This window comes from Sceloporus undulatus, chromosome 3 (genome assembly GCF_019175285.1).
Source record: "Sceloporus undulatus isolate JIND9_A2432 ecotype Alabama chromosome 3, SceUnd_v1.1, whole genome shotgun sequence".
Taxonomy (NCBI): Eukaryota; Metazoa; Chordata; class Lepidosauria; order Squamata; family Phrynosomatidae; genus Sceloporus; species Sceloporus undulatus.
Genome location: NC_056524.1, coordinates 75,167,034 through 75,429,215, shown reverse-complemented (window position 1 = coordinate 75,429,215; position 262,182 = coordinate 75,167,034). Strand labels below are relative to the sequence as shown.

Below are 262,182 nucleotides of genomic sequence, written 5' to 3'. Positions count from 1 at the left end.
CAGCAGATTTATTATTATTATTATTATTATTATTATTATTATTATTATTATTATTATTATTATTATTAATGGTGCAGTACAGACTTCCATCACCTGTTTTTCCTCTGGAAGGAAGCCGCAGCCACCAAACCGCACGGATTCCCTCCGATGGAAAAAGAACCTGAAAAAAGTTGGTTTCTTTTAAAGCCACAGGGACGGTGTAACAAGTGCACCACTGGCACACTCCTTACATAAGCATCGCGCAGCAATGTGCGTATGCCAGGCAGTGCTTATGTACAAGGGCGGTGGCCATGTATACAGGGCACCGCCATTTTTACACCGCTGCCACATACTAGGGTTGCAGGGTGTGCAGTTGCTCCACGCCCGCACAACACTAGTACGTGGCCAGGCTGGTGCAAAGCACTGGTCTGGACCACGCCAATATTTATTTATTTATTTATTTATTTATTTATAGCCCGCCCAATCACGTAGAATCCAGCTGGGTTACAGCAATAAAGAAATACAATATAACAATAAGAAACTACAATACAATACTAATCAATTAATGGTCAAATGAAGTGCAACATTGCAATACAAATAAAATAAAATTCAAAATTAATCCCTAAACAACCTCCCATCCCAGTCTTAAAACAAAAACAATATAAAATTAATTAAGCTATAAAGTCATAACAATAAAGCATTACAGTACTACAATAGACAAATACCATACTGTGCAATCAAATGAAGTTCAATACAAATCAAATAAATTACAACACATTTAAAACACTTCTCATTCTTTAATTCTCTCTAAGGTAACTCGGAACATGTCATCTACTCAACTCAAAGCCCCTTCTCTCAATCCAACCCTAGTATACTCAAACCCCTTTCAACCCTAGTTTAACTCAAACTGCTTTCTTCTCAAACCCTGGGCTAACTCGAACTCAGACTTCTGTCATTTTCTAACAGTATTATGCAAAGCTCCTCAAACATTCTACCAATCAGCATTCCCTCGAATATTTCATTCTCTCATGCCACCCTGCAGCCACCGATTTCATACTCTTGACATACACACAATAAATCAAACATTTTAAAATACAAACCCATGACATCACAGATGCAAAACTGTGAGAGTGTGCTCCTATCTGATACAGTAGGCTCTCAACAAGGATTTGAAATTTTTATTTAAAACTTTGCATTGCTCTTAGGGTGCATCTACAATGTAGAAATAATGCTGTTTGCCACCACTTCAAGTGCTGTAGCTCCATCCTATGAAATCCTAGGATTTGTAGTTCTACAAGGAATTTAGCCTTCTCTGCCAGAGTGTGCTGGTGCCTCAAAAACTGCAACTCTCAAGATTTTGTAAGATGGAACCATGGCAGTTAAAGTAGTGTCGAACTTCATTCCTTCTGCAATGTAGATGCACCCTTAGTTGTTAAACCGATTCACCTGAGAGATTCTCTGGCTGCAGAGAACAGCTGTGTCTTCATAGCCAGCTGGGCCTCTGGTTTTCTTGTTCTTTACAATATGATCTCTGTGAATCACAGCAAACATTGCAGAGCTGCTGTCATCATAACCCCACTGCCCAAATCCCATATTCTTATTTTACCATGTCCATGTAACTGCGCTCTGTCTTCAAGTCATTTCCAACTTATGCTGACCCTAAGGCATAGGTGCTACAAGATCCCTTTACATATTGTTTTGCCAGATGTGCACTGATTTAATGGATATACTTTAGTTGCAACTTTGGAATGGATTTGTATCTGTATTTTGTTTTATGACTATACTCCTCCTAATCCAAACTCGTTTAAATGAATTAAAGATAACAGGCCCCCTTATTCATGGCCTCCACACTACCATCTCATATGAATTTATTATTATTATTGTTATTATTATTAGTAAAGATAATGGACCCCTTTATCATGGGGTTTTCTTGGTGAGATTTGTTCAGAGGTTGTTATTTTTTTGCCTCCGAGGCTGAGAGAGTGTGACTTGCCCAAGGTCATCCAGTGGGTTTCCATGGCTGAACATTGTTCACTGTAGACAAAAAAAGAGAAGAGAAATCAGTTCATATGGGGTGGTGGTGTGGAGGCTGTGAATAAAGGAGCCCATTATATTTACTTCATTTAAACCAAAAGCTAGTTCAGTTTAGGAGCAGTATACTCATATAAAACAAGGGATCTCCTAGCACTTTGAGACTAAATGAGTAAAAGAAGTTGCACAGTTTTTCATAGACTTGGGTCTGTTTTCTCATATACATGTGACAGAGGATAAGTGGTGATAAATAAATCAGGTATTAGGAATGGGAATACGCAGAACACTTCAAGCTTTTGGGGCATTCCATCTCTGACCTTGGCAAAGTGGCCCTTGAACAGCAACAAAATTAAAAAGATTGGAAAGAGAAAAACTGAACTGGAACATATTCACAAACTCCAGTTCATCAGCAGTAAGTTGAACAAAGACAATGGCTTCCTGACACACTACACGTAACACTAGTTAACACCCCACCCCTCATGAGGATGCTCTTGGCCAGTTTATCATATCTCCTTTCTGGTTCCTATCCTGCACACATCATGTTCCAAAACTCCCTCCACCATTCATATGGCCATCCACCTACCCTGGCCTTAGGCAACATCTTTCTTCCTGCATTCCTACCTCAACAACCATTCTTAAAACTGAACTTATCACTTCATCACCATACCCACAAGTTTTTCATTTCTATGGTTATTCATACAGTCTGATTGAAAAGGTCCTTCCTGGGCATCAAATGAGGAAGTAGACCCTATGAATGCTATGCTGCAACTTCTTTCACTCAGTTAGTCTCAAAGTTGTCACAAGATCTTTTTGCATACTAATATTCCAGATTAACACAACTGTCTCTCTGAATTCTAACCCCCCAAGGTAAATAAATATCCACCTATTATCCAGATGAAGAAAATAACTTCCTATTCTATGTGCCTATGTATCCAGCCTTGCCCCTTCCTTCTCTGATCTACCAGCACTGAGGAGGGACTTCTGAGCAAAGGTTCTCTCAATATTCAGCTGAATATGAATATAATGTTTCATGTTATCAGCAATGCTGCTCTAAGCCTGGTAGTTTACCTGTAACAAACTCCATTATCCTAAGAGAATTGGGTCATCATCATCATCAATTTGTATAGCGCCATAAGTTTACATGGCGCTTTACAGATACTATCAGTGCAAAACATTAAATCCTGCCCGAGGCGTACAATCTAAGGAATAATAAAATATAAAACTATAAAATAATTATAATAAATTATGCAAGTACATTACTCTAAAAGCAACGAATACATGTAATCAAATATAAAATTATAAAACAGTATTAAAATAAAGGTAGGAATCATGTGGCTCTCCAAATGTTGTTGGAGTGTGCAATTCCCAGCAGACCTAGATAGTATAGTCCATGTAAGAAAATGTTGGGACTTGTTTTTGGAGCATCACATTATTCCCACCTTTGAAAAGAAACAAATAGTGCTGGTGGTGGGCAGATGATATCTTCTGTCTATGATAAATTACTAGAAGAACCACTGATTACAATTTAGTAAAAGTTCACTGGGAAGGAACAAATAATTTAAAATGGATCCTTCCTATCATTTGTATTGTTTTTTTCCCATGGGAATGTATTTCAGTAAATGTTCCTAATAATGCACCTTTGCTTGCCAGCTTCTTGCCTTAACTCTTTGAGAACATGGTTTGCTTTGGTTGATAAAGATCTGATCTCATGACATTTAAGAAATGATGGAAACTGTAGTGATAAGAGTTGGCTTTTAAGCTGATGAATTCAGTGTTGCTTTTGCATTAAAATCAATGTCAAATTTTCATATACTACCCACTAGTTTTCATGAAGCTTGAACTCATGGGAGGGAAGCTTTTACCCAAAATTTGTGGCCACCAATGGACACACATACATTGTGACATACATACTAAAAAGCCAAAGTGGAGTCCTAACTGTTATTCCAAATGTATTTCTGGTACATCCACTGGGAAAAATAATAGGTTCTGTGTATCTGAAGCATAAATATGATTGCATGATTTAAATCAGGTGCATAATGTGATGACATTGGGTTAACATTGTACTGTGTTGTCTGCAGGTTGTACAAACAGTGTGTGCTAAAGCAGCTGTGTAACTAAAACTGTTAACAATGCAATTGCTGTGCTGGCAATGTTGTCTCCATGACCTCCCTTCTTTCCTCTTCGGATCTTCCACACTCTAACCCACTTCCAATCATTATTCACATCTAACCATGAACTGCTTTGATCATCATTTCTCAGGTGGAACAGCAAGAAAAACACTGAATTGTTGTTAACTGCCCTCAAGTCGACCATGACTGATGGCGACCCTATGAATGAACATCTCCAAGACCCCATCCTCCACTGAACTGCTTAGGTTCTGCAGATTCAGGCCTGAGGCCTCCCTGACTGAGTCTATCCATCTGGCATGTGGCTTTTCTCTCTTTCTTCTGCCTTCTACCTTTTTAAACATTATTGCCTTTTCTAGTGATCCGTGCCTTCTGATGATGTGGTCAAAGTACAACAGCCTCAGTTTTGTCATATTTACAGAAGCACAGCACTTGCTTTGATCACCATTTTTCAGATGGAACAGCTTTAAGATCGTACTGAGAAGTCCTTCTCGTTGTCCCACCACACTCTCAGGCTTATTTGGTGGGAAAAAAGGCGAAGGCCTTCTTGAAGGCTGCTCCTAGACTTTGGAAATCCCTCCCTAGAGAGTCCAGAATTGCCCCAGCCCTTCTTTCCTTTTGGTGGCAGGTAAAACCATTTTTGTGTCATCAGGCTCTTTAAACTGAAGAAGGTTGGGCTTTCAAACGCTGTGCAAGTCAGATGTCAGATTTGTATATGGTCTTAGTACATTTTAATATTTGTAATGTGTAATTGTATTAACTTTTTAAGTTAACTGCTTTTTAAATTTTATATTTATACTTTTAAATGCTTTTGTATTGTGTTTAAATTGTACTGCCTTAAATTTGTTGTTAGCCACCTTGAGTCTCTATATTGGGAATAAATAAATACATAAATGCAAAAGGTAGGCAAAGGAACACATTAACAGTAATTTAAAGGTTGGTGTGTTTGTATGTGTGCCTTCCAAGTTACTTGTTGACTTAATTTCACTGGGTTTTCTTAGCAATGAATACTCAGAGGTAGTTTTGTCAGTTCCTTCTTCTGAAATATAGCCTTCAGAATCTGGCATTCATTGGTTGTTTCCCACTGAAGTATTAACCAGGGCTGATCCTGCTTAGCTTCCAAGGTCAGTCAGGATCTGGTGCTTTTAGGGTCTTTAGAATGGTACCATACATAAAAGTAAAGCTAATTTGAATTTGGTGTAAGTATAAACAGAGAGTTTTTCCTAAGATATTATAAGGTACCTCACCCCAGGAAATCTTTTTTAAAAATGAAAATGGGTTAAAAATGGGAGATGGTTGCTCTGTGATGATCCTTTGCATTTTGAACAAGATAGGTGGAAATTTAAATTAAGAGAGATGATTCTTAAGGCAAGCAAAGAGCTTAATTGGTTTGCTTCTGTGTAACTTAAAAACAGATTTAATCAAGACGAGTGAAGTGCAGCCATAAAGGTTAAAGAAAATGAGTTTTATTTAGAGTTGTGTAAAGACAAGAGAGCCAGTGTTGTGTAGTGGTTTGAGCAATGGACTAAGACTCTGGAGACCAAAGGTTGATTCCCAACTTGGCCATAGAAACCCACTGTGTGACCTTGGATGGGTCACACACTCTCAACCCCAGAAAACCCCATTATAGGTTCATCTTAGGCTGTCCATAAATTGGAAACAACCTGAAGGCTCACAAATTACAACAAAAGATGGTCATGATGTAATTTAAAAAGCAGACAAATGGTTTCTGAAACTAGAGACAGAAGATCAGCCTGTAAAAGAGTACATTGGAGGGCCCAACATTTTGTGTGTAATTCCATACAGATGAATGGAGAAAATGTTATCCAAAGATATAAAATTTACTTTGTGCAGTAACTTAAAAGAAAACCTGCATAAAATGATGTATAGATGTTATCTATTCCCAAATAAGCCCAAATGGCCCAGAGTGTCTAAATTCAATGTTGGGAATGTTAAGATAAGGAGGGCTCCTTTTTACAAAAGTGGTGGGCTTCTAAGAAGGCAAAAAGTTAGTAGTAATTTTACTAGAGTTATTTAGTTGAATCTGTAATGGTAGAATATTTTTTCAATCCTTTCCCCCTTTTCATTACAATCAGGATTGAGGGGTCTGAGCCCTTACTGTGTATTAGTTGTATGTCTTTTCTCTTTCTTTTTCTTTTCTTTTCCTTCTGCTCTTTTCCTTCTTTCTTCTTCATCTTTCATTGTATATTATTTTGATTATAAGTTATATTTTGTTAGCAATTAATACAAATTGATCTAAAAATGTACAGTCGGCCCTTCTTATAGACGGATTTTTTATACACGGATTTAAGCATACACGGTTTGAAAAAGTTCCAAAAAAGTATACATTTACCTTGATGTTCCATTTTTTATTAGGGACACCATTTTGCTCTGTCATTATACTTAATGGGACTTGAGCATACACAGATTTTGTTATACACGGGGGATATTGGAACCAAACCTCAGCGTATAACAAGGATCCACTGTAAAGCCCATTAAGAAAAACGAGGATGTTTTGAAGTTCAGTTGATGGCAGATGGCTCAATTTTGTGTAGTTTTCCTGATGAGAAGGCAGGTATGTGGGTTCCTCCCTCACTGGAGATAACTGATATGCATGTATTCCAATGAAAGCAAAATGGGAGACAAGTTTCATGTGCTAGAGGGTCCCTTCTTAATTTTCTTATTTCTTTAAAAAGTTCAGTGTGTTCCAGCCTCTATCAAAATTGGCCTCCTTCAGGGGCTGCACTTCAAACAGAAATTTCTGGAGAAAAAGAGCTGTTTTTGCCTAATGGTCCAATTCTTTGGAGAGTGTCTTATAGAACTCCAGAAATGTCTGTTTGAAGCATAGGCCCTGAAGAAGGCCAGTTTTGATAGAGTCCGAAACGCATTGGGCTTTTTAAAGTAATAAGACAATAAAGAAGTCATCCTTTATCAGCTTGTGGAACCTGTCTCCTATTTTGATTTTCTCCCTCACTGGGCCTGCTAAAATGACAAGCTTTGGTCCCAAAACATAATTACACTAAGCTTTCTCCTTCCCCCATTATGTAAGAGGCACTGGGCTTTGTTTTTTATGATTCCTAGTAATGCGGAGGGGTGGCTGAAGGCCAGCTTTTGGCTGATATTTTCTGATGGATTTGTCAGCAATCCAGGGGCTTTATGGAACAGACAAATTCTTCCATCTCTGCTAATCCTCTTCTGATACAGAGGATTTCCTTGCCATTAAATGATAGCTTTTGAGAGCAGGGAAAAAGTGTGAGCCCTTCAGAGAAGCTGCAATACAAAGAACCACAAGCTTCCAAAGAACAAAGGACAGCAGTACAGCTGTCATCTTGAGAGGTAAGCAAGGCAGGTAACCCCTTCTTTTTGTATTTCACTTTGATTCAGCTCTTCTTTAGCAACCCAATTACAAGCTGGTGGGGGAAAGAACTGTTGGGGGTGGTTAGTGAACCCTTCATGTGCTAAGCATTTTCATTACTTCCATTGCACTGAATATTACTGTGTTGTAATGCTGTTTGGGCAGGAATTTCCTGAAAAGACACCTAAAGACTGAAATCTGGAGCATAATTGTTTGGAAACAAGTTCCATTAAGCTCAGTGGGAACCACTTTACCTCTGAATAAACATGTAAAACATTGGGTTGTTTTAATGTCAAAAAGAAGATATTTGCTGGAAAAGTTAGTGAAAATAGATTCAAGAGATCAGTTACAGTTTAAAGCTGGGAAGCAGACAATATTTGAAATCACAAACAGCACAATGATAGCTACTATTTACCTCTGAATGATATTCTTCCATGCCTCTTTCTGATCGTAGACTTGAGAAGAGAATTTGCCAGACCTGAGATGCCACTAGCAAATAATCAGGGTAATGTTTGTCATCATATTAAATGGTAAGTAAACCTTTTATTCTGTAACATTCCATAGCATTTTCTAAAATTAGAAATATGTAGTTCTTGTTTATTGGAAAACCCTTCTTGCACATTTTATAGTTTTTTGGATTTTGACAAAGTTTGCCATATATCTGCTAAATATCCAGTTGCAGGTAATTCATCAGATTTAGAATTCAAATTTTGCGTTATGACTGTCCAGAATGCTATCATTTGCCAGTAATAATATAACTACAGTATCTAAAATTTTCTAATATGTTCACTGCTGTTGTAATGTTGGATGATTTGCCCCTTTTTTGTCTGTTACATTAATTAGAAAATATATATATAAAAATGTATTTTGTTCCTTGTGCTCCCTACCGCTTGTTTCTTGCCTGTTGGTCAGCAGTTGTATTAAGCTGTTGGCTTGCTAGTTATAACTTCTACATTCTGCCTTTCAGAATTTCTGAGATGGCTACAGTTTAAACTTATTTTATTGGCTACAACAACATTTATCACTATTCAAGGCTTGGAGAACTGTTAATTTTTGTCATGTTGAAACTGGAGCTTTGGATAGCAGTAGCCTATCAAGAAAATAAAGAAAACTATACTGCAGATCCTGCAATATAATGACATAAATTGGGATAACAAAGAAACCCAATAACAAAGAAATCCAATCTGGAAGTCACACTGTGCCTACCCCTGGTTTTATATTTAACAGACAATGTATGATGTTGTAACTGTACAAACAGGTGATTTTGAATGTGGATTATTGTTCATCTGGTGTTCATTAAAGTCAGCCTGTATACAAAATGGAGCTTATAGGCAAGGGCTAGAAAAATAGCTGGGGGGGGGGGCTTGTGGGCATGTGGATATGTGTGTAGAATCACACTTTGCCCACCCCTGATCTATAGCACTGACAGCCAAATTTGCAAAATCTGGCTTTTATAAGTTAAATTTTATAAGAGAGAACTTTTAAAATCATTCCAAACCCTCTCCATTCCTCCCTCATGGTTTTTATAGCTCATTGTTTTCCTGGGTTTGCTAGGCTTTCATTTAATTTTCCAGACAATTCAGAGCATAGGTGGGCAACTCTAAAATCTCAGCTGAAGTAGTCTAGTGAGAGAAACAACCTGAGCTCATGTTGCCTACTGAGAATAAACAAGTCTGGCATCTTCCTAGGAAAAGTCAAAAGCAGTAGCAGACTCCTATTTTGCCAACACTTTTTGCTTTCTCAGCTTCCACTGGCATTCCTGTGTAGAAATAAAGAGACCTTCTGGAAATATAATTACAGAAGAGTCTCGATTATCCAACCTTCGATTATCCAACATTCCGGATTATCCAACGTTGCTGCTCAATGATTTCTTTACATTTTCAGAGGACTGAACTGTTTATACAGTACATATTGTACATCACAATGTTGATCAGTGATTTCTTTACATTTTTTAGAGGATTGTTTATACATTACAATGTTATTCCTATAACGTTACTGCAATGTGACTTTTACTGTTACTGCAATAAAACTTCAGTACATTTGCAATTCATAGTGATTTCAAGGCTTTTCTTGGACCCTCCGGATTTTTGGCTATCCAACTATCAGCCCGCCCGTTTATGTCGGATAATCGAGACTCTACTGTACTAGCTTTGTGCTCTAAAAACATAGATGAACACCTTTTAACTACACTTCTCCATACTTTATTTAGGACCTCCCCCCCCTCCATTCCCCCTGTACTATGAGGATGTGTGTTGATTACAAGTAACTTCAAATATAGCATCTAGAATCCCAGGCTGCCAGTGGTTCATAGTTAATGACAAAAGGATAACATTCAGACACAATAGTATCTCCACTAACACAGATGATAAAATGGTCTTTATATGCCAAATATTATGTCAGGATCTAATGTTGGCAGAACATGGACCACTGAGAATGCTGGTTGCCTAAGTTATACAGTGCACCCTTGTTTTACGCAGGGATCCATTCTGCCACCCCCCTACATAAAACAAAAAACACGTATGCTCGAGCCCCATTGCAAGTAATAGGGCTTGTGCTTGCGGTGGCACGCGTGCGCCACAGGCACGCCCCCATTCTTTCTTCTAGTGCATGGTACCAGAAGAAGCATCACTGCTTTCAGTATATGCTGAAAGTAGCGTATAATGCGCCCGCGTATGATGCAGGCACACTGTAGTTGGAAGACGTTGGATTACCACCAACCATTCAGCCTTCCTGAAAACTGGAAAGGGCTCCAGCATCTTTAATGGTTGTGGAGAAGTGGTAATTTCAGCACGTGTTGCTTATTACTTAGTTATATGACAAGCAACATCTGCTGAAATTCCCTTTCTACACAACCATTAAAGGTACAGCTGCCCTCCCCTTTTTTCATTCTGGCACCTCTGTTTCTGGAAATTCTTGCAGCAAGAGCAAAACCTATGAGAGACAAGGTGGATTGGCCTGCTTTAGCATGCTATCTCCTATGCTCTTAAGAGTGCATTACCAAGATCCATTTCACCAGATTCACTTTGTAAATATAAAATACATGAACGGACCACAACAACTGTGGTAAAAAATGACTTCATAAAAGACTGAAGGCATTACTTCTCTGGCAAATGTGAATGCAGCATGTAAGGATGCAATGATGTATGAGAGCTTTGAGAACAGTCTGTAGGGACATACACTCCTATAATTTTTCTGCTCAGATTAGTCTCCTGTATCTTCCTTGCCCCCAGGAGAATAGAGAAAAGAAAAGAAATATGGGGAAAAAAAACCAGGGCCTTATATATTCCCCTGGGTCTCCATCGGGGCCAATGCAGTCCCTTAACCATCCACAGTTGACCATCCCAACTTACCATTATCTGGTTAGCATGTTTGCAGGGGGCTAAATCCAATTCTTAGTCTCAACTAGAGCAGACCTACTGAATCAATGGGACTTACATAAGTGTTGAGTGCCATTCATTCAATGGGCCTACTCCATTTGGGCCTAACAATTGGATTTAGCCCAGAGTGCTTATGATAAGCTTCCTTGTTCTTTTTTCCAGCTCTCCACAATCTTCAGCTTAATTCCAGCTACATCCTGTACAAATGGCTCACAGCCAAAGGGAAAAATTGCTGCCAGTGGATAGAAAATGTCCCTGATTTTGTTTTTGTTTTTAAAAATAAAAATTCTTTCTATCAGAAGCATTCCAAAAATACTGGACTTGATGTAGAAAGTATAATGCCAAAACATTTGTGGTGTGTGTGTTTTAATTGAAGTAGTTTCGTTCATCAGAGTTAACAGGATCCCTTTAGTGACAGTAAATGAAACTGAAAAACCTACACTGGGTTGCTAGTTACTAGATTCGTTGCTGCTGCTGTGTACCTTCAAGTTGTTTTCTACTTATGGCAACTCCAAGTTGAACTTATCATAGGATTTTTGCATAGATCATTCAGAATCTTGTGTTTTGATATTGCTAATGTTCACTAATTTCTGTGTTCTCTCTCCCTCCCTCCCCCTTTCCTTGTGGATAAATGTTGCTGCCCTCACTTGCCAGTCTTACTTTGCATCCCTGCTGCCTCTTCTGTGTGGGCCTGTGTCCGCTCCTGTCCTGCCAGTTGTGTCTGCACTCAAGAGAGGAGTTGCTCCATCCTTTGTGACCGTGCTGGTCTCACACAGATCCCCAGTGAGTTTCCCTGTGAGGCCTATTCTATTAACCTGGATAAAAATAGCATCAAGTTCCTTGCTGAGAGGGCATTTGGTACCCTCCCAGCCCTCAAATCTCTCTCAATAAGCCATAACAACATATCCTTTATCACTCCTGGAGCTTTCAAAGGGCTAGCTAGCTTGACTGAGCTAAAAATGGCTCATAATGAATATATTCGGTATCTGCATACGAGGACATTTACTTCTCTCAAAAGACTAATGAGACTAGACTTAGCAGACTGCAACCTGTTCAACATTCCAGACAGGATTTTTATAGAGCTTCCAGCCCTTCGGGAACTCTTTTGCTTCCAGAACAACTTCCGAAGGATCCCAGGTGCTATAAGAGGGATGGAGAATTTGACCCATGTTTATCTGGAGAAAAACAAGATAGAAGCCGTGGCATATAATTCTCTCCTGGGTCTGATGCGATTGAAATATCTCAATCTGCAAGACAACAGAATCAATGTAATTCATGACAGAGCTTTTCAAGATTGTCAGAAAATGGAATACCTTTATTTAAATGACAACTTTATCAGTGACCTCCCCGAGTACTCCTTCGACGGTCTGCGGCGTCTCAAAATGCTTAATATTGGTGGTAACTTTCTGAGGAATGTCTCTAATACTTGGTTCCGGGACCAATTTGAACTGGAGGTTTTGTATTTGGACAGAAATAGGATAAGCTATATCGAAGAAGGTGCTTTTGAAAACCTCACGAGCTTGGTGTCTTTGCACTTGAACAGCAACAACTTAACCACCTTGCCTTTCTCAGTCTTCCAACCTGTCTACTTTATAGGAAGACTCTACCTTTTCCGGAACCCCTGGGATTGTGACTGCCGGATTGAATGGTTGAAAGAATGGATGGAAAATTATAGGCTTGTGAGGGATATTCCTTGTGCTGCCCCATCCTCGGTAGCTGGTCTTGACTTAACTGATGTTGTTTTTGAGAGAACAGCTGAAGGCTTCTGTCTTGATCCAGAGGAGTTAAATGTCACAACCAACAGTCCTTTTCCATCTGGAGAGCCACAATCTACCACAGAGAACAGGTTCAACAGCCTTATCTCCAAATTTCTACTCCAGAAGGGCCTTTCTGAAGAGGTGGTAAACACCACAGAAAGTTTTATCAACACTACCTTGTTTGACGGATTGACTAATAAGGCATCCTTTGGCCTAAGGAAATATAATATCAAACTAATGTGTTTTTTAAACTTTTGGCTATTCATTATAGTTCAAGCAATAGAAAGTAAATAGCTCTCATCAGTTCTACTGATGAGTAAAATTTAGGTTTTGTACAGGATAAAATCTATTAAGGATACACTTCCGACATGGATCTGTATGCTAAGGTTTAGTGCATATTTATACATAACAATCTGGTCTGAGTCCACATTTCAAAAGAAACTTCAGATTCATGGAGACAACATTCATTTTATCATCTCTTACATATAGCCTCATTCTGCCATTGCTCTTCCAAAATAGTGATTCTAAAGGCCTAACCACCTACAATAAATGTAATTCAAATTCATACTGGCATGAAGAGATTATCAGTGACAACACTAATGTTCTAGTTATATTTAGTAATCAAGTCATGGGTTAATAGGGAGGATAATGAACAAGAAAAATGGTGACCTAGTTGGAGAATTTCAGAGAATGGACTCAGTTAACTTAAATTATTGCAAAGTGTGTATGGGATTTATGTTACATTTTGTTTGTTTTACATACAGAATCCTATGATAATTACTCAAAAAGGGAATCTCTAACAATTAAAATGCAAAGAGAAACTAAGCAGAAACGGGGAGAGAATTATTGTATATGGTCATTTTCCAGCATCTGGTAACTGCAAATTAAGCAAGATGAAAAGTGTAATAATCCCACTGCTGTTAATCATGATTTCTTTTCCTCTCAAAATTCTTATAAACATACTTCCCCAAATATGTATGCAAGTATATCCTGCAACTTTCAAAAAGATCATTTCATTTCTCTTGCCATGCATATTTCCTCATTTTAGTTGGCAGAGCATCTTGCTGCATACTATAATTGCCACACTTGTGAGATAAAGGGCTAGCATGTTCAGTCTCACTGTTCAGTTCTCCTCAGAGGGGGATCAGATGTTCTAAAAGCCTTAGAAAATCAATGGTGTCTCATTTGTCTTTTCTTTTGGAACTGGAGAAGGTCCATCAGACCTATGACAGACTATGAGCAGTGAAATAGTGAAGGTATTTCACTATAGCGTGGTGTACCAAAAATGCATGTGTGGCACATGAATGCAAAAGGAAAAGAGGAGTCCTGCTAAGTCAGGCCAAAAATGCATCTACTTTAGCATTTGGATTCCACAGTGGCCATCAAAATGCCTACGGGAAGCCAACCAAGCAGATACAAGCATATCAATCTTTCCCAGCAAGTAGTATTCAGAAGTATATTGTCTCTGATACTAGAGGTATTGTATAGCGACTGATAGTCTTATTAGCTATTAAATTATCTCATTCTGTTTTAAAACCATCTAGACTGTCATATACATCTCATGCTACTGAATTCTATTGATTGGGGTGAGCTGTGTGAAAAAGTACTTCCAGTTGTCTGTCTTGAATCTCTCAACAGCTTCAGTGGATGAGCCTAGTGTTATCAAAGGGAGATCCCCCCACCCATCAGCTTCACTTCATCATGTATGTGGTTCACCCCCTCCACCTCAAGTTTTTACCTTTCTCTCTAAATTTGCAAGCCAACCAATTTTAACATTTCCTCACAGCTCCCTTAATATTTGAATTGTGTTCTTTGCAGTTTTTCCAGACCTAAAATAGTCTAGACTGGAAATGTGCACAATATTTCAAATGTGGTCACAACAGATATTTTTATGGTGCTGTAGTATTGGGAAGAGAGCAAGCGTGGTGTAGTGGTTTGAGCATTAGACTAAGACTGAAGAACAGGGTTCAAATCCCTACTTGGCCACAAAACCCACTGGGTGACCCTGGGAAAGTCACACTCTCTCAAATTCAGAGGATGATGATGGGAAACCACTTCTGAAGAAACCTGCCAAGAAAAGCCTGTGATAGGTTTGCCTTAGGGTTGCCATAAGTCAGAAATGACTTGAAAGCATACAACAACAAGTATTGTGAAATTTTTTTAAAAAAAAATAATTCCTTTACTTATGATTCCTAAACTGGAATTGGCTTTTTTTATAGCAATGATGCACTTGGTTGATGTTTTCATTGAGCTATTCAGCAGGAAACTTGCCTGGTTAGTCACCACATGCCCAGCATATTTGTAAAGCTAGGATCTTTTGCTCCAGTTTCTACTACTTTATACATGCTTATGCTAAAGCACTTTTTTTCTGTTTGTAATGCCATGTGCATGGATGACACTATATAATTAAACAATAATAACAGTAACAACAACTCCATTTGGAGATCTTCCCTATCTCTTTTTGCTTTAACTACTTTGAATAAACTGGAGCAGCTGCAAATTTGCCCATAACACTTCTAATCTGAATCCAGATAAGTTATGAACAAACTGAAAGCACCAATCTCAACATAGATCCTGGACCTTGGATTACATCACTACTTACATCTCTCCACTGCTAGGATTGTGTGTTTATTCCTCTTTTCCGCTTGTGGTTCTTTAGCCAATCACCAGTTCCTAAGAGGATCTCTCATCTTCCCTCATGACTGCAAGTCTGCTCAAGTCTCTTTGGTAAAGAGGACTTTGTCAGTCTTTTTAAAAGTCTAAATAAACATTGTCTATAATCCTTATCAGCTTGTTTGTTGGTATTATGAAGGACTGCAGAAGGTAAATAAAACAGATGTTAAGTTTGCAAAAGCCATGCTGATTCTCTTTTAGTAAGACTTACCCTTCTTTGTGTTTGGTAATTTTATATTTAAGAGTTTCCATCAATTTTTCTGAAGCAGATTTATCACTAACTAGTTAGTATATATATTAGATCCCCTTTTAAAAACTGGTGCTACATTAGCCACTTTCCAGTCCTTTCATATATAGAAGCCTTTTTTAGGAATGCTGCTGACCTTGTAACAAATATACAGTATAAAATCCATGTAATTGAACATGTAAATATTTCAAAGTGGAGTTGAGATTTCCCAAATGGATTCTTTCTAGGTCTGATTACTTCTGCTTGCCTTCTTTGAAACTGAAACTCCAGCTCTGATCATTATCTATTTTGGAGAAAGTTCTGTATAGACTAAAAGAAGACCTCTACTGCCTAAAAACCCTACCAAAAGGTAGCAAAATGGCCAATAGCATCCCTTCGAGATGCATCTGAGAAGGATAGAGCCATAATGGCTGCTGTGTCATCGGTTTGTATACAATATACATTTACATTCTGTAAATCCATTAACCAAGTATGAAGAAGGTTATGAGCCCCATATACCAAAACCCCCACATAATTTCCCCATTCAATAATGCATTGTTTTTGGATGAGCATTTTGTCATTCTCGTGATCTGAATTGTATTCCCCCCAGTTATCTACACATTTTTCACAGACAAAATGAAAGTAAATCCAGACAGTATATAAAGCAAAGCTGAAAACATTTTATCTATCCACATAATAAACTGTATAAACTGACACAACTCCCCCCCCTCCCCCAAGGAGTGTGGTGATCACCATTGGCTTGGATGGCTTTAAAAAGAAAAGGATGAAGACTTCTCTTTTATGAATTAATCAACATCTTTTACTTGCCATGATTAAATGGATTCTTCATATTCAAAAGTTGTATATATCCAAATGTATGTATGTTAATGGTGATAAAAAACAAGGAAATGGTATCACCACCTGTTTTTTTCTAGAGGTATTTGGCTGGCTGCAACTGATGACAATGCTTCATTCAGTGACCCATGGCCTCACCCCTGGCTGGCTGGGATTCATTAGGAGATATAGCACATTGGCACATTGGCTGCAGACCAAGTTGGGGAGGGCTGTTCTGATGCAATAACCGAACTCGGAAGCAAAATGTTTTCTCTTTATGGATCAATTCCTCATACTAACCCCTCCCAAATTTATATTTCTCGATCAATTAATTGTCCACAATATTCATTGATCTATCAAATTGCTTCACAACAAAACATAAAATATTTTTTAAGATTATAATGTTTTAAAAATCAATTTATCTCATCTCAATAATGTCAGTGAAATTCCAGGACCTGGCCGTATTACTCTGGATCAGTATGCAAAGGGATACTGTAGTACCTTTGAGACTAAATGAGATGAAGTTGACAGCACGTGCTTTTGTAGACTAACTATAACACACAGCTTTTAGGTCCAAAACACACTGCAGAAATAATCCAGTTTGAGACCGCTTTAACTGCCCTGGCTCAATGGTAGGGAATTCTCAGAACTTCAGCATTTGTGAAACACTGAGCCTTCTTTGTCAGAGAGCTCTGGTTCCACAATAAACTAAAATTCCTAGGATTTCCTAGCACTGAGCCAGAGCATTTAAAGTAGTCTCAAACGGATTGTTTCTGCAGTGTGTTTTGGATCTTAAAGTGTTTTTAAAGTTTGAAAGTAGTGCCTTTGGCTTAATTACCAGATGACATAGTCTCCATCTTGTCACTGCGCTGCCATCCACATCTTGTCATTGATGGGAAAACCCTTGAATAAGCTCCCAAAAGCATGGCTCTCCCCATAGTATCCAGTTATAAGTTCTTCATGTTGCGGTTCCAAGATTGGGCAGTCATGTGGTGCCAGTGTTCCTTCTCCTCTGTGTCCTCCCCTTGCTCTTCCCAGGCTGGCTTCTTCCTGCTTTTTAAAATCTTTTTTTTTTAAACGTTAAAATCTACCCCCCCAAAAAAAAAAACAAAAAACACCTGAAAGGCACACTGGGTAGGGCATAGGGCAGGGAGGTGGGGTAAGGAGTGCAGAAAAGAGCATGAGGCCTTTTTGAGGTACTGTAAGGGAATGCTTCAAAACCAGTAAGTATCTTGTTCCCCTTACTAGCACAATTGCAGTGAGAATGAGGCCCATCTGATAAACTCCAGAATCTGCTTCATCAGATTGCACATGCATCTGATGAACTGGACTCAGCCTGTGAAAGCTTATACTACAACTTCTTTCTCTCAGTCTCAAAAGTGCTACAAGATCCTTTTGCATACTGGAGGAAGTAGAGTCCATATTTATGACACTCTTCCTCCAAGTCTGATGCGGGTGTTGGGCAAAACACTATTTCTCTCTGCATCTCTTTACCAAAGAGGCAGAGCTCTGACAATGCAAGGAACACAGTTAAAAAGCAATGCGCAAGAAAGTTTCAGGGCATCTTGATAATCTGTCAGTAAATTACCTATGTCAGATGAACAAACCTGTCCTATGCATCCTCCATAAGTACAGCACAGGAATCTGTGGAATTCTTTAGAACCATCTACAAAGGTAAGGTAAGAAGCAGCTCTCCAAATGCCATTTACATTCCTATATTGACTACAATATCAGAAGCTCTGGATTAGTTCCCAAACACCACCTAAAGAGCATAATCACTACAATAAAAATATTTTTTAAAAGATGCATCAAGTTCTACTTGATTTACCTTTGCCTTTAACTGCTTTGCCCTGCTGAATAAAGACCTGCAAGTGTCTGCAATGCTGTAAGATGATACACACACACATATCCACACATGTAGCTTCTTGTCTTTCCTCCTAAGCCCAACCTTCAACACTCCTTTTCTGTCTCTGTGGACAACATTTCCATTCAACCAGTCCAGCAAGCCCGCAGTCTTGGTTTTATCTTTGACTCTTCTCTGTCGTGTATCCCTCAGATCCAGACCACAGCCAAGGCTTGTAGATTCTTTTTGTACAATATTGCCAAAATCCGACCATATCTCTCCGCCTCTACTGCCAAGATCCTGGTCCATGCCCTAGTGATCTCACGACTGGATTACTGTAACGTCCTCCTGGCTGGGCTTCCTCTTTCTCACCTCCGTCCTTTAATCTCTGTCCAGCATTCAGCTGCACGCATTATCACTTCCACCCACCGCTCTGACCACATCTCTCCTGTGTTGGCATCCCTTCACTGGCTCCCTCTCCCTTTCCGCATTCAGTATAAGCTCCTGCTGTCGACATTCAAAGCCCTCCATGGACTGGCCCCTCCTTACTTATCTGACCTTCTTTCTCCTCACCTTCCCACCAGGGCCCTCCGTTCTGGTAGTCAAGGGTTCCTGTCCCAGCCCAGGATTTCCTCTGTCCCATCCCGGATTCGCCCCTTTTCACTTGCTGCCCCTCACTCCTGGAACCTTCTTCCTCCACAAGCAAGAGCCATCACTTCTTTAACCAGCTTCAAAACGGAGTTGAAAACCATCCTATTCAGAGAAGCCTTCCCAGGCATCGCATAATTGTCGCTTACTATCTGATGTTCTGTTGTTGGCTGTTTATTGATCCATTTCCTATATTGCTATGTACTGTATATGTATTATCCTACTTGTGAGTATGTATTTTCCCTGGATAATGATTAACCTTCCATTATGAAGCCAAGCCCTCCCTCCAGTCCATCTGCCTTGGTCCAGGCCTCGGAGGTTGAGAGGAACTGCTGGACCTCTTACCCTTTCCCTCCACCACTCCCTTCTTCTCCTTCTGTGTCATGTCTTTTTAGATTGTAAGCCTGAGGGCAGGGAACCGTCTAACTAAAAAGATTGTATGTACAGCGCTGTGTAAATTTACAGCGCTTCATAAATAAAGGTTAATAATAATAATAATAATAATGTACCTTGCTTTTAGCAGTGGAATAACCCTCATAATGAAAATATTTCATACTGTCACTGAAAGGGATGCTTCTGTTGATGGAACTCCATCAAGGAGAACCAGGAGGGGAAAAATTCATTGTGTTGGCTGCAGAGATGATTCCCTCATGGTGCTCAGAGAAAAAAAGATGGCAGATTAAAATTCCTTTATGCAACTGTTCTTAAGTATAATAAATAAATAATAAATACATCTTTTATTTATATCCTGCTTTTTGTAAAAACAATCAAAGCGGCTAACAATTTCCTTACCTTTACAAGTGGTATTTTAAGAGAGAATGGGCAAAACAGATGGTTTGACACAGGGTCTTATGAAGCAACATCCTTGACTATGCATTTCAAATACAAAATTTAGGCACTTTTTAGGTAGTGTAATTAATGCTTGAATCCTTTACTAATTCTAGTTCTTAATATTTTTTTGGCAATGCACATTATAACTATGGGGACTTTTGGAATGGCCACCATAGTTAGAAATAATGACTAACCTGGTGATGGAAGATGGATGATGGACCGACAGGTACTGCTCAGCTCTTCTAAGCCATAGATCATTCCCTCTTTCCCCAGCCCAGTGTGACTATCTAATAGAATAGATCTTATGCAGCTACATTTTAAAACTCTGCATGGTTCAATTGTTGTTCAACTCAGTTATGCAAAACATGCATGTACTAACAGCAGCCAGTGGTTTGGGGTGGAGTATTAAATACATCTAATCAAAATATTCGTTTTTTTAAAAAAGTTAAATGACTATGTCCCTCAGTAAATAAATGGGCCAGATGGTTTGATAACAACTTGATTGATCTGTTCTGTGCATTACATTCCATGACTTTGGATTTCCAAGCTATTTATAAATGCAATAATCTTCTTAAATGCTAAACTGAACTGCACATTGTAAAAGGCTCTCCCCCCAGCTCCGTTTCCCACTCAAAGCCTGTATCAGTGAAATGTAGATTAAGTTGAGGATTTTTGTGAAGGAAACATTATTGTTCATCGTGTGACTTGCAGTTTGACTGCAGAACTTTGACAGAACTGCTACTAGGGCCAGGAATACTGTTCATTTACACTGCTTGCACAAGTGGTTTTTTAATATTATATATTTAGGAATTGCTAAATTATATATTTAGGAACTTCTAAATGTTGCTTTCTGCTTCTCTAACCCAAAGAGCATATTATAGTAGATGTTCTGTGCTGATCCTCTCTTGCATTAGCCTCCCAACCTGAGGCCTGCCATCAGCACAGAACAATACAAATGCAAATCACTCCTGCATTCCCAAGCTCACACAGTATATATATACCCACTTTTTCCAGGCAAGCATTCTCTGAAAATGCCAGCCACAGATGCTGGTGAAACGTCAGGAAGAAAATCTTCTAGAACATGGCCACATAGCCCGAAAAAACCACAAAAAAACCAATACACAGATTAACATGGAAATCACTCCTCCCTACCCAGGGTCACACAGTATCTATATACCCAACTCTCTTCCATGACAGCATTGTCTGAAGATGCTAACCACAGATGCCAGTGAAACATCAGGAATAAACTCTTCCAGAACATGGCCACATTGCCCCAAACCCCACAAAAAACTGTTTCTTTACAACTTCATAGATTTTTTTTAAAAAAAATTCTGTTTTGAGCAGAAGCCATATGTCTTTTATAACACCCAATTCTACCCTGAGTTGCAAAAGCACTGAAATAATGGGATGGTGGTTGTGGGATGTTCCATAGGTTAATTGGTGGCACCATTTCTCAATCACTCCAAAATCCATCCACTGCACCAAGAACCTTCCAAATGTGAAGATTAAATAAAACCCAGTTTCACTATTGCTATTATACCAGTACCATATATGGGGTAGCACAATTACAATAGAATCAGAGTAGAACTTAAAATGGATATAAATTGTTTACAAAATGAGACAGTGAGGCAAAATTTTAAGAAGAAAGTTCAAGACCACATGTTGCTGTAGTTTTGTTTTTGTTTCCTTTGTTGAATCACAGCTACACATGACATTTGGGTACACATTCTTCACTTAATATCAGCAGGTGTGCTTCTTTTTTCTTCACTCCCACAAGAAACTTCTGAAAGCTGATTTACACCTTCAGGAAACCAATTAAAATGAAACAATGAAGAAACTCACCTTGCTAATGTTCTCATTTCTTCTTTAAAGTGTAAACTCTCTGGACAGATGTTCTTTTCTTTTCCTGAGATACCTTTGTCATTAAAAACAGTAATATCGGTAAGGTTTCTCACTCCAGCAGAAGACAAAGTATCAGATTAATAATTGAAGACCAATCACACTGGCATGATTTCTTGGGCAGATGCATATGGTGAGATAGTACAGGTATCCTCAGTTAATGGAGTAGATGTGTTCCTAGGCATTACTTCTTTAAGAGAAAGTTTGGTACTAGGGGAAGAAATAACATGGAAATAACAGGGATGGGTGTCTAACCAACTCTCTGAGCAATTCAACATGTTTCAGCACACCTGGCATCCAAAACTAAGAATATGCACATGTGAAATGAAACAACCAGGTCAGGTTAGCCTTGCATAACTAAAGAAAAAAATACTTTGAATCTTCAAAAGACCACTAGAAAACTTCTCCCAAAATGTGGCCAGTAATGATTATTTTTAATTAGCCTCCACCTCTTATGATTTCCATTTCGATGCCCAGATTTATTCTTCTGTAACATGATGGGGATGTGGTTGGAGAGGCTGGCTTATCTCCTTTCCCCCTTTCTCTCTGTTTTGGTGTTCAGCAGGCTCCATAAGGGATTCTTGGAAAACAGCTGCTAAGGAACACAGAGCTACAGTAGGAACAGCTAGAGCAGAATCCTATTGTTATCCAACTCAAGCTTTTATTGCATTGTTTACTGCAGGTACACTGTTACAACCTGACACTGTTTCTCCAATCCTTCTTCACCATCCAACCATTGCTGCAAATGCTATTAAAAACTTTCAGCTAAACAGAAAACAAGAAAAAAGACCCAATAAAAAGAGCACCTTTGTCAGAGCCTTTGTTAACTGATGTATGCCTTAGTTTCATCCTTTATCAAGAATACTCTTCTAAAAGGTTATGTTAAATACCATCAATCTTTCTTTTTCTTATTTTTATTGGGGTTATTACTTTTCTAAATTACCAGGACCAAGGAAAAGTAGTGACAGACTTCAACAATCAGAGAATCACTCAAGATATTATGCTTCCGCTCATGACTATTGTGATCTTATCTACTACCTGTAACATTATTTTTAGTTTATACAACAAATAGCGTTTTATACACCTATTTAAGAAACAAGAGTCATTAACTCATGTGCACTTGGGACAACAGTAAGAAAAATACTGATTTATATAACAATGTACATGGTAGAAAGCTGTGGAAATACATAAAACCCTAACACATAAAATATAAAACATGACACAATTTGGGGAAAATGTTTTCATTTTGACATAGGATTTGGTGTCAAAAACTAAATTCTAATTTGTATGGAAATGCATAATCTATCACGAAGTTCACAAATGAAAGCTGTGCCACTTTCTACTGAAACGTAGCATCTAAAACAGAACTGACATTTTATTAATCATAACCAAAATTGCATGTTCTCAGATCTCTCTCCACAAATGCCTTAGGTTTGTCACATGAGGTTCCTATTTGAAACCAATGAGATTTTGTACTGTAGTGTCCTGACAGAGACACAAAAACTAGATATCTGATGTTATTTTAAGGGCTTCTCCACCATTTATATCCCTTAGCCCTGGTTTCTGGAGCCATAGGCCAATGCTCAGACCACTACACCACATTGGATCCCCCTTTTTACATAGAAGGCTTTACAAATGTAAATATTAAAACCAGCAATAATGTTTGGAGAGACATTTACTTTCTTTTACTAAGTATAGCATCCAAATGACATTTTTAGTATAATAAACCTATTAAGTTCAATTAATTGTATATTAAATTCTACTCAAAACCATCCAAGACGACCCCCAACTTTCCCATTTAAAATAGTTTGGGATATACTCGCTGTATAAGACTACCCCCTTCCAACGCACACCAAATAAAAATTTAAAAAACATCAGATTTGATTTCAATATGGTAATTTTTAATTCAAAGGCTTATGACATGCAGATATTTAACAGGAAAACTTATTGTATACAAAGCCTGCTTGGATTGGTCAGCTCTCCTTGCCTGCCCAGTGCTCCCTGTCTCCAAGACTATCAGAGCGGTAGTGCAAACACGGCTCTTTTTTCCATACCCCGGGCTTCCCGGACACCTGCAGCTTGCTTCGCCCTTCAGTTACATATATGCGACTGCAGATTCTCCAGTCTGGCTCAGACGTTTCTGCACCTGCCTTATAAGATGACACCCAACATATAAGACGACCTCCGACTTTTGAGAAGATTTTCCTGGGTTAAAAAGTAGTCTTATACGCCAGAAAATACAGTATTTATTCAGGTATGCATCACAGAGATGTCACATTTTGTCAACAGAAATACCAAAAGCAAGTTTAGTTCTCCATGCAGCACACAGGACCATATTCTCCCTTATGAACCAGCCTATGTTTCGAGATCTGCTGGGAAGGCCCTTCTCTCTGTCTCACCACCCTCACAGCTACATCTGGTGGGGAAACAGGAGAGGGCCTTCTCAGTGGCTGCCCCTAGGCTCTGGAACTCCGTTCCCAGAAAGGTTAGGCTGGCACCCTCCCTACTTTCTTTTTGCAGACAACTTTTCTGACAGGCATTTGATGAGAGACTGTATAAGGCCTGTTTCACCTAAGCTGGATCTTGCTAACTGTTGTGCTGGTGTGTGTGCGCGTGTGTGTTAATTATGCATTTTCCAATCTGGTTATAATTAAATCCATTGTTTAATCTTTCATTTTAACTTTTGTATCTTGTGAATTTTTAACAAATGTCTTTTAATTTGTTGTTAAGCCATTTAAGCAGGGGTAGGCAATCTTTTTGAGCCGGGGGCCAGGTTGCTGTCCCTCAGACAACTGGGGGGGCCGAAGCCAAAAAAATAAATAATTAAAAAATTAATATATATATATATATATATATAAATAAACCAGGACACATGTAGGACAAAATTTTCAAATGGAAGACACTTTTTTTATAAAAAAATGGAGGACACGTGAAAAAATTTGCTGATTTTTAAAAAAATGTTAATATAAATGCATGTTTCTGAGGCTTCTATAGACAATTGCCCCCCAAAGGCCCTGGTGGCAATCGGCGGCAGGACTGGGCTGGGGCCGGTCCCAAGGCTTCACCGGGCCGCAGGTTGCCTACCCCTGCATTTAAGAGTCATGAATGGAAAAAGGTGGGAGAGAAGCTAATAATAATAGTAATAATAATAATAATAATAATAATAATAATAATGGAGATCTTTTTTCTAAGCATTTTAAAGCATGCTTAGGGTTATTAATTCTCCTTCTCAAGAGGAACTTGTTTCAGAGTGGTCAGTTTGGGGACTCCAGATATCAGTGGCCTGCAACTCTTACCACCCTTAACTAGAACAGCACTGCAATGGGATGATAGATGTCACAGTCCAACAGCATTTGGAGTGCCACTCCTGACATAGTTGACTAGAAGTATTTTTTTCCTACTGACTGGAAGTGGAAAAAACCATCCTCAAGGATGTTCTTTCAGAGGTGATATCAATAGTTGTGAAAATAATGTTCAGAAGGGTAAGGGTAGTTATGTAACAACGAGTCCTTTAGAGGATGTATCGAGGACAACATACATACATACATAAAGCAACTTCAGTTCAAATAAATTTGTATACTTTAAAAGTTCTTGTACCCAATACATGCTTTGAGGACCTGTGTTCAGACTCTTCTGCATACTTCTTCAGATTCTTCAGCATATTACTAGAGAATCATAAGAAAGGTATTTTCAACTTAACCAAACAAAAAGATTATCAATTTGTGGTCTGCCTCTGATTATAGAGTCACAACCTGTTTTTCACTCTGACTTAGTTGTAATTCATAGCTGCACAGCTGTGATGAGCTGTAGCTTTCATTGTTTCTGCAAAGCCTTTTATTTGCAAAAAGTGTGTGATGGGGGAGGGCTCCCTAAATTTATGTCAGAATGTCTAGTCATCTGTGTTTTTTTCAGACAGCCATGCAAAATGGCTTTAGATTTAGGCATACAGTTTATATATCAGTGTATACAGTGATACATAATAAGCAATGTATTGTGATGGGTGTGTGTATGTGTGTGTTAAGAACCCATTAGTTTTCAGAGTTTAGATTTCAACAGACATTTCCATACAAAAATGACATGACTTTATTATGCACTTCTATAACATTCTCTCAGTCACAGAAGACAACAAAGGAAAGCCCCTCTTAACAAATTTTGCCAAGAAAACCTTGTGATAGGTTCGTCTTAAGAGTTGCCTAAGTCAGCAACAACTTGAAGGTATACAACATGAGGTGAACAAAAAGATGTCTTACTCATATGAAGCCCTTTTAGTAAAATGTCAGGTTTTATATCGGGAGAAATTCAAAACCAATCAGGATAGATTTCAGCCAAGCATTTTATGACAATCAGAAGATATAGGGAGAAGGTACTTTGATATTAGTCCACTTTTCATATTTTATATTGTTTATGTTGGGATACATTTCTGCACAAAAACAGATGTTTCAAACAGGAATTTTTATTGCTTTCTAGGTAGCTTAACAGCCTAAATGCTAGCAAAAGCGCCTCTGTTTTAATGACGGAAACAGTGCTACTTCATTATCTAGGAAATGCTATCATGCCATGCTGTAGTTCTTTATTCCATCAAATGATGAAACCAGTTTATTAAACAGAAGTTTGTTAGATATTATATTTTAAAGATTTAAAAGGGCCCAATATCTTCTCATAGGTTGTGTACAGTGGATTAACTCCTAGGTATGTGTGCCTGGGTTGCTCCCTAAAATAATTTTTAAAAATTCTAAACATGCATTTTCAATGATCACGTAAATGCTCATCTAGAATCAAAATAATGCAGAAGATCAATTTTAGGATCCACTGTGTTGGCCACATAGAACAATATAGTTTTTTAGAACTGTTCTTTGCTTTAGGAATTCAAGAAAATGCAATGTTATTGAATACTATAGTTAGCAAAGTACCAGTTAGCTGATTTTCAGAGATGCTAAATGCTTATCTCTATCATGAATCTTGTAATATAAAAAAAGAAAACCAAATTCTTCCACAACATAATAGCCAGAGAACATATCATGCTGTTACACTGTTAAAGCATAGGTAAGCATACTGAGAGCCAATGTTGCGTATTGGTTTGAGCACTGCACTATGACTCTGGAGACCAAGGTTTGAATCCTGGCTTGGCCATGTAAACCCACTGGGTGAGCTTGGGCAAGTCACACATTCTAAACGTCAGAGGTTGGCAATGGCAAACCACCTCTGAAGAAATGTGCCAATAAAAGCCTGTGATAAACCTTAGGATTGCCATATGTTGGAAATTACTTGAAGGCACACAACAATAAGCAGGTCTGAGCTGTCAGTGCTGAGATGAGATACTGCCTCCTGTTCTATTTATCTATACCTGTTGAAGAAAGAATAAATACAAATATAAAAAGTATGTTTTTTTTTAAAATGGGGAGCTTTCATGGGAAGGAGGTGCAAGTTTGTATCAGTAAATTTCATGTGCTCAATCTAGCAAAATTTAATCCCAATAAATTTAAACCTTGTACTATAATAGAGTGTTTAAAAGTTCAATATTTTGGCCCATATGTTCAAGTGCTCAGGACAGAATACAGCAATAACAGCAAAAGTGCAATACTATGGTCTACATCCAGTTCCATTAAAATTAACTTGAGTTTGATCATTGTCAAGGAAAGTAAACTTGCATCTCATATTTATACTAGTACTTCCAAGTAAATATTGTATACAACTGGTGAAATGTTTAAGTAAAAATGACACTGATTGCTAATCTCCATCATTGGTGGTTAAATACACAGACACAGGGAAAGAATAAGTACTGCAGTATATTGTAAAAAAAAATATTGGGACTCGGTCCCAAATACATGTTAAGATGCAAAGGGAGATCAAAAACTTCTTGTATCCAGTTATCACACTTCCAAATCACCAGGTTAGAATAATGTACTCAGTTCTCTATGAATTACATTGAAGAGAAAGAAACTAGAGTGGACCCTTTGTATCTGTTGGGTTTTGGTTCCAGGCCCTGCTGTGGATACCAAAATCCATGGCTACTCAAGTCTTATTGTATACAGTGGCATAGTAACATGGCAAATTCAAGGCTTGCTTTTTGGAATTTTTTGGAATATTTTCAAGCTGCCGATGGTTGAATTCATGGATAAAAAAATCTGTGGATATGTTGGGCCAACTGTAGTATAGCCTACTTCAAATGTTCTGCCACTACAGTGTTACCAAGTATGATGTAATAGTTGCAAGGATGCTATGTACCTAATGATACAGACAGATCAATCTGTTGGCAGCACAATTAATTAATATCCTTAATCAAAGGCAAAAAAGAAACAATTTTTCTAGGCTTTGTTATGTCAGGTTCAAAAATTAAAAACTAGTTTGCAGTGCACACAGTCTTTTCAGAAGGTTTTATGGAGTATATACCAAAACAAAGCTAGGTGTTAATCTTTCTGTAGATACTTACCTTCAAGTGTGCAGAATATGACATGTCTAAAGAATGGGCTGTCTCTGACTTCTTTTGTTACCAAAACAAATCTTAAAGTTTAGATTTAGTATTATTTTTAAGAACCATAATCATAACTAGCTCAGAAAACTGTGAACAAATAACTATTGTCTTATGTGTTGCAAGGCAATGAGAAGAATCAAAGTGGATGAATATTTCTAGTACCTTTTAAAAAACTTCCATCTTTTAGAACAGTAACACACCTTGAATTCTGAATGGTTCTTAAAGAAATGAAATTATCCAGAAATGAATAACAATTTTGCATTTGAATGTGAAAAATAACATTGTTCAAAAACATACTGGAATTTAATAATAAAATTTTAAAAAATCCATATTAAATAATAAAAATGCAAAACAAGTCCAAGGTACAGCAATACTGGTGTTAAATGGTGGTGAGGTTCACAAAGGCATAGTAAACTGGGATGGAGAATTCTCAATATCCTTCTTCTGTGTGAGAGCAGATGTCACTCTTGCTGACAGGCTGGTCAGAGAAATCAGAAAACTGCAATAACTTTGAGATGAATACATGGTAAAATTTGCTTATTAAGGCTCCACATATAAAAATTAGGACTGCTTCACACATTACTGAGAACATATTTCACCTACAGAGTATTCACTGCCAAGAGCTGGGCCAATTGAGAGTTACCTGTCATCCGTACCTGTGTAGCATATTTATTACATGCATTTCTGGGTATACTGTTTTTAGCATGGGCACATGGTAACACTGTCAATATATGAAGCGACCCTTAATTGCTAAGTGAGCCACAAGTGTTAAAGTTTTGAAATCAATGAACAAATGCAACTGAATGCAAAGAACTGTTTTTCTAAATATCTACAAAGAAGGCTTTAGAAGTCTTTGAAGCATCCTGTGATGAAATGAATGACCCAAGGCATTTAATTGAACACATAAAAGGAAGTATATTTAAAATAAAAAATTGGTCAGACTATAGAGTCATTTACTGTTGAAAGGAATTTACAGGGCTGATGAGTCTTTTGGAATTGTTAGTTTATCGCAATGCCTAAATTGGTTTCTTCATTGCACAGTATTTTCTCTTAAAATGTGTGCATTTTCAAAACGATTACATACATATTAAAAATCAGCATTTCTTTGCTTAAACGTAATTAAAACGTTAATACTCTCAGACAACACAGATCTGAAATGATGAAACCAGTCATTTTTCCCCTCCCAACTTTACAACAAATTAAATTGAGACAAAATTACAAACACATTTCACTACATGATTATTAATAAAAATTAGGATTTTTGTTTATAAAGTTGCCCAAAATGCAAGGGATGTGCATAGGTTTTACAACTTAGTCATAGTATTTTTATTTTATTCCCTTGGGTACTTTCCCCCCATGAACGGAATGTACTTTGCTGTAGATTACAGTTTTTTTCAACACAGATACACCAACAGCATGAACGCTTGCGACTGTCCACATGCATTAAGAGTCAAGACCCAACTTCAAATCTCTATAAGTTTTACAGAGTTCTTCAAAGAGACAGTATCACATTATCTGGATATTACATGAAAGTACTTCAAAATGCTATTCTAAAAATGATTAAAAATGCAAAGGAAGGCCATTAAAATGTAAGAATTGATCTGGTCATGATTGGGCTAATAATTTCAAATAAATAAAGAAAAGCAAGGTATTCCAATTCACAAAATCAGACTCTAAAAAGAATGTAGTGTTCCACCCCCAAGTTAAGTAACAGATCATATTATTATTAAAATAGATTATAGAAAGCAGCATCTATTTTGTGCAGTTTTAGGGGCCTTTGAAATTAAAAGCTATGATTTCCAAAAATATAACATTCCAAAGGATTGAATAATACATATATTTAAAGATACATTTTAATAAAGTTTAGGAGAACTGATTAAAAAAGATACTGTCTCTTTAAATTAGCATTTTTCTCCTCCTATCTATAAGGACATGACGATAATTATAAATTTAGGTCACACTACATCTAGGTAGTCTCTAGGGGCCAAGACCTGTTGACACAAGGCCGATAACAAAGAGGTTGTCCATGTATGAGGTGGTTCCCAGTACAGATAAAATCCTTCTCATGACAGGATTAATACACCCAGGAGACGGGAACCCATTGTGATGCTGTACAAACAAGCTCAATGGCTTCCTCCAGATGCCTGATTGTTTCATCAATTTCATTGTTGATAATTGTAAGATCAAAGTAGTGTGCATATGTTCTCTGCAAGATTTCAGATTCTTTTTGCAAGCGTTGAAGAGACTCATCCTGCATAGTGATTGGGAAAAAGGGAGGAGAAGGAGTTGTATTATTTTGTTCTCAATATATGTTGAATTTTTAACTTAAGAAAAAGAGGACACTGCATGATATTCTTGCATAAAAACTCATTAACGTACATTACTGCATCAATAAATAAATGTCAAATCATTAGTTGTATAACATTTTCCATTCCTACAGTACAAACAAAATAACTGGTTTCTCATGTCACTACTGAAGCACTTGTCTAGTTTCAAAGGGATTTAAATGTACAGGGAATGGATATGAGAAAAGAGCATGTACAAGGGAGGAGTGCTACTTTATTAATAAAAATATGCCACACATTTAACCTACTGTCTAGTGCCCAAAGAGCGATACTGGCATTGTCAAATCCATATGGTCTGTCCCATTCATTTCACTTTATGCATACAGTAGATCTGTATGCATAAAGGAGTATGTGCATAATTCTGCCATTTCTTCCAAAAGGAGGAAGACAGTCCCTGTGTGTGAGGAAGCTCCATGGACATACTAGGAATTCCTTTCCCTACACAGAAGTAGACTGTGTAGGAAAATGATTAGACTAGTCTAGAGCGGTCTAGAAACATGTGACTTGTAGTACCAGTTCATCAACAGATATACTATCCCTCTTTATTGGTTTTGCCACAGAAAAATTTCCATATGAGTTAATATTCAAAAACCCATAAACATTTAAGGACTAGGAAAATTTCATGGAGATCACCTCCTGTATATATGCACATTATCAAGAAAAGAAAGAAAATAAACAGAAAAATACTGAGCTACATTGTTGCTGGATTCAAATGCTTGGCACACTATGACCATAACCTAGTGGCATTTGGAAGCATTTCTGTATGATCAGATTTTTAGTACCACAAAGGCATAAACAGGCCAATAAAATAACATTTGCTACCCATTTATCATGTCCAGTCTAGACATTTTCCTTTCCAGATCCATTTCTGTTTTAGGGATATAGCACTTGTGTAGCAAGAGATGTATTCTGATTTTGTTTTATTTCCCAGTCTTTCTTACTACAATTGTAACATCATAATATTTATTTGTTATTTCCCTCTCAATCCATACTAGAAGCAGCTTCCACTTTCAACCTCAAAGTCTAACAGGGATTCTTATTCCACCAATTTAAAAACTTTTATACATTTATAAATGTCCTTGTTGATTTGGCATGCCATATGAAAGCTGTATAAAGCCAGCTTTGCCATGTACATATGTGTATGCGTGTGCTTTCAAGTTGCCTATCAACATATGGTGACCCCATAAATTTTATAGCTTTTTTTTTTTTAGGCCAAGTGTACTGAGATGTGATTTTGCCAGTTTCTTCCACTGAAATATATCTTACAGTATGCATACAATCCCATTAAAAGCCCACTGTATCTGGCGATCTTGATCACAAATCCTGTTCCAACCCATTCTATGGAAACTGTAATACTGCACGACAGCATAAGGGATTACAAAAGTTTCAGTCATGCAGTTACAGTATCTGCCTTTTAATCATGCAAGAAAGCAGTAGGAAGATTGTTTTTGTCTCCAGCTGCTCCTACTGTAACTAAGGGAAAACTTGAAACTGTAGCAGTGATTTCAGTTATACAGTTAGAGCTCCATTTGTGGCTCTATTAGATTAGTGTGTTTAGTAATTAAGTTGTCATCAAAGTCTCTTCTATTGCTCCTTCTGTTTTTGGAAGCATGGCAAGTGATGACTGAGGAGAGGGCTTTCTCTATTGTGGCACACTGCATCTCTCCCCAAGAGATCTAACACGTGCCCTGATCATTGTGGCACAATTATTTGATATTTTTATTTTGTAGCTCTGTCTGTTTATATATCGGAATGTATGTTATTTTTTAATATTCTGAGCTGCCTCATGGAACTGAAACACTGGTTCTCCAATGTTTTGGGCCTCAGTTTGACACCTCAGCCACAATGGCCAATAATCAAGAATTATGGAAATTGAAGTCCAAAGTATCTGGAGGACAAAACCACTGCTCTAGAAAATTAAGTGCTCCTAGTGCAGGATGGAAGCTAAATAAATAAATTTACTGTAGTTGTTATTGCCACTAGAACAATTTTGACCAACTGGCCTGTGGTTTTTTTCTCTCAAAAATGTATCTATCTCTTTTTAAATAGGTTGTGCCCAACTCGAGTTTACTTTAAAAGCACACAGGACATCTATCTATTTAAATCTAGGAATAAATAATTATCATAATCTCAGAGTAACAGGAAATAGGAGTTTTTTCAGACCACAGTAAAGTGTTACTGCTCCTTTATACTCTCAGCTGAATGACAAGGATTATCTATGTCAACAATGATAACAAAACTATCCAAACATTCAGCAAGATTCCCTTCAGTATATCCTAATGATAGGAGAGAACTGAAAAGAAGCAGCTTCTTGCCCCAGACTTGGAATTTTGAAAAATTCTGTGTACTATTGAATAAAATAGGCACATAGTCATGTGGGAAATGGTGTTCTTTAATGAATGAGAAAAAAATTGAGGGAACATACCCCACCCCAATATACTACTCCATTAAATATGTGATGGAGATCCATGATCAAATCTCCTGATTTTAAAAACAAAACAGAACAAAACATCTACAGAAGAAAAGTAAAAGTAGCCACAGGGATAGGGGTAAAAGTAATGACACATGGGTATCTACATTCAAACAAAAGAGCAGGAACTAAATATTATTTATACCTAGCTGGTACTTACAGGTAACTTTCTGCACCATTTTGGCAGCTAGATAAAATTAGTACAAGTGCAAGAAAATGAGAAGCAAAGCAAAGATGATAATTCAAGAGAAAAAAAAGGACACTCATGTAGGATATGTCTGCAACAGCAACTGTTCTTACAATTATTTTCATTTCAATGTGTAGTTACCTGAGTCAGTACTAATTTTCTCATGTCTTCAGCATGTAATTTTGCCTTCTTAGAATTAGAAAGTACTTTCAGTGCTATACTTTTAAAAACATGGCAATACCAATTATATATAGAAGTCTGGAAATAAGCAACTTTGGTCTGTTAGACCTGATGGACAGAAGTAAGGGGCTGAAGTTTAAAGCCAATCTAGCCAAACAGCTCAAGTTGTTTTTGCTGTCAAAGGTCTCCTTGGGCTGTACCTCTGTACTTGAGCATAAGTCCCAATGATCCTGCTTGGAGCTACTTTCCTGGGAACAAGGTTTCATGTGGAGAAGCAAGAACTCCTTTTTATACCCATACTGTTCTCCAGAATGCTGTCCCCATGGACATCCAGATTTGATTTCAATATGATAATTTTAATTCAAATGCTTATGACATGCAGATACATAGCAGGAAATCTTGTTGTATACAAAGTCTGCTTGGACTGGATTGTTTACAAAGCCCACTGATTCTCCAGTCTGGTTCGGAAGTTTCAGCACCCACCTTATAAGACGAAAACTGGCATATAAGACGATCCCTGACTTTTGAGAAGATTTTCCTGGGTTAAAAAGTAGTCTTATACGCCAGAAAATACAGTGTATGGAAGAAAGTGTTTGAAGTCTTTTGGGGATGGGATGAGGTTGCACTTTGACTTTGTTCCGTAACCTATCCTCCTCTACTGATTATGTTCTGGACTGGTATCTATAGCATATCATTATAATATAATATACTATAAAATAATAGGGATGTGGTGGCTTTGTGGTTAAGATGCCAATTCTGATTATTGTAACATTGGAAGGTTGGCAGTTTGAGGCCCGATGCTGCATGATGGGGTGAGCTCCTGTTACTAGTCCCAGCTAGTAACAAAGCTGCCAATCTAGCAGTCTGAAAGCATGCAAATGTAAGTAGATAAACAGGCGCCACTTCAGTGTGAAGGTAACAGTGTTGGGTACAGTCATGCTGGCCACATGACCACCAGAAGAGTCTTCAGACAATGCTGGCTCCTCACCTTAGTAATGGAGATGAGCACCATCCCCTACAGTTGGTTACACCTAGGCATTCATGTCAAGGGACTACCTTTACCTTTATAATATAATATAATAATATAATATAATATAATATAATAATATAATATATGCAGAGAGATCTTGTAGCACCTTTGAGACTAACTGAAAGAAAGAAATTGGTAGCATGAGCTTTCGTAGACTTCAGTCTACTTCCTCACAATGTGTCTGATTTTACAGACTAACACAGCTATATCTTTGAATAATATAATATAATATAAATTTGAGAAAGGCCTTTTAGGATGTAAAGTTTTCTGGCCAGAAGGCAAGCCTCCCATGTTGGTTTGTATGAAAAGAAATCTGCTTTTTATCCAACCTCATTTTCCCTTTTTTTTACCCATCACTTTTGCATTATAAATAATCTAACATGGGTCCAGAAAAGTGGGCTGATTAAATACCCAATCATTAAAACTGCAGATGCCAACAGATTCTATTTGGCATCTCTGGCTCTGTTCTGCACTGAAAATCTGTGCTCTACCACCGATTTTTGCAGACCACACTTCTTGATTGGAAATACAGAGGCAGAAAGGATGCAGAAATTCAGCTGGGCAGAAAAATATTCTGCATATATTCTTATTCTCAAAAATGTCAGATGTATGTAACTGACAGATATCTGTAGCTATTCACATATTGCTTTATTTCCAGTGAATTAGTGCTCTCTAACTGAATAAATCACTCCTTAAAAATAATTAGCAAGGCATTTGTGGGGGATTAGCCCCATCTAACCAAATTTAATAACTCCTTAAACTTTTACAAATAAGGCATTTGAAGAGTGTATATTATGTATGTATTGGTGGGGTGGAAAGAAAAAAGAGATGCAGATGAACCGAAGAGGCTGTAAGATCTCACAGTCTTCTTTAACCTGACAGTTCCCAGATGTAATGAACTCCCACCATTTCCATGTATCAGCTGTATTACAAGCTTTGTATTCTATGTGGGGGGAAAAATCCAGGCTGGAGGAAGGCAACTTGAAAAAGATAAAAAGTGGCCACTGATCCAGTAACAAAATGTGTTCCTCTAAGATCAAAAGGGACAACCTCCATGACATTCTGCGTAAATTCCATAACCAGGCCTCACACTAACATTAACAATTAGTAAATTTACGGCAATTTCCTGAATTAAACAATTTATATTATTGCCGTTTATGCTAGTGAATTAATTTAATATACAGGCCCTCTGCTGGTAGGAAAAGGAAAGATAATGGAAGAGCATTCTCTTGATTTGGTGTTGGCTTGTTGTGGCTATTTTGCTATTAAAGTTTGAGGTTTGAACGTCTTCAAAATTTCTAATTTTTCTGCATTTCTAAATTGCTTAAGCTTTAGTTTAAAAAGCAGAAGCAATTTTGTTCCTATAGCTCTGTAGTAATACATTTTATGGTAACAGATTCTTAAACAAGCACATCTAGATACACAAATACTATTAATGTACATCTAAAATATAAAAAATTGGGGAGGTCCTTTGATCTGTGTGGAATTTTGATTTTTTTTTTATTCCCCAAAGTTAACAAATTTTAAACTCAAAATTTGCTTTGAAAAGAAAAAGAAAAAAAGTCCTGATAAATGGAACAGGGTTACCATTACTGGGGTAAGTAACATTATAATTTGTCCCAATGAAATCAGGAAATTATTACTATATCTCTAAAGATGTACTTTTGGTAAATTAAATATGATGTGGACTTCTATTTAGTGATAGGAAACTGAATAAGATGCATACTTCATCACCCTCTTTTGTATGTTCTTGTCCAAATGTTAGCTGGTACAGACAAGTCTTAAGAAAGTATTCTTTAAAGGTAGGAATTAAAATAAAGCATGACAAAGCAGGTAAAGAGAAAGGAATATTACATATGTGAATGATGATTTAGAAAGAAAGATGAATGGACACACTCTAAAGCTTCATCAGGAAAAGCAATACTAAACTTAAGTTTTCCCCTCACCATCTATCAATAGATAATAACCCTATATTCTGTCAAATAGGACTGAAGTATGTGTCTGTGACTGGTAAAATTTCTACTGATGAGATTTTATTGTAATATGCCTTACCTCATTAATGCCTGGGGTAATTGTAGGTGCAGCGATAAAAACAACAAAAGGAGCGAATTCTGCAGTTCTCAGGACCTTCAGAGCCTAAGTAAAGAATATGTTTAGAAGGAGAAGCATGGCATGGACAAGTTAAAGAAACACATATGACTCTGGATCATAGGAAATCAAGTTACAAGTTCCTTACAATCACTTCCTGTTTTGAAAAAAAGTATTTTCTTGGGCCTAGAAACCAGGCAAAAATGCCCCTCACAGCCCCTTGTGGTGCATTTGGGGGGCAATTTTGGGTTGTTGTTTTTTTGCAGTGGGGTTTGTGGTGGTGGGATGCGCCACCTCGCAAGGTCTACAAGGAGGCTAATGCAGCCCCCAGGTCTCCCACAGTTCCTCATTTCTGTTGTACACTTTTGTAATATGAATATTTGACAAGAAGATAAAGTGTAATTCAGTTCATACTACAGTGCACCCGTGTCATATGTGGGCGCACCTTACATGGCTTTCAGCATACGCTGAAAGCGTCACTGGGAAAAGGGGTGGCACGTCCCATAAGGAGTAATGGAACGTGTGCCCATAGTGCATGCACACCGCTGCATGCACGAGCCCCATTCATTTAAATGGGGCTCGAGCATAGGCGGAATTCCCTTTATGCTGGGGGGGGGGGGTTGCAGACTGTACTGAAATGAAACAGGAATGGATATTGTAGTTATTCAATATGTTTTTACAATAGCTGAACCACATTTTTATCTGTTAAAATTTGGGAGGTAAAAAGGCTTTGAAATCATAGTGTTTTCTGCCTTTTATTATTTTTAGCAGCTTATGTCTTCTACTACTGCTACCTGGGTGTCATTTTATTTTACTCAGGGGTTTGTTGCTGTTTAGTGAGTGATCTCAATGATCATTTAAAGAAGGCAATGATGCCACAGTACTAAACAGCCAAACAGATTTGACTATGTACCACTATGCTGCATATGCAGTGCAGAAATAATCCAGTTTGACACCACTAACTGTCATGATTCAATGCTATGGAATTCTGGGAACTGTAGTTTGTTGTGGTACCAGAGCTCCACTCCAAGTTACAATTATATTAGCATACAATAATTTTTAAGCTGTCAAACAACAAAGTATAAGGTATCAAATGAGCCAAGACTGCAGCCAAAGGGAACAAGAAAAGTCTGTCATTTGAATTTAGCTCTTTTGTTATCTCGTGTGGAATATATTTATTCATATTAGATACACTTAGTACAAAAATAAATTTTTGGTATCTGTAGTAAATAAACTCTTTAATTTTATGTACCTGAGGCTCTACATCAAGTATTGCAATTAATCCCTGTTCATGGATTTTCCGTATTGTTTCCAGTTTTGTCCCATACATTGCATCTTCATGGCTACCATATTCCAAATATTCATTGTTGGAAATGTCCTGCATCATTTGGTCATGTAATACAAAATAATAATTCTTTCCATTCTCTTCATCCTTCTTTGGTGGTCTTGTTGTGTCTACAATTACAATATAGGAATGTTTATAATGGACTTTTTTCACACTCTACCCATAAAACAGAAATACAAGTATGTTCTGATGTCAGTCATTTGTCAGTAAATCTGCTTATCTTTACCAAAATGATCAGTAATTAATTTCACAGTTTGTACTTTGATTTTTAAATCACAGAATACATGCATGATGTTTTGAATATTGCAAAACTCTACCTTTCTGAACAAGACTGTTCTGAAAGAGATTCTTCAGAAGAATTAATGGCAACACACACACACACACACACACACACACACACACACCCATCCATCCCTGGCTTCTTTTCTGTGAGTACAGCAGCATTATATTCACCATTCCCAAGATCAGGTCTATTCTTCCTAAATATCCTTGTTGTCTTCAGCTGCACCTGCACTGTAGAAATAACACAGTTTGACACTGCTTTAACAGCCATGGTTTCATCCTATGGAATTCTGGGATTTGTACTATAGTTTGTTGTGGCACCAGGGGTCTCTGAAAGAGAAGGCTAAATATCTCACAAAATTACAAACTGCAGAATTCCATAGCATTAAGTCATGGCAATTAAAGAAGTGTCAAACTATATTACAGTGGGCCCTTCCTCTATGTGGGGGATCCGTTCCAGACCCCTCCACATATGGGAAAAACCATCTATGCTGGAATCCTATGGTGATGTGCTCCCATTTTGTCCACTGGGGTTTGCCGTCTGCATGAGCTCAAGTCTGCGGATGGCAAACCTGCGGATGGACTGTATTTCTAAAGTGCAGATTTAGCCTTCCTCTGTACTGCAGATAGAACTACTCTGTCACTTCAGGGTTGGTGGTAGACACTATCCTGATGTCAGTGGTGAGCTAAGATCCAACTGTTAGTTCAATCTACATGGACTGGGGGAAGAGAACCTTCAGCTCAGTAGCACAATGTCTTCAGCAGGCCTGCATCTCTAGTACAGTATATGTAAGGTCACACATAGTACATGGCTGATGGGAGTGTGGAAATAACACAGTTGCAAAAAGGATGCATGGAGTGGAGCAAGAGGAGACCGTATTGATGGAGCCAGTAATGAAACTTTTGAGCACTGTCACTGGAGAAGAGCATTAGCTATCAATGCTAATTGCATGACTCAATTTCTTAAATCATTTAACTATTTGAATGACAAGTTTTGTTTAGTAATAAATTAGGCATATCAGAAGAAACAGCAGATTATGCAATTCTTTGCATTATAAAGGTGTTACTTACGTGGAATAGGATATGCAAATCTGTCTGGATGTTTTGTGATTAGTGTATTTTTTATATGTCTTCTCCCAACACCATGTGCTCCTGTATGGGGAAAAAATGTAATATCACCACATAAACGTTAAAATATTCAATTTATTATTATAGAATAGAAGTTACACTCAAAATTACCTAGTAAGACTAGTGTTTTCCTTTTGAAGGCTGGTAATTTTACTACTTCTTCATACGTGACAAGATCTAATTGGTCAAACACTGTAACAGAAAACAAAAGCCCAATATAAGAGATAAAAAATTATACTGATTTGACTTTATTTCCCCCAAATGTTGAATTTTAGTCTTATGAATAATAGGTTGGAGCCAGATTTTGTTACACCTAATGAGTAAAATTCATTACAAGTAAAGATAGGGTTGGCTGACTGAAGTCTCATTGAAAAGGGTTATTGTAGTACTATAACTCTGAGGTCCAAAACACACTGCACAGTGCTAGGGGATCCTGGGAATTTAGTTTATCATGGCACCACAACTCTCTGACAGAGAAGGCTAAATGTCTCACAAATTCCCAGAATTCTCTAGCATTAAACCAGAGGAGTTAGAGCTGTTTCAAGCTGGATTATTTCTGCTGTGTGTTTTGGACCTGAGAGAAAGAAGCTTGTAGCATATAAACTCTCATAGATTGATACACTGGATGAATCAGACTAAATCTACGAAAGCTTCTGCTACAAACCTCTTTCCCTCAGTTTATCTCAAAGGTGCTACAATATCCCTTTGTATACTGATCCAGACTAAACCTGGCCCATGTCTTTAAACTCTCATCTCACTGGAATGAGTTTACATATAGTATAACTAAAACTGGGTCCAATCTATTTTATCTGTATCAAAATGCTCTAGCTGAATGATAATTTAATAAAGCACCATATTTTAAATATTTACTAAAACCATATGCTTTATGTCTTAAGAATTTATTTCAAAATACATGCTTAAGAATCTATGGGTGAGACCATGCAGTATTCACATTATGAAAAATTAGTGCTTCTGGAAATTCTGGGATTCCTAAAATTGAGTAATAAAGCTCATAGACAGTGACAAATGAATACAAATATGAGAATATCTACTTACACAAAGAGTAAAGGTTTAGACATTTTGTATCAATACTATGCAAATACATCACAAATCTTGATTTTATTTTAATAAATCATCCAGAGACATTTATCAGATTAATTGTAAGTAGAATTCTCTTCACACAGAAGTGCTAATTTTATATTGACATGCTCTTAAAAATCTTAATATGACTTCATTGTACACTATAAAAGAATCACCATAATTGGAATATTTAGTAAAATATGACTATTAGCTATTCTTTCTTACATCTACTGTTAGTACAAACTAAAGTATTCTCAGTGAATCACAATTGCTGAAAGATAAGACAAAACCTATGTCAGTTCCACTGATTTGGTGGGTCTACTCTAGCAATTTGAGTTAGCTCGTTATGTTTGTGTCTATTATTACTTGAACACACTGCTAATTGCTATGATACAGCAACAGATACATACATTCAGCCCTTCGTATTGGTGAGAGTTCTGTTCTCGATCCCCTGACGGTTATCAAAAAGTGTGGGACCACAAGTCCCATTATTATCTGTGGATGCATGACATGCGTGTATTGGTACAGACATGTGCTGCTATTGAGTATAATGGGGTGGGGGGGCCATCTGTTGATGTTCTAATCTGTAGATGGCTTGCCTGTCGATATGGAGGGCTGACTGTATAATAAAAACATTGTTCTTCCTTGCATCCAATAATGACATTCTTCTGGTATTATAATAAATCAAGTACAATACAATTATTAACTGAAAAATTATAACTATTATAAGACCATTTAAAAATAATCTAATTATGGTGATGTAACAGTGAAGAAACAATTCTTTAAACATAACCTATTCCGTGGTCTGCAACAATAATCGTGGCCATATTTTCTGGTACTGCTGGCAAGACATAGGTCCAAAACAAACTGTATAAGCAATCCAGTTTGAGACTGCTTTAACTGCCTTGGCTCAGTGCTAGGAAATCCTGGAAATTGTAGCTTTGTGAGACATTTAGCCTTCTCTGTCAGAGAACTCTGGTGTCACAATAAACTACAATTCTGAGGATTCCCTAGTTCTGAGCCAGGGCGGTTAAAGTGGTCTCAAACTGGTTTATTTCTGCATTGTGTTTTGGACCATAGTTTTGATTCTGTACTGCAGAATAATCTATACAATTTTATTTCCTGGAAAATATTACATCCAGGATGTTAAAAAAAACTTACTTTTTATAAAAACCAATAAATCATATAACCACTTTGTTGAAGGTCTCTTGGGACTGAAACATGTTGTATACATACTGATACATATACTTTAATAAATAAATCTGTTCAATTACTACATCAAACAAAACATTTTGATTTCAAAAATATTCCCTGCTAACTTTTAGAAATTTTGCATTAGTATTTTAATATCTCCGTCCCTAAATGTAACTTTAACATATCAAGGAAAGTTATAACTACATTGCATTTTACTAAGAATCCTGTCTTGGTTTTTATCAGTTAATAAAAAAATAACATTTTCTAGATTAAGCAAATATCCTGTCTTGCTCAGCTACTAAGTTCTATAAAAACCTAAAACTTTTTTTTTGGTAAAAAACAGGCTGTAACGTCATTTCCCATGCTATATTAAGCCACAATAAAACCTGAAGTTCTACAGAACTTTTCACTCTTTATAAAAACATTAAAATGTATGTGAAAGTAAATGAATCTTAATAAAACAGACTTAATTACAAAATAAGCAGATTCAAAATTTTTGACAATCCAATAATAATGATCACTAATAATTTAATGCCTTCAGACAAAAATGGAAAATGATTTTTGTACACAAATTCAGAGGGCTACAAGGACACATTTACAGACTGAACCTTTAAACACGCCTACACTTCTAGCTAATAAACAAAAGGAGTTATAGAAAGAAAACAGTAAGAAGCAAATAAAGAGGCATTGTCACTTGACAGGTTACTTACATGCACAGAGGCCATTGGGATTAAGACAGCATGAAAAATGTACAGGGGTCATTGAAATATGGCTCATAATATATTAGTAAAATAAAAAGTATATGCACAAAACAAACCTCACCATGCAATATTCTAAACACAAGGCAAATAAATCACGCTAAATGATAAGCATGTTTTAATAAAAAAAATTGCTGCTGTTCTATAAATTGTTATTACTGACATTAAAGGAAGCATATTTATGCCCTTGGTATGGTGTTTAAAGAAGAACCAATACAATATTTGACAAGAATTCATATATATATGTATATGTATACAATGCAATATGTCTTTACAAATGTACATCATAGTATAAAAATATAACATAGAAGTAATGTTCTGTAGAAGTACAATGCAGTAGTATATTTGGTTGTATTTTATTTTCCTTCTCAAGACTGCATTTTAAAGCTAGGATATCTACAACAATTTGGGTACACATAAAATATGAGAGCAGTTGAGAAATACTGGTAATTCATTCTCCATAATAGTAGTAATAATAATTTGGGTATAGCTCTTATTTTTCTTATGGAATATGTGCATTTTATCTGGTCTACATGGGACCACATACATCAAGGATTTTAAACAAACTGATTTTTAATAATGGAGCATCACTGCTTCTCTTTTCTCTTTATTCAGTGTTGAGAATAAGCTGTTTGCATGCACAAGGGTTGAGCACTAAAGGAAGGGGGAGGAACACTGGGGTAAGAAGGGGCTTAAAGAAAGGGAGGGTTCAATATTAGCAGCCAATCTATACATGAGAGATGTTAACGGTTCAGTAAAAAAACAAAACAAAACAATTAAAGCAATCTGATTGATAAAAGTGAGAAGACCTGACAAGATCAATTGTGGACCATAAAGAACTCCAAATGTATTGCTAAAGTCCACCCTCCAGAAAAAATCTTGCTATAAACCAGGCAGCTTACAACTTGATAGAGGATTGTTCAGTTAATAAACAGATCATTTAGCTGCCATGAGCGAATGAGCCAGGAAAGAAAATGACACAAAGTCAAGTATTCATATTTTAACTTATTTTCCTATTACCTTAACTCATTATTTCCTCTGCTTCAAACTTTAACCTTTACATATGGTTGTCTCCAACTGACCAGAATATCAATTCTTCATAAGCCCACACAGTATGAACAAGCAATCCCCACTCCCAAATTAGAAATACTGTACAGTACTAGGACAAACTTAGGCATGATGGAAGTAAAGCACTATTGAGTTCAGTGGGAAAGTTAAGTATGTGCTTAAATATTTCTATTGAAATAAATTACATTTAAGAGTACTAAGCTTTGTCTGGTATGAGCCATTTTAGTTTGAATAATTTATTACTTGATTTAAAAACAAAAAATAGACAATCCCAAAATGTACTGTATTGGATTGGAAGAATCCAATCAGAATGGGTTCAAACCTAACTGAAATCGTGCTTACAATAAACTCACTAAAACCAATGGGAATTAATTTGTTGTTTCCCTTAATTTCATTGGCTCTATTTAAAGTATCATTAGGTCTGAACCAAAATCACTCTGTTTGGTGTCTTCAGAAGATTCTATGCAAGAACTGGCTTTTAAAATAGGAACATAAACCAATTTTCTGCTATTATCATAACATTTTAACAAACATTAAAGTAGCCTGTGGAAAATGTGATTTTCTTCACTACGTAACTCAATGAACAAATTAAAATGTAATAAGAGCAGCAATTCTTATGTCTCACCAATTTCAGTGAGACTTGTGGCTATTTGCTGGCTCAAAAAGAAGTGGCAGAAAGCTGCTCCATTTTGAGCTATCAAAAAGTATGTTTTCACCACGGTAGGGGCTTTTCGGTGCACCTGCAGTGTGTGGCATATAAATGCCATGCTGCCGGAGCGCCACAATGCTGCCTGCTGTGTGGGTGGTCGGATGGTGTAATGCTGGCTTGGGGGCGGCATAAGGGTGTGCATCATCTAAACGCCACCCCCCCACCCAGCTGGCAGATTGTGCTGGTTTGCTTCACCTGTTACTTTTGAGTGAGCATGCCAAGGAGTGGATTGTAAGGATATTTTCACAAGTCTGAGTGATCCTGGGCTTGTGGTAATTTGAATCCCCCTCCCATATTTTGGCTGTACTTAAGCAGCTCCATAAAGTGTTATGATGTAAAAACACAGTTATGAATATTGTTATATATTACATTTTTAAATTATTTCAGTTGAATGTTGCAAACTATCCTAAGGTCCCCTTGTGAGAGGGATGAATAGGATAAATTATTTCATGTCTTCCTCCTCCTACTGCTCCTAAATTCTGGGTAAGAATGGAAAGTTGATAACATCCCATTTACAAAAAAATGTTCAGATCCCAATGTTGGGAAATGCCAATGTAACGTGTTCATATAAATCTATGATGTGATCATACGCTGATTATTGTATATACAGTAATTCTCAAAAAGGATACTGAAATGCTGAATATGATTAAAGAAAGAGCAGATCTAAATTGTTAAAGAGTGGATCAACTCTTTCCTTAGGAAGCCTTTTGATGTTTCTAGATATGAAAATAGCATTAAAGGAGAAACAAGAAAAAGCTGTATACAATTATGTGTGATGCAGAGAAGGTGAATAATGCTAGAGTTTAATACTTTAATTTTATAATTGTAGAACCACAGCTATTTACTGAATCTACTGAGCCACGGATTTTGGTATCCATACAGGCTCTTGGAAACAAACCCCAGAGGATACCAAGGGCCCACTGTATACCTGTGAATACCTGTAGGAATGTAGTTGACCACTGTGGGAACAAAATGCTCCACTAGATAAACCATTAGTTTAGCCCAGTACAGTTTTTCATATGTTAATTTAATATCTATCACTCAAATGACAAAAGTTTAAAAGATTTTTATAGAACATATTCTGCATACAATTGGCTATGTGTGAGTCCCTACAAATCTAACATGAGATCTTGGGTTTAACTCAAATCTTTTCAGGATCTCAAAGCAAAATATGCTAAACAGCATAGATATAATTATGTTTATGAAGGTGAGGGAGTTTCCTCTTATAACGAACAGGCAAGCTTTAAAAGTTTGTACCGCTCACTTCTGAAAGTTTGTTTTTCAGAAGCATGAATCCCCCTTTTACCTTTGTCACAGTACAACCTGGCATTGTTACTACTTGATGTGTGTAAATCTACAGCGCAATATAAATATAATAATAATAATAATAATAATAATAATAATAATAATAATAATATATTAAAAAATTTCAGCACTGTGAAGTTGCTAAGTTGTGTAAACAAATGTTTATGGAAAGACTCAAGTGTTTGTTGGATAGCATGTTTAAAGAAACAAATAATGAAGGCCAAGGACCTAGTAAAACAAGCCTGGGATAAAGGTGTGCAGAAGCACCACTCAGGATTGGTTTATCAAAAAATATACCAAACTATTAACATTTCCCAGAGCTCTGTTAAGTCCATTATTGAAAAATGGAAAGAACATAGCTCAACCATCATGTTGACTAGATGACCACAAAAAGTCAGCAACTGGATAAGAAGGGTCACAGAACCAACTGATCACAGAAAAAACTAAGAGGCTAATGGCAACTCTGAAGGAACTGGAGAGACTTGCAGCTGAGATGAGAGAAACCATCCCTGTGACAGCTATCATCCAGATGAGGCACAACAATAGGCTTTATGGAGGAGAGACAAGAAGAAAGCCACTGCTGAAACAAGTGATATCAAAGGCTGTTTGGAGACAGTAGTGCACGTCACTCTGAGAACACCATCTCCATGGTGAAGCAGCAATATGTTGTGGGACTGAGGGATTATACTGATCATGAAGTTTCATTCTTGGATGGCCCAGAGGAAAAATCCACACACATATGGGTTATTACCTGTGTGCCAGCACACATCACAGGAGTTTCCAGAGAAACAGACCATCCAGAGAATAGTTTCCCTAAGCAGGGCCTAGGAAATTGGTCTGGATTAAGGACAATGGAAAGAAATACAGGGCAGAGGAAAACCTATTTCAGTTCCATGTTGTAACACAACAAAACATGGAAAAGTCAATGGATATGTGTGTGAATATTTCTGTAAGGCACTGTATATCTTTGGGGATCAACTAACCTGCAGACTATAATGTAAATTGATTCCAAACGAATTTAGGGCTGAAACAGATGGCCTGGTAAAGCCGCCTTCTGGGCGGCTTGGAAGCGTGGCATTTACATGCCACAAGCCACCAAGACTTCTGTAAGCCACCCTGGCCGATTACACGAGGGTGACTTCAAGACGCTCTGGGGGCCAAAGGCGGCCCTTTACCAGCTCAAATAGAAGCAGATCTTTTCCACTTCTATTTGGTTCAGTATCAGGGCAGATTGGGGCCGTGGAGTGTGGTCACAGCAGCCTCAGGGCGACCAGCTCTGGGGCGGCTCCAATTAGCCTTTTTCAGGCCATCTGTTTTGGCCCTTGGCCATGCTTAAGAGTGAATAGTCAAAGCTTAAAGCTTTTTTCCTTATTGAATAAATCTGGTTCAATTTGATTTTAATGAACTCTAATGCTTGCCAAGATTTAGGGGCTAAACAAAAATAATAAAAGATATTCTATATATCAGTGCTTCTAGGGTTACCTTTCTGGTAAAGTATCTTGCATAAAGTGGCTGAGCTGAGAGAGACAGATAGACAAAGATCTCTCTGCAATTGGCTAAACTACTCCAGGTCAATAAAAAACAAGGGGCAAAGGAAGGAAGAGTGGAAGAACAGAGATCCAGCAAAGGAGGAGAGAGGATTTGGAAACTGAAGCCTGAGAGGAGGATGGAACAAGGGAAGCTGGATGGGTAATCTATTCCTAAGAAAGGCAACTTAGATTAGGGTGTATTCAGAGTATTGACTATAAGAGTGAGGAAAGATGCACCTGAGCAGCAGATGCAGAGTAATGATCACATACTGGTGTGAAGAAACAGAACTGGTTTCAGGTTTGGGAAACACACTGTAACTTCAGAGTCTCTTTCTCACCGAGCCTCTTCTTTTTCCCTGCCTTTGTTGACAATTCCTTGATTTCTAGCTAGCTGGTGAATAAGCAAGTGGTGACAGCTACTGCTCCCAATCTATGTTACCACTAACTTGTTCATTCTTTTTGGTCTAATGAGAAGATGACCAAATGTGGGCAGGAGAAGAAAAGCAAGGTGTCTACCCATAATGCCCCCCCCAGCTCTGTGAACAAGTCAGGAAAATGTTTGCCTGATATTTTGTAGTATCCCTTTAAATCAGTAGCTCACATACCAAATTTTTATTTCACAAGATCATTTCAGATTCTACGCTACTTCTTAAATAGAGAGTAACAAAAGTATGAAAAGATATACAACAAACTGTATTAATTTTTTTCAGGTTCCAGAACTGGGGATTCTGCAATAAAAATAAGGACGCCCTGCATATATAACATGGATTTCCCCATGAATATGCCTACTGAGTGCCTAATAAAACAGAACTTCTCTAGTATTAGGGTATCACAATCACAAATGCATAACTTCAAGAGGGCAGTGCCTGTAAGACAGTTGAAATAGTTTGATTCAGTAACTGAAAATATAAAACCCAAAATTTAAACAATAAATGGTGGATTAAAACAAGAATTTTCAGGTCAGGCATCAAAGGTGAGTTCACAGACTCTTGATAGACAGAAAGTTATTCAATTGCAACACATTTCATAGTTATGGAACTAAGGTGTAAAACTCTCACCCCCTATTCCCCTAGAAAGATGCAGATTTTGCTCCAGATACTTGAAGATTTTTTTCTTATATTCAAATTATGTTAGATTCATTTAAGTGCATAAATGTTCTATTATTGCTATAATTACATTTGAACCTGTAGGCTTTTTTTCACTTAAATAATTCCATTGAATGCAACTGGTAAAAGTAAAGTAAAGAATGCCACTGGTAAAAGTAAAAGTAAAGATTTAACTGCAGACTAACAAACAATGTAGCAATGTCAACTAAGTCGGATAGTGCACTCTGTTTTTCTCACCTGCATTGTGCTTTGCTAAGTATTTGTCTTTGTACTGCTTCTTTTTCTTTCCAAACCAAGTACAGCTTGCTTGCTGTTCCTGTTTAGTCTTCTCCATAGCTATACAGGCCACTCGCCTTGCAAGGGAAGAAAAAATAACAATGGATGATAATGTTTACTATAAGTGTAACTATTACTATTTTCACCTAAGCAATTTTGTGCATTTTGTTTGTGGTAGACAGATTACATTTTGTTTTCAGAATTAGATATATGTTTTAAAAGTGTATGTGGTTGTGCATATGTTGAATAAAAAAAGGTTTACAAAATTTCAAATGGGAATTTTAGGTAACTTTTAATAACACCAGTTCCTTGTTTACTCCAACAGTGAGCACTTGGGAACTCAAATAAGCATAATAATAAACTGAATTGGGTCTAAATTAAATGACTTCTGAAGGAAAACACTGGCTGTTTGTATCACAAAAACCTGGATGGGTGCTGTGAAGGCCAGATCTTTTAGGTCTCTCACACCAGATCTTTCATATCCCCACACGCTGAGTCTCTTGGATCCCAGCACACCGTGCCTTTCAGATCCCACTGATTGGCACCAAATTATGTGACCACCACAGGGTTACATAGGATTCTTTATGACAAATAATTTGAAACTTCTTTTCCCTCAGAACTATCTCTCTAACCCTTGGTCCTCCCACTGACTTAAGTTTCTTTATTATGAAGTGTTTTTACTATCTTGGTAGTGTATTTGATGCCAAATATAAATCACTTCAGGCCACTCCTTTGTGAACAAAAAGAAAGTAACTTCTATTTACAGAAAGAGTTTATGATGGTATCTCTTTTTGTAGCTGGTTTGCAAAGCTTATGGTTACAAAGTGTATATTACTTCACTGGTTACAAATTACCTTTGTTTCAGTTCACTCAAGGACTTCAGTTACTCTTCAACTGTGTTTTAGTTCTTTCCACACACTTACCACTAAAGCTTAATCAGTAGGAGTATAAATCCTATGAATCTCTAGCTTTATTCATAAATTACAATTCTGCAGAATAATGTGGATCTGAGCCTTCTCGCCATTGGCTCTCCACTAAGAACTAATCAATTTGAACTGATTTCATAGGACTTTTTCTGTTCTTCCAAAATTCCTCCTCCATATATGGGAATCTGAATCCCCCTCAAGGCTAAACCCTTGGTTCCAACTGCACTTTTAGCAGTCTAAGGCGGGATACAGACCACCCATTTGGGGCGGCCTGCCCCTGCACCTTTCCCTGATGGATCGGGGCCTGAGCAGCCACAGCGGCAGACCCGGAGCCCCAGATCCGCCACTTCTTCAGGCCTCAGGGAAGTGGCAAAACGCTGCTTCCCCGTTGCCTGGAAAGGGGTGTCCTTGGGGCTTCAGGCCCCAAGGACACCCCGACAGCGGCGGGCAAAGATAGCTGGCGCGGCCATTTAAAGGCTGCGCCAGCGATGCATGGGGCAAAAAGGAGCTCCGTTTTGGAGCTCCTTCCCGTGAAACTGAAAGGGTGCCCCAGGCACCCTGCAGTGTCACAGGGACGTTATGCCATTTAGACGCGGCGTGGCTGTGACGTCATAATGGCGGCACCCGTGTACACAGGACACCGCCATTATGCTGCGCCAGTTACGTGCTAGGGTTAGGGAGTGTCTGTAAAGGATGCTCCGAGACAACACTAGCAGATATCCAGGCTGGTGCAAAGCGCCGGTCTGGATCCCGCCTAAGATACACTGCTGCTTCAGTAGGCTTGACACACTCATCAGTAGTTTTTTTGTGGGTTTTTCCGGCTATGTGGCTGTGTTCAGGAAAAATTTATTCCTGATGTTTTGCCTGCATCTGTGGCTGGCATCTTCAGGGAACGGTGGCATGGAGGTGTGTGGGGTATATACATTGTGTGACTCTTATAGAATCATAGAGTTGGAAGAGATCACAAGGGCCATCCTGTCCAATCCCCTGCCATGCAGGAAATCTACTTCAAATCCTCCCTGACAGATGGCCATCCAGCCTCTGTTTAAAAACCTCTAAGGAAAGAGACTCCACTAAGGAAAGAGACTCCACTACACTCCGAGGGAGTTTGTTCCACTGTTGAACAGCCCTTACTGTCAGGAAGTTCCTCCTAATATTTAGGTGGAATCTCTTTTCCTGTAGCTTGCATCCATTGCACTCTTGGCAGTTATAAATAATCAAGGCAGACCATATTGATGTTTTTAGTGAGATTTGGAACCCAGGGTAAGACTGTTCTAGGTATGATGTTATGTGTGCTGTGGCAGCTACCTGGATAATTTAATGTATTACAGGTCCAAGTTTGAAGCAATTCTGCTGTTGCAGCAAAGCAGGTATGATCCTGGTAACTTTCTAGATGAATTACTAAGAATCATACATAAGATTATTTCAGAGGTTTAGTACATAAAAACAAATGTCCAAGACAGGACACACACTGGATTTAGCTCTCTATAATAGGCTAATTTCAGGTAGTACAGTCAGAGGCATTATTGGATTTGTTGTGGACAGCCCATAACCTGGGTAGAATTTAAAGATATAACCAGTAGAATCAGTATGTAGAGAGATCTTGTAGCACCTTTGAGACTAACTGAAAGAAAAAAGTTGGCAGCATGAGTTTTCGTAGACTAAAGTCTACTTTATGCATCTGAGGAAGTAGACTTTAGTCTAAGAAAGCTCATACTGTTGATTTCTTTCTTTCAGTTAGTCTCAAAGGTGCTACAATATTTCTCTACATACACAACCTAGGTAATCACAGATAAGACAACCTGCAGGGTTTTTGGACCATTTAGGTTGCTTCCCATCCAGGGGCCAGTGCATTTTATTGGCTCACAGAATTCTATGGGGGATATATTCATAGACGTTGGTGGTTACAGTGTGGATAGAGGGGCTTATAGATAAAAACAGAGATGGAAAGAGGCTAATGACAGTATGGTAGCTAAGTCGTTGTATCACTCATATTTGTAAGGTCCAATTTGTTGGCATACTAAATTGCTGAAAACCTTAAAGTGGCAAGGAAAGCAACTGAAATGCAGGAAGTATACATTTCAAGCTAAAACAAATTAAATACAACACTGAATTCACTTGAAGGTCATTCCATAGTAACAATGCCAGTGAAATAAACACAATATCATGTGATGGTCTTCTGTATGATTAAATGGCAGGTGTTTCCTACTACTGGCCACTCAAAAGGACTATCTGCAACGTGTCATGGATTTGTTTTGGAAGTCATTTTGATAGTGAGGAAATCTGTCATACTGAAATCAAATTGTTTGTGATTACTGTGACAACATCCAAGCAGATGTATTGGAAGTATCTTATTTTTACATTTATTTATATCACTTTCAGTTTGTTTGATGTTGTGGTGTCAACAATATGAATATCTTGTCAAATTGCAGTGGGGAAACTGTTAAATGGATTATTAATGCATTTTTTGAATGAGAAAGTAATGCTGTTTCAGAAGGCAGGAGTGATTAGGTCCCTCTAAATTTGGGACACAAACAGGTAATGCTTACAGCTCTTACTTAATGTCTAATACCACTTTTATTTGAATTATGGTGAGAAAAGTGTTTGCCAGATTAGTGGATTGACAATAGGACTTGCCTGATAACTTGTGGGGTGGTGGTGGTGGTGGGTGGGTGGGGGCGGCAATTATTTGGCAATGCCTGGCCTCCTCATTATTGGACTGACAACAGAGTGTTTCTCAAATGAAAACTCTGCTAAAATTGTACTGTGCACTGTTTCTCCCACTACTTACCTGTCTCATGGGTAAATGCAAAGTATATAGCATCACAGTGGAGATGTACATGTGTGAGAATAACTTTGTGTTTTGGCTAATCCAGTTCCCTAAATCAAGCTCTCCTTTTGACAATCAGGAAGGAAGCAAATGTTTAAAACTCTAGCTATACCTCCAATATTATATTTCCTTACAATTCAAGACAATTTTTATAGAATGCCAAATAACATACCATTCCTGAAGTTCAGGAGAAGGAATGAGGCCTGCAGTTCCATTTTTTGAATTCTCCAGTTTACCCTGCCACCAATTGTGATCATCTTTGCTAATAATCTGGATAATATCACCAACTCTAAATCTGATGCCAGCTTCTTTGCAGGGAATGAGGTCGTCCTTTGCTGGGTCATATTCAAATTGTGCTCTTACATATATCTATAAAACAAGAGTTTGTGATATATTGTAGTGTCAATATGGTATGAATTGGTAAATGGGCTGATCTGTAATGTAGCTACTACATACTAACTGCATTACACTTTGGAAGTTATTAGGTATCAGAAGTAAAAATGAAAGGGGAAAAAATCCTAAAATGCTGAAAACAGTTGTGCAGAATAGCTATGTTGATGATTAATATGAACGTTATAAAATTATATAATGTTCTATTTGTCATGTGTTCCCTCCTTGTTATGCTTTGGGGGTGAGAACAAGTTATTTGTTTGCATTACAAAACTTTTTCTCATTAGTCAAAATGTGAAACAGAAACCTGTATTCTTTTTGTATCATAATGGAAATTATTTACTTTAACTATGAAAACTGTACAAATTAGAATGATATACATAGTACAACATTGCTGTCTCATAAACACAAACTGCACATTTAATTATAAATCACTTCTAGTAGTCCAAATATTTATTTTCTTCATTAAACCTCATTGGGGGGAGGGGGAGAGAGAGAAACACCCCTCTCTCTCAGTTTTAATAAACCTTATCAGGTTTATTAAAGCCTATCAAGCGGTTTGCAAATGTGTACATAGCACAGACATTATATCCATGTGTGCAACACAGGCAAGGAGATCTGTCCTTTGCTTGCAAACATCAAGTACAAGAACTGTTACAATGCAGCAGAAATTAATTATTGTAAGATTTCTAGGGAAAAATGGTTTTCCTAAGAAAATAATGCTGTATTACAAAGAACCAGGCTGCATAAGTGCTTGAGAAAATGAATTACTGGGACATGTTCCTCGCCACTGATCAATGTGTGTGTGTGCATAAAGTAGATTATACATTGTAAACCGCTTAGGGAGTGCTTAAGTGCATTGATAAGCGGTATAGAAATGTATTTGATATTGCTATATTGCTATAAATTTGCCTTCAATGCACCTATCGACTTATAGCGATCCCATGAATTTCATATGGTTTCCTTAGACAAGGAATACTCAACAATACCTTTGCCAGTTTCTTCCTATGAAATATAGCCTATAGCACTTGCTATTTATTGGCCACCTCCCATCCTATTATTCATCAAGGCTGATCCTGCTTAGCTTTCAAGATCAGACATGATCTGATGATTCAATTGCTATTATAATTTCTAGACAGGAAGAACAGTTTGCTTGGATGTCTAGGCGATAATTTATAGGAGAAATAATGGACCGAGAAGATCTGGAATGATATATGCCACCATGTTATATTCTGCAGTAACTGCTCTGTTTGCAAACCTGTAAGTCTACTTTGCCCAGAAGACAGATATCAAGTTCAATAAAAATGACCTGCAAGAATTTGAGCATTAAGAGGCACTGCATAATGTAGGTCAGAAATAGCCGTCAATCATTTTTGAAATGGCATGGCAAACATGTCATATAAATTCTTGTGAGTACTGAATGCATTTTCATTTGAACACGATTACATTGATACTTGGAAGTAACTACAAGAAAAACAGATATCCAGCATGATATCCAGGGATGATGGTTCACAATTTCATTGTAGCCCGCATATTTACAAGTAAAATATTACCACTCAACTTATATGTGTGGTTCAACAAATACTTAATGAACAGCACCATTAGTATGGTATGTATGAGCAAATGTATGAGCAAATGTGTGACTCATCTACTATTGTAACTTCAGAATAGCGGTAAAGATGTCCTATTTTCTGGGTGGAAGATGCCAACATTTTCAGTTTAGAATATGTGAACAGGTATGAATTCAGTACATTCAAATAATTCAGCTGTCTGAACAGTTCATCCAGATTCTGCTAGGCTATCCAGATAGGATGGTTCAGATACCAATGAGCTGAATGCATCTCGACAGAGACAGGATGACTACTAAGAACTACTTTCATAGAGCCAATAATAAAATTACAATGGGTTCACATAGCTGGTTTTATACTGATAATTCAACCAGTCAACCATTTTCATACTTTTCTAAAATACACACATTCAAGATTAATATGGTGTTGTTTGGGATGAAAAGAATTAGGCACTATTTAAGGCAGGTTACCCCATTTGGGGCGGTCTGCACCCGCCCCTTTCCCTGGGGTATCGGGGCCTCAGTGGCCAGAACGGCAGCTGCTGAGGCTCCAATCCACCGCTTTCCGGGCGCTTGGCCTCTTTCTCCTTTGCGCCGCTGGGCGCAGCCATGTGAAGGCTGCGCCCAGCGGGGCAAACCAGGAAGGAGCTCCGAAACGGAGCTCCTTCCTGCTCTGCGCTAAGGGCGCACTAAGCGCCCTGGCGCGGAGCGATGACATCACGTCCGCCCCGCCCCGTATAGAGGCGGCGCAGTCGTGACGTTGTCATGGCGGCGGCCGTGTGGAACGGCCGTCGCCATTTTGTGCGCACTAGGGTTAGGGGTGTGTGGAAGCACCGCCCCTTCCTAACCCTAGTACGCGCTCTGCGCGTACTATATGGCCCGTCTGTAATGGGCCTATGTTTCCAATGGCCATGCGAATCACTATGATAAAGGCACTATAGATAGCATTGGTACATTTTTACCAGTGCATTGGTTATAAATAGAATTAATGCAACAAATCTTTAATATTTACTATCTGAACCAAATTTCTCTTACAAACAAATATTACAGTGGATAGTTTGCATAAAATACTAATCAATGTAGAAAGGCAAAAGTCTTTCTCCCCTCCCCACCACCTTTGTTCAAGTCTGAGTAAAGGACATTTAGGTGTCCTTTCAAACAATCATGTCTTGTTGATCTGTACAAACTAACATTTACGGTTTAAAAAAATTCTGGCCAGTTTCTAAACAGAGATAATGAACACTGAACATTAAATCATTATAGGATTATAGGAAAAACCATGATGGATCAGAGCAGACTATCTGTTCATTCCATTGCCAACACCCATGGGAAGCCTACAAGCAGGACCTGAATGCAACAGCATCCTCTTGCTCATGCACAGCAATAAGTCAAAATTCCTTGAATGTGAATGTAAACACCAAGAATATCCTGCTCCAACAGGTGACAAGGGGAGTACATATGCCTGAGAGGGGAGTGCATTTTGCTCAGGCTGGAAACTGATTGTACACTATACTAAGTACAAACCAACTCACTGGAAAAAATCTCAAACACTTCCTCAAGGCAAGAAAAATGTAGAGTTTACATGACGTAAACTACTTCTCAAACAAGCCAATCCCAGCCATATTTACAAAAAAGTTCCACTGCTTTCAACAGCATGTATTTGCTGAAGTCCAGGTCTACCAAACAGGACTGCAAGACTGGTTGTGCATGCAGGCTGAAAGAAACAGCCCTGCCCCATTTCAGAACTCACCTGTTCAGACAATGCACCTGGTCAGAATGAGAGGAAAATGGAACCAACCTGTGTTCTGGGGCTTAACATAGGAGCAAAATAAAGCCCAGCTTGGCTCTGGCCCAAGCTGGCAAAAGTCAACTATCACACATGTGTGCAGCTTGTGCACTGGTGTGGAGACAGAATAATGGGCCAGGCAGCCAATTGAACTGGTGAGGAGCAGGCACCCTAGGATGGATGAGTCTTTGGTGCCTATACTGTAATTTTTATTGCCCTTCTTCAAATTGACAGCACAATTGTACAAGTGATCAGCTTTGATCCATTGCACAACCTGTGGGGCAAAATGACAACAGGTTACCTCCAGGCCTGAAGAAGGTCCTCCCTCCTTGCCAACTGTCATCTCCTGGCCTGGAGGGAGTGAAAGGACAGACCCAACACCATTGGCTCCGGCCTCGATTAAGAAGAGCCCTCCCTGCTGTCCATCTGCCTTGGTCCAGGCCTCAGAGGGAGAGAAGAACTGCTGGACCTGATCCCCCTTTCCACCACCATTCCCTTCTCCTTTTGTGGTGTGTCTTTTTAGATTGTAAGCCTGAGGGCAGGGAACCATCTAATTAAAATAATAATTGTAAGCCGCTCTGAGAGCCTTTAGGGCTGAAGGGTGGGGTATAAATACCGTAAACAAATAAATAATAAGTATCTTAATTCCAAATATATTTTAAATAATTTAATGTTTACCCAAGCACAACTGACTCATTAAATCAAAGCAATTTATGTACAGATTGACTCACCATCTATTAACTGAATCAATGAGTTTGCACTATCAAATGGGAAAAAAGATGGCTAAATTTTGAGTGTTGCATTAAAAATATATATAAACAAGAATAAGTGGTGCCATTATAGCTTTAGGCTATATCCAGTCTGTTTTTCAGTGGATCATATTCAGAAAATCATTACAAAGTGTCACAGACTAACACTATTGTATTAGCTGTCACTTTCTGTAGTGAGTTCTTTATTTTATTGTGCATGAAAGAGGAATAAAGCTTTCAGTATTCTGACCGACACTGAAAAATGTTCCACACTCATTTAGTACTAAATACTTTGCAATAAATCATACTGACATAGGATGTTGTGGTTGATTCTTCTCTTTGGCCAGAGCTTTTTCCTTTTAAGAGGGCACCAGGGGAGTATGTTAGCCTGCAGCTGAAGGGGACAGGCTAATACCTTCTTTATTTACTGAAATCACCACATGCAGAACTTAGGATACCAGCTATTATTTCAGAATTGCAAATCTGCTCCACTGCAGGAATTTATAAAGTGCACAACTAAGACAGAAAATGCAGTACGAAACAGCTTCTCAAAAGCAACATCTGACATCTGTAAATGGAAACTAGGTAGCAGGATGAGATCCCTTCACTGCAAAACAGCTTCTTTATTCATGCATGTGAACAAATATGAGTGAATATTTTTTTCCAATATTTGTACTTCTGTACCTTGAAGAAGGAGTAATTCTGAGCAAAAACAATTCCGAGAATGAAAAAGCAGTGCCTTTTCCATCAAGACAGCAAACTTTAGAGGCTGTTCCTATTTTTTTTTAAGTTGGGAAGATATCTATATCTAGGTGTCATGTGGATTTTCAGCCAAAAAGCTATGATGCAAGAATTAAGTTACTTAATGACCCTGTTTTAAGACTTATGTTTTTCTCCCCAAAACAACTAAGAAATAGAAGTGGACACACTGTATTCGATACAGTTTCAGCATATATTAAGGCAAAATACTCAGAATACATCATTGTGGGACAAGAAGCTCTTAGGAGTATTGGTAATACATAAAAATTATATTGAGAATAATAATATGCAACTATAAAATGAAATGTGAAAAGAATGCTGATGTTAACATGCTATATGATAATGAATACAGCTACTATTAGTAACAAAACAAATTACAATCACAATTCATATCACAAGGAAATGATACTATGATGAATCAGCCATGTAAGAAAGGCAAAAAAACACAAACCACTTTAAGGATTAGGGTCACCACAAAATGGAACATTGAAGAGTAAGGAAAAAATCCTACAAAGTAACTATGTTAGAAAAGCTTCCACGGAGAATAGCTATTCACCTGTCGTCCTTTTGGTTGTGTTGTTGATGGCAAGTCCTGCAGAATAAAGCCAACCCAGGAAAAGAAATTTTCATTTTAATTTGAAAGTAGACAATAGTACCAGAGCAAAAAGCTAATTTGCAAGCATTAACAACAAATGCATTTTTGGAAATGATAATTTAATAGGACAAATGTCAAACCCAGGCAGTTTAGAAGCAAGCTGAAGAAAGCTGATAAAGTTTAAGCAGACAGAAAATGTGTTTTAATAAAAATTTCATCATCCTAAACACAAAAGCACCTGTAAACAAAGGACCACCTTTTTTGCTTTAACTCTGTAATTGTTTTCCTAACAGTACAGGTATTTCAATAAATATTATTATAATTTGAAAGCTAGTATGGCTAAATCATATTGCTTTGTAACTATTTTATAAGTTGCTTTAATGAATGGTGCTAAACCAGTGTATTCTTTCAAGCTAATAACAAATGCAATATTTCAACAGTTATAGAAGAGATGATATTTAAGTTACGAGAAACTATATAGATATAACTACCATTTGTTAGCTTAAAATACGTATGCTGCCATAAGATACAAAAAATATTTCTCAAGGAAGATTTCTTTACAGGTGCTTCTAATGTTTTACTATATATGCTGAGAGAGAGAGAGAAAGAGAAAGAGACAGAGAAATGAGAAACAACAGCAGTGTCATTGGTTATGTTTACAAGTACCTTTCTGCCTGAACATATGGCTAAAAAGGAAGTACTATGTGTTAAAGATGTGATGTTAATAGCTTGGCTTATAAATGCAGTTTTAAGCCAGTATCTTTTGCTTTTCATAACCAGGCAAGGCTCATATTTCACAAAATATGTGCACATACCACAACAGCAGAGGACACACCAATTCCTTAACTCAGATAGCGGAAACCAATACTGCAATCTAGAGAGTTTTAAAAATAAAAATGTCCAGGTCTCAAAAACCCTGAATACCTGCTATGCAAATATTTTTCTTGAAAACACCATTGCAAAGTTTAAAATGGAAATTAGTATTTTTCCTTAGTTTTGAGCAAATCAGGATGAAGATAATGATAAGTATTTCAGGGATGAGTGAATTTTGACATCAGAGCTGAATGCAACTCATTAAAGGGATTTTAATGAGAAGATTACACTGGTGAATAAACCCTTGAATGAAAGAAAATGGGGAATTAGACTTCTAAGTATTTTTGATTTTATCAGCAGAACAAAATTTTCCACTGAACATGTCATCATAACAGGAATGGCAGATGAGCACCACAAGATTTGAATACTCTCTGTCTGGAACTGGAAGGTCTTACCGAAACAGAATTGTTAATGCTGCTATGGCCATTAGCTGGGGACTGTCTGGATGTAGAGGGGGAATCTCTCTGAAATAAGACACAAGGTTCATTATCACACAACACTACTACAGAATACAGACATATTTAAATCAACAGTTATATCCACAGGCTTATAACCAATTAATTTATCTCTTCATCTCCAAGAGGTTTCATATTTTAAAAAAGCACAATACTACTACATAATTATCTAGTGTTTCATAACTTGCAAAGTAGTGTAATTTCTTATTAATAAATAACTTGCTAAAGTCTCCTTTTTTCTCACTATAAGAAAACATTTATTCTAACGTGTTTTCCCAATATTTGCCCAGCAACACGTCTTGCAAAACATAATATGGTATTGTAGGGTATGTGCATTGAACAGGAAGGGAAAGAACATTTTGGGGCTGTATCTGTTTTGAAGAAACCCTGGTATAGTCATTCTGGTATGTATGAACAGGAAGGGAAAGAACATTTTTGGGGCCATATGTGTTTTGAAGAAACGCTTTGGTACTTATAATAGTATGGGGATAGCATCCTACTCATTCATCCATTCATCTTTATCAGTGGTCCCCAAACATTTTTGGGCTAGCACACCCTTTCCTTTTGGGGAACAACCTTAGTGCCCCAATGCCCATTTCTTTCAACAGCCAGCTGGTCAGGAGCATCTATCTCAGCTATGGATCCAGCTTGTCACTACTCTCCTCCCCCCTCCATTTTCTCATGTGTAAATACAGCAGCAGCAGTGGCCCAGGCCTGCTCCTCAATTTTGTTTGCACTGGCCTTGTAGCCAAAAGAGGTCTGTCAGCTTGGTTGCTGCTTTCAGAGTGACTGGGTGCAACAGGAGCAGTGCCTAAGCAGTGACCAGGCAGTTGGTCACATTGGGAGCAACAACCAAGTAGCTGGGTGAGCAGTGTTTGAGAAGTTTGATCATACCAAGCTTGTGGCAAAGGCTAATGCAGGCAATAGGATTTTTGGCTGCTGCTTGACCAGCTGCTTAGCCGTTGCTCCCAATGTGACATGGTACAAGGGGAGTGGCTTCTCACTGGCAAGGAAGGATTCTCAATCCTTCTTCATCTGGGCAGAGAGCAGTGCAGATGGCTTCCCACTTTTCTCCCCAGCAAGGAAGGCTTTCAGTCTGATAGAGGCAAAGGATTCTTTCAAAGAATCAACTCTGGATATTCCTTTATCAGACATGTACCTTCCCCACACAGCTTCAAGTTGTCCCCCCAAACATTATTTCTTCTGTTACCTCTTCTCTTGCAACAAAAGCAGCAGCAGTAGCAGCAGCACAGCTCCAACCTGCCAGCCAAATCCTAGCAAAGCTCACAAAGCTTAAGCAGAGGCTCAAATGTAAAAGCTCCTTTTTGTCACTCTCCTGGTGCCACATGCTCTAATGCCTCATCTACACCATGGTTCTAAAGGCTGCTGGTTCCCCTTGTCTTTCTTGTGTGTCAATACTTTGGCTGAAGGCTCCGCTGCTGGCCCCTCTTCTCTCACTGCCACCCGGTGTGTGCGTGTATGTGTGTACCATCCACTTTGGGAATCACTGCTCTGTATAATATGTGGACCTATGATGCCTTTTCAGAGTTGACAAAGGAAAACATTAAAAAAAAAGATAGCTCCCTTTTAAAAAACCCAAATACAGTAGTATAAATTTAAAGCATGATATTCCCACGTTAATCTGTGTATACAATAGATTAACAATACTGTACACAGATTAACAACACACAGATTAACATGGGAATCACTCCTTCTCACCCAGCGTCACACAGTATATATATACCCACTCTCTTCCAGGTTAGCATTCTCTGAGGATGCCAGCCACAGATGCTGGCAAAACGTCAGGAATAAAGTCTTATAGAACATGGTCACATAGCCCGAAAATAACCCACAAAAAATTATGGATGCCGGCCATGAAAGCCTTCAACTTCACATTAATATAAACTGTTAGGATCAAGTAAAAAAAAACAAAAACAATGGAAAGTCTCACTATACTTAAGGATTGTAAGACACACTGAACATCAGGCTATTTGGATTACAAAAAAAGTAAAGCATCTGATAGTACCAATTAATATAACAGATACCTGAAATGCTACCTTCTATAATATACATTTAACTGAGCATTAAGACCTTCTTCACCATTGCTGCTTTGGTTGTCCCAAATAATCAGAACAGAGAGGGCAGTTTTGGTACCCTTGCTTTTGGAGCACCATTTTGTGATCTTTAATATACCAGATACAGAACTTTTTATTCATTTATGCTTTTAAAATTGTTTATGTGTCATAGTCCTAGCCTTTATTAACTAAGTTTAATAATGTATTTTTTGTGAGCTACCCAGGAAACCCATCTTATGAAGTAGCTATATAAATATAATAAATTAATAAATGATACAATCGGGCAAAAAGTTGAGGAATCTCTTAGAGGCAATGGCAACATATGTCTCCTCATATTTTATACTTTGTAGATTACGAGGGAGATGTTTGTGATATATGGCAAAATAAAGCTGGACATCAAAACTATCAAGTACTGTACTCCCTTTCCTTGTGGGCATCTCTTATCATTGTTATCTCTTCCAAAAGCTGCTATTTTATTTAAAAATAGCACTGGAACTTTATACATACATTTGTGAGAAACCAGTCTGCTCTTTATAAAGCTTGTTTTATAACCACTGCTTAATAATTAAGTAGGGAAACTTTACAAAGAAATTCTACTCTAGAGTAGAGAACAAAGTTTGATGGAAGGTCCCTGTTTTTGCACTTGTAAACATATTGGCTAAATGTAACATAAGATAGCTACTTGGTGTTGCTGGACAGATATTCTACACACATGCAAAAATACAACCAGACTAATAAACATGATACATGAGAACGATGCTTTGTTAAATGTATGAGAGAAAAAGCAGCATTTACACGCACTCTGTTCTGGAAGTATAGTGGATTTCTTGATTTCAAAGATTACTTGACTTTCAGACGACAAGACACTCAGATAATTAAATTCATCTTAACCAGATATTTAGTATACGTATGTTCATATGTAGTTTATATAACTACTCTAGACCAGTAATTAATGTTTATATTGTACTGACATTTCTCATTATTCTTGACATACTGTATTGGTCATTATCCTTGACATACTGTCAGTGCACACACAGAAGCAATTTCTAGGAGTACGAGTGGGAAGGGCACAGTCCCCCTCTCCTGTAACTCCCATGTGCCCTGAAAATTTTAAAGATGTACTCTAGAGGGCCAAGCAACAATCTGAAGCAGACTGTAGCACTAAAACAAGGATGCAACAGGGAGAGTGGGCTGAAAAGGCTGATGCTATAATTAGCAACATGTTGAATTTACACTGCTGTATTTTCTATTTCATAAATTTACTATATCCTTTTTGCCGGGAGATCACCAGCTATTATTAACACCCACAATTATCCAGTTCTCAGTATAGTGTTTTTATTAAAGTCTGTGACACACTATACATCCTGTGCGTTAGTGTATTTCATATATACTACACAACACTCTTTCAAAATTTCATTTCAAATATACATTATTTTTTAAGATTTTATTGATTTTATTTGAAACAAAAATATTTTAATTTGGAGAGTAAATGATATATAAACAAACTCACACTTGGACATCATTTGTTGATAGCATAAATTTTGGGGCATTTATCAATAACAAAGAAAGCCGTAGTGCAGAAGTGTGTAGAAAATTCTGACCATGTATATTACGTTTGAATAGGGGACTTCAAAAATCAATCAATCAATCAATCAATCAATCAAATCAATCAATCAAATGAAGTACAAAATGTGAAATCTCCTTCATAAAGTTAGTCTGCTTGCAGAGAGCAAGGGAGTCTTGCATAAGTAAAACACGCTCAGATTAGGGTGGGAGGAATACTGTCTGGAATATATTTGAGTTCTGGCAATTTCCAGTTTTTAGGAAGTTTAAGAATTGTTAAAGCATTTATGGTATTCTGTGTGGCCTCCAGAGTGTCCCGGGGGCATAAAATCCCTTCTGACCTACCAGAGTTGCCCACCCCAATCTAAGCCAACTCACTAGTTTAAAAGTGAGGCTTTTGCTACATATATGAAGATATGAAACTGATAAGCAACCTGTAGAAACCAGTGGAACAAATATGCACAACAATTTAAAATGTTCTTTTGTAAATAATTAAATTTATTTTCTGTGTATCTATGTCATTTCCATTCCCTTGCAACAAGTCTGTCACTTAAAGTTGATATGCACATCATCACTGTCTGGCTAAACACTATGCATTCCTTTCCTCTGTGTATTTTGCCTCATTCTCAGATCATTATCTTTTGTTCTTTTATTTCCAGGAGTAAAAATGCAACTCAAGAAAAATATTAGTTTATAAAAATGAAAAATGTGCTATTTGCTCAAAAATGGAAGGATACTAATATTAATATCTTGACTAATGATGACTGGCTTCTTAAACTGCACGATCTAGCAGAAATGGACAAGTTGACTTGCTTTTTAAGACAAAGAACAACATCAAGTTTTGTTAAAGACTGGAAACCTTTATCAGAGTATTTAAACCAAAGCCGAGGAGATTTATATATCATTAGGCTTTGAAGATTAATTTAATTAAGATTAAATACTTTAATACAGTGGTAGTTTTCACCTTTGGGACCTCTCCCCCTTTGTATCTACATGTGGATGCCACATGTGCCCTGCAATAGATATAGTATATGAATAAAAATATTTTGTTTATTTAATTTGTAGTTTCATTCACACATTCATGTATATTCATATTTTAACATTTTATAAGGAAAAAAAGTAATTCAAATTAGAACAGTGTTATTTATCTTACAATAACCAGAAGCTCACAAAAGTCATGAAAACTCTCACAGAAGAGCTATACTTCTTGCTCTACAAGATATATCACACTACACACTACAATCTATCACAGATTGCAGTATTAGAGGGTTCCCTAATATTTCTGAGCTGTTGGAAAGCATGGAATTTTGAAAGTGTGTTGTGGGTGCTCACACAATGTGACTAACTTGCCACTAACAAAATAACCATATCTCAAAAGACAAACTGGCAAGACTGACATAACTGGCCCAAGAACCAAAGTACGAGGCAGAAGTGGGACCTAAGCTGCCAAAATACATTCTTTTTTAAACTGTTTTCTTCTCATATATACTCATTTCATAGAAGGCAAACTGAAGAGGTTTATAAAAAAAGTGTGCTGGGGTGGGAAGTGCCAAATCACATATTTTCTCCCACAAAGCAGAATAAAAGACTGATTTCACAGAAGTCAAGGCTACACAAGAATACTTGCCCATATCCATGCCCACTCTGCCCAACAAGTGAAACACACAAGAACAGAATACAGGAATAACCCATCACCTCACTCCTTGTGCCGCCTTTCATCCCTAGGAAACTCATCATCACCCCAAACTACCCCCCCCTCCCGGATGCTGAAAAAGAAAACACAGTTTTACCAGCCACTTAGACATGGGGTTCAGAGGGAACATAAAGCTAATGAAGGATAACACAGCATCATTTTGTAGCACATCATCTTAACACTAAGTTTTGTTTTTTTTAAAATATTTTTTAAAATGTAAAAAAAAATAAATAAAAAAATAAGGAAGAGCTTAGTGATCACCAAGTAAATTGTCTATGGACATTGAGCTGCCCCATGAATCCCAGCATTCCAGCATAAAATGACAATAAAGACAACAGATTCTGTAACATATAACCCCTAGTAGACAATAAAAAGTATTGATAATGAGTTGGTGCAAAGTCTCACAGAAAAGTTTGTATTTGGGGTCACTTTTTAATGTGGTGCTTTCCTGCTAAGTTAGAAACAGCCTTTCCATATCTAAGAGTCTTTCTGTTAACAGAATGGTACATTTGGTTCTAGACCAATGTAAGTGTTTCTTTTTAAAAATTCAAACTTCAAAAGTAAACAGCACCACACATTTCTAGAGCTCAGATTTAAAAAAAAGTGAAAGAAACTGGATGCTGTTTTTCAACTAGTATATGAATAAGCTGTATGGAAGAGATATGGAATGTGAGCTCTTTACAGATATTAGATGAAAACTTAGGACCCGAACAGACAGGCCAAAATAAAGCTGCTTAGGGTCACTTTGGAGGTATGCTGTTTAAATGCTGCATCAGAATGAATTTATTATGGCACATGGCCAGCACAAAAATATAGCAAAAATACAAAACATGTAACATCAGGTGTACTTAGGGTTGCCATAGCACGGCCCCCCCCCCCGTGACCAGCACGGTTTTGGGGGGCCCCTCCCGGTCACGGTCCGGTTTGGGCCCCCACCCGTGCCTGGTCCCCTGTTTGGGGGCCCGCTCCGGCCATTGCCGCTGCTGCTAATGCGGCTGCTGCAGCGCCAACCCACCTCCTCTTCCAGCTCGCCTTCCTCGCTCAACGCCGCGCGGGATTTAACCACTGCCAGCACCAGGCCTCAGAGGGGCCGATGGCAGGCGTGCGCGTGCTCACGCGGGGAGGGGAAGTGGGGGACAGGGAATAGCGAGGCCCCATTCCACTTCCCCTGGCTGTCCTCCCATGGCGACTGGAGAAAGCCAAGGCAGATGAGATGGTTTGGTGGAGGCTTCGTCTTTTCAAGCGAGGCCCCCACTCCCTGATACAAGAACAGGTAAAGGAGGACTTCTTCCGAATCGGAGACCCGGGACGGAGAAAGACCAGGAACGGGGAAAGAGAAGGCTAATACGGAGACCCGAAGACGGAGGAAAAGAGAGGAAGCAATGGGCGAGGAAACAAGGAGAGAAGAGAATCGGGGACGCAGGGGAAGCACAAGGCGGAAGCGGAGGAGGGATAGAAGACGAGGAGGAGACAGAGAGGAGGAAGAAGAAGAAGAAGTAGGAAAAGAGGAAGCGTATCAAGGCAGGCTGATGACGAGCCAATGCAAGAGGAGTAGACGCGCCGCGGAGAAAGAGGGAGTACTTATGGTTCAGCCGCAGGCTTCTTTGAACGACGAGGCGAAGTAAGACCAGTGAGAATAAGGTGTCATCCCCTGATGGGTCCTCTACCCATCCTCCTCTGCTTCTCCTACTCCTCGTCTGACAATGAGTACTAGACCCTTCTCTTTACGCTCCTACTCCTCACTCTTATACTCATCCTCTCTCGACTTTTCCTCCTCCTCTGCTTTTTCCACTCTTTCCTCCTCTTCAATTGCCCAAATGTGCTGTTTGTATGGATGGGGGAGGGCAGGTTGGCCAGAAAGGTCCATTTCTGCCATCTGTCTAGGAACAATGTCAAAATGTCCTCCATTTTGATCATGCCTAAGAAACATGCATTTATATTAACACTTTTAAAAAAGCATCATTTTTTTGGCGTGCCCTCCATTTTTTACAAAATATGTCCTATATTTGAAAATTTTGTCCTACTTTTGTCCTACATTTGTCCCAGTTTCGAGGTCCAGAATTATGGCAACCCTAGGTGTACTGCCGTAGCACAAATATATCAACATTCTACTCCCAACAAAGATGTGTATCTTCTATATATCCAAGTAGAAGGGGGGAATGCCCACAGTCCCATCCCCCATAGCATCACAAAATTCACATAGTATTATAAGACAGCTCCAAAGACACAGTGTGACAAGCCGGATGTCCAGGCCCATTAAGGCTCCATTTCCACCCTTCCCTCCCTGGAGGAGCAGCTCCAAAGACAGAGGGAGACAAGTTGGACACCCAGGCCCATAAAGGCTCGGTTTCGCTGTTTAAATGACACATGCATCTTAAGAGGCCGGAAGTTGCGCCAAAGCTGCTTTGGATTGGAGCATGGCTTTAGCACAGCTTCTGGCTTCTTAGGATGCATGCATCATTTAAACAGCATACCTCCAAAGTGACATGAAGCAGCTTTATTTTGGCATGTCTGCTTGGGCCCTTAGATTTCTTTTAAATGAGGAGTCAAAGTGAAAACAGATTGGCAAAAGAAGGTCAAACTGAATAAAAATAAATTTAACACCTTATAGATGTTTAGTTTTTATCATGTGATTTGATTAAAATCCTTATCAGTTTATATTGTTTATACCCTCCCTCTCTCTATATATTATATATCTCTATATTATATTAATCTAAATTTTTTGATTTCTTTTTTAGGAACAGGTGGGCTTGGTGAACAAAGACATCTGAGAAACAAAAGTTTAATATGAAAAATGCTTAGATTCAAAGTCTGATTACTCAAATCGAAGTCTATCTTGAGGATTCTCGAAACAGGATTTTCTCCCGAGGCCTAACTATTATTAATTTGCAGAATGCATTCAGTTAAAGAAAACCATGTTGTAAACACAACAGTTTTCTATTTATGTTGAGGATTAGTTGCAGAGCTTGAATTTATTTGACTGTATCCTAAATTGAATATTATACATTCTGTAAAAAAAAATGCCTTGTAAAGCAATGTCTGTCACTGCTGATCCTAGCAGTTCAATTAAGCCCTAGCATGTATTATTTACTATTGGAAAGCAAATTTCTAATCAAAGGAGCATATTCAATAACACTTTGACTTGTGTTTAACTTTGCCTAAAATGGATAACAGTTAGCAGTCAGTTTCCATGGACTTTGTATCCACTGATTCAACCATCCACAGCTTGAAAATATATATTTTTAAAAATTCTAAAAAGCAAACCTTGATTTTGCCATTTTATATAAGGGGCATCATTTTACTATGCCAATGTATTTAATGGGACTTGAGCATCCATGTGTTTTGGTATCCATGGGGTGTGTGTGTCCTGGAACCAAACTCCAGTGGATACCAGGGGCCCACTGTAAAAATGAAGATAAGAAACATATTTCCTGCACTTGGATGCCTCAAACAGGATTTCATTTAAAGGAGCCCTAGTGGCGCAGTGGTTAAATGCCTGTACTGCAGCCATTCACTCAAAACCACAAGGTTGCGAGTTCAAGACCAGCAAAAGGGCCCAAGCTCGACTCAGGCTTGCATCCTTCTGAGGTCGCTAAAATGAGTACCCAGACTGTTGGGGGCAAATTAGCTTCCTTGCTAATTAGCTTCCTTGCTGTTCACCGCTATGATCTTTGGAATAGCGGTATATAAATAAAACAAATTATTATTATTATTATTATTAAATGTATTCAAGAGCACCCTTTGGTCCTTTAGATTTGGTCTCACCCTTTGGTCCTCCAGACTTTTTTTTGGGGGGGGGGGGGGGTTGGCTTACAGGTTCTTTGCAGCTCACCAAGGAATTCCCACAAAAGAAGTCACCCTCCCTCTCTCTCTATATATATAAATGTGTGTGTGTGTGTATGACTTTTTAGCCAAAAAGGGGATCAAGCTACTTCTCCTGGAGCAGCAGTCTTTGCTTCTACACCCTCCCAAATGTTTCCACTAACCTAAAGAGGACCCCAAACTGGAAGTGAAATATGGATGCAATTTCTGGTTTTATTTTCAGCCACAATTTGATGCACCTTTATCTGGGGGCATGGGAGAGACTGGCTCCTGGATTTGCCTCACTTGGAAACCCATGTTGTAGATCTTTTGCTTAAACTCCCAAAAGCCCCAGCCAGCATGGTCAAGGATACTGGAAGCTAAAGTTCAAAACATCTGGATGATCAAAAGCTGAGAACTGATAGCCTACAGTCTTTGTAGATTACCAGGCCCTTCCCACAAAATACATATCTTTCCATTTATATCACGTCTATCTACATGTCAAGATACTTGGTTTTGAGAAAGAATTCTATATTTTGTAAAGACTCAACAGTATTTTATACCTGGAAAATGTGGTATTTTCTCTAAGAAACACATTGATTAAACCTAGGTTTGTTAAATGGGAAACATGCATAAGTGAAAATGTCATGGGCCTAAATCCAGTTGTTAATTCCAACTACAGCAGACCTCTCAAATCAACGTAATTTATGTAACTGCTGACTTACCTAGGGCCAGAACAGACTGGCAAAAAAAGATGGCGCAAACCCCCAAGATGCCCGGATGCCAGCTTCAGTCTGCCCGGCTGCCCACACATGTGCTGACTTCCAGGCACTCTGGTAGCTGCGGTGCGGGCGGAAAGCTGGCTTTTTGACATCAAAAAAAGGAGTGGCTTTTTGTTGATCCTTTTTCAGGTGGCTTCACAATAGTTTGGGGCCATAGTGTGTAGTTGCTGCGGCCCCAATCTGCCCTAAGTTCAGTTCTACTATACTTGGGACTAACAATCAATGTTAGTCTGCTAGTTAATATAGTTCATAATATTTTCTGGTGACAGCAACACAACTTCTCTATCTCTATCTCCTTGATGTTTTATAAGTGTATATATTTATATATGGGTATACATCTAGCCCATTTCCCCAATGGACAGAGAACAACATATATAGTGCATGCCAGAAGGCTAGACTTTAATTAAAATTGGTTATTCTGCCATTGACACAGAAAAGACCTTTGTAGGAATATTGTATAACTACCTACTATATTTTCTGGCGTATAAGACTACTTTTTAACTCAGGAAAATTTTCTCAAAAGTCGGAGGCCATCTTATACGCCAGGTGTCATCTTATAGGGCTGAAACCTCTGAGTCGGACTGGAAAATCTGCGATCGTCGCATATGGTGGGGGGAGCTCAAAAATGTCCGCGCCCGCATACCCTCCGTATGTGGTGAACGTATGAAAGCAGCAAGGGTGATGCTGTACAAGTATGGTAGAAGAAAATCTTGGAGACAGGGAGGGATGGGCAGGCAGGGAGAGCTGACCAATCCAAGCAGGCTTTGTATACAACAGGTATTCCTGCTAAGTACCTACATGTCATAAGCATTTGAATTAAAATTACCATATTGAAATCAAATCTGATTTTTAAATTTTTTTATTTGGTGTGCATTGGAAAAGGGGTAGTCTTATATGGCGAGTATATCCCAAATTCTTTATTTTAACTGGAAAAGTTGGGGGTCGTCTTATATGCCCAGTCATCTTATACGCCGGAAAATACGGTAAATGTGCTTTTTGCAAGTATTAAAACAAAACAATTATATTTCAAAATGAAATGATTGCCACTTTAAAGACACCCATACAGGAGGAAGAACTGATACATTTGAGCATGCAATATTTTAAAGTATGACATCACTTACATAGTATTTCTCCCAGTTTGTTTGCTAAGTAGGAAAAACATCCTTTCTTAAAATTAATTTAATCAAGAAAAATCTATCAATACATATTTTATAAAGAATCTTATTTTAACCTTAAATAATCTAAAACAAGCAATTATAGCATTTTACATAGGAGACATGAATAGAATATAATCCCTTTTAGTTAAACAAGTTAAACTGTCCCCCTGTAAAGAAGCACAGGTTGAATATCCCTTATCCAAAAAACCCAAAACTTATTTAAAGGGTGGCTGAGACAGTAACACTTTTGTTTTTTGACTGTTCAATGTACGCAAACTTTGTTTTATGCACAAAATTATTAAAAATATTGTTTAAAATTACTTTCAGGCAGAGACGTAGCCAGGATTTTAGGAAGGGGGGGCAGACTAAGTGCCACTATTATAATGGGGTTTGGGCGCGGTGGCGCAGCAGCATGCACCATTCATTTTTCTAATGGAAAGGGGGTGTCCGGACCCCAAGACCCCCCCCCCCCGGCTACGTCCCTGCTTCAGGCTATGTGTATAAGGTATATATGAAACCTATATGAACTGTGTTTAGAATTGGATCCCATCTCCAAGATACTTCACAATGTCTATGGCAATATTCCAAAAGCTGGAAAAGAAAATCCAAAATCTGAAACACTTCTGGTCCCAGGTATTTCATATAAAGGATACTCAATTTGTATTAAATTGTTTTAAACTGATACATTTTAGAATTGTAGGTTATGGAATGTGAGGAGAAGCCCCAAACACGCTTAGAACAATAACATCTTTAATAAGAACTGAAACAACACGCAGGCATCTGACTAACATCTCCAATTGTTTTTTTTTCCTTCTCCTGTTTCGTTTGTAACATCTTGCCTGATGAAGAACCCCATGGAGCTTCAAAAGCTCGTAACAAGTATATTGTGCGTGTTTTTTTGTGGTTTTTTCGGGCTATGTGGTCATGTTCTAGAACATGGCCACATAGCCCGAAAAAACCACAAAAAACCATGGATGCCAGCCATGAAAGCCTTCGACTTCACAGTATATTGTGCACTTTGGTTGGCCAATAAATGCATCACTGATGGATTTTTGTTTGTATTTGTCAAATGGCCAACACAGCTATCCCTCCATGTTTTCTATCCCTGTTGTAACTTTAAAATAATCTTAATATTTAACTTATTTACTCCTTCAGTTTAAAACCCATTGTGACAAGTATCTTACTTTGAGAGTTACAGACAATTGAATTATATTCCTATTTACAGCATCCTATGTATCTTCACACATACTGCGTTTTCATTAAGCTGGCACCCAGATCCATTTTCTGATCCCCTATTAGGCCTTTGTCCTAAATGATGATGTCCCATTTGTATATTCTTTTAAAATATTTCATTTTATCCAAGTCCTATTAAAAATTACGTCAAAAAATTAAAGTATTGCAAATTCCTACTTCAAAAGCAAGCAGTAGGCCACAAAGAAAAAAAAATCACTAGTCTAAATCCAATGCAAGTCCCAGCTAGAACAAATCAACTGAGTCATTGCAACATACAGCATTCCACAGATTTAACAAGTCTACTTTCAGCATGACCAGCAGTTGGATTTAGCCCCATTGTGTACAGTATGGAACAATATCAAGTATCTCTACTCCTCAAGATTTTTAAAGATTCCCATAAAACGTTTCACTGACAACTTGCTGTAGAAAATGAGAATAACACCTAAATGCTACTCACTATGGAATTAAACTAATGCACTCTTCAAACTGAAAAGTGAAAATTTATAACACGCTAAGGCTGAGTCTCCTTTATCCAAAATGCTTGGAATCAGAAAGGTTTTGGATTTCAGACTTTTTGGAATTTGGAATATTTGCATATACGTAATGAAATATCTTGGAATGGGACACAACTGTAAATATGAAATTCAGTTGTTTTGTATACACTTTAAATACATAGCCTGAAGATAATTTTATATATACTACTATAAATAATTTTGTGCATGAAACCAAATTGGTATACACTGAATCATTAGAAAGCAAATGTATCGCTGTTTCAACCAGCAATGTGGACAATTTTGGATTTTGGAGTATTTCGAATTTCCAGATAGGGAATACACAACTTGTATAAGTACAGAAACTGTGCAGTGACCATCTTTGATTTTGGAACTGGAAGCAGCCAAAAATTTAGTTGCCAATCTGCAGATAACCAATAATGGTCTCTGTACTCCTCACAAGTAAAATTCTTCCCCTCCTGCTTTTCCTCTGATTATTTTCATCTATCCCCCTTATAAGAGATTTGATTTCCCAGACTCTTGTTAGGTAAAACCTTCTGTTTCATAAAGTGAGAACTTTAAACAGAAAGAATTTTGTAAACCCACAGGTTAAAGTGAACTCATAGTTTATCTATCCATTTGTCTTTGAGAAATCTTATTTTTAGCTTGCTACCCCTCTGAATAAGATTACAGCAATATAGCCTTGTTTACTCTTCATAAATCTATACAGTACTGATTATTTTATTGGCATTATAAATAGGATGTTTTCTGCGTTCTTTAATCCTTGTTCTTCTAAAGTGTTAAGCAAATTTTTGATCACATTCCCCCGCACATCAGTACCATGTACTGTAGATAATCATAATAACCAATTATTGTTTTCATGTTTTGATATTTTGCAAGGCATTTCGAGCATGTATTTGAGCATTTTTGGGGAGGTGAAAGGTGGAATATAAATTCTTCATTATACTATACAGTATATGCTTTTCCTAAGTATTCCTGATACTTCTTACTACTGATTAAAATATATTACAAACTGTACATATTACATATCCCAATTACATATTCATCTTTATTGGGGTTTTTTTTGTGTTTAGCTATTTCACCTTCTCTTCATTCATCCTGTCTTTCTGTCAAAGTTTACACTTTTTATATTAACAAATCCCCACTTTTTATTGTTATTACATAGCCTATAATATACTTGATTCCCTGCAACATTTTATTTTGGTAGAACTATTTAATGATTGTTACTTATTTTGCAGTGGTGACAGCTTATAGCTGATCATTATTTGCTCCCACATGGTAGCACTTTCTAGTTAAAAGCTTGTCTTTATTTTCCATATTTTTTAAAAAAAGATCTTGATACCATAACATGTCTTGTTTCAGAATCACCTTAAGCTACTTGTATGCTTTGCTTTTCTCCTTCAAGTTTTAGTTCTTCAAGAAATCATCTGTTATGATTTTTTCAGACTTTTCTACTTGCTTACCTTTATCATTCAGTTTCCTATTTATGTTCTTTTCTGTTTTTCTTTATACATTCTGTATAGCCCTGTTCATATTATAGGTTACTAAAGGGTATTTAATGAGTTGATGTAATGAATATGAAAGAAGGGCGACACAGTAGGTGAGCAGAGCTACTCTTCTGTTCCGTTATCTTTGTTGTAAAATTGGTGTGCGTGGTCTAGGAGCACAGGCAGAAACAATTTCCCAGAAAGCAATAACATTCAGCCATCAGCAGCAGTTAGTTATAGAACTGAGAAGAAAAAGGCATCATAGATTACATTCATTACCTCACATGAAGAAGACTGAGTGCGGTAACTTGGCACAATCTTGAAAGTGATGCTACCTCGCATTTCCCTCTGGAGTAAGAAAAATATTTATTAATTAAAACAGAACACACAGAAGGTAATTCTTCAAAAGTCTACATATCACATTTTGTACCAGCAAGATGTTTCTGTATTTGTAGTTTTAACCCTCTTTCCCCCTAATTTCCTGGGTTACTTCAGAGACATTTACTCATTTCTAAATTTACATGTTAAACAAAGAGAAAATAATTTATATAAAATATTAAATATACTGTAATATTACATTAAAGTCCAAAAATAGAACTGGCCAAAAAGGATGCATTTTGTAACTTAAGTCAGAATTTTTATATAACAATTATTAGATAAAATCCATGGCCTACTCATTACTTTATATAATTAATTTTTATTTCATAGCACCTAAAAGCACATCATACTCCACTTGATAGAATCTATTATTCCTTTAAAAACTAGGGTGAAAAAATATTCAAGGAATGGTATTATTTTATGAACTACAAATGTGAGTATACAGGAGAAACAAAAAGGCTGATGAAGTCTTACAAAAATAAAAGCTGCATAGCAGAAAGCTCTGAAAATAACTTCCTGCCTGTACTTAGTATCATTATTTAGATTATGTTTTTGATTGGTTTATGTGTAGTTATTACTTCCACTTTAAATTGAAGTGTTAGTCATATATACTCAACAGTAAACAGAATATGTACTTTATGTACTTGACCAAACTGGGCAATTTGCTTCTAGTGGCTATGGCTGGATGGCAAGCCAGGAATTTGTAAAAACCCTAGCTTATCAGTTAGAAGCAGATACTTGTTTCTCACTTGCATGTTTGTACTGGGAAACTTTTATTCTATGGTTTATCATATCATCTGAACCCAGGATCTTTTGCCTCTCTAGTTTGTTTCTTTGCTTGTGTTTAGACATCATGATAAACAAATCATTGAGCAGTTGATACTGTATTTTGCTGCTCTTGCTACAAGCAGGAATGGTCAAGCAGGTATTCAGGAAGTCAGGTTGCTCCAGGTCCCTGGCTTGTGTTATCTGAGCAGATTGTATTTTTAGAAATCATTTTATAAAAGAAAAGATTAGTGTTGCTAAATACTTTTTGAGCCCTATCTCTTAAATTCAGAAGGCAACAGAATGCTCGCACATTTTCTAGAATTCCAGAGAAGCTTGATTCCCAAATTTCACAAAGAATCATTCTTGTGCATGCTGCCCTGCTTGAGTCATCTGCAGAAGAAACTTGTAAATAATTTAATTTAGTTTTATAATATAGGCAGTCGGGCAGGTGAATAATTTCAACTTGATTTGATATGTAATACATTGTTTTTAGATGTTGTAACCTGCCTTGATTCCCCATGAAAAGGCAGGCTATAAATAATAACAACAACAACAACAACAACAACAACAACAACAACAATAGGGACTCCTGATTTAGTTGAAGTCAAAGTTTGAAGTTGGTTTGTCTGGAACCAAAAGGCAGTACTGGATTTAAATATAACACTAAGGCGCGTTACAGACCGCCGAAAAGTGGCGGCCTGCACCAGCCCCTTTCCTGCCAGATCGGGGCCTCAGCGGTCAGAGCGGCAGCCGGTGAGGCCCTGATCCGCCGCTTTCCAGGCTGCAGGGATGCGGCAAAAGGCCGCTTCCCCGAGGCCTGGAAAGGGGTGTCCTTGGGGCTTCAAGCCCCAAGGACACCCTGTGGTGGCGGGGAGGAGGAGAAAGGGGCCACTTGGCCCCTTTCTCCTTTGCGTCGCTGGGCGCAGCCATCTAAAGGCTGCGCCCAGTGATGCAAACCTGGAAGGAGCTCCAAAACGGAGCTCCTTCCGGGGCTGTGGAAAGGGCGCACTAAGTGCCCTTGCGCGGCCCCACTATGTAACAACCGCACCTCCCCGTTTAGAGGTGGTGCGATCGTGACGTAGTAATGGCGGTGGCCGTGTGGAACGGCCACCGTCATTTTGTGCGCACTCCGCGCGTCCTAGGGTTGGGGGCGTCCGGAAAGGACGCCCGTTTCTAACCCTAGCACGTGCAGAGCGCACACTTTTAGGCCCGTCTGTAACGGGCCTAAGTTTTTTTCTTGCCAGTGTGGTTATTAACGATCTTCTGCTAGTGGAATGAGACAAATAGGAACAATCAGATTCTCTGGAATTCTGATTATTTTGGGTGAAGGTAGACATTTTTTATGCAAGCAGAAAGTATCTAAATGACCACTCAGGCTTAGTGGCATCACTGAGATGTGTGTCTGTGTGTAGCAGCACCCCAGAAGAGGGTTGACACCCAGTCGGGCCCCACATAAAGAGGCCTGTACTGCAGTGGTGAAGGAGAGGCCCAAGTACACCTCTCCTGAGTTTACCATGGTGGCCGAGTCGTTCTCCCAAGGAGTGACCTATGATGCCACAGTGAAGGATAAGCCTGAGTATGCTTCTCCTGGCTTTGCTGTGGTGGCATCAGCTTCCCCATGAGGAGACCTTCACCTCAGTGGCAGCAAAAGAGCAGGCCAAGCATGCCTCTCCCAGATTTGGATGTTTGGCTGCCACTGCCCCCTGGCAGTCCTCCTTGCACCAGGTGACACCAGGAGTGGGGATGTAACTGATCAGGCTATTAAATACATTGCTTTTCAGGAGCAGAGAAAAAGGAGATATTTATAGAATCCTAACAAACAAGAATTCTTAATATTTGCCATTATCAGTATCCTTAAACTGAGTGGGGTGGGGTGGGATAGTAAAATCCATATTATGATACCTTCTTTCCCACTTTATTTAGGGAAAGAAATTAGAAAAGACAGAGAAGACTAAAAATGTGCTCTGAGCTCTATCTATCTATCTATCTATCTATCTATCTATCTATCTATCTATCTATCTAGCAATCAATTATCCCTGCAAAAAATAGGCCTCCAATACTGTCTAACAATACTGGAGGCGATGATGCATAGCTCACATTCTCAGACTGTAAGTGTCTTAGCAAACAGAAAGTAGGCACAATGAATTTTCATTTCTATGTTAAAATTTAGATATATTTAGTGAATAAGATTTAGAATACTTACAAGCATTTTTTGCAGCTGTTCCACTGTTTGATTTGCTACACTAATTCCATTTATTTCCCGAATTTCATCCCCCACATGAAGTGTACCTACAAAAGTTACAGAATAAGATTGTTTAAAAAATGCCAAATTTCAAAGAACAAGGAATGGTAATGCAAAGATGCTGTAAAAACTGATGCAATCTGGCAACAGGGTTGTCACTATCAGTACTACTTCTCTTCCTCTTACATGGTTCTCAACAGGTTTATATGTATTATTTTAGGGAACTGCAGTATAAAAAATTATTATGAAATTCTTGGATACTACTTGTACTTGAATTTTATTATCACTAAATATATGAAGGTATGCTTTTTGGCATAATGAGATGACAACTCACTATAACACAGTTGCTCCTGACATATGTCTCTAGACAGGTGTGATTTTTTTTTTTTTTTGCCATTGTTAAACACAGAAGGGGGAACATATATAAGACGTGAAATGACCTGCCCTCCTCTTCCATGCTGCTTCAACAGTTTTCAAGTAGACTCTAGTCTAAAGCTGAGTTAGCCCATGTCTTAATCTGGCTGTATTGAGTTTCAGAAAATGTTTGTTATGAGAATACAGAACAGATAAGTTAGGCAACTATTCTCAGAGGAAGAATTACTGTATATACTCATGTATCTATCTAGAAATTTTAGTAAAAAAATTGACCCCCCCAAAAACTAGTCGACTTATCTGCAGGTCAATGTACGTACTTTACATTAACTCTTACTTTTGAAAAATGTAATTATTTCCTTCTTAAAGGCAAAAGTATAATGTGTCCGGAAACCACTTACACCGTCTGCTCTCACATCCATCCACTCTTTAGTGTCGAACACAAACAGTTATGCCTGTTGTAATTTTGTAAATTCTTTGGCATAGGTTTCCTTAGATTCATTCTTCACATCCTTTGTAACATACCCATAAGTTTTACCTTCAATGTATTCACAAGCCACATCAAAACCCATAGTTTTGTCCCCAAAACCTGCCCTCGATTTATACATGAGGTTGACTTATAGTCAAGTATATATGGTACACCTAAACCTTTGACACCCCATCTGTGCTATACTCACTAACTCCTTAACAACTTAGCTGAGGGAAAAGAAGAGCAGCCAGGAAAATCTCCACTGTGCCTGGGCCCTAGTAATTGGTGAAAGCTCCTCCTTCCAATTCTGGCCGAAGAGGAAGAGCAGCTAGGCTTATCTCCATCGTGCTTGGGCACTAGTGTCTGGTGAGAACCCTGCCCTCCAGATCCCACTAACATTGCTGTGGCATCTGCAGGTGAAGAACAGTATTCAGGTAAATCTTCATCATACCAGTAACTTCTGGACAATTCCACTCCTCCCCGCCATCCCCTTTTCTTTACTTGTGGTGTCTTATTTATATTGTAATCTTAAAGGCAGGGACTGTCAAACTAGTTATTTCTAAGCCACTCTGTGGGGAGTTTTTGGTTACAAATATATGTGCCTTCAATACATACATACATAAATAACAATATTTGCTTGCTTTCAGCCTTGCAGTCAGTAACTGCAATTCTACTGAAGGACTTATATGTAATAAGTTGTGACAACAGGGCTCCCTAGAGAGGCATGGGACAACAGCTACTAAAACATTTTCAGCACTTTATAATCCTTTGGACACAAGCCCAAATGACAATTGAGCACTTGAACACTATCAAATAAATGCTGTGTTAATGTTTATGTTTGTTTTAACATTACCTTGCCTGTGAATCATTCCTCCATGCATAATTCTTGCTACAATACAGTGGTTCAACTCATTCATTTTTAAAGTGATACCCTAGTAAAATAGATCAAATAATTTAAAAGTCAGTAACAAAACTGTTTAGGTACTTCAACCAAGTTCAGATGGTTGATTTTTCCCCTATGAAGAATATACCCCCAGAATATACCAATATGGTAGAAATATGATCCAGAACATCTGAAGTTACAGCTGCTACTTGCCAACCACAATTTGCATAAACATCCACCCACTGCACTTGCACTAATTATTGCCAAAACATCAGAAATATGATTTGATAGGAAATCAACCATGGCCACGGCAGCTTAAACATAACTTTCACGCAGCGGAATCCTCTATTCACGTTACAATTTTTTTTTAAAGTCTCATCTTACAACAAAACGCAGCCAATTCTATTCAGAAATTTAAGAAACTGAAAAGTTTACATCAGGAATGCAAATGTTTAGGTCTTCCAGTCATTTTGGTCTATAGCTCCTACTCAGCACAGCCAATGATAAGGGACTGTGGGAGTTAGAGTTCAAAACATGCAGAAGGGTAGATGTACCTCACTCTGTTCTACGTCTGCAAATAGAAACCAGCTGTGAGTTGCTTTGTTAGAAACTAAAGTTCTAACATAAATAACTCCCAAATAAACAAAGTATTTGCTGTTAATAAAATGCAGCTATGAAAGATCAAATTACAAACCTATCCAGAAAGATTATTCAAAAAGTAAATTTGGACTTCTATAATTTGGATCTTAAGTCTTTTTCCTGTATATTATATGATTCTGTACATTTTTGTCAGTAAAGATGTTTTACACTTCTAGAGGTTTGTTAATGCCTCCCAATACCTCCTCTCAAACGGAGTTCACTGTTGGTATTTATAGTAACGTTGAGGTAAGCAGTCACACTGTTCATGAGAAATTAAGACCAAATGTCTGTTTCAAAAGCTGTTAAAAGTTATAAAAAGAGAAGTTGTACTTACCATGGATAGTCATTCTGGGATGGCAGGGAGAACAATTCACTTCACTGGGTTTTACCCCATACACCAACTGTGAGACAGGCGTCTACGTTCTTTGTTGTTATATTCCGCTGGGAACTCAACTCTTTTTCTCCCTTAGTTTCCTTATCTAAGCCTGTTGTTTTGTATTATTATTATTATTATTATTATTATTATTATTATTATTATTATTATTATCCCGTTTCAGAAATGCATATAGATTCCTAGTCTAGGAAGGTGTGGATTGCTCCCCCTGCCATCCCAGAATGACCATTCACGGTAACTACAACTTCTCATTCTTGGGATAGCAGGGGTGATCAATCCACTTCATTGGAATTTATCAAGCCTCTCTATCTTTGGATGTCTCCCCCCCCTCCCCTTATGCCTCTGCCATTGCCTGCAGCACTGTTCTTCCAAACGCTACTTGAGCTGATCTTATCAATTTTGTAGTGTTTAACAAATGTATTGGGCTCTGCCCAACCAGCAGTATCACATATGTCTTGCAAATATGCTGATGGCACATAGGCTTTACTTGTTGCCATGGACCTTGTCAGAGTACAGAGCACTCTGGACAGAAAATGTCAGAGATGTGGCTATAGCCTGGAACTGGGACAAGGGTGACACTGGACTCTGACTTAATACATTGGCATTTTTGGTAGTGCTATGGGCTGACTATCAACATTTTCAATATTGAAAGAAGCCAAGGTCTTCTTGCCCAATATGGTGCTCTGAGGACCACATGTGCCCTTTCCTTCTGTATTTTGTTCACAACCCTCTGCATTATTGTTATTGGTGGGGATGCATACAGTTTTCCCTTTTGCCATGGCATTAGTAAAGCATCCATGCCCTCTGCATGCACATCCCTCTCTATCGCTTATTATTTCATCAGTTTGTGATTTTGTAGAGATGCAAAGAAGTCTATCTTAAAAGGTCCAAATAAGCAATTCAAGTTGTTGAATACCTTCATATGAAGTGTCCATTCTCCAGGTTGAATGTGGTAGCGACTTACATAATCCGCAGTCGCATTCATCATTCATAGAATCATAGTTGGAAGAGACCAAAAGAGTGTGGAGAAGTCTCAGCCGCCACAGGTCTTTTTGGCACTTTAGGTAAGTTGAATTTGATTTGTTCCATTTGAAAGTTGCTTATCTTCTGCCTGGCCACTTTTTTAGTACTTGTGGTAAGCATTTTTATGAAGATTGAGCCAGGCATCCACCCGGACTCTTCACCCCATTTGTCCTCCATAATAATGCTGTCAGAGCCAGGCGTCTGCCTGGTCTCTTTTCTTTTTTTCGTTTCTGTCATTATGTGCTCATAGTCACTTTTGCAGGAGGACATAAATATTTTCTTTAATCTATTTTGACAATTCTCTTCAGAGACTCACTGGACTGTGGTCATCTGCATGGCTTTTGGCATTTCATGGCTGCCTTTGTCCATTTTACCTTCTGTTTTGCATTGTTCCTTATTACTTTTATCTAACTCTCCTTTCTTATCCATTTATTCTGTTGCCTACAACCTGGAGGCAGGGAAAGTAAAATTAAACTGAGGGAGAAGGGGAGTTGAGTCTTTACAGAATATAACAGAAAAAGAATGTGGACTCCTGCCTCACAGTTGGCTCTGCCCCCAGGGTGACATGATGTTACATGCCGCACCACATGTTGGCAGTGTCATGGTGCTCCTCTGGCGCTGCGTCATGACACAGTGCTAAAGGAGCACCGTAAAGCCACGGTGGTGCAGCTATCACACCCTTTCCAAAAACAGCTCCTTTCCATGCTCTGGAAAGGCCAGATCGGGACCGCAACATGCTGTTGATGGCTGTAAAAAGACTGGCTGGAGACCACCCCTTAGGGCAGTGGTTCCCAACCTGTGGGTCGGGACCCCTTTGGGGGTCGAATGACCCTTTTATGGGGGTTGCCTAAGACCATTGGAAAACACCTATTTAATTACAGTTATGAAGTAGCAACAAAAATAATTTCATGAGTTTGGGTCACCACAACATGAGGAACTGTATTAAAGGGTCGTGGCATTAGGAAGGTTGGGAACCACTGCCTTAGGGGCTGTCTGCACAGCCCCTAAGTATATCTGAACAATATTTAAGAATTTTTAGGTTTTAGTTTAAATAATTTGAAGCTTTTAGCTTTAGCAACGATAAACAAAAATGGTGTACTTACCATTGGCTCATCTGTATTTTTTTGGAACTGAACCAATCGTACTCGTGTTACATTCTCCATGTCCATGTCACCATTGGCGCTCTCTGGAGAATCTCCATTTAAATATGGAGATGTAGGGGGTGGTGTAACTCTTAACGCTTCATCACTGTAAACTTCATGCGCCACTACATCATGAGTTTGAAGCAAGGCCTGTAGGAAGATACAGTTGTCACATTCCATAATTTCTTGTGTCTATTCTTCTACAAAAAAATTAACATATCCTGTAGACATAATAGTGCTATCTTAGAATTATGCAGTGCCTTCTTGGTCAGATTTAAAAATCAAAGTTACTTTCAGTATTTCTGTACTATGTATGTACTCAGTGGTTTTTGTAGATATTTGTGATATTCTATACACAAATACAAAACTGTTTTAAAATGCACATTATGAGAAACAAGGAGCAGCATTATACAATTTAGCAATGCTGTGGAAATATTTTTAACACTGACTCCCTGAAAATAAGAAATAAAAGACAGTTCTCAGGTGCTGACAAGCTAGCTTCAGCATTTCTCAGCCTCATCTGGTAATGCCATAATATGGCTATGGCAGATCATAGTGTTGCAGCTTTGACCTAGAGGGTTCCTTTTACTTCTCAGCTGGGCACATAGGTGAGAAAGAGACATCATATTCTACCCAAACATTCTAGTTTCTATGGGTGTGGACAACTTTGAAACAATGAAAATACAGGGGAACACAGATGAAAAGTCTTCTTGCTGTGTGAACAGAAAAAAATCTTCTTACTTTGGAAATGAAATCTACTACAATCAGCCTTTCTTATACACAGATTTTTTAATACATGGATTCAAGCATCCACGGTTTGAAAGTGTTCAAAAAAAGTATAAATTTTAAATATCAAAACTTTATTTTCCATTTTTTATAAGAGACATCATTTTGCTGTGTCATTATATTTAATGGGACTTGAGCGTCCACAGATTTTGTTATCCACGGGGGATCTTGGACCAAACCCCAGAGTATAACTGTCTGGTGAGAGATGAAAAAACCTAGGAAGGTAGGCTGAAGAAAACAACTGCTTTTCTAGTACAGCACTGGCCATCACTAAAACTGGATCTTGCCTCTGGATAGTGGTATCACTAAGGCTGGTGTCACCTGGTGGAGTAACCCATGGTATTACCCTCCTACTGACCTCCTCCTGTACCACATCATACAGAATCCGTAGTAATGTTTTTTTTTGTACTAATGTTACTCATAAATTGTAATTTCCATATACTGTATTGCTGAATGTAATGGCAATAGCTGTGACATAAAAAACTAGCAAAATTAAAAGTATACCTTTAAATTACAGTATCTTGAGCACAGCCTACATTTATTTACATGTAACCAATTCATACCTCCAGTGTTTACTTCCCAGAAGTCAATGCCTATTGCACCTAAAGGACTGAACTTTCAGAAAGACTCTCCTGGTTGAATATAAATGCCAGCCAGTTGATTCTAGACAGTGCTGGATAGCTTCTTATGTTCTAGGCTGTTTTTTTCCCCTCAAGATGCTCTGGTTCAGAGGGCACTGAGCAACCATTCACTCCAGCTCTCCTTGAGCCTGTTTAGGAACTTAGAAAGCACTAAAAGGACTTCCATTTTGGGCAAAGAAGGCTGCTTGGAACTGCATCTACTATTTCTTGTCAGCATCCTTCTTGGTTCTCAGAATCATAGAATCGGAAGAGACAAGGGCCATCCAGTCCAACCCCCTGCCATGCAGGAACTCTCAATCCAGACTGTTTAAAGACTTCCAAGGAGGGAGACTCCACCACTCTCTGAGGAAGTGTGTTCCACTGTCTAACAGCCCTAACTGTCAGGAGGTTCCTCCTAATGTTGAGCTGGAATCTCTTTTCCTGCAGTTTGCATCCATTGGTCTGGGTCCTGTTCTCTGCAGCAGCAGAAAACAAGCTTGCTCCCTCCTCAATATGACATCCCTTCAAATATTTAAACAGGGCTATCATATCACCTCTTAACCTTCTCTTCTCCAGACTAAACATTCCCAGCTCCCTAAGAGGTTCCTTACAGGGCATGGTTTCAAGACCCCTCACCTGTTCAATCCATTGCTGAGGGATTGCAGTTTATGGACGAATTCTAATTCTGCTGTTTCTCTTTCCAATCTACCTTTCTAGTTCTTTTGTTCAAGAACTGCTGTTCTGAGGTCTGAGATGGAATGCCTAGGGAGATTGAAATGTTCTGCCACTGGTTTTTGTGAATTCCCATTCCTAATGTCTGATTTATGTCCTTTTATCCTCTACCACAGGGACTGGCCTCTTTGACTGGTGACATAGCATGGCATAAATCACACTGGAGGATGAGCATGTGAAGGTCCCTCTAATATTTGTGGGTGATACCATTAGGTCTTGTGATGACATTTTCTGGGTAAATATGCAGGCAGAGTTGGCATCTTGGCTCATGGCAAAGCTTAGTACCTGTGTCTCCCATCTGTGTCATGTGTCTTCCTGTGAGTGAGTACTTCTTTGAGGTCTGGAGGCTGTCTGTAGGCAAGTAAAGTCTGCCACCAAGAACCCTTGAAAGAGTGGCATTATTGTCCAGAATGGGTTGTAGCACATTGATGATGCACCTGAGAAGTCCCAGTTGGGAGCTGTATGTAAAGACTAGCGGGGTTTTGTCATTTTCTCTCTTCAATCTGTTCTATAATAGATCAGTCCTGGGTACAAGTCTTGCCTTGTTTGTTTGTTTTTTTAACTTCATATGCTGGATATTGTAGTTTGAGGAATGCTTATTGTAATTTGAGTTTGCCATCCCTGTCTTGTGGGGCTGAGCAGATGTGATTGTATTGGAGGGCTTGGCTTTAGACTATGGATCTGGTGGTGTGTTCAGAGTGAAAGCTGGAAGCATGTAAACATGTGTAGTGGGTTTGTGATATAGTGTAGTGCTTAGATGTCCATTTTGTAGCTGTACTGTGATGTCCAGGAAGTGATAGTTCCAGGCTGAGGTTGATGGTAGGATGGAAGTTGTTGAAACTATGGTGAAATGTCTTGAGTCTTCTCCATAGGTCCAAATTATGAATTCAATAGGGTTCACTATTGTCCAGAGTTTCACATTTCTATGGTAAGTCTGAGTACATATCCCCTACAGATATGGGGAAGAGGTCATACTGTATTTACATGTTTAATGTATTTTTTCTTGTTCTTGTATGCTTCTTGATATATTTTATGTGTTATTTTTGTCTATAGCTTAAGAATAATAGATAAATCTTTTTAATAAATAACATTTCTATATGCTAACCTATCTTTCCTTCCATCAGTTCCTTGTAGAACATGAGCCCTATTTTATTTTACTCATCACAATGAGATATACTTTTTAAGTTCAGCTAAGTGTAAAAAGGCAGGTTAGAAATAAATGTCAATAACAATACTCATTATTGCAAATGTTAATGAGACAGTATTGAAGATTGATATTTCTATAACATTAGATGCTCTCACTGGATTTCCTTTTAACAATCTTTCAGTTTAATTTAGAGTGCCTTGAGTTCAGTGGCACATAGTCCAGGTGAGTATATGTAGGAATAAAATTGTATCTCGAGCATTATAGGTCTCACTGTGATTACAAACATACATACATTGTCACTAAGTATCATTTATTATCAATTTGTCTGCTGACAAAGTTTATTAAAACTGATGACTTCATATATTTCTGTGCAATCAGTGAGATTGTTGTTCCAGTTTTTATATGCTTCATGTGCTATTTTCCCTTCTGAAGCAGATGATGAGGATTTTGAGATCCTCACTGCAATAGCTGCTTACCATGAAATGAGGTTGTGTTAAAATACGTTTAAGTTCTTTTGCATCATTGTTTTCTGGGTAACATGAAATTTCTTCCAATACCTGTGAAACAAAACAGAAGACAAATGAATGAATTAAATGTTAACATAAACTCTTTCTTTGTCTAGTATTGTAAAATTAATGGTAACTCCATAATAGCGAATTGTGACAGAAGCTAATTGTTTAATTACAGTATTATGCTACCCTCTAACAGATGCAATAGTGGTTTCTAAATTAAATCTCCCACTTAAACCTAAGCACATTTTAATTACCGTATTTTCCAGTGTATAAGACGACCCCCAACTTTTCCATTTAAAAGTTAGAGTTTGGCATATATTTGGCATATAAGACTACCCCTCTTCCAATGCATGCTAAGGCTAAGAGATGCCTTAGAGAGGGGTCTTTTTCCCCTCAGCCACTCAGGTGCATCCACACTGGCGAAATAACCTGGTTTTGGCCCCACTTAACCTTTTCTGGCTCAAGGCTATGGAATTCTGGGAGTTGGAGTTTGTTGTGGGGCCCAGAGTGGACCCCACAACAACTCCAACTCCCAGAATTCCATAGCCTTGAGCCAGGCCAGTTAAAACATAGTACCAAAGCGGATGTATTTCTCCATGTGATGCAGCCTCCCTTTCCTCCCTTTCTAGTGCAAAATCCTCATTTTGCACAATTGAGGTGGGTCCTTGCAGAACCACAAAACCCACTTTGGGGTTTAAAAATAAAAGATCCACCCTTTCCCCCTCCTTTCCCCTTTTTCCCTATCTCTTGGCTTTCCTTCTATATGAGTGAGTGAGAGAAGGGCCAGAGGAGGATACTTAAAAAAAAAGAAAAAAGAAAGAAAGCCAGGCCTCTTTTTTTTTTAACCCCCCTTTCAGGACCTGGCAGGGGAAAAAGGAAGCTCCCCTCCGGCCCCAGCCTCTCGGGCTCCGCTTTCCCCATTGCCTTGCATTGCTTTGCCTTTGCTTTGCCTGCAAAATGGTGCAGCTGCGAGCTTTGCATTCCTCTGTTGCTGCTGTGAACCCGAGGAGCATAGGAGCATGAAATGGAAGATGGGATCCAGGGGGAGACAGAGGAGGAGGAGAACTGTGGCTGCATCCACACTGGAGAAATAAAGAGGTTTGGCAGCGCGTTAACTCTAGGTCTGGCTCTTTGCTATGGAATTCTGAGAGTTGGAGTTTGTTGTGGGGCCCAGAGAAGAGCTCCGTGGCCGTTTTTCAGCTCTCCCCACCACATGCGGTGACCAGTCTAGCTCGGAAGTTTCTGCACCTGGCATATTAGACACCCCCCTCCCCAACATTAGAGAATATTTTCCAGGGTTAGAAAGTCATCTTATACTCCAGAAAATATGGTAATTTCAAAGCAAAACACATACTATAAAATGGTATTTTGTATATTTGCTACTTTTCTATTTCATCCATTCCTTAAAGTAGCCTGAGGTGATTAGTGAGGTTTCAGTGCTGAAGTCATCTTTTCAACCTTTCCTCTAGAACTTTAGATGCTTCAGAGTGGTGAACAGACAGAATTCTTAGAGGAGGCATGTCATTTATAGAGTTCCCTCTTCAAGGACATCTGCCTAGTATCAACACTGTTATGCTTTTAGCACCAGGAAAATCTCCCAGTCTCTTAACATTTGCTTCACCCACTGCTGTGTTTTTTGCATTTTTTCTTCTTTTATTTTTATGAAAAATAAGTTACATATATTCCCACAACACTGTTGCTCCTGCCATTCTTCATATGCTCAAATATCTAGTTTTGACAAAACTTTGCTGATTTCTTAAAGGTGTTTTTCACAATTACACAATAATAATGTTGTGTTAGTGCCTCCTCTAAAGTAGGATATCATACTAGGGTTTTAGACTTTATACAAAGCCTTCCTTCCTCAACATGGGAATGAAATTTTGCTTCCTGGGACAATACTCATCTCAGTTCACCAGAGGCTATCTCCCTCCGAGGCTAGAGAGAAAACTCTTGACTTCTGTGTGGGAGATTAAAGGTTTTCCCACCAGTCTAGAAAGATCTACAGACTTGGGTAAGTTCAACATCCCATTTGAGGCTAGTCTGTCATATGCAGCTTGGGAGTTCATGGCATCTATGAGAAACAAGGGCTTATTCCAACTGTCTTGGAGCCCACACATTCAGTGGTTGCACCATTGATGGTGTTTTCAGTTGCAAGCAGATAGATCTATAGGCAGAGGTGATTAATAACTCTAAGTTGTCATTGACAGATCATTTTCTAGTTAGTTACTATCATGGTTACTATCTGTCCCTTCTGAGATGGCGGACTTATCAAAATTGTCACCCTTGAAAGCTAATGGGTCTTTTAGGAATGCAGAAAACCTTGAAGGGTTTTATGGCTAGTATCTTTGATGATCCTGTTGAAGCTTTGGTCAGTAAATGGAATCAAGTCCTGACTAGGGTTTTTGACATGACTGCTCCCAAACATCCTCTCTAACCTGTTACTAATTGGATCTGTCCTTCTCCTCAGGGGAAAGGGGAGCGGCAGTGGAGCCTTGCAGGGCAAGCATTTGCCTGTCCTGCTCTTCCACCACATGGCCTTTTCTCCTCAGGAGGAGGTTGAACAGTGGAGGAGCCTTGAAGTTGTTCCACATCTTCATGGGCCACCCAAAATGCTTTGGGAGGCTGCATGCGACCCCTGGGCCATATGTTGTGCAGGCCTGCTTCAAACAATAGCTGCAAGGGCCAGAAGAACTTACTATCAGCTTTGGCTGTTATGCCAACTGCACTACTTCCTAGAGCTAGAGGATCTAAAGATGGTAACAAATGTGTTAGTAACCTCAAGGCTGGACTTCTACAATGTGGGCTACCTTTTTAATTAATATCAATTATTTCTTTTAAAAATATTTTGATTGTACTTTGTATTTGTCGTTGCAATTTTTTACTTGTACACCGCTATGATCAAAGCGGAATAGCGGTCTATAAATAAAACATATTATTATTATTATTACCAAGTTTGGAAACTTCAATTAATTGAAAACATGGTTGCCAGTGGCCATATTATACCAATATTAAAATCAATCTCCACTGGCTGCCTATTATTTTCTGGGCAAAATACAAATGTGTTGGTTGTTACCATTAAAGCCTTACATGGTTTGGGTTCAGGTTACCTATAGGATTGCCGTCTCCCATATATTCGGTACACTACACTCTGGTCCTCTGGGGGACATTTACTTTGATCAGCCAGGACTAGCTGGCAACGATTACCTAGAGGACGTTTTCTTCAGCTGCCTCTAAATTGTGAAATGACCAGCCAGAGGAGATTTGACAGTTATATATGCTGTCTGAGTTTTAAACAGCACTAAAGGCCAATCTCTTCCAACAGGCCTATCCAGATTATTTTTAAATTATGACTTCTAAAATTATTTTAAACTGTTTTAATATCTATGCTCTTTTAATTAATGTTATGTGTGCTTTTATTGTTATATTTTAATTTATTGTTCCTTGCCTTGATCCATGGGGAGAGGTGGGTTAGAAATAAATATTATTTTTATTAGTAGTATTACTTGAAAGAAAAGGGAAGGAAATTATTTTCAAGCAATCAGAAACAGACTAGTGAAGCAGACTCTTTCTTCCCACCTATTCTATCAGTAGGAGCTTGATAGGAAGTTGGATATGTCAAGGATTCTGACTTTGAAGAACTGAACTTCAAGGATAGGGTTGCACTTTTAATTACCACATCATCATTCAATTAAGGAAGCAAGACAGAAGACAAAACAAATAGAACAGATTTCAGGCTGTAATTATTTATGCAATAGAGAATTGTGAAATATAGCTGAGTTTTCTAAGCCTGATAAATAGAAAAATGAATGACATACTCATTGGCAGAGCCATGATAAAAACAAAAGAAAAGTCCTTCTCTTTGAAGCAGTCAGATAGAACGGGAAAGGGATTATTTTATAGACAGAATAAATAAAATTTAAAGGAATCAAATACTGTATCTTTAGAACATAAGTTTTGTTTATAGCTAAGCAGAGGAATCTTGTAGGAAAAAAAAGAATAAATGAAATACTGTACTGAAATCAGAGTTGAACACAGAGGTCTGTTACTGAATTTAGAGAAATAACACCAGAAAGAAATTCAGTAAAGTTGAAAATGGTCAGAAAATTTAGGCCACATGCAATTCCTAAAGAAAAGAAAAGAAAAAAAAAAAAAGAAAGAAAGAAAAGAAAAATCCTCTTGGAAGAGGATTATGATAAAAGAATAGTAAACTGTAAAGTAAAAGGTAACACACACAGGAAACTATCCCACAACTTTTGTTTGACATTTTCAATTTTTGATCACTGTAGATGGATCAGAGGGGAATATCAATGTACAAAAAGTGGCCAAGCCCTCTTTCACAGTTCACTACTAGAGAATGGCTAAATCAACAGGTGAAAGATAGGCTGTCACATATAAAAGAAAACAATGATAGATAAGAAATGAATAAGCATTTTGTAGGACTATTATCAGATCTATTTCCTGGGTCAACCAGTGAATACAGTGTACCTTAGAGCAAGTTGCTGCTTTACCCAGGCCAAGGATAATGGCCAGCCACAGAATAGAAGTACCAGTTCCTTTTAGCAGTAATTGAGATATAACTACAGTATACTATGTTACTAATTAACAAGGGATTTCATTCTTTTTGCAGTGAAAGATGTTGTGATGAGAAATTAACATAATTGAATATTTTCTATATTGTGCTAGTATTGCACACTGTGATAGTCAATAAACACAATATGTAATATAGATAGCTAACATGCTCATAGAAGGGAAAAGAGATGAGTTTATCAACAGAACAGAGATAGTTTATTGGAAGCATGAATCTTGAGAACCTAGGTTCAGCAAAATGATGGAGGTGACACTCTCTTGGCTCATGCTTTGTTGTGGGTACTGACAAAATGAATGGGAGAAGAGTGACTCTTCTGTTATGGGCCAGTTCCTTTTATCATTCCATTAAAAAAAAAAAGTAGCTAAAATTAACTATTTTAGTTACAGTGTGCCCGCGTCATACACGAGCGCACTATACACGGCTTTCAGCCTATGCTGAAAGCTGCACGGGGCGGCGTGTCCCATTTAGATTAATGGGGTGTGCACTGCCGCGCCACCACCACATGCACGAGCCCCATTACTTTCAATGGGGCTTGAGCATACGCTTTTTTATGCGAGGGTGTGTGTGTCCGGAATGTAAAAAAGGGCACACTGTATTTCTGAGAAACTGATAAGTAAAACGTCATTTGTAAAATTTATTTTTGCAACAATAACCATTTACTTTAGGCCTTGGATCTAAAACTACTTCTGGATAAGTGATTTTTAAACACTTATTGAAAAGTATCTATTTCCTCCTTTTTAAAAAAATATATTATTTTTTAATAAAGTTTATTACTGTACTTTAAAACACACACTATAAAATTATAAAAGCAAACATACAGCTACAAACAAGTTTTCAAATTATAGTGAAACCTTCTTCAAAATACATCAAAATAAGTGTCTTAACTTTCTAAATTTCAGCATATATATCTATATCTATATATCTATATATATCCATTTTTCATTTTCCTTCCTTTCTTTATCTTACGCAGCCTTCCTTAATCCATCCTTCCATTTCTACTCTCCCTTCCTCTTTCATTTATCCTCTCTCCTTTCACCCCTCTCAAAACTTTCTCACTTCTCCACCTCTACCCTTCTTCTGGCTTTCCTTACTATCTCTCTTATAACCTCTTCTCCTACCTTCACTCACATACTCTAACCATTTCCCCCCAAAAATTATTAAAGCTAACAACAACAACAACAACAACAATAAAGTTCAACTACATTTTACATATCTATATTCATACTATTATATTAGCATCTGCTATTAAATCTTATAGAATATCGTGTTATTTTTATCTGATATATACCTCTATACATGTGTAAATTACTTTAAGTATTTCTCTTATTGCTTCATCTTTGTTTTCCATAAATTAGCTATTTTTTCTCATTCGTCTTCATAAGTTTGCAGTATCTTATTGCTCAGGTACATTGTTAATTTGTCCATCTTGCCACTTCCATTAGTTTTAAGATCCAGTCATTTATATTTGGGATTTGTCAGTCTTTCCACTTCTTAGTGTAGACCAGTCTAGCAGATCTTACTGCACATAGGAGTATATGCCCATATATTTTCTCTGTCTGATTTCCTAATTCGGTTAGCATATTGAAGAGATAGACTTCTGGGGTTATAGGGAAATTAATTTTTAGTGTTTCTGTTATTCCTTTGTCCATTTTCCTCCAGTATTTTTTAGCCTTATCACACTCCTACCACATGTGATAGAAGGTATCATTTGTTTGCTTACATTTCCAACAATTATTTTTTGGGTTTTTATACATTTTTACTATCTTTGCTGGTGTTAGATGCCATCTGTAGAAAAGCTTATAATAATTTTCTTTTAAGTTCATTACTTTTGATGAACTTGTTGGCTCATCTCCAAGATTTAATCAATTGTTCTAAATGTATTGGATGGCCAATATTCTGTGCCCATCTTACCATATTGTTCTTGATCGTTTCTTCTTCCATCTCATATGACATTAACAAATTATAGATTTTTTTGATAGTTTGTTTTCTGACCTGAGTAACTGATATAAACCTGCTTTGCTTGTCTCTATGCCTTTGAGTTTCTCATCTCTTTTAAATCCTTCCTTTAGTTATCAGTATAGAAACCAGTGGCATATTGCATCTTCTTGGTTTAGCTCCTCCTTTGTTTTCAATTGGTATTTCCTTTCTTTTTGTTTTAGTAACACTTTGTAGGTTAGCCAATTGTCTTTATGTAGATTTTCTTTTTTAGGGAATGCTTCATGTGGGACGTCCAGAGTGGTATTTTTGGGAACAAGCATTTTTTATATCTCATTCATGTCTTCATTAGGGATCACCTTACACAATGATTTCCAAATTCTTTATTCATTTTCAATTTATTATAGCATGAGAAGGCATGCCATCCAAGGTCTATATTGAAACCTTCTAATTGCACTAGTCTTTTGTTATCTAACTTTATCCATTCTTTTATCCAAGACATACCACAAGCATGATAATATATTTTCATGTTAGGTAAACAGAAAAAATATTTATTGAAAAGACAAAATGTTGCTTATCCTTTAACAAGGTTATTCACACATTTTCCATTACCAAAGCCTACTGAAAACCCTCTGTCTCCAACCCAGAATTCATTTTGTATCTACTGAATATATTCTTCTGATTCTGTCTTTCTGTTTTCCCCCTTAACTTAAAAATAAAGGCCTAAGCAAACAGCGATACGGTATGGGAACCTACCAGTTGCTAGCACTCACAAGGAAGTAATTACTGTCCTGAGTAGACTATTTATAAAACTATAGAGTTTTTTTATTGACTGATTTAAGCAATTTGAGCCAAATATATTACATATTATTACTAGTAGGATTTTGGAGTGTGTGTGGGGGTATTGGAGTTGTTGCTAAAAATAAAAGAAAAAGCAAATTTATACCACTGAAAAATGGTTCTTTTCAAAGAAGCTGGGACCAGTTCAAACACTTCAGCTGTACATAGTTTTCATACAGAAGGACAAAACCTTGATATCACAAGTAATAGTCATAACATTTAACAACTGACTCAGCTGGAGTTCTACAATATAGTTGGCCCTCCTTATTTATGGATTCCGCTTCCCTAGATTCAACCATTCACAGCTTGAAAATAAAAATACATTTTTTAAAAAATTCCAAAAATCGAACTTAAACCTTAGCAGATTCTAAGTGCCCACTGTAATGAGGTACTATATACAATACTATATTTTACAGATTTAAAATAGGCTTTATAATATTTACCTCTTTGGCTCTCTGTACAGCATCACTTGGTGGATTCCTGATTTGTGATGAAGATTTTGTATTAATTTTGTCATAAAGCTAAAAAAAGAAAATAAAACACACACAATGTAACAATATTTTTCTTAAAGTTTATATTCTTCCTATATTAAATATATTTCCTAGACGATTAACCCCTGCACACACCATTTTTTAGTTGTTTTGCTTAGTTACAGAGTTCCTGAATAACTACCAACTCTTTTGTGTTTACTTATCCAAAAAGACAACTTTTTCTATATACATTTAATACAGAGTATTAAAATCTCCTTATAGCATAGCGGTTTAATTTAACCACCTTTCTTTAAAAAAGTTCATTAGTGGCTCCCATGGTTGTTTTACATCATATGATTTATCTCTTAAAGACATTGTAATTCTGTCCATTTCTACTATATTTAGGGTTTTATACAGTCATGTATCTATATTTGGAACATCTGTATTTCTCCAGTATTGCGCCAGAGACATCCTTGCAATTGTTATTAAATATAGAATAGATTTTAATCTTTCTCTAATATCTTTATTATCTGCCATATTCAAAAGAAATAGTTCTGGTTCCATATTGAATTTGATTTGAAAAATCTTTTGGATGATTTTGTGTACATCTTTCCAGAAGGATTTCACCTCAGGGCAGGCCTACCACATATGATAGAAATTACCTACTGTACCTCTTTGTTACATTTCCAACACATCCCTTTTTTGTTTTTATAATTTTTTCCTAATCTTGATGGTGTTAAGTACCATCTATGTATCATTTTAAAAAGGTTTTCCCTTATATCTGAGCAAAATGTAAATTTTAAATCTTTCCCCCAGGATCTTTCCCATTTCTCCAAATCTATTGTAAGGCCTATGTTTTTTGCCCAATTTATCATACATGGTTTTACAATTTCTCTTTCAAGTTCTAGCTTCAAGCATAGTTTATAATTATTTTTACCATAATAAAATGTTTTGCAAGATAACATTTCAGTAACATAGACTATGTAACAAAATGGGTACGTTTTCTAGCTAAATTATTTTAAAAAATCCACAATATATACTGATATGTATTACACTTACACAAACACATTAAAAAGGTGAGAATCCTAGCCTTTTTGCATACTACTTAGCCTCTTCAGAGAACTCCCAACTGTTGTGATGTACAGAAAATGGAGAAGAGTATTAAACGATATCTAAGAATAGTAATAATAAAAAATCCACTATTATCCCTAGAAGCCAGCTACTTCTTCCCCTCCTGCCATGAATCAAACACCAAACCAAATACCCATAAATAGCCTAAAGGAATATAATTCATCCCAAATATTTGCAAAATTCCATGCAAATGGCAAATAATGATGTTTAAAAAAACTGCCAGATATACAGGATGAAACATCACTTGCAACACCATTCCTATCATGAACTTGCCTGTACTCTGAAACTAACACTGAGACCTTTCTCCAGGTACATACATATTTTGAGCGCAGCTTAGAGCAGAGGTGCATAAACATGGCAGGTTCACTCTCTGGCAGAAACATGGATAGGCAAAAACCAAAACAAAACTGCAAAAACAATATAGAAAAGCACAATGCAGAAGCAGGTGGAAGTTCCAGTCTAGTTTTGAAAAGTAAAACTTCCTTATATTCAACCTTGCAGCCCTCTCATCCCCACCACCCCATTTAAAAGCCAAACGTCTGCTCCTGCAGAAAAATCAGCAGAGACACTGCAGACTGGGTCAACCAGAAAAATCAGCAGTAGCAGAATATGCCACAAACCATCCTGGGCATATAAAATACTGTTTGAAAACACCGAAGTTCTGGACCATGCCAACCACTACCATGTCAGGATGCACAGGGAAGCCATTGAAATCCACAAACATCTGGATAATTTCAACCAGAAAGAGGAAACCCTTAAAGTCAACAAAATTTGACTACCAGTCCTGAGGAATAGCAAAATAAGGACTCAGCCAATGCAAATGGGAAACCATTCAGAGTCAGGGGCTTTCCCAGCAGATAATGATCACCAAACAGCAGACATTAATCCTCTTTTGCATTAGCCTCCCAGCCTGAGGCCAGCCATCAGCACAGAACAATACACATGCAAATCACTCCTGCATTCCCAGGCTCACACAGTATATATACACCCAACTTTTTCCAGGCAAAGCATTCTCTGAAGATGCTAGCCACAGACGCTGGTGAAACATCAGGAAGAAAATTTTTTAGAACATGGCCACACAGCCTGAAAAACCCACAAAAAAAAATAATAAAAAAAAACAAACAAAAAAAAAAAAAACCAAAAACACAAAACCAACTCTTTTGAGATGTTGTGTTGAAGGAGAGTGCTGAGAATACTGCAGACAACTCAAAAGACAAATGAATCCTTGAACAGATCAAGCCTGAACTTTCTTTGGAAGCAAAGATGATTAAATTGAGACTGTTGCACTTTCACCACATTATGAGAAGGTTTGACTCATTAGAAGCCTGTATGCTAGGAAAGGTAAAAGAAAGGAAGACTGTACACTAGATGGATAGACTCAATCAGGGAGGCCACAGGCCTGAATCTACAAGACTTAAGCAGAGCAGTGGAGATGGGGGGCTTGGAGAGGTCTCATACACAGGATTGCCATGAGTCGAGGTCTCCGCAAGGGCAGCTGACAACAAGAGTGGGGATAGGTCTCTCTCTTAGTACCCTCCCAGAATATATTTCACAAATAAGGGAACAAAACAGTCTGAGTGTAGGTAGGAGAAGAGGCATATTGCCATGGTAACTGAATCCTCCCATGAGAATTTAAAGACAACTAAGGCTGAGGACCACTTTCCAGTTTTGGCAAGTCTTCGAGTGTTGCATTTTTATTTTATTTTTCAAAAATCCTCCCCCCCCAAAGTTTTTTAAAGTTTGTAAAAGTTTTAAAACACATCCCAGTGTTTTACAGTTAGTTGTTTCCCAAGATAAAAAAATAAAGACTCCCATGTTTTTTGATACTTGCTGATGTGCTTCGCTTCCTACTTGCCTGAACAATGGGGTAGGGAGCTATCCTTTCATCTTATATAACACATCATATGAAATGCTACCTTTGTATAACTCAAGCAAGCAAGCAAGCAAGCAAGCACAAAAACAGATGACATACAAAACATTTACATGTTACAAAATAACAAGACAGAGTGGGTTCAAAATATTCTCTCCTGTATGTGGAGTCTCCTGTTCAAAAGTAATCGTTTTATACTTTACATTAGGCCTGTTTGCCCTCCTGCCCACTGCAATATGGAACCAATAATTAACAATGGGAGAGATTAACTGCCATGGGAACTGAACTGCTAGTTTATGGGTCTAATTCACTTTCTCAGAGCCTCAAATCCAACCTGTGGGTATCCTCCAGTTGCCCATACTCAAATCATGTTCTCCCCTAGAGGCATATGTGGCAAAGATGTGGTCTTGGCAGCTAGGATCCCAGAGTTGTTCCTTGCTCTGCCTTCTTGTGCAAGGAAGGCATACAGGGAGAGAAGGGCATTGAGTTGCTGCTTCTAGAGCCGGAGTCAGCAGTCCTAACCACCTTTGCACAGAAATAAAGACTTAAGAAGGACGATAAGAAGGACAAATAATGATGGTCAACAAGGTAGCCATTTAGACATTTAGGTTAGAACTTATAGGTACTCATAGTTAAGTACTTCAGATACACACTCTAGCAGATCTGATTGTGAGCAAAGGTTCTAATATGATATTTTAATGCTTGAACTGTCCTTGCAAGTGATTTCTGTTTTACTGGATCTCAAATTGAATTATAGGTGAGAATAAAAACACTAATTCTATGTACAATTACCCACATTGTGAATCATCGTTTAATAATTTCAAGACTGCACTGCCTGTAATATACTTTGTATGGGATTGCCTGTGAAAGAAATGTAATTGGCCCCAAATATACAGTAGTCATATTCTCACTGGAATTGACAGGAGTTTGTCTCCTAGTCCAACCTATAGCCCGTCTTTCATCCTGCAAGACAACGGACGACAATAGGGAGAAGATATCCTCCCAAGGAACTGCACTGGCTTCCAATTACTGTATATACTTGACTATAAGTCGACCTCATGTATAAGTCAAGGGCAGGTTTTCAGGCCAAAATTATGGATTTTGATATGACCCGTGGATAAGTTGAAGGTAAAACTTAGCAGCATGGAACAAAGGATGTAAAGGCTGAAGTAAAGGCAAACAATGCTAAAGTTTTGACAGACACAACTATTTGTGTTCACCCTAAAGACTGGCTGGATGAGATAGTAGAAGGGGTTGATGCTTCTTTTAGGTGTTCTGAAAAGAGATTAAGCTCTCACCTTTCACCAGGGCATGGCTTCTGTACAGTACTTACATTGACTGTGGATAAATTGACCCAGGTTTCTTGGGTCAGTTTTTTGACTAAAATTTGTAGACTTATGATGAGTATGTCTAGATGTATGAGTATATACTGTAGTACTATTTCCAATTCAAGTTGTCCCTTTTCATCACCATCACTTATAGAACCATTTAAACTATATCAGGCCATTGCTGCCTCCTAATCTCCACATATGGTTCTTTCTTGTACTAGGCATTTTAACAGGTTCCAACTTTTAAAATCTTAAGGTGTTTTGAAGCAGAGTACTTCTAGAGTACGACTAGAGCGTAACTGGCGAAGACATCAGCGCTTATCCGACAGGACACTCCTTCGCTCTCATTTGAAGGCTTACGGAGTGGCAATAGGTGCAGCGAAGAACTCATTCTATGCTGCACGTATTGCGTCCACAGAGTCGCGTCCAGCAGAGCTGTTCAGGGTTGTGAGGGAGCTAACTCAGCTCCCCCCCTCCCTGAGCCCTATCTTGGAACCATCTAAAGCCTGCTGTGACGATTTTAACAACTTCTTTGCGGATAAAATCTCTCGGATAAGGACTAATCTCGACGCCAGTATTCATACAGATCCTGTAGGAGAGGTGTCCGAAGCGTCTGTGGCCCCTGTTATATTGGATCACTTTGAGTTTGTTAGTACCGAGGAAGTGGACAAGATCCTTCGAAGTGTTAAGAAGACGACTTGCTCCCTTGATCCCTGTCCCTCATGGCTGGCAGCTCAGGGGGGAGATGCAGTGTTAACACTCTTGCATCTCATTATCAATACATCTCTAAGAGAGGGCCTGTTTCCATCCAAATTGAAATTAGCAGTGGTTAAACCCCTGCTGAAGAAGCCCTCCTTCGACCCCCTGCTCCATAATAATTATCTGCCCATCTCGCTGCTGCCTTTTTTGGGGAAGGTGATCGAGAGAGCAGTCGCTTTCCAGCTTCAATCGATCTTGGATGACACCGATTTTCTGGACCCATTTCAAACCGGCTTCCGGGCGGGCTATGGAGTTGAGACTGCCATGGTCGCCTTAGTTGATGATCTCCGTCTGGGCATGGACAGGGGAAGCGTGTCCCTGTTAGTGCTTTTGGACATCTCAGCGGCTTTCGATACCATCGACCATGGTATCCTTCTGGAACCCCTGGGAGAGTTGGGTATCGGGGGCACTGCTTTGCAGTGGTTCCGTTCCTACCTCTCGGGCAGATTCCAAATGGTGGAGCTGGGGGACTGTCACTCCGATACGAGGGCCCTCACATCTGGTGTCCCTCAGGGAGCGATTTTGCCCCCTATGCTATTCAACATTTACATGAAACTGCTGGGAGAGATCATCCGGAGACATGGGGCGCGGTGTTATCAGTACACTGATGACACCCAGATAGTCTTCTCTGTGTCTCCGACTGATGCAGTAACTAAGGAGGGCATCTCTCCTCTAGATGCCTGCTTGGCGTCGGTAATGGGCTGGATGAGGGAGAACAAACTCAGTGTGAATCCAGGGAAAACGGAAGTACTGGTGATAGGTTCCCCAGTTCTGGGTAGTGAGATCTGTCATCCGGTCCTGAACAGGGTCACGCTCCCCTTGAAGGACTCAGTGCGCAGCTTGGGAGTACTCCTTGATTCGTCACTCCAGCTGACTTCTCAGGTGGATGCGATGGTCAGGAGTGCTTGTTATCAGCTTCGGCTGATACGCCAGCTGCGTCCCTACCTGGACCGTAGGGACCTTGAAACTGTTGTACATGCTTTGGTAACCTCTCGATTGGATTTCTGCAATGCACTCTACATGGGGCAACCCTTGTATCAAACCCGGAAGCTGCAAATGGTACAGAACATGGCAGCTAGATTGGTCGCTGGTATTTCCAGGTCGGACCATATAACACCTATTTTAAAAGATCTACATTGGCTGCCTATTCGCTTCCGAGCTCAATACAAGGTGTTGGTTTTGACCTATAAAGCCCTAAATGGCTTGGGCCCAGGGTACTTGGAGGACCGCCTCTCCCCATATAATCCGCCCCGCACACTTAGAACATCTGGGACTAACTTGTTGGAGGTTCCTAGATCACATCTTGTGAGGACCTCACAGAGGGCTTTTGCCATCGTTGCCCCATTCTCTTGGAATAAGCTCCCCGTAGAGCTCCGCTCCGCCACCTCATTAGATTCTTTTAAAAAGAATTTAAAAACATACTTATTTCGGTTGGCCTTCCCACTTTAGTTAATTGTTTTTCCTCTGCCCCTCGTTTTCCTTCTTCTGACCCCGGACCATTGTGATTTGATTGTTCTTACCCTTGACATGTGTATTTTTCCTGATTCCTGTCCCCATTTTATGTAGTAATGTTTTAACTTTTATATTGTAATTGTTTTACTTTGTATTGTAATTGCTTTTAACTCTTGTAAGCCGCCTTGATCATTTTTTGGAAAGGCAGGGTAAAAATAAAATTTATTATTATTATTATTATGGTTGTGTCCTGCGACTGCATTAAAATCTATTGAAGAGACACTGTGCTCAAAGCTCATTCTGAAATGATGATACACACAAGAAACTAGGTCACTCTTGGTAATTATCCTTCTTATTGTTCAATAGGTTTGCCAGACTTTCTCTTCACTGTTTTTAGGAAGCCCTCTTTGCTTAAGGAAGGTTTGTTCATAAACAGCTGAAGTTCACCCATATTTTACCTGGTAAGATTTCTCCATATACTACATATGAACAAACACCTGTTCTGGATAGTTTTTTGTGGGTTTTTCAGGCTATGTGGCCATGTTCTAGAACAGTTTCTTCCTGACATTTTGCCAGTATCTGTGGCTGGAATCTTCAGAGACCTGTCTTGAATAACAACAGTGGCTGAATGTAACTTGACTACAGCTAGTACACTGCTTTAAAATTTCCCTCAATTAAAAACTCAGCTTTCCATTATTTTGAAAAATGTGTATTTTTGCATAATAATATACTTACATCTAGTAACGTATGAAGATGCTGATCCTGGAAAACACTATGTAGAAAATCTAAGTCTTTTTCACTGCAATCTGTAAGCGCATGGATTTCTTCTAGGCTATCCAGCACTTGTGAGACTGCTCCTATAGTCAAGTAAACAAACAAAAAAACACTCAGAGAGAAGACTAAGGGTAAACTAGAATAAGAATTATATTCAGAGGTAGCCGTGTTGGCCATATACCTAAGTATAATGACATCCAAAATCCACAAAACAGTAACATTTATTTGGCCAACCAAAATGTACAAAATACATGATGCAAACATTTGAAGCTCTACTAACCTCTTTGGCAGGCAAAAGTGTTAAAAATCATACAGGAGAATTTTTAAAAATGAGGATGCTAGTCACAACAGTATCTTGACAAAATGCAGGCCTGTGACTAACATCTTCATACAGTGCGCCCATGCTATAGGCGGGCACCGCATACGTGGCTTCCTGCTTATGCAGAAGCCGCATGACAGGAGAAAGAATGGCATGTGTGCCCATGTCACACACACTCTCCCACGCCGCGAGCACGAGCCCCATTCAACTGAATGGGACTTGAGCATGCACATTTTTTGGCTTACTCCGGGGGACGGGGGGGGGGGGGGGAATCCGGAACGGATCCCCGTGTAAGCCAAGGGACCACTGTATTTTTGTATTTTTTTCCCTCCTGTATGATTTTTTAAATACTTTTGCCTGATGAAGAAGCTTACACCATGCAATGGAGCATCAAAAGCTTACACCATGCATTTTGTGCATTTTGGTTGGCCAAAAAAACTTTGTTGTTTTGTATGCTATTGTACTAGAATAAGAATATTTCACTTGACCCACTGTGAATAAAACAATATTAAACAGCTACAATTTTCATGGAGTACTTGTTATATGAATATCAAGAACGAAACATGTATACTTTCCCATTTCAAATTTTAGAATTTAATAATACTTTAAAGACAAAACACTTTCAAAAATGCCACAGAAACTTTACAATACCACTTTTGTACAAAAACATAGCTTCTGAATCTGGTTATACTGTAATCCATGTGTTGTGAAGGCATCGATATGATGTGACAAAAAGAATATTAGTCTTCAGTATTCTGACCTGATGGGTCAACAGGCAAACTGAGTGTAATGTTCTTAGAGGTTCCTTTTAATACAAAGCCCTACTCTGTTTTTGCTGGTAGGACAGGCTTTCTCTCCCCCTACTTTGCAGGGTTTTTTGTTGGTGTAATTGCTGCTGCTGCTTTGAAACAACCGTTCCACTGCAAGCAATGGGAAAAATTAAGTTAGAAGTGTTCTGAGGTGAATTTCATTCCACGATAATGTGTTCAAAAATTAAGACCACTGGATTGGTATATGGTTCACTTGTCCACAGCTACATCCATAATTCCAAGCATCTCCATCTTGTTTTGTACCCTCTATAAACCTACTGTACTGCCTAGGAGAGGAACACCTACCAAAATTCATGGCTGGGAGGGACCAAGAAGGATGGAGCTAACATCTGATGTTACCCTCCAAATTTGGCAACTTGTCAAGCATCAAAAACCCTGGTGGGTGAGATAACTTTCTTTCTACACTCTTTAGGTGTCCACAGTATTGCAGTCTTATGTTCCAATCGAAGTGGAACTGAAGTGGAACTAAAAATTAAAGGGAAGGGAAACAACAAGGATGTTATGGTGGGAGTCTACTACAGACCCGCAAGTCAGATGGAGGAATTGAATGATGCCTTACTAGAACACATGACCACACATTCAGAAAGGAGAGATGTAGTAGTGATGGGTGACTTCAAGTATCCTGATATTTGCTGGAAGTCAAACTCTGTCAAATTCTCAAAGTCTAGCAAATTCCTCACTTGGCTCGAAGACAATTTCACTGTCCAAAAGGTGGAAGAGGCAACAAGGGGGTCAGCTATTTTAGATCTGATCCTAACCAAGAAGGATTACTTGATTAATGGGGTGCAAATGGTGGGATCCTTAGGTGAAAGTGACCATGTTCTCCTGGAGTTTGTTATACAGTGGAAAGGAGAAGCCAGGCACAGTCAGACACACATTCTAGACTTTAGGAGAGCTGATTTCAGTAAATTTAGAGAGAAGGGATTTCAGGATGGATGGGAGTTTCTCAAAAGGGAGATACTGAAGGCACAATTTAAAACAGTTCCAATGAGGAAGAAAAATGGAGGTGTCTCAAGAAACCAGGATGGATGACTAATGAACTTTCAACTGAGCTAAGTTTTAAATAAAACATCTATGTATAAGTAATGGAAAAAAGGGGGAAATCACCAAAGAGGAATTCAATCAAATAGCAAGCACGTGTAGGGGTAAAGTCAGAAAAGCTAAAGTGCACAATGAACTCAGGCTTGCTAGAGAGGTTAAGAACAATAAAAAGGGCTTTTTTGGATATGTCCGCAGCAAAAGGAAGAAGGAGGAAATGGTAGAACCACTATGTAGAGAAGATGGCAAAATGCTAACAGGGGACAGAGAAAAGGAAGAATTACTCAACATCTTCTTTGCCTCAGTCTTCTCAGAAAAGGAAAAGAGTGCTCAACCTGAGGATAATGGAGCAGAGGACAGAATATGGGAATTTCAGCACAGAATAAGTAAAGAGATAGTACAGGAATACCTGGTTAATCTAAATGAATATAAGTCTCCAGGACGTGATGAACTACATCCAAGGGTATTAAAAGAACTGGCAAATGTAATATCGGAGCCATTTGCAATCATCTTTGAGAACAGGAGAAGTCCCAGCAAACTGGAGGAGGGCAAATGTTGTCCCCCATCTTCAAAAAGGGAAAAAAAGAGGATTCCAACAAGTATCATCCAGTTGGCTTGCATCCTTCCGAGGTCGCTAAAATGAGTACCCAGATTGTTGGGGGCAAATTAGCTTACTTGCTAATTAGCTTACTTGCTGTACACCGCTATGATCTCTGGAATAGCGGTATATAAATAAAACAAATTAATTAATTAATTAGTCTGACATCAATATCAGAAAAGATTCTAGAGCAAATCATTAAACAGAGAGCATCTAGAGCAGGGGTAGGCAACCTTTTTGAGCCGGGGACCGGGTTGCTGTCCCTCAGACAACTGGGGGGCAGAAGCCAAAAAAAAAAAATAAAAAAAAAATTAAAAATTAAATAAATAAATAAACTGGGACAAATGTAGGACAAATGCAGGATGTCATATTGAGGAGGGAGCAAGCTTGTTTTCTGCTGCTCCAGAGAACAGGACCCGGAACAATGGATGCAAGCTACAGAAAAAGAGATTTCACCTCAACATTAGGAGGAACTTCCTGACAGTAAGGGCTGTTCGACAAACTCCCTTGGAGTGTAGTGGAGTCTCCTTCCTTAGAGGTCTTCAAACAGAGGCTGGTTGGCCATCTGTCGGGGATGCTTTGATTTGGATTTCCTGCATGGCAGGGGGTTGGACTGGATGGCCCTTGTGGTCTCTTCCAACTCTACGATTCTATGATTCTAGCGCAATTGCCTTACACTGCTTCCCAATCCACCAGGGGAAATGCTATGCGAACAGAAGAAAATGGCGCCAGTAATGCAGGGAAGAGAACAAACGGGTGACACCCCCAGGCCAGCCCCTTGAGCACTGCTCCTCCCATCCTCAAGATCCCGAATCAAGACACCCTTTCGTTCCCATTCATTTGCCCCGAATCAGACTCGGGAGGCACAGGAAAACTCACTAAAAAGCAACTATTTTTTAAAACTGCTTTATCGACCTATAATTCAGAATTTTCAAGATAAATCGAATCAGATTTGAATTTCAATGGAAATGATATCAGAGCAATGCGGATCGGATTCACGCTCAAATGAAAACGATGCACCCATGATCCGCGTCCTGATCCGCGTTATATGCCAGTGGGAAAGGGGCCATAGACGTGTAGCTTCTGGGGGGTGGGGGGTAGGGAGTCGATTTGTCACAAGACATATTCTTTGGATCCTAGTCACTACCTTTTGCATTTTACTTCTGTGAAAAAAGCATTTTGTTCTCAAATCTGTGCAATCAGTGCCGTATGCTGAAAGTGACTGTTTTTAAGTCTTGTATAGTGGCAAGTATGCATGTGAGTGAAAGACCAACTTCTATTAGCACAGACCAGAAGGAAAAACAAGAATAGCATTATGAAACAATCAAGTCGGCAAATTCTGCAGCAAATAACAGGTTTATGACTTCATGAACCCAAAATGCTTTAAAAACAATTAAGTTCAAAAGCTTCCACAAGTAGGCAGCACCAGGTGAAATGGGTTATTTTGCTCCCTGTTCCCATTGCCTTGGTCTGATTCATCATGGCAGATTCATATTTTTACTTATCCAAAACATAGTTTGGAGACTGGGATGTGCTGTGGTTCATATGCTGTAAACTATAATTTTTCATTACATTTGAATGCAGGTAAATAACAGTGTGATGTGGCAACTAGAAAAGCCAACATGATTCTAAGCTGCATCAATAGAAGTATAATGTCCAGATCAAGGGAGGTAATAGTGCCACTCTATTCTGCTTTGGTCAGGCCTCACCTGGAATACTATGTCCAATCCAATTCCAAAAGGATGTTGACAAGCTGGAGCATGTCCAGAGGAGGGTGACCAAAATGTTGAAGGATCTGGAAACATGCCCTATGAGGAGAGACTTAGGGAGCTGGATATTTTTAGCCTGGAGGAGAGAGGGTTAAGAGGAGCCCTGGTGGCGCAGTGGTTAAATGCCTGTACTGCAGCCATTCACTCGAAACCACAAGGTTGCGAGTTCAAGACCAGCAAAAGGGCCCAAGTTCGACTCAGGCTTGCATCCTTCCGAGGTTGCTAAAATGAGTACCCAGACTGTTGGGGGCAAATTAGCTTACTTGCTAATTAGCTTACTTGCTGTTCACCGCTATGATCTTTGGAATAGCGGTATATAAATAAAACAAATTATTAATTAATTATATGATAGCCCTGTTTAAATATTTGAACGGGTGTCATACTGAGGATGGAGCAAGTTTGTTTTCTGCTGCTCCAGAAAATAGGACCCAGAGCAATGGATTGAACCTACAGGGAAAGAGATTTAACTTAAATATTAGGAGAGACTTTCTGACAGTAAGAACTGTTCAACAGTGGAACACACTCCATCGGAATGTGGTGGAGTCTTCCTCCTTGGAGGTTTTTAAACAGAGGCTGGATAGCCATCTGTGGGGGGGTGTGTGTGTGTGCTTTGATTGCATATTTCAGGTTGGACTGGATGGCCCTTGTAGTCTCATTATTATACTGTGCCCTCTAGTCCAGGGGTGGTCAGCACATGGCTCTATGGAACACATTAGGCCCTTTTGACCATTTTCATGGATCCCACTACCAAATTTAAATGCTAGTGCCATCCTGCCCCCACATTTTCTTTTGAAAACAAGAACACATTTCTTGTTTTAAACTAGAACGATACTTCTGTAGGAACAATTCTACTTGAAAATAAATACCTGAAACTTGCCTTGGTTTCAGAGGAAAAAACAGTATTTTTTTGTGTTGCAATTCAGTAGGATGCAGCCTCCTCTAACAGAAAGTCTGATTACTTTTGCTCCAGATTGCAAATGGAACAAAGAACAATATGCCCGTGTGACTTGAAAGAACTGCAGACTCTTTAGTAAAAATGGTGAGCAACATCTATATACTGTAATGTAAAGTGCTTCGATCATTTGGAAGAGTGGGATATAAATAAATTTTATTATTACTAAAACACTCCAATAACAACAGGTGATGGTATTTTTACAATTTTATACACTTTTACAAGTGGTATAAAAACATCATTCAAGATTACAGCTCATCAAAACATCTGTAGAAACTGATTACAATCCACAAAATCTTAAAGTAAGTACTCCTCTTCCATCCCCCCCTTTTGATAAATTTAGGGACATTTATCACTAAATTAATGTCCCTGACAGTACACTGTTCTGATTTGCACAACACTCTTTATATTTATTGTATGACCAGTTATTAAGAAGAAGTATTTTCTGTGCCTGCCTCCCAGTTAGGGTCTTCTTGCCCACTAAAAAGCTCAAAGTTGGAGAAAGAACATTTTTCTTGAATCTGGTTGATATTAGGGACTGTTGGCATTTGAAAAGTAAGATATTAAAGCTTCATATCAATTTGCGGAAAAGCTGTCTTCAACCCTGTGGCCAAGTGATATTATGTACTGTAATCCCTATCAACCTGCAGCCAAATGGTCAGGGCTGATAGGAGTTCTAGTTAAAAACATATGGAGGATACCAATCTAGGGAACGATGATTTAGAGTGATTACTCTGTTGAATGGATGCAAGCTACAGGAAAAGAGATTCTACCTCAACATTAGGAGGAACTTCCTGACAGTAAGGGGTGTTCGACAGTGGAACAAACTCCCTTGGAGTGTAGTGGAATCTCCTTCCTTAGAGGTTTTTAAACAGAGGCTGGATGGCCATCTGTCGGGATGCTTTGATTTAGATTTTCTGCATGGCAGGTGGTTGGACTGGATGGCCTTTGTGGTCTTTTCCAACTCTATGATTCTAGGTTCTAGATACATTTCCCTAAACCTGCTTGAAAACAGAAGAATAAATAATAAAACTAATTAAACCCTACACTTAGGTAACCACATTTGTTTTCTACAGATCAGGAAATAATCCTTAATTGTCATCAATTCATTATTTGTTCTTGTTTCAACTGCATGTATGAGTCTCTCTGTCTGTAGTGCATGTATCTATATCTATAGGAGATTATATGAAAGATGCCATAAAGTGAATAATACTCAAGTAATTAAACAGCTGTGTAATGCTACTACTGCTAACAACAGAAATTCCAAGGTGTCATGATTGTTTGTATTTTGGGGTTAAACATAAAAGAAAGATAATTTACAAACAAAACACCCTTTCTCCTCCAAGTATTACAAAATACACAAGATCTGTATCCTTAGGAAAGTTAGCTTGATGTAGAAATAGCCAGGAGACACAGATGTTTCATCTTCCATAACGTCAAGGTGAGCTCCTCTTTTGTACTATGAGGCGAGAAGGCAAGGGACAGGTCTCTACTGAGCCCTCAGGGAATTCTACCAAAAGCAGGTGTTGTACTCTTGTTTGGAAAAGGGCTGTTTGCTAATATTAATACTGCCTCAAAATCAGCTTTCTGTTAATTTAATAGTTTAATAAATAATACTTGTTTGTACATTTGAAGTATTTTTTTCTTTTGATTGTTTTAAGAAACATGAAGGCAGTATTAAAACTAGGATACCCATAAAGGAATTAAAAATCAGATTTAAACATGCAAAGCCAAACATAGTAGCAGAGTGCAAAGCTTTAGAGGAAAACAAAGGGGTACCTACTTTCTGCGGCTAGAAGTCCTAGCAGGAAGGCAGCATTTGGACAAACAACAAATAGCATGAAGATTTCAACATAAGCATTTATAAAAGCTGCACATGGCACTATAGCTTAGCCACAAAAGAGACACATAAACTGATTTTTATTTAAATAGGTTGTGTTTTAATATGCGGCCAAACTGTATAAAATAAAAGCAATATATTTGCTCTATGCTCAGAATCTGATTGTCTGATAATTTTTGAACTTACACAATACAGTGTTTCTGCTATCAATTGTGCCACATGGGAATGAGGAAGCACCTGTGAACCAGCTATAGTATATGGGAAAACTGTAGCATAAACAAAGTATAATGGCTTTAGCTCTTTTTCAAACATGGACTTCAATCCTATGCATGCTTACCTGGAGCAAGACCAACTAGTGGGTCTTACTTCTGAGTAGACATCCATAGGACTGTACTGTTACTCTGCCAGGCAGTTCAATCATAGTTCCAAAGCACTGATTTGTTATTAATTGAAAGCAATTATTTCAGAAGGTTTTGTAGCTGAAATAGTAATATTATAATAATATAATAGTAAACATAATAGTTAAATTACGGAAGTACTAATTACAGTTTATATATATTACAGTTTATATATACCTTAATCTTAAAATTGCACAGCCAGTAATACATTATGGCAAACAGATATACAGTATTCAACATCAGACAGAACATTAGAGCTGTTTTAATAGAAATAAAACATTCTTATTGTATAAAGGCATCTAAAGAAAAGATGAAATATGGTACATTGTGTACTGGCTATAACATTTTTCAGTTGCTTAGCTTTGTGTGATACTGGACAGTTTATGCAACTACACTTTCAGAAGACAAAAAAAATATTACTGAACTCGATCTACAGCTGTACAATCTAAAACTGGCACACAAAAAAAGAAAGGAGGAAAATAACAGGGGGAAAATCAGGAGAAGGTAAGTTACATGTAATCAGAACTTTTTTTTTGGAAAAAGCAAAGAAAGAGGGAAACATATTCAGACATGTCTTAAAGAGAGTTATACATTTTACCAGATAGATATATGCGGGAAAGGTAAGTATCTATATTATGAAGAGCTGTAATGGGATGTTTACAGAAAAATGTTATGCTCATATGTTTTTATGATCTTTTTATGGCAATGAAATTAATTTAGCCAATGAACTGGAAATTCATGAACTGGAAATACACAATAAAGTCCTTGATCAAATTGTAGGAGATTAGAGCAATGAGTAAAACTTAGAGCTAACAAAGCAAATAAGGGAGCATCCGAACAACTGCAAGAAATACTGCTACATTTTTTGTAATCTAATAATATAAGGGTCTTCTGTCATGGGTTGCATCCAAACTGCAGAAATAATCCAGTTTGACACCATTTCAACTGCCCTGGCTCAATGCTATGGAATTCTGGGAATCATAGTTTTATAAGAAATTTAGCCTTCTCTATCAGAGAGCTCTGATACCACAACAAACTATAATTCCCAGAATTCTGTAGCACTGAGCCAAGGCAATTAGAATGGTGTCAGACTGGATTATTTTGGCAGTGTTGCTGAAGCCATGATTTCTGTCTTCTGTTTCAGTAGATCTGAATGATAATGATAAAAATTAGAAGGAAAAAAGAAGACACATTTTCTTTTTAAGTATTTTAAGCCATGTTTAGGATGTCCTCAGAACAAAATATTGCAATCTCTTCAGTTTTTTTATACTTTTCTGTTTACAACATGCTGCTGACAAGATGGTTGAGATAGGCCTAATCTTTAAAAATATTAGTGTTAAAGATGGATCAATGGAAACTGCTTATCACAGCTAAAAAATTTAAAAGGTCCCCCAAATGGTCCAATTTTCTAATCCAGAATAATGCCTATAGCTTTTCTCAATTCATATTAAATCAAGCCTTTCTCTGATTTTACAAAGTACTGTTCTACACAGTAAAACACAGAATAAAACACAGGAAGATGAGGTTTTAAGTCTCAGATCTTCTCATTACTACAATCAATTGTATATTTGTTAAAGGTTTTTCTAAATTGAAATGTCTGATATGACACACATGCACACACACACACACACAATCAGTCAGATGATCCAGTGCTTTAAAAACAGCACATTACATTATTTAATTCAATCAAAATAGTAGTCACATGTTGCCTATTAAAGTAAAGTAAATGATGCTAGAAAGTTCATTTTGCTTGCCATCTAGTGGCAAACTGAGTAGTGAGAGGCCTGTTTCAGTAAACTTTCCATCTGAAATAGCTTGCATAAGATGTTCTACTGAACATGACTATTAGATATTCTTGCAGTTTTCCTTCAGGACATTATAACCAGCTGGGAGAAAGCAATTATTTTGGGGTTGGTATACTCATAAATATAAAATTTCTAGAAATCTAAAGCCATGGAAAAAGTGCTCTTGAGGTTAGAGGAAAGGAACTGACAAGAAATTAATGCAATATTCAGTATAATATTGAACACCATGGTAGTTCAATAGGATTTCTTCCTCTGAGGGAGGTTTTGAGGCAACATAGGAGGCTATGAAAGTTGAAGGCGAAGAAATAACTTTTTCCTAGCTCTGACTGCATAAGTAGTTCTAGCAGCAGAATGACAGTATTTGAACCTGCCCTTATTGATCAAACCTAAACTTATTTTTTTGTTTCAACAACATAAAATGCATAAAAATCAATCAAGGGGTGTTCAGTGGAGGAGAACAGGCCCAAAGGCAGAAGATGCAGGGTGTATGTTCCTAATATTTCCAAATCATATGAAAGATAGCTAAAAGATGGCAAGCAATGATTCATAAGCAAAGGAAATCCTATGTGCTCCTCTCATGGCAGCAAAATATCTTTTGGACTGGAACACTCTCTATATCTGTAGTACACACAGTAGGAGCATCCTGAATGTTGGGAGTGTGGAGGACAGCACTCCTAAACCTGCAACTGAATAAATAAAATACTTCATTTCCCAAGTTGGGCTCTGATTCGCGGCTTCATTTTCTGTTTCAGGAATAATGAGGATTGGACAGAGAGATAGCTTGACTTTATATATATAATCTTGTGCATGTGTTCAAATTGAGTTTCTACGGATAAGGGAATGATACACAATGGAAGAGAAGGCTATTCCAGAGTTTCACTCTCTTCCTCTTGTTCCAGCTTTGAAGCCATACAGATGATGAGAGCTGGGAGTAAAGAATCAGGAGGGCTCTATGGCTGCATATCTGAACTTTTCTTTTTTTTTTTTTAAGCTTTCTAAGTTATGTCATAGGAGTCACTCTGTCCAGGGGACAGATAGCCTGGATTTAATTTCAAATCATGATTGGGGGAGAGGTATACTTTACAGAGTGCCCTTATCTGTGGGGATTCAGTTTTGCCATCCCACTCCTGCAGATAAGAAAAAACATGCATGGTCAAGCCCTATTAGAGTCAATGGGCAGCAACATACGCCTGGCCACATGCATGCACCACCATTGACAATAATGGGGTGGGGTGATCCACAGATGCTCAGATCCACAAATGGTTAGCCCACTGATACAGCGAGTCCACTGTATTTGATTTTTAACATGTTGGTTAAACAGACAAAAAAGAACATCGGCTCCTGCCTTCTCAGGTTGGCACGCAGGGATAAAGCAGTCACTAGTGGATTGTACCACCTGCATTTCCGAGAATATTGCTTTATTTTGCCACCCTTCTGTTTATCTTAAAACTTTGTTTGACATTTGTGGTGTCCACTGATTTTTTTAGCTGTTTTTTGAATTTATTTTTTTTGTTTAGCTAGCAAGCAAACATCCTGAAGTACAGGAGGAAGAGGAACATTCTATTAGTGAACTGTCTGCATTCTCACTGCATTTTCTATAATGATAGAGGGATAAAAATGATAACATATTGCACAGATGATACTAAGAATAAATATTAATATTGCTATTCTTGTCACTGGCAGCAGCATTTATATAGCATCTTTGGATGTTCAAAGCATTTCAGTAATCTTTATATCAAACTTCTAAAGCAGAACAATAGTATCTCCATATTGAGTTCATGGCTGAGATGAGATTTCGCAAGGGACTTTCCAGCTCATAGATCATTCTTAGTTACTAAACTGCATTAAGCCTCAAATAGAAGATTCTTCATCACTGCTTTAATATTTTTCAAAGTTTAAAGCTCAAGCCAGGAATCCAAAGTACTGCTTTCATTTTTCCTCTCACATATCACATTCATTACCCAAAGCTGTGTGTGCAAAGAGAAATAAATATTGAAAAAGCAACAATATATAACTTTAACACATGTTGGTATATTGAAAAAAAGGAACTGAAACCATGCTGATATACAGAAAGCAAGAGAAACTATTTAAGTTTTAGAACAGGAAAGTGACACTGGACTATTGCGAGTGGACTATTTTCCCCCCATCAAGAATAAGGAACAAGTCAAAAGTTATTCCTTGCTCAAGCCCCAAATGAAAAGCTAAGACCTCTTGAGTAAAGAAAGCGTAACATTAAATCTTACAAAAATATGAAAAAAATTATTAGGCCCTACAGTTGTGAATACAAGTACAGTAGTAGACTTCTCTGTAAACATGTGGTCTAATTCTTAGAAAATGCAAACACCATTAAAGAAAAAACCAAAAAAGCCATGTTTAATCTTCGTGAACCAGGAATCATGCCATCATTGAGAAAGTACATGTATAGGGGGAACTTTCTGATCCACTGGATTTTCCAGTGTACTGGTAATTAGCAGTAGGCTTAGCATTGTGGCTGGGATTTCGTTCAACAGTACCATTTAATGTATACTTCATGTACTTCCTGAACTCATTGAAAAGTCCACCCTGCCTCCCCTCAAATGGGACAACTGAAGTGTGGTTTTTTTATTTCTTGTCTTCATGGTTTGTCTAAAAATAGCATTGTGTTTTTCTTTTGTCTCATCAAGTGACTGAAACATGGGAACATTGTTTATAACTTGTCTGGTGACCATATCAGAGAATGCCTACATTGCTGGAGGTCTACCGGTAGTTTTGTGTAGATTCTGCAATAAAGGGTACAAATATGGGGTGCTAAAATGTCATGTTCTGTTTCAATAGGATTAAACAGTAAGCTCACTTCCACACTGTTTTATTTGGATATCTTGAACAAGTATGTAATAAAACAACTATAACATGTGTCTACACTACTCTTTAGAAACATTCATGCAATTCAAGAAATGGAATTTAATGGAATCACAATTGTTTAGCCAAAAGCATGTCTGTATCTAAAATCAGAAATAATGCTGAATGGTATAATAGTTTCAGATACTTTCACTGAAAATACCTGAGGAAGTGGGGTCTTCAGAAAAATCTGGGAGTTCTTCAGGGGGATCACCATAGAAAGAATTAAATTTGTGACTTGACACTGCTGCTAGTACTGCACCCTAAATAAATAAACAGTTCAAGTTAAAACATATCAGTAATTTTTGCTCATACACTCTTGATCACAATAATCCTTAACCCATCATTACTTTGAGGACAGAGATGAATCAGAAGACTCTAAATTTTACTCACAAGTAAAAAAAGGCTGCTTATCTATACCAGGCGTACAAGCATTTATCTCTATAGAGACAACTTAGAGAATATGTAGATGACTAGAGAAACATTGCCAGTTGCTCCTGTTTTTTTTTTTAATGGTCTCTACCATTAATCCTTTACTCACAGATCATTAATTACCTGATATCTTCAATAACACATGCACAAGAGTCCACCTTCAAAAAGTGTCTCTAAACTTACAGGATAGTGTCACAGAAGTCTAAGAGCCTATTTACACATTAGTCAGGAGAAGTACTAAATTGAGCTATCAGAAATCTGGGTCCTACACATGAAAAAGTTGCTTTTCCACAGTGAGGCAGTCCTATTCAAATAGGCCAGTGTTATCTATATATATCTCTTTTGTTTGGGGACTGTTTGCTCTTTATTCTGTGTAGCGTTGTGGGGTATAGGAAGAAAATACAATTTTAGGAAGTAAAACAAAATCTAAGTATAGCATCACTTTGTGTTTATGCAAAAGAAAACAAGATGCTTTACACTATAAATCAATCATATTAGCTAGTAATTTGTATGTAGTTGGCAAACAAATAACACAGGCCACAAGTCATCAAATCTAACTGCCTGTATAAGAAAAAAGCCTCCCATTCTGGTTGGGAGCCTAAACAAAGGGATGTCCAAGGGATGTCCAATTTTTACACACTTGCAAATAAAAGTGTTCCTAAATAGCAATAGAAAAGAACACAGAACAAATATTGTCCAGTATATTCAAATTATTTAAATACTGAATAAATAATGGCCAATTAAGTTACAGGGAAGAAAGAAATTTCTAAGACAAAGTAGGAAATTGTACAGTCTAGCTTCTACATTTGCGGGAGTTGTGGTGCAAGACCCCCACAAAAGTGGAAAAACTGCAAATATGTGGAGGAGGAGGATGTGCATGTGCTGTTCTCCCCCCTTGTGTGAATGCCCCTCATGTTTTCCCTGTGCCTTGGCTGGTTGAGGAAAGCCAGCCAAAGCACAAGGGAAAGGTGTGAGGGGCATGCACACACGCTCCCCCCCATGCTTTGGCCAGTGAGGGAAGCTGGCCAAAGCATAGGGGAAGGTGGGAGGGGTGTGCACATGTGCTCCTCTTCCCCCCATGCTTGGGCTGGCTGAGGGAAGCTGATCAAAACACAGAGGAAGGTGGGAGGGCATGTGTATGCCCTTCCTGGCTGCTCCCTCAAGAAGAAAAGTTTGGGAGGGAAGAGGAGCACACCTGTGTCCTCCCTGGCCATGCCATGGGCAAACTCACAAATAATCAAATCCACGAATATTAAACCTGTGAAAATGGAGGACTGCCTGTACATGAAGGAACATACTGGGAAGGAATCACAAAGAACCTGCTTTGAAGTGCTCTAACACAGTGGATCAGAAGGAAAATTAAAGGGGGGTTGCTTGCGGAAGGGGCCATCACAGAGACTTGCATCCACAAGATATGTAAAACCCTTTTAGAAAAGAAAGGAGCAGTCATCAGGTCTCAAGCTAGAACTGTAGGATGTTCCTGTAGTTGGCTCTAGTCAGGTGCCAAAAAAAAATAAAAATAAAAAATAAAATAAAAATAAAACAAATAAAAAAAATGAATGGGAATTACACAGAGATCATAAAAAAGAACATCACTTGACATCTCTAACAGCTGCGGTCCATGTGAAAAAGAAAATACTTGCAAATAATTAAACTTTATTTGGCAGCAAACAGAAAGGCTTGTTCTTTCTTACATTTTTGCTTTGCAAGAACATATCAATTTGTTAGACATAAATGTAAACTTTATAGCTGCAAAAAGACCTATTGAATTAGCCTTAAAAGAAATAAAAGCATCTCTGCTGAAGACAGAATAGAAAATAGGCTCCCTTGCAACCTCAATGAATCTTTATAAAAATCTGATTTATTTGACTGGGTTAAAGAGCTATCTGGAGGAGAGTACATCTGGATTAGTAGGTATAATGTCTATAATGTCACCCTCTTACCATAAGAGGACCTATGACTACAGTCAGCCCTCCTTATCCACGGATTTTTTTATCCACAGATTCAAGCATCCACAACTTGTAAATGTTAAAAAAAAGTATTAATTTCAAAGAGCAAACCTTGATTTTCCATTTTAGGACACTATTTTGCTATGCCATTTTACAGTATTTAATAAGAATTGAGCATCCACAGATTTTGTTATCCACGGGGGATCCTGGAACCAAACCCCAGTGGATAACAAGGACCCACTGTACTTGAATTAATACTAATCACATATATGCATTGCCAAGGAGTTATTTGCTGTAGTGGCACTCCATGAAGAAGTGATAGCTACAAAATAAACTTAGTGCTCATATTTGTCCAAGTACATTCTATTGGTTTGTTGTTGTTGTTAACTGCCCTCAAGTTGACCTTGACTCACAGCAGCCCTGTGGATGAGACATCTCTAAGACCCCCTATCCTCCACTGCTCTGTGTAGGTCCTGCAGGCTAAGGCCCGTGACATCCTTGATTGAGTTTATCCATCTGGTGTGTGATCTTCCTCTCTTTCTAACACACCTTCTCGAGCATTAATGTCTTTTCTAGTGAGTAATGCTTCCTCATGATGTGACCAAAGTACGACAGCCTCAATTGGGTCATCTTGGCTTCTAGGGGTATTTCAGACTTGATCTGTTCAAGAACTCATCTGTCTTTTTGGCTGTCCACAGTATCCTCAGCACTCTTCTTCAGCACCACATCTTTTTCTTTATAGTTGCTTTTTTCTGTCCAGTTCTCACACCTGTATATAGTGATGGGGAATACTATGGCTTGAATGATTCTAACTTTGGTGCTTTTAAAGATCTTGCCTAAATCTTTAATCACTGCCCTTTCCATTCCTAGTCTTATCTCTTGGCTGCCATCTCAATTCTGATCAATGGTTCTGCAGCAAGTCTGTCTTTGCATTTTCTTCCTTGACCTTCCTTAGTAATTTTTTCTATAATATTTTCTGCTAGTAATATAGTGTCATCCACATTTAGAGTGTTGATCTTCCTTTCTCCTATCTTCCTTTCTTCTTCTTCTAAGTCTAAACCTGCTCTTCATATGATGTTCTCTGAATACAAGATAAACAAGTAGGGTGATAAGATGCAGCTTTGTCTAGCCCCCTTGCCAACTGGGAACCATTCTGTTTCTCCATATTCTGTTCTAATAGTGTCCTCTTGTACTGCGTTCAAATTTCTCATCAGAACTATCAAATGTAGTTGGACACCCATGTCTCTGAGAGCATTCCATTGGTGCTGGCATATAGATACTGCTTGTGTTTTACATGACAACAAATCAACAAAGCTTTATATTTTGTTTTCATGGGTAGTGTCAACATAGGAGATGCCTCTTTAGTGGCACTCATAAAGGGAGGGTAATGTTTCAATGAAGCTTCACTATGATACTCTGAGAACTTCCATGAGAGAATAATGTTTTCCTCAGTACAACTTGTTGTTGCTGCGTGCCTTCAAGTTGTTTCTTACGGTGACCCTAAGGCAAACCTATCATGGGGTTTTCTTGGCAAGAGGTGCTTGCCATTCCCTTCCTCTGAGACTGAAAGAGTGTGACTTGCCCAAAGTCACCCAGTGGATTTCCATGCCTGAATAGGGATTTGAACTTCGTCTCCAGAGTCATAATTCAACAATGAAGCCACTATACCACACTGAACCCTGGCTTTGTTTTAAATTTCTAACTGCCTTCATTACCTGAATGGCAGAGGCAGCCTTGCTCTGTTGGCCTAAATACTGTTCCAGATTAGATCTGGTGTGTGTGTGTTTCTGGGGATGAGTGGATTCTGCAGACAGAATCATCACACTGACATCAGTGAGGGAGGGCAATTTAATCAAGCCTCCTCTCGTGAAGATTCTAATTGCAGTCCAGATAGTGTACGTGGGAAGAACTGTGAGAAACTGGTAGTCCTGCCCTGGTCATTACTGGATCTGGTCCCTTTGTGGGAGCTGGACAGGAAATTGGTGCTTCCAAGGAGAGATTGCTAAGGCAGCCAGAACCTGTGAAGACAGCCACTTGTAAGATGATGGAGTCCGTTCCTTTATTTGACACTGAAAGAGCTACATGTGAAAACCTGTCCCTTTTGAGAGTATTTTTTTTACTGAAATATGCTTGTAAGTCAACTTTTAACTTTGCAAACTGCTTTGCCAACTTTTTTTTAAAGCACTACATAAATATTTCAAATAGATAAAATAGTAAGTAAATTTCTGAAATACTGATCTATTGCTAGAGTTGTGCATTTATATTACCTTACTGTTGCATTCCCTGTTGCTCATTTACTGAATAAAACTTTTTCAACAAATAATTTTTCTGAGTTATATAAACAAATAACTAGAGAACTATCCTGAATGTTATTTTAAAATATTTACATGTAAACAGCTGGCCAGAAACTGGCCAGATTTACCTTCAATTTTCTTCTTGCATTGAATTTCCTCAGCTGTTCAACAGTTTCTGGAAGGTGAATCTTGTATGCATAGCGATCACGTTCCTATAGATAAAATAATGGGACTTATTAATCAGGATCAGGTAATTGTGCTGAGTATGAGATAACAAATGCACATAGTCAGACTAAAACCCCTAAAAATAATTACATCACTGAATCTGGCAAACAGCAGGTTTCAGGAAACATTTATTGTTTAATGTGAAGTTGAAGGCTTTCATGGCCGGCATCCATAGTTTTTTTGTGGGTTTTTTTGGGGCTATGTGACCATGTTCTAGAAGAGTTTATTCCTGACGTTTTGCGTGCATCTGTGGCTGGCATCTTCAGAGAATGCTGGCATGGAAGCGAGTTGGGTATGTGTACACACACACACACACACACACTGTGTGGCCCTGGGTAGGGGGGAATGATTTCCATGTTAATCTGTGTATTGTTCTGTTGTTGATGGCAAGGCCTCAGGGTAGAAGGATATGCAAAGAGGATTAGTGTCTGTTTAATTAGTGATCATTGTCTGCTCGGAAAACCCCTGACCCTGGGTGGTTTTTCATTTGCATTTGCTGAGTCCTAATTTTGCTGTTTTTCAGGACTGGTAGGCAAATTTTGTTCACTTTAAGGGTTTCTTCTTTCCTGTTGAAGTTGTCCAGGTGTCTGTGGAATTTCCTGACAGTCAGGGCTGTTCGACAGTGGAACACACTCCCTCGAAGTGTGGTGGAGTCTCCTTCTTTGGAGGTCTTTAAACAGAGGCTGGATGGCCATCTGTTGGGGATGCTTTGATTGAGAGTTCCTAAATGGCAGGGGGTTGGACTGGATGGCCCTTGTGGTCTCTTCCAACTTTAAAATTCTATGATTCTATGACTTCAATGGCTTCCTTGTGCATTCTGACCTGATAGTTGTTGGCATCTAGCACCTAGACTGGGTTCCACAAGTGAATGGTTATTCCAGCTCACACATCAGAAGGGCTGTCAGACCCAGAAAAAAACCAGAGTGAAGACATGCAACCACCCAAAGGGAAGGTATTTTTACCATACATCAAAAGAGTCACAGACAGAATAGGGAAATTGGTGCGGGAACATAACCTCCAAATGGCTTACAAACCAACAAAGAAAATCCAGCAAATGCTGCACTCAGTGAAAGACAAGAGAGACTCTCACAGCCGCAGGAGTTTACCACATACCATGCAGCTGTGTACAAGTCTACATAGGTACCACCAAACACAGTGTTCAAACATGAATCAAGGATCATGAGACACACTACAGACTGAGTTAGTCAGAAAAATCAGCAGCAGCAGAACACATTATAAACCATCCTGGGCATAAAATGCTGTTTGAAAACACTGAAATTCTGGACCATGCCAACAACTATCAGGTCAGAATATACAGGGAAGCCATTGAAATCCACAAACACCTGGACAACTTCAACAGGAAAGATGAAAAACTTAAAAGTGAACAAAAGATGGCTACCAACTATTGAGATAGTTTTATCTTGTACTAAAGTATCTTAAGGAAGCTCACTATGAGGTAGCAAAAGCCAGACAAAATAGAAAACAGAAGCAATAGCACAGTGGTTCTCAAACTGTGGGGCAGGACCCCCAAGGGGGACATGAGAGTTACTCAAGGGGGGGGGGGTTGTTGCAAGACTTGGAAGCCCTGAGTGCTCCTCCACTCCTAAAACTGTTCTAATTTGAATGCTATTTCCTTATAGGATGTTAAAATATGAATATATATGAACATGCAAATAAAAATACGCACACTAAATAAATAAAATATTTTCATTCATATACTACATCAAGTGTGGGGGCAATATCTGCATATAGATGTAATGGAGGGGGGATCCCAAGGGTAAAATTTTTGAGTTCCACTAAAGTAACAGAACAAATGTTTCTAGACACACCACAAAAACATGACTCAACAGCATTGAGGCCCTTTTGAAATAAAATGCTTTTTTACTTGCTGCCAGAAGGCTAAGAACAAAGTTGTGGAAATTACAGATAAACTGAACAAAGATAATTTTGTAGATTTCTGATAAAACACTGCAAACCTATAGATTACTCAGCCAGAAACCACTACTAGGTGCCTCTGGTTAAGGTCCTGGGTTCTAGGGATAACTTTCAGAGATAATAGAATATTGGGAATACTGATCTCTTTTAGCTGGCAACTGGAGTTACAGTTTTTCTTTTTGTTTTACTGTATCTGTTAAGATTTTGATTTTTTAAAAATTTATGTATGTGTGTGAACTGTTTGAATTGTCTGTTACTATGCCAAGTCAAATCAAATTTTATTTACATCAAGCCAATGGCCATTGCATTAATAACAAATACAATTGTGCAAGGAAACATAACCAGCATAAAAGCTTATTGATTCTAGTGCCTATGCAACCCCCCCACCCCTGCCCCCCCAAAAAATCCCATGGCTGTGGTACTATTTTAGTATGCTGTTCTGTCATATTTTAATATTTTATTTTATTTTTTGCTATTTGTTATAGTTCCTATTTTGAATAGTATAATCAAATACATTTTGAATGGTTAACTCAAATAAATAAAGAAGACAAAACACTAAAGAATGAACATAAAGATGAGCTGTAAACAGATGTCAAATTTCAGTTACCAAATCATGACAGTTTACATCAATATCTGGCAAACAGAAAAAGTAATCTCAATTTTTATGCAAAAAAAATGCACAATGAAAATGCATGAGAGAAAAAAAAAGAGGACCAAGATGAATGTAAAAAACCAAAATAAAACCAAAGGCCAAGCTAAATGCAACAAAGTATTTCATATGTTACCAGCTGATCTATGGACAAGAAATCGAAACAAAGGTTAGTGACTAGCTTGATCAAGCTTATGAACAGTGATTTGAAGGACTTTTGGTCATTTGCACTATTTTGGTTACCTTCAGCCAAGGATGGTTGAGTGCCTCATAAACAGTTATTCTTTCAGCTGGGTCCAGCATGAGCATGCGCCGTACCAGATCTTTGGCACTTTCAGAGATATGGCTCCACTGCCTAGGATTCATCTAGGTTTTAAAAAAAAGTAAATGTAAATGAAGCCTATATACACAGCAAGGATCTTTATATGCTGCTTTTGGAACTTTTGTTGTAGATAGATCTACATACTTAATGTTCAATAAAGACATTACCCTACAACTACTACTTTTTCTTGGACAGGACCAGTTGAAGAAATAAGTCACTGAATTCAGTTCCTTTTGCTGGGAAATGTAGTTCAACAAATAGAGGGGGGCGGTGTGTGTGATGCATGATTGCCATTCCTGAACTAAATGTTACAGGAAATGCCTACAAAGAAACTGTTCCTTAGGTGCCTTTTTAAAAAAAAGGAAAAGAAAATCACTTCAGATTTTTGAGATCTATGATGAAGTGATATCAGAATAGAGGATTCCTAAAAAATCACTCCAGTGTTATGTTCCTCTTCTCGCAGAACTCTATCTGTAGGTTTCCATTTATTTGGAATTCCATGTTTAGAGAATAACCAGGATTTCACTACATGTACTGTATTTCCACAAACATTTAAGCAGACTCGAAAAGAGAAATTATGTACATCAACTCAGTTTGTATATTTATACAGACCCCCACAATTCAGTTTTCTTTGCCATGTAATCTGATTAAAAAAAAATTAAGTCACTAATTTGGGTAAATAGAGAAGGCACACTGTGCTGATGATAAATCTGGTGATTCTGTTGGTGTGAGGATAGGATGTATGTTTTATCTGCTCTCTGCACCCACAAAAAATTATAAGCAGTTGCTGGCAATTACTGATCATGGCATGGAAACATGGTGGTGATATGGTTTACTGAGAACTTTCCTGTGATTGGCTTCTGGTGGCACTTTACAACCAAAGTGTTTGCTCCTTAGTAACCTTTCTTAGTAGATATGTTCTACAGTGCGCCCATGTCATACGCAGCTTTCAGCATATGCTGAAAGCCGTGCCTCAAGGAGCAACGCAGTGTGCCAGAAAGAATAATGGTGCACACACGTCTGGTGTGCCACGCTGTCGCAGGCCTGAGCCCCATTAGTTTAAAAGGGGCTCGAGCATACGCCGGGGGGGGGGATCCCCAGCATAAGAGAAGGGACCACTGTACTTGGACTTGAGAGATTTTTCACTTAAACCGTGAGGAGAAACTTGCTCTGTTGTTTGTTTAAAAAAATAAACCCCAAACTATACAGAATAATTATCTTTTTTTAAAAAAAAAACTTGTAGCTCCTTAGTATTTCTTTAAAAGCTTGTTTTGCTTTGTGCCACTTAATACTGTGGTTTTCTTGCTTGTCTATATAAAGGTTTCTGAATGTTCTTTAAATACATAAAGCAACTTAAATGACTTTGGGCCCAAACAGACAGGCCAAAATAAAGCTGCTTCAGGTCACTTTGGAGGCATGTTGTCTAAATGATGCATGTGTCCTAAGAGGCTGGAAGACGCGCCAACGACATGCTTCAGTCCTAAGGACTGGAGCGCAGCTTTGAGTCTCTTAAGATGCATGTGTCATTTAAACAGCACATCTCCAAAGTGACATGAAGCAGCTTTATTTTGGCCTGTCTGTTTGGGCTCGAACTAAAGAATAATTTGCTTTACCCTGGGTGACAGTCACATGTATTATTTTAAATACAAAATGAAATTATTGCAACATCTGTGACTGAAGAACTCATCTACACATTCCTTAAATATAGCATCTCATTACTCAATGGATCAGCTTCCTGAGCACAATGCCACATTTGCTTATTCCAACCACACAAATGTACTGTATGTACTTATTACTGCTGAAAAAGTCAGTGAAACTAACTAAAATTGGGTTAATTCTGTTGAAAATATATTAAAGAAAACAGCAGTAAGTGATTGATGGGGGCGGATTAACAATATCACATAGGATTATGTGATATTGGACTTCTGTTGTCCTTTAAATGTTCTTTTCACTGAACTGGGAGTATGGGTCCCATCCAGATAAACTTTATTCCTAACAACACCTCCTGGTAGTTTTAAAAATGCCTTCCTGCCTCAGCAGACTTAACACACTTTTGTCAGCTCAGTTCCTTTTACTTGTATATCTGCTCCTCCAGCCAGCTCCCACCTTTCTCCAACCGGATCCTTATTGGCTATTTCAAACATTCTACAGTGCGCCCTTGCTTTATGCGGGGACCCCTTGCATAAAGCAAATAGTGCGTATGCTTGAGCCCCACTGAAAATAATGGGGCTTGTGCATGTGGCGCGACTTTCAGCATAAACTGTTCTGCGGCTTTCAGTGTAAGCTGAAAGTTGCGTAAAAGACGCCCTGTGTATGACGTGGGTGCACTGCATTTTGCCAGTGCTTCTCCAAAGGTAGGAATAGGTTCTCTACAGAACATTATTTTATTATGGCTGTGACTGAATTTTTTTTTTAAAAAGGTTAACACCACATTATCTATTAAATCATCTTAATTACAAAATGGACAAATGAATAAAATAGTAAAAAGCTAAAAATAGCTGCCTTTACAATACATGACACAAAACAACCTTCTTTAGGAGACTGGGTTAACCTTGTACAAAGCCAGAATATATTAATATGGATTTAAAAGGCTTCCACCCCCAATGGTTGGCTGGCAGCAATAGCAACTTCATTTATGTATTCCTTCATACTGCCTAAGCAGTCTCTAAGTGGTTTATAACTTTAAGCTAATTGCCCCCAACAGGCTGGGTACTCATTTAGCAGTCTCAGAAGGATGCAAGGTTGAGCCGAGCCTGTGCCCCTGGCTGGGACTAAACTCACAAACTTGTGGTTTGTGAGTGGGTGGCTGCAGTAAAGGCATTTTAACTATTGGGCTCCTGGTAAATTCCTTTGAAAGCTTCTATTGAAAGCCTTGATTGTTTGAAGTCTACACCTAAAATCTAAAGTGCAAATGTAGTCACAAAAGGATGATTAAGAATGATGGAGGTGTAGAGACTAATCACTAATCTATTCATAGTGAGGACTCTCTCTATTTAGTAAGCATGAAGAGTACTAATCACCTATCTAAGCTCAGAGCTGAGGAATGGTACTTCTGAGAAAGCTTTGTCAATTATGGCTGATTGAACTCAAACTAACTTTACCAATTAGCTGTATACAAACTTGTAACTCAAAAGCTGGGAACAGTAAAGCAAATATAACTCAGAAAATCAGACTGGCATCTTCACTGGTTGAAAGCCTTGGGTGTTTGAAATGAAAAGGCTTTTATATGAAAAGATTGTTTGCAAATAAAAAGTTCCAATTTCCCCCTACCACGTATACAGATTTGAGTATCCTTATTCAGAATTCCAAATCCAAATTGTCCAAAGGGTGGCTGAAATAGTGACATCTTTGCTTTCTGATGGTTCAGTATACACAAACTTTGTTTCATGCACAAAATTTTTAAATATATTATTTATAAAATGCATATAAGGTATAAACAAAATATAAATATAAATTTCATGTTCAGCCTTGGGGTCTCAGTTCCAACATATCTTATTATCTATGTGCAAATATTCCAAAATCTTTAAAAAAGGAATGTTGGGTACTTACCGTGACACGTTCATTTCCTGCAGAGAAGGGTCCTGGCATCCTGTAATCTGGGTTTAGCTCCTCCTATTTGCTCCTGTAGGCAGGGACAATAAACAAAAGACCGGCCCCTATATAGGGAGGAGCTAGCCCCCCTGAGCCTCAGTCAATAACAAGCCAAGCGACTAGTAAGGTAATCAAGGAACTGAACTTCTGTAACCTCAGCTAAGGGTTAACTAGAACACCTTAGAAAAAACTAGTCCAAGAACAAACAAGAACTCAGAATACCAATCCAGCAACAACAAGAAGAACAAGGCAGGTCCACCAAGAGCCAGGCAGGGTCGGAGGCCGCAGGCAGCACCCGGGTGGGCAGGATGCCAGGACCCTTCTCTGCAGGAAATGAACGTGTCACGGTAAGTACCCAACGTTCCTTTTCCCAGCAGAGAGGGTCCTGTCCTCCTGTAATCTGGGATTTACAAAAGCCCTCTCGAACTGGGAGGGAGGTGCTGCTAGGAGACTGTGGCCCCCGACACAATCTGTTGGAGGAACCTCCTTTCAAATGACGCCTCTGCGGACTGAGACACGTCCAGTTTGTAATGTCTTATGAAGGTCGAAGGCGACTTCCATGTGGCCACCCTGCAAATATCTGACAGGGAGGCGCTAGTGGTCAAGGCCGCAGAGGTAGATGCACTCCTGGTTGAGTGCACCATCAACCCCTCGGGTGGAGTGAGATCAAGAGTTCAGTAGCTCTTTTGAATACAAGACCTGATTCATCTACTCAGAGTCGAGACTGGTACCCTGCACCCCAAAGAGCCCAGGCGAAAGGAAATGAACATCTCAGATGACCTTAAGGTTGAAGTCCTCTTGATGTAGATTTTGAGGACTCTGCACACATCCAATGTGTGCCAGGTCTTTTCCAAGTCCTTCTTAGGAGTGGGGCAGAATGAAGGCAGGAGAATGTCCTGTGACACCTGAAAGGCTGAGTTGACCCTAGGCACGAAGGTAGGGTCTGGACGAAGGCACACTGAGACAGGCCTAAAAATACACAAGTCTTTACGTACCGACAGGGCCCAAGCTCTGACACCCATCTGGCGGAGGGAATGGCCGTGAGGAAGATGACCTTGAGGGAGAGGTGTTTGAGGAAGGCCTCCCAAAAGGACTTGATCGGCCCAATCGTCAGAGCCTTTATGACCGTGTTCACATCCCAAGATGGAAAACGATGTCTGGTGGGCAGGCCCTGTTGGAAAACTCCCCTCAACAGCCTCTTAACGTGAGGATGGCTGCCATTCTAGCTGCTCTCGTATAGAGCAGAAACGACGTGATGGCAGACACCTGCCTTATAACCATGTTGGGTCAAGTCCCTTCTTAATGTCATCTTGGATGGACTATAGCAGGTCAGCCACTGAAAATCTGAAGCAGTTGATGAGAACTTGCCTAAGCAGTGGATTATGTGATCAATCAGAATAGAACCTGATCTAATCTGGACCTATGGCAGCTTCTAGCCTATCACTGATCACCTTGTCAACTGGTTATAGCAATGAAGGTGATATTAGGGTGATTTCATTTGTAGTAATTAAGACTTACCACTCTGAAAGAGGAATGTTAATGTCTGGCCTCCAATTAAAATTTCAAAACAATGTGCAGTTCTTTACTGGAACATCTGTGAACCTGTGTAAAATAAGACTAATCCCATGGTTAGGCACAGAAGACACTGGATTAATCTTTATCTCGCAGACATTGGTGAGTCCATGCAGAAGCATAGATGCACTGTGTTAACAGGGCATGTGGTCAGAATTAAGTCTGATTTCTTTTGAGGATGAACTTATCTAGAGACTTCAAAAATCACCCCAACTCCATGTAGCAGACTATCATCAACCTGTATGAAGGCTGAGGGGTCTCCCGGCTAAATGAACTGCTGATTAAGGAGTCATGAAATGGGAACAGGGAGCTTGGCAAGGATAGCCCTCTGGTATCTAATTTCGAGGAGAGAATTTTCTCCACAAAAGGGATCTGTCAAAGGAACACAAACCTAAATTTAAAATAGTATAGTGGGCCCTCGATATGTACTGGAGTTGAATTTAGGACTTTGCATGGATACCAAATCCATGGAAGCTCAAGGCACATAAAATATAATCGCATAGTAAAATGGAGTCTCCTATATAAAATAGTAAAATCATAGTTTGCTGTGTTGTATTTTTGTTTTGTTTGTTTTTTGGAATATATATATATATATATATATATATATATATATATACAAGCTGTGGGCATATAGGTGGCTGGCGTAAGTCTCTATATGGAGCTGTATGGTATATTAAATCTGAGCATTTTTGCTAGCAGAAAACAAGGCATAGGCACTAGGAAGTCCTTTTTTCCAGCCCCAAAGGTAATAAACAATGGTGTTGTTTGGACCAGACCATGCCATGAAAACCCAATCAGGGATAAGACACTCACCCACACAGCAGCTAACCTTATAACCATAAAATCATAGAATCATGGAGTTGGATGAGACCACAAGGGCCATCAAGTCCAACCCCCTGCCATGCAGGAAATCACAATCAAAGCATGCCCAACAATATGCAAAGGAATCTTGTAGCACCCTGAGACCACTAAAGAAAAGAGATTAGCAGCATGAACCTTCATGGCCTTGAGCCCAATTCATCATATGCATGATAGATCCTGTTACAATAGGCTTTCCAAGCCAGGCAGCAGTTGAATGGCAAGCCCATCAGCAGGCATTCTTACTTAAAATTTAACAATCTAGACAAGGTAAGAGGTAATTGTGATTTTTGTGGCAGACCTCTCAGGGCTCTGTAGGATGTCTGAATGGGATTTGAAGCAACCCCTTAGTAGAGAAACCTGATTATATTGTTTTAAAACACTCATGGAGGAAGGGGAGTTTCTCCCCCCATGGAGAGGAGTCTGTCTGTTTTTGATAAGAATTTTTCTTAACCCCTGTATTAGTGAGAACCATCTCATGGAAGAAACTTTTTTTTTTAGTTTCTTCCCTTTAACAGACATCTCTCCAAGAAAGAAGGGAAGGCAAGGGGAGCCACATCTTTTGAGGCTAGCTGACTGAGGTTCACTGTGTTTTATAACAGGAACATAATCCTTTTGCCACTAAAATGGAGTTTGGTTGGTCACCTTAATCCAATATATCTATCACCTCATATGAGATGTTTTTACCAAAGATCCTCAATGCATGTAAGCATTAGAGGTCTGCTGAGTGACCAGAGACCTTCTCCTTGCTTGAGTCACCCTGTTTATTAGCATTTAAATGAATCTGTATTGTTAAAGCTTATGCTCTTGATGAGAAGTGCTATGGCTGATAACAGTTTGTACAAAGGAGGTAGAACCATGTGCTCATCCTATGTCTTTGGCTGTTCTGCCTAAGGCAAAAAGGCTCTGGACCTAATGGAGACAGTGATGGAGGCCCATGAGGAGGCAAGAAAAGTCATCATGTGGCTTTTATGGCTAGCCCCTCCCTTGAAGAATTAGTTTCCAGGCATCTTCTCTGGCCTGGAAAAAGGAGAGGGGGTGAGCAGAAACAGCACAACTCAAACCTCATGTGCTAACAGTAATAAAATGAACACCAGAAAGGTTAACCAGAATCTCTTGTAAATCTGAGCCCCCAGACCTGTTGATGTGGGGGCTCTCCCCTCCTTTATTTGCCCCATAAAGGGAGGCTGCCTGGGCAGTGGCTTATTCCAAGCACTGAGGAAACTGCTCTTAAGTTAGCAGTGACTAAAGACCATTGCTAATCATGGGTAGATAGCTGCATATGGCCTGTAGTGTAGCCCTGATACTCACAGGGTATTTTGTTTTATTTATGTTTAAAACAGCCCCAACTTCAAGCTGGGGTTTACAGCTTAGCCCTTTTAATTTCAGGCAGGCTTTATAGTAACCTGGCTGCATGATAGAAGCTAGCTTGGTCCTCAACTCCCTCCCACTTGCATAGGTAGCTGGGAAGGGCAGAGGGACTGCTGTGGGACATGGCTCTACATTTACCTGAGTTAAGTCTGTGTCCTGAGAAAGGATAATCTCTGATGGAAAGGAGAGGCCAAGCGCTCAAGCTTTTCTCTCAAGAGTGCCACGGTTTGGGGCAGCCAAACACAATTGGGGGTGAAGGGAACTCTCCACCCATGATATCCACAAATGGTTGTTGTAATTTTTGGGGAGGGAACACAGGAGGATTTGTATCCATGTGGTCTCTCAAAGAATCCTTGGGTTGGAAGCGATCCCAAGGGCCATCCAGTCCAACCCCATTCTGCCATGCAGGAACTCTCAATCAAAGCATTCCCGATAGATGGCCCTCCAGCCTCTGTTTAGAGGCCATGCTCTCTCTGGGGTGGACATGAAGCCATTTTGTGCTTTTTTTTTGTGGGATGCTCTGTGGCAGCCAAAAAAAGACCATTTTAGAGTTGGAAGCTTCAGCTCCTGCTGGGCCAAGTCCAGCTTCCTTTACAGCCATGTGTCTGTGCAACACAGAGGAGGAATCTTCTGCCTCCTTACACACCATCTCATAAGAATTCAAAAGGAATGTGCAGGAGCCCTGGCAACATCACCATGTGTTTCCCAGTCTGCAAAAGGATCCCCCCACACCTGTTAGGGTCCTGGGTGCCATTGGGGCCAGAGATGGGAAGGAAGGGGGAGACCAAGGGTTAATGCCCCCATCTGCCCTCCTGGCAGAGTCCCAAACCTTATGCTAGGCATAGTGCCTGCAATGGCCATGGCAGAGGCCTCATGGCAATGCCTGCCCTGAGCGAGGGCATTAGATCTGGTGGCTAGAGAGAGAGGGGCCCTGGTACTCACCATTCTCCTGTGACTTCTGGCTGGCTTGCCTCTCTGACCTTGGCCATTTCAGGCTGGGCAGAGGTGATGCAGAGAAATCCTTTGCCATGGCTTTTGGCTGGCCTGTCCTCTGAACTCTGGCCCCAAATGGGCTGAGCAGGGAAGTTTCCATTACTTCTGGCCAGTTTCCTCATTGATCCCTGGCCTTAAACAGGCTGGGCAGAGGTGATGTGGAGAAACAGAGACATGGAGGGGATACCCCTCACCATCTCTTCCCACGGCTCCCATGTGCTGCAATGCTGTTTGCAGAAATCTCCTGTGCTCCCACCATGAAAGGGGGGCAGCTTTGGAGGAGAGGGAGAGTCACTGGCAAAGCCAAGACCTTTCTCCAATCCTGGGAGCCCTTGCCATTTTAAGTCTTCTTCATGCTTCCAAGGCTGTAGTAAAGAAGCTGCAGAGCAACAGCAAACACATCCCAATGGGTCTCCCTCTAAAGCCAGCTCCCTCTGTTGAGCTGGCAGACCCTGAGGTAGGGAAGCCTGGGTTAAGGATGGCCCTTCACCCATGCTCTCAGGGTCATCTGCCATAGCCACCACCAAGGAAGGGGGGGAAAGGCAGGAGAGAGGAGAAGAAGGGAAGGCCAAGAAAACTCTCAAAGCGCTTTCGTAGAAAGGAAAAACTTCGCTGTCTCGAAGAGAACATCCTGCTAGGAGCATAGGCAGGAACAAGACTGAGGCTCAAGGGGGCTAGCTCCTCCCTATATAGGGGCCGGTCTTTTGTTTATTGTCCCTGCCTACAGGAGCAAATAGGAGGAGCTAAACCCAGATTACAGGAGTACAGGACCCTCTCTGCTGGGAAATTAAAAATTCAAAGGACTTTTAGCCCTGGTGGCTCAGTGGTTAAATGCCTGTACTGCAGCCATTCACTCAAAACCACAAGGTTGCGAGTTCAAGACCAGAAAAAGGGCCCAAGCTCGACTCAGGCTTGCATCCTTCCGAGGTCGCTAAAATGAGTACCCAGACTGTTGGGGGCAAATTAGCTTACTTGCTAATTAGCTTACTTGCTGTTCACCGCTATGATCTTTGGAATAGCGGTATATAAATAAAAAAAAAATAAATAAAAAAATAAGCATTTTTATTACAAACGTTTCCAGCATTTATTTCTGGAGCAAAGCGAACACTTACCTTGTATTTTCCTTTGATTATGCCTTCAAACAATCTTTCCTTTGTTCCATAAAAAGGCAAACAACCACTAAGCAGAATAAAAAGGATTACTCCACAGCCCCATACGTCCACAGGCTTTCCATAAGGCTCTCGTTTTACTACTTCTGGGGCCATAAAATGAGGTGTTCCTACCCGCCCTAAAGGAAAATACAAAAACATTTTTTCATCTGTTTCAAGGATGGAACTCCACAGCTTTACCTGTTTGGCATAAAAAGCCTAATTGTGCTTTTGAATAGACTGTTGAGGACTAAGGCACCCCAAAAATGAGAATCTGCTAGCTCTTTCCATTTGGGTAACTGAATCTTTGTCAAGGCAATATGCAATTTGATCTCATAGTATATATGATGCAAAACTAAGTTGAACATTTTCTTTATTCCAGTTCCTAACATTTTATCACATGTTTTGACATTCTGCACAGCCTGATCAAGTAACATAGCCCTAGGCTGATATAATGCCTCTTGCTATATGTGCCTAACCTGAGGACGGAGGTTCATGTGGTCCAAAATAGACAGGCAAAAACAGACAGGTTCTAGGGGCAGAGAACCAAAGCTCAGCCATTCTGAACAAGGAAGAACCATTCTATCTTTAAACCCTTGCTTTTTTCACTTCCCTCCAGTTCTTTCACACCAGTTCTACAAGCTGTTTTAAAGTATTGTTAGAACATTGCACTGTGGCAAAGACCTCAAATCAGGAAATTGGCTTTTATATACAGACTAAGATATATATTGTCATGATTAATATAATATAATGTTGCAATACAAAATAATAAATTGTTTTAGTTTCCGATTATTTTTTATGTTTAACACTGCAGGAAAACTAAGTACTTAGTTTCTGAATGTTTTTGATTTTTTGCTCTAAATGCCACTACCTTTTAGTGGCCACTGAAGCTATGCTTGAGTAAATAAATAAATGCAATTAGACTGTTCTTGGTTTTCTGCAGTCAAGCTTTTACCATTCTCAATTTATCCTTAACAGACTCATCTAACTCAAGAAAATGAGTTTAACCTGAATAGGGAAATGAAATACAGCTATTTCTTACCTCCAGCAACGAGTCCTGATTCCCCTAATTGAATAGCAACACCAAAACCACCGAGTTTCACAGGTGCTGAGTTTTCTTTTGAGGCAAGTAACACACAGTGTGGCTGAAAAGACAAAAGCACCTGATAGTTAATTAAAAATCACAAAGTGTATAAACAAGACACTATGAAATGTTGAAGCAGTATTGCCTTTCTTGTAATAATAATAATAATAATAATAATAATAATAAATATTTATTTATATCCCACCTCTTCCACTTTGAGGATTGAGGAGGGTAACAGCAAAGTTAATACAATATACAACAATAAAAACAACAAGCCCCACAAGACCCCAACCCAAACCTCCCTCCCAACTATAAAATTAAACAGTAAAAGATGGTTAAAAAGTACATAATACATCAAAATTAAAAAACAAACCACAAATAAGAAAAATAATAAAAAGAGGGGGATTCAATTGGTTTAGGACATTATCAATTGGGGAAGGCCTGCTGAAAGAGAAAGGTTTTTGTCGCCTTTTAAAAAGCCTTGAGCGAGGATAATTGGCGAATCTCTTCCGGCAGGTCATTTTGGAGCAGTGACAGAGAAGGAGCTCCGGGAGGTCACTGCCAGTCTGGTCTTTCTAGATTGTAAAAGGTTTTTCCCAGAGGATCGGAGTGTACGGGAAGGATTGTATGGGAGGAGGCGTTCCTTCAAGTAGACTGGACCCAGGCCATGTAGGGCTTTATAGGTGATAACCAACACCTTGTACTGTGGCCAGAAGCTAATAGGCAGCGAATGTAGTGATTTTAAAATAGATGTAATATGGTTGAACTTGGTTTTCCCAGTGACCAGTTTGGCTGCCATGTTTTGTATCAGTTGGAGCTTCCGGACGTGGCACAAAGGTTGCCCCATGTAGAGCGCATTGCAGAAATCAAGACGAGAGGTTACTAGAGCATGTACAGCCGTTTCTAGGTCCCGCTGCTCCAGGTAAGGGCTCAACTGGAGTATCAGCCAAAGCTGATAACAGGCACTCCTGGCTGTCGCATCAATCTGAGAAGACAGTTGAAGCAATGAATCCAGGAGCACCTCCAAGCTGCGGACACAGCCTTTCAGGGGACGTGAGACCCCATCTAGAACTGGCGAACTTATCTTCATACCCGGATTGGGGTTACCTATCACAAATACCTCCATTTTATTTGGATTCAGCTGAAGTCTATTTTCCCTCATCCAATCCATTACAGACTTCAGGCAGTCATTCAGAGGGGAGATGCCCTCCTTGGTCACTGAAATAGTCCGAGACATAGAGAAATAAATTCCCAACTCTCTCAGGTGTTCCAGAAGGATACCATGGTCTATGGTATTGAAGGCCGCTGAGATGTCCAAGAGCACCAACAGGGCCACACTTCCCCTGTCAATGCACAGACGGAGATCGACCAAGGCGACGAGGGCAGTCTCCACTCTGTATCCCAACCTGAAGCCAGTTTGAAATGGATCAAGATAATCGGTGTCATCCAAGACTGCTTGGAGCTGGTTTGCAACCGCCCTCTCGATCACCTTACCAAAAAAGGGAAGAAGAGATACTGGCCAATAATTGTTGTTGTCCAGGGGATCACGGGAATGTTTCTTTAGAATGGGTTTCACCACTACTAATTTCAGACTCGATGGAAAACAACCTTCCCTGAGGGAGGCATTGATTATGGATTGTAGCAACTTCAAAGTTGCCTCACCTCCCTGGATGGCCAGCCAAGATGGACAGGGATTGAGAGGGCAGGTGGTCTTTTTTACCTTACCAAGCACCATATACCATATATACTTGTGTGCAAGTTGACCTCATGTATAAGTTGAGGGCAGGGCTTGGGGCAATCATCATAGATTATGATATGACCTGTGAATAAGTCAAGGGTAAAACTCAGGGAGATGTAACAAATGGATCTAAAGGAGAAAACACCACTTCTCTCCCTTCTTCTTTTCTCTGGACCTCTCCTCACCACCTAACACCACTTCCCTGGTGCTGGAGAAGAAGTCTTAACACTGGATTGAAAAGGGAAGCGACTTGAGAGAAGCGGGGTTTGGTGGTTTGAGAGGAAGGAGGAAGATGGAAGAGTAGGTTTTAACATCGGATTAAGAAGGAAAGAAAATGGAGGGAAATGGGGTGTTTGTTGGGCAGGAGAAAGCCAGAGAAGGAGGAAGAGGATGGGGAGAGAATGATTTAACATTGGATTGAGAAGGGAAATGGATGTTTGGTGGGCAGGAGAGATCTAGTTGAGGATGAGGAGACGAGGTTGTAACACTGAATTGAGAAGGTTAATCATTTCTCTCACACATGTACCCTGCATCAGGGGCTCTTTCAGAGATAGTTGCCGAGGCAGGGAGCGTGGGGCATCAGGGGCAGAGCTTCTTTCAGGATCATTCTAAGTAGTATTATTGTATTGACCCATATAGGTTGAGTCAGGATTTTAGGGTCAATTTTTGGGCATAAATTTATAGTCCAGTTGGTACAGTAATTGCAAATGTAATCTCCTGTGTGGGTCTTCAATAGAGCTTTCTCAGTATCACAGTAAAAATTAGATATAGTTTTTAAAAAGCTAAGAATAAAGTATATCGACGTTAAAGGATCTAGTAGCTGACTAGCCCTTTTTTACTGACACCTATTTGTAACATTTTGTGGGCTCATGGCTTTTCTCTTTAGTATGCTGACAGTTACACACACACACACTTTTTTACAGTTAGGGAGTAATCCTTGCTCTGTTTTATAGTCTAACTTGTATTTCCACATGAGAGGCTTCCTGATGAAGACTGGTGCTCTCTATTACAACCTTCCTCAGTTTGATAATAAATTTGATAATAAGCAATAAGATTTTCTGGAAAATCTCTGCATTTCTTTCTTTTTGCTTACAGAATGAAGACTGAGTGCTAAGTAGCTGAAATTTGTTTACTATCATGCAAGTGACAATAATCAACAGGTCTATGCTATAGGCCTAATTTCTATGTAAATTGTGCAGTAAAAAGCACATCTGGATAGAATGTCATATTTAAAGGTTACAAAAACTAAAATAAAAATGCACCCTGCACTACAGCACTTGCGTCTGGCCTTCATCTAGCTTACTTGTTCCTTTTTGACTTGTTAAAATGCTGATGCTGCTTAACAAAAACCTGACAGACAACATCAAATTGCTGGTAATTCCATTCCCTGCCACCTTTTCCCAATCAAATATGATGCAGATTTCCCACAGCAGTGCTGCTCATTGGAAACAGTTTGTATTTTTAACAGAGTAAACACTCCTGTTCGAAATGACATTGTTTTGGTGAATAGATACACTAAAATAAAATAAATTAAAACAAAATAACAGATAAGACTGGTGGCTAGGCAATGGTATTCCAGCTGTAGAGTTGCTGTTGGAATATATATTGTTTTAATACAGTATATAAAAAGTTTTGGATAGCATTCTTTTAGAGATGCCAATGTTTAAAGAAATGAATGATACACCCTTGGAGGAATGATCACAAAGAACAAACAGTTTGTTTGAGGTTAGCTCAGAAAGCAACAAAAAGCGCACCAGATGAAGTTTATTGAGATCGATAGTCTTAACACAGCATGGTGTTATTTTATGTATCTGAAAAATAAATAAAAAAAATTTCCCCCTTAAAACTCCTTTTTTACAGCTGTAGTGATAAAATAAACAGATGTAATTATTCCTGGAGAAAATTCATTCATTCATTCATTCATTCATTTGTTTACTTAGTTAATTTATATCTCACCTTTTTCTGAACATGGGGCTGAAGGTGAGTTACAATGAAGAAGAGGAAACCAAAAGAAGTGGAAACCCTGAGAGCTATTTATCACCAGGTCAACTAAGCAAACCGTCAAGAGATCAAAAGCAACTAATACAAAACCAGAATTGATTAAACTGGAGACTCATGTCTTTTCAGCTAGAAAGTTTGCATAACTTCTGTAAAAGGACTATAGTGTGTTTAATCCATTATACAGTAAGTAGCTCCTGAAAAAAACAGAAGTCTAACATAGAGTGATAGAGTAATGGAATAACAGAGGGACTGCAAGGGTCATCTAGTGGAACTACCTGCCATGAAGGAATAAACAAGTAAAGCACTCCTGAGAGATGGCCACCCAACCTGTTTAAAAATCTTCAAAGAAAGAGGTCAAAACACACTGCAGAGATAATCCAGTTTGACATGGCTTTAACAGCCCTGGCTCAGTGCTAGGGAATCCTGGGAACTGTAGTTTATTGTGGCATCAGAGCTCTCTGACAGAGAAGGCTAAATATCTCACAAAACTACTGTTCCCAGAATTCCCTAGCATTGAGCCAAGACAGTTAAAAGTGTACTCAATTGGATTATTTCTGCAGTATGTTATGGACCAGAGACTCTTTTCACTGTCAGATAGCTCTTGTAGTAAAGAGGTTCTTTCTCATATTTAGAAGAAATATCTTTTCTTGTACAGTGTGCCCTTTCTTTACATGGGGGATCTGTTCCAGACCCCCCCCCCTTGCGTAAAGAAAAAAAATGTGTATGCTCAAGCTCCATTAGAAGTAATTACGTCTTCTGGACTCGCTGAGGCTTCTTCAAAGCGGGCGCACTGTAATTTGAATCTGCTTATTTGTTTTCTAGTTTCTGGAGCAGCAGAGAACTCCATCTTCTACATGACATCCTTTCACATATTTAAGGATGGCTCTCATTTCACCTCTCAATCTTATCTTCTCCAAGCTAAACATAACCAGATCCCTAAATTGTTCCTTATCAGGCTTCATTTCTAGACCTTGTAGCATCTTGACTACCCTTCTCTGGATGTTCCAGCCTGTTAATATCCTTCTTGAATTGTGGTGTTCCGAACATGACACACAATTGAAAGTCTAGCCAAAAAAGAGTAGAATGATAACAGTACTTCCCTCCATCTTGACACTATATTCCTGTTGAGGCAGCCCACAATTGTGTTGACTGTTTTGGCCACCCCACTGTTGACTCATAGAATCATAGAGTTGGAAGAGACCACAAGGGCCATCCATTTAGCTTATGATCTACAGTGGTACCCCGGGATACGAATTACCCAGCTTACGAATTTTTCGGGATACGAAAAAATCCCATAGGGATTTATTGTTTCGGCTTACGAAGGTTTTTTCGGGTTACGAAAAAACCTCGGCGCTATTTCGCCACCGGAGGGCAGCAGAGAGCTATTTTTTTCCATTAGCGCCTATGGCAATTCGGCTTATGAAGGTTTTTCGGGTTACGAAATTAGCCGCGGAACGAATTAATTTCGTAACCCGAGGTACCACTGTACTAGGATCCCAGATCCTTTTGACATGTACTATTGGCATGTCAAGTGTCATCCAGCCTGTATCTGTGCACTCCATTCTTCCTCTCTAAATACACCTTTCATCTATTGTAATTAAAATTCATTTTGTTAGTTTTGACCAAGTTCTCCAATCTGTCGTAATCATTTTGAATTCTAATCCTTTCGTGTCATCTGTAAATTGGAAAAGCATGCCCTCTATTCCATTATTCAAGTCATATAAAAAGAAGATGAACAATACCAGGCCCAAGTGAGAGCCCGGTGATATCTAATTGTCTCTCCAGGATAAAGAGGAGCCACTGGTAAGCAGTGGTGTCCCTAATACTGGTGTCACCCAGTGCCTAGTGGTGCTGTGAGAGGTGCCAAGCCTGGGGAGGGGAATGGCCGGGCAAGTGACTCAACTGTGAAGGAGAGGAAGGACATGCATGTGCATGTGCGCTCCTCTTTCCCTGGTGCCTTGGTTGGTTCAAGCAAAACAGTCAAATCATCAGGGAATGCAGGGATGACAGGCATATGAGTATGCTCCTCTTTCCCTGGTGCTTTAGTTGGATGAAGCAAACCAGCCAAAGCAACAGGGAAAGGGGGAAGGGGGCATGCATGTGTGCTCATACTCACCCCTCCTTCCCTGTCGCTGGGCCCAGAGTGCCAGGGAGGAGGAATTCCTCGAGAGCCACAGCAGAATAGAAGTGGCAGGGTCCACACACCCCTGCAGTGGAAGGAGGGACCAACTGGGTGTCATACATCCTCTGTGCTGTGACCCTGTGTGGTCCGCAGGCCCCCCCCCCCCCCCCCCCGATGACTCCACTACTGGTAAGCATTCTTTGGGTTCAGTTAGTCGATCAGTTATAAATCCATCTAAAAGTAGTAACATCTAACCAACATTTTAACCAGCTTATCTGCAAGAATATCATTGAGGATCTTATCAAAACCCCAATGAAATCAAGATAGCCAACATCCACACCACTCCCTTGATCTATCAAACTTGTGACTGTCAAAAATGAGAGAAGATTAGTTTGTCATGACATGTTTTTGAGAAACACATACTGGTTCTTAGTAACATATTTGATGTTTTATTTGTTATATTACAAGTTTGCAGCAAATTCTAATTTTCTGATCCACTATTAACTGCTAGCTGTTCTGCACTAAACAAACTGCCAGAAATCACAGTGCTCCTTTGGTTCACCATTACATCTGTCAATGGGTGCATCTACACTGTAGAAATAAACTAGTTTGATACCACTTTAACAGCCTGAGGTTTATAGTTTTGTGAGGCACTATCACCATTTGGTAAAGAAGGCAAAAGACCTTGTAAAACTACAAATCCCAGGATTCCATAGGATGGAGCTACAACACTTAATGTCATGGCAAACTGCATTATTTCTATAATATAGATGCACCCAATATTAAACACCCAATCTAATAATCATCAGCAACATTCTCTTTATCTAGTGATAAAATCAAGTACATCTTAAACAACAACTGGAGACTGGGATGTTTATACTGGGCAGTCTTTGTGTAAGGACTAAATGAACACAAACTGGACATTACAGATAAGAACACCCCAAAACTAACAAACACACTATGAGGATGGATATGGACAGGTTGCTTACCTGTAACGGTACTTCTTTGAGTGGTCATCTGCGAATACATACAAATGGGTTTCACTGCGCCTGCGCAGTGCTGCTCGGAACCTACTGGAATCACTGGGCAGAGTTAACTCTGCAACATGTTGAAACTTTTTGGCGGTAACTCCGCCCACCCATTATAAGACCCCTGCCTTCCCACTCTTTCCCCAGTTCCGCAATTTTTCCGCCAAGCAGGCGATGGAAAGAGAGCCAATGTGAGCAGGACACTGAGGGGACGGACGGGTGGGATTTGTATGTATTCGCAGATGACCACTCGAAGAAATACCGTTACAGGTAAGCAACCTGTCCTTCTTCTTCATGGTCTCTGCGAATCATACAAATGGGTTTAGACTGACAAGCTAAGGTATGCGGCGGAGGGAGTGTCCTGATACCAAAGCTATGGTAAACCAAAGGTATACAGTGGTACCCCGGGATACGAATTACCCAGCTTACGAATTTTTCGGGATACGAAAAAATCCCATAGGGATTTATTGTTTCGGCTTACGAAGGTTTTTTCGGGTTACGAAAAAACCTCGGCGCTATTTCGCCACCGGAGGGCAGCAGAGAGCTATTTTTTCCATTAGCGCCTATGGCAATTCAGGTTACGAAGGTTTTTCGGGTTACGAAATTAGCCGCGGAACGAATTAATTTCGTAACCCGAGGTACCACTGTATTCATTACAATAAAAAACCTTGAACCATAGGAGTCAGTCTGTTTGTTCATGCACAGAACACATAGCAATAACTTTGCTAAACCTAAGAAGGGAACAGAGGTCGTGCAAGACCGATCCCATAGGGTTTGTGCAAACCAACATTCAACAAATGTAAACAGTATCAACTGTACAACACAAAACATCAGTAGTGCAATCAATGCAACCCTGAAAACAACACAGCCCTCCCGAAAGCTGCGTCTCGGACGGCTCTGGTGTCCAACCTATAGTGCTTAATAAAAGTCAGAGGTTGGGACCAGACAGCAGCCTTGCAGACATCCTCCAATGGGATCCGTGACAGGAATGCAGAGGATGCTGCCATTGGCCTTGTGGAATGGGACCGAACCCTGCCAGGGAGAGGCTTGCCTAACAGTTCATAGCAGAGGTGGATGGTACCAGCCACCCATCTGGATAACCTCTGCGCCGACACAGGCAACCCCTTTCTTCGGTTCCGAGTAGCATTGGAAAAGTCTCTCGGACCGACTGGAGGCAGCAGTTTTGTCCAGGTAAAAAACCAGCGCTCTCCTGACATCAAGAGAGTGAAGGCGTCGCTCTTCATCCGACATCGCGTTGGATGCGAGCGTGGGCAACACAATGTCCTGACACATGTGGAAAGCAGACACTACCTTAGGCAGGAAGGTAATGTCCGTACGGAGGACCACCTTGTCCTTGTGGAACCTCAGGAATGGCTGGTCCCTCTGTAAAGCACAGAGTTCGCCCACACGGCGGGCAGAGGTGATGGCCACAAAGAAAGCGGTTTTCCAAGTCAATAGTCTCAAGTCCGTTGTGGCCATCGGTTCAAAGGGCTTGGATTGGAGGGCGGACAATACCGACTCCAAACTCCAAGCCGGCGTTGGTACCGACACAGGAGGATACAGGTTGGCACAACCCTTCAGGAACCCCTTCACCAAGGGGTCTTTGAAGAAAGAAAAACTCTCCCCGAACTGGTATTTGGCACAAATGGCAGAAAGGTAGCACTTGATGGACGTGAGGGACAGCCCTCCACCCAAAAGTGCCATCAAAAACTCCAGCACCACTGGAGTAGACACCTGTGTAGGAGACAAGCCCTTTTGGTCAAGGAAGAGGCAAAATCTCCTCCATTTAAGGGCATAAGACCGCTGGGTGGAAGGCTTCCTCGCAGCCAGGACCACCGTCCTCACCGACTCCGGCAAGGCAGTCAGGGCCGAATCCTCCAGGCCACCAGCGGCAGGCTCCTGATGTCCGGGTGGAGAATTCGTCCGTCCTGGATCGACAACAGATCCGGACGCGGGTCGAGACGGAGGAAGCATCTCCTGGAGAGGTGGAGAAGGGATGCGAACCACGGCTGTCTCGGCCACCACGGGGTGATCAGGATCGCATGCGAGCGATCCGTTGTCATCTTGGACACCACCCTGATGATGAGAGGGAACGGAGGGAAGCGCAGAGGAGCTCCCCCGTCCAGAGGAAGGCGAATGCGTCTCCGAGGGATCCGTCCATTCGCTTCCTGGAGCAGAACTGGGGACAGTGGCTGTTCCAGCTGGTCGCGAAGAGGTCGATCCGGGGGGTTCCCCACCGATCGAAGAGGTCGCTGACCGTCTCGGGATGGAGCCTCCACTCGTGGCACACCGATGGAGATCTGCTGAGGCGGTCTACCAGCTCGTTGTCCTCCCCGGGAAGGTGAATCACCTGGAGGAGGACGCGTCTCTGGATGGACCAGTCCCAGACGCGGAGTGTGAGGTTGAGCAGGGTCCTGGACCTGGTACCACCTTGCTTGTTGATGTAGTACATCACGGTGGTGTTGTCCGTCCTGAGGAGGACTACTCTCCCTGAGACAACAAACTCGAACGCTCTCAAAGCCTTCTCCACTGCGAGCATCTCCAACGCGTTGATGTGGAGGAGCTTGTCTCCTGCGGACCACCTGTCTTTGACGACGAGGTCGAGCAGGTGAGCGCCCCATCCCTCCAGGGATGCATCGGTTGTCAGAGTCAGCTGCGCCTGGGGCTGGTGAAAGGGCATCCCGGTGCAGACATTGGGGCTGTTTAGCCACCATCTGATAGAAGCGGCTACCGGTCTCAGTACCGTGAGCGACTTTGAAGGCGGGTCCTCCAATGGAGAGAAGACGGAGAGGAACCAGGATTGGAGAGGTCGAAGACGAAGTCTTGTCCAGGGGGTGACGAATGTAGTCAATGCCATGTGGCCCAGGGCGACTTGGGCGTCTCTGGCTCTCACCCTTCTGTGTGAGATGCACGGCCTGAGAGATGTTGTCAGGGCCTGAAACCGGTCCGGAGGAAGCAAGGCTAGACAGTTCTCGGAGTCGAGGATGGCCCCGATGAACTTGACCTGCCTGGTCGGCGTAAAGTGGGACTTTTCCCCGTTGACGACCAGTCCAAGGGAGTCCAGAAGGCGCAGGGCGAATGCAACTGCCTCCTGCAGCTCGTCTTGGGATTCGGCTGCAAACAGCCAGTCGTACAGGTAGGGAAAAACCATGAAGGCAAGGCGCGCACTTCGTCGAGAAGGGTGTCCGAGGGGGGAGTGGACATGAAGGCTCCAGTTGGAGGGAGCTCCTGGAACTCGAGGGCGTAACCCCTGCGGACGATGTCCCCGGGAGAAGGTCCCGTGTGACTGACCTTGGGGCTGCCACGGGCGCTGTCGCTTCCGGAACGGAGAGGCCGGTGCCGAGGACATGCCGTGTTTGTTCGCCGCCGCCTTCATCCTGAACTTGCGGTTCAGGCGGTCGTCAGTCTCGGCGTGGAAAAAGGCCGGTTCAGTCGAGCGGCATGTCCTCGATGGCAGCTCTGACCGTCGGGTTGAGGTCGGAGGCCCTCAGCCAAGCGTGGCGTCGAAGAGCCATGGAAGCTGACATGGCCCTCCCGGAGCAGTACGCCATGTTCCTGGAAGTGGTGATTAGCCAGCTTCCGATGGAGTGCGCCTCGTCACTGATCTCCACCAGCCGCCTCTGGATGTCATCTGGGACGTCCAGAACGAGGGGGGAGATCCGTTCCATGAGGGTCTGGATGTAGGCCCCCATGCAAGCGGTGTAGTTGGTGGCCTTGACCCAAGAGCCGATGTCGAGTACGCCTTCTTGGCCAGTCCGTCCACTTTTATCGCCTCTCGGTCGACAGGGGAGGTGGCCTGCTTCGGGACGAAGCCGTGTTGGGCTCCCTCCACGATGGCAGAGTTCGGCCTAGGGTGATCGGCCAACCAAGGGCAACTCGCCGGGGCGACCCTATAGAGTGACTCCACCTTGCGGGAGGGTGCCGATAAGGCGGCCGGAGAGTCCCAGGACCTCCTCACGATGGTCTGGAGAGAGGGAAGGAGGGGCAAGCACGGCGGAGTGGGGACTCGTCCATGCACCCGACGCTCAACCGGGTCCTCGGCGTCGTCCTCCGCGGATGCGAGCTCGATGTCGAGCGCCCTCGCCATCTTGACCACGTGTTCCGTGAAGGACCTGACGTCGTCCGACGGAGAAGACGGCTCTGGGTTGTGCATCCTCTGAGGGGAGGCCGAGCCCGAGAGGACATCCTCATCCGAGGGTGCCTCCGAAGGTGGCAGCGGCTCGTCTTCGGAGTCCAGGCCAGAGGAGAGAGGATCCGTCACTCTGACCTGGGATCTCGGGCGGGTTGGAGCGAAGCCGACTGAGGACCGGGAGCGTCTGCGGGGTGGAGACAGCGACCTCTCGCGTCTACGGGATGGAGACGGCGACCTGTCGTAGACCGACCCGGTCGGGACCGATCTGGACGGGTTGACCCGGTCTACGGGATGGGGGTTCAGCCTGGTGAACTCCCTCAAGGCTCTGTTCTCCGGAGCCGACATGTAGTAGCGGTGCGACTGCATGTCGTAGAAGAGGTCCAGGAACTCTTGTCCGCGGGGCAAGTCTTCCTCATCGTCGGTTGCCGAGGAGGCAGAGGTGTGTCCGGCACCGGGGTCCCCTGGTCTACCGGCGTCGGCTCCTGGTCGCGGGGAGCTGACGAAGCGAAAGCGCGAGCCTGTTTGGAGGGGGAGCGCTTCTTCTCCTTTGCCCTCAGTGGGTCGGTGGTGGGCCGATCCTTGGGGGGCTTGGCCTTTTTAGGGGCAGTATCACGACACGCCTCGTCGTGGTGCCTCTCCTTCCCAGGCCTGGGAGGCTCCTCCGCTGGGAAGAACGGGTTGTCCGGGAGGTCCAGGAGGACAGCAACCGCTGTCGACGACGAAGGCCTCGGGGACCTTGTCCCTTGCACCGGCTCGGTCCGCTCCTTAGGTATCGCCTGGCGCGATCCCTTGGATGCCTTAGAGGATGAAGGCGAGGCGAGATGGACCTCCGGCTCGGTAGCCTCCTTCGAACGGGAGCCCTCCGATCCCTTCTTCGGTTTGGAGGCCCGCTCGGTACCCTCAGTCCCCGATGACTTATGGGGGCGCTTGGAGGGTTTGTCGGTGGCACTGGGCGGTTTGGAGCCACGGGCCACATCGTCGGTGGCACTGGGCGGTTTGGAGCCACGGGCCACATTGTCGGTGGCACTGGGCGGTTTGGAGCCACGGGCCACATCGTCGGTGGCACTGGGCGGTTTGGAGCCACGGGCCACATCGTCGGTGGCACTGGGCGGTTTGGAGCCACGGGCCACATCGGAGGTGGTGGAAGGGGTCCCGGCCGGGACACACACCACGCTGGGGACGGCGACTCTCCCCGATCCCACGCTGGAGACACTTGCCCGAGATGATGAAGCGGGGGCGCCAACGGCGGGACAGAAGAGGACCGCAAACCTCCCTCCTGCACTTTCCCCAGGGCGATCGCCGAAGTGAGCCGGGACTCACGGTTGTTGCGAGCCTGAGAGGAGAGGGATCTGCAGAGCGGGCAGGCCTTGGGGTCGTGGTGGGCCAAGGCACAGCAGGCAGGAGGAGAGCGGGTCCTGGACGGGCACCTTGCCCTTGCAAATGTCGCACTTCTTGAAAGCCGCAGGCATTTCCTAAGTCGCCAAAGCCGATAGGAGAATCCAAAACGAGGTCAACAGTCCGAAGGTCCGGAGTTACCAGGGGCGGGAGACAGAGAATGGTCAAAAAACGAAAGTGATTCCAAGCAAGCAAAGCAAGCGAAAGTTCCTCTGAAGCAGCTAGCGCGGCGGAAAAAAGGAACTGGGGAAAGAGCGGGAAGGCAGGGGCCTTATAACGGGTGGGCGGAGTTACCGCCAAAAAGTTTCAACATGTTGCAGAGTTAACTCTGCCCAGTGATTCCAGTAGGTTCTGAGCAGCACTGCGCAGGCGCAGTGAAACCCATTTGTATGATTCGCAGAGACCACGAAGAAGAAGCTGTAACTGATTCATTCTTTATATGTAGTGAAGAAGAAGAAAACATTTATGTGGCCAGCTGAAATGGGAGATTCAAGAATAATCCCAAATTCAAGTAAGAATAATCAGTGACAACTCTTTCATAAGGGAAAAAAACCCAAACAAGCCATGGGAATGAGCAAATATACTCAATAGTAATTTCTCCTCTTTTGTCTTAACTCTGATTAACTTTTGCCTCATGAGCATCATAAAATCACAGAAAAGATAACAGAATTACTTTATATCTAGGACCTAAAATCTACACCAATTGTTTGCCTTATATTATTTACAAACTCACAGCCACAAATTTTAAGTTGGGTATATAATCAGAATGAAATAAAAAGTAGGTGACATACAATATTTGTAAATACATATTAAGTAGGCTTCACATCTTCCAGCAAGAAATAAATATACACACAGGCAGGCCCAGCCCCATTACTCTGTACTAGGATGGTCAGGTTACTTTGTAGTAGAGAAGGAGGCCAGGGGAATAAGTGGAGTGCCTGGGCCTCCACAACTATACCCATTTCCCCAACTATAGGCCTGATGATAAAAGAAGATCAGCAGACAATTTAGGAGTCTCTTCTAGTGCAAAAGGCATTCATTCTAACAGATTCCTTCCAACCTATAGCAATTCTTTAGTAGTTGTGTTTGAATGCTCAGAAATGTTTAAAAACATTTTTGTTTTTTGGGTATTTACCAGGTTTGTTATTAGGATATTTCTTTACTCTTTGTTTTGAACATTGTTGGGAATTTACAAGCATTACATTACACTGAACTTCACTCTCTCTCTGTATGCACATACTACACAACTTCATGCACATATCTAATGACTAAGACAGGCTCATACACAACCTCTTTCCACAGGAAAACATGAGATCTTCAGGCTTGCTGATGCAGCTGAATTTGTTATGTTCAGCACAAAACAAAGTACATAATTAGACACACATTTCTCTTCCTTCTTTCAGCACAAGGAGTGAGGAAAGGTTCAAGAACATATTTCGTCACTAACATAAAAGTGAGTATTCCCCTTTTATATACAAATAAATTTTAATTCAATTATGCTAACATGCTGAATTAGAAACATAGTTTACATTTTAGTGCCACATTTCTTGATAGGTTACAAGCATTTTTTACATAGAACGAGCTTGCCTGTCACATTTGTTTCCTGTTTTAAACAGCAGAGAAGTGTTACGCTTACGCTCAATATTTACAAGAAAATTAATTAGAGCATTAGCATATACCTGGAACAATATTTTCATTAATTCATTTGTGACCATTTTCCTACTCTCCCTGTGCATTTTATACATATAAAATGACAAAAGCTGAGCTCTGCTGCCTAGATGGCTATAATCCAATAAAATATAATACTATAAATATCTAAACATCACCAAGACTTATCTCCTGGTGGGTGTTCACGGATGAAACATTAGACTTTTAAAATATGTTACTCAACATGTAATTCATTCTCTCTCTAAATATGTTTATAGCCTAATTCTATGCAGGTTTATATGATTTCACGCCCATAGCATACATAGAAGTGCAGATTTAGGTATGATCTCATGCATATTTACTCAGGAGTAAAAAGCATTCTGTTCAACAGAAACTACTTCCTACCCAATACAAACAGCATGCAGTTTACTATATATGCATAAATCACATGAATACATAAATAATATTGTATGTTTAAAAAACCTTTCAGAGGTTCATGTTTTGCTTGCCTGCAACTGGATCATAACTAATCATTTCTCTATTTGTAAAGTTGATTTTTTAAAAAAAATTGGAAATCTGTCCAGATAGAGAATGTCCCTCCCCCCCAATCCACAAGCTGGGTATAGAAATTAGAAAAAGTCTATAAGAGTTTGTTAGGGGATTATCAAGTAAATTACAGAGTCCAATACAAACAGACAGGGATGATTTCTAGTCACTACAGAAATTAGATAACACATTTGCATTAAAGAGAAATCTCTCTTATGAAACATGTGAGTTTAGAAAGCCAAAACCAAAAGAGGGCACTTTCGCATCTTGGCAACATTCGATTTTGATTATTTTATGTGTTACTTTGGCCCAAAACACAATGCAGAAATAATCCAGTTTGACATAGCTTTAACTGCCCTGGCTCAATGCTAGGGAATTCAGGGAACTGTAGTTTTGTGAGACATTCAGACTTCTCTGTCAGAGAACTCTGGTGCCAGAATAAACTACAATTCCCAGGATTCCCTAGCACTGTGCCAAGGCAGTTTAAGTGGTCTCAAATTGGATTTTTTCTGCAGTGTGTTTTGGACTTTAAGCAAGCCTTATGAGAGAAGAGTTTTAAAGTTCATTAGACAAATTAATTCAAACACTCCCCACAAGTGACTGCAAAGAAATATTTTACATGTGCAAACTTTATTCATTACTCTAATATTTTATTTCAGGAAAACCACAGACTATAAATGAACATGTAAAGATGAACACTGAAGTGAACGGCTAAAAAAAATAATTGACTTTCATATTAAACGCACAGGAAAAACCTGAGTAAGATGGATGCTTCCAAATTTCTGAATTTTTCTCTTGTGGAAAGAGACTTCAAAGACAGCCAGAATCAGACTGGAAATATGTTCACAGAAATACAAAATGTTACAGACTGTGTTACTACAGCAGAGAAATCACTCTCTTTGGTGTTGATATTTTCATATTCAATAATTTTTGTCATTGGACTGGTTGCCAATGTTACTGCCTTGTACGTTTTTCTGTCTACTCACGGCAAGAACTCTATTCAGATTTATTTACTTAATGTTGCTATTGCAGACCTCCTACTGATTTTCTGCCTGCCGTTCCGAATATTCTATCATGCTACTCAAAACACGTGGCTATTAGGGCTGACCTTCTGTAAGATTATAGGAAACCTATTCTATATGAACATGTACATCAGCATAGTACTACTGGGACTGATTAGTCTGGACCGTTATATAAAAATTAATAGAACTGTACAGCGTGCTAAAGTTCTAACAACAAAACAAAGCATATATATTTGTTGTACACTATGGACTGTAGCAATTACAGGATTTACAATTATGGTGGTTCAGTCTACCAGGAAGGATGAAAAAAACCCTACAAAGTGTTTTCATTACAGAGGAAAACAGAATGCAAAAATGGAAGCAGGTTTGAATTATATTCTTGTTATAATATTTTGGATTGTCTTCATTCTATTGATTCTGTCATATAATAAAATTGCAACCAATCTTCTCAAAATGTCTAAGAAGAGAACAAGGTTCCCCAGTACTGGAAAGTATATTGCTATTGCAAGGAACTCTTTTATAATACTTATCATTTTCACATTGTGTTTTGTACCTTACCATCTATTCCGATTTATTTACATCACTACACAACTACAAGATACCTCCTGTTACTGGAAGCAAATCATTCACAAATGCAATGAAGTTATGCTACTCTTTTCAGCCTTCAACAGTTGTTTAGATCCAGTTATGTATTTTTTAATGTCCAGAAGCATCCGTAAAACTGTACTGCGACTGATTTGCAAACGACTTAGTATAGAGCCTAACATCAGTGAGAGTACTTCAGAAACAAAACAAAGACATTCTCCTCATGATAATCTGCAAAACCCAAACTATCATTCTAGAATATGTTTTCTTAAAAATGTGAGATAACAAATTAACAGTACAATGCTATAAAAGTCCACTCAGGTGCAGTTCCCATAAGGTTTAATGGGGCTTACTCCCAGATAAATGGGTGGTAAGTTATAGCTTAAAAGGTCATCTCAACATAAATTAAATGTCTAATGAAGGTCAAGAGGAATCTGCACTCTTAACTCTACTACTGCATTCACATAACACATCTGGAAGATATTTTAAAAAGGGGAATTGTAGCCATATCAATAACAACCATAACAACAGTATGTAACTATGTAACATGTATGTAATTATTTTTGCTAGCCATTTTTTCTGAATAACACATCTGGGTAATTGAACTTTATAGTATGCTTTTAAATTAAAAGTTAATTGTGTCAATGGATTCTTAACTGTTTTATTTCTATTGGTAAGACTGATAGGAGAGTTATAATAAATAACAAATATACAAAGAATACACTTAACATTTTCAATCTCTTAAAATGATTATTTTGGCTATATCTTGGAATACATCCCATTTAGATTACCTTGATGCATTCTTTGTGGGGTTGTCTTAGGAAACTGTTTACTTTAGTGGGTCTAAAATTCTGCGGCCAGAGTGCTGATGGGGCTGGTTATGGGGAATATATAAAATCCCTTGTTGAAACAACTTCATGCCTACCAGTATCCAACAAAGTTGTTTCAAGAAGGGATTTATATGTTCCCCATAACCAGCCCCATCAGTACTCTGGCTGCAGAATTTTGGACCCACTGAAGTAAACAGTTTCCCAAGATAACAAGGGTTTTCAACAAGGGATTTCTGAAAACAATTCAAACTGCTTGATGTGAGTTATAAAGCTCTATAAGGATTGGGTCCAGACTATATGAAAGACTGCATCTCTCTATAGGAAGGACTCTTCTTGAATTTTTGGATCCTTGGAAAAGGGCTTTCTCTCAGCCCATCTATTCACTGGTCCAGAAGAGAGCCTTATCAGTAGTTGCTCCCAGCCAGTGGAATTCTCTTACACAGGAGGCTTTACTGGCCCCCACTCTAATCTCCTGCTGCCAGATAAAGATGAATTTATTTAAATAGACACTTGATAATTGATCATAAATACTGTACATGTATTTATTTATTTATTTCATCTCTATGCTATCTTTCTCCCAGAAAGGGACCCAAGGTGGCTAACATGATAAAAATATTTTGACTACAATAAAAATTTAAAAACAATTAAAAGCATCTGGATAAAACAGTATTAAAATTTACACAAAAATATACAACAGTTATTTTTTTATTCCTCGTTTTGTTTTCAAAATGGTTTTATACTGTTTTAAGTTAGTAGAACAACCTTGATATAATTACTGTAGGATGTAGCAACCCTCTGAATTTGTAATATTCAAATCGTAAACACATAAGGATTCCAGAAAATGTCAACAGAGTATCTTTTACAAGAGGTTGCAGAAGTCTGAATGAAAATCTGAAAGAAAAATCTGCTACCAGTCTTGGAACCTACACAGGGAGAAATGTGGGAATTATAAAAAATGAAATACATGTATCCCTCCATATTGGCTAGGGTTAGGGGCACAAGACCCCCATGAATATGGAAAAACCACAAAATAACAAAAACACCATATTTTTACCTGAAAGGACATCTCTCTAGGAATCTCTAGGTCCTCCAGTGCAACTCTGTGGTCAACATCCAACAGATACTGACTGCACTGGAGGAGCTACAAATGCCTAGTAGAGTATTCTTTCTAAGAATCTCTAGGTCTTTCAGTGCAACTTTTAGTTAAAGTTGACCATAGAGTGGCACTGAAGGACCTAGATATTCCTAGAGAGAACATATTAATCAAAGCCGCAAATATGGAGGGATGAGTGTAAACACAATCTTATTTTCTATAGTGTCTCAGAAGAGCTTGAAAGAAAACAGTGCTATGTACCTCTCTAGGCAAGTTATATCTGAAGCTAAATTTGTCTAAAAATTTGATGAAATACATTTGTTAGCCTCAACTAGAGTAAGCCCATTCAAATAATGGGATGAATTAATTCAACACTAATGTAATTTTTACAACTTTCATGGATCTGCTACAGTTGGAATTAATAACTCAATTCTTTTTTTTTTGATAAAAGAAAAAGTATTTATACTAACAATTAGCTATAAGAGTGAGCGTTGTTCGCCTTTTAAACCATTATAGACAGTAACCAATACAATATATCTATAAACAATTCCTCATATCTATAACCCTGTCTGAAATGCTTAACCATTTTTAACAACAGAACTACATTCCCCAATAGTTAACCTCTTTTACCTAATGTTTTATCCTCTAGCATCATTTGAGATCTTTTTTTTAAGGTCTTAGTCTAAATCATTAAGTCCTTGTTAATTCTCCAATCCTCTTCCCAGTATTGTACCGGGAACCAATCTTCTATTAATTTATCCTTAGAATTATTGTTAATCATACAAGTCAATCTATCCATTTCTCTTAATTTTTGTATTTTGAGTATCCATTCTTCAATAGTCAGTGGATCATCTTTTCCCCCAGTTTTTGGCTATCACTACTCTTGTTGCTGTAATAAGATATAAAAGCAGCCTCAAATACTTCCTTTTGTCTTCCTTTTGAAAAGACGATGTTATATTCAGTAAATAAAATTCTGGTTGCATAGTATATTGTATCTTTAAGATTTTTTTGAATATATAAATACTTTTACCCAGAATTTTTTTTATTTTAGTGCAAGTCCACCACATGTGATATAAGGAACCAGAATTTTAATTACATCGCCAACATTTGTCCTCTGATAATTTGTATATTTTCTTAAGTTTCCTTGGAGTGAGGTACCATCTGTTTGATATTTTCGTATGATTCTCTTTTAGATCTTGCTGTAAAGGTATTATTTCTTTTCCAGGCCTTCTGCCAGTCTTCATAAGGCATAGGATGGGCTATATCTTGAGCCCATCTCACCATATTCTCCTTAACTGGATTATGACCATGGACTACGGAGTGCAGTAGCCACTAAAATAAACAGTGGCAACTTATTGTCACTTAGAACAGGGCTTTGCTATCTGCACCTGTGATGTGCTGCTATTGCTTCTGTCAAGGTCTATCTCCTTTGGCCCCTAACTGTTAAAAAACAAACAAAAAATGCTTCTAGGGCAACTGAGTGTTTTATGAAATGCTGTGCCTGCTAAGGCTTGGCTGCTTGCCAGCTAAATTTTCCCAGAGTACTTCTGAACCCACATATGATTCTCACATGGAATTGACTGCTGCTTGCTTTAAAGCAAGCATTTGTCCTATTTTTTCCTTGTTTTTAAAGGAATGCCTTCTTACCATCACCTTATAAGATATTGTGGGTGTGACAGAGGAAGCAGAACAACTGTGAAGGAGTGAGAAGAATGAGGGGGAGAGTAAACTATCTGCAAACAGGTATCACTAGTCAGTTATTCTTTTAAAACATTTTATCATTTTAAACATCCTATCAATAAATTTATAAGTCTGCTTATTACAAAACTATATCTAATTCAGAGCAGGGTAAGTAGCTACCAAAGTCCATTTTAAATGATAAATCATACAACACTAACCAAAACAAAATACCTGTTAATACTGACAGCACACTACTGTACCTAGAAAAGAGGTGGGCAACTGCTGGAGGCTATAGGGCTGCATTAGCCCCACAGGAGGCCTGGAGGTCACTTTTTGTTCACTTTGTTTTTTAAAAAAATAGCCCAAAAATGTGGTGAAAATGACACCATGCTCCCTAGATGTTTTTAAAAGTTTTCTTCAATTTTTGAGCCCCGGGGATTGGTGGGAGGCACAAAAATGGCAATGGACTCTGCCTATCCCAGTCTAGATGTTATCATGAACATGTTTATATATAACAATATGACCTATGAATCCATGAGACCAGTTGTTGTTGTTGTTGTTATTATTATATTTGTGTCCTGCTCTTTTCCCAGAATGACTCAAAACATTAAAAGAACAATACAATTAAAAACATAGAAAAGTGGTACATTAAAACTGAATTAAATTGTTGCAATATTAAAATAGATTGCTTATTAAAAGAATAAAATACAGTTAAAAAATTAAAACTGTTTAAAACACTTAAAATGATACAACATGCCATACCAGTCCTTTAACCAGCATTTTGAATTGTGCCCAGAAACAAACTGGCAGGCAGTAGAGCTGTTTCAACAGGGGCACTGTGTGGTCTCTATAACCTGTCCCTGTTAACAACCTGGCTGCAACTCTTTGAACCAGCTGAAGTTTCTGAACACTTTTCAAAGGCAGCCCCATGTAGAGCACATTACAGTAGTCCAAATGGGATTGTAACCAAGGCATGTACCACCAAGGCCAGATCTGCTGTCTCAAGGAATAGGTGCAGTTGGTGCAAAAGCTTTAAATGTGCAAAAGCACTCCTAGTCACTGCACAGACCTCAGCCTCCAGGTTCACAGTTGAGTCCAGAAGCATCCCAAACTGCAAACCTGCATCTTCGGGGGAGTGTAACCCCATCTAACACAGGCCTGATCCCTATTCCCTGATCTACTTTCCAAATGACCAGAAACATCTCTGACTTGTCTGGATTAAGTTTCAACTTGTTTGCCCTCAGCAAGTCCATTACTGATGGTAGACACTGGCTTAGGACCAGGACAGCCTCCTTGGAATGAGGTTGAAAGGAATAACAGAGTTAGGGGTCATCCACATATTGATGGCATCACACCCCAAAACTCTGGACGAGCTCTCCCAGTGGTTTCATGTATATGTTAAATAGCATAAGGGACAACACAGAAACCTGAGGGATCCCACAGGCCAATGGTCAGTGGGTCAAGCAGGAGTCCCCCAGCACCACCTTCTGGGTTCACCCCTCCAGGAAGTAACAGAGACACTGTAAAACATTACCTCCATTATAAACCCTTGGTTTCACTTAAATGCATATAAAAATGTTCTCTCTAGGAGAGATTAGTGCACTACACTTTCATAGTGCTGCTATTCCACTTTACTGCTCTGGATGCCTCTTGTTGCATTCTGGGATTTGCTGTTTATGGAGGGTCATTTAGAATTCGCAGCCAGAGAGCTCTTAGGTGTCACTGAACTACACAACCGGGAATGCAACAAGCGGCAGCCAGAGTAGTAAAAGTGGGATAGTGGTACTATAAAGGTGTAGTACAATAATAAAAAGAGTAGTCAGGCTACAAAGTCAATATTTTGTTAATTCAAATATTTACTTACTTTCACTTACCTTCCATAGTGGGTTTAATTATATGAGAACAAAGCAACCCATGTAAATCACATATTACACTGTCAACAAAGTAAGCAATTTTTTTAAAAAAAGTTAATTTGGCTTACCTTAACATCCCTGTGAATTATATTGTTATCATGACAATAACGTAGTGCTTCCAGTATCTGTCTCATGTAATGACTGCAAATCAAAATACAAACAAAATTATACAATAATTTTTTAAAAATTATAAACATTACAAAAACAGTATAGGCTTTGGACATCTTATTTTAAAAACATGGAATACAGTTGCCCCTCTGTTTTTGCAGACTTGGAGTCTATGTCCCTTGCTCATTCGCTAGTGCCAAACGTAGGGGGACAAAATGGGGTGCGCGCCACCATTAAAGCCAATGGGGCTTGAATATTGGCAATTTTTCATTTTCACGCACAGGCAGGAGGGGTCCAGAATGGATCCCCCGCAAAAACAGAGGGATGACTGTAAAATGAGCTTTCAACATAGTAATTTTCCTTATCATTCCTAAAAATTTATTGTAAAGCCCAAGGCTGCAATTCTATTCACAATTTCCTAGGAGTAAACCCTACTGGATACAGTAAACATTATCCAAACCTGATACAGTGGTACCCCGGGATACGAATGCGCCGCCTTACGAAATTTCCGGGTTACGAAAAAAATCCATTTAAAAAAACTGTTCCGGGTTACGAAGGTTATTTCGGGTTACGAAAAATTTTTTGGTGCTTTTCGGCGCTATTTCGCACGAAATCGCGGCTTTTCCCCATTAGCGCCTATGGCTTTTTCGCCTTACGAAGATTTTCGGGTTACGAAAGCGGCAGCGGAACGAATTAATTTCATAACCCGGGGTACCCCTGTATAGGCCTTGCCTTTTTCATTTTTTAAAAAAATCAGGCTATCCACAATTTTCAGAGTTTTGTGTGGAAGGAGGGCAGTTTTCTACTCATTCATCCTGTACAGTTTCCCAGGTATGCATGTAATTACCTATAACAGTCAAATACTTAGCCAGTTAGTCTGTTCCTGCTTAAAAAAGCAAAACTGTGGGAGACAGGGTACTCTAGTAGCATCTTTAATAATGATGTTTTCCAGCAGGATGTTTCATGGATCCATATCCATATCTACTTTTTCAGATGGAGTACAATATTACAATAGCTACAGTGGCTAGGAACATAGGTGTAACATGTTACTGTGTGGGAACAGTGTAACAAAGGGCCAGAACAGATGGCCCCTAAAAGACGCCTTCAGGTTTACACACTGCATAATCTGATGATGTCCTGAAACGGCCCAGAAACTGGGTGACTTCAAGATGCTCTGTCACCATGATGTTTAGACGCTGCACACCGCTGGTGCATCTAGAAACTGTCATAGGGCCATGGTGCAGCTACTGAAGGTGGCTTTTCCACGGCTCCAAATGGAACGGATCTTTGTTGCTCCTTTTTGGGCCAGGTTCAAGGCGGATTGGGGCTGCAGTTGCTCCAGCCCCAGTCCATCTTCGGATGGGTGGCTTCAAGCCAATCCTTCCTCCCTGCCTGTTTGCCCCCAGAGTTACATTTGGAAATAATGGAATAAGCAGGAACAACACTGCTTTACTAGTTTAATGAGTACTGTCTTCTAGCTGCTTTAAAAACATATTTTAAAGGACATTTTTAGGTGTTTTTGGAGATATTCTGACAGGAATTTTTAAATTTTATGCAATTCTCTCATCAATCCTATTCTTTTAAAAATAAAAATGTCATCAGAAAGTTTTTAAAATGTTATGAGCAGTGGAACAAAAACACAAGCTATTTTCCTCAGCATAGTAGCATAAAATGGATGGAGCTATTTTTCAAGCACTCCATTGAGCATCAGAAATGAATTACATTTTAGAAGTGTTTTTCTAAACCAGGGGTAGGCAACCTGCAGCCCGCGGGCCGGATGCGGCCCGGCGAGGCCTTGGGACCGGCCCCAGCCCGGTCCTGCCGCCGATTGCCGCCGGGGCCTTTGGCCTCTCACACAAGGGGCATGGTGGGGAAATTGTCTATAGAAGCCTCAGAAACATGCATTTATCTTCACATTTTTTTAAAAATCAGCAAAATTTTTTGCGTATCCTCCATTTTTATATAAAAAGTGTCCTCCATTTGAAAATTTTGTCCTACATTTGTCCCGGTTTATTTATTTATTTGATTTTTAAAAATTATTTAATTATTTATTTTTTGGCTTCGGCCCCCCAGTTGTCTGAGGGACAGCAACCCGGCCCCCGGCTCAAAAAGGTTGCCTACCCCTGTTCTAAACTCTGGCAACAGCTTTGTTTGATTCCTCTCATTGTCCTAACAGAAAGAAACTAGCATAAGGAGGAGGAGTTTGGATTACAACAGAGCCAAAGCTACCCTATCCCTGTCTCTTTCTGACTCCAGGAATCCATTGTTTGAGGGCCTTTTGCCAGCTACCAACACCTGATTTCCATGGCAGGGACGTAGCCGGGGGGGGGTTCTTGGGGTCCGGACCCCCCCCCCTTCCATTAGAAAAATGAATGGTGTGTGCTGCTGTGCCGCCGCACCCAAGCCCCATTATAATGGTGGCACTTAGTCTGGACCCCCACCCTTTCCTAAAATCCTAGCTACGTCCCTGTCCATGGGCATATAGTGATGCTGTTACGATATTGACTATCATGTGCACCTTAATAATGTTCTTAATGCAAGCTTTCCTAGCTTCAATTGAGGGATTTATCTGACTTTTAACTGCTCATCTGCAGCAATCTTATTTTGTTGTATTGTTAGATTTTAAATGTCTTGTAAGCCATCTGGAGATCTGAAAAGTAGTATGGTAAAATGATAAAGATGTCTCCCCAGTACTGAAGCATTCTGAAGCAACAAAGCAATGCAGGTCCTGTGTGTGTGTGTGTGTGTGTGTGTGTGTGTGTATTCTCTCATGCTCCAATTTATTGTAGTCCAGTAGATGGTGCTCTTTCCTAATCTTTGGTAAACTGATGTTAAAATAAATGTTTCTATATACGGGGTAATGGACAAAACATATGTTTCCTGAAAGTTTTGAAAACTCATAGTAATGCTATTTTTTATGGAATGTCTACTTTATATTCAAAACATAAAAATGGAGAAAGGTACAAATATAACTCCGGAAACATGAGTTCAATTCCCAGCTCAGCCTTGGAAACTCATGGGTGACCTTGGGTGAATCACACACACTTAGTTAGGTTCACTTTAGGGTCATCATAAGTTGGAAATAACTTGAAGGTAACACAACAACAATATCAACAACAATTTTTTATAATTGATCATAATACTGTAGTTCAAAATTATTTTAGGTGTAAGCATAACTGCCCATTTTCATATTACTAATTATTATTATTTATAACATTTTAAACAATCTTTCTCCCAGGATGGATTTAAAAGCAATTAGCATCAATATGAAATAATTAAAACCCATTTAAATAATATTTAAAAACCAAACTGGAAAAAAAACCCATACCTTGGCAACTAAACAAATGTTTAGTGCTTGAACTAGTGGTTGAATAAACATTAAAAATATTTTAAAGGGAAAATGCAAAATGCAGCCCGCGTGGGAAAATATTCCATACACCAAAGGAGTCAAGAAAACTCTACTTCTGTGAAAGTCAATCTGGCTGATCAACTATAGGTTAAGTATCCCTTCTATAAAATTCCAATATCTGAAATCCTTTTTTAATGGGTGGCTGAGACACCTTTGCTTTCTGATGGTTCATGTAAGCAAGCTTTGCTTCATGCACAAAAATTTTAAAAACACTGTACATAAAATGGCCCTTAACAGACGCTTTCAGGGCGTCATCAGAACACGACATTTACACGCCACACTGCATATCATTACTGAATATATCACACTTTCTGGCTCTCATTTATGCTGCCACAAACCACATGCCCTTGAAAGCTCTCTTTATGATCCATTATAAAAAACCTCTTAGCTAACATATTTTTTGACCAAGTTGAGAATACTATAAATGTAACATATTCTCAACTCATGAAATGTTTCATCATTACACCCTATGATGGGATTTTCTTGGCGAGATCTGTTCAGAGGAGGTTTACTAATGCCTTCTCCTGAGGCTGAGAGTGTGTGACTTTCCCAAGGTGGGTTTCATAGGTGAATGGGAAATTGAACCTTGTTCTCCAGTCATAGTCCAATGCTCAAACAACTATGCTACACTGGCTCTCGCAGAATACTTTCTACAATACTTTGCCAATAAACTCCATCTAAAAGTTATGAATGTATAACATGAAAGAGGAGTTGAAATAAAGGGGGCAGAAACTCTCAGAGGTCTATCAAAGATTAATAAGTATGACTGCTTAGTAAAACCTGTTCAGAATGAATATACCCCTGAATATCAGCTGCTAGGAGAGAAAGCCATTGTTCTATCCCCCAAAGCATCAAACTAGTCACGGTTAGAAACAGAATACTAAAGCAAACATGCACTTGTCAGATCCAGTAGGGCTCTCTGGTGCTCAACTTAAATGTCCTTAACTTGTACCCACTCTTCATTTACCTGACATTTTAAACCTAAATGTGATGGATAACATAATGCTGATAGCAATGTGATGTAACTACAAACTGTTGAAACATTACTGGCATGGAAACATTTTGTCTCCTGTTGGCCACTAGTATTTTAAATTCTTCTCATTTCAGGATCTAACTTAACCATCTTTTAGGCATTTAACTCTTACATACTTTAATTCATGGATGAATTAAATCTGATTATTTATTTCTACAAGTCTACAAAAAACTTATGCAACCAACTTCTGTCTCTGAGTCTTAAAGGTGCTAGAAGATCCTTTGCAGTGATCCAGACTAACATGGCTATGTCTTTGAATACAGTACTTCAATTTGCCCTCCCCCCTAACACGAGTGACACTGCTTTAAAAAACTTATATACAGAATGCTAACCCCCCAACAATAAAACAGTACACCATTTGGATCTGGAGAGGTTCCACTCTGGGCCCTCTATATATAGGAAAAACACAGGTGATTGCACCCCACATTAATATGGGGCATGAATATTTGTGTTCACGAGCAATTGTGATCTGAAACCCACAGTTCTGGAGGGGCCATTGTACTAATCACAATATAGGAAACTGAATGAGTCTACTATTAGCTATTCATTCACCTGCCAAATTAAAATAAGAACACATACCTAGCTACAGCTTCACTGTATACGAAACCAGCATCTGCTCTTTTTACAATTTCAAAGCAAAGATCTGCACCATCCATACTGCAGATTGAAGAAAAAAAAGCAAGTATAAATGTTGTTTTTAAAAACAGAAAATAGAACTTCAAATAACGGTAATGCTCCATTTACACTTTCAAGATAAATTCTAAAAAACCCAGATATTAAAACAGGGACTGGGAACATGTGCCCTCCAGATGTTACTATAACAAGTTCTATGTGGAGTGTTTAGAAACTTCAGTTGGTAGAAACAGCTGTAGCTAGTGTTAACTGGGGCTAAAGGGAGCTGGGATTACAGAGAACATGCAGCTGCCTGGCTTGAACAGATCCACTCTTACTGGATACAATTCAAAGTGCTGGTTATGACCTATAAAGCTTAGGTCCAGAATATCCCACAGATTGTACCTCTTGATGTCGTCATCATCATCATCATCATCATCATCATCATCATCATCATCATCATCATTTTTTTAAAAAACACAAAATGTAATTAAAAACAAACCCATAGTCAAAATACAATACTATAAAATCATTAAAATACACTCATGAGATTTCATACACAGATAAAAAACATGATTTAAAATTGCCTGGATAGGCAGGCCGAAAGAGATAGATCTTTAATGCTGTTTTAAATGAAGTCAGCTTTTTCATATCTCTTTGAGCAGATCATTCCACATTCTGGAGGCAGCAGACAAAAAACGTCTTCTGAGATACCGTTGTCCCTTCAGTCCTGGTTAGTTGAAGCAAACAGGGCAGATTGTACAGGAAAAGGCAAAAAGGTAATGTGAATCCAAACCATGTAGGGTTTTAAAAGTACAGTAATAACCAATCATTTGTACTTCGCCCCGAAATTAACTGGCAGTCAGAGGAGTGCTTTTAAGATCGGTGTAATATGATCCCTCCAGGATGTACACATAATCAGTTTGGCTGCCATGTTCTGAACCAGTTGGAGTTTCTGGACTTGGTACAAAGATAGCCCAATGTACAGTGCATTGCAGAAGTCCAGTTTTGAGGTAACCAGTGAGTGCACTACCATCTTTAGGTACTTCAGTTCTAGGAATGGGCGTAGTTGGCGTATCAGCTAAAGCTGATAACAAGCATTCCTAACTGTTGCGTCTATCTGAGCTGATATTTGGAGGGATGAATCCAGGAGCACTCCCAAACTGCCAACAAAGTCTTTCAGGGGACTGTGACTCGATCCAGGACTGGTTGACACACCTCCTGTTCCAGATTAGGACCCTTGATAGTAAGCACCTCTGCTTGTCTGGATTAAGTTTCAGCTTGTTTTAGTTCATCCAGCCTATTATCTCTTCCAAGCATTCATTCAGAGAAGACACACTAACCTTAACTGAAGCATGGAGAAGTATATTTGGGTGTCTTCAGTGTACTGATAGCATCCCATACCATGCCTCTAACTGATCTCTCCCAGCAGTTTTATGAAGACACTGAATAGCACTGAGGATAGAATGGTACTTTGTGGTACACCATGTAACAGCTCCTGTTTTGAGGGGAAGCTATCTCCAAGCACCACCATCTAGAACCTACCTGAGAGGTAGGACTGGATCCAATGCAACACAATGCCTCAATTTCCCAACTCTCTCAGGTGTTTCAGAAGGATACCTTGGTTGATATGTATACTCCCCCTGTCAGCATTGTGTCTGATGCCCTTGCCTCTTGAAAACAAGGGTAGATTAAGCAGTTTGGTCACATTAGTATGGCTTTTATTTATCTTGTGTGAGAGACAGAGCTTGTGTCTGCCTTCACCTTGGCACATCCTCTCACAGGATAGCAAGGAGCATGAGAAACCCCACAGTCAATTAATTCTGGCCTGTCATGATAGGAAGGGTAGGATAGGGAGTATGAAGGACTTGTGTAAGGAGTAAACCAAATATAGTGAGCTAACCTGGTAAGGTTTAAAGATAAGCCTTGAAAAGGACAGGTTGCTTACCTGTAACAGTATTTCTTCGAGTGGTCATCTGCGAATACATACAAATGGGTTTCACTGCGCCTGCGCAGTGCTGCTCGGAACCTACTGGAATCACTGGGCAGAGTTCACTCTGCATCATATTGAAACTTTTTGGCGGTAACTCCGCCCACCCGTTATAAGGCCCCTGCCTTCCCGCTCTTTCCCCAGTTCCGCAATTTTTCCGCCAAGCAGGCGATGGAAAGAGAGCCAATGTGAGCAGGACACTGAGGGGACGGACAGGTGGGATTTGTATGTATTCGCAGATGACCACTCGAAGAAATACTGTTACAGGTAAGCAACCTGTCCTTCTTCTTCGTGGTCTCTGCGAATCATACAAATGGGTTTAGACTGACAAGCTAAGGTATGTGGCGGAGGGAGTGTCCTGAGACCAAAGCTATGGTGAACCAAAGGTATATTTATTACAAATAAAACACCTTGAACCATAAAAAAGTCAGTCTTTTTGTTCATGCACAAATCAAATAGCAATAACTTTGCTAAACCTGAGAAGGGAACAGAGGTCATGCAAGACCGATCCCATAGAACTTGTGCAAATCAACATTCAACAAATGTAAACAGTGTCAACTGTACAAGTGTAGTAACACAAACATCAGTAGTACAATCAATGCAACCCTGAAACCAACACAGCCCTCCCGAAAGCTGCGTCTCGGATGGCCCTGGTGTCCAACCTATAATGCTTAATAAAAGTCAGAGGTTGGGACCAGACAGCAGCCTTGCAGACTTCCTCCAATGGGATTCCCGACAGGAATGCAGAGGACGCTGCCATCGACCTCGTGGAATGGGACCGAACCCTGCCAGGGAGAGGCTTGCCTAGCAGTTCATAGCAGAGGTGGATGGTACCAGCCACCCATTTGGACAACCTCTGCGCAGACACAGGCAACCCTTTCTTCGGTTCCGAGTAGCATTGGAAAAGTCTCTCGGACCGACTAGAGGCAGCAGTTCTGTCCAAGTAAAAAGCCAGCGCTCTCCTGACATCAAGAGAGTGTAGGCGTCGCTCCTCATCCGACGTCGGGTTGGATGCGAGAGTGGGCAACACAATGTCCTGGCACATGTGAAAAGAAGACACAACCTTCGGCAAGAAGGAAATGTCAGTGCGGAGGACCACCTTGTCCCTGTGGAACCTCAGGAATGGCTGGTCCCTCCGCAAAGCACAGAGTTCGCCCGCACGGCGGGCAGAGGTGATGGCCACAAGAAAGGCGGTTTTCCAAGTCACAAGTCTCAAGTCCGCTGTGGCCATCGGTTCAAAAGGCTTGGATTGGAGGGTGGACAGCACCGACTCCAAACTCCAAGCCGGCGTTGGTACCGACACAGGAGGATAAAGATTGGCACAACCCCTCAGGAACCCCTTCACCAAGGGGTCTTTGAAGAAAGAAACCCTCCACCCGAACTGATATTTGGCACAAATGGCAGACAGGTAGCATTTGATGGATGTGAGGGACAGCCCTCCATCCAAAAGTGCCATCAAAAACTCCAGCACCACTGGAGTGGACACCTGAGCAGGAGACAAGCCCTTTTGGTCAAGGAAGAGGCAAAATCTCTTCCATTTCAGGGCATAAGACCGCTGGGTGGAAGGTTTCCTCGCGGCCAGGATCACCGTCCTCACTGCCTCCGGCAAGGCAGTTAGGGTCGAATCCTCCAGGCCACCAACGGCAGGCTCTCGATGTCGGGGTGGAGAATCCGTCCGTCCTGGATCGACAGCAGGTCCGGGTGGGGGTCGAGGCGGAGGAAGCATCTCCTGGAGAGGTGGAGAAGGGATGCAAACCACGGCTGTCTCGGCCACCACGGGGTGATTAGGATCGCATGCGAGCGGTCCGTCATCATCTTGGACACCACCCTGATGATGAGAGGGAACGGAGGGAAGGCGTAGAGGAGCTCCCCCGTCCAGAGGAAGGCGAACGCGTCTCCGAGGGATCCGTCGAAACGCCTCCTGGAGCAGAACTGGGGACAGTGGCTGTTCCGGCTGGTCGCGAAGAGGTCGATCCGGGGGGTTCCCCACCGATCGAAGAGGTCGCTGACCGTCTCGGGATGGAGCCTCCACTCGTGACACACCGATGGAGATCTGCTGAGGCGGTCTGCCAGCTCGTTGTCCTCCCCGGGAAGGTGAATCGCCTGGAGGAGGACACGTCTGTGGATGCACCAGTCCCAGATGCGGAGCGTGAGGTCGAGCAGGGTCTTGGATCTGGTGCCACCTTGTTTGTTGATGTAGTACATCACGGTGGTGTTGTCCGTCCTCAGGAGAACCACTCTTCCTGAGACTGCAAACTCGAATGCCCTCAGAGCCTTTTCTACTGCCAGCATCTCCAGAGCGTTGATGTGGAGCAGCTTGTCCTGTGCGGACCACCTGTCCTTGATGACGAGGTCGAGCAGATGGGCGCCCCATCCCTCCAGGGATGCATCGGTTGTCAGAGTCAGCTGTGCTTGGGGCTGATGAAAAGGCATCCCAATGCAGACGTTGGAGCTGTCCAGCCACCATTTGAGGGAAGCGGCCACCGGTCTCGGTACCGTGAGCCACTTTGAAGGAGGGTCCTCCAGCGGAGAGAAGACGGAGAGGAACCAGGACTGGAGAGGTCGGAGCCGAAGCCTTGCCCAGGGGGTGACGAAGGTCGTTGACGCCATGTGGCCCAGGGCAACCTGGACATCTCTGGCTCTCACCCTTCTGTGGGAGATGCAAGGCCTGATGACGGTTACCAGCGTCTGGAAACGGTCTGGAGGGAGAAAGGCGGAGCATGTCTCGGAGTCGAGGATGGCGCCGATGAACTTGACCTTTCTGGAGGGGGTGAAGTGGGACTTCTCTCGGTTGATGACCAGACCGAGGGAGTCCAAAAGGCGTAAGGCGAATGAGAGTGCCTCCTGCAGTTCTCTCTGGGACTCGGCGGCGAACAACCAGTCGTCCAGGTATGGAAAAACCATGAACCCCCTTTGAGATGCACTTCGTGAAGACTCTCGGTGCCGTGGCAAGGCCGAAGGGGAGGACGTTGTAGTGGTACGCGACGGAGCCCACAGCGAAGGCGAGGAATCTTCGATGAGACTCCCGGATCCCGATATGGAAATAGGCATCCTTCAGGTCGACGGTCGCAAACCACAGGCCCTGATGGAGCAGAGGCAGAATGGAGGCTAGGGTTACCATTCAGAAGCGACGGTAGTCGAGGAACAGGTTCAATTGTCTCAAGTCTAAGATGGGCCTAATCCCCCCATCAGCCTTGGGTACCGTGAAGTACCTGGAGAAGAAAGCTCTAGACACTAGATCAGGAGGTAAAGGGGAAATTGCCCCTTTTCCAAGAAGAGTGCGCACTTCGTCGAGAAGGGTGTCCGAGGGGAGAGTGGACATAAACGCTCCGGTTGGAGGGAGCTCTTGGAACTCGAGGGCATATCCCCTGCGGACGATGTTAATCACCCACGAGTCCGAAGTTATCGAGGCCCAGATGTTAGCAAAAGGCCTCAGGATGTCCAGAAAGAATAAGGGCGAAGGGGAAACGCAGTGCGCTGCGTCCCTTCAGGTTCTCTTCTTCCCCTGGTCGGTATCCTGCCGGCGGGACTTGCGGTACCGAGGCGGGAAGTTGCGACGGCCAGAGGAGGAGGAAGACTGGGAGGGGTAACGGCGCCTCTGTGAGCCCTGCTGCTGAGGCTGTCGGTCTTGTGAAAAGGAGCCCTGGGACTGACCTTGCGGTGGCCAAGGACGGTGCCTCCTTCTGAAGGGCGAGATGGGGGCGGAAGACATCCCATGTTTCTTAGCAGCGGCCTTCATTCTGAACTTGCGGTTCAGACGCTCATCGGTGTCGGCGTGGAAAAGGCCGGTGCCGTCCAGTGGCATGTCCTCGATGGCAGATTTTACATTGGCGTTGAGGTCAGATCCTCTCAACCAGGCGTGCCGGCGCAAAGCTAGTGATGCTGCCATGCCTCGTCCCGCGCAGTCGGCGACGTTCCTGGAGGCGGTGATGATCCAGTTGCCTATGGAGTGGGCCTCATCACGGATCTCCACCAAGCGACGTTGGACCTCATCAGGGACGTCAGGGAAGATGGGAGAGATCCCTTCCATCAAGGCCTGGATGTATGCCCCCATACAGGCATTATAATTTATAGCCTTCACGATGAGGGCGGCCGAGGAGTACGCCTTCTTTGCCAGGCCGTCGATCTTCTTGGCCTCTCGGTCGGCCGGGGACGTCGCTTGCTTTGGCACGAAGGTCTGCTGTGCCCCTTCCACAATGGCCGAATTCGGCTTAGGGTGGTCGGTCAGCCATGGGCAGGTCGGTGGTGCGATCCTGTAGAGCGTTTCGACCTTCTTGGAGGACGCAGCCAGCGAAGTCGGGGCATCCCAAGACCTCTGCACGATGGACTGCAGAGAAGGCAGCATCGGGATGCAAGGTGGAGTGGGGACCCGACCAAGGACTCGGCGCTCCACCGGGTCGCGGGCTTCTTCCTCAGGCGGGGAAAGGTCGATGTCAAGGGTCCGGCACATCTTGATGATGTGCTCACTGAAGGAGCGAACATCATCGGTGGGTGATGAAGAGCCCGGGTGATGCATCTCCTGCGGCGAGGGCGGGTCGGATGGATCGTCTTCCCCGTCAGAAGGTTCCCGCGATGGAGTCAAGGGCTCTCGATCCGACTCGGAGTCCAATGTCAGGGGAATCTCCGCTACCCTGGCTCGAGATGGAGTGCGGGCCGGGATTTGTGGAACCGGTGGCTCCGGGGGCTGGCGACGCGGCACTGAAGATGAGGCCACAGCCTGGGAGGATGATGGCTTGTCAGTCTGGGGAATCGCAGGTCGCAGGTTGAGCCTGGTGAATTCCCTGAAGGCCTTCTCCTTGGGGACCGACATGTAGTACCTCTGAGTCTCCATGTCGAAGAACATGTCCGTGTCCATCCTCCACGGTTCCTCGACATCCGAGAGAGGGGCAGCCTCGTCCACATACGAGTGAACCGACAGTGGAGAAGGCTCCCTCACAGGAGAGATTGGTTCGTTGACGGCCAAATCGTCGGTCCTCGGAAGCGGTGTGGTCGGCACCGTGGTCGTACGCCTCGGAGTCGCCGCCTCAGGGCGCGAGGAGGTCCTCTCCGCGGTCTCCCTGGAAGTGGAACGATGCTTACGAGAAGCATGTTCTGCCGACTTGGCCGAGCGCTCCGACCCGGTGTTGTCCTTCGTCTTGGACTTGGACTTGGACTTCTTGGGTGGAGGAGCCTCGGTGGTCTCAGTGTGACGCCTCTTCTTAGAGGACGTCGGAGTCACCGCCGGGTCTTCAGGCGGGAAGAACGGATTGTCCGGCAAATCATGTAGGACAGTGGTCTTCTTGGAGTGGGTCTTGGATGGCTTCGACCCCTCCAATGGCACCGCCTTCGTCGAGGAGGATGCCTCCGTCCCAGGCAGCTTGGAGGCGTGTCGGGATGGTTTCGACGACACCTTGGAGGGCGGTAGCGATGCGGCGCGGACCTCCGACTCATGACGCTCACCCGAGCGCGAGCCCTCCGGGGATGGCTTCCTCCCGGATCTCTCCCTGGGCTCGAAACCCTCAGTCCCCGAGGTTTTGTGGGGGCGCTTGGAGGGTTCGTCGGTGACACTGGGTCTCGGGGGACCACGGGTCACATCGGAGGTGGTCGGAGACCGTGTCCCGGCCGGGACAGAGACCACACTTGAGGCGCTGGCCCGTGAAGATGATGCGGGCGGAGCAGCCGGAGGGAGCGATGATGAGCGGGGGCGTCCCTCCCGGACCTTTCCCAAGGCAATGGCAGAAGTTAGCCGGGATTCCCGGTTTTTCCTGGCTTGGGAGGACAGAGACTTACAGAGATGGCAGGCTCTGGCATCATGGTCCCTTCCCAGGCAGAACAGGCAAGAGGAATGGGGGTCCTGGACGGGCACCTTGCCCCCGCAGATGTCACATTTCTTGAAAGGCGCAGGCATCCTTTCGAGACGTCAAATCCAAAGGACAACACGAGCGAAGTCAAAAAACAAGCCGAAGAGGCCCGAAGTCACCGGGGCGGGAGAGTAGAGAATGGTCAAAAAACAGTCCGAGGTCAAAGCGAAAGTGATTCCAATCAAGCAAGAGCAAGCGAAAGTTCCTAGAAGCAGCTAGCGCGGCGGAAAAAAGGAACTGGGGAAAGAGCGGGAAGGCAGGGGCCTTATAACGGGTGGGCGGAGTTACCGCCAAAAAGTTTCAATATGTTGCAGAGTGAACTCTGCCCAGTGATTCCAGTAGGTTCCGAGCAGCACTGCGCAGGCGCAGTGAAACCCATTTGTATGATTCGCAGAGACCACGAAGAAGAAGATATATTTTCATGTTTAATATTTAACCACCACGTAAGCCTTTTTTCTTCTTCTTTTTTGGTTAGGGGATTTATTGGCTCTTATTTCTTATTAGATTTTATCTCTTTGTCAGGGATGTCTGCTTTATTGTTTGATTTTGTAATGCCATGTACATTTATAAGTATTATATCAATGAATAAATACATAATAATCCCAGCCACATATCACAGACCTGAAGATATACTGACTTGTACTTTTGTAGAATCATGTCATGCCCAGCTTGGAGGACGGCTCGGAGGACTCAGAGTATGAGCTAGAGCCCCTGGGACCTGAACCTGTAATGGAGGAGCCAGAGCCCCTGGGACTTGAACCCGTAATGGAGAAGCCAGAGGCTGGCCCTAGCTCTGCTGGAGCAGAGTCTATGGCCCCTCCAGAGGTTCAGCAGTCAAGTTTGCCTGGTGCCGAGGCTGTGGACATGGAGGAGGATCTGGGCAGTGTGCCTACCTTCAAGGAGCGTCGAGCAGAAAGGGAGGGCCTTCGAAGATCACGGAGGCTTTATCAGAAGCGTGCTCGTAATCTGACACAGCTGAAGGCCAGCTCCTTGCCTTCTTAAGCACCTGGAACATGTGTGGCTTTTTGCCAGTGGATATCTGACTCTTTTACAGCAAAGACTCTGTCTCTGGCTCCTTTGGTTTCTTGTCTTCTAGATTATCTTGACTACCTGGAAACCTTGACCTTGGACTGCTTTATCGACCTGCCTATCTGTTACCCTGAACCTCGGACCGTCTGACAATTCTCTTGGTAATCCCTTTTGGTAGAACTTCTGTGAATCTCCAGGACTGTGTAGCTTACACTGACTTTGCTGTTCTGGTGGGGTGGGGGTGGGGGTTTGTTTGTTTGAGAACTAGCTGTCTTATCAGCCCTTTGGCTGCTTTCCCGGACAAATCACCTTATTTCTCTTAAGGTATCTCAGAATGGGTCAAAGAGAAGGAAAAAGATGGCTACCAGAACTTTCATTATAAGAAAGGGTAATGTGAAAGTCAGCACTGTCATACCCTGTTTCTGCCAAGTTAGAAACATTTAAAAAATATTTTGGGGAGTATTTTTTATTGAATTTTTTAATCTGAAGTCTTAGATTCTGTAGCATAAACATTTAATTTACAATACATAATACATTATGCTTATATTATGTATGCTCACACTATGCACACAAGAAATTTTTATTTATTTGTTTATTTAATTTATATCCACCTTTCTCTCAAAAGTAGAAATGAGCATGTTAAATTACTGTAGAATCTAGTGGTGGAATATAACTTGTCATCGCTAGGTGGAGATAGACTCCAAATAAATGAAGTGTGATTAAATTCTTCCACATAAAAATTCATGAAGTGTTTCTCAGAAACAAGAGTCACTTTATAACCACAGCTAAAGCTTAGGCCTGTTACAGACTGCCAAAATAAAGCTGCTTCGGGTCTCTTTGGAGGTATGCTGTTTAAATGATGCATGGGTCCTAAGAGTCCGGAGGTCACACCAAAGCCGCACTCCATTCCTAAGCACTGGAGTCCAGCTTTGGTGCAGCTTCCAGATTCTTAGGATGCATGCATCATTTAAACAGCATACCTCCAAAGAGACCCGAAGCAGCTTTATTTTGGCAGTCTGTAACAGGCCATAGACACTTCAGTTTGGATTCAAAATTTCAGCTACTTTCCCCTTCCTTACACATACCCAAGCAGGGTAAAGGGGGGGGGGGAGAGAGAAGATATTAGCAGCATTTTAATCATCACTAGATTAAATATGGACACCACACAGCTAAACAACTGCTAGCATACAATGACCATTCATTATACTGAAGATGGATCTACATAGCAAACATAATGCAGTTTGACACCACTGTAACTGCCATGCCATCCTATAGAATCCTGGGATTTGTAGTTTGTAGATGTAACAGCAATCTGTTAGAAAAGGCTAGAGATCATGTAAAACTGTAAATTCCAGGATTTCCTACAATGGAGCTACAGCACTTACAGTGGTATCAAACTGCATTATTTCTACAGTGTTGATGCACCCCCTAGAAAAATATAAAAATGATTAATTTGTAGGGTCTGCATAATATTACAATCAGAACCAGTTATATGTAATTGTTACCTCTGTCATCAGTGGAAACCATAGTCCACAACATGAATGTAAAGTATTTATATAGGATAATCAACCTGGGCGTATCAAAGACATACAAGCATCCCCTGGCACCAAGAAACCCCATCTTGTTGATTTTCTGCAATCTTCCTGCAGATACTTCTTTTCCCACAGCAAGAATGGTCTGCAAGAAGCCTGAGGAGGGGGGATTCAATCACTCCCAGCTTTCCTTGCTGAATTTTTTACACTTCATCCCAGTCAGGATAGCAAACAATGTGCAAAGGAAAGGGGGGATTCAATCACTCCCAGCAAGGAAAGAGGATCACTGGGATCTGTGTATGTGTACATATACACTGTATAATTAAACATCACATGTGTTCCTTGAGGCCCCAAAAGGTTGTAAATGTATACCTCAGATTTGCACTGCTCCACACATTACACTTCATCCCAGTCAGGATAGCAAACAATGTGCAAAGGAAATCAGTTACTGGCTGGTATTCAGAGCCCCAATGTGATAGATAAGCAGTACTGTCAAAGATAGCAATGGTGGGTGAAATAGCACATTGCACATCAACTAAATGCAGATCTCTCAATACTGTAATTTTCAAGGCAGCAGCAGAAGCTATAATCAGTAGAAGGGACAAACATGTTTCATATTCACGTAATACAGCTTACATTATTAAGGATCCTGGACCTTGTGAAAGATCCAGTTACAGTGGTACCTCGGGATACGAAATACCCAGGTTACGAATTTTTCAGGATACGAAAAAATCCCATAGGGATTTATTGTTTCAGGTTACGAAAAAACTCCGGCGCTATTTTAAATGGAGCTGCGGCAGAGCCGCGGCTTTTTCCCCCATTAGCGCCTATGGGTTTTCGGCTTACGAAGGCTTTTCGGGTTACGAAAGCGGCCGCGGAACGAATTATTTTCGTAACCCGAGGCACCACTGTATAGTAAATTATGGTAATTAGAACAGAATATGATACAAATCCCAGTTATTTTGCTACTGCCATGAGTTTGGGTATGTGTGTATATGTGTTTCCCTGTCCTGGCATAGGTCTTGGCAGGCTACTGCTTCCCACTCACAGTTTCTTTTAACTTTTTCCAAAGTGCTTTAAATGCTTTATTTCTTCTACTAGTTGTAGACTCTCATACTCCTTAAAAATGGCAGCACTGGGACATTTGCATTTAGCTGATTTGAACTGACCTCTGTCTTACTTCCTAGTTAGAAAAAGAGCTCTCCTGGGCCTAAAAACAACTGGGAGTGGACTATAGTAAAATAGCTTCCCATGTGACTTTTTGGGGGGAAATTCTATGGAGAGAATTGAAGACCCTGAAAGTCTCAAAAGCAGCTTTGGGGAATACATATACACAGAGATTGCACTTTCTTCACCTCTGGTCTACACAACAGCCACCCAGGTCCCTAAGGGAAGGCAACAAAGCAGAATATGAATGCAATAGCTGAAGGTTAATATATAATCATCATGACTAGCCTTATCCTTCATCATTGATATACCTGTCTTATCCTCTGTTAATTGTGTAATCTCCTTTAAAAATTATCCCAGTTGGTGGGCTTCAGTGTATCTTATGAAGATATATTCTCTGTTTTGTTTGTCCTCCTTGACGGTTGGTAAATGTGAGATAGCTACAGAATATGCAGAAAACTCCTGCAATAAGTACCGCTTTGCCAGACAGTATGTGCAACATGTTTATTATTTAATATATTAAGCAAGCTTCATTGATCTTAAATACACTTGATTACATACAGTGATCAGTTTTTAAAGAACATCTTAGTACTTTATATGCCATTTTAAATATTATGAAACAATTTGCTTGGCAGCATAAATCAATGTGTTTGTCTCTTTTTGTTAGATTTAACTCACCATAGTTCACCATTCTTCCACAAGAAGCAAAGAGTGATGATACAGGTATGTATTAAGAACTTACAATTCGAACACCATGTATAGCATTCCATCGGAACTGTAGGTCTCCAAGAGTTCAACAATATGAGGATGTTTCAGCATGTGACAGATACTGGCTTCCCTCTTCAGATCTGTTGAGAGACAGTAATTTTTTGCTTTATTCATTCATTGCTTTGGTCATTGATTCATTTTCTGCCTTTCTAACAAAAAAAGAGGCACTTATGGCAATAATGTGCTATATAATGTCTTCATGTCAAAACCCAAACCCAAAACCAAACAAAAAACACCCTGCAAAACCAAAGTATTTGATTATTTTCAAGATATTTAAAAAAAAAACGTATCTAGGTTTTGATTTTGAGTTGTTTCATTAGAGCTAAAGTATTAATGCAAGGTTAGGGTACCTTTTTTTCAACCCAGGTTTTAGTCTGCGATCTAGAATTTTCCTTTGGGGCTACTGGTGGGTGAAGTCATTTTTTTCTGTCTTCAAACTTTTAGCAAACAAACAAATGTGTGTGAGTATAATAAATATTTATTTGTGTCCTGCCTCTCCCTTTTTGAGGATCGAGGCAGGTAACAGCAAATCAAATAATTACATAAATGATAACAAAATAATCCCTAGTCCCCTCAACCCCACAACCCTCCCACCCTCACATAAAATAAAAACAATAAAAACCATATAATCCACAATAACAAATTTATTACAACAACATTAAAACTGGAGTGATCATATTAAGAGGGGACAAGTTTGGATGGGTGAATAGTTTTGTTCTTTTAAGAGGTCAGTCTGGGGAGGCCCGCTGGATCCATTTGTATTGCCTTTTTAAAGGCAACAAGAGATGTAATATGGAGGATCACCTCCGGCAGGTCACTCCAAATTTTTGGAGCGGCAGTTGAGAAAGTCCTCTGGGAAGTCGCTACCAATCTTGTTTTCTTTGGCTGCAACAAATTCTTCCCGGAGGACCTGAGTGTGTGGGAAGGATTGTATGAGAGGAGGCATTCCCTCAATTAAGCCAGGCCCAACCATGTACGTGTGTTCCCTCCCTCCCTCCCTCCCACATTTTCCGGCCTCCTCTTCCTCAGCTTTGGGGGATATGGGGCCAGAATAACCTAGGGACATCCTGGACCATTCAGGCAAATCACCAGAATTTATTGAGTTAAGATAAAAAGTGAAAGAATAGTCGAGGTCTTTACACAATTAAACTCTATTTAGCAAAACAAATACTATAAATGTAACTTCTGATTCACCACACCCTATTAATACCAAAAGGCCAAATTACTAAGCAGTCAATTTTTAATCAACAGTAAAGAAAACCTTTCAGAAGTGAAGAGGGACAATAAAATAACTACAACTTCAAGACAATGATCCTTCCAAAATCAGTGGAGAGAGATATTTAACAATAGAACACCACTGAAGGAGAACAAAAATAAGAGGTGCAACCTAGCCAAAGGGGGAACATATTTAAGTCCCAGTAATTTTAATCCTACTAGAACAGGATGGAACTTAAACCTGATTTATACTTATTGTATTTTGCAATAAAGTGAAATTAACCCAAGCAGTCACCATTTTTTTTAAATGCAAGAATACAAAAAATACATATTTGTTTCCGAAGTAACATCCTCATTGCAACTGTCTTCAGAGGAAATCTGGCTACTGTATTTTAAAAGAAAACAGTGATTGGCATCTTTTTAAAATATAAAAACCCCAAAACAAAAAACCAACTTTTAAAAATCAGGGCATTTATGTAGTAATTTGGAAACTGTACAGAGAACCCATCTCAAATTATTTTCTTGTGTATGAGGAAGTTGCACTCATGACACTGATGGACTAGAGCTACAAGATATAAACAGTGATCTTTTGACAGAAAATGCTATACTGATTTGAGAAGCAGACAAACAATAATCTAAATGCAATATGTAGATGTTTCTTACCACTCTATTAGTTGTACTGAACAATATTTGCCTGGGCAAACTCATATCTGTTCCCAGATATAGACCAGCCTTGTCTGTTAACATTTGGAAATCACTGCTCTATGTCAAAAGTCATTCTTAACATGGACCTCCTCCTACCCAACCCTTGTCCATTTTCACATATGTTCCTTTTTGCATTTTTGTACCTGATTTCTAATGCCACTGGTATAGGTGCCAAGTTCCTTACATGTTGATATAATCTGAGGTAAAAATTGGTTGCTAAGCATTCTTTTGATTAATCATCATGGAATGTATTGGAGCTACTTAGTAACTATGCCATGAGGCATGAAAAAAGGGGAAGGAATCTGTGTCATGGCTCTTATTCCCTCAAGGAACAATGCACTGCATTTGAAGATGGCCTTGCTGTGACTTTATGCTGAAAACATTATGGAAAGGGATCAATATGTTAATATTGTCTGCAGAATTCACTAGTACCTTGTTGTCATTATTCACTGCTGTCAAATAGACTTTGACTTATGATGACCTATGAATGAGAGAGCTCTAATTCATTCTATCATCCTATGCTCCTACCCTATGCTCAGCTCCTGCAGAATCAGGGTCATGACTTCCTTGATTGAGCCAATCCATCTGCAATGGATTTTTTTCCTTACTGTTTTCTACCTTATTAAGCATTATTGTCTTTTCTAGTGAACCATATCTTCCCACGATATGTCAAAAGTACAACAGTCTTGGTTTAGTCATTGTGGCTAGGGAGAGCTCAAGCTTCATTTAGTCTAGGACCCGTTTCTCTTCTTAATAGTTCACAGTATCTGTAGAACTATTCTCCAGCACCAGATCTCAAATGAGTTGATTTTCTTCCTATCAGCTTTCCTCACTGTCCACCTTTCACAACCATACACAGATGGTATGTAGCATAGTATAGTGGAGTCTCCTTCCTTGGAGGTCTTTAAACAGAGGCTGGATGGCCATCTGTCAGGGATCCTCCCTCCATAACTGCCATCCTCTGGCCTACGAGGGAGTTGACCAGGCAGGCCCAGCTCCATCAGGGCTAGCCTGGTAGAAGAGACTCCTTCCTCCATAACTGTCATCTTCCGGCCTGCGAGGGAGTTGACCAGGCAGACCCAGCTCCATCAGGGCTAGCCTGGAAGAAGAGACTCCTCCCTCCATAACTGTCATCTTCCGGCCTAAGAGGGAGTTGACCAGGCAAGTCCAGGTCCACCAGGGCTAGCCTGAAGAAGAAGAGCCCTCCCTCCAGTCCATCTGCCTTGGTCCAGGCCTCAGAAGGAGAGAAGAATGATGAACCTGATCCCCTCTCCCCCTCACCATTCCCTTCTTCTTTTGTGTCGTGTATTTTTCGATTGTAAGCCTGAGGGCAGGGAACCGTCTATTATCCCCTCTGTTGTAAGCCGCCCGGATTCCCAGTGATTATAAATAAATTGTATTATGATATTAGTAGGATTATTATAGTATGATTATGAGTTAGTATGCTTTGATTGAGAGTTTCCTGCATGGCAGGGGTTGGACTGGATGGCCCTTGTGGTCTCTTCCAACTCTATCATAGAATCATAGAGTTGGAAGAGACCACAAGGGCCATCCAGTCCAACTCCATGCCATGCAGGAAATCCAAATCAAAGCATCCTTGACAGATGGCCATCCAGCCTCTGTTTAAAGACCTCCAAGGAGGGAGATTCCACTACACTATGGGAAATACAATGGGAAATAACTTTAGTATTCTATAGTATATCTTTACATGATATATCTTGTTTAGTTTCTTCATAGCTGCCCTTCCAACTCCTAGTGTTTTTCTGATTTCTTGACTGCAGTTACCATTCTGATTAATGACTGAGTCAAGATATGAAGAATCTTTAACCATTGCAATGTCTTCACCATTTCCTTTAGAGTTATGTAAATCACCTGTGGTCATTATTATTATTTTTAATGTTCAGCTGTAAATCTGTCTTTGCACTTTCTTCCTTGACTTTCTTCAGTAATTGTTCCAAGACTTTGATATTTTGCGCTAGTGGTATGGTGTCATATGCATATCTGAAATTGTTGACGTTCCTTCTTCCTGGCTCAATTTCTACCACCTTTTATTTTTGCTTCTTGTCTGTCCTCAACTGCTTGAAGAATTTCATCTCTCATCCATTTAGGCTTCTCTTTCATTTTGGCTGTAAATAGTACTTTTTTTTGTACTTCTCCCTGACAATGTCCCTGGCTTCAGTCCAGAGTTCTTCTGGCTCCCATTCAATTAAACTGAATACAGTACAATCTTCATATTCACAGGTGATCTGTTCCCATGGTTACTGCATGTAAGTGAAACCCCAGTTAACAGCGAACACTATATTTCCATCAGAGATTGACCACAGAGTCACACTGAAGGACCTCCAGATGCCTAGAGAGATCTTTCTTTTCTGGATGTAAGTGAAACTGCAGTTACCAATCCTGCGGATACAGGGATTGTTCTGTAGTACACATCTTTTTTTTTTTAAACATTCTGTATCTTTAAATTCTACAGGGATGTTCCTCAGGTTATGTTTTGGCACAGTGGTTGGTCTAGTGTTCTTCTTAAAATTTACTCTCATTTTTGATATTAGCAGTTTGTGGTTTGTGGCACAATCCTCCCCTAGTCTTGTTGAGAGAAAAAAGTTTCCTCATCTTCTGCTTCTGATTATATGGTCTATTTGAAGTCAATATTGGCCATCAGGTGATGTTCATGTATACAGTCACCTCTTTGGTTGCTTGAAGAATATGCTTGCGATTAACAAATTTTTAGCCTCACAAAGTTCAATCAGTTGTTCTCCTGCTTCTTGATCCTACGACAGTTTTCTACAATCTTGATTCTTCTCTGTTTCTTACTTTTGCATTCCAGTTACCTATGATTAACAAGAAGTCCTGTTTTGGCATGTGAACAATTTCCTCCTGGACTCCAGTCTCTTTCAATCTCTTCTCTTCCTGTTTCTGTAGTTGGAGCACAAGCTTGGATTAGGATTTTAATATTATTATTACTATTATTATTTGATCAATAGTGTCACAACTGTCTAGGCTAAACAGAAATGCTGGAGTGCTGCTTATGGATGTAGCCCTACATGCTGCATACAAAACCAAGGAACAGACCCCCACGTAGGGGAAGAGCGCACTGTACTAGGTATGGCAGTTGTCAGAATTCATTATAGCAAATTTAATAAAATTATTATTCTGTTGCTCAACACTGAACAATCTCACAGCTTACACTTTCTTATCCTAATTTTTATGTTATACATATATGCAAAGTGACTGCTTCACCATTTGGACAGACCAATTAAATTATACTTGTAATTATAATTTAATATATTTACAAGTTAATGAACTGTCAATTTGAGCTGCCAATACATTTTTACTGTCAATGTGTATTAACAATTAAATAATCGTTATTTCCCCCCCAAAATGTAAACATGCTGGGGGATCATGACTCATAGTAAGAGTTGCAGCACTGATCATATGAAGGACATAGAGACTGTAACCACATGCACAATTACTGTACTTGGAAATAAATTCCATTGAAATCAGTGGAATAGTGGGAGGGAATAGATGAATTTGTGACTCAGGCATTTCTTTCTTTTCTGCCTTTCTCCCAGGATGGCAGATGCTATGCTACTTAAGGGTCACACTATTCCCTGTTTTTATGTGCTTTCAAGTCAACTCCAGTTTATGTTGACTCTATCATAGGGTTTTCTTGGCAAGATCTATACAGAGGTTTGCCACTGCCTTCCTCTGAGGCTGGAAGAGTGGGATTTGCCAAAGGTCATACAGCAATTTCCATGGCTAAGCAGGGATTTCAATCTTTAACTCCCAAAGTCCCAGTCCAACAGGGCTAGCCTGGAAGAAGGAAGAGCCCTCCCTCCAATTAATCTGCCTTGGTCCAGGCCTCATAGGGAGAGAAGAACCACTGGACCTCACCCCCTTTCCCTCCACCATTCCCTTCTCCTTTTGTTTCGTGTCTTTTAGATTGTAAGCCTGAGGGCAGGGAACTATCTGATTAAAAATAATAATTGTAAGCCGCCCTGAGAGCCATTAGGGCTGAAGGGCGGGATATAAATACCTAAATAAATAAAATTAAAAAATAAACACTCAAATGGCTAAACCACATTGGCTCTCACTGCCACATTTCTTCACTCCAAATCAGGACAGTTAATTTGCATATTATGGCAAGGTAACACACCAATCATTGTATCATTTGAACAGCAAGTTTCATCTTGTCTCACAGCTGTCTCGCAGTGGATGCGCCATTGGCATTTGAAGCTCAACATGTCCAAGACGGAGCTTCTTGTCTTTCCTCCTAAGTCCACCCTTCAACACTCCTTTTCTGTCTCTGTGGACAACATTTCTATTCAACCAGTCCAGCAAGCCCGCAGTCTTGGTTTTATCTTTGACTCTTCTCTGTCGTGTATCCCTCAGATCCAGACCACAGCCAAGGCTTGTAGATTCCTTTTGTACAATATTGCCAAAATCCGACCATTTCTCTCCGACTCTACTGCCAAGATCCTGGTCCATGCCTTAGTGATCTCACGATTACTGTAACATCCTTCTAGCAGGGCTTCCTCTTTCTCACATAAGTCCTTTAATTTCTGTCCAGCATTCAGCTGCACGCATTATCACATCCGCCCACCGCTCTGACCATATCTCTCCTGTGTTGCCATCCCTTCACTGGCTCCCCCTCCCTTTCTGCATTCAGTATAAGCTCCTGCTGTCGACGTTTAAAGCCCTCCATGGACTGGCCCCTCCTTACTTATCAGACCTTATTTCTCCTCACCTTCCCACTCGGGCCCTCCGTTCTGGTAGTCAAGGTCTACTGTCCCAGCCCAGGATTTCTTCTGCCCCATCTTGGATTCACCCCTTTTCACTCACTGCCCCTCATTCCTGGAACCTTCTCCCCCCCCGCCGAACAAGAGCCATCACATCTTTAACCAGCTTCAAAACTGAGTTGAAGACCGTCCTGTTCAGAGAAGCGTTCCCAGGCCTTGCATAATTGTCGCTTGCCTCCCTGGACGAAGATTAACCATGCATTATGAAGCCAAGCCCTCCCTCCAGTCCATCTGCCTTAGTCCAGGCCTTGGAGGTAGAGAGGAACTGCTGGACCTCATCCCCTTCCCCACCACTACTCCCTTCTCCTTTTGTGTGGTGTCTTTTTAGATTGTAAGCCTAAGGGCACGGAACCATCGAATTAAAAAGACTGTATGTACAGCACAGTGTAAATTTACAGCGCTTTATAAATAAAGGTTAATAATAATAATAATAATTTCCTAACACTGTTCAGATTAAGAATAATGTAAGGTAATGGAGGGTTGGAACAGTGAGAACCAAGTTCAAATCTCTGTTTGCTCATGAAATTTTATTTAGTTCTGTGTGACTGGTGAATGTTGTGTCTATGGCTCCTGGAAAAATTGTGTCGTTTTCTGAAAATCAGATATTTTGCATGAATCATGTACAAAACGATAGTTTCTTTGGATTTTTTGTAGCTTGCAGCCACTTTAATCTTATGTGGCTGTGAATTGGTGAGAATGATTATTTGGCCACTTAAAAAAAGAAGAAGCTAGCTTTGAATCTGGGCCAGTTAACTGTCTAATGAAATAATGCACAGAAATCCAACTAAACCAGTCAAATGGCAAGCTATCTTATGCTGAACTTGATGCCTTCTGTTGCTGATTCAGGATATTCCACTGATGTCTCTCCATCTTTTGGCACATCTGATTTGATAGCATGATGGCTTCAACATAAGACAGACCTGTTATATCAGACCAATTCAGCATCATGTTTTACACAGTGGCCAACCAGATCTTTCCAGGAAATCCATATGGAAGGCATAGCACCACACTGCTTCTCAGCTGTTCATCCTGAACAACTGTATTTAGTGACATACAGTTGGTCCTTGGTATACGCGGGGGATCCGTTCCGGGACCCCCCCCGCTATACCAAATCCGTGTATGTTCAGTCCCGTTGTCCCAATGGGTGCGCGTGCACGCGTGCCGCCATTGGGGACAACTTCCCTCCCTCCCCTCTCCTCCCCCCAACCTTTCCCTCCCTCCCTCCCTCCCTCCCTCCCTCCCTTTTCTCCACCGGTGCTGCGTCGCTGCGCCGCCTCAGCCATAGCAGGGGGAAGGCCGGGTGGGGTTTTGGAGGCAAAGAAGCCTCCAGCCTGCCACCTGGCCCTTCTGCAGCGGCAGCGAGGACCAGCGGCAGAGGCCTCTTCGGCCTCCTCTCGCCGCCGCCACCAGCACCTCTGTGCAAGGGCCGGGGGGTGGTGGAGGCCTCTTGGAGCAGCACCCGGCTTTCCCCCGGCAGGGTGGTGCGGAGAGGAGGCCTCTGCCGCTGGTCCTCCAGCGCCAGAGGCCTCCTCTCCGCAGCTACAGCTGCCGGGGGAAAGGCCGGGTGCTGCTCCAAGGGCCTCCAGAGCAATCACAATCACAATGCATAGCCAAAGGCCTGGAGCAGATCTGGCCTTTCCTCCGCAATGGAGGCAGAGAGGAGGAGGAGGACGAGCACCTGGGGCCTTCGGCCTCCTCTCCACCGCCGGCACCAGCACCTTGATGCAGGGGCCGAGTGGTGGACTGGAGGCCAAGAGGCCTCCAGCCCCCCACCCGGCCCTTGCACAGAGGTGCTGGTGCGGCGGGGAGAGGAGGGCCGAAGAAGAGGCCTCTGCCGCTGGTCCTCGCTGCGCCACCGCCCGCCCACAGAGGGCCGGGTGGCAGGCTTGAGGCTTCTTTGCCCTCCACCAACCCCACCCGGCCTTCCCCCTGCTATGGCTGAGGTGGCGGCGGCAGCGGCAGTGACGCGGCATTGGTGAGAAAGGTAGTAAGGAGGGAGGAGGGGGGAAAGAAAGATTTGGGGGAGGAGAGGGGGCGGGACAACACCGGGCCAGGATTTTGGTATACGTGGGGGGGTCCGGAACGGATCCCCGCGTATACCAAGGACCGACTGTACAATTGAAATTTTATTCTTCAAAATACATGATAACCAAAATGTCTATTTTAATAATTATATGTGTTATAGGTAGGAGAGAATGGAATGTTTATAGAGATGGGACATTATAAACTAACTACAAATAAAAGTTCATGCACTGCAATTCTTTAAAACCCCAATGTAACTGAACACTAGAAAGAGGGATTAAATCTTAAAGTGAGACACAATCATTCAGCAAGTCTGTTAAGGGACAATAAAGACAATAAAAATGCACCACAGCACTTTCCAATTGTTTTTGCATATACATATTACACTGTCCATTAAAAATATATCTCAGCAAAGACCATCTAAAAGCTAATGTGTAGAGACTACACACACAAACTCATGAAAGAAAATGCACATTTATTTCAGTGTATATTTTGAGGGGATTTTTATAAATAAAAATGCATTTTAATGTAGAAAGAACATTTACTGGTTAAAAAAATGTATTATGAATCAGAAACAGAGAAGATTCATCCATTCTTAGATCAAAGAAATCCAGTGCTATACAAATATTACCAAGGGCATTTTACATTTTATTAAACTAAAAGCTTTTTTTTCACCAAAAAGGCACACTAGCTTGAGCTTTAGACAACTACTGCTCTTTAGAAAAGATATATCACTATTATTATATCACTATCACTACCATTTTACACTAAAATATTTTGCACTTTAGTTTTCCAAAACTGTTTCCCCCAAATAATATTACTATTTCTGTTGATGATTCAGATAAATATTCTTGAACCTTTCCAACAGTTCTCCGGATATCTGTCCATCATGTCAGCCTACATTCAAAGAATTTCTGAAGGTGAGATAGTTTTCAAATGCAGAAGAAAAAATATTTTTTTTTGGCACCGATTCTTTTAGCCATGCTAACAAAAATCATAATAGTAACAAAAATATATTGAAAATATGGTAGTTCTACAACAACAGCAAAATCACAGATTTTTACCTTCTGTGCTTAATCCTGGACTTGAAGTGAATTTTGCTACATCGACAATCTTTACAGCAAACTGTTGTCCAGTTTCTCTGTTGATGCATCGTCGTACAACACTGAATGGACCCCTAGAAGGAAAGATGCCATTCAGTTAATTGATTTAGAACTCCAACTCAGCCCTTTCATCTTTACACAAAGCTTTATTATTTTTCTTTTTTAATCTTTATTGGATACTACTGCTGCTGCTGGCTACTACTGCTATTACTACTACTACTACTAATTTATTTCCTTCCTGCCTCTCCGCAAGGCTTGAGGCAGGGTATAGCTAGCACATTAAATTTGCTTATGAATATCTTGCCTTTCTCCCAAAGGAAGGAAGGAAGTTCATAGTAATATAAAATAAAAGAAGAATTAATGCACAAAAGTAGATCAGATATTAAAAAGTAATTAAATTAAAAGCATAAACTAGAGCAATTAACACTACTAGTCTATTGGCAAAACCCTGCTTGAATAAAAAACAGCTTTACTTTTGAGCAGAAGGACAACAAGGAGGGCACCATTAATACTGTATTTTTAAAGCAGTTAGTCATATGCAGAAATTTTTAAAAAATCAAATTATGTAATATTCTTTATGATTAACAATTCAGTTTAGTCAAGTTTTGTAAAAAGCTGTATCTACAGAACTGGCCTAGAAGACAGTAAAAGATTCAGTTACTATTCTGTTGCCTTCTAAGACCTCAGGCTACACCTGTAGTGAGAGTCATCACCACACTCTAAAAATAAAACCCACTATTAAACGCACACACAGATATTTGACCCTGTATATTTTAAAAGTACTTCTCTTTATGGTACTGTATTCTAATTTTCAAAATACACTTCATTTCCTTAAGCAATGGAAAAGGCACATATAAAAACCTTGTACTATGAAATTAATACTGCCTAGAAGAGAAATCAGGCATCTTTGCAGAATTAAGACATACAGTACTTTTTCTAATTGTCTCCACATTTTGTGCTCAGGTAAGGCAAATACCTCTTGCCTGCCCTTTAACTACATTAACAGCATACTGCTTAGTCTTGTTTATTTTCCCCATAAAAAGGTATGTCCAAGAGTTTAATTTTCAGGGCTGCAGGTTTTTGCTACTCAAATACAATCTTTTCAGGACACACTACAGATTATAGCATGCACGGCCAACCAGTGGCCTTAAGGCTGCATCTAAGAAATGTGATGGCCCAAAGGGGAGAGATCATGTGCCCCACAGCAAATACTCCCCCCTCATTTTTGTGTAAATCTTTTTTCATACTCTTTTTAAAACAAGGGTTCCTTCACTCAAAATTTATAGTATGAAAGAAGATGTAAGATCTGCAAAATTACAGAATAATTATATACTGAATATACATGTGCATTTATGCATTATCATTATTGAAGAATGTTTTCTGTTTCATTATATTTCAGTTTATATACAAAAATGCCATTAATCTTTGAGATTGTATGAAATTGCTACTGTTTAACTAATATCTCCCCTCTCTCATCACACACTTCCCTTCTGAAACCAGTATCATTACTCTACCTCTTACTTGTGTGCCTTTCCTAGCAGCTCCTTCTTAGCTGCAGTTGGAGAATAGCCATGTCTGCAGCTGATTGTGGCAGGGGGTTCGACTTGATAGTCCTTGAGATCTCTTCCAATTCTATGATCATCCCCAGGCACCACAACCTCTATTGGTCCACAGCTGGCCTCTATTGTTTGGATAAGCTCCACACCAGAAGGGGCTTCCTATTACCTCTCTTTCCCTTGTGCAAAGGCTTTCATCAGAAAGGAAACCTTTCCACCAGGTCAATTTTTTTCACTTGATTTTATTGTTTTTTATATCTTTTACCCGCCTCGATCCAATACAGGGAGAGGCGGGATATAAGTAAATAAATATTATTATTACCTGTCACAGTGTAAAATAGACAAGACCCCCCCCCCCAATTCTGTACAGTGGACCCTTGTTATACGCTGGGGTTTGGTTCCAAGATCCCCCGTGGATAACAAAATCCATGGATGCTCAAGTCCCATTAAATATAATAACATAGAAAAACGATGTTCCTTATAAAAAATGGAAAATCAAGGTTTGAAATTTATACTTTTTTGAACATTTTCAAACTGTGGCTGCTTGAATCTGTGTATAAGAAGGGCTGACTGTATTACCACACTCACATGATATTCAGTCTAAGCAATTAGATTCTCCCTGCAAAATGTGTAAAGAGACAACAGTAGCAGCATATTTAATGTGCCAGTCGTTAAACAGCAGGGGAACAGAGGACCAGAAACTTCTAGTTTCAAGGAGTCTCCAACTTAGTGCTTCATATATAAAATGGCTAAGAAACCAAATGGCTCACACTTTGTCTTAAAAATTTCACCAATTTCAGAAATGCTTCAGAATATTATTATTATTATTATTATTATTATTATTATTATTATTAACCTTTATTTATAAAGCACTGTAAATTTAATGTTAACCTAATTCAGCATGATATATTGTGGAACCCCACTAAAAGTTATACCACACAATGCAACTAGAACTTTAAAGATACTATTCCTAGGAAAAGGCAACTTTTCACTGACTATCTGCCAGCATTAGAAAGGACAAAAAATAACAACAAAACTAAGCCTTAGTTCACTTATTTCTTCCTGTTGTCCAGTAAATATGTCTAAAATCCCCCAGAAGCCAAGATGACTAACATGAGACTGTCGTACTTTGGTCACATCATAAAAAGGCACAACTCATTGGAAAAAACAATAATGCTAGGAATAGGGTTGCCATAACTGTCAACCTCCAAACTGGGACAAATGGGGAAAAATGTAGAACAATGTAGGACAAAATTTAGCCCCAAATGTAGGACATATTTTTAAAATGGAGGACACACGAAAAAATTTCATGATTTAAAAAAGTATTAATATAAACGCATGTTTCATTGTATGATTGTATGGGCACAGAATATAGGGAAGAACATACAGTATGAGGCGTGGAAAAGAGCTTGGGGACAGGATTTAAAATTTACATTGTGTATGGATTTAAAACAAAATTTTTACAAAATGATGAACAGATGTTATATGACACTGAATAGACTAGCGAAAATATATAAAAATGATAAAGGAAAATGTTGGAAATGTGAACGAACGACGGGAAGTTTCTTTCACATGTGGTGGAATTGTCCTCTGGTAAAAAAATTTTGGCGAGAAGTACACAAGAAAATTGAAATAATTATACAATTGGAATTCCCTCTGGTCCCAGAGCTCTGTCTTTTAAACATAGTAGAAAATAAGGATTTAAGACCGAAATTGAAACCATTGTTATATTTAATCACCGCTGCCAGAATAACAATTGCCAAAGTCTGGAGAAATAAGGAAGTACCGAAAGTGGAGGATTGGTTAGGAAAGTGTCTAGAAATCATAGAAATGGATACCATAACTTTGAAATTAAAAGATGAAACGCGAGAAGAAGATAATTTAATTTGGTTGAGAATAAGAGAATTGTTTCAAAAGGGAAAGGTTAAATAAGGTAATAAGGAGTGAAGGGAAATCATGTTAGATATGTGATACTGTTGCTGTGTAGAATTATTGATAAAGAGTTAATTATTGTATAAACTTAGGATTTAAGCAAAATAGAATGAAAGACGATGAGATAAGGAAGTAAGGATGATAGATTTTTGAGAAATAGAGATTTTATAGCTAATAAATAAGCAGTAAGTGAAATAGAAAGTGAGGGGGTGGGGTGGGCAAGGGGAGGGTCAAGAAATATTGGAATAAGGATTTGGAAATGTTTTGGTACTGCCCTTTTTATGTTGTAAATAACTTCAATAAAGATTATTATTAAAAAAATATAAACGCATGTTTCTTAGGCATGTTCAAAATGGATTACATTTTGGCATTATTCCTAGACAGATGGCAGAAATGTACTTCCCTTTCTGGCCAACGCCCCCCCCCTCAAATTCCAAAACACACACAACAGCACAAGTCCAGGCATCCTTAGCATTTGAGCAGAGATAGACAGGCAGCCCCTTGAGCCAGCAAACTACATGTTCCAAGCCTTCTTAGCAATTTCCCCCCTTCCTCCTTGCCCCTTGCAACCCCCCCACCCTCACCCCCTCTTTTCCCCCAGGTACAGTATATCTCAACTGGCTGTAAGGGGGATTTGTGGGTCAGTCTTTTTCTTTTTCTTTTTGCATGGAGGCAAAGCCCTGAGAAGCCCTGGATCCCTGAGAAGAAGAGGAGGGGGGCTTAGAGGTGGGGTAAATAGATAGAGGTTTAGATAGAAGGGGTTAAATAAGGGGGTTAGAGAAAGAGGGGCTAGGGAAGGGGGGCTAGAGGCAGGGTTGCCATTAGTCAGAAAGGAGTTGGGCACACAACAACAACAATAGCAGCAGCAGCAGCTGAGGAGGAAGGGGGGAGGAGGAGAAAAAGGAAAGGGAAGGAGAAAGAAGAAAAGGAGGAGAAAGAAGAATAGGGAAAAATATAAAAAGAAGAGGAGGAGGAGGAAGAGAGGAAGAAAAGAAAAAAGGGGAAGAAAAAGAAGAAGAGGAGGGGAGGAGAAAGAAGAGAAGGAGGGGAAGAAAACAAAGAGGAGGAGGAGGAAAAAGAAGAAGAAGAAGAAAAAATAGGGAAAGAAAAAGGAAAGGAAGAGAAATAGCTTGCCGGCAAAGCTCTTTCCTGCCCTCGGCCTGCGCGAGGGACCAAAGAGGAGACACTCCTCCTCTTGAGGCTGGCAGGCCAATGGGGAGAGTGGAGCTGGAACAGCCCCGCCTCCTGCTAGCAGTCACAGGCTCCTGCAGCAGGGGCGGGCTGTTCAGCCATTGGCCAGCTAGCCTGAAGGGCAGGAGCTCCTGCTCAGCCCTGTGCGCGGACGCGAAAGAGCACGCAGGGCCAGGGCAAAGCACAGCAGGCGGCGGCTGCAGAATGGCCGCGGTTGCTGCAGCGGTGGCGGCAACCAGCTCAACCCGGGGCAAAGAGCAAAACCGGGGCGGGACCGTGCCAACTGGCCAAAAATCGGGTTTGTCACGCCCCCAGGCGGGTTATGGCAACCCTAGCTAGGAAAGGTGGAGAGAAGTAGAAAGAGAGGAAGGCTACGTATTAAGATGTATGGACTTTATTAAGGAGGTCACGAGTATGCATTTGCAGGAACTAAGCAGAACAATGGATGAGATGTCTCATCCACAGGGTTGCCATGGGTCAAGATCAACTCTACGGCAGTTAACAACTAAATATGTGCTCATTTCAGCTCTCATAGGCTGGTTACAAATGTAATAATTGAATGTGTTATAAAATTCTGCATTGTTTATTATGTATTTATGTGCTGTCTCTTTGTATGATTTTATATAGCTCATGAAGAAGGTTTCTGAAAGCAAAAACAGGATTAAACACATTGAACTTTTAAATAAATAAACCATTTCTTCATTGAGTACCCTGAGAAGTGTCTCATGATTCTTCTGTAGGTCATTTTAAAGATGCCTTTCTGAACCTAGCACAATTGTTTGGGGATGGTTTGATTTCTACTACAGTCAAGCCTTGACCTTCGTGGGGGTTTGAGGCATGATACTCCCACAAAACTGAAAAATCCACAAATAAGGCATGTGAGAGGTAAGAGCAGTGTGTGTATGCACATGCCCCCGCCTCCCTTGCAATGCCTCAGAGAGCTTAGGCAAGCTCTCTGAGCCATTGGAAGGGAGGCAGGGGACTCACATGCATGTTTCTCTCACTCCTCATCTGATGCCTCACACAGCTCAGGCAAGCTCTCTGATGCACTGGAAGAAAGGTGGGCAACTCATGTGTGCGCTGCTCTCACCCCTCCTCTAATGTCTCAGACAGCTTGCCTGAACTATCTGGAGCATTGGAAGAGGAGCAAGTGAAGCACATGCATACCCTTCCTTGCTGCTTCCTCCCTCCTGGTCTTCCCCCCAGCCCCAAGGGGAAAAACCCAGGAGGGAAGAGAAGGGGGAGTTGTGTGCATGTGGCATGACACTCGTGAATAAGCAAATTTGCGAATGTCAATGCTGTGAAAGTGGAGGGGCTCCTGTACAATGCATCTGAGGACTGCTACATTTTGAAAGGCAGTTGTCAAACATGGTATCTGACAACTCATTAAATTAAATTTTATCACTGATCTGCAGCTCTATTTCTTTCCCCCCACTTTTACCCAGTCCATTTCGGTTGCTTCCTGTTAATGCTGGAGTATAATAATTTCTAGGGGGAAGCAATGAATAGTTAGCACCCTGAATTTAAGCACTTTACAATGCAACATCCCATAAGTTCCACTTGCATAGTTAAAATTTTCCTACTAGCTAAAATAAACACATTCCATGCTGTGAAAACAAGGAGAGAACCAATGAAAAATTCAACAAGTAGAATACAACTTCTGGATGACTGTTGTTACTATACCCACATAACTTTCCACATGGCAGGATTAAAATATCCCCAATTGGCAAAAGAAAGCACTAGAAAATGACAAGAATTTACTGTGCTATATTACTGAAGGTATTCAGCAACAATGGCCCCATAAGGTTGCATAGAACCATAGATGGGAAGTTAAACAGAATGGAACAGAAGAGGGCAAGCCCTTCCATTACTATCACTGACTGAGAATATTTTACACATGAACTTTATATAGGATAGCACATACAATGCTTCTTTACAGCTTATAATAGGGAAGAAAATTTTTTATTCTTAGATATATAGCCTGTCCTCCTCAACCATGGGCTTGCCATCCGTGGAGTTAAGCATCTGCAGCTAATGGCTGCACATGTACGCAGATGTAGCAGACTGGCCACACACTCACTACCATTTTTTTTATCCGAGGCGGTGTGTGTCTGGAACAGAATCTGTGTGGATAAGAAGAGCCTACTGGACAATCATTTTAGTACACTATTTATACACAATGTTACTGTCCCATGAAGATAATCACATTCATATTAGAACAGACATAAATCTCTACAGCTGTGATACTATAATATCACTAAGGTTCAAGTTCTGCTTTCAAAACTGAAATTGGCTTGCTGTGAAAAGCCTGGTAGCAAAGCTTTTAATTCTGGTTTTGTACTTCACTTCTAGAAAGAGAAAACGAAGATCAATTTCAAATTTAAACATGAAATGCTGAGTAGTGCTGACTAATTTCCATTCAATTGTCCCAGAGGCATATACAGAATATGGCTTTCCCCCCTCCTCATTTTGAAATTGGATACAGGATTAAGACAGATATTTTACTATAGTGAATTTTACATTTTTTCAGGCCACTGAAATGTATTGAGGAGGAAATAGGCTTTGGTCTTGAAATGCAAAACATTGTCCTAAATGTGCAAACCAACATCTGTTTGTGAAGTCGAATGAGATGGATGGATTTTAATGATTAATATCCCCACAATAGATTTATAGAAAATGGTTGCACAGTGGATATACAGAAATGAGATTTTGGAGTCAAGGGCTTGTGAGAGAGAAAAATGCTGAACAGGGTTTGCAGTAGAAATGTTTAGAGACAAGATGACCTTTGAAGGCTGATCAAGGTGTCTAGCTTGCTTTTGAAAGCCAAAACAATTAAGAGGCAGCATCCTTGAATGAGGAAGCAACACATAGGTGATAAGAGTGATGGAATATTCCAAATGTGCCTAAAGTGTATTTTAATATATCCAAATATCTTTGCTCTGGATTGTAAGAAAGTTTTGTACGTTTGCACTTTGAACCAGCCAACCGAATGTATGTTAGGGACCTCCTTGTCTGAACTACTATATAGACAGCCATTTTCTTTTGTTCTTGGCCTCAGTATTTGGAACTTGAATTTCCACTGAGGTCTGCTGACAAATTAACAGTTTTTGGATTCTCAGCATTCTGGGTCCTTTTGTCCCTCTGCTCTGTCAAGCTGGTGGACTTAGTGAAAGTCCAGGCTTTTAAGGATCTCACAACAGAAGAGGCCAGCCACAGATGCTGGTGAAATATCAGGAATAAACTCTCCCAGAACACAGCTACATAGCCTGAAAACCCCATAAAACAACATCAATTTGTTCCAATTTGTCAGGAAGCAATTGTATTGACACTGCACTTTCTATTTTTCTCCTCTTTTTGAAAACAGATGCAGTATAGCTGATATTTCAAATTGGAACACAGTACAGTACTGTGCCCTGAAAAAATGAAAAAAATTGTCTTGCTATCCCTGTATACTGTAGAACTACTGCATTACTAATCAAAAACAAAAGAAAACAAACTTAAACAGATCTCACATCACCTGTTCAACAATCACTGTATAAATCAATTCTATGCTGGTTTTTGAACAGTTCATGTAAAAAATAGATCAAAACACAGCTGTTTGTTTCATTTAGCTGTTCTAACACCCCTTTGGGAGGAAATTCCAAATATTTGGAGAAATGCCATGATTACATTAATACCAAGGGAAGACCAAGACCCATTAGAAGTTAAGAATTGCAGACCAATGGAAGATATGCTGGGAAGAAGTTATGCAATATATGGAAAGAAAATGGGATAAAGTGGCAAATACAGTGGTACCTCGGGATACGAAATACCCACGTTACGAAATTTCCGGGATACGAAAAAATCCCATAGGAAATAACTGTTCCGGGTTACGAAGGTTTTTTCGGGTTACGAAAAATTTTTTGGTGCTTTTCGGCGCTATTTCGCACGAAATCGCGGCTTTTCCCCATTAGCGCCTATGGCATTTCGGCTTGCGAATGCTTTTCGGGTTACGAAAGCGGCCGCGGAACGAATTAATTTCGTAACCCGAGGCACCACTGTATGTTGTCAAACGTTGACATATCGATTTGAAAGTTAAAAAGATACTCACTGTCAAGATTACACAGAAGTGTTAATGATAGACTGTAAGCTTATAATATACTCTTGTTTAAAAGGATGGTATGTGATAGCTATAAGCTTGAAAGAAAAGACTTGAGTACAAGGAGAGATAAGGAAGTTGAGTACAAGCAAAAAGAGTTTTTGTTTTAAGGGAAATCCCCTACAGAATTAATTTTACATTTGGAAAAGTTAAATACAGAGGAGGGAGAACATTAAGATTACTAATCCCAGGAATAGTTCTCCCTCCAGTACAGACACGTGCGGCATAAGACAAGCGAATATGAAATGTGGGAGGTAAACTTTTAGGATTTCTTATGGATTATGAGAGTTGCGGTGTAAGAAAATGAAGATGGAGAAGGTTAAAGAGGTATAGATAATTTCGGTGATTAGGGGAAAAGGAAGTACGTTAAGGAATTGTGATGTATTTATAGGCTGACGAGAAAAGAAAAGAAGGGATTAAGGGAAAATATAATAAGATACTGTATGATAAAGATGTATGATGTATTATGTAATGAGTGAAATAAACTTTAATAAAAAGGAAAAAAAGAATTGCAGACCAATTGTATTTTTCAATGTTGATTACAAAATTTTTGCAACAATATTGATAGAAAGACTTAAAAATATGTAAATGAAGATGAATTGGGATTCTTGCCAAACAGTACTCAACCTTACTGAATTTTATGAGAAGAACAACTAGAAAAAAATAGGGATGATATATTTAGATGCTGAAAATTTGTTTGATAATGTGAATTGGGAGTTTATAAAGGAAGCATTAACAAGGATGAATTGGGGATGAAATTATCTGAATTGGATATGCAACATTTCTGAAAGTCGAGGGTGACTAAAATGGTGAAGGGTCTGGAAACCATGCCCTATGAGGAACAACTTAGGGAGCTGGGGATGTTTAGCCTGGAGAAGAGAAGGTTAAGAGGTGATATGATAGCCCTGTTTAATTATTTGAAGGGATGTCATATTGAGGAGGGAGCAAGCTTGTTTTCTGCTGCTCCAGAGACTAGGACCCGGAGCAATGGTTGCAAGCTACAAGAAAAGAGATTCCACCTCAACATTAGGAGGAACTTCCTGACAGTAAGGGCTGTTCAACAGTGGAACACACTTCCTCGGAGTGTAGTGGAGTCTCCTTCCTTAGAGGTCTTCAAACAGAGGCTGGATGGCCATCTGTCGGGGATACTTTGATTGAGATTTCCTGCATGGCAGGGGGTTGGACTGGCTGGCCCTTGTGGTCTCTTCCAACTCTATGATTATATAAAATATGTTATCAGAACTTAAAATTCACAAGAAGAAATGATTTGAAGAACTACTATTAAATATTCTATAGATGGCACCTTACACCAGTCAAACTTACCAAAATTTATGGATATGTGAAAAACAATTGTTGGAAATGTGGGTAAGTTAATGGTACCTTGTACTGTATGTGGTGGCACTGTACCAAGGCACCCCCCAAATGGGGAAAATAATGGAAACATTGAAGACTGATTTTCTGCTTGCTCTGGAATTTTACTTACTGAACATACCAAATGGACTAGATAGACAAAAAGAAAAGAAATAGGGAAAAATACATGGTCACAGCTGCCAGAATAATCTATACCAGGAACTGGGGAAAAACAGCCAAATATCAATTATTAGACATGTTGGAAATGGACAAAGTTACATGATAATGATAAGACTATGGCTGCATCCACACTGCAGAATTAAATCAGTTTGCCATTACTTTAACTGCCACGGCTCAATGCTACTGAATTCTGGAATTTGTAGTTTTCTGAGACATTTAGCCTTCTCTGTCAGAGGGCTCTGGTGCAACAACAAGTTATAATTTCCAGAATTTCACAGCACTGAGACATGGTAGTTAAAGTGGTGTTATCATCCCCCCCCCTTTCCATGCAACTTGTGACTCCCCCTCTTCCCCCCCCTCTCCATTTATACACCCAAAGACCAAAAAATTTGGTTTGATATGAAATTACTGTATTTGATCCATTCCTCCCCCCCCCCCATTTTTCTGGAGAACATGTCTTTTCCATAGGTTTAATTTTTTTAAAATTATACATTTTTGCTGGGTGATTGATGATGTGGGCATTAGATTAATGGATCCCTTTCTGAGACAGTTGCTGTGGGAGTTGTGATTTGTTTTTCAGGCAGTGGGTGAGGAAGCTGCTACAGAACAAGAGTTACAGCTGTACCGCATTATATTGTTATAGTGCTAATATTCTGTTTTTACTGCTATGGTTGCCTCCTGTGGCATTCTGGGGTTTGTTGTTTAGTAGTGGGGCCTAAGAGCTCTCTGGCTGAGAATTCTAAATGCTCTGCCCCCCACTAAACTGCAAATCCCAAGATTCCACAGGAGGCAGCTATAGCAGTAAAAGTAGAATAATAGCGCTATAACAATGTAGTGCAGTATTGTCCTTAGTTTCTTTACTCAGGGAGAAGGTGTAATGAGTACATACATGTCTTTGCAGAAATTTAGGCTTTGGGGCTTTATTCAGACCCTCTCTTTCCCAGCAATACAGCTGCACATAAATCATCAAAGAAAATGTAAAGTACAGAAAGTTACACAAATTATAGAGAGGTCTAACATGAAATAACATACAAAGGGATCTTGTAGCACCTCTGAGATTGAGGGAAAGAAGTTTGTAGTACACTATAAGCTTTTATAGTCTGAGTCCACTTCTTCTGAGACAGTAGACTGAATATATGGAAACTTATGTTACAAACTTGTTTCTCACAGTTAAGTCCCCAAGGTGCCAGCAAAACCCTTTGTACAGTGATATAGAGTAACATGGCTATGTCTCTGAATATGAAATAACACATCATGTCATTGCATGTGTGTATGTGTATAGATGGCCCTCTGTATCTACTAAGGTAGATCATCCCCAGTGGATAGAAAAAGCCGGGACCTCAAGTCCTGTTATTGTTAATGGCCATGCGATATGCTTGTGACCGTGACAGCACAGCCATGTGTACACATGGCCATTGGCAATAATGAGGTGTAGCCATCTGTGGATACTCCAATTAATGGATCGCAAGCATGCTGATACCAAGGGCTAACTGTATGTGCTATGTGCCTTCATATTGCCTGTCAACTTATGGCAACCCCAAGAATTTGTAGTGTTTTCTTAGGCGAGAAATACTCAAATGGTTTTGCCAATTCCTGCCTCTAATACAGTATATAGCATCTGCGTTTGTGTGTGCACGCCAGCGAATTGCCTGTTAATTTACGGCAACTCTGTGGATTTCATAGGGTGTTCTTAGGCAAGAAATAGCCCACAGCAGTGGTTCCCAATTTTTTACCATTTTGACTCCCCTTTACATCTACATCTACAGTGCCTGCTCAACACAATATATGAATTAAAATATTTTGTTTAGTGTGTGTTTTTTGTTCACACATTCATGTACATTTATATTTTAGCATCTTATAAGGAATTCTCTCCTCCTCCTTCCTCAGGCAGAGGCTCTAAGCACTCTCCTTGCTTTTCCCACATCTTGGCAATCAGGCCCCCCAAGTCTCACCTCTCCCCTTGAGCAACTCCCACACCCCTCCCTGGGGTCCAGCCCCACAGTTTAAAAACCACTGGCCTACAGCACTACTATAGCTCAAGAGTTGAGAATTACTGATAACACCATGATTCTCACAGACCTTGTGATTATAACAATACAACCTGAACAACTGATGCACAACTACAGGGATAGACAGGTACTGTTGCATGTAAACTGCTTTAACTGTTACATGAAAGACCGCTGTGCTTACCACAGAGATCACACTTGTCCCGCCTCTTGGTGCTAACAATGCCAGGTATTATGTATTCTGAGGCTGCATTTCTTGACAACATGAACAACTTGCTTATGCCCCTAGATTTCATTTAGGATTTGAGCAACAGCCTAGTCCTATCTGGAGAACATATTTTCTGGCATGTTTATGCCTTTATACAGTGCGCCCGCGCCATGCGAGGATGCATTTTACACGGCTTTCAGCATATGCATAAGCTGCTTGGAGAGGGAAATAATGGCGCACATGCCCGTGGTACACACACGCCACTCCGCCACATGCACGTGCCCCATTATTTCCCATGTGGCTCGAGCATAGGTGGAGTTTCCCTTACGCGGGAGGATCCGGAATGGATCCCCCACGTGAGGAGAGGGCCCACTGTACATTATTCAGTATCTAAACAATACAGTGCCCAGTATATTTGAAAACCATAGCACAATCCACTGGAAGAGCTTCTGCCAAAAATTTAAGTTCTAAAACATTCCAATCGGGACCTCTATAGTGGGAATAAAAAACATTGTGAACTCTAGCAATAATGATGGAAATTGCATCGTTGTACAACAATAGGTTTTATAAATAAATACCTGTACTCTTCTAAATATCCATTTGGGTAATACTGACCAAATCTATGACAATAAAGCATATGAATTAAGCAGTGCATCAGTGTCAGGGTAGCAGATCCCTAATTACAGAAACTCAACTGAAAGGAAGAATCAGGTTCTTAAGTAATTAGATATGTCAAAAGGGATGAGTTTGGGAGGATGTACACAGAAGAGTTACAGAAAAGAGATGAGGGAATTAATGATATTTGGAATGAGGAGCAATATGAAGACGAATCCCAAATTCTAAGTGAAGTCGAATCTCCAATAAAGGAAATGTGGGGGGAAAAATCACCAGGAACAGATGATATCCCAATTGAAGTGCTACAGTGCCTACAGACTTTAGTGCTAACTGAAATATGCCAACAAATATGGAAAACAAAGTGGTGGCCAGCAACTGGAAATGCTCTATATACCAATCCACAAAAAGGAGATACAAAAGACTGCAGCAACTATAGGACAACAGCACTAATCTCACATTCAAGCAAAATAATGCTCAAATTTCTGCAGCATAGACTCCAACCATACATGGAGAGAGAAATTCCAGTGACGCAAGCAGGATTCAGAAAAGGAAGGGGCACTAGGGCCCACATTGCAAACGTGCAACGGCTAATGGAGTGCACCAAAGAATTCAAAAAAAAAAGAAAAAAAAAGAATCAGCATATGTTTTATAGACTACAGTGAAGCATTTGATTGTATAGATCATGAAAAGGTAGTTCATTGGATGATAGCCAAGAGGAAACCACTGTTTTCTAAACAGAAGACTGGTATTCATCTTAAGTCTGCTAAAGATCACATGCACTGGGCCCTTAGTAGCTCCTGGAGTTTGCTTCCAGGCCTCCCCGTGGGTACCAAAATCTGTGGATGCTCAAGTCCCATTATATATAATGGTGTAGTAAAACGGTGTACCTGATATAAAATAGCAAAATCAAGGTTTGCTTTTGGGATTTTTTCTCCTGAATATTTTCAATTTGTGGATGGTTTAATCCATGGACAAAGAATTTGTGGATATGGAGGGTTGATTGTATATCAGGATGCTGAAACAATGTTCTCTGGAAAGACAAATCAGAGGCACACCTTTTTTTTTAAAGCTCTGTAGGACATGCTTTGGGCCAATATCCAAATGCTGAATAGGAACAGAAGAATTTCATTCCAACCATCAAACATGACAATGGGAAACTAATGGCTTGGGCCTGCATTCCTGCCTCAGACCTGGATAGCTTGTCATTGTTGACACAACTATTTCTGCAGTGTATTTCATGGTGTTTTAAAGGACTACTACTCTGAGAGCTGAAGTTAAACTGAAAGTGAGTCATGCAACATGACAGTGATCCTAAACATACAAGTATACAAATAATGGCTGTGCAGAAAGAAAACCTGAGTTTTAGAATGGCCAAATCAAAGACCAGAAAGAAAATGCATTAAAACATGGTACTCAAACTTTTTATTGTTGGGACCATCGAATCCTAGAGTTGGAAGAGACCACAATGGCCATCCAGTCCAGCCCCCTGCCAGGCAGGAAATGTCAATGAAAGCATAACTGACAGATGGCCATCCAGCCTCTGTTTAAAGACCTCCAAGGAGGGAGACTCCACCACTCTCCGAGGAAGTGTGTTTCACTGCTGAACAGCCTTTACTGTCAGGATGTTCCTCCTAATGTTGAGGTGGAATCTCTTTTTCTGTATCTTGTATCCATTGTTCCAGGTCCTATTTTCTGGAGCAGGAGAAAATAAGTTTGCTCCATCCTCAACATGAAACCCTTTCATATATTTAAACAGGGTTATCATATCACTTCTTAACAGTCTCTTTTCCAGGCTAAACATAGCTCCCTAAGTCTCTCATTGTAGGAATGGTCTCCAGACCATTTTGGTCATCCTCCTCTGGACATGCTCCAGCTTGACAAAACCCTTTTTGAACTGTGATGCCCAGAACAGGACACAGTATTCCAAACGAGGTCTGACCAAAGCAGAATAGAGTGGCACTATTACTTCCCTTGATCTAGATGCTATACTTCTATTGATACAGCCTAGAGTCACACTGCCTATTTTAGCTGCCGTGTCACATTGTTGACTCATCTTCAACCTGTGGTCTACTAGGACTCCCAGATTCCTGTCACCCGTAGTCTCATTCAGCGAAGTCTCCCCCATCCTATATCTATGCACTTCATTTTTTCTGCCTAAGTGCAGTACCTTACATTTTTCCCTGTTGAAATTAATTTTGTTAGTTTTGGGCCAAATTTCTAATTTTACTAGCTTGTTTGCAAGAATGTCATAGGGAACCTTGTCAAAGGCCTTTCTGAAATCAAGATATACTATATCCATAGCATTCCCTTCATCTACCAAGCTGGTAATTTTATCAGAAAAAGATTCTAGAGCAGATTTTTAAACAGAGAGTCTGTGAACATTTAGAAGGGAATTCCATAATCACAAAAAGTCAACATGTGTTTCAGAGAAATAATTAGTCTGGCATGACTAGTTGACTTTTTGTGATTATGGAATTGCCTTCTAGATGTTCACAGACTCTCTGTTTAATAATATGCTCTAGAATCTTTCCTGGTATTGAGGTAAGACTAACTGGATGATAATTGTTGGGAACATTTTTTTTTCCCTTTTTGAAGATGGGGACAATGTTTGCCCTCCTCCAGTCTGCTGGGACTTTTCCTGTTCTCCAGGAATTCTCAAAGATGATTGCCAATGGCTTTAAGATTACATTTGCCAGTTCTTTTAATACCCTTGGATGTAGTTCATCTGGTCCCGGAAACTGAAATTCATTTAGATTCACCACATATTCCCATACTACCTCTTTACTTATTCTATGCTGTGTTTCCCCTATTGTGTCATATGCTTCATTTTCCTCAGTTTGAGTGCCCTTTTCCTTCTGTGAGAAAACTGAGGCAAAGAAGGTGTTGAGTAGTTCTGTCTTTTCTCTGTCCCCTGTTAGCATTTTGCCATCTTCTCTACACAGTGACTCTACGATTTCCTTCTTCTTGCTTTTGCTATGGACATACCCCAAAAGCCCTTTTTATTGTTCTTAAACTCTCTAGCAAGTCTGAACTCATTCTGCGCTTTAGCTTTTCCAACTACCCCAATATGTGCTAGCTATTTGTTTGATTTCCTCTTTGGCTCTTTCCTCCCTTTTCCATTTCTTTATACATCTCCAATTTAAAACTTAGTTCAGTTGAAAGTTCTTTAGTTATCTATCCTGGTTTCTTGAGGCACCTCCTATTTTTCCTCCTTGTTGGAATAGTTTGAGATTGTGCTTTCAGTACCTCCCTCTTGAGAAAATTTCATACATCCTGAACTCCCTTCCTTTTTAGTATTCCTGGGATCACACCCAGTATTTCCCTAAGTTTACTGAAATCAGCTCTCCTAAAGTCTAGAATGTGTGTCTGACTATGCCTGGTTTTTCCTTTCCACTGTATAACAAACTTCAGGAGAACACGATCACTCCCACCTAAGGATTCCACCACTTGAACTCCATTTACCAGGTCATTCCTGTTGGTTAGGATCAGATCTAAAATAGCTGATCCTCTTGTTGCCTCTTCCACCTTTTGAACAATGAAACTGTCTTTGAGGCAAATGAGGAATTTGCTAGACCTTAAAGTTTTGGCTGAGTTTGGTTTCCAGCAAATATCAGCATAGCTGAAGTCACCCATCGCTACTACATCTCTCCTTTCTGAGTGTGTGGTCATCTGTTCTAGAAAGGTGTCATCCAATTCCTCAGTTTGACTTGGTGTTCTGTATTCCCACAATAACATTATTATTATTATGGGCTGGCTCATATAGGGAGATACAGTTTGCCAAATATCCTGGACTTGAGCAGTAGAGCTGTTTCAACAGGTGCATTGTGTGATCTCTATAACATGCCCGTTAGCAGCCTGGCTGCAGTTCTTTGAACCAGCTGAAGTCTCTGAACTTCAAAAGCAGCCCCATGTAGAACACATTACAGTAGTCCAAACATGATGTAATCAAGGACAGGTTGCTTACCTGTAACAGTATTTCTTCGAGTGGTCATCTGCGAATACATACAAATGGGTTTCACTGCGCCTGCGCAGTGCTGCTCGGAACCTACTGGAATCACTGGGCAGAGTTTACTCTGCAACATATTGAAACTTTTTGGCGGTAACTCCGCCCACCCGTTATAAGGCCCCTGCCTTCCCGCTCTTTTCCCCAGTTCCGCAATTTTTCCGGATGGGGAAGACGGCTCCGGATCATGCATCCTCTGCGGGGAGACTGAAACCGAGAGGACGTCGTCGTCGGAGGGGACTTCAGACGGGAGAAGAGGTTCATCGTCTGAGTCGAGGTCCGAGGAGAGGGGTTCTGTCACCCTGACTTGGGATCTCGGCCGAGATGGGGTGACGTCCGTCGATGACCTCGAACGCCTGCGGGGTGGAGACGGGGGCCTCTCAGAGACCGAAGCGGTCGGGACCGATCTGGACTGGGTGCCTTGATCAGCCGGATGGGGGTTCAGTCTGGTGAACTCCCTCATGGCCTTATCCTCTGAGACCGATAGATAGTAACGGCCAGACTGAGGATCAAAAAACAGGTCTGGCATCTCCTGTCCACAGGGCTGATCCTCCTCGTTGACAGACCCTGGGGGAGAAGGCGACTGCCGTCCTGATGGAAGGAGGGGAACGGTCTCTTCCATCCCGTGTGCGAAGTCCACAGTCGGCAAAGGCGTGTCCGGTGTCGGGGACCGCCGTACCTCCGGTGCAGGCTCTGGATTGCGTGGAGCTGCCGCATGGGAAGCGCGGCCCTGCTTTGAAGGGGAGCGCTGTTTGTCCTTCGCCTTCGGCGCAGAAGTGGACCGATCCTTAGAAGACTTGGCCTTTTTTGGAGCGGGCTCGCGGCTAGACTTCTCATGGCCTCTCTTCTTCCCCGACTTCGGAGTCTCATCTGCCGGGAAGAAGGGGTTGTCCGGAAGGTCTAGGAGGACAGCGGCCGCCGCCGATGAGGAAGGCCTTGGAGACCTTGCCCCTGTAGGAGGTCCAGCCGGCTCCTTAGGTTTCGGAGCATGGTGAGACGCCTTGGACGCCTTGGAGGATGCAGGCGAGACCAAGTGGCCCTCAGCCACGGAGCCCTTTTTCGGGCGCGAGCCTTCCTTCGGGCGCGAACCCTCCGATTTCGACGGCGGCTTGGAGGACGGCTCGGAGCCCTCAGTCCCCGACAGTTTGTGGGGGCGCTTGGAGGGCTTGTCGGTGGCACTGGGCGGTTTGGAGCCACGGGCCACATCGGAGGTGGTAGAAGGGGTCCCGGCCGGGACGCACACCACACTAGGGATAGCGGCTCTCCCAGATCCCACGCTGGAGACGCTGGCTCGGGAAGATGAGGCGGCGGGAGCCGCGGGCGGCAAAGATGATGACCGCGAGCCTCCCTCCTGCACCCTTCCCAGGGCAATCGCTGAAGTAAGCCGGGACTCACGGTTCTTCCGTGCCTGGGAGGAGAGGGACCTGCAGAGCAGGCATGCCTTGGTGTCGTGGTCCTTGCCAAGGCACAGCAGGCAGGAGGAGTGCGGGTCCTGGACGGGCACCTTGCCTCCGCAAATGTCGCACTTCTTGAAGGGTGCAGGCATTTCCGAAATCGTCAAAGCCAGAGGAGATCCAAAAACGAGGTCAGCAGTCCAAAAGTCCGAAGTTACCAGGGGCGGGAGACAAAGAATGGTCAAGAAACAGTCCGAGGTCAAAAAGCGAAAGTGATTCCAAGCAAGCAAAGCAAGCGAAAGTTCCTCTGAAGCAGCTAGCGCGGCGGAAAAAAGCACAGGCGCAGTGAAACCCATTTGTATGATTCGCAGAGACCACGAAGAAGAAGGCATGTACGAGTGAGCCAAATCCGGTGTCTCAAGGAATGGGCACAGTTGGCGCACAAGTTTTAAATGTGCAAACGCACTCCTGGTAACTGCACAGACCTGGCCTTCCAGGTTCAAAGCTGAGTCCAGGAGTACTACCAAGTGGCAAACCTTTGTCTTCAGGGAGAGTTTGACCCCATCTAACACAAGCTGGATCCCTATTCCCTGATTTGCCTTCCGACTAACAAGGAGCACCTCTGTCTTATCTGGATTAAATTTCAACTTGTTTGCCCTCATCCAGTCCATTACTGATATCCTTATTGTTTCCCTCCTCTTTTATTTTAATCCGGATGCTCTCCACCTGATTTCCAGGACCAAAATCCTGGATCCCTCACAGATGTAAACATCCTTGACATATAATGCTATTCCTCATCCTTTCCTGTATGGCCTATTTTTCTTAGAAAGATTATACCCCTCTATTACTACATTCCAATCATGAGACTCATCCCACCAGGTTTCAGTGATGCCTATTATATCGAATTGCTTTGCTGTGCTAGGGGTTCAAGTTCATCCTGTTTATTTCTCATCCTCTGTGAATTAGTGTAGAGGCATCTAAGACCATGGGTCCTCCCCACTAGCTGCCTGTGTAAAGTTTTCCCCCTCTCACTATTGGGTTCTTGCACTATTTGATTTGTTCCCTCTATAACAGTTTGACTATTATCTCCAGCCCTTGATGTACTCCTGCCTTCCAAAATACTGTCTCCTCCCCCTACATAACTCAGCTTAAAGCCCCCCTGATCAAATTTTTGGCAAAAACATTTCTGCCAACTGGTGCAGGGTACAATCCACCTCTTGCCAGAGGTCAACCCTCATGGAACCACAGCCCCATGATCCAAGAATCCAAATTGTTCTCAGCAGCAAGTTGTTCACATCCACTATTTTCCTCTCCTTTCCTGTACCCTGCCCTTCAACTGCGAGAAGAGATAAGATGACAACCTATGCAGCCATCTCTTTCAGCTTCCTACTCAAAGCCACTTAATCACTTCTGATATTCTGAATGCTGTGCCTTGCAGTATAATTGGTTCCCACATGGACCAAAAGGAAGGAGTAATGGTCAATAGGCTTGACAAGTCTTGTCAGTCTCAGTGTCACATCACCAATTTTTGCTCCAGGGAGACAACACACCTCCGGTTACATCTTGTCAGGTCCACAAACCATTGCTTCTGTATCTTTCAGCAGGGAGTCCCCACCACCACCATATGCCTTCTCTGAGGCTCAGCAGCAGCTGTTCCCTGTGGAGGTAGAGTCCCCAGCACTGTCCCTGAGGACTGTCCCTGCTTCTCCTCCTTGTCATCCCTGATAAGGGAGAGAGCTTCAAATTGATTCTGTAGCTGGAAGCTCCCAGAAAGGTCCCTGGTTTCCCTACGTCTGTGTGTGTCAGATCTCTAGATGTCTCCCTCTTGTATATGTGACATGAACTCTTCCCCAGCAACTTCCTCTGTGTGTGCCTCATCCAAGACCATGTGTTCCATTCTGTCCAGGAAAACCTCTTGCTCCCTAATACGCTGAAGTGTAGCTACCTGGGCTTCCAGCTGCTGGACCTTTTCTTCCAAGAGGGCTACTAACTTGCACTTGCTGCAGGTGAAGTTCACCACATCCATAGGCAAGAAACAAACATCCCACAGTGGCTGCAGCAGCTCCCTCAGTATCCATATTGACAAGTTTTAAGCAAGCACTGACACAGGACTGTAGGCTCCCCCCTCAAAAAGCCCCCTGTCAAACACCCATGTATAGGACCCCTGTTGGACTGGCCTTTTTCATCATGCTCTGTCAGTGAGCTCAATCAACTGGGGCTATAGCTCTGTAGAGAGCACCTGGCTGCTAGATCATTCCAGAGGCAAGTCTCTGACTCACTTGCTCTGAGCACCCCCCCCCCCCCAACCCCCCTAAAAGAAAAAAAGTGAAAAATTAAAGGGGAACCCTTCAAACACAGTTCCCAGCTCCTCTTCTGCTCTGTGCTCTGAGTTTCCCTTGACTGTGAAAAATTGTGCACCTCCGGCTATCTCACTGACTATTAAGATTCTTACATGGTACAAAGAACTGTGGGACAGTATCTCAGGTAGAGCCAAAATGACTCTATAAAGTAAAATAAATAAATGTGTAAAATATAGCTGTGACTGAGCAAAAAAAAGGTTTGCAGGGTCATAAGTGAGATTCTAATGGGGAAATATGTTTAAAACGTCCAGGTGTGGAACATGGCTTGCTACACATCTGTGTACCACTGACCCCTGAGACAATTTATAATGATTACTTGAAAGGATAGATTCCTTGCCTCTTAACGTTGGCTCAGCAAACTCACCCAAATTGGGGCTGTCTCTGTGCAAAACACACCCACATATTTTGAATAGGTTTTGGAAGGAACTCCACCCCTATAATAATAATAATAATAATAATTTACTTATATATTTCCTTCAGCCAAAAGGCTATCAGAGTGGCTTACAAACTGTTATGCCTCCAGTGTGTATGCCTAAGCACATACAAATGTTCCATGTCCACTACAATCATTACTAGACATGGCAGAAGAGGTGTGTGAATTCACAGCTTCATCATTCAAAATAAATAAACATCAAAAACAAATCAGTTACTGGTAAATGATATGCCTTCCTTTGTGGCCTCTCAAACTTACAGAAATAGCTGAGTACTGTATAACCAGTTACTAGAGGTTGATTCCATGTTAAATGAAAACAGAGGAGTTCACTGCATAGCTGAAAGGGGCATCAGCATGAGATCTCAAATCAAGATGATAATCTGCAATAAAAGCAAATGGCTGGAGCATACAGGTGTTCTGAACAGTTCAGGGATTGGCACTCCACACAGGAAAGCAACAGATGCAGCTATTGCTTAAGTAGAATGACCATGAGCTATCTCAGCTAAAAGCAGTCAGTTTGATGGTCTCTACTACCCATTTTGTCAGTTGCTACAAAAATATGGGCAGACCTTTACAGTGCCATTATAGGCAAAAAGTTTGTTCCATTGTCAGAAGGAAGCTGTTCTGTCCATGTAAAAGCCAATGCTCAATAAGCAAATAAAGAAGAGGTGGGTAACTGCAATGGGTCTGCTCCTGTGATTTTCTAGGACAGTGGCCCCCAAACTGTGCCCTTTATGAGATTTTGGATTTCAGTTCCCAGAATCCCAGACTATTGGCCAACATGGATGAGGCTTCTGGGAGCTGAAGTCCAAAATCTCTTAAAGGGCACAGTTTGGGGACCAGTGCGCTAGGAAATACAAAGTATACAAATCTGCGCTAGGAAATACAGAATACAAATCTGGAGAAGGTCAGAAATCCATTTTTTGTTTTGAATCTATCTATCTATCTATCTATCTATCTATCTATCTATCTATCTATGTTGGGCAATGCAGAGGAGAAACCACCCACTGGAAACCAAGATCTGAGCTGGAAGGATATATAATTTTAACTTTAAACTGTATGAGCTTTGGCAGTTATCTGCTCCAATTGTATCTCTATGGTGATAAAGGAGAAGTTTTTTCTGCCAATGGATCAGGAAAGGAGACTGGGGAAATGGAAATTCAGACAGAGGTTATTCTAATTTGTACTCATAAGCAGACAATTCAGTTTGAGGAGTCAATTGTTTGGATTGGTCCTCTAGAAGATATGATAATACTGGTGATGACAAAGGGGAAAAACCATTAAAGCAGACTGTAAATCAGACTAGTGGCAAAGTCAGTACACTAACAGAGAGGCAAGGAATACTGCAACTGTAGTGATGATTTGAGCTATCATCTATATCAGTGTTGTTGTTGCCAAGTCTAACTGATATATTGACCATGACGTAGAAATTGATGCAAATGTTGAAAATGGAAGGAAAACTGAACATGCTATTTTCAGAATGGAGTCTGTCATACAAAAAAGTTAACAATAGGATCTGATAAAGGACACAGTGTTGTACCTCAAGCCCAAGAAGATCCTACTAATGAGAGGGAAACCAAGAGGGATCATCATACCAGTAGGGTGACGATAAACAAGTTTTAGTATCTGTAATGGAAGCAGTGATCATTACTGATTATACAGATCCTAATAATTCTCATCAATTAGATGATGCTGTTTCTAACTACTATACCTTGGAAAATGCTGAACCCACTGCAGGCAAAAGAGTAATACCACACAAGTACCTTTTTCCAAGAAGGTACACATTCGCCTGTTACAGACAGCCAAAATAAAGCTGCTTCGAGTCACAGTGGAGGTATGGTATTTCAATGATGCATGCGTCCTAAGAGTCCAGAAGTCGCACCAAAGCCATGCTCCAGCCCTAAGGCTACTTAAAAGAGATTTATGTTAAATATGCTATGCAAACCATGTGATTTTTGATTTATTAAATTTATTCTTGAATTCCCATACATATTTCATTAAAAGATTATCTGCACAGCAGTATACAGACATTACACTCCGCTCATCTACCACCCTGGCCCAATTTAGGAAGGACTTAAAAACCTTCCTATTCCAACAGGCATTCCCCGACTAAATATCCTGTGGGCCTCCCTCCTCTTCCGTGGCCATGAGGTAGGGCTATGGGGCTTTTTATTGTATTTTTATGTGGATGTAATTGTATGCTTTTAATCTTTTACTGTATTGAATGTATTATGTTTTATATGTTGTAAGCCGCCCTGATCTTTTGGAAGGGCGGGGTATAAATAAAATTATTATTATTATTATTATTATATATATGTTTTTCTTTTGCAAAGAAGTGAGACTTGTGCAAGAAAATAGTCAAGATTCAAGTGAATTCCAAGTTTTTAAAAGAAATTTTAGAAACTTTATATGAAGAGTTTTGCTATACAGTAGTTTCCATAATTTTTATTTATAAATTTTTGATTTAAAAGGAACAGTTTGTTTACTGCTTGGACTATATGAGCAGGCTCTCAGCTCTAGCTAAAATAAAACCAGCTCTAAAGCCGGTTAAGCATTCCATTGCCAAAGGATTGACTTTTGAGCTATATATAGCTGGAAACAGCAATTGTCAGATAAAGCTTATTAAGCAATTTAATGATCACTTCCATTTTTTAAAAAAAGTGTAGCAACTTTAAAACAACAAAATTTCAGTATCACCAGCACTTAAAAGTATTTAAGAAACATATAATCATTTGCTCCAGAGAAAGTAATTGACTTGGAAATTAGTTCAGTCATGGACATACAAAATAGTCAATTCAAGTAAGGACTGAAAAATCTCTTGCAATTTAAGTATTTTATAGTGGTGCATTCAGCAATGGATTGAAAAAAAATGAAATTATGTCCACACATTGTGCACTACTTTTACTTAAACGTTTTCTTATGCTTGAGGACATAAAAAACACACTATACACCAGCACTCCCTACACAAGAGCTGGAAAGCAGAACATACCACAGTCCTTTGGCTATTAACCAAATATAAAAAGTTCTGCATTCCTGGAAACTATATGGATACCTCAGAGGAAAATCACCCATGTTAATTAGCACCCAACCTTTGAGTGCACTGTGTATGCACCAGACTCCAGCAAAACATCTTGCCCACAAACCTTGAGCATCCACAGCTGAAAGGATACAGAACTCTCTCCTTTCTCACAGTTTTCTCCACACAGCTTCATTGCCTGCTCACCCCTCCATACTATATCCACTTCTGCCTTCCAATTGTCAGAATCCCACCCCCCACCACTTTATACTTATAATTACTATTGTAGTTCTGTAGAATTTGCTGTTTTGTGGTCCCTACAAATTTTTCCTAGGTTATAAGAGCCAGACTAGAATTTCTGGTTCTTTTACTTCTAACTGCACCTTCCATTTATAAAATTAATAATATTAGGATGTTGCACCGCTTTAATACTTAGGTAAATGGAATTTGATCAGTAGAAATTTGGTGTGTTCAAGTTTAATATGAAATAAGAAACTGCATTGACCATCTTGCAGACATTTAGGAGTCTCTTCCTTTTTTGCAGTTTTGGGGCACTCTTTGATTCAGCCTTGAGGTCCATGTCTCAGTGGCAAGCAGGAGTGCATTTTTACAGTTAAAGCCGGGGAGCCAACTGCACCAACTCCTAGAGAAGTCAAATCTGGTCCTGATAGCACATGCCTTGGTTACATCTCAACTGGATTATTCTAATGTGCTCTATGTGAGGATGCCTCTGAAAAATGCTCAGAAATTTTCAATTGGAAGAGATGTGACAAATGAATACACTGTCCAAATTTAAGACAAGATTAAAAACCAGTCTCTTCTGGTAGGCTTATCAATATGATTTTAAATCATAAATTTTTAAATGATGAATTTTAAATGGGTATTGTTTTAATATGCACGTGTCTTGTCTGTTCTTTTAACTGATATGTGTTTTATCTGGGCAGGGTTACTGCCCAAAAGATGCTCAACCTAGAACGTTCTGAATGCTGCACAATGCAGGCAAAGATGACCCAATTTGTATGAGTCACAGAGAACATGAAAATGAAATTATGCTGAAGCAAAGAAAATATTCAGGATAAGTACTGTTTTAGAAGTCAGAGTAGCTAGATGAACAAAGCAAGCAGCAAAGGAGACAGTCATGAGCAAGAATCCTTGTTAAAGTCTTATACAGGATGCAGAAAGGACCAGGAACTATATGCACAAGAAATAACATTACAGCTTTACAAAAATCTAGAGCTTCAAATAAGAGCTTCTAATTTATCTTTCAGAAATCTGTTTGAACTCAAAAACATAAAAAACTCCTCTCATCCTGTAATTAACATATATCAAATCACAAGAATATCATTATTCTTAGTGAGTTTTATCTACTTTTAAGAAAATTAGTACAGTATTTTTAAAAATACAAATAAAGTTTTGCTTTCTTTGTTCTTACATTTTGTTTGATAACGTGCACTGTGAAACTTGAAAGCTTGCACTATTTTATCTCATGAATCCTATGACTTGGACTTCTAGTTCAACAACTTCTGGGGGTTGCAGCATTCCCATTTCTTCTGTAAGTGCTCCACTGAATTTCAGACTTTTGATCCATTAAAATAAACAAAAACAATCCTGGTGCTGGTGCTTATTCTGGCAAAATTCAGATGTTGCTTGTGAGGCCTAGACAAGTAGTCCTGATCCAATACATTGGACTGTGACTTTTATTTTCACAGGAATTTTACACAAACATCAGCACCTAATAGGAAGGATAATCTGACTTTTCAAATGGACCACAAAATTGCTTACTGGAATGAAATGCAGCTGAGAGCAATAAAATTTAGCTAAGTACTTATGATTAAGAAGTACATTTTCTGAATAAACTAGAATATGGGTTTTGGTTTAAAAAAAAAAAAGAGCAACCATGCACTCTTTAATCTTGTTTAACAAAGATAAACAGCCATGAAACAATAATTGTGGAGCAGAAATGCTGACTACCCCAAAACACAAACTGGTTAAAAAATTACTAAAATTATAATCTATCAGAGGAAAACATGCCCTACATGTCTATTAAATATTTCCAAAAAGTGTAAAGCAAAGTGTAAAGCATACAGACCTCAGAGTACTTTAAGAATGCAAATACAATGGACAGAAGCAGAGCATTGTACAGTGGGTGCTTGCCTTACGGGGGGGATCCGTTGCGCCCCCCCGCATAAGGCTAATTTCGCGTATGCTTGTGTGTGGCGGCGTGGCAGCGTCCACGGCGCCATGGGCACGCACCCCATTCATTTGAATGGGACATGCGGCCTCTTGTGCCCTGCGCATTCCTCGCGGCTTAAGCGCGTATTTTAAAAGATTTAATTGCTGAAGGCAACACCAACTCCCACTTTTGAAATCTCAAAGCATGAGCAACTAGCCATTTATCATGTACTCAGCTGTTACAGTTGTTTGTTTGTTTGTTTGCCTTCCAGTCAACCCCATTTCATGGCAACTCTGTGGATGAGAGATCTCCAAGAGCCTAGCCTCCACTTCTTTATTCAGGGCCTTTAGATTTCAGTCTATCCTTTTGACTTGTGTTCCTCTTTTTACTGCCTTCTACATTCCCTAGGATCACCATCTTTTAATAATAATAATAATAATAATAATAATAATAATAATAATAATAATAATAATTTATAGCCTGCTTTTCCAGGGTAGATCAAAGCAGGTTACAACAAAGCAAAAGGGAATACAAAACAGAATACAAAACATACAATATAAACATTATAAAAACAGCTCATTACGTTAAAACACTATAAAAATACGAACAGCATAAAAAACCAGAAAAAACAAACTAGCTGAATGAGACCATTGTATAAGGGGAGAACAGCATGAAGTCAGGACACATGGGAGAAAGCTTGTTGGAAGAGAAAGGTCTTTAGTTCCTTCCTATAGAGATCAAGAGAGGTGACGGAGCGGAGCTCATTGGGAAGAGAGTTACAAAGCTGTGGGGCTGAGATGGAAAATGCCCTTTGTGCAGTCAAGGTGTATTTTGACTTAGGAACCCTTAACAAGTGCTTCCCGGCCAATCTGAGAGTGCGGGGCGGATTATATGGGGAGAGGCGGTCCTCCAAGTACCCTGGGCCCAAGCCATTTAGGGCTTTATAGGTCATAACCAACACCCTGTATTGCGCCCGGAAGGAAATAGGCAGCCAATGTAGATCTTGCAGGATAGGTGTTATATGGCTGGTCCTGGAGCATCCAGTGACCAACCTTGCTGCCATATTCTGTACTAATTGAAGCTTCCGGGCATGGTACAAGGGTTGCCCCATGTAGAGCGCATTACAGAAATCCAACCAAGAGGTTACCAGAGCATGTACCACCGTTTCAAGGTCCCCCCGGCCCAGGTAGGGTCACAGCTGGCGTATCAGCTGAGGCTGAAAACAGGTGCTCCTGTCGCATCCACCTGAGATGTAAGATGGAGTGACGAATCCAGAAGCACCCCCAGTCTACGAACTGAGTCCTTCAGGGGAAGCGTGACCCCATTCAGGACAGGTGGACAAACTTCCATCCCTGGGCCCGGGGAACCTATCATGAGCACTTCCGTTTTCTCTGGATTCAGACTGAGTCTGTTTTCCCTCATCCAGCCCATTACCGACTCCAGACAGGCATTTAGAGGAGAGATGCCATCCCTAGTCACTGCAACAGTTGGAGACACAGAGAAACATATTTGGGTGTCATCAGCGTACTGATAACACCGCGCCCCGTGTCTCCGGATGGTCTCTCCCAGCGGTTTCATGTAAATGTTGAATAGCATGGGGGACAGAATGGCTCCTTGAGGGACACCAGATGTAAGCGCCCTCTTATCAGAGCACATGTCCCCCAGCTGCACCATCTGGAATCTGCCCGAGAGGTAGGAACGGAACCACTGGAGTGCAGTGCCCCCGATACCTAACTCCCCCAGGCGTTCCAGAAGGATACCATGGTCAATGGTATTGAAAGCCGCTGAGATGTCCAAAAGCACTAACAGGGACACGCTACCCCTGTCCATGCTCAGATGGAGATCATCGACCAGGGCGACCATGGCAGTCTCAACTCCATAGCCCACCCGGAAGCTGGTTTGAAATGGGTCTAGAGAGTCATGCCTTCTCATGGTCAAGGTATGCCCTCAGCTTCGCCATCTTGGCTTCAGGATTAATCTGTTCAAGGGCCCATTTGTTTTCATTTTTGGCAGGCTACGTACGGTAGGCTCAGCACTCTTGTCCAGTACTTCATCTCAAATGAGTTTATTTTGTTTCTGTCTGCTTTTTTCACTGTCCAGCTCTAACATCTGTATACTTGGACTATTATTGCTCAATTGTATATCTTTACTCTTTAGGATCTTTTCTAATTCTTTCATGGCTGCCATTCCGATTCCTAGTTGTCTTCTTATTACTGGACTGCAGTGTCCGTTTTGATCAATGTTTCATCCAAGATATGGGAAATCTTTAACTATTTTGATTTCCTCATTATTAAGGTTGAATTTATGTAGATCCTCTGTAGTTATTATTTTTGTTTTCTTTATGATCAGCAATAAGCCTGGTTTTGTACTTTCTTCCTTGACCTTCCTTAGTAGCTGTTCCATATCTATGATGTTTTCTGCTAGTATTATACTGTCATATTACTATGATGTCCCTTCCTCCTATCTTCACTCCTCCTTCTTCTGAATCTAAACCTGCTATTTGAATTGTATTTTCTGTGTAAACGTTGAACAGGTAGGGTGATAGAATGCATTCTTGCTTGATCCTTTTGCCATTTGGGAACCATTCTGTTTCTTGATAATTCTATTCCAACTGTAGCCTCTTTTCCTAAATACAGATCTATGAACAGGACTATCGCTATCCGCTATCCACTGCTCGAAAATATTAAAAAAATATTGTTCATTTCCCCCTCTCTTTTATATAGCTCTTCTGTGTATTGCTCCCATTGTGTTTTTATTTCTTCTTGAACATCCCCACCCTTAGTTTGAATTTCTTTTTAAGTTCCCAGATCTTGAGGAAGAGGTCTTTCATTCTTCCTTTTTTGTTGTTGTCTTCTATTTCTTTGTACTGGATTTTATAGTAGTTTTCTTTATCTCTGTGCACTAGTCACTGGACAGTTACACAGTGCTATACCTCAAAGATGTACTTTCCGAGGCAGGAGACTGGTTTCTTCCACATTATCTTCTATTACCTCATCTTATGAAAGGATGACAGATTAATTCAAAGAAGAACCATTTGAAGATGAACACACAGTTTTAAAAAGTGAAGGATAAGCTGCAGGGGGGGGGGGGGGAACAACCACTAGGAACAGATGGCAGCCCAACAAAGCTGCTTCAAGTAACAGAGACAGAATCTACTTTAGTTCCATCTAAAATCATTCTATAAATATGGAAAATAAAACAATAATTCACAGATTGGAAACACTCAATATGCATTCCCAAGAATGGGAATATCAGTAACCGCAGGAGCACTGCATTAATCTCCCATGCAAGCAAAGTGATGTTCAGAATTCTACAACAAGGATTTTTGTTGTAGGACCATATATAGAGTGAGAAATGCCCTATGTCCAAGCTGGACTCAGGAAAAGAAGAGGCACTGGGGATTAAAGTGCAAACTTACACTGGATAATGGAGTGCAGCTAATAATTTCATAAGAAAATCAGCCTGTGCTTTACAGATTATATCAAAGCCTTTGATTGTGAAAATCATGAAAAACTTTGGATCATGCTTAAAGAAATGGATTTGATTGTACTAGTGCATAATCTGTATTCAGGACAAGAGACCATCATTAGGACAGAATATGGAGAAACAGAGTGATTTCTAATCAGCAAGTGGCTCAAGGCAAGACTGCTTTTTATCACCCTTATCTGTTTATTCTGTTTATAAGTTGTATGCTGAACATATCATACGTAAAGCAGAATTAGCCTCAGAGAGAGGAGAAGTGCAAATTGGAGGAAGGAACATCAGCAATTTAAGGTATGCATATAATACCATTGTACTAGAAGAAAATAACAAACTTAAAATGATTACTAAAGAAAGTCAAGGAAAAAGTGCAAAGGCAGTTTTACAGCTGAACATTAAGAAAATAAAAATAATGTCCACAGATGATTTAAATAACATGAAAGGAACTGATAAAGACACTTGACATAGCTAAAGAAAATTCCATACAATGATTCAGTCATTAACCAGAATAGGGACTGCAGTTAAGAAATCAGGTGGGGAAAAGACTTGGAAAAAAGACTTGGAAAGGCACCTATGAAGCAACTAGACCAGATTATGGACTGTAAAGATATATCATTCAATACTAAAGTTAGGATCATCCCTGCCATCATATTTTCCATTTCTATCTTGTGAAAGCTGGACAATGAAGAAAACTGATGGAAAAAAATAATAACATTTGACATGTGGTACTGGAGTAGAGTTCGACAGATACCATGGATGCTTAAAAAAAGACAAATAAATGGGTCTTACAGCAAATCACACCTGAACTCTCCCTAGAAGCCAGAAAACATATCCAAAGGTAGCTGTGTTGGCCATACAGCGAAGTGCAAAATCATCCAAAATCCACAAGACAGTGATACCTTTACTGGACCAACTAAGGTGCACAAAATATACAGTGGAACCTCGCCTTATGCGGAGGATCTGTTTCGGATCTCCCTGCATAAGGTGAATTCTGCCTATGCTCTGCCTTTAGTGAATGGGGCTATTGCACCCGGCGGCTGTGTGTGCCATTGAGAGTATTACAATGCGGCGTCCGCATACACCGGAAGCCGTGTACGGCGCACCCACGTATGGAGCGGGTGCGCTGTATGTTGCAGCTTCTTCATCAAGGAAAGGTATTAAAAATCATACAGGAAAAAGGAAATCATGATGATGTTAGAGTCACGGGTCTGAATTTTGTAAAGATGTGGTTGTCTTTCTTGTTGTTTCAGTTAAGAGGGATATATATGCAGGCAGGCCACTCCTCCTTCTGGCCATATGGATTCTGGGAGACAAAAGGTCATAAAGTCTAGGAAATAAAATTTAAATTCAATTAGCAACTCCAAGAGATACTTCCTTTGAAAGGCTAGAAGCCAAGATGACTAAACCAAGACTCTTATACAGTGGGCCCTCTCCTTACTCAGGGGATCCGGAACGGATCCCCTGCGTAAGGAGAGGGCCCACTGTATAAGGGAAAATCTGCCTACGCTTGAGCCCCATAGGAAATAATGGGGCACGTGCATGTTTTCCTCCCCAAGTGGCTTCCATGTAAGCTGGAAGCTGTGTAAAATGCATCCGCGCATGGTGCGGGCGCATTACACTTTGGACATATGAAAAGACAGAACTCACTAGAAAAGAAAATCATGCGTAGCTAGAAGTCAGGAATTCTGGGAGCTGAAGTCCAAAACAGCTGGAGGGCCAAAGTTTGGGAAACACTAGCCTAGAGGGATCACATCAGAACACAGATTAATCAAGACACTACTCCAATTTGCACATACATGTGCTTCTCCCTATCAGATTGCCTTTGGAAATTATATGTAGCTCTTAAAAGTTCTGCAAAATAATGACGATGACAACAACACTCCACATCCACACCCTAAATATATTTATCTGGAACTCCTAGGCTTGAATGATAAACCTAAACGTCCAAAGATATGACCTAAACTTGTGAGCTGTCTAGGACAATATGTTATACCACTTTGAATACACAACATAATGTAGTTATGCTCAGTTAAGGAATAAAACAAAAGGGAGACTGCTTCATTAGCCCCTTTGTCTTCCAAACATAGCTATGGACTGGAAAGTTTTGGCAAAGATAAGCAGAGCCTGGCTTACTCCTTAGTATGGCAGTTCTTTCTTGTTGTAGCATTTCAGCTTCTCCAACTGAAGAGTGACCTAAAATATCATGAACTGAATTAGGAAAAGCTGCTAATGGTGCCAGTCTGGCTTTCAAGCAGTATCAATTAAACTGATTTTTTGTTTTTTGGCATTTAAATAATCACTTAAATTACCACCTTGTATTCAACTGATTTGAAATCAATCCAGCTTTTAGACGAGACTCAAGAGGTGTATAAACTTATTGTCAGTTGTTCTTTAGTTCTAAACACACTCCTTACACATGTCCTTACACATTATAAAACTATAAAAGCCATGGCAATAGAAGAACGATAAGGCATTTTGCCAATCATGACTAGACATCTGTCCATGTTTGTAAAACATTTCTTGCCTATGGATGATCATTACCATCCTGCCTGGTGCAGAATATCCAGGCCAATGTACAGTATACAGAAAGCCTGGAGGAGGAATACAGTTTTGTTTTGTTTTTTTCTTGCAAATGCAAGACTGAACACTAGATGGCACAAAGTCAACTGAGAGCAGAAAAACCAGCACATTGAGTAGACAGAGGGGAAAAATCCCATCGTGCTAAGTTGACTGAGAGAGGGTAAAAAAGCAGCTGCAGTGGTCAAAAGAGCAGACCAGAGGTTGAAAATGTGGCACATGGCTATAATTTAGATATGTTGAAAGAACAGAATGTCAAAAAACAAACCATCTAGATGAAGAGGATGCCTGTAATTTGCTACAGAAGTGTAGTGGCTACTGAACAGATATGACACCTACAGTAACATGTAAAAGACTGAGACATTGATAGTTACACCATTCTTGCAGTGCTTTCATCAAACAACAATGTCTTTTTAAAAAAGAAAATAAGTGTCAATTGTACAGTGGTCCCTTCCCTTACATGAGGGATCCGTTCCGGACCCCCCCCCCCAGGGAATGCTGCATATGCTTGAGCCCCATTGAAAGGAATGGGCCTCGTGCACACGGCTCAGTGCAGGCACCATGGGCATGCGTGACATTACCCCTTCTGGGGTGTGCTGAGCCTTCTTCTGGCACAGCTTTCGGCGTATGCTGAAAGCTGCGTAAGTTGCGCCCACATATGACATGGGCACACTGTATATCGGGTTTTTTTTTTGTCTTTGTGAGCTACCTTGGAAGCCAGCTGTCAGGCAGAAAGGAGGGAGATAAACATTTTAAATAAATATATAAATATAAACAACTAATAAAGATTTGGGAAATCAAAGGCAAGTTCAAACCAAGGACCGTGACACTCTAGGACAATAAAAATAACATTCTGCAATACACAAAAGAGTTATATAAAAGGGATGGCAACATGAAGGACACATGGAATGAAGAGTCATATGAAGATGAACCTCAAACTCTAAGAAGCAAGGTGGAAGCTGCCATAAGGGAAATGGCAAAAAACAAGTCTCCAGGAACAGATTATATCCCAATTGAACTGCTGCAATCCACACTAACCAACATATATCAACAGATATGGAAAATAAACAATGGCCAACAGATTGGAATCTATCAGTATACATTCCCATCCATAAGAATCATAGGATCATAAATCTCCCATGCAAGCAAAATCATGCTCAAAATTCTTCAACATAGGCTCCAACCTACATATGGAAAGAGATCCCAGAGGTTCAAGAAAGTAAGAGGTACTAGGGACCACAATGCAAAAATACGAAGGCTAATGGAGTACATCAAGGAATTCCAAAAGAAAACCAGCATGTGTTTTATAGACTATAGTAAAGCCTTTGACTGCATAGATCCTGAAAGGCCATGGAAAGCCCTTAAAGACATGGGAGTGCCAACACATCTGATAGTCCTGATGAGAATCTGTACTCAGGACAAGAGGCTAATGTCAGAACAGAACACAGAGAAACAGAATGGTGTATAGTTCACAGCAGAAAATCCCAAATCAATTTGATATCTATACTCAGAACTGTCAGACCAGGATACTGGGAAAAAGAGATTAGATTCTGAGTTTAGCTCTCACTGAAAAATCATAATGAAAGGGTGCTAAGTCTCAAAGGGCCCCATTTCATAATTCAGAGCAGCCACTAAGGACCACTGTGCTGTCCTACTGTCCAAAAGCAATACACAGGATAGTATTAAAAGTGTTTTCTATTGACTGGGGGTGTGAATTCATATGTACCAACAATCCCTTCAAGAAGCTATCAGTGTATTTGGCCAGGACTGTGTGGTCACATAGGCTACAATTTTGTAAAGAAGTAAATCCATGTGGGAACTGTAAACACAGTTTGATTTCAGCAGCAATTTTGCAAACCACCACAATTCCCCTTATCATTCCACATAAGCAGTCAAGATGATGAAATCACAAAAAACAAATCTGTTTGAGCTATATGTAAGACCTAAAAATCCAAGGCATTTGCTTGAGAGTTACTGGAAAGTAGGAAACTACATTATGATGTGGTTTGGGTCACTTTGGGCCAAAACAGACAGCCCAAAAATGCATGATTGGGGCCACCATGGAGTTGCATGACACGGCACTGATGCAACCTCACACCACTCCCCTAACTTGGCATTTTCCCGGCTATTTCAATTTTTTCATTGTCGAGTGAATTCTTATAAATATTTTGTGGACATTTGGGGGAGGGGGGTATTGTTTAATGTTCAGCATTAATTTAACCTTGGCACTTTCTTCCTTGACCTTCTTAAGTAATTTCTCCAGGTCTTTGTTTCTGCTAGTAGTAGTGTGTCTGTGGACCTTAGATTGTTAATGTTCCTTTCTCCTATCTTTATTCCTCCTGCCTCTGAGTCACACACTACCTGGTTTAAAAAACCAACACTGAAACTAAATATGTAATAACAGCTTTCAGATACCTGAAACCCATGCTACAGATCAAGTGTATGTGGCTAATGTGTGTCAATTTGGGCTTACATGTTATCTCAACATCTCTACTAGTAACAATATAAACTGTCACAGCAACAATGGAGTGATCACTCACAGGCTTCGTATGTACTGGGAAAAACTGATGTAGTTATAATTAGAGCCAGTGTTGCATTCTGGAGTTTGTAGTTCATTGAGACCAAGAGCTCTCTGGCTGAGAATTCTAAATGCCCCTCCCTAAACTGTAAATCCCAGAATGCAACAGGAAGACAGCCAGAGCAGTAAAAGTGGAATAGCAGAACTATAAGGATATAGTGCAGTAATCGCCCAGGGTTGGGCTCCCTGCTCAGCCATGGACACCCACTGAGTTTGAGCAAGTCACACTGTCTCAGCCTAAGAGGAAGGCAAAGGCAAAACACCTCTGAATAAATCTTGCAAAGAAAGCTCCGTGATAGCTTTGTCTTAGTGTCACGATAAGTTGGAAACTACCCGAAAGCACACAACAACAGTTGTAATAAAGCAAAGAGCCCTAGCAATATAGTACAAAAATGTATACAACAAAATACTAGTTCAGACAGTTCAAATACTGATCACCATCTATGCTGACTAAATTTCAGCCCTTCTTATATCTTTCTTGTACAATGGTCAGTAGAAGAAATGTTCTTTAATTTACTAGAAAAAAATAATACAGTTCTTTGGAAAAGTAATGAATATCCCCTCGAATTCGAACTCTGCACTTATATCTAACATCCACTACTTCCACTAAAACAAGTCCTTTGAAACAAGTTTCCATCCTGCATAAGGCATAGAATTGTTTTTACTGAGGCTAATGTACAGAATATTAATATCCATTACTGCATTTAGAAGGGAAGTTTAAAAAGAACCCTAAATATCCAAAAGCACGTCACCTAGTCAAACAGCCCAATGAAAACTGTTACCAGATTATAGTTGTTTGGTCTTGTCCTGGGAACCTCAACTCTTCATTTAATGGAGTTTCAGGTTCCATGACTAGAAAAAAGTCCTAAAACAGTATTATATGCTATTAATGTAGATCTAAGAAAGGAATAATAATAATAATAATAAGAGGGAGATAAGTGGGTTTGGCGTTATAAAAAGCCGAGTAGAACAACATAGCGCATGAGGAGGAAGAGGAAGGAACTTTTGAGCAATTCAGAAGAAGAGAAAATTGCAACTGATGTAATTTGTTCACTACATGGCCCAACAAGAACATAAATGTTCAGGAACAATTGGAACTATGTACTATTAGCATTTATCCAAGGTGGTAAAACAATGGCATCTTATTTGTTACACACACATAGGCATTATTAGAGAGAGGAGGCCTTGCAGTGGTGGTGCCCTACCTGTGAGTTGCTCTCAGACAACCTTATGTTTAGTCATATTGGCTTCCAGAGAGAGTTCAGGTTGATCAGGTCAAGAACTCATTTGTTTGTTTTTGCCTGTCAACAGCATCCTCAGCACTCTTCTCAAGCACCACATCCCAAATTAATTATTTTTTTTTCCTGCCAATTTTTTCATTGACCACTTCTACCACTGATACATGATGGGCAATACCATGGCTTGGATGATTCAAACTACAGAAAAAGAAATTCCAGCTCAACATTAGGAAGAACTTTCTGAAAGTAAGAGCTGTTTGATAGTGGAACACACTCCCTTGGAGGGTGGCTGAATCTCCATTTTAGGAGGTTTTTAAACAGAGGCTGGATGATCATCTGTTGGGGGGCACTTTGATTCAGTGTTCCTGTATGGCCAGGAGTTGAATTTGATGGACCTTGAAGTCTCTTCCAACTCTATGATTCTAACTTTAGTGCTCAGTTGTATATCTTTAACACTTTAGCATCTTCTCTAGCTCTTTCATGGCTGCCTTTCCCATTCCCAGTCTTCTTATTTTTTTTGACTACAATCTCTATTCTGACCAAAGTTTGATCCAACGTATGAGAAATCTTTTAATTATTTTGATTTCTTTGTCCAAAGGGGTCAGGCAGGGCTGTATCCTCCCACATAAGTTGCTCAATTTATATGTAAATGATCTGGAGGAGGCTTTGTATGACTCTGAAGTTCATCTGCCCAAACATGGCTCTAGAAAAGTCTCCCTTTTGCTTTATGATGATACTGTTATACTTTCCTGTGTCAGACCTGGACTGGAGCATCTTTTAATGAAATTCATTAGATACTGTACCTCTAATGATCTGAAAATCAATTTTGGGAAATCCAAAATTATGGTGAAAACAAATTCTTCTTAAAACATTTTCATATCTAGGGCTTTCATTTCACTACTCTTTGTCTTGGAATTCTCACAGAATGACTGTCCTCCAGAAAGCATCTGTTAGTGCAGCTGCAATAACACACTTCGTTTATGCTAATAGGAGTATGTATGTACCATCTGCGTTTAAAGTGTTTAATGCTAAGTCTCCTACACAACTTTTATATGTTCTAATATTTGGATTGGGGTGTGACATCTGAATTTGATAGGCAACAAACAAAGTTCTTAAGGTGCCTTTTTCAACTCTCCAATTGTGTCTCTAACACTATATTATTATTGGAGACAGGGTAAAGCCCTCTTTCGATAAGGACTTCGTGATATGGAAGGTGGTGTTTTGAGGGTTGGTTCAAGTTTGACTGCATACCTGTCCCAGTACAGTTATGTAAGTAGCTGGTACAAACCTTTTGACAAAAAAGTAGTTTCTATTGGTCTCTCTTCCTCACTTCTCATCAATTTGGGGCTGAATATTGCCAATGTGGGACATAGTTTTCTGTGATTTGCTCTATCGCTCCTATGTAAATTGCTCTCCTAGTGCACTGAATGTCCATTACACTACGCCTTTTCAATTAGCTGATTACATAAAGAACTTAACAGTGCCTAAGTATCGCAGATTTTTCTCTCAGGCTAGATGTAACATTTCCGCTGTTAACTACTTAGAGGCAGATACTCTGGTGTCCCTTATCTTGAGAGAGTGTCCTTGTAATAATATGGAAGTTGAATTGATGATGCATATTATTTTGTCCTGTAGTTATTATAATGAGTTGCACCAGAATTTAATCACTCTACTACTGAGAAAATCTGTTGGACTTAACTTCCAACAGAAACCTAATATGGAGTTAGTCTGAACTCCATATTAGGTTTCTGTTGGAAGTTAAGTCCACAAAAGTAATGTTGGCTGTTGCTAAATTTCCTAGAGCTGGAAAGTTTTAAAGCTCTCTGTGTTTTAGATAAAAGTTGATAGTAACTGTTTTACTGTATTGTTTTATCCCTATTTGATGTCTGTCTCTTTTTATGGAGAGATACAGTCTTTCAGATAGACCTAAGCCAAGTAGGATTTTTAGATTATGAATAGCACTTTGAACTGTGCCCGGAAATGAACAGGTAGCTAGTGGGGCTGTTTCAACAAGGAAGTTGCTTCCCTATAACTGGCCCCAGTCAGCACTTTGGCCGCCACATTTTGGACCCACTAAAATTTCCAAACAGTTTTGAAAGGCAGCCCCACGTAGAGTGCATTACAGTAGTCCAAGTATTTGTTGTTTTTGCTGTTAGTATGACATTGTCTGCATATCTTTGATTTTTGCTATTTTGCACATACAGCTATTAGGAGCAATGAGGTTTGCTGTCCGCCAATGGCAAGCTTGCAGTTGAGATGGGCAGGCTGTATAATGCTGATTTTCTCCTGGAAATCCCTGTGTGCTCCATTATCCAGTGTATGTTTGTAATGGTGCTAGGGTGCAAGATACCTATAAACTTATAAATTATACAGTACACTTATAATTTTTTTTTAAAATGGCTTCATGTCTGAGGTTATTCTCATTAGTCATACTTCAAATAAACTAATTTAAACCCCAACATTGAATTCTGGATAGTTCTATCATTGAAAGCAGAAACTTTTGACTTCACTGGTGCATTATCACTGGGAGAAGCCATGATTTCCTTTATATAACCCATATTCCAGTAACACTGCTCATAGCAATTATACTTAACCTCAAAGAGATCTCTCATTCTTACGGTTACCCTAAGCTGAAGTCAATGTGGCAGGAAATAGTAAACTAATCCTATACCTGTAAAAAAACCAAACCAGTATGGCATAGTGGTTTGCACGTTGGACTATGATGCTGTCATATAGGCCTAAACACCTTAAAGGCACCAGATCCTATCTGATATTAGATGCTAAGCAGGGTCAGCCCTGGTTAGTACTTGGATGGGAGACAGCCAAGGAATACCAGGTGCTGTCAGCTATATTTCAGAGGAAGGAACTGGCAAAACCACATCTGAGGAATGCTTGCCTTAAAAAACCAATGAAAAATTAATGGGGCTGCTATAAGTCAATGTGTGACTCTGAAGGCTAGGGTTCAAATTCCTGCTCAGCCATGAAACCCACTGGGTGATCGTGGGCAAGTCACACTCTCTCAGCCTCAGAGGATGGCAACGGCAAACCCCCTCTGAACGAAACTTGAAAACCCTGTGGTAAGTTCTCCTTAGGGTCACCATAAATTGGAAACGACTTGAAGGCACACAACAATGGGTGACATGAAGGCACATTACACACAGATGTTCCTTCAACTTCTAAAAGACGTAATAAATCTTCTGGAAGTTGACTAGAATCATAATGATGGAATGTTGAAAGATCTATAAAATCAAGGAAGAGGACCAAAACAATCAGCACAGGTTGGAGCAACAGACGCACAGTTGTTAATGATTTATTTGTGGTTCAAATGTCTTCCTGTTGAGGTTATCCCATTGTTATAATGGTTATCACATTTCCCCAAAGCTTGGTCTGTTACATTTTGCAAATGAAGCATGTTCTTTTTGCTCCTTCAAGCATATTTCTTGCTTTTTAAGATAGAATGAAGAATATGACTGCAGAGATTTTCTGGTTCTTGTGCTTTCTTTGCATAAATTTGTTCTCCAGACTAATGCATAGGTATTTTCCTCACACTGTATAAAGTAGTCTCATAGTTTTGTTTACCAGCATCGTGGTCTCTTATGGTAAACATATTAAAGTTTTTAGAGTAAAAACTAACTTTTATAAATATGAAAAAAGGGGGAAATTAAAAAATGTAGCATGCTGTTGACTTGCAGATTGGATTCCACATTAGCTTAGCAGATAAAAATATTTCTTCAAATCAGGAAGAATTTAATAAAATTCTTTTAAAACACATACAGAGGCTATTAGTTGCTTTCCATCCCGCAACTGGTAGCCTACCCGCCTCTCCACTGGATTGAAGAGAGGAATTAATAAAGCAGATGGCATTATTCCTCACAAGAGAAGCTGAAACTGTTGGACACATTTCATTATACTGTACAGTTTATATCTTAATATTCATTGTGTATTTATTACTTCAATTCTTTCCCCCAAAATCTGCTAGATTAGGAAAAAAAATTCTCTTGCTGATCACGACTCTCAGATTACTGACAAGGTGGCTATATTTTAGTGCAGCTGCTATGACCTGTCATACTGCCTTGTTATTGAACTGCATATAGAAATTCACTAATCATGGTGCCTAAGATATTATTATTATGATATATTGCACATTTGTAACTTACTGTATATTTTATATGATGGTTCTTACTGTAATAAATTTTAAATTATATCATACTATTACTGATAAGACAAATGTTGCAAGTTTCTTTCTGAAAATTTAATAATGTCCCAATTCCCCGGCAAGTACCAGCACAGCCCATTTCAAAATTAAGTTGAAAAGAAAACTAGGAGTGTATGGAAAAGCATCTCTGCACATGGAGAAAGATAGGAACTAAAAAACAGCTAGCCTCCTGAACCCCATTCTAATTAGATTTGACATATTCTCTGAAAAAGAAAAAGGAAAAAAAAAAACCTTTATTGCTGCTATTAAGAATTCAAGAGCAGGTTCTCTCCTGGTGGCATAAAATGCAACTGGCTGTGACACTGATAGTGCTTTTGCTCTTCAAGAGAAACCTGCTGCACTACCACTTGTACAGGCTTGCCCACAATTTCAGATGTCATTTTCACAACTTGGAATCAAACAAATAAACACATCAACAGAACTCCTACATTTCTGAAACTTTTAACTGTTGTATCCTTTAAGAACCCATGTAAATGAGTTACACTACCACACTATTTAAGGCACAAAATGATGCAGAATTATATCAACTGCCATTGTGATGTGACTCTCTTCAACAATATATTTGTATTGCAAACTACCAAAAGGTTTTAGTTTTTGGGGAAAAAACTATTTTCAATGCATTCTAGTCCAGGTAGTTATGAACAGGGGGGGCAGAGCTACATGCTATACAGGGGATGACTGGAAAATCAATACTGAAATAGGTTTTGGAACTCTTTCCCTGAACGAGTAAGTAGTTTTGTACTCATAGTTACCTGTATGCTGCACAGCTTGATTATAGAACAATCATAGAATCATAGAGTTGGTAGGGACCACAAAGTCCAACCCCCCTGCCATGCAGGAACTCTCAATCAAAGCATACCCGACAGATGGCCATCAAGCCTCTGTTTAAAGACCTCCAAGGAGGAAGACTCCACCACTCTCCAAGGAAGTGTATTCCACTGTTGAACAGCCCTTACTGTCAGGAAGTTCCTCCTAATGTTCAGGTGGAATCTCTTTTCCTGTAGCTTGCATCCATTGTTCTGTGTTCTACTCTCTGGAGCAGCACAAAACAAGTTTGCTCTCTCCTCAATATGACATGCCTTCTACAACCCATAACCCATCTACAACCCATAATAACCCACCTACAGCCCATAATAACACATCTATAACCCATGAATAACCAAGCTAAAACAAACATGACTTTGAATTCATCCCTGGGAGAGATATTCATGATAATAAATTTTACTATGAGTAAAAACAATCAAAAAATCATTTTGTTGATTTGTGAATAAGTGATAGTAGCACATAATAAAAACAGAGGTTACAGACTCAAGATGCCTTTCAGGTTTATCTTTTATTTTTTATATAAAATGCTGTATTCTTCAAGATGTTGCCATCTTTTGCTCATATTTGAGTATTAAGGTGGGTTTTCCTCTTTTTAATAAGTAAAATAAAGTTATATTTTAACCAACAGTATTAACAACAATTATGGATATTAATTTTATTGTGTGTATAGGCTGTAGAGGGGAAATGACATTTTATGTCCTCAAAATGGTCTTACCATTCATTTAAAGACTTGGAAAGGAGAGGAATATGGCTTTACACAAGAATGTTCAAGGTATCATTGGTTTTTGCTCAACAGACTTTACTGAATAGATTAAATGAGGAAAACTATGCTGTACAAAGCGCAGAAGACAAACCACACCTCAACTATTATGAATGTATTTATTAGATATCACTTATAAGAGCAATTTCATTTCAACATAAAATTTGTACACTATCAGTTCTGCATCTTTTTAGTGATGCAACCCTTATATTATTTCAGTCAGTCGTCCCCCCAGTTGTAGAAGGTAAGAAATGTAGTCCTGTAGTCCTAAACTATTACAAATATCTAGTTGATTGGTTAGTCAAAAATGTGCATGTGCTTAGTGAAAGCTACTCATTAATGTCATAATGGTAAATAATTTCATTAATCATCAACATTGGCCTACTTCGCCTAATCATTTCAGATGGTATTTGTCAATAAAATAGAATAGAATCATAGAAATTAACAGTGCAGTGAGATTTGAAATTTGGGTCCTGAAACATCACACATTCTGTCCTGACACAGGACTGTGTCAGTCATCTTAATAGTCAATCTAATCCAAACCTATGTATTTTGCATAGAAATGAACTATAATGAAATTGTGAAGTGCCACAAAGCAGAATGAAGCTGAATCCTGGCTTGAAAGTTTAGCTGTGTACCAAACAAGATTAGGTTGACAAGGGCCTCAAACAGATGGCCCCAAAGGGCTGCTGCTGGGCTGATTGGGTGTGTGTGTGTGCACATGATGCATGTCCCCTGGATCATGCAGAGGCAGCGCGGAAGCTGAACAAGGGCCACCTAATGCAGCCCAACCCCAGTCGCAAAATGAGCGGTGTCTTACAGCTCCTTTTTGCGGCCTGTTCAGGACCATGGCAGCACCCGCCCTCAGGACTGCGGTGCCTGGTTGCCACATTCCAGCAGGGATAGGGATGGGAGTGGCCTGTGGTGGCTCTTTTTGCCCCATCTGCTTCACCTCAATTGTTCAGTATCCTTATTATGGAAGAATATTTTGAGGTATAGATAACCTGCAGTGGTTATACCACTGCATAAGACAAATACACCTTAGTTCTTGGAAACAGAATTCACATCTAAAACAGTGTTTTTAAGAAGTTATGAAAAAGTTCTTTTCCCTAATTATAAGCCTGCAGTTGTTGTTTTTTTGTGTGTGTCAGCAAAGGAGTGTAACAATCTGAAGTGATGTGGATATAGTAGAACTCTGGCACAGCACAAAAAATTATATGCTTTTAAAAAAACTTTTGTACCAGGCATCCTTTTAACGCTTTTGTTTTAACCTATATTCAATATTGTAACCCACTTTCAGTCTCATATTGAAAGAAAAGTGAGATATAAATCAAATCAAATATGCCTGACTACAAGTTTACCTTTAAAAAAAAATCAGATGGTCAGCTAAACATTAACCTTAAAGAAAAAAAACAACCACTGAAAGAATTAGTGTATTCCTGGATGCAGTGTACTGGACTGTATGGCCTTGGTGGTTTCTTCTATAAATCATTCTAGTTATCAAAAAACCAAAATAAAGAGCCAAATAAATAATTTGACAAGTCAGAACCTCTTCATATGTTAAGAAAACCTGAAAAGCAGCTATGGAAAACAGAAGGCCAAATACAGAAATGAAGAAAGGGGTAGGATGGCACAAGTTGAAAACACAATGGGTTCTATATAACTTTGTGCTAATACAGTTGTCCCTTGCTATCTGCAGGGGATCCATTCCAGATCCCTTGCAAGATAGCAAAAAACATGAAACCTTAAGTCCCATACTTTTCAATAGGTGTTCATGGACACATGCACATATGCACACTGAAAAAGCTAGGGCTTGCTGTCCACAGAAGCTCAGATCCATGGATGGTAAGTCTGTAGTTGGCACAGGCGTGCTGTAATTGGATAGAATTTCCACTCAGTGGAACCAAAGGGCATGCTTCTTCCGTCCCTTCTGTGTGCCATTTTACTTCTGAGTAAACCAATGCACGGCAGGGAGGGAGGGTGCCCAAAGTGTCACCCAGTGCAGACTGCACCCCCCGCAGTGATGCTATTGTTTCCACTCATGCATTATGACATTTAATATGCAGAATTAATGGAGGTAGAGAAAGAGGTAGTAAAATCTGGAATAAGCAGAGGTGCTTTTCGCTTGCCACATTTGGTTAAAATCGTTTGAGCTGTCTTGAATGCTATAAATATCCAATGTATATGGCATAGCATAGGTATAATTCACTTTTGGCCTCCAGCTGCAATATTCCACAGTATATTTAGCTTCAGTTAAATAAACAAACTAACTAACAAATAATAAAATATAAAAATCAGTAAAAAATAAAGCTCTATGACAGAAGTCAAGTATCTTTGGGCTGTACCAGTATTCTTCTAGTTAAGTGTTCTGACCCATCTTGTTGGAACAGTGTTATATCCATGGTTAGTGGTAGGTATTCTGGCAAAATCAAGGTCAGCACAGCATATCAGTAGAGCAATTATCCTAGGACAGCTTGGAAGCTGAGTCAGATTACAAGATTTGGCTGAAAGACATATGGTAAGGCTACAAAGAAGCTGGGTCACTCACTGCTAACAAATACATCAGCAGTTTACTATTTTACATCTGATTGCACTTATATCTAGCAATGGAATGATTTGTTCTGTCCACACAACGAATCTATCAAGCATGAAATCTATTATAAGTCATGGACAGTGATTTCCTCAACAGTATTAAATAAAATAATGAAACTTCTCTGAACATCCACTTTTGTGCTTGGGTAACGCAAATTTCTGGAGGGCGTCCCCTTCCATACTTGATAGAGATGAGACTTATACTTCAGAAACACTTTCCAGAGAATTCACATTCTACAAAATTAGACAAGGTCTACAAGACCCTATGGAAAGAGTAAAATGTTTGATATCTCTGCATTTTATGTTATGCGCCTTCATGCTGTGTTGACTTATGGTGATGCTAGGGTGAGGTGTTTCTTGGCAAAATTTGTTCCGGGGGTGGGGTGGGGGGGTTGCCATTGCCTTCCTTTCAGACTGAGAAAGTGTGACTTGCTCAAGCTCACTCAGTGGGTTTTCATGGCTGAGTGGGGATCCAAACCCTAGTCCCCAGAGTCATAGTCCTACAATCAAACCACTACACAACACTGGCTCTGTCATTTTATATCTCATTCTTGAAGATACCGTACCTTAAAATTAAACAACTTAAGTACATGAAATGTAGAATATAATACTTTAGTTAGATATCAGTTCATAATGGTTACAGTTATGGTTGTAACTACATACAGAACACCACCAATGTAAAGCCTCAACTTCTCAATATACTCAATGTATCAAAATAATCAATGTATCAAAAAGCTAATTATAAAGTCACACACTACTTGAGACAGAGCATAGGGCTGCCAAGCTGAAGCTGAAATAGTTCTCTTTAACTAGCACAATGATAAAAACTGGTTAAATTACAAAACCTGAGATGTATTTCTAAGACTGGACTTAATGATGGTCTGTATCCAATGGTATCATTGTGCTAGTACAAGGCATATTGTGCTCATACCTGTACATTTTCATAGCACAAAGGCTGTATCTAATACAAAGATATAGACGTGTTAGTCTGTAGAATCAGTACGTAGAGAGATCTTGTAGCACCTTTGAGACTAACTGAAAGAAAGAAATTGGCAGCATGAGCTTTCCTAGACTTCAGTCTACTTCCTCAGATGCATTTGGTGGATATTTCTGTACCTGGCTTCCACTCCACCAAATGCACCTCAGGAAGTAGACTGAAGTCTAGGAAAGCTCATGCTGCCAATTTTTTTGTATCCAATACAATTTATATTGCACAACTGTTTCACACAGCCACCTGCACAAAAATATAATCCAATGCAACCATGTACAGTGGTACCTCGGGATACGAAATACCCAGGTTACGAATTTTTCGGGATACGAAAAAATCCCATAGGGAATTATTGTTTCGGGTTACGAAAGTTTTTTCGGGTTACGAAAAAACTCCGGCGCTATTTTAAATGGAGCCGCGGCAGAGCCGCGGCTTTTTCCCCATTAGCGCCTATGGCATTTCGGCTTACGAAGGCTTTTCGGGTTACGAAAGCGGCCGCGGAACGAATTAATTTCGTAACCCGAGGCACCACTGTATTGAGGATTTGCACACTGCTGGTGTTAAACTGAATTTAAGCCTATGTTTTATAAGACGAATGCACATAATACGTGGTAAACGACATCTGGAATCCTACAACACTAATGGCTTTATGAAAGCCAAATCAATGCCAGGAATTCTTCTGCATAGAAGTACAATAAGACATCCCTTTAAAAAATGCACTGAGGTTAGCACTGATGCTCTGGCTTCATCCCCTTCCAGCAATGCTAAGTGCAGGTGGCAAGCTCCACTGCTGACCCCTAACTCTCCAAATTTTTATTCATCTATTTATTTGTCAAAAACAGCCCCTTCACAGATCCTAAAGTACAGGGAGGAGATTATTCTGGGACTCCAGCCTAAAACAACAGAAATTATTAAACACACTGCAATCATTATCCCACCCCCATCTTTTTATTACTCATTCCAAAGGTTTAAAACCAACTAATTCCTAGTCATTTTCTTGAACACTTTGGGTCAGTTTGCTTATATCTAATATTTAGTAGTTATTAAATGTACACAAATAGCTCCTGAAATTGATGTGAGCTAATGAATGAGTCTGATTTATTCTATAAGAAGTTTTATTTAAATCTTCAATGAATGCATATAATTTAATGAATAAAATATTAAAATTTGCCATTGATTATTAAGTAAATTTGAGCAGGTTGTGGAGAAAGTGTACAGCTTAAATATTAAGTAATTTATTATAATGAAATCAAAATGCAATAGATAATTAAGATATGTAATATATTTATATATTATTTAAACTTATAGTGTATCTATATTTGTCTATTTTATTTTTCTAATACTCATCTAATGTAATACTTGGCTGCATCAATGCCATTCTTTAAATCCAGTATTTTATATTTAACTTGCAATGGGAGAGAATTTTCTGAGGCTACATTCCCAACCCAAAATACATAAACTGGTTGTTATCTTCCAAAGGCTCAAATCACCAACAAAACAAAACAAAACACTGTCCAAAAAGACACATCAGGATTCCTTTCCAAAGAATTGTCACTACACCTACACATTTTAGACTAAAGTTTTCAGGTAAGATTGCCATAGGTTCAACATATCCATGAACCCATGTACCCATCTTTTCAGAAGATATTTATACACTACACAATCATCTGCCTTCTTCTTGCCATGCAGTCACAATACTATCCACTCTTTTCATATGCACCACCAGTTGCTTTTTCCCCATCTTCTTTCCTTGGCATAGACGCATCATGCACTACAAAAAAAAGTCTGTTAAGGATTCAGACATTTCCACCAGGTCAAATCTTAAAATGCTATCTCACAGGTTATTATTGTTGTTGTTAGGTACCTGCAAGTAATTTCTGACTTATACAAACCCTCAGGCAAAACTGTCATAGGGATTTCTTGACAAGATTTTTCTGAGGGCCGTGCCTTTGCCTTTCTCTGAAGCTGAGAGAATGTGACTTGCCAGTGGGTTTCCATGGACAAATGAGGATTCAAACCAGAGTGGTAGTCCAATGTCCAAACCACTACTCTATGCTGGCCAAATCCATATATGAATCAGAATACAGTTGCATACCCAAACTGCACTTTTCAGAATTCTGCCATGCAGCCAGTAAGTCAAAAAATATATAATAATCACATATTAGGGAACAGCATGGACACAAATTTTTATATGAGGAGAAACTATTTATTTATTTTATTTATTTTTAATTAAAATATTTCTTTCTTGGCCTATATCCAATAATCTCAGGACAACATACAATAACTTCAACTGAAACAGTCCAAAGTAATTTATAACAATAATTTAAATGTATCAGGCAGTGTAACAAACTAAAAGAAGATACTTTAAAAATAGTCAAACTATTCATACGGGCAGACTTGAATGAAATCAATCAGGCCCCAAAGGTTTTTGCAAAGATCCACATTTTTACCTGGCATCAGAATGACACCAGTGTAGGTGCCAACTAGGCCTTGTAAAAGGAGGGAATTCAACAACTGGGACGAACAGTAGAAAATACCTTTGCCTGTATCCTCCCATAGTGTATTGCACCCCTTCCACTAGTGAGGCACAGAAGAGAGTAAAATGCATGCCGACCAAAATTAATGTATTAGGACAAACGCCCATTAATTTGTTTTTAGTACCAAGGCTAAAAATAGTTGTCATACTTTGCTTGCTCTACGAAACACACCTACTCCTGAGTGTGACAGCGTTTTTCTCCAAATTTTCATCTGAGCCAACAGTGGATTGAATCCTTTAGAAAAAAGCTCTGTCTCCAACATCCTTTATGACATAAAATTTATGTAATTCAAGTCAAACATTCTCTGAATGTATCCATGATATGAAAATATTTTAAGGTTAAAACTTAGTTCATAGTTTCCATTAATTGCAAAGATCTAGAATCTTCTGCTTTCGCTCTAAGGGGCCTATGCATTTCACTTTAAAGTGAAAACCGATTTGGCTAACTGCTGGCTTCTCTATTTTAAAAGTGAGTAATCAGCTATTATTTACTTCTTTGTACTTGCTGGTTTAGTATAGTACCTAGCAGCGCAGTGAAATGGATTAAAACAAAGAGACTGGTGGCATCAAAAAAACCAACAAATATACAGTCGGCCCTTCTTATACACTGATTCTTTATACACGGATTCAAGCATATATGGTTTGAAAATGTTACAAAAAAGTATAAATTTACCTTGATTTTCCATTTTTTATAAGGGACACCATTTTGCTATGTCATTATATGTAATGGGACTTGAGCATACACGGATTTTGTTATACACAGGGGATCTTGGAACCAAACGCCAGCGTATAACAAGGGCCCACTGTATTAAGGAATAACTTGGAGGACTAGAACTTTTGCCATAATACATTTATCAGTCGTCAAGATCCCAAGAGACATTTCATTGGTTTATCTGCTATAGACAAAAATTTGCTCACTCTTGTTGATTGGATTAGGCTGTTTCCTCCAATACTCCATCTTAAAACTGAACAAAGGCTGAGTTTGTGATACCAAGTCAACTTTTCCTCTCCTTCTCCCCTGCTTCTTATCTGACCAAATGAAAAACCTGAAAAGCTGTTCTGTGGCACTTTGATTTGTTCTTATAAGGTAAACCAGACTCTTGATTTTAGAATTCTTATGACCAAAATGTGCCTCTTTACTGTTGTTTGCTTGCTGTACAGTATATCAAAGTTCTGCTACTGTGACATTTCATTCAATTAGCTGCACACTGTCAGATGTTCGTAATATCAGAAAAACCTGATATTAAAATATAAGACCAGCGTTTAAGGTGAAATTAAAACACAATGCCCATTCATCTGCTCAAAAGACTTTGTCTTCCAAAAAGCTAGGAACTACAGTGCCTTGCAGAAATATTCACCACCCCCTTGACTTGTCCACATTTGGTTGTGGATTCCCTCCCTCCCTTTTGAATTTTCCTGTTTTTTGGGAGCTCTTTCTTCCTATGGTGGTTTTGCATGGGTTTTGGCTACAAATGAACTATATTTGTATATCTTCAGTTACTCGTAATTTTTCACATCCTTTATTATCAGTAGTATTACTAGAAACTATTCAGAAATATTTCTATATGACTGAGCTGTAAAAAACAGAACTACTGTATATTTAAGGAATGTTCATAATCAGCCAATAGTAACATTATCCCTTCATAATTGACAATGACTACAAGGTAGCCCACAGCAATGCATACTTAAGTCCTACTCAAGTAAATGGGATTTAAGTTCTCATAATCACAGTACTGCAACCATTATCCTTCTGTAAAACTGTTCCCAGACTTGGGGATATGATTCTCTAGAGTGGCACAAATGGATGAAATTGTCTGGAACCCATCCCTTCAGTCTATTTGTCCTATGAGCTTTGTATACCAACTAAAGATATAAAACTCATGTCAATTTTGTTTTCTTTGTATTTTTCAGGATACCACCAGTATTCTTGTTCTTCATTTTTATAGATCTGCAAGACCTTTTTCCTTCCTGCACCAAAATTTGGGCATATTCTGGCACATATTTTCCTAATTATTAATTTTATGCATTTTCTCATTGAGTAGAGCGTGTGTGTGTGATTTTTACACCTTTATGTAAGTCAATATGCAATAAAATTGCACATTATATGAAAAGAGGGCAAAGTCTGACATTTCCAGTTTCCTTGTGATGACAGACCATCAAAAGATTGTTGTTTATGTTGGATCTCATTGAAGGATATACATGTTTTCATTAACAGTTTTGCACACCATAAACTGGGTAGATTAATACAAATCCTGGTTAAACCACAATTCTTTCCCATTTCTAATGCGAAATCATAGTGTAAGTGGTACTTTACACCCCATCAATTTGTTTTCTAATCTACTAATGTATTTTCAGATATTCCCAAGAAATCGTACTATTAGGGCATTAATTATAATTTTAACAGTTCAGTTTTATTCCTGTTCTACATACTGCTTCTGAACAAGGAGATTCCATTTAGCTACTATAGCCAATAAGCAAGTATTTATTTTCTACATTATGTCCCTGAACAGACAGGCCCTTTAGGACGTTCTGGCGACATACTAGGGTTGCCTTGAGGCGCCACTTCCAGATGCTCCGCAATCCTAGGACATTACCAGGACGTCATCGCTGCAAGGCACCGTATACACTGCGCGTGTAGCAATGATGTCACTGCTGCGCGCCGTCCAGATGGGTGTGCGCAGAAGCAATGTGCTTGTGCTGCCACAGGCCGTTTGCGGTGGCGCTAAAAGGAACCACTTTTCAGAGCTCCTTTGCTTTCCGCGTAGCCACGCCACACAATTTGGTTGCTGCGGCGCGGCTATGCGGAAAAGAGAGGTGACTCCCAGCCGCCTCTTTCTGGCGGTCTGTACCCCGCCTACATTAGGATAACATGGGTCCAAAACATACTGCAGAAATAATCAACGTTTGAGATCCCTTTAACTGCCCTTCCTCAGTGCTAGGGAATTCTGGGAATTGTAGTTTATTGTAGCACCAGAGCTCTCTGACCGAGAAGGCTAAATATTTCATAAAACTACAATTTCCAGAATTCCCTGAGCCAGGACAGTTAAAGCAGTCTCAAACTGGATTATTTCTACAGTGTGTTTTGGACCATAGAAGACTAGGGTTACTGAATATGAATGCTTAACAGCGAAACAAATACTTGCTGTAGTGATTAGTCACTGCAACTCTCAACTGAACTCAAATCAAACTGCTTGTATGAAATATTCCAGTTCAGGAGTTTCACTCTGGAGAGCTCTTCTCTCTTCCTGGCACTAAAATGAAACTATGCTATCCCAAGTAATGCGCTTCCTTGGAAATACATGTTACCATAACCACTGAGATTTCTATAGCATCTATAATGACTTCTGTTCTTGGAAAGGCGTCCATAACATTTATTTCTTTTCTTATGTACAATTTTTCTCCTATGTACAATAACTTTAATCAATACATGTGACTCTAATAGGACAAATGTTAGACTCAGACAGAAAGAGTCTTGTATTACTTTAAGTAAACAGACCTGTAACCCAAAATGTAATGATATGTATTACTTAGAATAAGTACTGAAAGTTGCAAGTTGTAAAACTAAAAATGTTCCCCAAGGGCTGTACAAAATTAAGCTTCATTTTATCATAACCATTTCATCAAGAACAATATTAACTGTTAGTACTCCCCCAAATATTCTGAACCAGATGTATTATTTCACTAGTGAGATGTCTGAAATCATAACAGTTTATTGCTCTCCAGTAAAAGTAGGAAATCAAGTCTACAAACAGAACTAGTCTAGAAAAAAAGCAAATTTGACCCTCATGATCACCCATGCAAGTCTATGTACAATATCACAAATAGCAAATTCCTCACTTGTCTGGAAGACAATTTCATGGTCCAAAAGGTGGAAGAGGCAACAAGGGGGTCAGCTATTTTAGATCTGATCCTAACTAACAAGGATGACTTGGTTAATGGGGTGCAAGTGGTGGGATCATTAGGTGGAAGTGACCATGTTCTCCTGGAGTTTGTAATACAGTGGAAAGGAGAAGCCAGGCATAGTCAGACACGCATCCTAGACTTTAGGAGAGCGGATTTCAGTAAACTTAGAGAAGTATTGAGGGCGATTCCATGGTCAGAAATACTAAAAGATAAAGGAGTTCAGGACGGATGGGAGTTTCTCAAAAGAGAGATACTGAAGGCACAATTTCAAACTGTTCCAGTGAAAAAGAAAAAGGGGAGATGTCTCAAGAAACCAGGATGGATGACTAAGGAACTTTCAACCGAGCTAAGTTTGAAACGGAACATGTATAAGAAATGGGAAAAGGGGGAAATCACAAAAAAGGAATTCAAAGAAATAGCAGGCATGTGTAGGGGTAAAGTCAGAAAAGCTAAAGCACAGAATGAACTCAGGCTTGCTAGAGAGGTTAAGAACAATAAAAAGGGCTTTTTTGGATATGTCCGCAGCAAAAGGAAGAAGGAGGAAACGGTAGGGCCACTGCGTGGAGAAGATGGCAAAATGCTAACAGAAGACAGAGAAAAGGCAGAATTACTAAACACCTTCTTTGCCTCAGTCTTCTCAGAAAAGGGAAAGGGTGCTCAACCTGAGGATAATGGAGCAGAGGACAGAATAGGGGAATTTCAGTACAGAATAAGTAAAGAGATAGTAGAGGAACACCTTATTAATCAAAATGACTTAAGTCTCCGGGACCAGATGAACTCCATCCAAGGGTATTAAAAGAACTGGCAAATGTAATATCGGAGCCATTGGCAATAATCTTTGAGAACTCCTGGAGAACAGGAGAAGTCCTAGCCGACTGGCGGAGGGCAAACGTTGTCCCCATCTTCAAAAAGGGGAAAAAAGAGGATCCCAACAATTATCGTCCAGTTAGTCTGACATCAGTACTAGGAAAGATTCTGGAGCAGATCATTAAACAGAGAGTCTGTGAACATCTAGAAGGCAATGCCATAATCACAAAAAGTCAACATGGGTTTCAGAGAAACAAGTCATGCCAGACAAACCTAATCTCTTTCTTTGATAAAATTACCAACTTGGTAGATGAAGGGAATGCTGTGGATATAGTATATCTTGATTTCACTAAGGCCTTTGACAAGGTTTCCCATGACATACTTGCAAACAAGCTTGTAAAACGTGGGCTAGACAAAGGAACTGTTACATGGATCTGTAATTGGTTGACCGGCTGAACCCAAAGGGTGCTCAACAATGGCTCCTTTTCATCCTGGAGAGAAGTGACCAGTGGGGTCCCACAGGGCTCTGTCCTGGGCCCAGTGCTATTCAACATCTTTATCAATGACCTGGATGACAGAATTGGGAGCATACTTATCAAATTTGCAGATGACACCAAATTAGGGGGAATAGCTAATACCCCAGAGGACAGGATCAAGATTCAAAATGACCTGAATAGACTAGAAAGCTGGGCCAAAGCTAACAAAATGAAATTCAACACAGAGAAATGTAAGGTATTGCACTTAGGGCGGAAAAATAAAGTGCACAGATATAGGATGGGTGACACCTGGCTGAATGAAACTACGTGTGAAAGGGATCTAGGAGTCCAAGTAGACCACAAGTTGAACATGAGTGAACAGTGTGATGCGGCAGCTAAAAAGGCCAATGCTATTTTAGGCTGCATCAATAGAAGTATAGTGTCTAGATCAAGAGAAGTAATAGTGCCACTGTATTCTGCTCTGGTCAGGCCCCACCTAGAATATTGTGTCCAGTTCTGGGCACCACAATTCAGAAAGGACATTGAGAAACTGGAGCGTGTCCAAAGGAGGGCGACAAAAATGGTGAAGGGTCTGGAAACCATGCCCTATGAGGAACGACTTAGGGAGCTGGGGATGTTTAGCCTGGAGAAAAGAAGGTTAAGAGGTGATATGATAGCCCTGTTTAAATATTAGAAAGGATGTCATATTGAAGAGGGAGCAAGCTTGTTTTCTGCTGCTCCAGAGAACAAGACCCGGAACAATGGATGCAAGCTACAGGAAAAGAGATTCCACCTAAACATTAGGAGGAACTTCCTGACAGTAAGGGCTGTTCGACAGTGGAATGCACTCCCTCGGAGGGTGATAGAGTCTCCTTCCTTGGAGGTCTTTAAACAGAGGCTGGATGGCCATCTGTCAGGGATGCTTTGATTTGGATTTCCTGCATGGCAGGGGGTTGGACTGGATGGCCCTAGTGGTCTCTTCCAACTCTACGATTCTATGATTCTATGATTCTATGATCACATGGTGCAAATATATCATGGAACAGTTAAAAATATGTAAGAAAAAAGTTTGAGATATTTTCAGGACTTGCACCACATTAGTAATTCCAGCCCTATCTATGCAGTCACCCTCTAATGCTGTAAGAAATAAAATTATGACATTCAGTACAGCAGGTATACCTACAAAAATGTACCATGGCTTGCTTTCAAAATAACCCCTGAATATTTCACAAATTCATAATATGGCAGAACTACGATACTGCTTAACCTCTAAATTTCCATATAAAACTGTGCATATGCACTTGAATGCCTTTAAGTCATCACATATGTCAAGTTGTCACTGTTCACTTATGGTGTCCCCATGAATTTTATTAGATTTTCTTAGGAAAGGAACATTCAAAGATGGTTTGCAATTACTTACCTCTCATCTATAGCCTACAGCATTCCTTGGTGGTCTCTCATCCAAGTGTTAAGCAAGGCTGACCACAAAGTCAATAAACCACAAGGACCAAAAACAACAGCTATGTCTGGTGGCATTTTAAGCCCTTCAAACAGTCATATCACCACAATCCCTCATACTCATATACACGTAACCAACTGGAAACACCAGATTTAAACCAGAAATACAATTAATCCATTCAAAAACTGGCCATGATTGTATGTACACTACATCCACAAGGTCTACAACAAAATGTTGCAATGTGAAATGCTTTGGATTCCATACAATCCATCATGTCCTCACCCAATAGCTGTCACCAAGATCTGCACCCCTGGCTTCAGGGTTCACTGTAGTCAACCCTTTGGAACAATGTTTGCCCATCCTGTAGGATCAACTCAGCAAGATATCCAATTCTGTCCTCTCCCTCTAGCTATTTCCACCCTACTCAACACAATCCTTATGGGTAGCTTTAAATGAGAGTGATTTCTAAGCTTCACTGGATGGTAGACTCAGGATTTACTAATCGACCCCTGGATGGTAGAATTCAGAGACACAGCCACGTTAGCCTGGAATACCATATGGAAAGGGTATTTTCCTGAGGAAAATTTGAAACTATTTTCCTGAGGAAGTAGACAAGTCTACAAAATCTTATGTTAAACTTCTTTCTTTTACTCAGTCCCAAAAATGTTACAAGATTCCTTTGCATTTTGAGATTCCTGTACATTTAAGATTTTTAAGATATAAATCAAACTGTTAAAGTTTTTAGTTATTCCTGCAGTAATTCAGATGTAGACTTGCACATGTAGGTTATCCCTCTGTATGTATAGTCTATATGGTTAACTGGGCTCATCAGACATGCTCCATGAGCATTCTGCCTCTGGCTTGAATAGACTGCACAATCCTTAAGTCTGTCCTCCATGTTCTGGGATTTTTTGGGGGAAGAACAATGATGCTGTGTGTATCTATGAATCTTAGCATTTATTCAAGCTTGCTGATTCTCCTTCTCAGTTTTCCCATTTTGGTTAATATCTTGTCAGTATACACCAGCAAACTTCACTGTTACAAAAAGAGGATTATGCAGAATATTACATATGTCTAAATATATTAATGACACAAACATAATTTTTCACAATTTGGACAAGAAAAACAAAGTGAATGTGAATACTTTTACTCAATTCTGAAGACATTAAAATTTAAATCTCTATCACCAAGCAAACCAAAGTGCAAAGTACTGTCTTCACTCCCTGTAAACTTTACGCAGTATAATCAAACAAGACCCACTGCATTTTTGCACTAGCCTGAAAGTCCAGATATGCAAGATTATGAACTAGCAGCTGTATGATCCCTTTTTATCAGACTGTTAACAACAAAGAGTAGGAGAAGATACCCAGAACAAATAGGTTTTCATTTCCAGTTTCAAAAATGAGATCAAATCTGTGAACTCTAGAGTGTGAGACCACCAGATTTCATTCCATTGTAAATTTATGGTTTAGTCAACAACTTTGTTAACTCTGATGTTTAAGGATAACTATTTTGAACAGTTATAAATCAGGCAGGAGAGCCAATGTAGTGTAATCGTTTGAGTATTGGACTACCAACCCTGGAGATCAGAATTCAGTTCCCTGTTCAGCCATGGAAATCCACTAGGTGACTTTGGGTGAGTACTGTGCTTTCAGCTCCAGAAAACCCCATAACAGGGTCGCCATAAGTCAGAAACAACTTGAAGGCACACAACAACAAAGCACACTTTTTTCTTTAAATGGAAAGGGTGGTTCCAAGCTAAAATTACCTATGTGCTTTTCAACTCCTCTGACTAATGGTACACTTCATTTTAAATTTGTTAAATATATGAAATAAAAAAATATATGCTTTGGAGACAAGCTAATGGTGAAATCGAAATCTTTACACTTTACAAGTAGTGACAGTTGTCAAGTTCTTCTAGTGGAAATCAGAAATAATACTGTAATTATCAATTTTTGTTTTATGTGTAATTGGTATATTTCTGGAGAATTTGTTAGAGCGAAAATGTGCTTTTCCTCTGTGATCTATCATAGTTGCTTTTGAATTTTTGGTTTTTTTAAAAAAAATCTGTTAAGTTTTCAATGCACACAAATGGTGATATCCTGTACAAAGTCTGGTTTACTGTATAGCTTGGTCATCAACTTTAAAACATTTCATGAAATTTATAGTGAAAATAACTTGTTCAAAAATACTGTAGAATAGGAAGTAGTTCTAGCAAGTGTGTTGTATAAAGACCAATACAGTGCACCCGCGTCATACGCACCGCGCTGCCGCGAGCACAATCCCCATTGCTTGTAATGGGGCTTGAGCATATGTGCTATTTCTTTTGCGTGGGGGGGGGGGGTTGAACGGATCCCCGCATAGAAGAAGGGCGCACTGTACTGTGGTGCTTCCATCTATCTGAGAATCAAATATTTTACTGGTCAGTAAAATGTCTGATGATGGATTCTTGCCTTGCAATTTAACATTTCAACTGGTCATTGATATAATATTGGCGTTATACTTGTAATGACTGGGCCTCAAGTCATTGGAAGACTTCTGCCAGGTACAGTGCACCCACGCCATACTCAGGCGCACGATATGCGGCTTTCAGCATACGCTGAAAGCCGCGAGGGAGCCTGCAGGAGCGCGCAGGGCACAAGCAGTGGCGTGTCCCATTAAGCTTAATGGAGTGCGCGCCCATGGGGCTCGAGCATACATGGGGGGGGGGGTTACATGGGGGGTCCGGAACAGATTCCCCATGTATAAAAAAGGCGCACTGTAATAAGAGTAAGCTGGGAGGGAGGCGCATGCAAATAAGTAATGACATCACAGCTCATGGAAGGCTCACTTGACCAGTCATTGAGCAGGAGTGAGTTTCTTCCGGAAGCTTCTAAGAGAAAAGGCCTCTGAGACCTTGTGACAGTTGGAGAGAGAGGCAGACAGAGAGTCTTCAGCAGTTAGCGGTTTCCACAGTAAGAATTTGAGGTGGGAATCTCTCCCTCGAATTAGTCTTATAGGTAAGGAAAACTGTAATGTTGTGACTATAGAAAGAAGGCATAATTCAAGCAGATAGTTTATGTTAAGCTAAGAACTGTAACTATATTTCAAATCCATCGAGGCTGGCATATTACATCAGTATATCAGTTAGGTGAGAATGTGTCAGAGTAGAACGTTTAGGCCTTCTCTATTATTTTTCTGGTTGCTTGCATGAAATGAATACTTTTAGAATGACACATATTGTACCTGCAAGGCTCTTAGGATCTTGCATGATTTCTATCTTTTTGTTCAATTATAATAAATACTTCCTTAAAAGTATCTGCTACTTTGACACTCCTTTCCACGTGTCCTAGCTCGGTTGATGGTTGAGAAGATTAGCAAGAAGTAGAACTAGAAGTCTTTAACAAGTCCTAGTGTGTGTTAAGAGAAATCCAATACAAACTCACTGGGTGGTGGCAGCATGATTCGAGGATCTCCAGAGGTCATCTTCAACTCCACAAGGAGTAGGAACATAGACCAGGAGACTCAGGGAGAAGCTAAGGATCTGCTGGGTCTAAGAGCCAAGGCTGGCCTGCTGGAATCATCACAATACTATTTTAACAAACAGTTATGATTATAGTCTGTATAATGAGTTGGTAAAATTGTAGGTATATTATTAGACTTAGTAGATTTTATTTTGGAAGGAAGCTGCTATTCCATTTTAAGAAGATTTGTTTATGAATATAGTTGAGCTTGCTGAAATGACAAATTTCCAGCTCTGATTAAGGAGAAACCCTTGACATTTTTAAATAAAAGACTGGGGTTGCATCCATACTGCAGAAATAATCCAGGTTGACTCAATTTTAACAGACATGGCTCAAAACTATGGAATTCTGAAAACTGTAGTTTGTTGGGACATGAGAGCTCCCTGACATAGAAGGCTAAATGTCACAAAACTACAAATTCCAGAGCCATGGCAGTTAAAATGGGGTTATTGTGAATTATTTCCTGAATTATTTCTGCAGTGTGGATGTAGCCTGGGAAATCTTTATTTCTTACATGCATTCTTATTGAGGTCAGTAATTGATTCTAGGTTTTGTAAAATTAACTGAGTTTGCTCGTATCATAGAAGCCTTGTGTATTATGAATTAAAGTAAGTCTAGTAATAGTAAAGTAAGTCTATTGGGGAGGAGGAAATCGGTGTTTGATTTTTTTTGTGTTAGTTTCTTTTGCTATGTTAGGATTGTTGTTATTTTTTATTTGCAGTTTTTCTATGGTAGTTTTTAGTCATAGGTATAAATTATATTTATGTTTGTTGTATTGTTTAATAAAATGCATTTTTTAAAAAAAGGAGAATCTATTTCCACTACCATCTCTGCCCCTTGATTTTGATCTGTGATTGTTAGATAAGCAACAATCATAGCTGTCTCCTCAAACAAACTTAAAAATAAGTTCACACAAATTATATAGTGATCAAAAGAATTATGAGAATTAAAGTATGGATGGTTGTAAATATTAGCTATTTCTTTAAAAGCAATTTCCACGTAATATATTCAATATTATAGCACTGGTTATAATAAAGACCTTAAAATCAACCAAACCTCAACTTCATTTCAGCTTCTGGATAACATTTCTGCAAGACATTTATCAATGGCAACCATTTATCAATGACAGTCCTTCAAGTAACAGATGGGGGAGTGGAAAGAGCTAGGAAAAATTAGCATGCTATTGTCTTCCCCTCCCATATACTGTCTTCGAGTTGAATTTGAGGTTTATGTTGGTGGGGGGAGGGGGAGTATGTAGGGCTAAATTCAATTTTACAGCTTGAAATCAATGGGACTTAAACTAGTGACCACCTACAAATCCTGTTCATTTCCATAGGCCTATTACTATTATTGTTAACCGCCTCTGAGCTGACCTTGTGTGGATGAGAAATCTTTGCTATCCTCTTCTGCTTAGGTCCTATAAATTCATACAGGTGACCTCCCTAATAAAGTCTAGCAATCTAGTGCGTGGTCTTCCTCTCTTTCTACATCCCTCCACCTTCCCTACCATTATTGTATTTTTCAATAAGTCATGCCTTCTCATGATGCGACTGAAATATAACAGCTCAGTTTAGTTATCTTGGCTTCCAGAAAGATTTCAGGCTTGATCTGTTTAAGAACCCATTTGTTTGTCTTTTTGGCTGTCTGTGCTATACTTGGCATGCTTCTCCAACTCCACTTTTCATATGAATTGATTTTCTTCCTATCTTCTTTCTTAACTGTCCTGCTCTCACATCCATACATGATATGGATGACTTGTATGATTCTAACTTTAGTGATCAGTTGTAGCTCAGTGGTTAAATGCCTGTACTGCAGACACCACTCATAAACCACAAGGTTCAATACCTGTCAGGGTTGACTCAGCTTGGCATCATTTCACTGGTCGCTAAAATTAGTACCCAGCTTTTGGAGGCAAATTTCAAGTAATCTGGCTGCAAGGGCTAACACTAACATTTTAAACTACACTAGAAATAGTGAGGCAACTAAAATGTAACTGATGCAGAAATGGTGAAACTTGATCCGAAACTGCAGCTTCTACAAGCATTTTAGTACAGTTTCCAGACTGTCTACAAGGACAACCCCAAATCAAGGCTATTAATGTATTCAAGGCTGGATATGTGTTACTGAGCCAAAGTCAACTCTCTGGAAATGCCACAATTGCCAACCCAATTGAAACTGATAAAAAACAATCCCATCGAAACTTTCATGTTAAACACCAAATGTGGAAGACTTCTTAAACTGAACAGCAGACTCTTTACAAGGGGCATAATCATAGCCTGGGTCATCTGCATACCTCTTTCCACCTCTGCAGATTTTCCGTATTAAGCTTCTTTCTGGATTAGACATCAGTGTATCATGCATTCATACTCAAACTGCTTAGACACCTAATTAGGTTTTGCACCCCTGCCATAGGAAAGGAAATCAGAGACAGAGCTGTTATCACCTGCATAGTGTTACAGCACATGCTCTACTGTACTGTCTATTCTTCAAGGACAGTTGCCACCAGCTGATTACTCCTCTTCTAAACAAACACCCTGGACACACTGATACTTTCTATTTACATTATCTTCTAGACAATCAGAAACCAAGTGATGCTCACAATGTAGCAAAATTTTGTTACATCGTATGTAAAATACACTCCCAATTGGTTGGTGAAAACAAATGTGTATAGCATGACCTTGAATTTGTATCTGAAATTGTTTTTAACAATTATTAATAATTGTATTTTGCATTATTTTATCAAGTTATTTTGTATACTGGTCAATGACTGAATAAATTTTACTACTATTACCTGCATAGTGATAACATTTTAGCCCAGATTCATGGATGATATCACTCAGAGGTTTCATGTAGACATTAAAAAGCATGGGGCACACAATGAAACTTTGAGGCATGCCAAGCAGCCATGGCCACAGGGCAGAACAGAACTTCCTGCATATTTCCTTCCAGTTAGGGCCAAATTATAATGGCATGCCGACCATCCAAATCCAGACAGAAAATCCAGATATTACGTCAATAAAATCAAAGGCTGCTGAGAGATCTGGGAGAACTAGAAGTATTAAACTCCACACAAGTCAATTTCCTGCTGTAAGTCATTCACCAAGGTAATCAAAGTAATGTGTTCCTTAAATCCAGGCCAGAGGTCAGACTGAGACAAATGCAAATGATAGGTTCCTCCTTTCAAGGTGGCATGGAGTTGAGGAGCCATACTATCTCTAGAATATTGCTTAAGACCAGTGCACCAAAAACTGGGATATAATTTTAAAATACCTTGGATTCTAACCTTCTTAAGAGATGCTGCTCTTAAGCAGACCGGTGAAGTGTTCACCAACTGTAACATCTACACAGCTCCAGGTCTGGCACATTTCACAACCCACAGAAGCAGCTGATTGATCTCAGCTTATAAGCATCTTGTTCACTTACTCAATGACTAGAACCCAAGAAGCAGAACAGGCTTACTTTTTATTAAATAATAAGGTAAAACAGATCACCCTCTGTACCTATTCTCTCATGTGTCTATAAGTAAAAGGACTAACACAGAGGCCCTTTCCACAAAATTAAGGTTTGAGGGAAGGGGAACAGGTCTGGAGAGTCTGAAAATGGATAAGGCTCCAACAACCTCTTCACACTAGCTATGGTAGTATTGACAACTGTTTTAAGAACATGAAAGATGTGTGTTCCAGGAGAAACCATCATTTTGAAATCTCATTATATGACCAGGCATTACTGCTGCTGATGTTTTCTGTAGGTATTTATCTGTGTTGTTTTGTTTAAATTAAATTTATTTCCAAGATCTGTATAGTATTTTTCATTTTAAAAATCCAATGGCTTCCACAATAAAAGGGATAAATAAAATAGTGGTAAAATGATAAAAAGATTAATCATTCAAACAGTAAAATGGATCACGCCATTCATTAAAAACATGAGGTAACTGATAAGAATTAACAATTAGGAAAATTATCAGAAAAATGCCAAGGGAAACAAGCAGGTCTTCAACTGACATCAGGAACATCCAATGCTGGGAGCCTGCCCAGTTTTAACAGAGAAGCCCTTCCTCACAGTGGTAGCCACACAGAGAAGGCCCTCCACCACCCAACAGCCATATGAGCTTCGCAGTACAATAACCAGAGTTCTTCTCCATGTAAATGAACTAATAACACAAGCTAAAAACATTGCAAAGTACAGTATGCACATCAAACTATTTCTCCATTTAGATGCGCACCACCAAATCAGCATCAACCCGTGATTTCAGAAAAAGATCCTTCCCATTAAACTGAGATGTCAAAGACAAACACAAAGCATGTGCTCTACCATCATGCTATGGCTCCTCCTCAAAGGTGTTAAACACTTAGCCTCCAAAGATTATCTGAAAAGCACAAAACTATTTACAAAATGATTCAGGTTAGGGAAAAGTTAAAACGGAAAAGAGGGCTGTCTTTCTTCAAATCAATGTACCACTATATTGTTTTGATATCTGAATATAGAGTTTTGCAGTAATCAATAAGAATATGTATATAGCTATTTTTCTAACTACCTAATGTATTTAATTAGTGACACTATTTCTCATATTGATGGGTCTACTGATCTACTGTTTTATTTAATTTATTTTCACCTTCTCCTATATGAGCAAAACTCCTAGAATACAGCCTACCAATGAAGACATTGGGCTGCACCCACTGGAGTACTTTGAAAAGTGGAAGGGGCACTTGGATGCAGGGGCCCCCACAAATCTGCTTTGGGTTTGAAAGCCTTCCAGTGAAGATCTGGCATACAGATGGGGTAGGCATACAGGGGAAGGAAAGCTCCCACCACAGAAGCACATGCCCACTCATATAATGTTGGGAGGAGCCCATTACATTAAACAAAACAGCATCAGATTAGAAGAGAGAAAAGGCAATGTTTAAGATGTGTTGAGAACCACCAAAGAGAGGCCAAGTGAAGTTCTTAGGGAAGGGATGGAAGCTCAAAAGATATGGGACCATGTCTAAAAGGCCCTGTCCAGGTGACTCTACTCTGACCTTTCTTTCCTAGGAGAAGACTGCAGAGTTCAACCTTAGGACCACAGGGAAGGTGGCATATTTTTACAGATACAAAATACTGCCATTGTACTGCAATACCTCTGTAACAAAGGGGGGCCTGAAACAAAAATAAGGTTAGTTGTACATTTAGAGAAACAGAACTGGTGGAGAGAATATAGTTCAATAGTAGGGAGCTTCATAATTGTCTTTCAAAACAAAATGCATCTTAGAATAATTAAACCAAGAGGAATTTCTTACTGATGTACCTAAGATTCTGGATAAACAATGCCATGCACACAAGCTTTCTTCCATGTAAAGTTTAAAAAATTACTGAAGTTGGGGGGATCCTGGACTACATAGAACACAAGAGTATGAAAAACATAAGCGATTAGCAAAAGGCTTAACAAGATCAAATGTATCCCAGTACCTTTAAGAGACTGACCCCCAACTCCATGAAATTACACCTTTGAAGTAAATGCCATCTTGCTACAAATTGTTTTTCATATCCTGTGTTACAATAAACAAGTAAATTTCACTTTGAATGTAACAACCACAGCAAAAAACAGACCACCAAGGAATCTAAAACGTTTTCCTCAGCTTGTCCTCTCAAAACCATCACAGCAAGAAACTCAACCACCGAAGCATCTTCAGTTGACTTCCAAACTGCAAAGTTGTTTGGTTGCTCAAGCGATACATGGCTAGCACACTTTTTCTTGCATCGCAGAGATCAGCCAAAAATGGGAAGAGAAGGAACTACACTCATCCCTCCACATTCACCAGGGTTAGGGTCACAAGGCCTCCGTGAATGTGGGAAAACTGCAAATAACAAAAACACGATTATGTTTTTACCTGAGAAGGACGCCTCTCTAGGAATCTCTAGGTCCTCCAGGGCAACTCTGTGGTCAACGTCCGACAGACACTGACCATAGGACTGTCCTGGAGGAGCTACAAATGCTTAGTAGAGTAGAATCATAGAATCGTAGAGTTGGAAGAGGCCGCAAAGCCCTCCAGTCCATCCCCATTCTGCCATGAAGTGCTCTCTCTAGACCCTTCAGTGCAAACTCTTTGGTTAATGTTGACCATAGAGTTGTGCTGGAGGGCCTAGATATTCCTAGAGAGAACATATTAATCAAGTCTACAAATATCAAAGCCGCCAATATGGAGGGATGAGTGCGTATATCACACCACAAGGCCGTTATGAGAAAACACAGAGACAGAGGACATTTGCTTTCATTTCGTGATCATTTCATCCCGGGTCTGGCATATGCAGCATAACCTCCAAGCCATGGCCCCCAGAAAACCTGCCGCCTGGCGAAAACGTGACAAGCCCGTCCGGCAGAGGCCCTCCGGCCCCCATTGCCACTCCAGCCTCCTGCGAGCCTTTGGAGCTCGGTTTCTATTGCTCAGTGATACACACACATAGAAAGACGGGTATGCCTTTGGGAGGCCTGGATCCCTCCTGGAGCAAGGCCTTTCCCTCACTGTTCCAGCTCAGGAGAAAGCCAGCATTACCTGGGAGGCGATTATGATGACGATGCAGCAGCAGCAGCAGCAGAGCCCAGGAAGCCACCTGGCATGCAGACACTAGAGAGAAGAAGGTGGAGGGAAAGAGGGAGGAGAGGGAGAGACACTCCCTAGTCCATCCCATCTATTCCTAGGGCTGCATCCACACTGGAGGGATAACCCCGATTGGCACCGCTTTTAAAGCATCCTGGCTCAAGGCTATGGAATTCTGGGAGCTCTGCTCCGCTCTGGGCCCACAACAAACTCCAACTCCCAGAATTCCATAGCCTTGAGCCATGAAACGAGCTAAAGCGGTGCCAATCGGGGTTATCCCTCCAGTGTGGATGCAGACTGCAGCTCAGGTGGGAACGGCGCCCAGCATCCCCTCCTCCTCCTCCGAAGGGAAGGAGGAGTCTTCGCAGCCCTCGCTGCCGCCGCCGCCGCCGTTCCCCCTCCATCTCCTTCTCTTTCTCCTCCGCCCGCGCAGCGTCCATTTGCTGCCGCTCGACTTACTTGCCGATGACCTCGCAGAGCTCGTAGACATCCTCGAAGAGCACGTCGTCGTCGGCCATGGTCCAGGCGGGCGGGGAGGGAGGGAGGGTGGGGCGGGGGCGGATTAAGCCACGGTTCTCCTCCTCCTCCTCCTCCTGGGTCCCCGAACGGCGCGTCGTAAAATCCAAACCCTCAGCCACCGAGGCTGCGTGGGCCTCAGCCCCTCGTCGCCCTCTCCTCCTCCTCCTCCTTCCTCAGCCAGGTCCCTCAGCCCCCCTTCCCCCTCACGACGGTTAATCCCAATCAGGCGACGGCTCCCCTCCTCAAGCAGCAACTCCGGGGTGGAGCCCCGGCGACCAAGGGAGGAAGGGATGGAGACCGAGGAGGAGGAGGAGGAGGATGGTGAACCGGCGAAAGGCAGCAGCAGCAGCAGCAGCAAAAGCAACGCCGCCTCATTCGCTTCCCCTCCCCCTCGTCCCTCTCTCTCTCTCTCTCTCTCTCTCTCTACACACTCGCGCACGCGCACTGGAGGAGGAGAGAGAGAGAAAGGCGCGGCTCCGGTCCTCACGCGCCGCCCAACGGTCGCTGCCTTTCTCTTTTAAGCTGTTTAAGGCGGAGGGAGGCGCGCACGCGCAATAGAGACACCTTTCTAATCAGTCACGCAACCGCTGCCCAGCGCGCGCACCTCTCACATTGGTGACTGACAGAGAGAGCGCTCGCGCTCCGCCTCAACCCTTGAAGGGAATAAGAGAGAGAAGAAGGGTAGTTGGCATGACTTCTCCTCCTCTTCTTCCTCCCCCCCGGCTTTCTCCCTCCCTCCTCCTGCGTTAAGCCACGCCCACAAACTCCTCTCCCTCTCTCTCTCTCTCATACACTGGGAAGAAGGGCTCTCTCTGCGCAGGCGCGCCGGGCTTGTTGACGTCATAAGGGAAAATGGAGAGACAGGAGGAGGAGAGCTGGGCATGTTTAGTTTATGGCGGACGCTCGGGAGAGACAGAGCGGCCGGAATGGCTGCGGGGAGGATGGGGTAGAGCCCGTAGCTCCTCCCTGGCTGCGTCCGCACTGCAGAGTTGTTCTGGTTTGACGCTGCTTGCCTCTGTGCCACGGCTCACTGCTATGGGATTCTGGGAACTGCAGTTTGTTGTGGCACCAGAGAGAGAGGTCTGTTGTGGCAGCAGAGGTGCTACAAGAAACTGCAGTTCCCAGAATCCCATAGCAGTGAGCCATGGCACAGAGACAAGCAGCGTCAGACCTCTGGTGCCACAGCAAACCGGAACAGTTCTGCAGTGCCATTGCTTTCGTGTGAACAAGATGCCCTCTTGAGAAAACATGCTGTGGCACACCTTCTTTGATGGCTCCTCTAACGTTGAAATAGATTATATATGTGTGTGTGTGTGTGTGTGTGTGTATATATATATATATATATGTAATTTGCTAAAAGCTATGACCCGCCACAATTCCGTATACTTAAATAAAAGCCAACTAACTTTAAAAATTTGGCATCAAATACAAAATAGAAATGATAAAACAGATAATAATGTAAGGATTTATGTAATATTATACAAACATTCTATAGTATTCTGTAGTATAGTGTACTATATACATAATTTTACATAAACACTTTACAGTATTCTATAATATTTTGTATAATAATAAATAATAATGCACGATAGAAACAATGCCGTTTGACATCACATTGACCTCCTGTAGTAGCATCCTATGGGATCCTAAAATCCCAAAAATCCTGTAGGATGGAGCCATGCCAGTTAAAGTGCTGTCAAACCACATTATTCCAATAGTGCAGGTGACCCTAGTAGTTAATATATGTTGCCCAACTGATGGTGGTGCTAACAAGGAATGGAAGAAAGGATGTTTCTTCCATAAACACAACTACAAAGAGCTCCTTTGTAAAAGGAGTGTTTTGCGTGCAAAGGAAGTTGTTGTGTCTCTCACTGGAATCTAGTGGAATGATCTTGAAATAATCCATTTTGAGACTGCTTTAACTGCTCTGGCTCAGAACTGGGGAATTCTGGGAACTGTAGTTTTGTGGGACACAGCCTTCTCTGTCAGAGAACTCTGGTGCCCCAATAAACTACAATTCCCAAGATTCCCCAGCACTCAGCCAAGGCAGTTAAAGCCATCTCAAACAGGAATATTTCTGCAGTGTGTTTTGGACCTTGTTCTTCTAGACTGTAGACTCTAGAAGAGCTAATTCTGTAGAAAGGCAGCTTCTGGCATCACGAGAACATCAGCGTAAAACAAAACAATGTGATATATACTTAATAAAAATGAAATGTTGTACATAAAATCGCTGTTCAAAGGTATGCAGTTGCATCCAGGAGTGCCAGTGTTTGCAAGGTCCCAAGGTGATTAATAACTGCAGCAAATGGAAAGAATGGCTGTATATTTATATTGTAGCTGTCATTGTTTGTGAAATCTGTACTGCAAAGTCCAGTTGGCCTCCACATTTGCGGCTTTGCAGATTTGATTATTTGCAGATTTAATTGATATGTACTGTCTGGGAATCTCTAAGTCCTCCAGTGTGTCTCTGCTAGAAGTTAACCATAGAATTGTGCTGGAGGACATAGAGATTCCTAGAGCGGTGTTCTCTCAGGTAAAAAATAAACCCTGTTTTTTTATTTGTGGTTTTCCCACTTTCATGGGGGTCCTGTGCCCCTAACACTAGTGAATGTAGGGGGTCCACTGTAATAGTCCTTAATAGAATATTTTGCAGATACATGGCCTAATGATCTTAAAGCTGAACTCTCTTGGTTGGCTTTGCAAGGAAGGGGAAGACCATTTTTTCTTTCCTGTTCAGTTTTCAGGAGATGTAGCCCTCAGGAAAACTAGAGGAATTTCTCCTCCAAAGAACAGGGGAAAGTCCACCCACACAACCTGGGTTTTTTTCCCCGCACATAGGCCACAAAGATAAGTCTGTTCATGGTGGACTCAAATATCAAATTACTTTTGTGAAACAAATGCAGATTTGAATCTGAAATGCGTAGAAACATTGTGAAATGCTTTTTGGAATAATATTTGAGTGGCTGACATTTATGGGCACTTTGAGTTTCTTTAGGAGACCATGGCTGATGTAAACATTGTTACAAATAATAATAATAATAATAATAATAATAATAATAAAATATTTATTTGTATCCCGCCTCTCCCATTTGAGGATTGAGGCGGGTAACAGCAAAGGAAAATTCAAATACAAACTCACAGAAAAAAATAACACAACAGTCCCCGAAATCCCCCACCTATAGATGTGTGTGTGTATGTGTATAAAATACTGTAAAATATTTCTAGCACTCTTAATTAGTAGGTCAGTGTAGTTTGATTGTTCAACAAGGGTCAGGAAAAAAAATCCCCCTGAATCTGTGCTGATCAAGATACACAGCATTTCCCCCAAATCTGGCATATCAGAACACATGATGCAGGGTCCAGTCAGCAACAAATGCGGAGTAAGAGCCTGTATCGATCCGGGAGATCCGGGAGATTTTGAAAACACACAGTTTGCTACAGAGCTTCCAGGAAACTGATGTTTCCTGTGTGCACTGCATCTATTTGTGCTGGATTCGGGAGTGGGGCAGGTGGAAGAGATCACCTGCTATGCACCACCATTTGCTGTCAGCTCCCACCACCACTGCCTTCTCCACAGCTCTAGCACAGTTTGCTACTGGCTGCCATTTATCTTCCCAGAATGATGTTAAAGATTTTTTTTCCTGGTTATGATGCATGCTGTGCCTTGTTATTACCTCAATGCATGTTGCCTGGAGCAGCACTGGGGGGGGGGGGGGACATAATTCCAGGTGGTTTTTACCTGCTCCATGCCACTCCTTGAGGTCAGAATGAGGTGCCAGGTGCCTCACAAACACAGAAAAATCTTTATTTTAAAGTGTAGAGTTTTCCTAGGAGTCTGGGAGAGCAGGTTTCAAATCCTTATTCAGCCATGAAGACACCTAGGTGACCTTGGACAAGTCACGCTCTCTCAGCCTCAAAGAATGCAATGATAGCCCCCACTACTGAACAAATCTTGGCAAGCAAATCACATGGTAGATTCACTTTAGGGGAGCTGCAAGCTGCAAGTAACTTGAAGCCATGCAACAACAACAACCATACTCTCTCTAATCCACTGTTTCCCAAACTTTAGCCTCTGGTTGTTTTCAACTCCCAGAGGCCCAAACTAGCCTTGGCAATAGTCAGGAATTCTGTCTGGAGAACCACAGTTTGGGAAACACTGCCTAATCCAATCTAAAATTAGAGTAACTACTTCTGCAGCACTACTGGAAAAGTTCCAATTAAGTGCTGAGAGAATAAATTTAATAAGATTGTATTTTAATTCAAATAGCCTATTTGTCAGTTTTAGCATAAAAAGACATAAAGGAATCCAGTAGTACCTTTGAGACTAACTGGGTGGAAAAAAACTTCTGTCACGGAATTACTCTGCTTTATTACATGGATAGAGTGAACCCTCTTTGGAAAGTCATGGATACAATATGGAGGGAGAGCAAAAAATAATGTAAATGTGAAACATGTTGGAGTGGTGACAAGTATCGATTTAACAATGGTTGAAAGGACGAAGGTGGGAGACAGGTTTTGCATACAAGCTCAGACAAGTAGGTAAACATATGTACTGTATAGTGGTGGAAAGGCTTACCTAGTGCACTGGTATGTATGCAGGACCAATAAATTGTTGTAAAGCAGATGTGAGGAGAGTCTTTTTAGATATATATGGCTATGCTAAAAACTAATGTTTGATATAGTGTAGTGTGCCAAAACCCATTGTGTATAAAAACTGCTAATGGGTTGCAATTTGTGGATATATCCTAATTCAGCAATTTCTTTCCAAAATTTTTAGTATTTGTTTATTGTTCAAGAACTGCTAGCTGTACAGAAAGACTGAAATGCTCTGCAACTGTTTTGAGGTTATTCCCATTTTTAATATCAGGTATGTTCACTGTCCAGAGTGAAGAAAGGCATTGCTGACATGGGATGGCATCTATGACACTGGAGGATGAACAAGTAAATGCACTTCTGAGGGAGTAGGCAACATTATTAGGACCTGTAATGCCAGAGTGGATGTAAGGATAAAGATGGCATCTGAGTTTGTGCTTTGTCTTGTCCATCTCTTTCCATCCATTTTATATATCCTATTGAAGGTGAGTGACTGTTTAAGATGGAGTGTGTGTATGTGTCTGTGAGTAGTGCCCCTGCCTCCTAAAGCCCTTGAGGCCATAGTCTTATTTTCCAGAATTGGTTGTAGTTCATTGATGATGTGCTTGAGTGGTCTCATCTGACAGCTGTATGTGACCACTAACGGTGTTTTGTTATTTTCTGTTTTCAGTTTGTCTTGTAGTAGATTATTGTTGGATACTAGTCTTTCCTTGTTGATTTGTTTTCTCACCTCACTGGGTGGATATTGCAGTTCAAGAAATGCATGTTGTTATTCCATGAGTTTAGTGTCTCTGTCATGTGGGTTTGAGCAGATGAGGTTGTATTAGAGGATTTGGCTGCAAACATTAGATTTGATAGTGTGTTCCGGGTTGAAGCTGAAGGCATACAGGTATGTGTAGCAGTCAGGGGACCTGAGATACAGTGCGGTGTTTAGATGTCCATACCGTAGCTGAACAGTGTGTTCAGAAAGTGAACTTGTATTATTTGTTCCAGGCTAAGATTGATGGTGGAGGAAAGATTGTTGAGTGATTCCTCTCTATGAATTCAAATAATTGATGTACTTCAGGTAAAGGAGAGGTTTCTGAGTACATGAGATGAGGAAGTTTTACTTAAGGTCTGCTGTGAAAATATTAGCATATTGTGATGCCATTAACCACATATAATTCTTGAAAGTGAAGTAGTTCAGCTAACTTGATGTTATGAAACTCATAGCATATCCTTACCCACTTAGCAGGTGTAAGAGATCCTATTAGGCTGTAGTGGGAATAACGTGAGCATTGCCAATAGTAATGAATGCTGAGCAACATTGCCAATGGTGATAAGTGCTGAGAGTTAACAGTCAAGCAACAACAGGAGGGCCACATTGTGATAGTGAGGGCCCATTGTAGTTCTTCTTAATAACAGGGACTTCTGTCATATTGGAAATGGATAATGTTATGCTACATGATACGCATACAGAAAGCATGTTCTGTTAAAAGGATCAGGTAGTAGGTAACAAGGAGAGTTTCAACCTGAGATGGGGAAGATGTGTGTGAGAGTAGACTTACTGGTATCTGGGGACTCTGAGAATAGTTGTCCAAAATGAACAATTTCCAGGCTGTGGGGGGGGGGAATGGTCAGCGGCCACTACTGCCTTAACATGGGTTTCAAGAATCATAGAGCTATGTAGTTTGAAAATGATGCATATTTGGGCTAAAAGTAGGCCCCAGGGCTGAAACAGTTAAAGAAGCTAGACCTGGCAATACTAGACTAGATGAGCAAATCATTTGACCAGGTGGAAAGCAATTTCATATGTTCATATTATCTGTAGTAAGCAACAGGCATAAGATACAAGAAAGCAACCAAGACTTTCCAGTTTTCTTCATCCATATCTAAGATCTCAGAAATAGTATCTTCATACCTCCAGCAATACTCTTAACATTGGCCTCAGTCCAAGGCGCAGTGATTGCAATACAAAATTGCTCTGTTTTAAAGAAGCTTCCCTGTCCAAGATATAATTTGTAGTGCCAGAGAACAGGATCAGTTAAAGGGTGTAATAGAAAGACCACACCTATATTAAGTCTGGGCATTGCCTTCACAATTCACACACCCCAACAGGTGTTCAGTGCTGCTTACTTAAACTCACTTGTTTCCATTGTCATGTGATGAGTTACCCTTGTTTCAAGTGGATTGTACAGGCTGGATTAGGGAAAATGTACTTGAAAGACCAACTGCTGTGTGTAAGAGAACTGAGGAGGCAAAAGCACCATCACACAGCTGCTTCAGGTACCTCATGAATAAACAGCAGATTTATTTATTTATTTGCTGTAGGATGCACATTTATGAAATGAACTTTGTAATATTTAGAGTTAGGCGGACACATCAAACACTTTCATGCAAGTTTGGGACTGAACAGCAAACTTTAATAACAAAATTTATGGTTTTTGTCAATTGGGAGCTTTGTGTGAAAAATAGTTAAGATTAGGTACTACCAGTGAAAGTGGCAGCATCAGCCTTGGGAACACTAAGTAGATCTCTCTCTCTGTATGTGTGTTTATATATCAGAGTTATTACCAAGTTATAGTTGTTACCAAACAGCACTATCTAATTATATCAGCAAAACATTTTGCTTCTGTCTTTTTCAATTGCTCAAAATAAAAGTGAGGTGTACTCACCAGAGTGGCATTTATGAATGTTGACAATGGGGCATTATAAAGTGGGTGATGATGTTAAGTAGTATCCTCAAGATTCAGATCATGTGGTGTTAAGCCTATGAATTCAGAAATTTTCCCTCCCCTCCCACTGCTGCTTCAAAGTACCTTAAAGAGAGAGGTCTTCCATCAACAAATCAGAGAGGCTGTGGTGTTCTGAGTTAAAGTATCTAGTCATGCGGTATAAGCATACATACCTAGATTAGCATAGGGTAGCAACAGACCTACAAAAGCAAGGTATTTGCTGATATTCTTTTTCACACACACATACACACAGTAATGTGTATACTGACAAATATACACACATGCATATATAATGACAGCAGAAAAATTGCATTGGACTGCTATTTGGATACTGTAGCATGTTATGAATTTGAGGTAAACCTCCCTCAGACAAAAGCACCTATAGCAAATGATTCTAACACATAGGCCTGTTATAGACAGCCAAAATAAAGCTGCTTCGAGTCACAGTGGAGGTATGGTGTTTCAATTATGCATGCGTCCTAAGAGTCCAGAAGTCGCACCAAAGCCACGCTCCAGTCTTTAGGGCTGGAACGTGGCTTTGGTGCGACTTCTGGACTCTTAGGACACGTGCATCATTGAAAAACATACCACCACTGTGTCTCGAAGCAGCTTTATTTTGGCTGTCTGTAACAGGCCATAGTTTCTCTTTCCAATCCCACTTCCTTCAACAACAAGATAATTCATATCCCATATGCCTGAAAGAGACAGACCAAAATGAGCGCCATTGGGCTGCATCAGGGGCATGGCATTTACACAATGCACACCCTGAACACAGCCTGAAGCCACCCCAATGGTGCCCTAAACGTAAAGAGTCAGTTTGAAAAGGAGTGGGGAAAAATGCTCCTTTTCAGAATGTGGTTTAAAGGGCGGGGTGGATTGGGGCTGCGCGTGTGTGGTTGCTTCAGCGCTGGGGTGGCCCCAACCAGTCCTTTTTGGGCAGTCTGTTTCACCCCATAGTTTTCCAACAAGATTCTTTATCTTATCATAAGAATCCCATATATTTCCCATTGCCAGATCTGTAGAGGTTGCAATATCTATAATCATTATTCCTAATTGTTTTCATTTGGCCAAGATGTACTCTTGGAAACAGAATGCAAGACTCAATTAAACCTTAGTCTGATCTACTTTAAAAGAAGAAGAAGAAAGAAAAGAAACTACAAGTATTGCTTACATTAAGTAGATTTGCAAACAGATAAAATACTATCGATCTTTCAGTGCCCAGGAATCATCAAAGTACTGTATTACCATAAATGTTTGTCTATGTAGTTAGCAAAAGTTAAGTTCGGCAATTCACTATCTTGTAAATGAGAGAGAATGTACAGTAACACAGATGAACTATTTAAAAATGGCTTAGACAGACACTACACAGGAGAACTGCCAACCAGAATTATGTAAGTATTTGGCCAGAGGATATGTCAGGAACACACTGACCTCTTTTGAGCCATGTAGTCTTCTTCCCTGTCCCTTGCACTCTTCTTTCTGATGAGATTTTCTGCCTATCTCTCTGGGTGAGCAATCTGCAAACTCTTTTCATTAGTTTCTGATTAAGCATTAAGGAAGTTTGCCTTCATAATAAAAGCAGGTTTGGCAGGGAACCCAGCTACTTTTCTCACAGCTTCACAATGAGGGAGGAACCCCTATCTTTCCACCTACACTTTTAGAGGTGTCATTGTCAGGATACATCTGTTCTGATCAACTGATACAATTTTAAAATTTAACTCTTAACTTACTTATTTCTTTAGGAATACATTTCTTTTTATATTTAATAACATAGTCTTTTAAACTGAATGCTGCAGTAGTGAATATCCATTTTCCAGTCATGGATATCATGTGACCCACCAGATGTTGGAGTGCAAATCCCATCAGCTCTAACCAACATAGTAATGGTGACAGGTTCTGGGAGCTGCAGTCCAGCAATGTCTGAGGGTTGAATGATTACCACCCATGCCATATATAGAATAACCAGGATTATGCACACAGTTTCTAAATAAAAATTAAAAGAGAGAAAAATAAAAGAGTTACTGTCATGGGAATTGTTTCACTTTCTCAGCAGAAGATGGACAAGGCATTGTTGGAATACTTACTGACTATATCCAGCCATGAGTTCTTCACACAAAGAGATGACTAGAAATATTTTCATAAGTAAAAATAAAGTTCAAGAACAATCGTGTCACATCAAATAGTGTGACATCTGCTACAGAAAAGGAAGTCAGCCTGAGGATTGGGCAGCTGTTGCTAGTTGTAAGAAAAACTTTATCTTCCAGAAGCAGGCAGCTAATGGACACTGGCTATTCAGAAATGTTCCAGGCAAAATCAGCACAGTGATGTCACAACATTGATAGTATGTGCGCTATAATCATCTTAGCATGGATATGTGAATTAACACCTGGAATTCACTTTTAAATACATCTGCAGTTAACACTTAGAAAATCAGCAAGTGAATAAACCTCTGTTGTTGTTTCTGAGTTTATTTAACCTTACAATAGCATTGCTCTTACTCCACAAAATGGTGTAATGAACATGATAGTCCTAAATCTATCTACTCCACTTTGAGTAGATCCACTGAATCAGCAATGTCTTGATAAGATAACATTTATTCAAATTCCATTGATTCACTAGGTCTACTGTAGTTGGGACTAGCAATTTTGACAGTCTTCAAGAGGTGTCACAGTACTCTAAGTGAGTGACACACACATATGAGGGAACAAAGAATGATCCAAGTCTACTGATCATTCTCATTCTCGTTAAATAAACACACTGTGCCCAGGTCCTCAAACTTCCTATATCTTCAACAGTCTTCTCCTCTTCTTATGTACTGTTTCCGAAGAAACTGGCCACTGTTTTAGATTTCTTTCTCACTTTGGCCATAGTTTGAAACTACCACTTTCTTACCTAATTTTTCTGTGCAAAAATCTTTGAAATAGGTCAGTGGTTGCTAAAATAGATTAAATGAGGTCTCCTCACCTGGCAATTTGGAACCAGATCTTCAGGCTTCATGTCTGACAGTCCAAGCCATACACTATCCTGGCTCCCAGCATTTCTATTTTGTGGATATTCATGAAGTATTTATAGTGCATAAATACATAAGTAAATAGACAAGTTAGTAAAATACATTGGTTTTCATCTTGGCTGGATCAGATGATTTGGAAAAGAAAAATTTTAGTAGTCTGTCTTTTTAAGCAAATAAAAGGACATAGCAGGATTACAAAGTATTTATCAGCTTGAACACAAAAATGCCTGTCTCTAGTATACAGCAAAGACTGGTGGCTGGCATGAGGGGGGCTATCTCTTGTGGTAATGCTCCCACCAGTGCTGGTTTGTGCTACAGAATAAAAACACAAGGGAAACTGCCCTCTGCTTAAAACAGTCAGTCAAATAAGCTTCACACTGAATTGAATCCTGCCTGAACTTTGAATTCAGTAAGGGCCTTTAGTCAAAACTGTTGTTGCAGTCCAAGTTATGTGAAATGTTTTGATTACTAAAAAACAAAACAAAAAGCCAGATGTTTATTACTGTTAGTCCTTAGGGTTGCTGTACGGTGAATATCTTCTGCAATTAAAGCATATTTTATTACCAGCATCTTTGACATCCCAGTGTTGGTGTGCTTTGTCAGGATTATAATAAATATCCAAGTAAGCCAGTGCTAAGCAACTTTATACTACAATTAGCAACTTTATGCATGTGCATAAATTCTGCTTTGCATGAAATACCAGTGAAGAATCTGCCCTCCGTATGCACCATGCAATATTAAATTTACTGGATGAGAGCTTTAGAACAGACTTGTGAAACATAAAAGGTGTCACACCTTTATTATGATTACTTCAGAGTTTCTGACTTATTTGCATTGGTGGGCTATCACCTAAAAGATGACAATTTATAGTGTGGAAAATATATACCTGGCACAGCTCATAAAATATTTACATTCCATTATTTATCACACATTTTAAAGAAAATGTGACAAAAGTGCTTCTGAGCTACATAAGATGCTAGCCAATAGCAAATATTTCACTTGATTTTATACATAAAGAACAGCAAACATATTGCTATTCTTATACACAACCTGCTTATATAGGTTTGTCCCTGTACCATCCACTTCATGCATCTGAGGAAGTAGACTCGAGTATATGAAAGCTCATACTACCAGCTTCTGTCTTTCAGTTACATCTTTATTGCATGAGAAAAGAAAGGCATAGAGGAGTGGGAGAGTAGCAGCCTTCTCTGTGTTTCTCTACATGCTGTCATAGCACTTCTGTTCTCCTTCTCAAGAAAGACTGTTATAAAAGTGTGCCTTTTTTCAAATGCATTTTTCCAGCACAACAGAAGACAAGCTTTTACAACTGACTCCACCAAGAAGAGAACAGAAGTGCTATGATGGCATGTGGAGAGGCATGGAGAAAGCTGCTACTCTCCTACTCTATTTCAGCTTTCTTTCCTCATGCAACAAGGCTCTTAGTCTCAAAGTGCTACAAGATCCCTTTGCACACAAGAAATGAGTTGTTAGATCTTCCATATGTTGACTGTTTTACATGAATAATGGACTGTGAAACATTCTTTCTTTGTTTGAGTTATCCCCCTTTTTATAATATTTAATCGCTGGAAAAATGTAATGTCTAATCACAACAAATTCAATGGAAGACAAGCTTTGCAATTGTCCTCAGTATGATTTATCTCCACCCCAAAGTATTTTTCTTATTTAATAATCATATAAGTGCTTCAGACAATGAAAGAAGCAAATCACTTGAGGTCTCTCCAACCAAGATTTTTTTTAAATGTCCACTATAAAATGTAATGTGTGAAGGTGCCAAACAGAAAATATGAATTGGTAGCTGTGGATTCCTCTTTAGTGTAAATTTAGTGGTAAACTCATATTTATTGCTTTTATATTGAAATTATTCCAGGAAAATGTGGTGGTACAATTCTTTTCAAAATTCTGTAATCTCAAATCCAGCATTAGCATTTTTTTCTTTACAAAACAAGTACAGTGGTACCTCGGGATACGAAATACCCAGGTTATGAATTTTTCGGGTTACGAAAAAATCCCATAGGGATTTATTGTTTCGGGTTACGAAAGTTTTTTCGGGTTACGAAAAAACTCCGGCGCTGTTTTAAATGGAGCCGCGGCGGAGCCGCGGCTTTTTTCCCCATTAGCGCCTATGGCAATTCGGGTTACGAAGGTTTTTCGGGTTACGAAATTAGCCGCAGAACGAATTAATTTCGTAGCCCGAGGCACCACTGTACTAAAATAAACAAATTTCTGTATTTTCATTATGCAGGCATACCTCAGTTAAAGCCTCTGGCAAAGATGCTCCTTTCTACAGTTTTTTTTTATGGGAGCCTTGTCCAGCCCCACCACTTTCTTGTCTTCTGACTAGCTGGTTGTTTTTTTTTTTCTCTTTCTTTCTTTCTTTCTTTTTTGCAGTACTGGCATTGGAAGAATGGTAAAGGACTGCTGGAGAAAGACAGATTTTCATATTGGGTTGCAGCAGCAAGTCTGTATTAAGCAGTGCAATAGCTTGACCTGGGAAAGAATGGAGTTCCGCTTTAGGTGATCCTACTGTATCTGTGTGTGCTTATGTACAAGAGGCAAGATGAACAGCTACCTCCAGAATCACATAGGCTGACACCACTTTAACTGCCATTGCTCAATGCAGGGATGTAGCCGGGGGGAGGGTCCATGGGGTCCAGACTCCCCCTTCTGTTAGATACAGTGAATGGTGCATGCCGCCACACCGCCACAACCAAGCCTCATTATAATGGTGGCACTTAGTTTGGACCCGCCCCCTTTCCAAAATCCTGGCTGCATCCCTGCTAAATGGTATGGAATTCTGGGAACTGTAGTTTTGTGAGACATTTAGCCTTCTCTGTCAGAGAGCTTTGGTGTCATGACAAACTACAAATCCCAGGATTCTATAGCATTGTGCCATGGTAGTTAAAATGTTGTCAAACTGGATTATTTCTGTAGTGTGGCTGCAGCCCTACTGCATCCACACTTTATTAACAACAAAACAGAAAAAAAAAGAGCAAATGGATTAGTCTGTCTCACTAGCTCCCCTTACATGCTGAAGAAGCACAGATCTATAAGCTTGGCTGCCAACATGGAAATTGTAAGGAACATTGAGGCTGTTGAAAGAGGGAGAGGGAATTATCCTGGGATGCATTTTTAAAGAAGCTTTCAAGTGATCTCGAAAAAATACAAAATGTTTTTGTTTACTTATGCAAGGCTTACCTTACCTGGTTGTTTCATTTCACATGTGCATAAATGTTAGTTTTGAAGAAAAAGTTAGCTGAAACATGTTGAACTCTTCTTGTTTGTGGTGTGGAAACCTATTCTTACCATGTTATTCTTTCCCTGTTATTTCTTCCTCTGGTACCATGTTTTCCTTTAAAAAAGTAAAGCCTGAAACACATCTACTTCGTTAACTATTGTCACCCCATATATCAGAAAAATTCACTGCTGTTTTATTCACAGCATGTAGGAAGTATCTGTATAGGCATTGCATAAATGCAGACATTAACCTGATGCTTTTTAATGTTACAAAAATCTGTGTTAATAATGTATAATTAACACTGAGGTTATTATGATTATTACTCATTATTTTAACATGTATTTATTTCCTGCATTTTTCCCAGTTCAGAACTTAAGGCAGCTTATAACAGCTAAAACAAACATAGCTAAAATTTAGCTTCATTGAAGCTGAAGATGTAATTAAACTATTGGTAAAATTAAAACCAATTAAAAACAGATTTTAAAAAGGAGACAACACATAGACAATACAGTACAGTATGCAAGCCCCATTCCTCTTGAGCAGTTAGTCTTGAGACAAAAAGGTATCTTGCTATCTGTGGAAAGACAGTAAGGAAGGAAGCGAACTATCCTCTCTAGGGAGGGAGTTCCAGAGCCTGGGAGCAGCTACTGAGGAGACCCTCTCTCCCATGTTCCCACCATATGTCCTGTAAGCGTGGTGAAACAAAGAGAAAGACTGCCCCAGAAGATCTCACTCAAAGTAAGGGCAGGTTCATATAGGGAGATGCAGTTCTGATTAAATCCAGCTTCATGCTTTCTTCGTTTAGGGAAAGGCTTCTGAGAAGTGAGTAGTCCCTTCCTGTTGTTGCTCCACAGCAACTAATACTGAGAGATGCCCTGCTTCTGCACCTCAGGTGCCTGCATAGCTATCATGACTACTTGCCATTGCTAGGCATCTCCTCTTTTAATTTGGCTATTTGCTTTTAAAGCCATCTAAACCATTTGTTACTGCCACCCAATTCCATAAATTGATTATGTACTGCATGAAGAATCATAGAATTGGAAGGGAGTTTGGAAAACATGTACAGTAGTCCAATCCACTGCTCAATGCTGGCTCTTCGGTGTAGGATGTAGCTACAGCGTCCCTGACAGACTGCAGATCAGTCTCTGCTTAAATACGTCCAGACACTAATGGAGTACCCACCACCGCGTGAGGACATCTGTTTCACAGCTGAATAGATCTCACTGTTGGGACATTTCTCCTAATGTTTAGTTAAAATCTGCTTCTGTGCAATTTCCACCCATTGATGCCATTGCTAGTCTTTAGAATAACAGAGAACTAAACTGCTCCATCTCCTGCATGACGGCCTTTCTGACATTTAAAGACCACTTCTCTAGGCTAACAAAAGTTTTTCAATTGTTCTTCACAGCATTTGGTTTTCAGATCTGCTACAGTGGTTGCTTTGTTTTGGAAGCACTCTAACATGTCAATGTCATTCTTAAAAGCAGGGGCCCCAGATTTTCTTGTACTGTAAGACCATTTTCCTGTTTTCCTCCCTTTTGAGCACCATTTCTATTCCAAAGGACCAAACCTTTTTTAGGCCTTTCTTCCAGGATGAGGGCTGGTCAGTGTTTGGGGCAGGCAGGACTTTCACTGGTGGAAATGAAGTTGTAAGCTTCACGTCAGTCTGAGTGGAGAGGATAAATTGCCTTCCTTGACATATCCTCAATAGTCTGGTTTTGGGTTGCCTTCCAACCCTCCATACTGACATCATTTTTATACAAATCTCACATAATTTGGTATAGCGTATGTACATTTCTACAATGTTAGAGCACTGAATTGTGAGCACAGATCCAGCTTTGCTGGGAATTATGGCCTGTGTGATCTGCGTTCCCATTTTGGGCACCCCTTAAGGGATCTCAGCTACAGGAGACTGGGACCAGGTGGTGGCCCTGCCTCACCCCTAGGTAGCAAGGAACCACATAGTACATATGTACCTATGTCGATTGGTTGATTCTCAGCAAGATGATCAGGGAAAGAGGCTTATTCAGTGACAGGCATGTTATCTGCTACCTGGATCAGTTTCATCCCAGGCTAACATTGTTCATCTATAAATAATTGAGTTGTGACCCTTTCATTTCCAGTCTTGTACCGTATCTCTATGTTTTGGCTCCCTCCACCCATGTCAGCTCATTATCACTTGTCCCGCAAGAAGGGTCTCTCTTTCTAATACTCAGGGAGTCTACTTGGCTTGAAAGTGTAGACTGCAACTCCAGAAATTTCTGATAATAAAGCCCCTGAAGAAGGACAATTGGTGAAAAGGCTGAAATGTGTTGGCCTTTTTAAGAAATAAAAGTTATTGGACCATCCATCACACAGCACATGAGACTTTGTCTCCTTTTATTCTCCCACAAGGGGACACTCAGAATTGGACATTTTATTCCTGAGTCATGCAGAATAGAGAGGAACTAATATGTTTTTATTGTTGAAATTTGCTGACTTCTGTAATAGA

General features: G+C 40.2%; 3 protein-coding genes across 18 annotated transcripts; 2 read left to right on the top strand and 1 right to left on the bottom strand.

Annotated features, from left to right (window-relative positions):
• The first annotated feature begins 7,943 nt into the window (after positions 1 to 7,943).
• NYX (nyctalopin) lies at positions 7,944 to 14,567 on the top strand. Its single transcript, XM_042459507.1, has 2 exons — positions 7,944 to 8,021; positions 11,523 to 14,567. Exons 1-2 carry the CDS (start codon positions 8,000 to 8,002, stop codon positions 12,917 to 12,919), a joined length of 1,419 nt encoding a protein of 472 aa, XP_042315441.1. The 5' UTR covers positions 7,944 to 7,999; the 3' UTR covers positions 12,920 to 14,567.
• A 10,057-nt stretch (positions 14,568 to 24,624) lies between these two features.
• CASK (calcium/calmodulin dependent serine protein kinase) lies at positions 24,625 to 246,836 on the bottom strand. Of its 16 annotated transcripts, none has more exons than XM_042456311.1 (28): positions 246,059 to 246,836; positions 180,493 to 180,605; positions 170,662 to 170,767; positions 158,329 to 158,406; positions 153,268 to 153,340; positions 131,426 to 131,528; positions 130,348 to 130,523; positions 120,772 to 120,894; positions 117,848 to 117,931; positions 113,208 to 113,307; positions 107,908 to 107,925; positions 100,580 to 100,701; positions 93,278 to 93,355; positions 85,436 to 85,516; positions 81,636 to 81,824; positions 78,447 to 78,525; positions 76,714 to 76,799; positions 73,644 to 73,712; positions 70,097 to 70,120; positions 59,002 to 59,070; positions 57,695 to 57,730; positions 52,060 to 52,256; positions 48,093 to 48,208; positions 39,218 to 39,283; positions 39,050 to 39,130; positions 37,604 to 37,806; positions 36,316 to 36,399; positions 24,626 to 30,302 (listed from the first exon to the last, which is right to left on the bottom strand). In XM_042456311.1, the coding sequence occupies exons 1-28, from the start codon at positions 246,115 to 246,117 to the stop codon at positions 30,126 to 30,128; spliced, it is 2,790 nt and encodes a 929-aa protein (XP_042312245.1). In that variant the 5' UTR covers positions 246,118 to 246,836; the 3' UTR covers positions 24,626 to 30,125. The 16 variants fall into 16 exon arrangements, with proteins under 16 accessions (XP_042312253.1, XP_042312245.1, XP_042312260.1 ...); XM_042456326.1 differs by lacking the exon at positions 246,059 to 246,836 and adding an exon at positions 245,555 to 245,736 and having other exon boundaries at positions 39,218 to 39,298; XM_042456310.1 differs by having other exon boundaries at positions 24,627 to 30,302; positions 39,218 to 39,298; positions 246,059 to 246,835.
• GPR34 (G protein-coupled receptor 34) lies at positions 145,289 to 148,387 on the top strand. The gene is made up of 2 exons (XM_042456327.1): positions 145,289 to 145,336; positions 146,736 to 148,387. The coding sequence occupies exon 2, from the start codon at positions 146,841 to 146,843 to the stop codon at positions 147,966 to 147,968; it is 1,128 nt and encodes a 375-aa protein (XP_042312261.1). The 5' UTR covers positions 145,289 to 145,336; positions 146,736 to 146,840; the 3' UTR covers positions 147,969 to 148,387.
• Positions 246,837 to 262,182: the final 15,346 nt, after the last annotated feature.

Excerpts from the sequence above, each read along its gene's own strand:
- NYX (XM_042459507.1), top strand. The coding sequence starts at position 8,000 with ATGTTTGTCATCATATTAAATG. Across the intron at positions 8,022-11,522 it reads GTTTGTCATCATATTAAATG|TCTTACTTTGCATCCCTGCT; the intron begins GTAAGTAAACCT and ends CTCACTTGCCAG.
- GPR34 (XM_042456327.1), top strand. The coding sequence starts at position 146,841 with ATGGATGCTTCCAAATTTCTGAATTTTTCTCTTGTGGAAAGAGACTTC.
- CASK (XM_042456310.1), bottom strand. The coding sequence starts at position 246,117 with ATGGCCGACGACGACGTGCTCTTCGAGGATGTCTACGAGCTCTGCGAG. Across the intron at positions 180,606-246,058 it reads CTCTGCGAGGTCATCGGCAA|GGGTCCATTCAGTGTTGTAC; the intron begins GTAAGTCGAGCG and ends CTTTCCTTCTAG. Across the intron at positions 76,800-78,446 it reads AGGAATGATTCACAGGCAAG|GTACACTTCATGTGGGGGAT; the intron begins GTAATGTTAAAA and ends TAACTTTTGTAG.